The sequence below is a fragment of the Pseudorasbora parva genome, chromosome 3 (assembly GCF_024679245.1).
Source record: "Pseudorasbora parva isolate DD20220531a chromosome 3, ASM2467924v1, whole genome shotgun sequence".
NCBI lineage: Eukaryota > Metazoa > Chordata > Actinopteri > Cypriniformes > Gobionidae > Pseudorasbora > Pseudorasbora parva.
Window position 1 is genome coordinate 6,383,780 of NC_090174.1, and position 227,371 is coordinate 6,611,150.

At 37.3% G+C, this 227,371-nt stretch overlaps 6 protein-coding genes across 12 annotated transcripts; 5 read left to right on the forward strand and 1 right to left on the reverse strand.

The window, feature by feature from the left end:
• The first annotated feature begins 2,870 nt into the window (after nucleotides 1–2,870).
• On the forward strand, nucleotides 2,871–23,836 carry eif4e1b (eukaryotic translation initiation factor 4E family member 1B). The gene is made up of 7 exons (XM_067439907.1): nucleotides 2,871–3,003; nucleotides 5,755–5,846; nucleotides 5,962–6,057; nucleotides 18,156–18,219; nucleotides 18,439–18,552; nucleotides 18,756–18,895; nucleotides 23,501–23,836. Exons 1-7 carry the CDS (start codon nucleotides 2,980–2,982, stop codon nucleotides 23,613–23,615), a joined length of 645 nt encoding a protein of 214 aa, XP_067296008.1. The 5' UTR covers nucleotides 2,871–2,979; the 3' UTR covers nucleotides 23,616–23,836.
• Nucleotides 23,837–26,570: 2,734 nt separating this feature from the next.
• casr (calcium-sensing receptor) lies at nucleotides 26,571–40,115 on the forward strand. Of its 2 annotated transcripts, XM_067439909.1 has the most exons (8): nucleotides 26,571–26,747; nucleotides 27,439–27,606; nucleotides 27,934–28,077; nucleotides 33,404–33,710; nucleotides 34,167–35,006; nucleotides 35,161–35,391; nucleotides 36,083–36,206; nucleotides 38,685–40,115. In XM_067439909.1, exons 4-8 carry the CDS (start codon nucleotides 33,438–33,440, stop codon nucleotides 39,827–39,829), a joined length of 2,613 nt encoding a protein of 870 aa, XP_067296010.1. In that variant the 5' UTR covers nucleotides 26,571–26,747; nucleotides 27,439–27,606; nucleotides 27,934–28,077; nucleotides 33,404–33,437; the 3' UTR covers nucleotides 39,830–40,115. The 2 variants fall into 2 exon arrangements, with proteins under 2 accessions (XP_067296010.1, XP_067296009.1); XM_067439908.1 differs by lacking the exons at nucleotides 26,571–26,747; nucleotides 27,439–27,606 and having other exon boundaries at nucleotides 27,814–28,077.
• A 2,308-nt stretch (nucleotides 40,116–42,423) lies between these two features.
• b4galt4 (UDP-Gal:betaGlcNAc beta 1,4- galactosyltransferase, polypeptide 4) lies at nucleotides 42,424–62,812 on the forward strand. 2 transcript variants are annotated; one of them, XM_067437688.1, is made up of 8 exons: nucleotides 42,424–42,506; nucleotides 44,167–44,236; nucleotides 48,253–48,779; nucleotides 50,372–50,604; nucleotides 56,495–56,682; nucleotides 57,164–57,286; nucleotides 57,510–57,614; nucleotides 60,361–62,812. In XM_067437688.1, exons 3-8 carry the CDS (start codon nucleotides 48,437–48,439, stop codon nucleotides 60,500–60,502), a joined length of 1,134 nt encoding a protein of 377 aa, XP_067293789.1. In that variant the 5' UTR covers nucleotides 42,424–42,506; nucleotides 44,167–44,236; nucleotides 48,253–48,436; the 3' UTR covers nucleotides 60,503–62,812. The 2 variants fall into 2 exon arrangements, with proteins under 2 accessions (XP_067293789.1, XP_067293790.1); XM_067437689.1 differs by lacking the exons at nucleotides 42,424–42,506; nucleotides 44,167–44,236 and adding an exon at nucleotides 47,190–48,157.
• A 12,925-nt stretch (nucleotides 62,813–75,737) lies between these two features.
• On the forward strand, nucleotides 75,738–116,373 carry arhgap31 (Rho GTPase activating protein 31). Its single transcript, XM_067437690.1, has 12 exons — nucleotides 75,738–76,364; nucleotides 86,863–86,965; nucleotides 87,083–87,227; nucleotides 88,645–88,727; nucleotides 92,091–92,198; nucleotides 92,495–92,637; nucleotides 105,820–106,027; nucleotides 106,240–106,364; nucleotides 107,219–107,278; nucleotides 109,995–110,783; nucleotides 111,343–111,479; nucleotides 113,178–116,373. Exons 1-12 carry the CDS (start codon nucleotides 76,265–76,267, stop codon nucleotides 115,380–115,382), a joined length of 4,206 nt encoding a protein of 1,401 aa, XP_067293791.1. The 5' UTR covers nucleotides 75,738–76,264; the 3' UTR covers nucleotides 115,383–116,373.
• Nucleotides 116,374–119,182: 2,809 nt separating this feature from the next.
• Nucleotides 119,183–123,272, reverse strand: tex55 (testis expressed 55). 2 transcript variants are annotated; one of them, XM_067439911.1, is made up of 5 exons: nucleotides 122,858–123,272; nucleotides 122,550–122,742; nucleotides 122,283–122,442; nucleotides 120,856–120,918; nucleotides 119,183–120,521 (listed from the first exon to the last, which is right to left on the reverse strand). In XM_067439911.1, the coding sequence occupies exons 3-5, from the start codon at nucleotides 122,412–122,414 to the stop codon at nucleotides 120,465–120,467; spliced, it is 252 nt and encodes an 83-aa protein (XP_067296012.1). In that variant the 5' UTR covers nucleotides 122,415–122,442; nucleotides 122,550–122,742; nucleotides 122,858–123,272; the 3' UTR covers nucleotides 119,183–120,464. The 2 variants fall into 2 exon arrangements, with proteins under 2 accessions (XP_067296012.1, XP_067296011.1); XM_067439910.1 differs by having other exon boundaries at nucleotides 122,283–123,272.
• A 354-nt stretch (nucleotides 123,273–123,626) lies between these two features.
• zbtb20 (zinc finger and BTB domain containing 20) lies at nucleotides 123,627–216,659 on the forward strand. 4 transcript variants are annotated; one of them, XM_067437694.1, is made up of 4 exons: nucleotides 123,627–124,470; nucleotides 195,433–195,619; nucleotides 205,086–206,648; nucleotides 212,185–216,659. In XM_067437694.1, the coding sequence occupies exons 3-4, from the start codon at nucleotides 205,106–205,108 to the stop codon at nucleotides 212,718–212,720; spliced, it is 2,079 nt and encodes a 692-aa protein (XP_067293795.1). In that variant the 5' UTR covers nucleotides 123,627–124,470; nucleotides 195,433–195,619; nucleotides 205,086–205,105; the 3' UTR covers nucleotides 212,721–216,659. The 4 variants fall into 4 exon arrangements, with proteins under 4 accessions (XP_067293795.1, XP_067293792.1, XP_067293793.1 ...); XM_067437691.1 differs by lacking the exon at nucleotides 123,627–124,470 and adding an exon at nucleotides 124,477–124,632; XM_067437692.1 differs by lacking the exon at nucleotides 123,627–124,470 and adding an exon at nucleotides 124,743–124,966.
• Nucleotides 216,660–227,371: the final 10,712 nt, after the last annotated feature.

Here is a 227,371-nt window from a genome sequence, read left to right on the forward strand (position 1 = left end):
ATCAAGTTAGAAGTACCAAACACCTCCATCTTTTCCCTATTTAAATACAGTTACACGAGTAGTTGAACGATCAAGTATGGTGACAAAATAAAACGTGGGACTTTTCTAAGCGGATTAAAAAGGAGATCTATAATGTATGGCGGAATAGCACTTCTGAGAGTACTTCTGCACGGCGCAGTAAAAAGTCCCGGCTGAAACATCTTCCCTCACATCTCCCTATTGACAGAAATGAGAGAGTGAGGGGGAGATGTGAGGAAAGATGTTTCGGCCGGGACTTTTTACTGCGCCGAGCCGAAGTACTCTCAGAAGTGCTAATCCGCCATACATTATAGATCTCCTTTTTAATCCGATTAGAGAAGTACCACGTTTTATTTTGTCACCATACTTGATCGTTCAACTATTCGTGTAACTGTATTTAAATAGGGGAAAGATGGAGGTGTTTGGTACTTCTAACTTGATCTCTGTTTGGTACCATAGTGAATGAACTGGGTTTAGTGGGCTAAGCTAAATGCTATCAGATCGTCACCGCGTGTCAGAGAGATTAAGTGCACTGAGACGAGAGAGGTATGTATCAACTTGTTTTAGTTAAGGGAATAACATAGTTTAATTGAAAAAGCGGTGAAGTAACCCTTTAAAGGAACTGTTTGTAAAAAGATGTTTTAAATTAATCATAAAATGACTCTGATATGTCACTACACATTAAGAAATCATATTAATTTCAAATACTTTTATAACGGACAACAGTAGTCTTACCAGGATATAGTCATTTAAAAGTTGTTGTTGCAGCCCTCAACTGATGTTTTGGCCTGAAGCTCCACCCTCCACCTATCTACCAATCACAAAGTCAGTAGTGATTCAGCATCCGGTGGGAGGGGATACACCGCTCTGCAGTCATTTAAAAGTGATTGCAGTACCAGTTTTGGCCACAATCTTACACACTTCCTTTAATCCAGATATTTCAATCCAATCAAATTAGCCAAAGATAAGTTATTACGATTATATGATCTGGGGTCTGTAAAATCATCTCAGATTAAGCAAGGTACAAATAATGGAGCCCAAAGAATGACCGTGAGGGACCAACTTATATAGCAAACAAACAAGGATAATAAATAAAACACAGCTGACGTAAAATAACTAATAAGAAGGAGCAACTGAACAAAGCACATGATGAGAATGAAGATTGACCAAAAGTCCACGATAGTGAACATAACATGACACCATCAACTGTCTGGCTATACCTCAATAAATGTTATCTTTTTTTATTTTTGCATATTTTTTATTTTTACATTTGGATAAGTTATCTGAACTGATTAAATTTAGTCATGAAAACTTCACTTTAGTTGATGAACATATATTTTATAGTTTTGAAAACTTTAGTTGGTTGCACAGCTGCTTTAGTATTATTTGCATTACTATATTAATTTGTAAATTACATTTGATTTAGGATAAAATATTTGGCAAATCACAGCAACACAGGTATATCAATACACAATAACATTTATAGCAAAAACAAATATCTAAAACAAACACTAGAAAGCTATCTTATGTCCTCAATAGCTATGTTTGCATAGTCCAAAGTTGTGAGTTTAACTTGTGTGTAAAATTGGGACTATTGCATAAATGCTGAATAATTTTCCAATTGTGAATTGTTTCCAATCAGTTATTATATCACTTTCTGATAAACAGGTACTTTATATCACAGGAAAAGTAACAGAAGCCATCCTAAAATGCACATAAAAATAGGTGGATGCAACATAACCAATGTATTATGCTTGCCTCAGTTTTCAAATAAAGCCATTTGATTTGAAAGATGTATGTAACACGCTCACTCCACAACATTAGCCTACAGAAATGTATTTTCCTCAGAACCAACCTTTCAAAAAGAAATGGCAAAGACTGTAAAACTGTCATCGCATTTTAATCTAATCAATGTATAAGCTCTCAAGCTTCAATAAATGTATCAATGAACATAAACCCCACATATGCTACCAGTACTTTTAGCATTTTTTTTAGTCCACCAATCTTAGCTGTAGCTCTCCCCACAAATCTTGATTAGCTCTTTGGGACAGTCATTGTTCAAAGCATAGCTAAAGGAGTTCAAACAGTGTTGTAATGGCATTTAGAACATCTTGGAGGTCCAAAAGCCACATCTGGTAAGGCATCTTGCTGTCCTCACTCACGGTCAAGATGCTCAATATTAACCTGACATAAACAAAAACCTGACATGCTGGAAAAACATAAGAACTGTTGGAAATTAAATTAGATTTTATGTGTAGCCTACAATAGCCTACATTTAAAAAAAAATATACATATATTATCTATTATTTAAAAATGTTAAATATATGATCTTATTATATTTTACAAATAGGCTACAGCATATTAAAATTATACTAAAATGTGTGTATGTGCCTATGGCTATCAGACCATGCCTTATAGGCCTACTTGAAATTGCAATTTTTAAAATGGTAAAATTAGGCCTACCAGTTATGTGTACACAGATATTGGTGCTCATAACTGCAACGTTTACAAAAGTTTACAAAAAAGTGATTATCAGCTTCTGAACAAATTTTAAATTGTGGGAATTGTGTCCATTTCAATAAGAAGGTGACAGAGACCTCTGGTGGTGAGATCAACGTATTGTTCTGGATGTCACAAACTCATTTCATTTCAATAGGAGACAAAACATTTCTAACAACTTCACCTGCCATTAGTTGTTAAAAAGCGAGAAGTAACAAGTAAAGTTTAAAATAAAGGTTATTTTCTTCTTTTTACCCAAATGATTTTATAGGTGGTGTTATAAAATCATAAAATGTGTTTTTATGTTGTTTTGAAAGTTTTGTATTTGAGTTTGCACTAATTTGCATTGTCAAAATTGTTGTCCTTTTAAAATAATTATTTCAAAATTTCCGAACTCATAAATACGCGCGCTGGGGCTGGGCGGGAAACTCAATCAGTCTCACGTGCTACAGGAGGATTGACATGGCGTCGTGCGCTGTACAGCTGGTAAGCATGTCTCCAAAATGTAATTGAAGTTCTCTTTTAACCATGTACTCATGTGTTAATCTAATAACGTGTGTTGTTTTGCCTGAAATAACATATCAAGACCGTTGTTCATTTACTGAGTGTTAACGGTGTCACCATAGGGGTGTCACGCACGACTGGCGTTTTAACCCTTTCATGCATATGTCGTCCACTGGAGACTGGAGACAGACATTCGGAAGCCATTTTGAACCATTTAAGTTCAAAATGGCTTCCGAATATCTAACATGTCCCTACTTGGCGAACCCCCAATGCTGTTACAAATCCATTAATTTTTTTTAAATCCATCAATTTATTGTATCTCTTAGTGTTATATTATTCTCTGTTGTTTTGAGAGCTAAAATGGCGGAGGAAAGAACATGCACCAAGTACCCCAGGGATAATTGTTAAATCACTTTATTCAGATAACCAGACAGGAACAAAATTATTTTTCAACTAAATATGACAAATCCTTTTATCCAGAATTTCTTTTCTTTTTTCTATCTGTGACAAAATACATTTGTCCACTCCAGTGGCATATATAGGCCTATGTTTAGATTTCACATTATTTTGTATGTTTTAGTTAAAATTGATACAATTTACACTTTAGGTCATAGGTCATTACACTTTAGGTGATTAGGTCATATTTATTTCATAATTATTGTGTCAATAGTTTTAATTGGTGGAAGAAGGTAAATCAAGTGACACTAAGCGTGATACTGATTTTAAATAAAAGTTGGCAATTTGTTTATAACTAGTGGACAAAACACCCACCTAATTACTTCTTGTGGCCTGTGTATTCACAACGAGTACAAAGAGTGACGCAGATTAAAGGTGCCCTAGAATGATTTGAAACAATATGTTAAATTGTTCTCTAAATAGAGGGTATGTGGCTTATTTAAGGTCAAAAATGGTCCAGATACAGGTTTTACAGGTCCATTTACAACCCTAGAAATTGTCCCTAGGATGTAATGCTCTGTTTGTGCCTTATTTGAAAGGGTCATGAATAGTAGAGTTCTGCTCTGAGTGACCATTTCACCACTGCTGCTCAATGACAGCTAACACATCTATACCATCCTGGCAGTGATTTTACAATGATAGCTTCTCAACTTTGAATCACAAACTGAACTAGGTAGCGCGTAAATGTTGTTTAAAGTAGCATTACAGTTTGACAGTAGATTACTGATTTAAAAGTCGATTTATTTAGTCAAACAAAGAAATGTAAAGCCACTCAAAATAGTCAGTGTCATGTTTACTACTCACCCGCTACAAAATAATCATACTTCAGTTCTCAAGAATGTATATTTATACTTGGGACTATATTATGGGGAAGCACAGGCAAAGCACTGCTACTGGAGCGCAGATATATCACGCAACACATTGATCGCTCAACAGACGGAGGACGTGAGGTTAAGAGCCGTGATATCGCTGCGCCCAAGTGTCAGTGCTTCGCCTGTGCTTTCCCATAATATAGTCCCAAGTCAATATCTGCCTAGGAAATCACCTAGTCTTAAAGGTCCCGTTCTTCGCGATTCCATCTTTAAAACTTAAGTTAGTGTGTAATGTTGCTGTTAGAGCATTAATAATACCTGTAAAATTATAAAGCTCAAAGTTCAATGCCAAGCGAGATATTTTATTTAACAGAAGTTCCCTTTCAAAGCCTACAGCGAATGGCCGGTTTGGACTACACCGCTGCACTTCCTTCAGGAATGACGTCACTAGAACAGTTTGTTGACTAACCCTCCGCCCACAAGAACATGCAAAATAGGGGGCGTGGTCTCGTTGCTCTCCCAAGTGGAGAAGAGCGCATTCAACGCTTGCATCTCCCCGTTATGGTAAGAGGCGGGACCTTTCCGGGCAAAGTGCGCTAAGCTGCTGTCCAATCACAACACGGAAAGCGCTGTCCCAATCAGAACTCGTTACGTGTTTCTGAAGGAGGGACTTCATAGAACAAGGAAATCAGGCCATTTTTAGGACAGAGGAAACAGCGGTATACAGATAAGTAAATTGTGTGAAAAAAACTTTTTTTTTTTTTTTTTTTTTTTACACATGAAACCTGAACTCATGTTATATTGCACACTGTAAACATAATCAAAGCTTCGAAAACACACGAAGAACGGGATCTTTAATCTGCATCACTATTTTTACTCGTCGTGAATATGCATCGTGAATATAAAACTTTGTGCATGTGCATTCGGGTGGTGATTTATTCACGCGGTGGAGAACGAGTTTTGTGATCCGCACCTGGGAATGCTGCCCGCGTGGTCAGTCAAATGATTGTTTGCTGTAAAAATGTAATATGCATGGAATAATATAAGAATACAATTATATTTAATTTAATAATAGAAAATTATAAATTATTTTAAAAAATGTGATGTCATTTTAAAAATGTGTAAATGAGCAGCAATAAGTTAATACAATGCTGCAAACTGAACCTATATAACCATAATTATTGCCGTCATTTAAAATATTTAGTTTTTTTTTTTTTTTTTTGTCTCTTTCTCTTTTGAGCAGTGATTAAAATATTATTCTTGTGACTACTTTCCAGCATTTCAGTAATACAAGTGTGGACTAGATCTTTAAAATGCAATAAAATTAAAATAATCCGGTGCTCTGGAGTGGTCAAAAAGGATCTAAACTGTTAATTTTGAAAGATCTCTCTTTGAAAAGATGTGGATTCAGTATGCATGCATACATGCACACATTGCGTGCACACAATAATTTTATTTTTTCCAGATTGACAAAGTCACGAGGAGGAAGGGGGAGAAAAAGAAATTTGGAACGAACATTTTGAAGGACCCTTGTATGAAGCACCCTTTACAAAACAGGTGTTCAGGCTGTTGACGTTTGAAACTCATTTGAGACTTGAGCATAATAATTTGACTTAATTATGAATTGAAATTATTCATATGCTCTTGTTCTTTGTTTGTGTGCTGTGTGTAGATGGGGTCTTTGGTTCTACAAGCATGATAAGAGCAAAATGTGGCAAGACAATCTAAGGCTTATCACCAAGTTCGACACAGTTGAGGACTTCTGGGCGTAAGTTCATGGTCACATGTAGACAAAAAAATAAACCCAATTGTCCAGTTGCTTAGAACAGCAATAACATGGTCAAGTCAGGAGTGCAAGTCAACAAGACATGTGTAATAACCCATTACAGTAACAATAATAAATAACTTTTTTTAGATATTAGGGCTGAAGGATTAATTGCAGCACAATCTAAATTGCGATATTGCTGCTTTGTATTGTTGCAATGTCTATAAAGTGTATATAAACACTTTTTATTCATTCTCTGTGTTATCTGGAATGTTTTGCCATTTATTTGCAAAAGGTGTAATCTGGTGGACTTTTAACAGCTCCGGGGCTTTTGTGAGAACTACAGATTATACTTATGCATTTTTGTATCTCTGCCCTACCCCACGTAAGGATGTAAATCGTGGTCTCACAATTCAGTTCGATTGCGATCATCATGTCCTTGATTCGATATTACAATGCATCATGTTTATTGCATTGTATCCTCAATTTTCAATATTACTGCGCATAGCAACATTTGTCAGTGAATGTTTTTTTTTCTCCCTCATGTATAATTCTTACTATTCAACACGTACCCGTTTTTAACACATCTATGAAAATAATGACAAACTTGTATGGAGGTATTATTATTGTTTTATAAAACAAATATTTTATCCACAAATAAATGTAAAGCGATTCACAAAAAAAAAAAAAAAAAAATCACATATCAATAGAATGAGATCCACAAATATATGCAGGAGTTTCACAAAAATGAATTGAATTCACAAATAAATACAATGACATTTGTGAATAATAAAAAAAAATCCACACATATTTTTATCCCAAACACACAACTCTGCCTTGCATAAGTTGCATTCATTTGTGAATCGCTTCATCTGCATTTGTGGATCTCTTCTTGCATATTTGTAAATCGCGTGGATTTTGAAACATTTCTAGCGTCTAGACCATAGACTGTAAAAAATATGGACGTAGTGTCCATGATGTCACCCATAGGATTCCGATAAGCCGTTCTGAAGCGTAAAGTAGGGTCGAGCTGGGCGTTGCCATCTTGTGAGCGAGTCACTCTCGGATAACAGAAAATGGGCAAAAAGGCGGGGTGTGGGCGGAGCTTAGGTGACGCAATGACTATTAGACGGCAGATAAATGGCTATCCACCTGTAACCACGCCCTTAATTATGCAGAACTTTAAGGCTTTATAAAACATAAACGAATGAGTTATAAAAAAAATTCACCCCCTCACAATTGTCATGAAGGTCAAAGTTAGCCTTATAGGCCAAAATCACAATTTGGACCAGGCTGTAAACATGTTTTTTTTTCTGCTGTAAAGTTGAGAATTTTAACATGGGGCTCAATGAGATTCTGTTCCCTTCTGGAGCCTGTCCCTAGTGGCCATTCGAGGAAATGCAGTTTACATTACTTCCATATTGGCTTCAAAAGAGATAGCGGGAGGTTGCCGCTTGGTCTAGACCAGGGGTGTCCAAACTTGGTCCTGGAGGGCCACTGTCCTGCAGAGTTTAGCTCCAGCTTGCCTCAACACACCTGACTGTAAGTTTACATTATGCCTAATAAGACCTTGATTAATTGGTTAGGGTGTATATAATTGGGGTTGGATCTAAACTCTGCAGGACAGTGGCCCTCCAGGACCAGGATTGGACACCCCTGGTCTAGACTCCCACACATCCACAAATAGTTAGACTTCACCCACCGTCTACTTAAGCCAATCAGATAACGATCATTTCGTACTGACCAATTGTAATACGTTCTCGCGTAAACCAATCACGTTTTGGCCAGTGCCGCTGAAAAAGTTACGACTAGGGGTGTGCATGAATATTCAAATAGTCAAATATTCTATCTGTAATTAATATTTGAAAGCTAAAAATACTATTCAAATTTTTTTGCGTTGATTTGCTGGCTGTAAATGCAGTGGATCTATGAGAAATCTTTCTAAATCTCGCAGTTATAACTAAATCCACTAAATAAGTTAAGTGTATTTGATCACAATGCCGTCGTCTGCAAAAGTAAATGGAGTTACTTTTGATAAAATCAGTTAATGAAACAGTTATCATAATATCACCAGAACAACTATAATCACATGAAATCCGAACACCAGCCGAATGAGGAAAGTATGAAAGTAAATTGATGCCATTAAGCATTGCATGCGCAGGGTAAGATTTGTGAAAGTGTAAAGTCCAAAGTATTAAAATATAATGCTGGGTATCGATTCAGATGTTCCAATTCGATTCGATTTCGATTCACAAGTCCTCAAATCGATTCTATTTCAATTCTCGATTTGATTTTATTGATTTCGATTTTGGATTCTCGATTCAACTCAAATGAATATAGATTTAATACAAATACTAAAGGTATTTATAAAAAAGAACGGTGAACATAAATGGGTAATTAAAAAGAAATGAAGAGCCACAATCATGTATGTTAAACTTTTTATTTTAGGTACACCTAAAATAGTACATTAAAACAGAACGCATCTCTATATTTCAAGTCCATACAATTGTTAAATACAATTTTGATGCAACTTTATTAAAAAAAAATTGTATCAGAAGTATTTTATGGATGTTTTGATATATTTATTCTAAAACATAAAAAGCTAGGATATTGGATGATTTTTTTTATAGCAATTTTCAGTACACGACAAGCTTTTCTTTCGATTTTGCCGCTCGTGTGCATTTACTTTTCATACATGAGAAATGCGTTCATAATTTTTTTAGTCTGTATTTGAGTAGTTGTCGTGGTAACAGACAACAATACTTTAACGTGCTGACTTAAGTTGACTGTGGACTAACTATTATTAGAGGAAATCTGTTTATAATATAAGCTATTAGGGTTTGAATTATTGATCCTGCGCTGTATATGGACTATAATTTGAATATGTCTATAATGGCTAACGTACGTGCTTAAGTGACTGCTCAAGTTTGATCCTAATGCAAGGCAAGAATTTGCTTGTATGTTATTTATTTTTAACAGTTGTGTGCTCGGCTGTGCGTGTGTTGTCACATCAAATGGTTCCGCAGATTTTTAGTATTACTACAGTATTTCACCTCAGCATTATAAAAGGCGACAACGCACCGGAAGCTGCCATTTAAACACTGAATGGATAAATGATGTGCGCCTCTTGCTCCTTTGTAAGATCACGCAAGGCAAATGGGTGACATCTAGTGGAGAAGACTAGTAATTAGATTTACGTTAATCTTATGTTCAATGTTAGTGGAAATAAATATTGAAAAAAATCGATTCGTGGCCTTTGAGAATCGATTCTGAATCGACCAGATTTTAAAAACCGATTAATCGAAAAATCGATTTTTTATTTTTTTTATTTTTTTTTGTGCCCAGTCCTATTAAAAGATCGGTTTAAAAGTCCAATCTGAATGAAAATGCTCCATATAAACACCTCAATCGTAATAAAAATGCCCACACTGAATGAAATTATCGTTTTGAGATGGGTGGGATAAACCTTTTCATGAATCGATCAAACGAAAATTTCACCATGTAAACGACCTGACCGGATTACTTTTGAGTGTGCGTCCTTATATTACGTAGGCTACACAGTGCGCACCTTAACCACTGAAGAGTGCGCCGCGCTCCCATGCACCAAGCATGTTGACGAGAGGAAAGTAAATTTTTCTGAGGGATAAACTTTTTATTTCGTAAGAAGTTAAAGCAGCACTTGGTAACTTTTGCTCTCGGGGTCCCCCTACAGTTGGGAAAAAATAATGTCCTCAACTACTGTCGTAAACTGTCATCCTACAACAGGGGATGCCATCGTGCGTGCATTTATTGACATGACAACCCTGATAGCCCTGAACTAGTGATTTGCGGGTTGTCTCATAACCCGCGGACCCCGTATGTCTATTTAATGGTCGCGGGTGCGGGGCGGGTTGTAAAAATATATACAGTGGTGCGGGGTGGTCCAAATAACTTCATAAAACCGTCCCGCGGGTTGGTGCAGCACTACAGTTCCCCTGAACACTGCAGAAGGAGTTCACATGCAGGTGTTCTTCTGGCGGCGCGTGTGAAATGTCTTCATCCCAGGTACAGTCAGTGGCATGTTTCAGCATGTCATATGAATATCATTTCATGGGTTTTATTTTTTTCAAACACCAAATAATCGCGATGCTCACGTTTACAAGCCAGCGTCATTATAGTAGTCTATTGGTTAGCGTTTTACAGAATCTATAATAGTTCAGTTCAGTGTTTGAGTGGTAGGTAATCACCGTAACAAGCATGACAGCATCGGTCGGGCACGCCTCCTTCAGCTCACGCCGACGAGCAAACGCTGGTCACATGTTGATCCTCGTCCCATCACTTTTTCGTTTTCTCTTATTGCTTTCCTCCAACAAAACCTTTTCTTTCTTATTTGTCTCTGCTGCTTCGGACATGACTATATTATCCGACGAACAAAGTTGGGCTCGCACGTCCGAATGTAAGGAAGTGTGGGTGTTGGTGGAAGTGACGTATATGCCGTAAAGCAGTCGAATTTTATAGTTCTTTTTTTTCTCGGGTTACTACCCGAAACCAGAAGTTTAAAAGTACGATTAAAAACGATATAGACCCCATCAGGCTATGGCAGACGTGTCATTCAACCTATTGTAAGTCGATGTATCATCACAAGAGTCTTGAAAATATATTATGAAGGTTGAAAAGTTACCTGGTGCTGCTTTAAGAAGATAATGTTGGCATAATGAAAGTCTCTAAACCTACCCATGTAAGCAAACGATCAACTACTTCAACTGCGCCTGACATTAGAATTTATTTATTTTTCTGAGATGATTATTACACTTAACAACAAATAAATAGCTTTTATAAAACCGTATAAGTCCTGGTGGCTGTTGAGAGTTGCTATGGCATCCGTAAACAAATTTCAGCTGCTGGAGAGGACTCCGTCGACATCTGATGCGGTAACGTTAGTCAAACTGAAAGTTGTGGTGATTGCATATAGTGGCACTTCATATCTATTGAGTGGATAACCTGCAGTTTCAAACATTTAAATGTAGGGTAGGTAGGAAGGATCTAAAACACTTTTGTCCAAATTTGTTTAAAATTTCTTTATATGTCAATACATAATTAAAATGTAAGTACTCTGAGAAAGAGAGTATAAAAATCAAGTAACTCCAGACTGTTTAATCTGCAATAAACACCGCTCATTATTTTCGTTCGGGACGAAACAAATGATTGGCTTGGGCGACTGTCACTCTCTCTCGTTACCATGGCAACCACCTCTTTCGCTACAGGATCCTTCGCGTCGGGCGGTTCTTCGCCTCTACGCCGTGCATTAAAGGGTTAGTTCACCCAAAAATGAAAATTATTTCATTAATTACTCACCCTCATGTCGTTGGACACCTTCGTTCATCTTCAGAACACAAATGAAGATATTTTTGTTGGAAGCTGATGGCTGAGAAAGGCTTCAAAAAGGCCTCCATTGGGATTTAGTACATTTCCACTGACCCACTCACAAGACCTATAAAAGGCACTAAAGACTTTGTTACAAAGTCCATCTCACTACAGTGGCTGTACAATAATTGTACCAAGAGGCGAGAACAGTTTTTGTGCGCAAAAAAAATCAAAATAATGACTTTATCTGCCAAGATATTGTCTTCCGTGTAGGTCTCGGACGTGAACTCGCCTGGAACTCACGCGATAGCGGCGCTGCTCTTCTTCCGGGTCATGTATTCGCTATGATTCGAACGGCAGAGCTGCGTCATATTCTCGCGCATGCGTCGAGTTAACGTCAATAATTTGGTGGATTATATCGTTATTTTGATTTTTGTGCGCGCACTAATTATTTTCGTCGCATTGTAAAATTATTGTATCATCTCACTGTAGTGAGATGGACTTTGTAACAAAGTCTTTAGTGCCTTTTATAGGTCTTGTGAGTGGGTCAGTGGAAATGTACTGAATGCCAATGGAGGCCTTTCTGAAGCCTTTCTCAGCCATCAGCTTTCAACAAAAATATCTTCATTTGTGTTCTGAAGATGAACGAAGGTGTTAGAGGTGTCCAACGACATGAGGGTGAGTAATTAATGAAACAATTTTCATTTTGGGGTGAACTAACCCTTTAAAATCCTTTAATGCATGGCTAGCTATGGATTATCCCTTACATATTACTCAGCTTAAAGTAGGGCTGGGCGATATGACGAAATATATCGTCTGGACGATAGAAAATGTCTATCGTTTTATATAAGGCTCTATCGCTTACGCCACGATAAGGCGTTTATGGCAGAATTTTACGTCAAGATGCACCTCACGCCACGGCATGCCCATGCAATACATAAACGCGCTCCCTCTGTCTCTCTCTCGCTCTCTCACTCACACACACACGCGCTGCAGCCTCCCTTCCACTCACGTCACTTTTTTAAAATCCCCCACAGCGCGAAACACGAGTCCCGCAAACGCGCCGCAGAGGAGCTTGTTTGTAATCAGAGGACAAATGGCTCCTTAGTTTCGAAATGGTTTGGGTACAAGGTGATCGCGTTGAAAATAAAGGCGTTTGTCCAGCCTTAGAAGCTCATTTGAATCATTGCCGCGGCTCATTTAAGAAAATGACAGCTCCGAAGAGACGCCGCTTTAGTTCGAGGTAGTGCTAACAATAATAAAGAAAGACGATCAACACCTTATGTGTTACCACTGAAATGTAGATGTAATATATTTCCAAATGTAAGCCCATCTTAAGCGAAATGCACGCTTCATACTGTCGTCTGCTCTGGCTCTAACCTCGAGTGTTTACTTTTTGAAAACCTTGTGAGCGCGCAAACCCAAACGCTGTGACCTCGCGTCACATGTTTTTATTGGTTTATTAAGTACAAACAGGCGAGTTATGAAAAATTGAGTGCGAGGGATATGTTCAATCATACAAAAAGATTTTGGAATGAGACGGCCAACTGTAGTAGCGTTTAGTCCACTGTCTATAATAGCCTAATTTAGAGATCACTTTTTTATTTATTTTAACCGACAACTTTGATCGGTTAACGTTGATACGGTCAGCCATCGGTCAAACGTTCATCGGTTAACATCCCTAGGCAGGTGTTAACTTTACTAACAGTCTTGCTTTAAAAAAAGGTTCTAAATAAAATAAAAATGTAGTCCATACAACCTTTATTTGTTTTGTACATCATTTCAAACTGCATTTCCACATTGCAATTTTGTATAGACTATTCATAAACTGAATTAACAGAAAGGTTGCTATATCGTTATGTATATCGTTATCGGGATATCAAATGAGCTATATCGGGATATGAAATTTTGGCCATATCGCCCAGCCCTAGCTTAAAGTTACAATATTATACACTTAGCCATTAGTAGAGATGATAAATACTCAATATGCTTAGTTCAAGTTGATCGCTGTCGTGTTGAATTTTGCAAAATTTAACTTTAGATAACAAAATGCATGTGTAAAAGCTAGTACACCGCATCCAGGAACTTTTTTTTAGAGCTAAGTTAGCTTTAGCTACTACTAATCAACAACGCTTTCATCATGGAAACTCTAACATGCAAAACACAGTACAGTATAACTGATATTATTGGAAAAAAAATGTATTCAAATATATTCTAATACATTGCTTGATATTTGATATCTGTTCGAATTAGTTAGATTTTTTTTTTTTTTTAATGACAGCCCTATTGTTAAAGGGATAGTTCACTTTAAAAGGAAAATTCTGTCATCCTTTACTCACCCTCAAGTTGTTTCAAACCTGTATGAATTTCTTTCTTCAGCTGAACACAAGGGAAGATATTTTGACGTATGTCAGTAACCAAACTGTTAACTGGAGCCATTGACTTCCATAGTATTTTTTTTTTCCTACTATGGAAGTCAATGGCTCCAATATCCCTTAATATGTAATTCATGTATTGTGAAACTGCAGCTTCATGCTAACGCAAATAAATATGATCTGTATTCTTCTGACTGAGATTTTTCTGCGTTTATCCTTTTGACACGTTTCTTTCACCAAAATACGGCCAAAATCATTGCACGGAGTTGTTTGGAACTATTGAGAGGCTAAGTGCCCTCTGCAGGTTTAGATCTTCCACAGTCATTACAATTAAAACAACTTTTTGACCTTTTTTTTTTTTTTTTTTTTTTTTACATATAAAATGTCTCCACGGCCATCCATCCAAATACTATTACATTATTAATTTTACCGGTATTATACAATAAAATCATAAGATGTATTGGTTATCAGAATTTCTTGCCACATTATACATATATTTTAAAGAAAGGGGAAATGTATAGTTCAATTCCAAGCAAGCTATGTTGTCATCTCAGTATATTTGTATTATTTACTTGAAAAATTTAAATGATTGATGGTGACAGCCCTTTAATGAATGCTCTTAAAGGGATAGTTCACCCAAAAGTAAAAATTGTCATTTACTCTCCTCAAGTTGTTCCAAACCAGTATTAATGTTATTGTTCTGCTGTACACACAGGAAGATATTTGAATGATTGTTTGTAACCAAGCGGCTCTTGACCCCTGTTGACTACTAGGGCTGCACGTTTTCAAGTTTTTCATTAACCGTTAACCGAGGCCCTTAGCGGTTAATACTCGGTTAACCATAGTGTGCGTCAGGGTTATTTTTAGTTTATTAATTTGACGACCGCCATCTCCGTAGTGAACGCGCCTATAGAGAGAAATGCACATCATGGATTACACAATCAGAGAGTAGCCTATTTCTTTTCGTTTTAAATTGTTAAAAGACATTTCAAGTTTCTTAAGATCTATTTCATGTCTGTGAGGCCTACGCTGAGTTTCGTTAAATTAGGATGAGATGCGCTCCAGTTCACGAGCAATGCGAGTGGCCGCGAGGGCGCCTGCACGATTAGAGCATGTAACGTTAGTAAAATATGCAGCCGAGAATGATTCACACAGACTCAGCGACAGCGTTTGACTCGCGCGGCTGATGAGCCTCTCCCGGCAGAGAGTTCAAGCATCTGTGGACTCGTTCCTTCAGCTCTGGCCATCTTGCTTTCAGTCCGCGATCAGCTTTTTTGTTTTCTTCATTACAGTTAAAGTAACGTCTGCTTTTCTCTAGTCATTCACAAGTTTCTCACTTCAAACTTTCTTTCTTCTGATCCGTTATGCACAGCGCGCGCGGCTCGCGCTCTGCTTCTGCCCTAATGCGACTTTTAGTCCAGTGCGACGCATGTTATTTTTCTCTTCATGACGCATATTTTGACTGATGCGACTCATACTCCGGAGCGACTTATAGCCTGAAAAATGCGGTAAGCACTGCATTGCAATACTTGCATTTCGCCCCGTCACTCTCATTTTTAAAGTGCTCCCACGCTTTCTTTGCCCGCTTAGAAAGCTGGTCATGACTTCTTCTTGTGGATACTACCCTAACCCTATGGATACTACAAATGTCTGGGAGCGCTCTGGCGGTCTATAGGGGTGCAAACATATATTACAACTAAATTCAAGGCACGTGTAACAGAGGCCAGCTGGTAGTTGTTGCTGTGCTACTAGCTGGCCTCCGTTACACACGTCATTGACGCCACTTAACCGAGCAAAATGTTTCACTCGGTTACGCAATTTTTAACGGTTAATCGGTCAATCGGTTAACCATGGACACCCCTATTGACTACCATAGTATTTTTTCACCTACTATGGTAGTCACTGGGGGCTTAGATCTGCTTAGTTACCCATATTGTTCCAAATATATTCCATTGTGTGCAGAAGTACAAAGAAATGTAAAAGTTGTTTGGAACAACTTAAGGGTGAGAAAATGACACAATTAATTTTTTTTTAGTTGAACTATCCCTTTTAACAAAACGACAACCACCAATTCATTGTGGAGTAGAGTGTGTACTTTTTTTTTTCTTTCCTTGGTGTCTCCGCAGCAAAATTTTATGTTAAATGTTTATATTGCGGTTCAAATCACATTTATATGAGTATTGCAAAATGGCCGTTTGGCCAAATTAAGCAGCCTTTCAAATGGAGCCTGACCAATATAAGTTTTTGGGGGCCTAAACTGATATTAGGGCATAAATCATATATCGGTTGATATTCTTTGTGTATATAATAGTACAGCAGCACCAGTCAAAAGTCTGGACACTTTCCCACTGATGTCCAAACTTTTGACTAGAACTGTGTGTGTGTGTGTGTGTGTGTGTATTTCGAAATGACGTTCGGGGTCGGGCTCAGTCACATCAGCGCGATAAGGCATTGAACCTTTTAAATTTAAAACTGCTTATTATGCAAGTTGCCAATGGGCCTGTTTAACTAGATGCAATGGTTTGTTTTTGTGATTAAAATAAATGTAAAATATTACCCTAACATCCGTCTTCCTGCATGCAGAAATTTGTTTGTCGCCGTGACAACGCGCAACACGTGCGTGCATATTGCCCGCGGCATCCTTGTCATTCCAGTGAGCGCAACTTCAGCGCTGCTGGCAGCAGGACAGCCTTGAAGCCATCCACAGTTGATGATGCAGTCCTTTTTCTGCATAAAACCTCAATTAGCCTAAAGTTTTGTGGATAGATTATGTAAATAGATCCCATGTTGCAGTTTAGGAACCATACAGTTTGAGAAAATTGGTAAGATGACTTTCCTTTCAATAAGCATTTCAATTGTGTAACGTTAATGTTTTGTTCTGTTGCTTGGGCCATTTTTAGCAGACCTTTGTTCATTTAGTTTCAGTTGGCTATTTGATTGGGCTCTGTGTTAGGTTTGATGCCCCGCGTGTGCTGATGCGCTCGTCTGTAAACATTTCAGAATGCCTTCCTACAGTTGCTTAATAAAAGCGGGTTTTCCACACAAACAAACGTACGTGTCATTAGTATATGAGGAAAAAAAAAGATTTTAACTGTCGGGCTCGGACATAATTATTTTAATGCCTGTTGGGCTCGGGTCGGGTTCGGTTACTGCTCTGTCGGACGTGGGCCGGGCTCGGACAGAAAAATGTGGCCCGATCAGCACTCTAATATATACATATACATAAATACAACAGCACTAAGTTATTTTCAGGTTTCATGTAGGTCTAAACTAGATTTAAGGTCCAGAAAGGGAAATCATATGTCAAATATCACTTCATAATCTTCACTGTATAAATATAGATTAACCCTTATTAAAGTTATTCAGTCACGAGCTGTGAACAGTTTTTTTTTTTCTTCTGTTTTTTTTCTTCCGTCTATTGTTATAGGAGTGCTTTCGTGCCATTGGCCAGATTTTTCTATGTTTTCACTGTTATAAGGTAGGGGTGCTATTACACATCTCCTGCATACAGTACAGAATCTGAGCAAAACGGGTGAAGAACAACCAATCTCTTATGAGCATTCTCTGTAAAATGAGATCATCAACATAAAACGGCATATAAATCAAAAGTCATAGACCCTTTTCACATTTCCGGGTTTCTTAGAGTGGAAGTCATCATAATTGGGTTAACTTTTATAGCAGAGAATGAGAGAATACATTAATTATATTTTTCGTGTCCCCATTTTCTCAAATAGCAAAAGAAACTGGCAATAATTAAATGGCTTGAATTAATATAGCCTATTTGCTAATGAATTTAACAGTTATTATACAGAGTGAGTGAATGGTCTCTCTCGCGCCTTGTGTAGACTATGGTCTAGGTGCTAGGTGCATTTTCGAATAATTCCCATCGATCTTCGAATATTATTTTTGCTTGAAATGCCCATCCCTAGTTCAGATATTCATACAAGATATTCTGTGGGCCATTAAACTTGTGAAATTGACTAAAAACGCTGGTGGTGAATGGCAAATTTCATTGTTTGCTAATGATATGATACTCGACAAGACCAGCATTTTGACAATTTTGTGTGAATTTGTGCACTAAAACGCATGGGCGCGCATTCACATTGGCGGCATATTGCCGATATATCGGTGACTGGCTCATATCAGCTGATAAAATCGGTCAGGCTGTACTTTCAAACAACCGCAGCAAACCTGGAGCTCTTAAAAAAAAAAAGAAATTCACTTTTATAAATCAAAAAATTGTGATTTTTGTGATTAGGCGGTACTTCACGGGAAGGCTTCAACCTTTACACTTGACATTTGAGTTCTGCACTTAATGTTTAATAAATATAATATACTAAATGTTTGCAAAATGCTTTTCTGATTGACTTTTAAATGTTTCAGATTATACAACAACATACAGCTGCCAAGCAAACTCTCCTCTGGCTGTGACTACTCTATGTTCAAGGTGAACGGGGGTGTAACTGGCTTCTTACTACTTTTCTTTAGTGTTTTAGCATTGTGCAAAAACATCTCGTTAATGACTAAATTATTGCTTATCTTTGTCTACATTTAGTTCTGGTTATGTAATTCTTTTTATGCTCAAGAACTGTAATTGGCCCATGAATAATTCATATGACACTTTTATAGTGACTCTTTGTAAAGCACTTTCTTTGTTGTTTTACAGGATGGCATAGAGCCCATGTGGGAAGACAGAAGTAATAAATGTGGTGGCCGCTGGTTGATTACTCTAGCCAAGCATCATAGACACACTGAACTTGACCGGTTCTGGCTGGAAACGGTCAGAGACAATATATTTGCTTGCTTTATTTAACCTTTGGTTTGAATTGTCTGTTGGAAAATTCACTCTGATTATAAAGTATCAGAAATGATCTTTGTGTACATGAATACACTCCAAAATATGTATTTATGTTCAGGAAGATAGTTTTGTTAAAGCTTAAACTACTGCAAAATGGTTTATATATATATTTGTTCTTGTGGCAGATGTTGTGTCTTATTGGAGAGGGCTTTGGCTCCTTCAGTCGGGATATCTGTGGAAGTGTAATCAATATCCGTGCCAAAGGGGACAAAATTGCAATCTGGACCTCCAATGCTGAGAACTGTGAGACCGTTACATACATTGGGTGAGCATGCTTTTAGTTCTGTATAAGCATAATCCTGCTTTTATAGCCAACACTTTGGCTTCTTTGTTTACTTATTTATCAGACAATATGAATGATGCAAACTTGAGCATACAAAGGTGGGGCTTTTTTCTCACAATTGAGTTTCCATCTCACAATTCAGACTTTTCCTTACCAGAATTGAGTCAATATCTTGCATTTGAGGAAAAAAGTCATGAGAGAAACTTGGAAATGCACATTTCAAATTCCAAATTGTGAGCTATGAACTTGCAATTGTGGGATTAAAAGTTGCAATTACCTTTTTATAAAACATTTTTATTCTGTAGCAGAAAGCTCAGTAGTTTAAGCTTAGTGACACTCATCACCCAGCTCGCCTACTACTGAGGCCCAAACACAAACCCTACAGCTTGACATGCAAGAGCGGACAGTATCATAACACATAAAACGCGCTTTTACAACAGTTTCTATCCTGCAGCAGTGAGACTAATGGCTAACTTATAGGAATAGTTATACACAGTATAAATGGACTCTAAGGGAAATGCAGTACAATTCCAATGTAACAAATCTTTTTTGTGCTCTACAAATAGCTAATAAAACTGTGATTGATTGAAACAAGCATCCATATCAACAAAGTGCTCACATCTGGCACAATATATGATGTGTCTTGGGGCTGGGCGATAAATCGATTTTATCGATTAATTCGAGTTTGATTTTTATTCACAAAAATTGACAAAAAACTACAGTTTTCTTTCGAATCCGCCGACGCTCCCATAATTGCTCAGCCCTCCCCTGCGTGTTTGCCAGTGCCACAGAGATACACAAACAACAAAGATAGCATCTAACAACATAGTGTCATTGGTTCAGTTTTTCACAGAACAATTAAAAATACCCCGCTGTAAAGCGTGTTTGAAGTCTGAACGGAACTGCGCTCATTTAAGCCGTGCGGTCAGCGAATGCAGCGTGAGCTCATACGGGTCGATCTTGTGACAGACACAATACACAGCGCTGAAGATCCAGTAAGAGAGCGTTTAAATTCACCACAGAATTAATAACATCGCTACGGTTATCTAGTGGAAGCGTTCAGCGCAGAATATCGATATCGATGAAAGAAGAAAGATATCGATTAAAATCGTAAATCGAATGTTTTGGAAAAAAGTTTTTTTTTTTAGCCATATTGCCCAGCCCTGGTGTGTAAATAATGTGTGTATTTGAGTGTTGTTTTATTTCATAGATTTGAACATCTTTTGAATGATGTCAAGCAGAGCCAGATGCAAGCGTTTGACCACTCATGGTGTTGTAAACATTAATGACCATTGGAAAGGAATTTGTGCCTAGCAACCTAATGAAGCTAATTATCCATCATATCAGATGGATGGGGAACAGCCTGCACTCCTCTGCTGCTAGGATAGACTGTACAGCTGCAAGATTCGCAATCATATGAATCTAGAGTAAACACAGTATTTGTTTAAAAGCATTTACTAAATATAAATGTTTTATCAAAGCGGGTTTTAGTTTTCATTAAGGCACGTACTTGCTATGGATTGGCATTGACACATTTCATGAGTCAATTTTGATTCTCTAGCTTAGACATTTAATTTTAACTTAAATCCATTGTTGATTGATTATTTCAGGTATGTATCCGGTACAGTACAGGGCAAGTTTTCTCAAGGACAAAATGTCAGCTAATGCTATAAACAATACATGGAACCCCAGTTAGTACATTTAGTGTAATATTAAAGGTTAAAATGAACATATTTGTATAGGCTACTTGCATTTAGTATAATATTAAAGGTTACAATGAACTTGTAACATTTACAGGCTGCTAACATTTAAAGGAAGTTGTAATACATTTTAATGGCATAATCTAAAATAATAAAAAAACGGAAACATTTTAAATGTTATCTGTCATAACGTATATTCAAACATGTTTTCATGCATGTTAAAATATACATTATATATTGAAGATCAGTTTAAGTAAAAATACAATAGTGCTAATATTTAGCTAAATGCTTAATGTTTCTTTTAGTTTATGGACATTTGAATGGATTTTCTGAGGTAATCGTTACGTGACATTGTTCACAAGATGTTTTAGTGACTTTTCATACAATGGTGTCAATGCATTCAGATTAATTATGTTAAATATTAAGGATACATAAGACATGCATTTTAAGTTGTACTGAATATTTCAACATTTTCGTGTTGTAACTAGTAGTAAGATGATGATCTGTTTACATGCGTTGCTGCTTCCCTTGAACTGACTCGCTCTAGCAATCTGTCATGCCAGACAAAATTTTATTTTTTATTAGGTCTTGGGTATTAAGTTTTGGCTTGCAAATTCTATCATTTGTTTCATATTGGAAGTAACAAAGCTTATTGTGATTTATTGGAAGTGAGGCATGCTATAAAGTTTCTTTCATCAACTATAAACAGCATAGTATAATATATCGATTCTGGAATTATTGAGAATCATGATTTTCTTGTTTTGAATAGAGATCACAATTCTCCTATGATTCTGAACGGACAATTAAACTAAATGTGTTTACTAGAAGTTTTAACAAAAAATGTTTATTGCTGCAGTCTTTTAAAAATGTTTAATTAGGTTTTAAATTTTTTTTTATGAATGAATGATTCAATGACTCTGAAGACAACGTTTTCAATTACATGGTTGAATCCGTTTTTCTTGCGAGTCATTTGAAGGAATGAGTAAATGATAAATACGTTTTTCACTTTTCATAACCTACTGGTGTAATGAGGTAATTTATCAAATCTTTATCTGAAGCATCGTTACCTTTATACAGTGATTTACTCTATTTTTATTTAGTTTCCAAAGACATCCGCGTTTATATCTGAACAGTAAACTTTTATTTCAATCCTTCAGTGATGATTTGAATATTTGTAACCAACATTACCTACTGTGATGTTGAAGACTTTTTGTGAAGCTGTTTCACTAGGTTTATTTTCTAAATGTCGGTAATAAACTGTTGCAAAATCATGGCATTTCCATTAACCAATGTTATGTGACAATATTTTTTTTTTTTCTCACAATGTCATTCTAACATTATCCCACGTATGTTGGTAAGTGTATGTCCGTCGCCGTACTAGCCATTATTTTTAATTGAAGGATACGCAAGTGTTTTATCCAAGCATTAATGGTAAGGAAAGCACCTTATACTTGGGAGCGGCCACTGATTGGTGTTTGTGGGTGTTTCTCCCTCATATCTGCTTCAAGGTCTTAATGATAATTTGTGGCATTTCATTGTTTTTTAGAGTCCAGTATTCCTGTTATTCTGTTGTCTTTTATAAGGTTAATAAAAAAACTCGCGTCTTCTGTCCAACATATGGCGTCATCTTTAAAGATTGATTGTCTTTTATTTGCAGGTGATCTGTAAATGTCTCTAATTGCAGTTGTGCAAAAATGTCATTTTTCTAATTGCTTTAAAAACCACCTAAGAAGAGCGTAAACTTTTTTTGTGAAATTGACTCATTTACATTGCGCATAATTTCAATTTTAATTTGCGCAATTTGAAGGATAATGGAAATGCGGCTATTGCCATTTGGGAATAAAAGGGCGTTGGTGTTTCAATCAATCGTGAAGCTCTACAGCATAGATTACATTTTTTTATTTTTTTTTATTTAATATTTAAGAATCAATATAGGTTAATCTAAATGAGAATCGATTACAATTGAGAAATCAATATAGACCCAGCCCTAATACTTGCCCTGCAAAGCACTCTTTGCTTGCAGACCACAGAAATCAGGAGTAAACATTTGCCACTGTAGGTAGAAGAGTGCAGATCTGTTGGCTGTTCCCAACCAAAGCATCAGTACATGAGCCTGATATGGGCCAGTGGACCGAGACGAAAAGAGGTGTGACTTATTAGAAGTGCGTAGCACTCAGGGTTTTGGTGACACCTGGGGACCCACTGTCCTGCAGAGTTTAGCTCCAACCCTAATTAAAGACCGGTGAAGCTAATCAAGCTCTTTAGGATCCATTGTTGAAAATACGCAGGCAGGTGTGCTAAAGCAGGTTGGAGATCAACTTTGCAGGACAGTGGGTCCCCGGGAGTGGGGTTAAGGACCTTTGCTTTACACTCAAAAATACATTAACCAAAACTGTGTTTTTTTTTTTTGCTGCAATGCCATTAGAACAATTTTTGGTTTCCCAAAGAGCCTTTCAATGAATGGTTCATAAAATACTCTTTTTTTATTTTATTTATTTTTTTATTAGTAATAATCTAGGGTGACCGTATTTTGATCACCAAAAACAAGGATTCTCTGCCTTGCAATGAGATACTCGACATTTACTCCGATTCCTTATTAATTTCAATACATTTAAAGTATGCCCCCCTCTGTATGGATAGTACATTATATTAGGGCCAGAACAGGACTTGAAAACCAGACATGTACTGGGAAAACGGGACATATGATCACCCTATATATTAGTGCAAACTTTTGTCACTATAAAGAAACTTTTGTGCATTGGTTCATTCCAGGATGTTAAATCTTTTTCATGGTTGCCAATAGAAACCTTTATTTGGTTTTCCAAGAAGACTTGTCTGCTCTACAAGTTATACAAGTTATTGACTTCTCTCATTGCTTCCCTTTCAGTCAAAAGTATAAAGAAAATCTTGGACTCCCGCAGAAACTTGTCATTGGATATCAAGCCCATGCAGACACGGCAACCAAGAGCAACTCCATAACCAAAAACAAGTTTGTTGTTTAAAAGTGGGCTTTAGTTTGATACTGGGCCTAGATGTTTATATTGGTAAACGATCAGTATTCATGTTTTTTGTTACTTTGATGTGTGGCTGCAACTTTTGCATTTAAATTCACCTTGATATAATATGCAAGACTTTGTTAATGTTGTTTGAGTTGTAAGTTGAGTTGTACTTTTTTGTGGAATTGAAGGGGTGTCTAAAATGCCAATACATTTTTTCTTTAAAAAAAAAGAAAAGAGAAATTAAACTTGATCTACTTTTGCAAATGTTTCTATGACTGTATACATGTGTGAAAAGAAAATGCTTAAAGGAAAGTTAAAGTTAAACTGAGCTATGCATTTCAAAGGAGTCCGCACCGAGGGTTGGGTGAAGAGCATGTTGTGATTTTTATTATAAAAACCCTTTGGTATTATGGAGTTTACATGGTCAATGTCAAAGTTGTTTATTTGATTAGTTACCTAGAGTGCAGAATCTAATCTTTATCAAGTGTCTGTCCAGAACATTTGTTTTTAAGCCTTTTTGAACCTAGCATGTAAATTAGTAGTAGTGGAAGGCCCACCAACAGTGCACATTTTGCATGTCTCTTTTGTGTGACATGAATGAGCTGATGACCTGAATCAGATGTTTGATTGGAGACAAAAATGTGCACTGTTGGTGGGCCTCCAGGAACGTGATTGGGAACTACTGGGTTAGAATACATTTCTCAAACCACATTCTCTTACCAAACCTGCTCCTGGAGGGCTACCGTCCTGCAGGTTTCAGTTCCAACCCTGCTTAAACACACCTGGTCTGCAATTATCAAGCAGCCCTGAATGGTTTGGTTGTTTGATTTCAGGTTGGAGTTAAAATCTGCAGGGTGGCAGCCCTCCAGGGCCAGGCTTGGGCACCCCTGCGTTACACGGTTCCTAACCTTACTGGTTTTAAAACATGAGAACTGTTGTTGAAATGGCTATGGTGGCTCATAATTGGTCACATACATTAATGCTGCTTTCAATGCACCACATTGGAAAATAAACCTTAAATGTGTCGATAACCCTTATACAGAAAGTCATGCTTCAACAACTGTAACAATTTGTTGCGTTATATTAAACCCTCAAAGTAAAGCTTTGCATGATGTGCTTGAGTGAGTGCTTGCCATGATCATTTCACCCAAAAATGAAAATGTACTCACCCTCAAGACATCTTACTAGGTGTATATGACTATTCTTTCAGACGAATAAAATCAGAGTTATATTAAAAATGTCCTGGCTCTTCCAAGCTTTATAATGGCATTGACTGTTGGGTCATATTTTGAAGCCTAGAAAAGTGCATCTATCTATCATGTAACTGCTCCACATGCCTCCGGGGGGTTTATAAAGGCCTTCTGAAATGAAGTGGTGTGTTTATGTGAAAAAATATATTCATATTTAAAACTTTATATAGTAAAATAACTATCTTCTGGCAGCTAGTAACTAGCTTATATGACTTGTGTAAAAAGAGTAACCCCTGGTGCAATTTACATGAGCATCTCGAGCTTTGACGCTTCTTGCCGATCGGGCTGGGCAACAAACTCAATCCCATCTTCTCTTATTTGTCAAAATCGTCTGCCATTTTTTCTTTAAAAATTCTCGTTTAGACTTCTAAATTCATCACTAATATTTTGTTTTGCTTTAACCCATGTGCTTCTGTGTTCGTCAATATGTATGCGTCAAGGGTTATTTTTAGCACAAGCCGACTTGCGTACCGCTGACTGCCGGAAGCTAGTTGTTTTAGTCTATAAAGTTTTAAATGTGGATATTAATATTTTATGCACTTCAAAAATGACCCAACAAGTCACTCCCATTATAAAGCTTGGAAGAGCCAGGACATTTTTAATATAACTCATATTGTATTCGTCTGAAAGAATAATGTCATATACACCTAGGATGACCTGATGGTGAGTAAATCATGGGATCATTTTCATTTTTGGGTGAACTGACCTTTAAGATTAGCCACAAAGAGAAACTTTGGATCAGCACTACTTGTTTAAACTAGTGGATACTCTCTTTTTTTTTGCCCTTTGTTTCACCATAAGGGAGATGATATTTCTTATATATATGACGTTCTGCTTTAGGCTGAATCTGCATTATAGAACACTGCATTCTTTTGGGTTTGAAGTGTGGCGACTGTTTTAACATTTCGGCCATGTTGTTGGAGGTGACTGAAATAGGAGTGACCACAGGATGACTATAACCAGCCAGAGGAAATGGACTGATGGCTCTGGTTAATGTTTCACCCTCTTCATAGGAACAGCACACTCAGTCGCAGCACTCAGCATTAATGGAGGAACTCAAAAAATGATCTAACATTCAAAGTAGAGGCAATTGATTATTCACAAAATTATTGTTCAGCACTACCAATGATTGTTTCCGCTGTAATTTGTCTTACTATTCAGTAGGTGTTGTGTGAAGTGATCTTGCTTTTTTCTTTTTGTATGGAATTCGTGTCTTGATGCTTTTGTTACTAAGGTAAGCATCTTTGTGTTTAATGCTCATCACATATATAATGCAAAGTGAATTATATAAAGCTTTTAAAAAATATTAATATTATATGATTTTCCTTTATCAAAGGCAGGAAATAATCACTAAGTTTCAGAGAGAGATGTTTAAGTTGGTTATATGCATTTTCTGTGGGGTCATTATATGATGAAGAATGGCTTGTTTGTATGTAGTTAAATAGTTTTAGCAGTTTTGTCATGGGACCTCATTCATGAAACTACAAGTTAATAAAAATATATTTTTGAGTTATTACAACAATTTCTGGACAAATGGTTTGTTGAATGATTTACAGACATTTGTGCAATACTTCATGGATGAGGCTAATTGTATATTTTAGTACATTACATTCTAGGAGACTTCAAAAACCTAGATTATGAGTACATGTGTATATATATTTTTTGTACTTTTATTCATCAGTACTCTGAATTTGCAGATGCATCCCATTCTCTTACGTAAACCACCCTTAACCTTTTTTCCAGGGACTTGACCAGTTTTTTTGTGAAATAGCCAAATCCTGCTGGAGCATATTTCCAGAGTTAATGAGCTGGATTCTAAAACGTTACACCTGGGAAGTGACTCTAAACTGGCCATAGTATCACACAGAGATCCAGCAGTGGGAAGGTTAGTCATGTGGAACTCTCAACCTAAAAGAAATCGTGCGGGTATTTCAGATCTGAACAAAAACTGACCTTACTAAAAACACAAGCTCCTCTGTTCATATTTTAATTCAGCAAGTGGTGTAAAACATCTCTGAAATAAAATAGCTGTGTTGCATTTTTAGACCAGTGTTGTCAAAATGTATTAACTCTTGAACAGTCCAAACAAGTTAAAAAATAAAATATCACAAATTGTACTTAACACTTATGCTGTGTTGAAATCATATAACCCCAAAAATGTCCATGTTGTATCACCAAATCTTGGATTTTATCTTTTTGTTAACTAATTTTATTTCAATTAAGATTTCAATTATTTCAAAAAAATTTTTAAAACAAAATGATCTGAGCCTAATAGTTCTGTACAAAGGACGCAGTCTTGTACCATTTTTTTTTTTTTGTCTGATTTCCCCCCCAAAAAAATTGTTTAAAATCAAAGTTTGAAATGTTGTAATTCACCTTGTAGCTGGCTGGTTTGTTTTATGGATAATTAAAAAAAAAGGCTTTAGGGAAAATATCCCCAAACCAAGGCAGCTGAAAAAGTGGGCGGGCACTGCTGCTTGGCCAATCAAATTCAAGAACTGTTGCATCAGTATAAACATTCATTATTTTTACTGTTTTATTCATTTAACTAAATATCCCTTTTATGTTTTCTTTAGGAATATTCAGCTTTCAACCAAACACTGTGGTGAATCAAAATACTACAAAATACTTTCATGGGCCTTGGTTTCCTCAATCCATCACATAATGAACAGGAGAGGAATTTACTGGAGAAAGGAACGAAAAGATCAACAACTCTGCAAATAAACCTGTACATAATCAGCAATGTGGGTAGACTCCCCAGCTCCTTCACCACTCACTCAAGAATGTGTTGGTTCATCTGACACTTTGCTTATCTGTTGATTCCATCAACTAAAGGAATTGCATTTTAATTTTTATTAACATTTTTTTTTTTTTTTTTTTTTTTTTTTTGGCTTGGCTTGGCTTGGCTTGGTTTGGCGAATTTGGGGATTGACGAAAACTAGTGATAATTCCAAGACTTGCTGCCCTGCTAATATCTACCTTGCTCCATGAAGGCTGCATTAGAAACCAACTGAAGCAATGAGGTTTCATCTGAAGTTTTATTTGCATTACCTGGTTCTATTGGGTTTCAGCTGTGTAATTTCTACCTATGGCCCATATCAGAGGGCCCAGAAGACAGGCGACATACTGCTGGGAGGCCTTTTCCCAATACACTTTGGGGTGGCCTCCAAGGACCAGGATCTTGCAGCTAGGCCAGAGTCAACTGAATGTGTCAGGTATAAACACATGATCCGTTTCTCCAGATGTGGTTGATGGTTTTCTTAAGTGATTTTAAACCTTGAGTTTTGTTTAGTTTTTTGCATCATAGATATATTTTTTTATACTTCCATTCAATTTAATGAGGTAGTCTATCATATAATTGTGTGTTTTATGTATTTGGGGGAAAAGGTTTTTCAAACCATGAAAAACTCACTCTAGGGATAGTTCACCCAAAAAAATAAAATTCTGTCATGAACTTCTGACCGTTATGTCATTCCAAACCAGTAAAAATTTTGTTAATCTTCAGAATGCAATAAGATTTTTTTTTGATGAAATTTGAGACCTTTCAGTCCCTCCATTGGCAGCTAAATTAAATTGAGCTTTAGCAAGAACCAATGAGGCTCATTCTCAACCAATGATCCTCTTTCTCGTGTTATGCAGCATGTTTGAGCTTCAGCAAGAACCAATGAGGCTCATTCTCAACCAATGATCCTCTTTCTCGTGTTATGCAGCATGTTTGAGCTTCAGCAAGAACCAATGAGGCTCATTCTCGTGTTATGCACACGTTTGAGCTTTAGCAAGAACCAATGAGGTTCATTCTCAACCAATGAGGCTCTTTCTCGTATTATGCAGCATGTTTGAGCTTCAGCAAGAACCAATGAGGCTCATTCTCATGTTATGCACACGTTTGAGCTTTAGCAAGAACCAATGAGGCTCATTCTCGTGTTATGCACACGTTTGAGCTTTAGCAAGAACCAATGAGGTTCATTCTCGTGTTATGCACACGTTTGAGCTTTAGCAAGAACCAATGAGGCTCATTCTCATGTTATGCACACGTTTGAGCTTTAGCAAGAACCAATGAGGCTCATTCTCGTGTTATGCACACGTTTGAGCTTTAGCAAGAACCAATGAGGCTCATTCTCGTGTTACGGAGCACGTTTGAGCTTCAGCAAGAACCAATGAGGCTCATTCTCGTGTTACGGAGCACGTTTGAGCTTTAGCAAGAACCAATGAGGCTCATTCTCGTGTTACGGAGCACGTTTGAGCTTTAGCAAGAACCAATGAGGCTCATTCTCGTGTTACGGAGCACGTTTGAGCTTTAGCAAGAACCAATGAGGCTCATTCTCGTGTTACGGAGCACGTTTGAGCTTTAGCAAGAACCAATGAGGCTCATTCTCGTATTATGCACATGTTTGATCTTCCTTTAAGAACCAATGAGGTTCGTTCTCACACATCAGAGGCCTGTTGCATGAAACTAACTGAACAAACTGAGTTTCAGAGTAGGTTTAGAGTTGACAAATCCAGATAAATGCAACCTGGTTTAGAGCAAGTTCAACGGTCTCTCAAAGCTTGGTATAAATGTTCTCTGTCAACTCAGGTTTAATCCAGAGTTTGCGATTAGCTCTGAAGCGCATCCACCTAAAAGTGTGAAACGTGCAACTAACAGCCAATCACATTTGATTCCATTTCGCAAGAGAGATGGTGCAATTCACTTCTTTTCTGATGATTGAGAAATTGTTTTGAAAATGATGATGAAATGAAATGCGTTTACAAGGCAGGAATAAAAACTGCTTCTGCAGTGACAGTTTGAGAAGGCAGCTAAAAGAATATCTGTCTATATCAATGCATGATGTGAATCAAAGAAATATGCCTAATAATTATAGGGTCACAGAGAGCTCAAATGAATACACGTTGTTTAAAAGAATTATGAATGCATATATTAATATTTGGCTACTTGTGAATTATTATTATAATTATATGAATTAAAAGTAATTATAATTCATATAATATAAATGTAACAAATAATTAGCACCAAAAGATAAGCAATTTTGTCTCTAAAGTTTTTTTTTTTCACTAAAAACTGCTTTAATTTGGAATGAGAGATAGAAGGGGTTCATTTCATTTATTATACAGGAAAGTTAAAAAAGTAACATTTAAGTTAGGCCGGGGACACACTGCAAGCGTGCCGTGAGCGTCTCTGCTGCGTGGCGTGTCCGTTTTTATTTCGGCTCCCATGTTAACCATAGACAGTAAAAGAAATGGACTGAGCTATCCCATTGACGTCAACGGCGGAATGTGATGTCAGTATAGGAGCACTCACTTCCTGATGGCTGAGCGAACTGCGCAGGCTCAAACTGAGCTTGACGACGTAGATGTGACGTGAGCCTCCTGTCTGACAGCTGTAGGTCTTCTAGTAGTTGTGGAAAGTGAAAGCTGAATCACGTTGTTTAAATATTTTCTCCCGTTGCTTTTGGCTCACTATGGGCTTCTCTCCATTCTTCTCCCTTGACTTTATCAGACTTTGTCTCCACGTCCCCCCGACTGCCTCATAGACAGTAAAAGATTGCCTGCGAGCGTCTCCTCAGGTCTATACGGTAATTTCTCAACTGTGCGACAGAGTCGCGTTGGTTATGACGCAATCGTTAGCCTATTTTTACAAAAACATTTTCTGCGGGGCGATAGTGTAAGATACAAGGTAACGGAGCCTTTTATGCATTGTCGTGTTTCTTTAGAAATAAACAATGGACAAATGGAGTCTTTAAACGTCTCAGATGTAAAGTTATTCAATGTCAAAGTCACTCAAAAATGAATGGGAGTCAATGGGATGCTAACAGCAGGTGATGGCTTGGTTAGCAATGGCAGCCCCTAGGGGTGGAACGCTTTCCGAGCGCTAGATTACCCCCTTGATGTTAACCGGTGTCATGAAAAATCCTGTCCCCCTGTAAAATCGTGTCCGCAAGGACCCCCAGAGCGAATCTATTGGCTGAAAGAAATTTTAATAGGTAATCTGTTCAGAGCCTGATTACAATTCTTACACAATCGCGTTTTGATTTTTACTGTTTACATTGTGTTAAAATAGTCTTTAATGTCTTACAAAGCATATGTTTTATATATTAGTAGTATATAACGGAAGCTATAAGTGCTTATATAAGTATATTATTCAGAACATGTTTTTGCTCCCATTATAGCAATCAATTAAATATTTCAAATGAATGTTTTGCGTGTGTACTTAGTGTGGCAATGATTTCATAGTTTATTAGTTTATTATTTAGTTATTTTTAAACAATTGATTGTCCAGAACCATGTATAACAACTTTTGATCAGGCATTTAAAACCGCTAGCTTGCATACTGCCTGCGTCAGCCACGCGGCTCACGCGCGGTCAACGCGTGCATGCTTCAAATAGAAGACGCCTATTTTTCACGCGACACGCGAGCGTGTTGGAAGCGTTTCTAGGCAAAATAGCATAGGAAAAGATGTTTATATGCCATTTTGACACAAATACATATTAATACATGACATTTTCATGTTTGAAAGTCTGTAGGTTAACATAAATGCAGATATAGGCCTACTTGTAATAGTAAAAAACAACATAATTATCGATTTTGAAATATTAAACCTGTCAATACAGAACGAAATATTCTGTAGCCTATTTTGCCGTCAATACCATATATATGTATGGTCAATAGGCTACTGCCGACGTTGTCTTTGCTGTATCAATAGGCAATCTATTTATATTTAACATGAAGTATAGGGATTCCCAGCAGCAGCAGCTCCGCGTCAGACACGCTTCTGGTGTGCAAAGACAGAGAAAACGCCAGGCAGCCGCCCCGCGGCTGACACGCAGCAGAAACGCCACGCTTGCAGTGTCTCCGGCCTTACAGTTTAAAAACTGGTTTCCAGCAGGTTCCTGTTCTGCAGAACATAAAACACACGCACACAAAACATTAGCAAACAGTTACAGGCTAAACAAATAAATGACTGAAAACAACAATTCAAAACAATACGAACCAGGACAATAAATAAATGATCAGTGAGTACAAGTATAACTGTTTAGAAGAAACTGTTTGTAGGACTTTTTAAAACACATGATGGATGGTATTTTTCTTATGTGATGTGGAATATCATTCCAGATTTTGGTGTATGTATAAAAAAAGATTTCTGACCATAATTATTTTTATATGGAGGGACTGGTATAATATAAAAGGGTGTGGGTTTTACTCGCAGCTGATTGGTCCGGTTTGGAATCTCTAACACACTAAAGTGACACACTTCTGATGCAATAAAGCCACTCCCCCTGTTTCTAATCCAAATTAAAAGTCACTACATAGCAAATGGTTTTTAAAGACTAAAGTGTCTGAGTTTTAACGATGCTTATTTTTAATAATAATAATTTTGAATGATTTAGGTATAATTCATGTAATTATTATACCCTGAATCAATTACACATTTATCATTTTAGTTAATCAGTCATTAATTGGCTCTTTGTTAAAAATAATATAAATAGCCTAGATAAAGTCATACAAATAAGCTTTAAAATCAATAAATGAAACTATTTAAAAAGAAGCTTACTGAGCTTAAATGTAAAATTTTCTCTATATATCAACTAAACAAACTTCATAACTTTTACTGGCATTGACATATAATATTTTTTCTTTAAGTTGTCCTCTTTCATAAACGGCTCTTTTCTTACTGTGCAACATTTTTAAAATTCTTAATATTTTTCAATCGTAGTATTCTGCAGAAGAGAGAAATTAATCTCACTGCTTCACTCGCGAGAAGTGAATCTCAGTTCCACAGCGTGTGATTGGTTGTTCACTGCTGATGTCACTGCTAAACTCCTGGACTCAGGTTTAAAGCCTGAGTTGACAGAGAAAGCTGATGATCAGCATCATGGTACCAACAAAGCCTTAATACATTGGTTTGGTTTTGTCAACTCAAAACTAATCCTCTAACACTGAGTTTGTTAAACTACCATCATGGTACAGCCGTGGTTAGCCGTGTAGTGTAAGTTACTATGGTGATGTACACTGCTAAAAACCAATCCTTCATAAGCCAGAAAAAAAAACAGAGTATGCTCAATCTAACCGCAAACTTACCTTGTGTTGACTTGAGTTAAAACCTAAGCCGGCTTTGTGCAACAGGCCACAAGCCTGTTTGGTTGAGCTTCTGTTTATTGGATGATGAAAAAAAATGTTAAAATTAAATCTGTTTATCATAGTAAGTGATAGTGTCGTCAAAAAAATTTGGACTAAACTGCTCAATTCATATGGATTAGTTTTACAATCTCTTTATGAACTTTTTGTCCAACTAAATCTCTCAGATTTCATCAAAATGTGAGGGTGAGTAATTGACACAATTAAAATTTTAGGGTGAACTATCCCTTTAAATGCACCAATACACATCAGTACAATTTAATAAAAAGATTGCATGTCTATGTCAAATTATATGTTTAAAAATTCTAGCCAGCTCCATTTCTTATTTTTAACTTTAACTTGAGTAATGTAAATGACAAATATGACCCAAAGTGTGATTCCTTATAGAACGTCACTTTCTTTTTCAGATATAACTTTCGTGGATTCCGTTGGCTTCAATCTATGATCTTTGCTATAGAGGAGATCAACAACAGCTCTACTCTTCTTCCAAACATCACGCTTGGCTACCGTATATTTGACACATGCAACACTGTTTCGAAGGCCCTGGAGGCATCGCTAAGTTTTGTTGCACAGAATAAAATTGATTCACTCAACTTGGATGAGTTCTGTAACTGCACAGGAAACATCCCATCAACCATTGCAGTGGTTGGGGCGTCTGGATCTGCAGTGTCTACAGCTGTGGCAGACCTAGTGGGCCTCTTCTACATTCCTCAGGTTCTTTTGCAATTTAAGCATCTTCAATTAGAGTAGTTTCTGGGGGTATGTGCTTGGTAAATACATAATGAATCAGTTCATTTTGAATAAGATTTTAAAGACATGAACTGAATTATACTCATCTAGATTACCTTTAATAAAAGCTTTAGGGTAAGAAACCACAGGTGGATTGGGTAAAGATTTTAACTAATAGTTATAATCATGTCCTTAGTTGATTAATCGCAGTACATTATGTACAATTGCTTTGTATTACAAGTTCTATGAAATGTTTAAATATATAAATAATGCATCATTATGCATACATATCCAGAAAAGTAATCTGAACATTGGATAAAGTCAGGTTCAAAATTACTTATTTAATTTTGTTGAAACATTAAAGGTATTTACAGAGGGGATTTTGGAAAAAAGAACAACATTCCTTTTATATTTTATTCATATTCCTCTACTGTCTTTCAGATCAGCTATGCTTCATCCAGTCGCCTTTTGAGCAACAAGAATCAGTACAAATCCTTCATGAGAACTATTCCCACAGATGAGTATCAGGCTATTGCTATGGCTGCCATCATTGATCATTTCCAGTGGAACTGGGTGATTGCTATCGCCTCTGATGATGAATATGGCCGTCCGGGTATTGAAAAGTTTGAGAATGAAATGTTTCATAGGGACATCTGCATCGATCTCAATGTTTTAATTTCACAATACATTGATGAAGCTGAGATTCGCCGTGTGGCAGACCGCATCGAAAACTCAACCGCCAGGGTCATTGCTGTGTTTGCTAGTGGACCAGATATTGAGCCACTTATTAAAGAGATGGTGAGGCGAAACGTCACAGACCGCGTCTGGTTGGCGAGTGAGGCATGGGCCAGCTCTAGCCTGGTTGCCAAGCCAGAGTACCTTGATGTCATGGGTGGAACGATTGGCTTTGCACTGAGGGCTGGGCATATACCCGGCTTTAAAGAATTCTTACAGCAAGTCCATCCAAAGAAGTCCAGCCATAATGAATTTGTGAGGGAATTTTGGGAGGAGACTTTTAACTGTTACCTAGAAGACAGTCCAAGGAATGAGGACAGTGAAAATGGCAGTACAAGTTTCAGACCTCTGTGCACTGGTGAAGAGGACATTGCAAGTGTTGAGACACCGTACCTGGACTACACACACCTAAGGATTTCTTACAATGTGTACGTGGCTGTTTATGCCATAGCACAGGCACTGCAGGACATACTTACCTGCACACCTGGAAAAGGACTGTTTGCTAATGGCTCATGTGCAGACATTCGGAAAGTTGAAGCATGGCAGGCGAGTTACTTGCCATACTTCATATATATTTGTAAGCTGCACAAGAATTTACTGTATTCTAGAAGATTCCCCTCTGCTCTTCTCAATTCAAGGAAAGTTTCATAAATATATGTAATGATATTAATATGCCTTTCTCTTTTCTTAAATCTTAAAGGTTCTGAAACAACTGAGACACCTCAACTTTATAGACAGCATGGGGGAGAGGGTGCGTTTTGACAATGGCAGTGAGCTCTCAGCAAATTATACTATTATAAACTGGCATCGATCACCTGAGGATGGGTCTGTTGTATTCAAGGAAGTTGGTTATTACAGCATACATAACAAGAACGGGGCCAAACTTTCCATTGACAAGACACAAATACTGTGGAACGGCCATCTTACTGAGGTGAGGAAGCATAAAACACACAGTACCTGAAGTTCTTAGCACTTCGATTAGAGAAAATGTTATGCATTTAGAGCCTTTATTAAAGCAATAGTTCACCCAAAGATAAAAATCCTGTCATCAATTACTCACTCTTGTCTTTTCAAACCCAGAGAATGTTCATTCATCTTCGAAACACAAATTAAGCTAGTTTAAATGAAATCTGACCATCCATTGAAAGTCTATTCAATGACTTCAGTTCAACCCCACACTCTGATGCTTCAAAATGAAATCCATATTAATTGAGTAGTTTAATCAAAGTCTTCTGAAGAGACACAATCTAATTTGGCCTTTAGCAGAGCACATTACACTCATTTATTGAGTTCTCTAGTGTGATAAAAGGACGCTCAAGCATGGTGTGCGAGGACCAATGAGGTTCATTCTTGCGTGTCAGGGCAACACATTTAAGCTTCCTCAAGAAACAATGAGGTTTGTTCTCATGCATAAAGCAAGTACAGTTTAGTTTCCATTCACCATATTTGATTTGTTTTATGTTTGTTAGCTGACCAATGTTTATTTGTACATTATTGGATGAACTAACCCTTTAACTAATGGCAAACCCAAAGGATCCTTGTCCAGTCAGTTACAGCAGCAAATGTGACTTGTTGTATTACATGAGATGAGACAATATTTTTTTTTCTCTTATCTTTACCAGGTACCATTTTCCAACTGCAGCGATGAGTGTGAACCTGGAACCAGAAAAGGAATTATTGATGGCAAACCTACATGCTGCTTCGAGTGTACGGAGTGCTCGGATGGGGAGTACAGTGACCATAAAGGTTAGCAAATGAAGGAATCTGCAAGTTAATTTCTATTAGAACAGTCTTTTTTTTTTGCTGGTGAAAGCAACAACGGTGAAAAGAGAAAGTATTAAAATATACAAACTTTCAGACTTCAGACAAAGCCCCTTCACAATACAGAGCCTTGAGGGTTAGCCAAAAACAAAAGATCATTTTGCGGAAACACTCTTGAGGATGCAGGTTTTTTGAATGGATGTCAATGGAGATTACTGAATAAACTGTTTTTGTTTTACTGTTTTATGAGGAAACAGTTTATCACCCAATGAACTGACATGTTTTTTTTATAAGAGAATTTGTTGACTTTTTGGTGAATTTTGTTATTCAGCATCATTCATTACTATGGTATCCTGTCATATATAGTTGCAGTTCGATGCTGTCAAGGCCTTTAGAGAATGTTATGGTTACGTTTGTGAAATGAAGCAGCCTCAAGGATATGTGCGGCCTCCGGAAGGTGCAGCCTTCTAAATGAAACGCCATCTGATTTAGGATCTCTAAGAACTAGTTATGTTTGATTCTTGCATGAATTGTTCTTGTAAGCCAGTAACTGGTTGAGTCAGTTCACTGAATTTAATGGAATTTTAGTTCTGGGTTGAGGATTCAAGACTGATCGAAGTACCACGCAATCTCCTTGCACTGAATAAGCCAACGAGCATCCTGATGGCGTATTGAATCAAAGAACCCGTTCACAATGAACAAACCCTTAGAAAATGTTGACCATCTCATTTGCTTCTTTTGGAGTAGGTTATTTTTTATTTGTTCATTTCAAATTGGTTCTTTGGTTTAATAAACCATCTGGACAAGCTCAATGGCTCATTCGGTGCCTATCAACCTATAACTAAAGTTCGATTCAGTCCTATTCTGTGAACTGACTCAACCGGTTACAGGCTTAAAATAATGATTTGTTCACTCAATAATCAATCATCACTAGAAACGTTCTGGCAGGTGAGTTGGAGCTAAACTCTCCAGGAGGACTCCTGGGCTGTGTTCGAAATAGCCCCTTATACCTCATACCCTATACTATTCCCTACATTACTCCACTAATATAGTCTACTTGAAGGAGTGAATGAAAACAAGTGAGTAAATTTGGACTAAACTGCTCAATAATGAGTAAATAATCATATGAAACTTAGCAAACTCAGCAGCCATAACACCCTGTACCCAAGTTTCCCACTGAAGCTAAGCAGGGATGCGCCTGATCAGTACCTGGATGGGAAACCAACTGAGAAAACTAGGTTGCTGCTGGTAGAGCTGTTTATGAGGCCAGCAGGGGGTGCTCCCCCTGTGGTCTGTGTAGGTCCTAACACCCCAGTGTAGTGATGGGGACACTATACTGTCAAAGAGCACCGTCCTACAGATGAGACGTTAAACCAAGGTCCTGACTCTCTGTGGTCATTAAAAATCTCGTAAAAGAGTAGGGGTGTAACCCCGGTGTCCTGGCCAAATTCCCTTACCAATCATAGCCTCCTAATAATCCCCATCAACTGAATTGGCTCTATCACCCTCTCTCCTCTCCACCTATCGCTGGTGTGGGGTGAGCGCACTGGCACCATTGTACTGTGGCTGCCGTTGCATCATCCAAGTGGATGCTGCACACTGGTGGTGGTTGAGGAGAGACCCCGTCATAAGTGTAAAGCGCTTTGGGTGAACAGTAGTATTTATAAAAGCGCTATATAAATGCCTCATTCATTCAAACTGGCAGGTCCGGTAGTAATGAAAAGATTTATCTTGAACTGTCAATGGAAACTAGCATGTATAAACCTTAATAAAACAATTTAATCAATTTAGAAGGAATTTATACCTGTATGATATAAAGCTGTGCCTACATTGGACCAGTGATTTGGAAAATGGATCAATGGATGATTTAGCTGCGGGAGCCATCTGGCGAGACGCAGGAATTCATTCAGCGTGACTCTCACAGTGCATTATGGGTATTATCTAGCCATTGAGTGTACATCGTTTGTACACTCGTTATTGCGGTGCATTGTGGGTTTGAATGAATGCCCTTGATAACATCCACTATGGTTTTGGACCACTACGAATGGCTGCCCTCTCAAATATGCTCTATTTAAGGGTATAGGGGGCAATTTGGCACAGCACTGGAGGGAGACCATCCTGCAGAGTTTTGTACAAACCCTAATCAAACACTTGAATCAGTTAATCAAAGTGTTCAGGATTACTTGAAAATTACAGGCATGTTGGAACAGTGCTGGAACCAAAGTCTGCAGGATGGTACTGTAGCTCTCCAGGAGCAGAATTGGCTACCCCTGTTCTACAGCGTTTATTAATCATAATTATAGTCAACTTGCACATTTGATAAAAAAAAATGTTTAAATCAAAAGTTAGTTAAGATTAGTTAATAATGCACTTTGAACTAACATGAAAAGGAATTATCAGAATATTGTACTTTTTCCCCCATAAAAAAACAATGAAATGTTATTGTTTGTTTTTTCTCCACAGATGCCAGTGTTTGCGCTAAATGCCCGAACAACTCCTGGTCTAACGGTAATCACACGTCCTGCTTTCTGAAGGAGATCGAGTTCCTGTCCTGGACCGAGCCTTTTGGGATCGCGTTGGCCTTATTTGCAGTGCTCGGGGTTCTGTTAACAGCTTTTGTGCTGGGTGTTTTTGTGCAATTTCGTGATACTCCAGTTGTGAAAGCATCCAACCGAGAACTCTCATTTCTTTTGCTTTTCTCTCTTATCTGTTGTTTCTCTAGCTCTCTTATATTCATAGGTGAACCACAGGACTGGACATGCCGTGTACGGCAACCAGCCTTTGGAATCAGCTTTGTTTTATGCATCTCTTGTATTCTTGTTAAAACCAATCGTGTCCTGCTAGTGTTTGAAGCCAAAATCCCCACCAGTCTCCACCGTAAATGGTGGGGTCTGAACCTGCAGTTCTTACTCGTGTTCCTGTTCACATTTGTCCAAGTGATGATCTGCGTGGTTTGGTTGTACAATGCTCCACCAGGGAGTTACAAAAACTATGACATTGATGAAATTATCTTTATCACCTGTAACGAGGGCTCCATGATGGCGTTGGGATTCCTCATTGGCTATACATGCCTGCTGGCTGCCATCTGTTTCTTCTTCGCATTCAAGTCTCGGAAACTTCCTGAAAACTTCACAGAGGCCAAATTCATAACATTTAGCATGCTCATTTTTTTCATCGTTTGGATTTCCTTCATCCCTGCATACTTCAGCACGTATGGCAAGTTCGTCTCAGCGGTTGAGGTCATTGCCATTCTGGCTTCCAGCTTCAGTTTGCTAGCCTGTATCTTTTTCAACAAGGTGTACATAATTCTCTTCAAACCATCCAGGAACACAATCGAGGAGGTTCGCTGTAGCACAGCAGCCCATTCTTTCAAAGCAGCCGCGAAGGCGACACTACGACAAAGCTCTGCCTCCAGAAAGAGGTCATGCAGTGTGGGTGGGTCCTCTGCCTCCTCGCCCTCCTCATCGATCAGCCTGAAGACCAATGGGAATGAAACAGAGTCCCCCTCTACACGCAGACATAGTCATAAACCAAGGGTGAGCTTTGGAAGTGGAACAGTCAGTCTCTCCTTAAGCTTTGAGGAAGCTAGAAAGAACTCTGTGAAATGATAAACAAAAACTTTTGGGTAAAGAATATGTCTGGTTTTGTAATCAGTGGTGGTACGTATCAGTCTCCAAAAGTCATTTTCTAGAATCAACCTCTGCTAAATGTGAAAACAGCCAGAGCCCCTCCCAGTCTTCAGGCACAGACAAATCTCTGTCCACAATACTTCGACCTGCCATACCTCACTGACACAAAACAATAATTTGCGTGCAAGCCATTTGTTGACCACAGCAGTCTTTCCTAGGCACATCACTCTAAGGCATCTTCTAAATGTCTTAAATGTAACACACAAGCAGATAAATAAAAACAAAAACACCTGATTTATATCTAATGTGATTTTCTAGTCCCTTGATAATAGTTGTAGTATGTCTTCAGTTTACATGTGAGCTTTAGAGGAGGAATGTGTTAATTGAAATCCTTGTCCTGAAAGTTGTCCTTGTCCTCTTTAGTAATTTAAAATGATGTACACGTACATGAACCAGGGGCCTCATTTATACAACATTTATACAACACACACATAGGATTGATTAGATTTGATACTTAATTCCATCTTCAACTTCAAAATTGAGGAACAAATCTGGATTTACAAAGGTAGAAACTGATGTGAAAAAATTTGTTATGCATAAGCTAAATGAAGAGGATGTTGAATTTCTTTGCCAGTCTGTAGGTGAAGTTGACTGCACTTTAATTGAAAGATGAACTGGGATTTATAAAAAGGATGCATTTAGGAAACTTTTTTTGTGCATAAAGACGTTTTATAAATCATTCATTGCAACATTTTGGAAAATTGGTCTCTAAACACAATGGCTCATTCAAAAAAAGCATGCCATATGAGGATTCACCCCTTTTTAAAACAAGGAAACGTCATTCATAGAAGAGCTTACAAACAAACAGGGAAAGTAAGAGCCTGTAATACAACTCATATCTGCTTTACAGTACATCCGACTGCTTTTCAGAGATGGTAAAAGCTCTGAGATTACAAAGGATTTAAACCTGACAAAGTGCTGGCCTCTTTCCAGCTCAACATGTAACATACCTGTTGATTATATACTTCACACATTCTTTTTTTGCCTGTACGCTATTCTCAGAATGAGGTTTTTTGTTGTTGTTGTTGACTGAGGATGACCCTACATACAATACAGCCTTTTTGAATATTTGTTTTAATAATGTTATTTATTAGTTATTATGGCTACAAGTCAGATCTAACACACTGCACAACTCAGTTATTTAACTTGCTGTTATAACTAGGCTATAGTACCTAAGCATAACTAAGTCAATACCAATAACACTTTATTTTACAGAGTCCTTGCTACATGTTACATGTACTTGCCATAGTAATAACAGTAAATTATGCATTAATGCAAACAACCCTTAACCAAACCCCAATCCTACCCTAACCCTCTAACATGGACACAAAAATAAATTGTGTTAAGTTCTTTCGGTTACGTTTTTCAATGTGTACCTCTTAGTGAGTAACAATAATGAACTATATGTGCTTACTATAGAGTTATGGGATTTGAATTTGTTGTATGTAATTATCCCTAATTTATAGTTTAATGCTATAGTAAATGTAAACATACATTATTTTAGCGCAAGAGGCAGAGGAAGGGAAAAAGAGTTCCCATGTTTTTTTTTTTCTCTCGTGTTAGATTGACATGCAAATGATATTTGACTGAAAAGCTTGTATGGAAATGTTATATATTTTACCAATGTTAAAACTACTAGATGTTGATTTACCAAAGAGGTCCACTGGTAGGAACAGGAGGCCTTTGAGTTGTGTTAACCCATAAATGCATGAATGTTTCGCTAATCATTCTTAATAAATATTGGGGTTTTGGTGACCCGGAACATAAACTAGCACAGACGGATCTCCCTTTCGCAATATTAAACTCTCCTGATATAACAACAGAAGAATCAAATAAAGCAAGTTTTGTTACCTTTTATGAAGCATTTTTATACCATCATTCATCTGCCATCATCAGAGCACATTTCCCACACTCAGCATCTGGCTCGATCGCGATGTCAAACATTCTCAAAACAATCGTTTTCCACATCTTCAAAATAAATATTTTGATCGCTGACAGCTTCTTCACCTTCTCTTGCAAACATTCAATTTTTAAGCAGAAAAAATATGCTTACGCTGTTAGACATTACAATGTAGGCAATACATTACAATCAGGCATAACATTATGACCATATCTGACTATCTCTTCATCATAGTGGGTGGGATATCGGCGACAGGGTCATGGGCGGCCAAGGCTCATTAATGCACGTGGGGCAAGAAGGCTGGTCCGTGTGGTTCAATCAAACAGAACAGCTCAAATTGTACAATAATTTACACACACACACACACACAAATTCTTCGTAAATGTTTATTTTTTCGTAAATATTTATGCATTTATCTATTATTTTAACAGCTTTGGGAAAATATTCTACCCTATATGCTCCAAGTTGCAACAATATGCCATGTATTTCTCTTCCTCGCAACACCTTGGCAGATGAATGTTTCTCTAAATAGTCTTTTGTTGTAGTTTCGGCATCTGCCAGCAGGTGTTGCGATGCCAACCAGCCTCTGTGTAGGGATGACTCCAGCCAATGACGTGCATGCAGCTTCTGTATTTGCGGAAATGCTGTTTCAGTACAGTATGGTCTTGAGCTGAAGGTGCTGCTGCTTTCTCTACCGTAAGTCTTTTTAATCCTTATTTAGTTTCTACTCTATTGTTTCCCATATGCTTGTACCCTGGTCTAAAAATACTTACTAATAAGTGTTTACCTAGACACCAAACTAGCATGTGAACGGTTGCTTTCATCGTTATTTCATTTTGTCGAATGTGGGACCATCCTAAATCACGCTGTCAAATAGTCCCATAACAAGCTGCAACATTACTAATTAAAATATTAAGTACTCTCGTCTTCATTATGAACGGGTTTTATAGAACACAGAAATAAATAAATAAAAATAGTACTGTTAGCCACAATTCCCTTTTGCTAAATTTCATGTTCTCTTAAAATGATAAGTTACAGATGTTCAGGACACAAAATACATTTTATAACATTTTAAAATTATTAAAACGTCGTAATGTAAGCACTTGACTTGTTTATGTCAACTGACGCTCGAAATGTTAATTTTAAGGAATGATAAACCGATTTAAGTCGTTTATGGATAATATTTATCAAAATAATACCAGATAGCGGTAACACTTTACAATAAGGTTCATTAGTTAACTAAGTTACATTAGTTAACATGAACTAATAATGAGCTGCACTTATAAAGCATTTATTTATCTTTGTTAATGTTAATTTCAACATTTACTAATACATTAGTAAAATCTATCAGTGAACACTGTAAACTAACATGAATAAACCATGAACAGCTGTATTTTTATTAACTAATGTTGACAAAGATTAACAAATACTGTAACAAATGTACTGCTCATTGTTAGTTCAAGTTAGTTAATACATTAACTAAGATTAACAAATGATACTTTATTGTAAAGTGTTACCAAGATAGCTTATCTTGTGCTGCATTAGACCCCACCCAGCCATGATACAATGATATTTCTTTAGACTAAGTAAAATGTAAACCATAAAGCAACAGACTGAATATGTTTAGTATACAGGGAATCCGGCAGTACATTTGTAAACCACTAACATTAGCTGAGAACAATGAACTTTACAAAAGTGTTTGACGTGGCAAGGACAAGAGAAGGTCCTGTTACAAACTAAGGAAACAGATGATGAAATGCACACAGTAGACCTAAACCATTAAAGTATGTCAACATGAAACATGAGAAGTATGGACAGAGGAGGGTAGAGGTGACATGAGAAGCTATGCGAGAAGGAAAAAGGAACAGTATTGTTCAGGATGGATAAACCTGAGAAATGTGACCAGACACCTGCTAGTAAGGAAATTGATTAATTGTAGCTTTTCATTTCTTCAAAAACCATGTAGGAAGACACATGATGGCCATGTCCAGATTCATCAGCTCAATCTGTGAAAGAACGAAGAATCATTTTCACACATAAATTGGCTCCTCCGAGTCCAGACCTTTAACTAACTGAAAGTCTTTGTACTGTGCTGAGGAGACTTTACACAGTGCTGGACTCTTCTTGACAGATCTTGACCAAAAGCCAAGTCAGTGGTACGTTGGTTTTTGATTTGATGAAACTTAACATTGTCATCCTGGAATATGGCCATGATGTGTCTTCCTACATGGTTGTTTTAAGAAAATAAAGCTACACACTCCATCAGTTGGGCATTACCTGTTGACTTATTTTTGTTGTTGCTTGCACAGTGTATATTTTATATTTATAACATATGGCCTGTGTTCTTGTTACAAAGCATCCCAGGGGAGCCTTATGAAGTTGGTTGAGTGAATGCTAAAAGTGTGCAGAGCTGAAATCCAAATAAAGTAAGTATGCTTAAATCTAAAGATAAATAGTTTTAAAAGTATCAGTAATTCATGTGTTCTCTCAGGCCCTGTTTACACCCGGTTTAAGAAGTTTTATTTGATCAGATTACAAGTGCACGATGCTAAATACAGGTGTAAATGGGGTAAAATGTTTTGAGCTTGTCCACTTTCAACCAGAGGTTAGTTTGAAATGCATTAGACCAGATTGCTTACATAGTGTAAACGCTCATGTGTTTGAATGCATTCAAACAGCCTCAAATGACCGCCAACTCTCCTCCTACTGACCTAACGCAAACATTATGGAAGCGCTTGGCAAGCAGGATTTAAACTTTGGCTGGAGATCCAAATTTAGTTTTAAAATGGAAAACATATCAAGCATAATGTTCTATTACCATTCCTGATTTCTAACACACACTCAAAGCGTTTGGCAGGGTCTTGCGGCTGTTCTCCGTGTTTTTCCGTCAACAGTTAGCCTAGAAATCTAGACACACCCTAGCGGCAGCAAATTTAATCTGCCCGCAAGTGTCATCTAGGAACTCTCAATACCCTTCTGAGCTGTATTCCTCTCACTCTGGACGGGCCAATCACATCGTGTATAGAGTCGGCGGGCGGGGCCATAATGACGATGGCCGAGTTGCGTTTGCGTGCTTCTAGTAAACACAGAAACTGGCGAATGGCGGCGGTCTTTTGAATCAGCGTTGACTGGGATTCTGGAAGACTTGGAGTTAAAGGGTTACTTCAGCGATTAGCATATGGCTTTGTATCAGTAGAAACCCTGGAGAATATTCAAATTATTGTGCTTTCCCCTCTCATATCTCCCTGAGACGAGAGATTTATGCATTTTATTTCTGGAAAAATTCCTCCTATGATGCAAAATGACAATTTTTGCATCATAGGAGGAATGTTTGCCCAGAGGCTAAAGACTACAGCCAGCAGAGGGAGCCATTTCCGCATGTTTTGAATCCGGCATTGGGGGATGGGAGATTACACTCAGCTTGCAGGGAGAGCTCAGCTTGCAGACAGGATCATTTAAACGGAGCTATGGTGAGCAATGTAAGTCTTTTAACTTCTCAAATTAATTTCTATGAAAGTTAAGCTTGTAAAGGCATGAACTGAAACGCGCCAGACTGAACTTGCGTTGTGAATGTATGCCGCGAATGTAGTCGCGATTACCTCAGCTCTCATCACTCCTGCAGTTAGTGCTCAGTGCTGTGATACTGGCGCAGTGACTCACTCATTATATTGAACAGACACATTCAGTTTTTAATTGTAGTGTCTTCAACTCAGTCACAGTAATGAAGTTGTTGGCGTTGGGAATGGCCTCACAGGGCAGCGAAGCATTCTGGGAATTGTAGTCTTTCATCCCCATGGGACAAAAATACATTTTCTGTCTTTTCTCAGTCTAGAAGACACCAAATTCAAAAATAATTTCACATTTCTACTGCATTGATGACCCAGTTTAAATACAGATTCATCTTCCCAGCGCTGAAGTACCCCTTTAAGCTTTTCTCTGAGAAAAGAACAAAGAACGGCACTGAAATCATTCTTATGAAGGGAAGATGTGTTCGGAGTTTAGCCGACCGGATACGGTGAATGTTTAATCTATCAACAAGCTCTGTTTCACCTTCGTTGCTCTGGTTGGTGTAGCGCTATCCTATCGCGTGCAGAGGGAGTTTGAAAGACAACCGTTTATCCCGCCCCTCGGATTGAGCTGTCTATGGTGAGTTTCCACATAGATATCCATAATAAGGGCTAGATGTCTTACGGCGGAGTCACCATCGGCATCACCGGCGGCCATCTTGTCACAGGCAGGCTTTCTGTCGGGCTCTGTTGAACCTGATGTAAGATGAGTGATCTGTACGAACATAAATATTGACGGAAATCTTGACGGATTTACAAATGGTTTGGTTTCTTACAAACGTTATTAACATGGCTACAAATCTGGATGCTTTAACACGTTGAAATTGCAGCTTTTCATTTCGATAAACGACTTAATCGTGCAGCTTGTGTATTACGGCTAACTTACATACACGTTATCAAGGGGGCTGAGACCACAATCGAGCTGTTCAAAGCTGTTCAGTTTTATTGACACCAATAATAATTTTATGACAACCAATCTTTTGTCTAGTTAAAATAAACTTAGTTTGCATGTTTTTTGTTTGTTTAATTTTTTTTTTTTAAATACAAATTATTTTATTATATTCTTATTAAAAAAGCATATATATATATATATATATATATATATAGAGAGAGAGAGAGAGAGAGAGAGAGAGAGAGAGCTAGCTCTGGAAAAAAATTCAGAGCTGTATATGTGTATAAATATATATAATTTCTCATGTTGCCATTCGGTACACAGTTTTAGTAGCCTATATATTGATTTAACATAAATACCTTGTGTGTGTGTGTGTGTGTGTGTGTGTGTGTGTGTGTGTGTATTTATTGCACCCATCTGTTCTGTTCAATGTTACTTTCATATTAAAGTCCATGGTTATAATTATTCATTAGTATGTAGTGTCATAACTACATCACTGTTATTTATAACAAACGAAACAGTTTGAAAATCGGTTGAAAATCGAGCAAGTTATGGTTATTTAAAAGTACATGCACCATTAAAACACACTGTTTCGAGTGAGTGAGCTGCCTGTGACAAGATGGCCGCAAGTTGCGGACGGCGACCTCCATTGGCCAATAGCGCGCACGAGACATCTAGCCTTTATTATGGATATCTATGAGTTTCCAGACCAAACATCTTGATGTGGGTCTGGCTTGTCAGGCTAGTCAACAGTCGCTTTCATATGTAAATAGTAGGGCTGTCCTCGACGAAGGATTTAGACAATCGAATCAGAATTGTCGAATCTCTCTGTGTTCGACTGATAGTCGAATCATCTGTGTGTGTGAATGGGTTGGGAGGGGCACGACACTGTCAGGTAAAACTATTTTTATTTTCCTTTACACACTGCACACAGCAACAACTTTTAATAAAGCGACCAAAACTGCCTGCCAACTGACAGACGAACTGACAATGGCTTTCTTATTTAGGTTTAAATAGCCTAAAAGGTAATGTGGTGGATAAACATTAATAAACCGTTTTCTCATAACATGTTAAAGCTGCGATCGAAATACAGAACATCACACAAATATATAAAAGAACATTTTGATAAATAAACCTAAAAAAATACCTGCCTAGAGAGGAAAAGAACACTTTGAGTGCGTTTACATGCACGTTCTGAAGCCGATTGTGCCTAAAGCGGGTGAAGACGTACGCGAAGCTCAGCCCCGCGCCTCAGGATCTCACACCGCCACCTGACGCGCACATTATATACACGCAAGCTCAATTTTGAATTGGCTGACAGATGAGCTGCACGAAAGTGCTCTGTGGTGTAGCAGGATTTTAAACAACTTCCTGAGTGTCCGCGGACAGGCGCTGAATACTGCCGCCGGTGTGTGTACACTCATTGAACGTGTTCTAATTTTAAAGGCGCGGTGTGAAGCTCAGCGCCCTTAAAGGGGTCGCACACCGATGCTCAGCTCAACTCAGCGCCGCGACACGTCTTTAAAATATTGAGCACCCCCATATTGCCAAAATGGTATGATCCTCGTTTCATAACACCCGCGAAGATTCGACCGTGAGATCGGTGGTAGAATCAGGCTCCGCATATCGATGCATCGAATCTTCAACTATTCGGGGTCACCCCTAGTAAATATAATGGAAAAACTAATTTTTTCCATTAGTTTGAAAGATCTGTTAAAAAAAAAGTCCATATATTTACATTTACTTGTCCATAGACACTCCCCTCAAAGAAATCAGGACAGAAGCGGTTAAAAGTGGACAAAAGAGACGGATTAAAACATCAGGTGTGAATGGGAAGTATCTCCCTTGTCTACTTGTGAGCCGTCGACAAAAACGCATCCTAAAACCAGGTGGAAACAACCTCAGATAATATATGGTGTAGAAAAAGTCACGCTGCAAGTCATATCAATCATTCTAATTCCATTTTCTTTTCTTTTTTTAACAGACCTAAAGTATTTAAGTATTAAGTATTTCTCCTCTTCAGATGAAAAAATGAACAAAAAAACAGATGAAAGAGACTTTTGGAGGAACTCTTGTCAACTTTAAGAGTGACTGTTTAACTCTGAGTAGATGCTCAGATGCCTCTTGTTTGCTGTTCGCTGGATTTCACCTCAAACTAAACTTCAGTCATGGGAATCTTTCCCTCCATGTCCAAGATCATGAGAAAGGCGAAGTATCTGTTTCTTCTCCTGTTGTGCCTTTGCGTTGTAGCCTGGATCGCAACATTCTCAAATGATGACACTGTAAAAACTGCCCAGGAGGGATCAAATCGTCCTGACAACGTTAAGAGTGGGTTTCGTCAGCTGGAGCTGGAATCAGAGATGATGCATAGCATAGAGGAGCCCGTGGAGAAGCACGTGGAGGAGCGCATAGAGGAGGAGCGCTTAGAGGAGCGCGAGGACGAACTTGTGATGGAGCATGTGGAGGAGCAGTTTCCCAAACAGAGCTGCCCAGAGCATTCACCCCTGCTCCGTGAGTGTGCTCTGATTTTGTCTTTAATAGTTTTTTTGTGGGTTAATCTTGACTGAGGGTGCGGTTTGGTTCGATTAAAACACCCTGGTGTGATTGCTCTGTTAGTGCGGTTCATTTGAATAAGTGTGAACGATGCAGTCTGAACCCTGGAGTGCACCAAACAAGAAACTAATTCTAGTTCACACTTGTTAGTTCAGTTTGCTTGGTTCATTTGATCCAGACCAAAAAATAAATAAATAGGTCTGCTTAGCGTTCACATTGGCATTTTAACACTGAACCTAAAGATGCCAAACCTAAAGGCATATGGATGTTTTCACAACCTGGTTAGTCGGCTTTTATTGTATATTTCATGATTGAACCTATATTTCATATAAAATTGAACGTATATTTCATCCAAAACAATGCTGTGCGCAGCTAAATGCGCTCACTGTATGTGTGTTGCTTCATATGATGGTATTTTGATCAGTGAAAGAAATCATGTATTGATCTGCAAATAAGCAGTTTTATTATAAAATTATACACCTTAAAAAATTAACCCCCAGTTTCACAGACAAGGCTTAAGCCTAGTCCCAGACTTAATGCATGTTTGAGATGTTTTAACTGAAAGCAACTTGCAGTAAAATATCTTAAATTAAGATGTTTAAATTAAAATTAATAATGAAAAGCAAGAAGTGTGGTGACAAATAGAATAAATATACAATAAAAAAATAGATGTCACATGCGGCAAAACATTTTAAGAGGAATGCTATGCAAACATACTGCTTTTATATCAAGTGAAACTGCTATAGCAGTGGGAAAGATGCATGGGCATTAATATGCTTTATTTTTACCCAAAGCATAACTTTATCATTTTACAGAACATGTAGTTTACAAATAACTGATTGTCATGACCTAAATATGATTTTCATTTACAATAATTAACACTAAAATTTGGCATTAGTAAGTCATTTTTAACATCATCAGACTGGATCGAGTTGTTGACTCCAGAGCGGCTGCGATTGGATCAGTCAAATTCATCAGTGTATCATTCAGTGTGATTTGTGAACCGATTCAACAGGTTAAAGAAACCTGAGTATTGTGGTGAAGAAAAAGTAAAAAGTTTCCCAAAATAAAAACTTTGTACAGATACAGATTAAAAGTACAGATACTTGATACATTTACTTAAGTACAGTAACGAAAATAGAAGTGCATTTCTTACTGTCCACCATTGCATCTCATTATGTGTTTCATGGAGGGGAAAAAATTATACAACATTTTTAATTACATGAGGGTACAGATTTTCTTTAACATAATTTCTAAACATTCAGAAACCTTAGGTCTTTGCAAAATGAGCTGATTAAAGATGGAAACCATGAAACTGCAGCTCTGAGAGAAATGTGTGAGAATCTCACAACCACCTCCATGTGAATGTCAATGTTTACACATGAGTGTTTTTTTCCCTTTTCACAGCTGCTTGCTAATTTGGGCTTGTTTCCAAAGATGGGGCCCTGTAATTAATGTGGGCCCCAGCTGGTGCTGTATTTAAGACTGCACCTGGGTTGTGGCCCTGTTTACATGCGTGTTTATTGTTTTCTGCTTTTTCCGCTCCACAGGAGGTTCTTTAAAGCTGTCATTCGAGTCCTCGCTGACGATGGAGCAGGTAGAGAGTGAAAACGAGGAGGTCGTGGATGGTCAGTATAACCCCTCTGACTGTACAGCCAGACAGAGCGTGGCCATCCTTATCCCTCACAGAAACCGAGAGAAGCACCTGCTCTACCTCCTCTACCACCTTCACCCTTTCTTACAGAGGCAGCAGCTTCACTATGCCATCTATGTCATTCACCAGGTAGGCAAAAGTCCCCCAAAAAATGTAATGATGATTTTTAATGGGTTCAGGGTTCATGTTAGTAACGGTTTCATGGACCAAAAACATAATTTTTTTGTGAACATTTTCTTCAACAGGACCATTTATTTGCTTTAAATATCGTTAAGACTCAAGTGTAAACGCCCTCTTCATATGTAAAATGCAAAACATTGTTTCCCTATGGGTTTGCTGTGAGGGCCATTGTAGTTTGCATAGTAGCCCATCCCTAAATAAGTCTGTTTGCAAAGTCTGCAGTACATTGTGACGTATGTTAACTAAACAATAAAACTGTTAAGATCAAACTGACAAAATCAAAAATATTAAACTGTTTTCCTCAAAGTCAATTTGGAATGACTTTTTGTTTTTTAGAAATACAAAAACTGGAATGATATTATTGTTGTCTTCTAGTGTTTAAAGGGTTAGTTCACCCAAAAATTAAATGTCGTTCCAAATCCGTCAGACCTTTGTTCATCTTCAGAACAACAAGAATTAAGATATTTTGACCCTTCCATAGACAGCAAAATAATTAACACTTTATATAATAGTCCATGTGAACCCAGTGGTTCAAACTTATTGTTATGAAGCAACAAGAATCCTTTTTGTGCGCAAAAACAAACAGAAATAACGACTTTATTTAACAATCTCTTCTCCTTCGTCACGCTCTTATGCTGTTCATGTTGTTTGGCTATTTACACAGTGCAGCGCTTCCGGGTTCTGCGTCAGAACGCCGGCTCGCTATTGGCTGAAAACCACAAGCATGTGTTATGTGAATTGTGTAGGAGAGTGACACAAAAGAGAAGAGATTATTGAATAAAGTCGTTATTTTTGTTTATTTCGAATAAAAAGTATTCTCATCATAGTCACATGGACTACATTAACAATGTCTTTACTGCCTTTCTGGGCCTTGAAAGTGGTCATTGTGTTGCTGTTTATGTGGGGTCAGATTTCATCAAAAAGATCATCATTTGTGGTCCGAAGATGAACAAAACTCTTACGTGTTTGGAACGACATGAGGGTGAGTGATTTAAATTTTTGCGTGAACTATCTTCCTCCTCATTATTACACTGGAACTGAGTAAGCCAAGTTTCTTACTACTGAATTACTATTTTTGTCATGCAAATTTGGGCAGTTATGTGATAACGTGTTTAGTCTGATAATCAAGAGATTTTAAAATGGTCAATAATGGTCTTTTGGACTGAAAAGGACATTTTGAGTTCTAAAATGCTTTCGTTTATGACATGACACTGAAAAGTACCACCAGTTAAAGGGGGGGTGAAATGCTGTTTCATGCATACTGATCTTTTTACACTGTTAAAGACATGGAATCCCATACTAAACATGGACAAAGTTTCAAAAGTTAAGGTGGACGTTTGATGGGAGTATTTCTTTGTCAAAAATACTACTTCCGGTTAGTCATAAGTTTCGGCAAGTTTTTTGCGATCATGCGTCCCCTTTGACGTTAATGGGGGCGGAATTTCCTTGTATGGGCCTTACGGACAATTCTACCGGAAGCGCGTGAGAGAGAGAGAAAGAGAGGGAGAGAGAGAGAGGGAGAGAGCGAAAGCAACAGGCTATGCCCATCAAAGCGCTGGCTCGTAGGCTGCGCTGCACAGGTGATGTGCACAATTAACAATGACATCAAAAAGTGCGTTTTTGGTTGCCAGACCAAGACAGTCCTGCACAGATTCCCCAAAAACCCCGCGGTAAGGCAACAGTGGATGTAATTTGCTTTTCCGGATCAGCAACTGAGTTGCGCGAATGTTTATATCTGTTCGCTGCATTTCGGTGCCGACTGTTTCATAAACAAGGCCCAGCTTGACGCCGGATTTTCCGATCGCCTAATGCTGAAGGATAGAGCAGTCCCAACGTTAGAACCGCAGGCGGTGAGTGAGACTGCTTCAAATGTCTGTGTTTTTGCCTATGCTCATCAAGTAGCCCAAACATGATCACGTATAGTTACTATATATATTACTATATATAGAAATTAATCAATGGAGCATGCGATGTGTAGTGCGTGTACATTTGTTTAGCTGGCCACTATATGTGTAACTTTATGTTTGTGTATTGTAAAAGCACTCAACAATACACAAAGAGGGGGGAAATATGTTGAACTAAATAAGCACGCTTCTTCATTCAAATGCGCTACTATTCCGTGTCTTTCTATTGAAACACTAACTTAACCTGTCTACACAAACCACGCGTAAACACACACACACACGTGCACAAGTGCACTTCCCACATGTACACCTTCAAAGACAAAAATACGACGATATAATTCAAGTATAAATATGTAAATAACAAGTCGCTCAGCATATTATATAGTTAGTGTATAACTTGTACCACATAGAGACGTCCTGCTCTAGTCGTTTTTGCTGCTGCTCCTGTTCAACTTCAGCCTCTGGGTCTGATTCCGGATCATAGATGTATGGCTGTATCTGATTAAAAGCCATATTTTTATTTTGAATAAAGTTTTTTTCCCGCTGTTAGGGATGACACAGCTTTACGACGCACTCGACTCAACACAATAGCAGCGCGCACACGTCATTATTTAGCTCCGCTCACACGATACGCCCCCACCCGCTCGGCTTTTTTCGGAAAGACTCGGAACAGCGCATCTTTCTTATATAATTATAAAAAAAATAAAGACTTTTCGGAGATATGCAGGATGCAATACTACTCTATAGGTACTCAAGATTGACATGACACTGACTGAAACTGAGTGTTTCACCCCCCCTTTAATGATGGTAATATAAATGTATCACATTGTACAATTTTCATTTTGAGGAAACGTAAAGTAAAAATGAAAGCTGAAGCTCAAGGTCTTTTGAAAGATAAACATCCTGAATTCCTGTTTTCTTATGTCATGAATTGTTCCAATTCTAGTTTTGCCAGTAGCTCTGTCACTAACTCTGTTAAGCCCTGATTCAACAACAATTAATTTCTTGCTAAAAATACAACTCATTAAAGGCCCATTCGTACAAAGAACAATAACTATGTTGATTAAATATATTAGCGTCCACATCAGCTTATGATGTCATTCTGTTTATTCTAAGCTTGAGCTGCTGTTTTTTCGTCTGCCACTTTAAATGCTAGCGCTCTTTAAAGGGATAGTTGACTTTAAAATGAAAATTCTGTCATCCTTTACTCACCCTCAAGCTGTTTCAAACCTGTATGAATTTCTTTTTGAAAAATGTCAGTAATCAATCAGTTAACTGGAACATTGACTTCCATAGAAGGAAAAAAAAAATACTATGGAAGTCAATGGGTCCAGTTAACAGTTTGGTTACTGACATTCTTCAAAAAATCTTCCCTTGTGTTCAGCTGAAGAAAGAAATTCATACAGGTTTGAAACAGCTTGAGGGTGAGTAAAGGATGACAGAATTTTAATTTTAAAGTCAACTATCCCTTTAAAGCAGGATGGATTCTGATTGAATGTCACTGGTTTTATCATTCATCAGCTATGACAAAACACTACATCAGCTTTTTGGGTAACACTTTTTCATTAAAGGGGGGGTGAAACACTCAGTTTCAGTCAGTGTCATGTCAATCTTGAGTACCTATAGAGTAGCATTGCATCCTGCATATCTCCGAAAAGTCTTTATTTTTTTTATAATTATATAAGAAAGATGCGCTGTTCCGAGTCTTTCCGAAAAAAGCCGAGCGGGTGGGGGCGTGTCGTGTGAGCGGAGCTAAATAATGACGTGTGCGCGCCGCTGCTATTGTGTTGAGTCGAGTGCGTCGTAAAGCTGTGTCATCCCTAACAGCGGGAAAAAAGCTTTATTCAAAATAAAATTATGGCTTTTAATCAGATACAGCCATACATCTATGATCCGGAATCAGACCCAGAGGCTGAAGTTGAACAGGAGCAGCAGCAAAAACGACTAGAGCAGGACGTCTCTATGTGGTACAAGTTATACACTAACTATATAATATGCTGAGCGACTTGTGTTATTTACATATTTATACTTGAATTATATCGTCGTATTTTTGTCTTTGAAGGTGTACATGTGGGAAGTGCAGTTGTGCACGTGTGTGTGTGTTTACGCGTGGTTTGTGTAGACAATTGTAACGTTAGTAAGCGGACTGGTTTTGCACGGCAGGCTAAGTTAGTGTTTACATAGAAAGACACGGAATAGTAGCGCATTTGAATGAAGAAGCGCGCTTATTTAGTTCAACATATTTCCCCCCTCTTTGTGTATTGTTGTTTGGAGTGCTTTTACAATACACAAACATAAAGTTACACATATAGTGGCCAGCTAAACAAATGTACACGCACTACACATCGCATGCTCCATTGATCAATTAACTATACGTGATCATGTTTGGGCTACTTGATGAGCATAGGCAAAAACACAGACATTTGAAGCAGTCTTACTCACAGCCTGCGGTTCTAACGTTGGGACCTTTATCGTTGGGACTGCTCCATCCTTTAGCATTAGGCGATTGGAAAATCCGGCGTCGAGCTGGGCCTTGTTTATGAAACAGTCGGCACCGAAATGCAGCGAACAGATATAAACATTTGCGCAACTCAGTTGCTGATCCGGAAAAGCAAATTACATCCACTGTTGCCTTAACGCGGGGTTTTTGGGGAATCTGTGCAGGACTGTCTTGGTCTGGCAACCAAAAACGCACTTTTTTGGTGACATTGTAATTGTGCACATCACCTGTGCAGCATCCTAAAGGGGGTCGCACACCGGACGCGGAGCTCGGCGGCGCTCGGCGGCGCGCCACGCAGCGTCTCAGGTATCGCACACCGGACGCGCACATTTTAAAAGGCTACGTTTATTATACATTTCCCCAAAATATGTTTAGACTTTATTCAAGCTGTTGAACTCAGAATATAAAACAAATGTGTCTTGTAGCAAAGGTTGAAATCAGTATACCTTAACGATAATATACTTTTAATATAAAGCCTTGAAATGGCGCTCTGTGGCGCGGCAGGATTTAGAACAACTTCCTGAGTCGCCGCGGACAGGCGCCGAATGCCGCCACCGGTGTGCGTACACTCATTGAAAACAATGTGTTCGAATTTTAAAGACGTGGCGCGCCGCCGAGCGCCGCCGAGCTCCGCGTCCGGTGTGCGACCCCCTTAAGAGCCAGCGCTTTGATGAGCGTAGGCTGTTGCTTTCGCTCTCTCCCTCTCTCTCTCTCACACTCTTCCGGTAGAATTGTCCGTAAGGCCCATACAATGAAATTCCGCCCCCATTAACGTCAAAGTGGACGCATGATCTCAAAAAACTTGCCGAAACTTATGACTAACCGGAAGTAGTATTTTTGACAAAGAAATACTCCCATCAAACGTCCACCTTAACTTTTGAAACTTTGTCCATGTTTAGGATGGGAATCCATATCTTTAACAGTGTAAAAAGATCAGTATGCATGAAACAGCATTTCACCCCCCCCCCTTTAATGAATAACTAACTACACATGAACCAGTACAAACCATGAAGTTTGTAGCGCTCACATAACTCAGTACTACACTGGGAAGAAGAAGAAAGAACAAAATAAAGTGCTAGCAGTAATTTTGTCAGATCTTTACCTCATACTATTTTCTTTTATAGTAATTGCAATAACTGGGTAATAACTAGGAAGTAACCCTCAACCTACCCCTAAACCTATGTACCTATGTAGTTACTTTATATTATCCAGTGCTTTCTTCAGTAAGTACACTGTAAATACACTTAGGTGTACATACTGTAAAATAAAGTGCAACCAAATAATCATATAGCATTTCTACATTTGACAAACATTTCAAAATGGAGATGGAGGTGTTTGGAATTTAAAAAGACCTTGTGATATAAAGGAAGTCGCAACACAAGATTTGCACAGGTCTAAAAACGGTGTGTGTATAATGTGTCTGTTTGTCTTACAGGCTGGAGATGCAACATTTAACAGGGCCAAGTTATTAAATGTTGGCTACCTCGAGGCTCTGAAAGACCAGAGCTGGGACTGTTTCATCTTCCATGATGTTGATCTGGTTCCTGAGAATGATCATAACTTATACATGTGTGGTGAACAGCCTAAACACTTAGTAGTGGGGAGGAATTCCACTGGGTACAAGTGAGTATTAGTGTCTTCATTTAACTCAACACATCACAGAGAAAATGACAGAACATTCTGGGATTTGAGCCAACAATATTTGGATTAGAAATACAGCACTATAACTGATACACTAAAGGAACATAAGTGACAATAAGTAGTAACAATACTGGTTTAACAACATTATTTCAGTAGGGTGATTAGCATTTTTCACTCACAGTTTATTAAACAGACACGTTTAGTTTTTAATTGTAGTGTCTGTTCTCTTAGTGAACTAAATGATTGTACCCTTTTAAGATGCTGTCCACTTTTTCGCAAAATATGTTCTAGCAAAAGATTACTATAAGATGGTAATCACCTTGACACAACTTGACATTCTCTGTTCTCCAGTAGTATTCAGCTCCATTAAACATAATGTTAAAGATCTTTTGTTAAATGACATGCTATTGTTCATGTTTAATATTTAAAAGACATTGATCACATTTTGCCACTGACTTCCCAGACTCAGATACAAAGGTTACTTTGGGGGGGTTTCAGCCATGACGATGGAGCAGTTCCACAAGGTGAATGGCTTCCCAAACACCTACTGGGGCTGGGGTGGAGAGGACGATGACCTGAGAATAAGGTAAGACAAATTTACAATGATGTGCACAAGTCCTACACACTGATTTAAAATCGGAAAGGAAAGGAAAGGAAAGGAAAGGAAAGGAAAGGAAAGGAAAGGAAAGGAAAGGAAAGGAAAGGAAAGGAAAGGAAAGGAAAGGAAAGGTTCACTGCCGTGGTACCATCTTTGAACACTGCTATGTTCTTCTCATTGTTGGTGATTTTAATAGAATCATGTTTTTCAGGGTGCAACTGCAGAAAATGACAATAATGCGGCCGTCTCCTGGAGTGGCGCGCTACACCATGGTCTTTCATAAGAGAGACAGCGGAAATCAAATCAATAAAAACAGGTCAGTTTAAGTGTGAATGAGAAGGAAATGTTGCAGTCTTAGAGTGTTATTCTGGTCTTGCAAGAGACCACAACTAACGTGAGGAATATTTTGCGAGCATTCATTGATTTAAGTAAAATTTGTTTGTTTGACAAGTTTTACAATGTGATTCAATAATGATTTGTGGATACCATAAAAAAGTAGAGTAGAGCCGTAAAATGAATCCTAACTTTGTCACAAAATTCTCTGATTTCTTTTTGTAAAACAGCATTTTTATTGTGAGCTCCAAATATGAATGTTTAACATTAATATAGGCTGTCAGTTGCTGAAGGGATGAGCGGTTTCCTCACAAAAATCTGCCAGTATTGTGAACTTGCATTGAAGCGTCTCCTCCATTGACCTGCTTTCAAAAAACAAACAAAACAAAACACCTTGGGGTGTTCTCACTCCCAAGGCATCTGATAATGATGATGACAGTCATGCTCTTAAAAGAGGGCAGTTTTAGCAGGCCCTTAAAAGGTATTACATTTAGTTAAAATAGTATCAAATTTAAGGCCATAACAAGACTTAAAAATCTAAAAGGGTTAGTTCACCCCAAAATGAAAATGAGATGTTTATCTGCTTACCCCCAGTGCATCCAACATGCAGATGTCTGTTTCTTCAGTAGAACACAAATGAAGATTTTTAACTCCAACCGTTGCTCTGTGCCAGTCATACAAATAATTACTTTATTTTATTTATCCTTTATTTTACCAAGATAGTCCCATTGAGATATAAAATCTCTTCTTCCAGGGAGTCCTGGCCAATAATGGGCTGAATAGGTAACAAATCTATGAGAGGAAAACAAACAAACAAAAAAACATGCTTGGACAACGTGCACAAAAACCCTTCTGCTCCTCACGACACATTGATGTCTAAAGACACGAACCGATCGGTTTCTGTGAGAAACATAACAGTATTTATGTTATTTTTTTACCTCATATCCCGACGAGTCTCATCTAGTTTTCCCATCCGCTATTACTTATACATACACACATATATACACACATATATATATATATATATATATATATATATATATATATATATATATATATATAGTAATTGAATTGAATATATATATATATATATATATATATATAGTAATTGAATTGAATATAACAATGTCCAACAGTATTACTTTGAATCCTCCTCTTATAATAAATGTGTGTATATATATATATAATATAATGATTGCGCCAGTTTGACCTTACCAGACAGAAGTAATAGCAGATGGGAACACTAGATGAGACTTGTCGGGATGTCACTAGACACTAGGCACTAGACATTGCAGCCAGGATATTGTCATTTAAAAGTTGTTGTTGCAGCCCTCAACTGATGTTGGTGTCATGTTGTGTTTTGGCCTGAAGCTCCGCCCTCCACCTATCGACCAATCACGAAGTCAGCAGTGTTTCGGCATCCGGGTTGCCAGGTCTGTTCTAGTTACCACAGCTGCAGATACAAACGTTCCCGCTGATCCTGCAGCCAATCTGGCAACCTCGAGTCAGGGGGGAGAAAGGGGTAGTGATTGCAGTGCCAGTTTTGGTCACAATCTTACATACACTTAGTCTAGAAATCTAGACGTACCCTAGCGGCAGCAAATCTAATCTGAATCGAGTAGCGTCTAGCAACTCTCAATACACTTCTGAGCTGTAAAAACCAAACTCTGGTCAGGCCATTCACATCGTGTATAGAGTTGGTGGGCGGGGCTTAACATAATGATGGCCGAGTTGCGCTTGCGTGCTTCCAGTAAACACAGAAACTGGCGAATGGCAGTCTTTCAAATCGGCTTTGACCGCGACTCTGGAAGACTTGGAGTTAAGCTTTTCTCTGAGAAAAGAACAAAGAACGGCACTGAAGTCATTCTTAAGAAGGGAAGATGTGCTCTGAGTTTTGCTGACCGGATACGGCAAAAGTTTAATCTATAAACTAGCTCTGCTTCATCTTTATTGGTTAATATTGATCCTATTGCGCGCAGAGGGAGTTTGAAAGACAACCGTTTATCCCACCCCTCTGATTAAGCCCTGCCAATGGTTTCCAGACCAAACATCTTGATGTGGGTCTGGCTTGTCAGGCTAACCGTGGAGATCCACTTTTGCAACACGACTGAAGCATGATGTTGTGATGCTTCCCCTCATTTGTGCGGTTCAAATGCAGCGCTGCCTTCCCGGGAATGCTATGCGTGCGCATTAAATTCGCTTGACGTCACCCATGGGAATAAAGGGGAGCGCGGCGCGACAGAAGTGTCTCACGGACGAGTGGATCTGCACCTTGACATACACTTCCTTTAAGCAGCAAACAATGTCAATAATGTAGGAGGAGGGTGGTCTCTGCTAATGACGTTAATAGGCAACCCGTAGTGGGAACGCCCACTAGCGACATGAATCTCTGGCGCTGGCGACATGCAGCGACAAAATCACTAGTGGTGTGAACAAGGTGTGAACATTCAAATACTGTGAATTCGGACATATTACTCTGTTGGCGTACTGTATTCCACATACTACATAGTAGAGAAATATTCGATTTCGGACGCAGCTTCAGTTTCTTACCCAATTGCCGCAGCTTCGCAGGAAGTGATGATTGAACAGATGAATGGAAAAGCTGCTTTATTCACAGATGTTTAATGCAATATTCAAATTCAAATCAAATATTTTGATGGAAACACAGCTACTGAAAAGATGTCTTCAGTGTGGGATTTGACGCTTTGCTTTCACTTTGCCCGACACAGGATGCAACTGTTACGCCGTACTCCTCAGATGTGGCAGAAGGATGGTTTGAATTCCTGTTCCTACAAGGTTCTGTCTGTCGACAGATCAACACTCTTCGTCAACATCACCGTGGACATTGGCCAGCCTGAGCGTGCTCATTGAGCCGTGTGTTTGGATACTAAAATACAATGGACAGCTTGCATTGAAACACAGCATTCACCAGTGCCTGCCAGAGCTAATACGAGGTGTTGTTGCTCCACACCAGGTTGCACTATGGATCTGACCTGTAAGATAATATGGCCAGAAAACTGATCAAACACTACTTTTGAAGTATTACAATAATCAACTAGAATATAAATAGATTGATCAGGTATACCGTGTAACGTAACGGTATACCTGATGGCGTAAAACAAACCGGATTTAATATTCATTACTTCTAGACCTCTGAAGTTGTAGTTTCATATAATGTGTTCTGTATGGCTTGTATTCATTTAGGTCATCACAGAATTTTGGGAGTAATGGGAAACAAAAGAGCTGTACCTGATTGGTCAGTGATATGTCATTATGTACAGTAGGCTTAAATATTGATATAGATGTATATGGGCAGAGCAGGTGTACTTTTAACAAGTCTGCATGTTATATGATGTTGATTTCAACATGCTTCTAATATCCGTCTGGTGGAAACTTGTTGATTTTTAGTAGGTTTTTGGGTCCAGGGATAATGTTTAATCAGTTCAGTTTCATTTCAATGAAATGTAGCTGTAGATGGGATCATAATTTTACATTTATGCCATTATTACCATTAATGACTGATCACTCATAGAACTGGGTGTTGTTACTTTACTGGCTTTATGATCAGAGAAAAAGAGACTTGACTTATATTTAAAAACCCATAGAACAATTCATACCACAGAAACGTTCACTACAAAAGCTGAGTTTTACTAGAAGCTAAGCTTGAGCTGAATTTCAACACAATATGGTTATCTTATCAAACCAGCTGCTTGATGAGTGTGGTGTCAGAAATGTGCGTTTGGATTTTATGCGGACGATTATGAACTCTCGACCGGGTCATTAGCGTTCTGTTGAATCTTGACAGACAGAAATCAAGCGCTTTGTATGTTTTTCTTCCAGAAACTCCAGGCTAAACGTTACACAACTATTTAAAAAAGAAAGTGCATAAAGATCAAATGAAGAAACAATATGCTTATTTTATGTGACATTTGTCATAATTTGATTTTTATTTCAGAAAACCTGGTATCATCCTAGTATCACATCTTCACATCCTGTGGCACACATTTAAATCATTTGGGTGTTGTAACTGTGAACTTTATATGAATTTTATACTGTGAAAGAAATAATGGGGGAAAGTTTGTGAACATTAATCAGAGGTTTCCACAAATAGGGTGCAAATTGGGATCACATTACTTTTTGTAATGGAGTAAAGGTGGAAATCATCATCTGCGGAATGGGAACTTATATTTTAGATGAACCGTTAAATGCTATAAAATAGCCATATACCCTATGGCTATTTATATGGATATACCCTAGTGAGAAATAAATATACTAAAATGTATTTGAAATACATTTATTTAATGCATTACAAATAGATTTACATATTTGTGTGCTATATATTAATACCCTGCAATTATACTTCTGGTATACTAAATTGATATTCTTAAAGTCTGCTGAATCAGAACAACACATTTTTGTACTTAATGCACTTTAGTTATCCAGAAATAATGCTGAGGTCCGACTAAAGATATACTGAAGTATACAGCTCTGGGAAATAAATAAGAGACCATTGAGGAATCAATGTTAAGTGGTCTCTTAATTTTTTTCAGAGCTGTATTTAATTCGGCTAAAGTGGAACTATTGCAGGTATACTTCAGGTACACTTGAAATATCTTGCATTTAAAGAATGATACAGTATCCTTACTTGATATTAAAACACATTTTGTGCATTGTGCAATAAAGTAGTAATCCAAATCAAGTTTAATTATAATATTGATATATCAGCAAGTCACAAGCGATATGTCAGTAAATATGTTAATGGTTTTGTAATATACGAAATAAATGTTTTGGTATAGTTTTTTTTCACTAGGGTACAGTTCCCTTATTAATAATTATATAGTATAAATAATATATTCAGTTTGACATCTTGAGGTTTTTCTGAAGGTTGAGCACGCCCTCTGATAAATCTTTGTTGAAAAGGAAACATTAAGCCTGTTTTTGTTGTTTTTGTGCCCTTTTCACGGAAAGTGCTCGCCACTCATGCAGTGTTGAAGCGGTGTGTGCGGTATTGAAAAAGCCAGTTTGCTGATGTTAAACTGCAATAAAAATGGCATTTAACAAAGACTATTCTTTTGTGAAATATGGTGTATACGGGTTTACACGTTTAATACCATATATGGTTTAAGCATATTTATTAATCACATATTTTTGTTGATTGGTCATGATAAATGTAATAAATTAAAAACAAATAAATGTATTTTAACCTCCTGGGTGCCACTGCCCCCGTACAAGGACATCATGCCACCGTATGGTCATATAAAGAACACATTCAGGGCTTTTAAGAAATACCAAATATTTGGAGGATTTAACAGGACAACAACTTCTTCTTGGTCTTTAAAAATGACTGAATGATCAAATTTAGCACTCTTATGGAAATAAAGTAGCCTATTTTGTAATTATTAATTAAATCGGACTAATTTTCAGATTGTTATAAATCAACATCTCTGGAAAATGTTATGGGTTTTCTAATCAAAATATGACTTTCTGTTACAAAACAGGGCATTGATTTCATACATGTCCTCAACAGAGAACAGCATGGGGGACTACAGCATGTCCATCAGGCATTTTAGGAGACAAGTGACTATGGAAAGAAATGACATATCAGTGCTCCTATAAAATATTAGATATTATTATGAAAATATTGCCAACTATTACTTCCATTATTTCACAACGTTTTCATCACATGTTGCTGCTCCAAGAACACATTAATATGAAAATAAGATCCAAGGTATACATGCAGTGAAATGAAAGTCCATTTGTGTCTTATGCTCTAAACAATGTAATGACATGAAAAAATACAAAAATTTAAAAGACTTTGTTTTCCTGGGTCTTTGGGGAATAAGAGGAGGAATGTTTAGACAGAGTAGGCCTAGTATACAAATGCAAACTGTATTTATTTGTGCATTCAGTTTTGGTGCTAAATGTTTCTGTGAATCCAAGCGACAAGGGTATCCTAGCAAAAAACATAAACTCTTACAGATTAGAGCTTACTACTCCCCCTAGTGTCGTTTATCGGAACATTAAAGCCTAATGTACAACTGTTTATGGAAACACGTGTGAAATAAATATAGCCTAACACATACTTAACTAATAAAATGAAAGAGGTAACTTTCAAAATTATTCATAGAATACACCCTGTAAAAGAGTATATTATCAACATTGGTACAATTAAAATATATAACGTTAGCCTAACGTATAGGCTAGCCTACTCTAAAATGAATTGAATTGAATATAACAATGTCCAACAGTATTACTTTGAATCCTCCTCTTATAATAGATGTATTAGTGATCATTTAGGCTATTTAAATTTATCATGACTAATCAACACATTAATATTTAGATTATATGGTAGGCCTATGACAGGCAAAAAGTCAGTGTCAAAATTCCCTCACTCGTTTTTCATTCACTCCTTTTTAGTGGAGGCTATTTGGCCTAATATATGGACGTGTGAATGAGAAGGGAAGATCGAAGTAATAAGTTGGTAAGTCCGCAATTACGATGTCGTTTAAACTACTTTCATTGTTTTTTATTTATTTATGTAGAAAAAAATGAATAAAGAACAAAGAATGCGCTTTAGGTGTGTTTTGCATAAAGCCAAAATGAATCTGCAGCCGATGGTACAGGTCAGTGCTCTTTAAGTTGTTTATGTTTAATATTATCTGCTTTGAGTGACATGAGGTAATTTAGCCATCTCTCGTCTCCTCCATCCATGAGCTCATCTCGTGACGCTTTTGTTTGCTCCCTGTTGTACCATGGTTGTACCCTTTTTTTACGGTCTATGGTTGTACCCGTTCATGTATTTTGAAGGAGGCGTCGCTTTGGAGTGCTGCAGGTATGACATCACTTTGTAGTTTGTAGGCACATAAAATACATTAGTAATATACCTATGCTATAGGCCTACCCCACTCGTTATTCTTAAAGCTGTTATGTGTCTTGAAAAAGGTGGTTGCTAACAAGTGGCTAGATGAGACTACAGAGGCTGCCGGGGACATTAAACGTCATCACAATTAAAAGGCAAGCGCAGTCTGCTTTTACAGCCTCATTATGCTCATAACTGTGCTCTTATAAACTAGTCTAACTGAAACGTTCTTGGAAAATGTTTTTAGATAAAAAATTAAATAGTTAGTTAAATATAGAAGTCGAGCGACTATGGTGTAGTTTGTTTAGCCTTTTAGCTTTTTTACTTCTGCTGACTGGCTTCAAAATTAATAAAAGATAGTGTTCTTCTGTGATAATTATATTGATGGAAAAAATGTAAGTATAATATGATATATGTTTGTTGAGCACAGAGCTTATTATTTGTTATAATCCAGAAGCCTATGGGAAAATCTTGTTTTCTTTTTTCTTCAAGGTTGGCCTACAAAGTGACGTCATACCTGCACCAATCTATAGCTAGTAGGGTTGTGACGGTGAGGTTTTTTAACATTAATATGAGTTCTCCTAGCCTGAATATTGTCCCCAAGAGGCTAGAAATTTTGATCGGTGTAAACAGAGTTCAGGCTGTCTTTCTCTGGCTTTGAGAAAATGAGAGCTCAGAGGAGCTGATCCTGAATTCTCTTGTTATGACGTCATACCAGGAAAGGTTTCCTCCCCTTCCTCTGCTTCGCCCTCCCGGAGAATTAGTAGAGAATGGATTCAGTTTATCAGTCGCGATGTCAGCAGCACAGGCTTTACCATATGGATTTGACAGCACCGCCACAAACAGTGAGTAACAGTGTTCATTAATGCCTGATCTGGGATCAGTGAGTTCTGATGTGTAGCTAATCATTCAAGTTCACACAGACTTTCTTTCTAAATCGTTTAAAACTGTCAGTCCTGCAGCTGGCCGTCTTGATGCATCAGTGAATCAAGCCAGTGACTAAGACCATCAACTTCACTCGTTTCTGTTAGCAGCATGAAACAAATCTGTTATTTAAATGATTAAACTAGAGAGAGCGATCAAAGAACACTCTTTATAATGTTTGGATCTGTCAATCACATGCAACGTTATATCTGCAGTGCACACTTGTCCAAACTGCCGTTATAATGAATGACGAGTTAAGCTGTTCAACAGAGGCTCTTACTGTATTCATGTCGATGTGGTGTTTGTTATTAGTTGTGGTGAAAGCATTTTGTGAGAGAAATAACGCTTCAAAGTTAACTCGTGTTTATTCAGAACTCTCAGATATAAACAAAATAAACTCGCGCTCTCAACAACTCGGTACAATAACACTTTCTCAGCAATCTTTCCCCAGCTCTGTCTTTCTCTGGACTGGCAGTGCTGCAGCTGCTGCTTGCGTCTCATTAAAGGCGGGGGTACACTGTGCGAAATTCGGACACTCGGGAGGTTGTGAGATATTGCAGACGCTACGAGTCAGTTAATTTGATCATTGCATCAAATCAGCTGGTACACGGCACGACTGTTTGCACCGCGAGCCGGCTTCGATCACGCAAGCTTTCGCGTTAAACACAGAGACCAGAGCTTTCAATGTTGCTGATAGTTTCAGATACAAAATACAGGTCCTTCTCAAAAAATTAGCATATTGTGATGAAGTTCATTATTTTCCATAATGTAATGATAAAAATTAAACTTTCATATATTTTAGATTTATTGCACACCAACTGAAATATTTCAGGTCTTTTATTGTTTTAATACTGATGATTTTGGCATACAGCTCATGAAAACCCAAAATTCCTATCTCAAAAAATTAAAATTAGCATATCATGAAAAGGTTCTCTAAACGAGCTATTAACCTAATCATCTGAATCAACTAATTAACTCTAAACACCTGCAAAAGATTCCTGAGGCTTTTAAAAACTCCCAGCCTGGTTCATTACTCAAAACCGCAATCATGGGTAAGACTGCCGACCTGACTGCTGTCCAGAAGGCCATCATTGACACCCTCAACCGAGAGGGTAAGACACAGAAAGACATTTCTGAACGAATAGGCCGTTCCCAGAGTGCTGTATCAAGGCACCTCAGTGGGAAGTCTGTGGGAGGGAAAAAGTGTGGCAAAAAAACGCTGCACAACGAGAAGAGGTGACCGGACCCTGAGGAAGATTGTGGAGAAGGACCGATTCCAGACCTTGGGGGACCTGCGGAAGCAGTGGACTGAGTCTGGAGTAGAAACATCCAGAGCCGCCGTGCACAGGCGTGTGCAGGAAATGGTCTACAGGTGCCGCATTCCCCAGGTCAAGCCACTTTTGGGCTACAGAGAAGCAGCACTGGACTGTTGCTCAGTGGTACTAAATACTTTTTTCAGATGAAAGCAAATTTTGCATGTCATTCGGAAATCAAGGTGCCAGAGTCTGGAGGAAGACTGGGGAGAAGGAAATGCCAAAATGCCTGAAGTCCAGTGTCAAGTCCCCACAGTCAGTGATGGTCTGGGGTGCCATGTCAGCTGCTGGTGTTGGTCCACTGTGTTTTATCAAAGGCAGGGTCAATGCAGCTAGCTATCAGGAGATTTTGGAGCACTTCATGCTTCCATCTGCTGAAAAGCTTTATGGAGATGAAGATTTGGTTTTTCAGCACGACCTGGCACCTGCTCACAGTGCCAAAACCACTGGTAAATGGTTTACTGACCATGGTATTACTGTGCTCAATTGGCCTGCCAACTCTCCTGACCTGAACCCCATAGAGAATCTGTGGGATATTGTGAAGAGAAAGTTGAGAGACGCAAGACCCAACACTCTGGATGAGCTTAAGGCCGCTATCGAAGCATCCTGGGCCTCCATAACACCTCAGCAGAGCCACAGGCTGATCGCCTCCATGCCACGCCGCATTGAAGCAGTCATTTCTGCAAAAGGATTCCCGACCAAGTATTGAGTGCATAACTGAACATAATTATTTGAAGGTTGACTTTAAAAAAAAATTAAAAACACTTTTCTTTTATTGGTCGGATGAAATATGCTAATTTTTTGAGATAGGAATTTTGGGTTTTCATGAGCTGTATGCCAAAATCATCAGTATTAAAACAATAAAAGACCTGAAATATTTCAGTTGGTGTGCAATAAATCTAAAATATATGAAAGTTTAATTTTTATCAATACATTATGGAAACTAATGAACTTTATCACAATATGCTAATTTTTTTAGAAGGACCTGTAAGTGTGCAAATGATTTGTTGAAAAGCTGAGTAGCCATTCATTACATTAGCCATTCCTTTCAACTAAAACAACCAGAAGGAGAGAGACGGCGCGCCGCACACGTGAGAGAGAGAAAGTGTGTGTGTGTGTGTGTACGATGTATGGTTGCAGCCACTGAGCTTTAGCCTAATAATACTCAAAGAAGTAATGGCAATAGGGGACAGCCATACGCTGGTTAAAGTTGTTTAAACATGCTTAAAAATTATCGTAAGATCGGGAGGTGCTCCTAACGTGCTCGGCTCGTTTCGCATTTCCTCTCACACGGTGCGAGCCATGACCATACGAGCATCCACGATGTCCACGCGATTTCTCCCGAGAGAAAAAAAAGTCTGCGAGTTCGTACGACAGCAAAAATCGCACAGTGTACGCCCGCCTTAAACCACGCCCCCTCTGCTCATTACAAATGCAAAGATGTCAGCCAATCACATCAGTGGGTGTTTTCACTGCCGTCTCACAGCAGACACGCATAGAAAAAATGCATTTTATTTCTAAATTATTATTATTATTTTGTAAAAACCATACTAACAATATAAGTACACCTCAGGAAACATTATAAAATAATTTTTTTTTTTAAAAGTCTTTCCACACATCAGGACTGGGTGTGTCAAAAATGGGAGACATACAAAATGTGCATGGCTGGGGCAGGTTTGAAAGCCCCTGTTGTAGAGGACGCTGTTATCTTCTGGATCAAAACAGGCAGAAAAAAAATTCTTGTGAAATCCTTTTTTTTTTTTCTTTTTTTTTTGTGCCTGTTCAACACCTTAAAAATAATGCATGAAGCTAGAATAATACTGTTTTTCTTTTGTTTTTAAATCAATGCTCTGTTCTTTCTTTTGAACAAAAAATAATCTGTAATTACATTTTTGTGAAAATTATCAAAAACTCTGGCGGTGGCTGGCAACTTTATAAAAAAAATAAAAAAAATAAAAGAGTTATACAAAATATGACATGACTTTCTGGTGGCATTCATGTGCATTCAACTCGTAAATGCAATATTTATGACATGATTTGAATGCACCATTAGTGCTTCAGCGAGTGTAAGAATTAAACATTTTAGTCACCTTTACAAAATGGCCATGCATCGACGTAATTTTTTAATCACAAAATAATTACTTTAAATCCACGTTTCACTTCCTGGAGTCCAGTTGTTTCTGTGAACATTTCTCTTTTCTGTAGCTTTCGGCAGTCTGACTGTACAAATAGATTTGAAAAGAAATCTGAGGTATGTTTTTACAGTCTCAAAGCTCTTTCCCGTTTTAGATGTGTTTTGTGTGTTTTTCGTGACTTGAATGCACCATTAATTCTTCAGTGAGTATATGAATGAACAATTTTAAGGCACTTGGTAGTTCATTCACAATTCGGATGCCTTTACAAAATAGCCAACTACTGTATGTAGGGGATAGGAAGGGATTTCGGACACACAGCACTAGGTTGCATCCGATGCATCCTCAGTATCAAGAACACATCTGGGGGCATCCTCTGTTTGATGGCTGGATTGAAGGCAATGTAAGACAGGCAGTATTCTTCTGTTGGAGTGTTTTGGCAAAAGGGCATACAGTAGCAGCGATTGTCCACTCCCATAAAGCTCCTCAGTCTCAAAATACTCATATGTTTGCATATATATTAGTATTTTTTGCTTTTTTTGCTTTTGCTTTTGCTTTTGCTTATTGAAGAATTTGTTATTAAATTCCCATGGAGAAAATTGGGAAAACACACGGAACCAAGGCTATTGAAAAAGTGAGTTTTCACTCTATTACATCATGGACTGGGATTGTCTGACACAGGCATCCGATTGAATTCGCCCATTGTTGGCTTGTCACATGATTCAGGGCTCCTCTATAGGAAGAACAACCTTTGGCACATGGTGGCTAGACACAAAAAAGTGTCTGTTCTTATGCTCTAAACGCTTTAATCAGTGGTCTGATTTTTTTTTAATGCCATATTTGAAAGGATCCTTTTTCTATCTGTTGATACTAATGCTTTGTGAGTCTGCTAGGAAAAGCCATTAGAAGAAATGCTACTGATAAAGCAGCATTTGTAATGTATCAAGTACAAATAGGAGCAACCCCCCCCCCCTTCTTTTACTATTTGTTTTAATAATTTCATTCAGCAAGGATGCATTAAATTGATTAAAAAACAGTAAATAGTTTATAATGTTACAACAAATTTTATCTTGAACCTTCTATTCATCAAATAATTAAAAAGATGTATTGCAGTTTCCATGATTTTGTATTTTTCAGCATCATATTAGAATGATTTCTGAAGGATCATGTGACACTGAAGACTGGAGTAATGATGCTGAAAATTCATCTTTGATCACAGCAATAAATTACATTTTAATATATATTTAAATAGAAAACCGCTATTTCAAATTTGTATATTGTTTCCATTAGTTTTTTTTTTTAATCAAATCTTTTTATGAAATAAATGCTGCCTTGGTGAGCAGAAGAGACTTCTTTCAATACAATATACACACACTTTACAGACCTCAAACCTTTAAAGGTGTCATGAACTGGCTTTTTAATTTTTTTACACTGTTGTCTGAGGTCAACTAATGATGTTTGTGAGTTTTTACATTCAAAAGCATCATAATGAATAAGTAATAGGCTATTTTCTACAGTGGTTTTGAGGCTCAATCTTGAACGCTGGGTTTTGATGGGCATGCCACACTGGAGACTTGGAATAAACGCCCATAGTTTGAATTGGATAAGATTTGCATATTTAATGAGCTTCAGCTCCTCTGTCAGTTCAGTTCACATGAGGGAGGGATTGTTTTGAAAGCGGCAACCAGAATGATTCTCTCGATCACAGAGCTCGTAAACGTCTTTATCAAACCAACACAAAGATTTATTTTTTCATCCAGATTGATTGGAATGTTATTTTTGTATTACTTGGCCCGCCCGATCGGTGGATATAAGCGCAAAGTGCACACACACACACACACACACACACACACACACACACACACACACACACACACACACACATACACACACACACAAACAAACACACACACGTGTGCGTGCCCCTCAAATATCAAATCAAGAAAGTGAACAATGCAGATCAAGAAATGAATGTTATTTCACTATTTAAGAATCACCAGCTTGCCGACGGGCTTAAGTTTTGGTAGCCCATTTGGAAAACACATAGCCACGGGATGTTGGGCTTTGCGAGTCCTGGCCCATAACATTACATGTCTGAGTCTGACCCCAAATCGCAATCAACCAACAAATAAAGTATTCTCCTGCAGCCTGTGAGAGTGTGCTAAGGTATGTTCTGATCTCAATGCAATACCATCACATATAAAAAACAATGTTTACTCACATAAGTGTGTTGCACCATTCCTGTCGGATCCAAAATAGAAGGAACATCTTTGTGTTTTAATCTCAATATGTCTGCAAATCCAGTATCGACCTGTGACTGTGACACACGCAGCCTGCAATGTCTTCCCCACGTGAGCTGGAACTTCTTTAAAAATAAAGTTCAACCACACATTTCTAATATTAGTATACAAAGACTGTGTTCTTCCACAACCAGGAAAAGCGCAATATCTTGCTATCTTCTTCTGCATGTTTATTGTTGCCGGCTAGCACGATCCAAACAGCTCTGAGTCGGTGGGCGGCATGACTGAATTTAGGACTGAATTTAGCCTGCTTATTATTCTGTAGAGGCGGTGTTAGCCACACGATTACATCAGGATGAGGCATATTCTGAGATCGATCGTTTTCTAGGCCTGGTGTCTATAAAAAGCTTTTCTTTGACTAACAAGGAAGTTTTCAGCTCTGAAACTTACAGGAAATTTTTATATTACCATGACCTTTTATATATCAAAACTCAAGGGAAAGTTGATTTCTCAAATCATCACCCCTTTAAATGTATGTTACATCGATAAAACTGCTCTGAAGGCAACCTTATCTTCTGTCACTTCTCTTTATTGTTAACATTTTCATCTGCAGCAGAAATGTGTACAGATATTGTGTTACTGTCTACAGTAGAGAAAGAGGGTCAATAAAGGCTTGGCATCTGCTATAAAATTTAACAAAAAAAAAACAAAAAAACTGTATAATGATTAACAAGTATCTGAATATTGGAGGTTGGAGTTAGAATCTGTATGTTGACCATAAAAGTTTAGCAACAACTATTCTAAATGAAATAATTTAAATAATAATAAAAATAACCTCCTGATATTTCTTAATGAGAATGAGCCTTTTAGACATTTTTAAGAGTGAAGAAGATGCTCCCATACTTGGTGGATCTTTTATGTTAATTATGTCACAGTTACTGCTTGTGCTTGCATGGCTAAGTTTGTCAGCATATATTGTCCCAGATCCTTTATACTTCCTTCCTCTCAGATCACAGCAAAATAAATCTTTGCGGGCACATACATAGACATGCATAGATGCCTAGCAGCTGTTTCAATATGTAAGCTATCCGTCATATTGGAATAGTCAAAGCCGGTCGGTGAAAATTTGAGAGCTAATTGACGGCAACCTAGACACGTGTATGATTATTTATGAAATAGACTTCAGCAGATGATTTTGATAAACTAACATAATACAAGACGACGGCGATAGCTAACATATCATTAAAAAATGTACCATAGTGTAAAAATCTTTTCATATTACTAATTATAATGTTTATACTAATCCATAAACATCATTTAAGCAATTTGAATGGTTTTATACGTTACAAGATTCAACTTTATTTTTTTAATATGATTTAAGTTTAAATGACTTGAATTAAGAATTGCTGATTAAAATTAAATTACAGGGTACATAACACAGTTTCTGCCAATCTCATGGTAATCTTGAGTACCTATAGAGTATTATTGCATCTTTAATATCTTATATATTATATAAAAGACAGATACACTGTACTGATTTGTGGAGGCGTGGGGTGGGTGGAGCTAAAGTCACAAGAATAACGTTCGATTTACTATACGTTCGTGTTGTAGACATTATAAACATTTATGGTCATAAAGGGATGGACATAGTCAGAAACAATGCTCAGGTAGGCTGTGGCATTTAAACGATGCCCGATTGGCACTAAAGGGGCCTAAAGTGTGCCAAGAAAACATCCCCCACACCATTACACCACCACCACCAGCCTGCACAGTGGTAACAAGGCATGATGGATCCATGTTCTCATTCTGTTTACGCCAAATTCTGACTCTACCATCTGAATGTCTCAACAGAAATCGAGACTCATCAGACCAGGCAACATTTTTTCAGTCTTCAACTGTCCAATTTTGGTGAACTCGTGCAAATTGTAGCCTCTTTTGGAGATGAGTGGTACCAAGTGGGGACTTCTGCTGTTGTAGCCCATCCGCCTCAAGGTTGTGTGTGTTGTGGCTTCACAAATGCTTTGCTGCATACCTCGGTTGTAACGAGTGGTTATTTCAGTCAAAGTTGCTCTTCTATCAGCTTGAATCCGTCGGCCCATTCTCCTCTGACCTAGCATCAACAAGGCATTTTCACCCACAGGACTGCCCCATACTGGATGTTTTTCCCTTTTCACACCATTCTTTGTAAACTCTAGAAGTGTTTGTGTGTGAAAATCCCAGTAACTGAGCAGATTTTGAAATACTCAGACCAGCCCGTCTGGCAGCAACAACCATGCCAGCCTCAAAATAGCTTAAATTGTCTTTCTTTCCCATTCTCAAAATAGCTTAAATTGTCTTTCTTTCCCATTCTCAAAATAGCTTAAATTGTCTTTCTTTCCCATTCTCAAAATAGCTTAAATTGTCTTTCTTTCCCATTCTCAAAATAGCTTAAATTGTCTTTCTTTCCCATTCTGACATTCAGTTTGGAGTTCAGGAGATTGTCTTGACCAGGACCACACCCCTAAATGCATTGCAGCAACTGCCATGTGATTGGTTAATTAGATAATTTTATTAATGAGAAATTGAACAGGTGTTCCTAATAATCCTTTAGGTGAGTGTATATATCTATGGTCACATGTATTTCTCTGAGCAGCTAGCATTTTATGTATTCTAAATATACACAAATAATATTTTCACGCTTATTGAATCATTCGATAAAATTACAGCTTGGCTAAAAATGATGTACAATAATGAATATTCTACTCTTTAATTTCTCATCAGATCTCATTATTTCATAGGCTCTGTGACCCTAATATAAGGAATAAAGTATAAACTGTAAGGAATAACGTGTTGGAGAATGGATGTATGGATCATTTCATCTCATGCATGTTCTTTGTTGGCTTGTTACACTAACTTTTGAAAAAACCTTCTAAATGGCAAAAATATTGATCACAGTGAGCATGATGCTGAGGGGGACAGTCAAAAACGGATATAAATCATTTACATACAGTAAATATCGAAATAGTAAGGTTCTCTTATACTCTTAAAAATGTTTCTCTTAGAAGAAAAGGTTCTATATAGAACCTTAAATGGTTAGTTCACCCAAAAATTCTGTCATTAATTCCTCACCCTCATGTCATTCCAAACCCGTCATACCATTTTGGAACACAAATGAAGATGTTTTTGATGAAATCCGGGAGGTTTCTGAACCCCCATAACATCAACGCCATTACCACTTTCAAGGCCCAGAAAGATAATTAAGACATTGTTATAATGTTCATAGTGGTTTAACCTTAATGTTATGAAGCGAAGAGAATATTTTTAGTGTGCAAAAAAGCCCCCAAAAAATAATGACTTTATTCAACAATTTCTTCTCTGCTGTGTCAGTCTGCGATGCTGTTTACGCGAACCACAACGTATGCGTGGGATGCTGATTCAGGAGCCGTTCGGATGTAGAACCTGAAAGTGCTACACTTACTACGTCAACAGTGTAGGAGAATGACACAGAAGTGAAGAGATTTTTGTATAAAGTTGATATTTTTTATTTGTTTTGATTTGCGATATTCTCATCACTTTATTACATTAAGGTTGAACCACTGTAGTCACTATTTTAACAATGTCTTTACTGGCTTTCTGGACCTTGAACGTGTTTAATAAATTGCTGTCTATGGAAGGGTCAGAGCTCTCGGATATCATCAGAAAAATCTTTATTTGTGTTCAGAAGACGAACGAAGGTCTTACGGGTTTTGAGCGATATGAGGGTTCTGTCAGGCTCTCCACTTTAAAGAATCCATTTTCTGGGTTAAGGTTTAATAAATTAATTTTGTTTTAATAAAATGTTATGAGTTAAGCGGCTCGTAAACACACATTATCAGTAGGAAAAATTGAAATAACCCATTAAACAAGAAAGTTATGCAATCCATTAGGCCATTCCTTCTTATATGGAACCTATTTGACATAAATGTTTTTTAGTTTTTTTTTTTTATTGAGCCAATAGTTCGATATAGAGATCTTTAGAGTGTAATACTGTTATGATGGATTTTCATAATTCTGGGGGGAAAGTAAAACAATACAAATCTATATACGTATAAAAGCAATCAGAAAAGTAGCAAAAACTATGATGAAGTCACAGTTAAAAAGTTTCCAAAACAGAAAATTGGTTGGTTTTAATAAAAATCAGCCCGTGGGACACAGAAGAGCCTATAGTTGAAGAAACACTCAAAATGGCTAACTAGCCGTGGTTAACGGGAACCTTGTGTTTCCCCCTCTCTCATCTGCTCTTTAATGTTGTCCAGTTTTTTTCTGAACCCTCTCAGTGTCTCTCTCTCTCTCTCTCTCTCTCTCTCTCTCTCTCTCTCTCTCTCTCTCTCTCTCTCTCTCTCTCTCTCTCTCTCTCTCTCTCTCTCTCTCTCCCTCTCCCTCTCCCTCTCCCTCTCCCTCCCTCCCCAATGTCCTTCTCTCAGTTTGTTTTTGTTTTCCAAACAAGGTTCCCTTTACAGGAAATTGTGTATTCTGGAAGCGTTCAGGAAGCCAGAGAGCAGGTTTCCTGTTGGAGCCATGGCTACAAAAAAGAAAAGGAAAAAAAAAAGCAGGGAGGAAGAGAGAAAACGGGGTGGTCGGGGGGGTTGGGTGAAAGGGGTTCGGTAATGTCCAAACTGGTGAAGAATAAGCAGGCAGTTATTTCTCTCCCCTCCCCTCGCTCCTCTGCCCTCCCCTTTGCAAAAAAAGTTCTGACATTTCAAGCCTCCACTCAACATCAGCACGATGACCTCCTGAACAACGTGGAGGGAAAAAGGACATAGACAGACAGACCGACTGAAGTGGAAAGAGCGTCTCTTCTGCAAAGCTTCTTGGTGGGACAGAAGCTTGTCCCGTAACTTTTTCCCTCAGACTCGACACAGAATTTCACCTCACATTCTGGACAGAGGCATAAGGGGGGAGAGACCCTGATGATGAAGTGACGTTGGGCGTGTACCGCTCCAGAATTCTTCGCCCACACCAGCTCTTTGGTGGCTCAGTCAAGATGTGAGCGGATGATTTCTTTTGTTTGACACCGTGGACTTCCTGATTTGTGTCTTTTTTTCTTTTTGACCGCATTTCCCCCCCTTCCCATCCCATGCGTTGTGGGAACCAATGGTTGATTTTAAGGTGAATTTACTCTGATCTGGATACTTTACGGAAGCCTGATGAAGAATAAGGCTGCCAAGCTGAAGTCCAAAAGGAAAGGAACTGAAAATGCATTCGGCTGTGACTTGACTGAACATCTGCAGAATTCAGGACAAGACGGTAAATTCCTCTTTTCCATACTCACTCCTCCTCTTGCCATTCATAGAACGGCTGCCCCTTTTCTCAAAGCCCCAGCAGTCATAATAAGTTTACTTTATTACGGACCCACGCCGGAGCAGAGCCTGGGCCTCTGCGTAAACATTAGCTACGTGTAATAAACCAACACCCATCTTGAGTGCTGGTTGGGTGATGTGTCTGTGTTTTTGTGCGATTGAACAGAAGATACTTTATTCAGAGTCTGGCTAACTTTTGAGTCTTTGCGGTGGACACTTTTCCTCTTGCCTTTAACCATTTAACAGTAACGTATTGCCTAATAGTCTCCACTTTGGGTGTGTGAATGGCTATAAAACAAATGTGAATGTAATCTTAGCCTGTTTTGCACTTAGAGTTACCGAATAGCCCTACACATAAGCGTTAAAAGAAAATAAAGAGCAAAGGAAATGTTCAGAGGAAGAGGAAGGGGGAAAAAAGGAGGAGAAAAGGGAGGACTAGATTTTAAAGACATACTGTTCATGTTAAATGGAGACATTGTGTTTATGAAACATCATTATATTCCCTTTCAATGGCTGTTCTTTTACAAATCACCTTTAAAAGTGATTGTGTATTATTGAGACTTAATCATTTCAATCATGTCCATAACATTTCAATATGCCATCAGGCATTCTTCATTTGTTAGCTCAAAGTGGAGTTTTTGTTCCCCATCCTTAAAATACATTTCAGTGTGTGTTATGATTATAAATTGTTATGGTTATCAACCATAACCGCATATGATTCACCTCCTCATGCTGATCCAGAAGCAGCTTTTCCTCTCCTATCCTGAGCTCATACAGTATAAGAGACAGAACACAAAACTGATCTGGAAACAGTGTGGTGCCACCCGTAGTTTGACAGATCCATGTGACTTGACCGAGTTCAACTGAAGCCTGTAACTGTGAAACAGTCTTTTGTTTAAAATCCTGTCTGCTCACATGTTTTGATCATCGAGGCAAGAATGACTCTAAATGCTCTTGAGATATGTAATGGAAACTTTCTATATATATTTTTTTTTTAAAGAATGTGTATTCCTTTTTGTGTTGAAGTAAGATTATATTCCATCGTAATATTATTTACATTTGTATTTGTTTACTTTTAACTAAGAAAACACAATTGTTAACAATTATTACTAATGCTTACATCATTCTTTATTGTGGCGATTAAAGTCCTACTGGAGTGTCTTGAAATGTGCAGCAGTTATTCAGTGTGCTGACGTAATTTCCACTGAAACAGGAAGAGAGGGCGGGACATATCAGACAGCTCCTACCTTTTTAAAAATAGCCAAAAGCGTTTAGTTTATATCACAGCTCGTCCAGAGCCGTTGAGCTTGTTAAAGCCTGTTTCCTCCTAATCTCCTCCATATTGTTTTAAAATACAGCATTCTGTACACAATTAAAATGGTTCTGATATACGTTTTCTGGTCTGTTCCGACTCAATCACATGATCTGCTCTGTGTTATCATCTCTGGACCAGAACTGTGGTAGCCTGATGTGGTCATGATGAGTCTGAAACTGCTCCATTGGGCTGAGATTATGGGGCGTGTTTCAGCCGAACCAGGAAAGACATCAATTGGATAGACCTTCAACCAATCAGAGCAACGTGACGCATAACGTTAGTTGTCAAATGTCAACAGAACTCAACTGCACTGCGTTGCCAAGTCTGCGTTCTTTTCCGCGGGTTGTTTTCGATGTCCGCAGGTTGAAGCGACTATAATGTGATATATAGACACATGAATGCGAATATTAGCCGCAACCTTGACAAAATAACACACGTTTTACCCCCCAAATGCCGTTTTTTTTTCCGGAGAACCCCTGAGAAGCTATTGTTTAGGGCTGGTAGTTGGCGGGTTTTGTTGTAAAAACTTGGCAACCCTGCTGCACGCTCGCTGAAATAAACGATCTTTGCCGTTGTTGTAAAAAAAAAAAAAATTAAGGATGCACAGAGTATTTACAAACATGACCATCATTACTGAGAGAAATAGTGAAGGTGAGTGCATATATGAACAAGCTCTCCGTTTAGGATTTGAACAAATGCAACCCAAGCGCCTTTGATGACGTCGATGATTATGCTACTTATTATCTGTCCGTCATCGTCTAAAGCCCGCCCTGATGATTCCATTGGTCTGAACAGTTTCTGTTCGGGCATAATTACTTCTCTATGGATCGAGTCCAGACCGAACTGCCTGAGCTCAAATGTTGTGGGCAGGGCTGAGTTCGGCTGGCATCCAGGCTAGAGCTGTGGTGGTTAGCGTAACATAAAACCAGACTTTTTTTGCCCCAATGGAAAGCATTTTTACACTTTCTGAATAATTCCCTATCCCCTATATTGTGCACTATGTGCCATTCATCATGTAGAAAACAGTAAATGAGTGAACAAGTGACCGATTTTTATAATGTTGGGCGCAGGGCTTCAGATTCTAGAAAGCATTTGATTGGACAAAATATCTGATGAGAAACTTTAGTGCAGATTGATGTCGTCATGATCATTGATCCTTATTGGCTGAAGTGAGAGACTGTACGTTAGAATGCATATATCTTCTAAATGTGAATTTTGTCATTGTTTTGCACACTTTTTTGGAGCACACTAGCTTACAGATAACAGTAGGACTAACATATTCATACTAAAATCCAAAAAAACCTCATTGATTTTCTATCATTGCTTAAACATGTTATGGAGTTGTTTTTTTCTCATGCCACAGGTGCTTTTGGCTAATAATATTTAGCCATTATTTATAGTTTTCAGTCACGTGACTGTCGTGGAGCCCTGAAATGGCAAAACAGCTTTGCATAGAACTCCACAGAACTGCAGCACAAGCCTGTCAATTTTCCATCTTAAAAACAAAAATATGTGAACAAGATTCAAGTTTTGGCCATGATCAAATGATCCAAATGCAGCACCTGCTGCAGTATTTCTGTCACTAAAAACAGTGGGACGCTTTTAAAACGCTTAATGTGAAAAACACTATAGGGTGAGTTGCACAAATAAGGATTAAATTAGGCAGTTTAATGCTAATCTACGATTTGTTGATCTGGGTTTATTTTTAATTGAGTTGTGTTGCACCACTTAATATTAAACACAGATTAACCATGTAGAAAAAATGTTAGAATTAAAGGGCTGATCGGGATGAACCGATGCCAGGCTAAAGAATCCTTATTAGTGCAACCCACCCTTAAAGTGCCTTAATGTACTGTGATTGACATTAAAAGATTAAATTCAGTTTACACTTTTTTGATGATGACTACTATACAGGCGAGCAGATGAGCCAAGAATATGAACGCAAAACTTTTTCTTTATAATGGTATTTGATGGGGAAACACCTATTGAGAAACCTTGTGTTGCATTAATATTCTGTGTTCATTTGCTTGCCTGTATAAAGTATGCAACATTAATGTATATATTGAATATGGTATTTTAATATCGCTGTCTTACTACATTAAAACTTACTAAAAACCTGGTAAAAATGACTGGTGGATAATGGTGGAAAAAACCCTTTTGCCCTAGCCTAGAAATTTAGACGCACACCCTAGCGGCAGCAAATCTAATCTGCCACGAGTATCGGTCTAGCAACTCTCAGTACTCTTCTGAGCTGTAAAAACCAAACTCTGGTAGGGCCAATCACATCGTGTATAGAATCGGTGGGCGGAGCTTAACATAATGACGGCCGAGTTGCGCTTGCGTGTTACTAGTAAACACAGAAACTGGCGAACGGCGGTCTTTCGAATCAGCTTTGACCGCGACTCTGGAAGACTTGGAGTTAAGCTTTTCTCTGAGAAAAGAACAAAGAACGGCACTGAAGTCATTCTTAAGAAGGGAAGATGTGTTCGGAGTTTTGCCGACCGGATACGGCGAAAGTTTAATCTGTCAACAAGCTCCGCTTCACCTTCGTTGCTCTGGTTGGTTGTAGCGCTATCCAATCGCGTGCAGAGAGAGTTTGAAAGACAACCGTTTATCCCAAGAAGTCCTCGCTGCAGCCTGTAGCACGATGACGTACTGGATCAGATCCAACGCGTATTGGACGCGCATGCGCGGTGGTTTCATTCACAATTCGATGACGTCATATACGCATGCGCAGTAGAGTTTTGGGGACATCATTGAATGCACAGAAGAGTTTTGCTGGATAGATAAATACTCGAACCGCTCGCGCAAAAATAACGATAATAACATGCTCACGCCATCAGGACACGTTTTGCATTTTCCCTTGAATGTGTAGGCTACTGGTATTTTAAAGTTCTTTACAGATCGTGTTGCATTAAAATTACAGAGACAATTAGGCTACTTGACTCATTTTTCCTTCCACTCAACAGCAAGTATGATCAGAATATATAAAAATTAACTGTTTTGCATGCATGTACAGCGAAACTAGGATAATTTAAGCATCACATTTATGAAAAGATGTTTTATTAATCAATAATTACTTAATACTATTTATCAGTACTACAACTAGGCCTACACAGTTTAGAACATCATCTATATACAATGATCATACATTAAGACTAGCACATACGCATGATAAATTAACTCAGAGATCTGTATGAATGACATTGCCATAACGATCCATCCAGCAACGTCATCGTGCTACAGGCTGCAGCGAGGGGTGTCTCGTTTATCCGCCCCTCGGATTGAGCTGTCAATGGTGAGTTTCCAGACCAAACATCTTGATGTGCTTGTTAGGCTACTTTTGCCCTCCAGGTGGGTGTTCCTATATGGTGTTACGTCACGTGAAAACTATGATTAAGAGCACAAAATATTTTTTTATACTTATTTTTACACGTTATGAATAGAATTAAGTGCCAAGTAACATCCACCAAACCTATGACATCAAATAGTGTTTCCAAAGCAATGTTTTGGCAAGAGATGGGCAGCAATGTCTGTATACATATTGGATGAATTCTTGTATTTACCATCATGAAAGGCCTGCAATCTCTATGAATTTCTAAGACCGTTTGCAGGTTAAGCTGGTAAAGAAGCCTCTTTTGGACACCAGCACATCAGTATCCCATATGTGAAATAACATACAGAACAGTTAGTGTTTTCTACAAGATATTATTTGCTTTTCAATGACAGTATCTCCTCCAAGTGGGATTGACTATAAAAAGCAGGATTTAAAACACTTGATTGTAAAACACTAGAAAAGTCTGCCGGCAGGTCAAAATGAGAGCTTCTCTTAGTCATCTTCTTCTCACAGAACAATCATTCATTCATTTATTCTGTCGGGGGTCTTCACTGCATCCCAGCAGAATGTCTGAATAGTAATGATTTGGATTTTCCCCATTCACAATTTTTACTTTACTTTTTTCATACTTATACCACGGAATAAAAAATAGGTAATTGCTATTTTTTTTCTCACAATTTGGACTTTTAACACTAGAAAAAGGGTAAACGTTCAGAATTGCATGACATAAATTTCCAATTGGAAGTTGGAAGTCTGAATAACTATAGAGTTTATATCTCACAATTCTGAGAAAAGGCAGAATTGTGTCATGTAAACCTACAATCGCAAGAAAAAAGTAAAAAACATAACAAAAATGTGACATAAAAATGTGCAATTACCTTTTTTTTTAACTGTGAGTTTATAATGCACAGTTCTGACTTTCTTGTAATGCTGACTTTATATCTCACAATCTGAAGAACATGTTTGAATTGCGAGTTATAAAGTCATAATTGTGAGAAATAAAGTCAGAATTGCGAGACTTAAAGTCAGAATTAGGAGTTATAAACTCAGAATTGCGAGAAATAAAGTCACAATTACTTTTATTTTGTTATTCTGTTTTGGAAACAAGCTTGCATAGGGGATGTGTTGTACCGTGTGTGTTGATTTTCAGTTAGTCTAGGTTGATCTCTCTGTAGTTAAAGTGTATTGATCATGAAAATCCCTCCAGGTTTGTGCTTCAGTTTGTAGATAAGAGTAGATTAGGCATGGGAAGTGTGGACTTCCTCAGACTCTGGATGGTTCATTGGTTTAGGGTGAATGTTTTTTTTCCTACAGTGAGAGTGCTATTTCATTATTTTAAATTAGTGTTTTTAAAATTAAAAACTTGTTCGACCCATCAAAGTGGCTGGTCATTCATGTGAACAAAGTATTTTGCATCATGCTTAATAAAAGTATTAAAGGGATAGTTTCTGTCATTTATTCACCCTCATGTCGTTCCAAACCCATGAGACTTTCGTTCATGAAAATGAAATCTGAGCGATTTCTGTCCCACCATTGACAGCTACGCAACTACCATTTTGACGATTTAAAAAGTTCATAAAAAGATTGTAAAACTAATCAATTGAGCGGTTTAGTCCAAATTTAAAAATAATAATTAAATGAGGTTACATTTAATTGAATTGTGGCTCAGAATTAGGCTTAAATAAAAAGTGAATTGAAGCAAACTCCAATAAAATCCGATCCAAAGTTTAAATTCCAAATTAGACACAAACATTGTGTGAAAGCAATCCATAGTGGTTTCTGAATTGGTACAAACACTTTGTATGATGAACAGGCCAAAATGTTATTATTCACTGTCAAATCAAATCACACGACATCGATAATGATAACATCAAACCTCATTGGTTCTTGCATGTCAGGACATCATGACATAAGTGCCAAGAAGGTTTGATGATATTGACTTCAATTAAATTGTCAACATATTGAATAGACCCTATCATTTTGGCTAAAGGGGTAGAATATGAGGTGAGGCCCCCTACCATACCACACATACAGGCCCACCTGTAGCGATCCAAAATCGTTGTCAGCTATTTAATTATATGCATATCTGTGTTAAATAGCATAATACTTACTTCTCATCTCCATCGCCTTCTCCATGACCTGCATATTTCCCTTCCCAAAGCTGAGCATTGGTTGATACAGTTTTTCCAAACTGATTGTTTCTGTCACTCGTTTAAAACTTCTATCGTAACACAGCTGTTTAGTTTAACTACACATCTCATCTTGCACTTCATGACCAAAGCATCGTGCTAGAATTCGCTCTCAGCAGCTGTGAACATAAAGCTTGCAGAACTTTGTATATTTCCGGTTGACTGTATTTTATTTTGATAATGAACAGGCTGTGATGTCAAATTGGCAGAGGAACTGACATATGAGCGCATGCGATGCGCCGGCGCGATCACTTGGATTTTTTCCTCAGAAGTGGAAACTTAATACTCTGTTATTTTATAGACCTTTTATTTGTGTACATTAAAAATGACCACAAAATGTCAAGATTTTGAAAACTAAAGAAAACAACAGCAGGATATGCTTTTCTGTGTCCGTCTTCTGAACATTTTTCTGGCACACATGCACAAAAATGAAAGGAGTACTTCAGCGCTGGGAAGATGAATCTGTATTTAAACTGGGTCATTACTGTAGTAGAAATGTGAAATTATTTTTTTATTTAGTGCTTTCTAGACTGAGAAAAGACAGAAAACGTATTTTTGTCTCATGGGGATGAATGACAACAATTCCCAGAATGCTTCGCTGCCCTGTGAGGCCATTCCTAAAGCCATCGCTACTAGATTACTGAATCACTGATCACTTTCCCACCGCCACCGCGATCATTTTCATCAAATCACTTCAGTCAGAGAACAGACACTATAATTAAAAACTGACCGTGTCTGTTCAATATGTGCTTTATGTGAGGGAGTCTCAGAAAAAACATGTGGAAATGGCTCCCTCTGCTGGCTGTAGTCTTTAGTTTCTGGCCAACAATTCCTCTGATGGCGCAAATTGAGGATATTTGCCTCATGGGAGGAATTTTTCCAGAAATAAAATCTCTTGTCTCAGGGGGATATGAGGGGGTGGGGGTGGGGTGGGGGGAAGCACAATCATTCGAATACAATATATCTTTCAATAGAAAATCCTTTTTTATATGACATTTCTTTGACATTAAATGATAAATAAGTCACAATTACAAAAGGCAAAATAACATTTCAAAATGTCATTTTCATCTAAATGCAGAAATAAGATGTAATTTTAAATATATCATTTATATTGCATTCTTACTAGTACTGTTACTACTAATAAACCCACAAGAGTGTGTGGGCCCTTGAATTAAGTGTGTGAGAGACGGCATTGAATTAAATGTGAAATATTGAAATGTTATTTTCTTGTCAAATGTTCTGAGATCTAACTTCAAAAAATCCCTTTTTACAGTATGGAACATAATTCCTCCATTTGTGTTCAATGGTAGAAATAAGCACAGGTTATGAAATGACATGCTATGATAAAATTCAGGATTAATAGTCTACTGTAAAATGCTAACACATTATGATAATGTCTGTTTAGTGTCCTCTAAACAAACCTAAACAAAGCTCAAAGATGGCTTCATGGCTGAAGGTATGGTTAGGAAGTGATGAAGTTGGGTGGGAACTTTCCAAAGGCCTTTTAGAATAAGAGGAAGTGTCATAAGTAATACCAGCTGCAAGGCCTGGGTGTGTCAGGTTTCCTCTGAAACAAACAAACCATTTTTAACTTCCTGCCCTGGCCCACCTTCTCCACAATAAGCAGCCTGACAGGATAAAGGAAGGACGGTGTAATACTGTAGTCTACATGAAACACTACAGTTTCAAAGAGAGAGAACAGAAATACATATTAGATTATTTAAAAGGTTAATGCACAAAGACTTTGAATATGTTTCTTATATATTTTGCAATGATAGTTAATGAGTATTATATATATATATATATATATATATATATATATATATATATATATATATATATACACACACACACATATATATACACACACACGCCGGTATATATATATAGTGGTAGTGGGAATCAGCTTCTCTGCGACACTTCATAGTACAAGTGTTTTTGAAATTGGATGGATGGATGGATGGATGGATGGATGGATATATATATATATATATATATATATATATATATATATATATATATATATATATATATATATATATATATATATATATATATATATATATATATATATATATATATATAAAAATACACACACTCAACTAAAGGATTATTAGGACCACCATACTAATACTGTGTTTGACCCCCTTTCGCCTTCAGAACTGCCTTAATTCTACGTGGCATTGATTCAACAAGGTGCTGAAAGCATTCTTTAGAAATGTTGGCCCTTATTGATAGGATCACATCTTGCAGTTGATGGAGATTTGCACATCCAGGGCACGAAGCTCCCGTTCCACAACATCCCAAAGATGCTCTATTGGGTTGAGATCTGGGGACTGTGGGGGCCATTTTAGTACAGTGAACTCATTGTCATGTTCAAGAAACCAATTTTGAAATGATTCAAGCTTTGTGACATGGTGCATTATCCTGCTGGAAGTAGCCATCAGAGGATTCTATTTACCCCAAATTCTGACTCCATCTGAATGTCTTAACAGAAATCAAGACTCATCAGACCAGGCATCATTCTTTCAGTCTTCAACTGTCCATTTTTGGTGAACTCGTGCAAATTGTAGCTTCTTTTCCCTATTTGTAGTGGAGATGAGTGGTACCCGGTGGGGACTTCTGCTGTTGTAGCCCAAACGCCTCAAGGTTGTGCGTGTTGTGGCTTCACAAATGCTTTGCTGCATACCTCGGTTGTAACGAGTGGTTATTTCAGTCAAAGTTGCTCTTCTATCAGCTTGAATCAGTCAGCCCATTCTCCTCTGACCTCTAGCATCAACAAGGCATTTTCACCCACAGGACTGCCGCATACTGGATGTTTTTCCCTTTTCACACCACTCTTTGTAAACCCTAGAAATGGTTGTGCGTGAAAATCCCAGTAACTGAGCAGATTGTGAAATACTCAGACCGGGCCCGTCTGGCACCAACAACCATGCCACGCTCAAAATTGCTTAAATCACCTTTCTTTCCCATTCTGACATTCAGTTTGGAGTTCAGGAGATTGTCTTGACCAGGACCACACCCCTAAATGCACTGAAGCAATTGCCATGTGATTGGTTGATTAGATTATTCTATTAATGAGAAATTAAACAGGTGTTCCTAATAATCCTTTAGGTGAGTGTATATAGTTTTCTCTTTTGTTCTTAGGGAACTACATAAAACATGAAAATGACTTAAACTAGAGTACAGATGGTCCAATAGACTTCAAAATTGGCATGCACTTAGTTGCTATCATAGTCCATGGTGACTTCATTTTGATGGCAAGATGTCAAAAAAGACCTGATTACACTTTCTGCCAAAAAGGATAAAATGAATTATTTTAAGTAAAATGGCATTTTACACATGTAATACTGTAGATAGGATGAAAAATGGCTCTAAAAATTTTCCTTTGACTTATCAGTGCTCGCAACCAAACCATGTACATTTCCCCAGACTCATTATCATGATTTCCTTAAGTCCTTAATATGTAAAATGTTCTTATTTATCCTTTTCCATCCAGCTTTTTCTACCTATTAGTCTATAAGTTATAATAAATGCTTTGCATATATTCATATTTTTGATATATCTGAATGATCATTGGAGAATCTGTTCTGTTTTTGTCTAGTTCCTCACGTCCTGAAGACTTGTGCAGAGTTCATAGAGGAACATGGGATTGTGGATGGAATCTACAGACTCTCAGGAATCACATCTAACATTCAAAGACTCAGGTTGGCCAGCTTTTAGACACCACCTCATGCATACGATTGTGTTGGATGCCCTTGCTTACATCATTTATATAATCAATTCCTTATAGTAAATGTGTTTCTCTGTGTGTGTGCATGCAGACAGGAGTTTTGCTCCGAGCTCTGTCCTGACCTCACTAAAGAAGTATATCTTCAGGATATCCACTGCGTTGGCTCTTTGTGTAAGCTGTACTTCAGAGAGCTGCCCAACCCTCTCCTCACTTATGAACTCTACAAGAAATTTACAGTAAGTTTGTGAGCAAGAAAAACAAAAAAGAGAGGATGGGCTAAACTAGAGCAGAATGCCAAGATGATAGATTGCATCTGATACAGTGGCCTAGTGTCTTAAAATAAAAAGTACAAAACATTTGTTTGGATACAAGTTTGGAAAATGTTGATGCAATTGAATTCTATTTATAGCTAGTGGAAAAAATGCCTTTTATTATCGTTTTGCATTTTATAATCTTTTTGCTATGAAATTCTGGCTGATTTTTAATGCAAGAATAAATTTATATATATGTATTTATTTATTTAAATGGGTAAAATTAATTAGAGGTTAATTAAAACGATATATTAAAAATATATACATTTTAATGGAACATTGGAATGGACCATTTAGTTTACCAGGGTATTCTCACATAAATGCGTATAAATAGTGCGAGTGTGCAATGTCGTGGAATGTATACACCAAAACTCATTTTGGCGTGTCTATGGCACGCTGTTTTTCGCGTGCATATGATACGCATTTTATGGCGTATTATACATATGAACTCCCCACCCCACCACCCTAAACCTACCCAAGCACGTGTCATATATACGCCATAAAGTGCGTATCATATGCACGCGAAAAACAGCGTATCATATGCACGCCAAAATGAGTTTTGGCGTATACATTCCACGACATTGCACACTCGTACTATTTATACGCATTTATGTGTGATCGGGTTGAGTTTACGTGACTCATATTTTTTTCATCTTTTATTTTTTTATGTTATACAAAATGTTTCATTAGGCTCTAGTTTTGTTTTTTACTCATTTAAAATTCTTAATTCATAATATGAATAATTTTAATGGAATTTTACTACTAATTTAAATGCGTAAATCTTGGAAAGGGGCTTAATTTATTTTTCTAGTGCACTATATGAGCCATAATAGCCTGCTGTATCATTATCATTATATATATATATATATATATATATATATATATATATATATATATATATATATTATATATATATATATATATATATATATATATATATATATATATATATATGTATATATATATTGTCTCAAGGTTTAATAAACATTTCCATTAACAAAATAACAAAAAAAAATGGAACTACAAAAACTATTATTTCATATGTCAGGCATTACAAAGTTAAAAACAAAAGTTAATGGTCTGTGCTTATATATAGTTTATAGAAAAACATACACGTTTTCCTGTAGTTGTTCAAATATTGTTTCATCTGGACCACTTTAACCACCAACTACCATATTTGAAATGATTATTAGCTATAAATATATGTCCAGGTAATCCATAAAGATCATATTAATAGATAAAAAAATAAAATAAAATAAAATAAAATAAAATAAAATAAAAGACAACAATGTTCTCCAGCATCCAGGAATTAATGTTCCTCCATCTCTATTTTTGTGCAAAGGATGCCGTGTCCATTAAAGAGGAGCAGGAGCAGCTCCAAAACATCAGGAGTGTCATAAAAGAACTTCCCATGCCGCACTTCAGGTACAGCTGACGTTATTGTGCTGAGGTTTATTTTATTATGTTGTTAATCTGTAAACGTTCTTCTCTTTATCTGTCTTTATTTAGTCCCATGTCATTCCAAACCTATATGACTTCTGTTTTGAAGAAAAACAGCACAAATTTGAAGAATATCCTTGAGACTTATTTTAGTATAATGAAAGCTATTAAGAATTGGGCATTAAAAAAAAGCATTTCAACAGAATCATAAAATATTTGATTTGCTTTTGACTGACATCAGACCTAGCTCACACGTGGCGGTAGAAGCTATTCAAATATGAATTCATCAATTCCAAAAATAAATTATATCCGATGAATCATTTGACTTGCAGCTTGCAAAATCTGAGGTATGATTTGATGTACGTTTTCCGTACAGCGATGTATGTTGCTGCTTTTCTTCCATGGTATGATGCGTTATTTGACAAATTAACTAGGTAGTCACAACTGTTTCTCGAAACCGTCGTAACTTTGCCACTCATCCAATATTCAAACCAAGATGGTTAAAAAAAAAGAACTGTTGTTAATAACATCACACAGGTGGTGAATAAATCAGTTGGAGATTGAATTAGTCACATTTGATTTCTATAACAATTTTTTTTTCGAAGTTCCCTCTTACGTCATGCTCGGTTCTTCATGTTTGCTGTGTGGTTCCTGAAATTGTAGTATATTTCGAAAAATAAAACAAAGAACACATATGCACATGCGTACTATTAAAAAATCTTCTACAAAATACATTCTAATGCTAATTAGTTTGCTCAAGAACCTGGCCTATTTAAAGGACTAGCTCACCCAAAAATGTACATTTTCCAAATTTACTCACCCTCAAGTTGTTCCAAACCTGCTGAACACAGAAGAAAATATTTTAAAGCATGTTAGTAACCAGACATTGACTTCCATAGTATTTTTTTCCCCTCATACTATGGAAGTCTTCATAATACAGTGGGGCAAAAAGTATTTAGTCACCCGCCAATACTGCAAGTTCTCCCACTTGTTTGTTTGGCACATGTTTGAACTCTTTATCAGTATAAAAGACTCGTGTCCACAACCTCAAACAGTTAGACTCCAAAATCCACTATGGCCAAGACCAAAGAGCTGTCAAAGGACACCAGAAACAAAATTGTAGACCTGTACCAGGCTGGGAAGACTGAATCTGCAATAGGTAAGCAGCTTGGTGTGAAGAAATGAACTGTGGGAGCAATTATTAGAAAATGGAAGACATACAAGACCACTGATAATCTCCCTCGATCTGTGGCTCCACGTAAGATCTCACCCCGTGGGGTTAAAATGATCCCAAGAACAGTGGGCAAAAATCCCCACACGGTGGGACCTAGTGAATGACCTGCAGAGAGCTAGGACAAAAGTAACAAAGGATACCATCAGTAACACAAAACATCACCAGGGACTCAAATCCGGCAGTGCCAGAAGTGTCCCCCTGCTTAAGCCAGTACATGTCCAGGCCCGTCTGAAGTTTGCTAGAGAGCATTTGGATGATCCAGAAGAGAGTTGGAAGAATGTCATATGGTCAGATGAAACCAAAATAGAACTTTTCGGAAAAAACTAAACTTGTTGTGTTTGAAGGAGAAACAATGCTGAGTTGCACCATACCTACTGTGAGGCATAGGGGTGGAACATCATGGTTTGGGGCTGTTATTCTGAAAAGGGACCCAGATGACTGATCCATGTAAAGGAAAGGATGAATGGGAACATGTATCGTGAGATTTTAAGTAAAAATCTCCTTCCATCAGCAAGGGAATTGAAGATAAAACGTGGCTGGGTCTTTCACCATGACAATGATCCCAAACACACCGCCCAGGCAACGAAGGAGTGGCTTCATAAGAACCATTTCAAGGTCCTGGAGTCTCCAGATTTCAACCACATAGAAAATCTTTGGAGGGACTTGAAAATCTTAGTTGCCCACCGACGGCCCCAAAACATCACTGCTCTAGAGGAGATCTGCATGGAGGAATGGGCCAAACTAACAGCAACAGTGTGTAAAAAACTTGTGGTGACTTACAGAAAACGTTTGAACTCTGTCGTAGCCAGCAAAGGGTATATAACAAAGTATTCAGATTAACTTTTGTTATTGACCAAGTACTTATTTTTCACCATAATTTGCATATAAATTATTTAAAAATCAGACAATGTGATTCCAAAGTCGAAGTGTACCTATGATGAAAATTACAGGCCTCTCTCATCTTTTTAAGTGGGAGAAAATGCACAATTGGTGGCTGACTAAATACTTTTTTGCCCCACTGAATCTTCTTTTGTGTTCAGCACAATGAAGACTTGAAGGTTTGGAACAACTTGGGAGTGAGGAAAGCCGGGTGCACACTGTGCGATTTTGCCCACGATTTGGCAAATTTAGCAAATCCTAAAAGATTCCTCTGATCCTAGGCTAAAATCTGACGTCCTTGAACGTTAGTTTGACATGTTCACCGGCAGCCGATTAATGTGTGCTGCGATCAAATTTTACCTCAGACGAAATTCTGGCAGTGTCAGAAGATTTGCCACACAATCCTGCAGTGTGACTTCTCCTATGACGACAGTCAAATATCTCCGTTTTTCAAGACAAACTATGACCAAAACAAGAGCTAGAGATTTCTTTGTAGCCAGCATTTCAGTCCCGCGTGTAATGCAGCTCACTGTCACCAAACGCGTCATTCATTGATGATATAAAACTCTGGACGAGTTTTCTTGCGCGCGTTTTAGCACGCCTCGACTAGTGTACAGTCTGACATTAATGCCAACTGAGATCTTACAGTGTGACACGGCTTACAGCAGCGATCATGTTCGTACAGTCTGACAAGGAACATTCGCAAAGGATTTTGAAAAATCGCAGTGAAGTATCACTTTAGGTCCACTTGTCATACTACAAGTATGCACTTGTCTACTTGAGCTGTAGTTCCAAACACACAACTTGTTTGTGATAGTAAATAAAATAAAAAAAAGTTAATATAAGTCTGTTCATCAGACTTAGTTATATGACTTACAAAGACTTTATACACAAGTCATATCAACCACTTTTATGATACTTTTAAGGTGCTTTCTTTTACTTGCAATCTCTGTTCATTTGAATTGCATGGAAAAGAGCACATTAGTCTAATTTTCTCCTTTTGTTTTGGAAGAAAAGTAAGTTATACAGGTCTACATAAAATAAAAAAGTGCAAGACTTTCATTGCATCTGATGTTGTAAAAATATCAAGTCAAAGAATGTAAGCCTGAAATTAAATGATTTGACTTCAACTATGTTATTTGAAATGAAGACATGATAATGAGAATGCACAGTGACTTTGAACATAAAATTAAATATGAATGGCTTTATGACTGTATTTTGTTCTGCTTTCCTAGAACTCTGGAATACCTCACCAAACATCTGGCACATTTAGCTACCCTCAGTCACCAAACCAACATGCATGCTCGTAATCTTGCCCTGGTGTGGGCTCCAAATCTACTTCGGTGAGTCTCACAGCGGGTTTACTTTCATTTCATACACTAATTATCCATTGTTTACTTGTACATAATTCTGAATGAGAGTCATATAATTGGTTACACCACAAATATGTGAGGCCTACAGGAACTATACAAATATATGATTATCATATTCATGGTATTATTATACTTGTCTGACGATGAATGGGATACGTTCTTCAGAGAAATCCAAGCTACATGCTATTATCCCTCTCAAAGGTGGATGATTATTCACTATCTTCATTGAAATCTACCAAATAAACATGCTTTTTCTTTTGGTCTAGCTCCAAGGAGGTGGAGGTGCCGACCTGCAATGGCGATATAGCATTTCAGGAGGTGCGGGTCCAGCAGTCAATTGTGGAGTTCATTCTTAACCACACTGAGCAAATCTTCAACCAGGAATTTCATCCCTCCAAGCCCAGAGAAGGTACATCTAGCATTAAATTGTAGTAGCATTAGTCTGTAGTGTTTTTTATTGCCTTTTCCCCAATCACATATTGTATTAACGACATTCAATATTTCCAAACACTCAATATTTATCCTGTGCGAACCATTTTGAAATTGCTCATTGCCTTAACATGGAAAAAGTACTTTAAATCTTTTAGGCAGGCTAAATTTGATCAAATTTGACTACGGCTTTGATTTGTTTAAAAGCAATTTTAGGGTACTTTTTTCTATTTAAAACAACAATGTACTAAATACAGAAACGTTTTAATTTTGCATTTTTTTGCATACAGACACCAACGTTGTCTAAACAATCCCCATTCACACAGATCCGCGAAAATGACTACAACCGCTGTATTCTGCTGGGAGGCCAGTAGTTGGTGGTCACTGTAAATAAACAATACACGCCTATAGACTGAACATGTAATACATATGATGTCACCGTTTTCACGAATGTGAAATTTTGCAGTTTATACACAGAGATGATAATGGTATTGTTTTCAAAAACTTGCACTTTGAAATCCGTTTTCATTTTCAGGCCTCCAAAACGCTGTTGTTGTGTAAATTATTCTGTTTTCAGTTGAAAACTAAATGAGTTGAGCCCCTTAAGCCTCGTTCACACTGCCCGATTTTTGCCCCGATTTTGAGTCGCCGACAGGTTTTGTGAAATCGCCAACAAATGCCCAAGATCATAGGCAAATCGGTGCTCGTGCACGCGAGTGACAATCACGCAGTGTGAATAATCAAAGACCCGATCAGAGAGAATCGCAAACGAGTCACCGACGCCGGTGAGATATTTGGCATGCTAAATATCTGGACCTGTCGGTGATTGAAACTCCTGCTGTGTGAAATGAATTCTGACTAAAAATTACATCGGCGATGACCGACAGCCAATAAAAGAGTGAGATACAGGGCAGCGGGAGGTTCAGGGAGGAGTTATAGAGCAGAATATCAGTATTTTAATAGATATATTTACAATTCTATCAAACAGAAACAAAGGCCAAACATTTGCACATCCAGCCACAGCAGCAGCACATTACAAAATTGTTTATTTACCTCAAACTGTGTTTGCAGAACACAATCCTGGCTCCCTCTGTCTCTCCAACAATATCCTTCGCCATAATCTTTTTTCTTTTTCTCCACAAATCAGTGCACATACAATTTGAAGCAAACTTTGTGCAGTTTATCATTTTTAATAACAATTCAAAGTCTCGCACGAGAACTCCAGTCTGACGCACATGTGATGTGACGCACTTTGTTTACTTGTCACATTGCACGTGTAGTTTTGGAAACATAGTTTGCGCACCAGAGAGAGAGTTGTCCGTGATTGGCGATTCTTCCACTTGTTCAGTCATGCAGTGTGAACTCCTCTGTCGTCAAACCATCGTGCAGTGTGAACACAGCAGTGATTGAATGATACCCCAGATAGTCATGCAGTGTGAATAGAGTTTGAGAAGCAGTTTGAAAAGCAGTCTGAACTAGGCTTTAGAGTCTAAATCAGGGGTCCCCAGACTCGATTCTGGAGGGCCGCTGTACTGCAGAGTTTAGCTCCAACTCCAATCAAACACACCTGATACAGCTAATCAATCTTAGGTCCTATAAAGGCATTGATTAGCTGGTTCAGGTGTGTTTGATTGGAGTTGGAGCTAAACTCTGCAGGACAGTGGCCCTCCAGGACCGAGTTTGGGGACCCCTGGTCTAAATTAACCATATCGACAAAAGTATTGGGACACACCTCTTAATTATTGAATTCAGGTGTTTCAATTAGACCTATGGCCACAGGTGTATAAAATCAAGCATCTAGCCATGCAGTCTGTCTTTACAAACATTTGTAAAAAAAAATTGTTTTGAAGAACTCAGTGGATTCAAGCGTGGTACTAGGATAGGAGGCCACCTCTGGAATAAGTCAGTCTGTGAAATTTCATCCCAGCTAGATATACCACGGTCAACTGTAAGCGGTATTATTGGAAATTGGGCTGTTAAGGAACATCACTTGAAGGGCTAGTTCACCCAAAAATTAAAATTCTGTCAGTTACTTACCCTAATGTTGTTCGACACCAGTAACACTTCTGTTAATCGTCGGAACACAAATGAAAATATTTTTGTTGAAATCCAATGGCTTAGAAAGGCCTTCATTGACACCAATGTAATTTCCTCTCTCAAGACCCATACATTTCATGAAGCGACGAGAATAGTTTTTGTGTGCAAAAAAATAAAAAAAATAATGACTTCTAGTGATGGAGGGATTTTAAAACAAAGTTTTGAATCAGCGATTTCAGTTATGAATCAGCGATTTCAGTTATGAATCAGCGTATCGATTCATGATTTGGATCGTGTGTCAAACCACCAAACTGCTGAAAACAAGTGACTTGAATAATGAATCGATACACTGATTCATAACTGTTTGAATCTTTGTTTTGAAATCGGCCCATCACATAAGTCTTTATTTAGGGGGGGTTTTGAACACAAAAACTATTCTCTACTCTTCATAAAATGATTGTAGAACCACTATATTGAGATGGGCTTTTTATCGACGTCTTTAGGGCCTTTATGGGTCTTGAGAGAGGAAATGACATTGGTGTAAATGAAGGCCTAGAGCCCTGCATTTATGCCCGAGCCCGACGGGCCCCGACTTTTTTACGCCCCTCGGGCCGGGCTTCGGGCCAATTTTCACGTCATACCTAAAACGCGGGCAGGGCTTCGGGCCTTTTTTAGGCTTCTCCTTCTTTTTATATTTATTTTATTAATTAAAAGGAACAATGAGATGTTCTACGCTGGTGAACACGAGACCATAATAGCTAATGCGACTGTCAAGATGGCTCGCACAGTGTTCAGAGCATGTTCAGAGTCCGCGCCAGCAGCAGCAGCCCGCGTTTCTTCAGCGCAGCTGCTAGAGTTAAGGCCGGAGACACACTGCAAGCGTGGTGTGAGCGTGGCGTTTCTGTTGCGTGTCATCCGCGGGGCGTCTGCTGCTATTAATGAACAGGGCTATCAATGTAGTCCGATCACTAAACAAACCAATTCAGAAGGATGAAAGCATTTCAGACGAAACTGGACAAATGTAAATGTAGCCTATCTGGTTGTTTAAACCACATGTATACATTTTACTCCTGGCAAACGGTTAAAAAATAAACGTGTGAGAGCGTGTTATGGGCTATATGTTGTAGTCAGATAGATAGAAAAATGAATGAGACTTATGATCTTACCAGTGCGCGCTTTCTTATGTGTTCTTTGAATTTGAAATAAGCTGCTGAATAAAATGCATCTTGAATCTTTTGCTTCCGTTGCTGTAAACTCCGTTAAATGAGCATATACCACGGGAATTGAAGATCGGATTTATATTCATTTTGCGTAGGTGTAAGATAGGCTATAAGACAACCTGCATGTTATTTTTTTTATTATTTGTTTTTAGATTGTTTAGCTCCGTTTGCGAGAGCCGCGAGCAGAATCAGCCTCAGCTCGTCAAAAATGCCTTTTAGGCTACTGGTGGTAATAGTTGGCGAAATTAACTAACATTGTGATGCTTGAAGTGTTTTATATTTATGGATTTTATTATAGGCAAGACAAGTCAAGAGTTGATTTGAGAGACTAAATAGATTTAATATGCGGTTAACTCACTGTCGGCCGCTGGTCGCTTGGTCGTCACTTAAAAAAAATTAAAACTATAATTTAACAAACAAAAAAATGCTCTATACATTTTCTAAATTAACTCAATAAAGAAACGAAACGAAATATAACTACTTTGACATTAAAAACAAAACAGAACTATTTTAATGGCTGAAAAAAAAAAAAAAAAAAAAAACGGGCTCCAGTCGGACTCGGGCCGAGAATTTTGATAAGCTGTCGGACACGGGCCGGGCTAGGGCCTCAGCGTCTCGGGCCAGGGCCGGGCTAGGGCCTAGATTTGAGGCCCGTGCAGGGCTCTAGGCCTTTCTGTGCCATCAGATTTCAACAAAAATATCTTAATTTGTGTTCTGAAGATGAAGAACCATCGTCTGCTGATTACAAAGCTGAAGACTTCCAAACTTCCAAGCTACCTAGCTTTGAAAGCATGAGATCCCACCCTCCCTTTAGAGTGTCTCCAAAGCCACGCCTCCTTCAAAACACATGAACGCACACAGCAGAATCTGCATACGTCACAAGACAAGAGACAGTGTTAAATGACCTTGTCTCAAAGCACATGACATTACAATAATAATAATAAACACAAACAACTTACAGAGCTCTTACTTGCACCACCTGCCTGCTGCAGATTAATTGCAGGGTTGATAGTGTTGACATAGAAATGCTTAAATCCGAGTCTGATAAATCGCTCTGGGCAGAACATCACGGGTTGTCATTTTGTAATTACGGTTATGACACGGCATGAAGGCAGCATAAGCTTGGAGCTAGGAGAACATCACCTATCTGACTGTATTGTACCAACTATAAAGTTTGTTGGAGAAGGAAAAATGTTTTTCATTGTTGGGCTAGACCGCTTAAGCCAGGTGCATAGTGTGCGATTTATAACAGTCCTTTACGATTGTTGCTTGTCAGACTGTACATGATCCACGCTGTAAGCAATGTCACACTGTAAGATCTCAGTTGTCATTAATGTCAGACTGTATGATACTCAACAAAACAAAACTCGTCCGGAGTTTTATATAATCAATCAATGATGCGTTCGGTAACGGTGAGCTGCATTACACGCAGGATTGAAATGGTGACTACAATGAAATCTCTAGCGCTCATTTTGGTCATGGTTTGTCTTGCGTTGGTCATCATAGAAGAAGTCACATTGCAGGACTGTGCACCAAATCTTCTGACACAGCCATAATTTCGTCTGAGGTCAAATACGATCGCAACGGTCATTAATCGGCTGTCTGTGAACATGTCAAACTAACGATCAAAGAAGTCCGATTTTAGCCTAGGATCTGAGGAATCTTTCAGGATTTGCAAAATTTGGCTCAGACGCAGTGGCGGCTTGTCAATAGAGGGCGCTGGGGCGCCGCCCCCATCACAATTCCAGAAATATACATGTATACAAAAATTATATAAAAATGAAATAAAAATAAAATAGTTTACTCATATGATGTATGAGTGGGTAATTAAGAGCCTCAGCATTTAATAAAAAAAACTATTTTATATGTTTTTTAATGTTTCATGCAGTTTCATGGGCGAGGGACGCCGGACAAATGGATGTCTATCTCAGTCCATAAATCGCAAGGGGGTAATCTAGCGCTCGGAAAGCGTTCCACCCCTAGGGGCGGCCATTGCTAACCAAGCCATCACCTGCTGTTAGCATCCCATTGACTCCCATTCATTTTTGAGTCACTTTGACAGTGAATAACTTTACATCTGAGGCGTTTAAAGACTCCATTTGTCCATTGATTATTTCTAAAGAAACATGACAATGTATAAAAGGCTCCATTACCTTGTATCTTACACTATCGCCCCGCAGCAGCTGTTTTTGTAAAAATAGGCTAACGATTGCGTCATAACCAACGCGACTCTGTCGCACAGTTGAGAAATTACCGTATAGACCTGAAGAGACGCTCGCAGGCAATCTTTTACTGTCTATGAGACAATCGGGGGGACGTGGAGACATGTCCTGGAGACTAGTCTGATAAAGTCAAGGGGGAAGAATGGGGAGAAGCCCATAGTGAGCCAAAAGCAACGGGAGAAAATATTTAAACAACGTGATTCAGCTTTCACTTTCCACATCTACTAGAAGACTCACAGCTGTCAGACAGGAGGCTCACGTCACATCTACGTCGTCAAGCTCAGTCTGAGCCTGCGCAGTTCGCTCAGCCATCAGGAAGTGAGTGCCCCTAGGTTGACTTCATTCTTTCGCCGTAGACGTCAATGGGAACGCTCCGTCCATTTCTTTTACTGTCTATGATAAATCGTCGGGCAGCATGTGACCTGAAGCTGGTCTCTAATTGGTTTCTTAAAGATTCTCCTCCGGGCGCAGGTCGCTGCGTCCCTGGCGAATCAGAATTGCATACATGTTTTTTGATCCAATCTGATTGGTTCTCGTCAACTGTCATTCAATGTTACGCTCTTGGCCACTACTGCGAGAGAGCGTTGGTGACAACGTCACTCCGACCCCGCCCGCCTAAACATTCGTAGAGATGGCAGCAGTCAAACTAAATTCTGTGATTGATTTACAAAAAAATCCTTTCACAAGGCGTTCTATGGAAGAAAAAATAAGAATTAAGGATCTCGGACCGGACCAGCCCGATTTACAAATTCAGCAGCAGTCCAGTGACAGAGGACGAAGCTACACTCGGAGCTTCACCTGCTCTCGTTATGAGAAAAGGAGGTGGCTGACTGGATGTGACGGTAGCATTGCCCTTTTTTTGCTTTCACTGTCTCTTATTTGAAAGTGAGTGAGAGGTGTTTTTCGACCTTGAAAAGAATAAAAACTTTTCTCAGAAACACCATGACCCAGGAGAGGCTGAATGCACTTGCATTGCTCTCCATGGAAAAGAGACTTGTCACTGAGATGACTGACTTTAATCAGAGAGTAATTGAGAAATTTGCTGGCCAGAAAGAAAGGAGAGCAAAATGTATGTTCAAGTAGTCAACATGCCAGTCTGTTGTTGCTACTTTTGTTTTTTCCTTTCCTTGTTCAATTATATATGGGAAATAAATATGTAAAAAGATAAAAAGTGCAGACACTGTTTTCTCTTTAATGCTTGAATTTAGTCAACATGCTTCTTGGTACTGCTTTGTATTTATTTTACTTATTTGATTTATAAATAAGTAAAATAATTTATAAGTAATTATACTTATATATACTTATTATTATTATTATTATGTATAATTTATAAGTAAATTATACTTAAATTAACATAATTATACTTAAATATACGCAATTATTCTTAAATATACGTAAATCCCCCCCCCCCCCCAAAAAAAAACCCCCCACGCCCCCCCAAAAAAATATATCACCAGCCGCCACTGCTCAGACGGCCAAATTGTGGCCAGCTTTAGTTCCAGTGATGGGAACTCTTAATGCTTCAGCATACCAAAAGATGTTGGACAATGCTTTTCTTCCGTAGTATTTTTGTCTTGTTTCTAGTCCAAACATCTAAACATTCTTAAAACAAGAAGTATTTACTAGACAAGCAAAAATAATTGTCTTATTTTGGGGAAAAAACTCAAAAAAATTAAGAGAGTTTTTGGTAAGATAAGAAATGCATTTTTTCCTTAAAAAAACACTTTTTTTGCAGTGTTCTAAATAGAACCATTTTTAAGTGCCAAAAGGGTTCTTTCTTGTCATTATAGAACCTTTTTATATAGCATAAAAGGCTCTTTGGAGTATACTCAACTATACTTTTATATATAACCTTTTAAGGGTTCCAAATACGTACCTCCGATAGAACCTTTTTGTCTAAGAGTAGGCTTTAATGTGGACATGATTTTGGAGAGTTTTTGAATTTTTGCATTGTTTTAGCATTACTGTTCCCTAGTGACAAATCTAGGCTCATAAAGAAATGATTAGATGAGTTTGGTGTGGAGGAACTTGACTGGCCTGCACAGAGCCCTGACCTCAACCCCATCGAACATTTTGGGATGAACTGGAATAGAGATTACAAGGCAGGCCTTCGCATCCAACATCAGTACCTGACCTCACAAATGCTGTACTGGGTGAATGGGCAAAAATTCAAAAACTCTCCAAAATTATGTCATTAAAGCCACATTAAAGCCTACTCTTAGACAAAAAGGTTCTATCGGAGCTACGTATTTGGAACCCTTAAAAGGTTATATATAAAAGTATAGTTGAGTATACTCCAAAGAGCCTTTTATGCTATATAAAGGGGTTCTATAATGTCAAGAAAGAACCCTTTTGGCACTTAAAAATGGTTCTATATAGAACACTGCAAAAAAAAGTGTTTTTTAAAGGAAAAAAGGCATTTCTTATCTTAGCAAAAACTCTCTTAATTTTGAGTTTTTTCCCCAAAATAAGACAATTACTTTTGCTTGTCTAGTAAATACTTCTTGTTTTAAGAATGTCTAGATGTTTGGACTAGAAACAAGACAAAAATACTACGGAAGAAAATAATTTTTTGCAGTGAACCTTTTAGGGGTTCCAACTACGTAGCGCCGATAGAACCTTTTAAGGTTCTGTATAGGAACTTTTCTTCTAAGAGAGTATGTATTTAGAATGTGGTGTCATTAAACCACAATTTCTGTTGGTGTAATATTCATGTGTCCCAATATAGTCCATATAGTGTATTTAACAGGTTAATTTATGGCATAACTGGAGTAATGCAGTCACAGTGAATGGACAATGCGCTGTATCTCTACATTAGCTGAGCTGTGATCAAAGATGCCAGATGTTGTTAGTATAGTCATTTGAAAACCTTCATTCAAAAATGAAACGTGTAATTTCACGCGAGCAGTGAGAAGATCTTTTATTTTAAATGTGTACCATCTGGGCATATTCTGTAAGCATGCTGTACAAATCAAAACAAAATATACAGTAATTGTAAATTATAGCTCATTAAGGTAATTAGCATACAGTTGTAGTCTATGCTCAGTGGAAGGCCATGCTGTCTCACACAGCTTGTGATAATTTGATCAGGGGACGCGTGTTTGTTTTATCCTAGCTTCATAAAACTCCTGCATTAGACTCTGCTCTTCAACTCCTGTTTAGTAATCTGCCTACGAGTGTGGTGACCAGAAATAAAGTATGTCATATTAGTATAAATGCAATTAAATTTTCTGAGAATGTGCAACTACTGCAAGATTCAATTTTCCTCTGGGTCTTTGCATATATTAATAATATCTTCTAAATAAGTTTGACTGGGCTATTGGGGACAACTTTGATGATAAAGTCAGGAAATGGGTTTTAGATGTGGAGTAGGGTGTATACAATGGCATGAGATTTGTAGCCAAAAGTAAACCAGCAAAACAATAGGCAAGTTACACACAAAAAAGCAAACAGCTAATGGCTGAACACATGCGATTGTGTTTAAATTTGTCATTCACAGTGTTGAAGGTCTATCTACCCCAATGTGTTTTGAGTAGATACTGTACAATGAGACATTGATAATGAAAACAGAAATCGTTAACTAAGAAAAATATTAATAACATGCTTGCTAATTGTGTGTGAAAAATGTGCAAACTAAATCTACGGAAAACTGAACATAGCCATTAAAATTAAAAGCTAATTCAAAATATTAACTCTTTCCCCGCCTGGGTTGCCAGCCACCGCCAGCATTTTTGATAATTTTCACATGATTTTCATGCCCCCTATAATATTTAGTTTAATGAATATCTGAACATGTAATATATCAAAAAAAAGAACATAGCTTCTGCTTTAAAAACAAAAGCAAAAAACTTTGTATTCTAGTTTTTTTTAAGGTTCATTAAAAAAAGCAATATTTTGAAAAAAATCTGAGATAATCAAGTTTTTTTTCTCCCTATAGCCCCACTCGGACAGTAATTGTTTCTCATGAGGTATTTTCATCATTGACGGGCTAGTCAGTGATTTTATTGCTGTCCAAATACATAATATCAGTGTTTTTCCCCAACACCCACGTAAAAATCCCCGTCCAAATAACCTAATGTTTTCAGACAAACACCAAGTTAAAATTTCACTGTTTATGTCCTTTTTGGCCACTGCAGAGCACCATATGGTTGCACTTTTCTGTAATTTGGATGCATTTTAAAGATCTAGCTTTTTATTACTCAAATGCTGGCAAGTATTTACAAGGGCAATATATTTCATCACCGCTCAAAAAATAAAGAGGAATGAAACATTTAAATGGGCTTTTATTACGGCAGAAATTATACAGAATATGTTAAAATAACTGCAGCATTATGTTTACCTCATGTAAATAAGAGGCTGTATTCACTTATTTCCGCTCATTTTCATGTGGAATAAAATTACTTTAAAATCCTTTAATTATAATGACAGAAAACCATTTACTATAATGTGTGTCTATCTTCCTATTTTTAAGCAGATTTAAATAATTAAATAATAATTAGGATATTATTTTCCTAATATTAAATTAAATATGCATTTATTATTATAAGACTATAGCAAACATATGATATTTTATTTACAGCATACAATCGTGTTATTGCCCATGTGAGCAGCGCGTTCCCATGTGCGCAGGAGCACAAAACTCGCTCCTCCACCGTGAATAAATCACCATCCGAATGCACAAGTTTTATCACTGAGGTGGCATGCAAACGTATTTTTATGAACTTCCACATGAGAAACAATTACGAATAGGGCTTAAGACTACAATGTGCATAAGTAATGCTTTTATGTTTGTGCTTCTTTTTCACCTGTGTTTTAATCCGGAGATTCAGTACTCTTTCAGAAGATGCGTAATAGCGTACTGTATAACAGTGAAAACACAGAAAGCCATTATTCCGTCAGTGGCGTGGATTGGGGAAGCACTGTCTCAAAATTGATTGGAAAATGGCAGGTAAAAAGTTAAGTAAGGGATAAACCAAGGCTAGCCATGCATTAAACAATTGAATGCACAATGTGGTGGCAAAGAACTGTCCGATGTGAAGAGGAGTGCATTCAAAATGTTTAATGCACACCATGGATTGAATATTGACTGATGTCACTGATGTTTGTAGCGCTTAATTTGACTGTAAGGGTTAAAATGGCAGTTATTTTTGTCAGTTACCACTTGTGAGAGCTAGCGTTTCTGCTTTAAATCAGACACAGTGATAAAGCAGTGTAGTAAGGTTACGTTTATTTGAATAAATGAGAGGGGGTACCTGCATCTGTGCATTGGCTTTCTGCAATGAAGATGTGAGTTGAATTATAAAACAGTGACTTGCTGAGTAATATAATGCAAAGATTTAGTAGCAAAGTTAAATATACTAAGCAATGCCACGGGGCAGCGTTAACCACAAGTTCTGTGCTCCTGTTTCTGTGTGTGTGCAGCAGCGAGATCTCCACTCTCTGTGTACTAATATTAAAGGATTAGTTCACTTTAAAATGAACATTTCTTAATCATTTACTCACCTGCATCTCATCAAGATGTTAGTTTCTTTTTTTCTTCAGTCGGAAAGAAATTAAGTTTGAGGAAAACATTCCAGTATTTTTCTTCACATAATGGACTTCAATGGCAACCAAAATGTTGAGGGACCAAATCAAGGCGGTTTCAAAGGAAGGGCTTCAGAATCTCTGCATGATCCTAGCTGAAGAATATACGGTCTTATCTAGCCAAGCCATCAATCATTTTGAAGAAATAATAAACATTTAAATACTTTTTAACCTACTACAGTGCTCATCTTGTGCTTCTCTGTGACGTGCCACAGATTGTGCAATCACGTCTGAAAGGTCACGCTAGACCTAGGCAGAACTACCGCCCCAAGCGAACGTGCGAAGACTAATTCAAACGGCCTTTACCAAAAAACCTCCAAACTTCAACTTCTGTTTAACCTTTTTTTTGAAAGGACTTTTGTATTAGTCTTCGCACGAGCACTTTGTAAACACGGGGTGGGACTTCTGCCTATGTTTAGCGTGACTTTCCCAACGTGGATTACACAATCAGTGGAGTGTCAAAAAATTTCTAGATTTTTTTTTTAGCAAATGGCCGATGGTTTCGCTAGATAAGACCCGATTCCTCATCTGGGATCGCGCAGAGCCTCTAAATCCCTTTGAAATTGTGTTGATTTGGTCCTTCAAAATTTTGGTTCACATTGAAGTCTACTATATGGAGAAAAATCCTGAAATGTTTTCAAAATACTTCATTTCTTTTCCGCTGAAGGAAGACAGACACTAGCATCTTGGATGAGATGGGGGTGAGTAAATTATCAGGCAATGTTCATTTTGAAGTGAACTAATCCTTTAAAGCAGCACACATGTCATCCCTATAACACACCCCTTACGATATTGATCCGGCCTTTTGTTCAAACAGGGTGCGTTGCAGGACTGATCCCAGCTTTGTTATTAGGTCCCCATCCTGGGATGTGTTAGCGTTCACACAGAAGGCTAGTAATAGTAATTCTAGTAATTATATGGCAATTTTCTGGGATCAACGCTCTGTGTGTAAGAGGCTATATGGTAGGCTACACTGATTAAACTGACTTGGAACTATCGGTGCATTAAACGGTTTGGTAACACTTTACAATATGGGTCACTAATATGCATTAGGGACTTTAAGCAATATCTGCTGATAAAACGGCAACAGCCACCAGATTAAAACTGTTAACTGATCACTAAGCAACAATAAGGAGGATGGCTTAATGGATCATTTAGCAAAATACAAAATAAATGTCATTTAAAAAAAAACAAGAGAAGGGTTGCTTTTGGCATTAAATTCTACACAGATACAATTAAAATGCCACATAACCATAAAATAAACATTTACTTCTGTAATCTGTCACGTATTAAAGACTCCGGCAAATCAGCTGTTCTCTTGTAGGCGGTTACAGTGGAACTAGTGTTGGGTCCGAGTCCGCCTTTGTCGAGTTCAAGTCAAGACCAAGTCTTAAATAATAAAGTCCGAGTCCAAAGGGGCCGTACTGTAGAACACCTTAAAGTCATGCTCCTACAGCTGTTGCTTAAGGTCCCTAATAATTCATGCTTAATGCACAGATAATAGTGTTAATGTATGACTCAAGAAGAACTAAACCATTTGTTTATAATAGATTAACGTGCTTCAAACAGTAAAGTCATAACATAGTGATCTATTTGCAAATTGTTAATTATAGCATACAACTGGAAGCTGAAGTACATAGCTTTGACCAAGTGTGGTATTTAACACATTATTATTAGTTAATACTAAATGATATTAAGGACTTAATACATGATGACATGTAATTAATAGCAATTCATATATCCCTTAATCTATTAATCATAGACTCTTTATTGGTTGCTGATGCTGTAATCATTAATAAATGGTTTAGTTCCTCATGAGTCAAACATTAACACGCGATTATCTGTGCATTAGCCCGTATTGTAAAGTGTTACTAACTGTCTTATTGCACACCTTTAGACAGACCATGGTATAATATAAACTATAATATAAATAATACTAAAGTAACACTAGATGTTTTAATGACATGCGTGCAGCCATGACTTATTGTGATGAATGATCTAGAATAGGCATGTGCCTTCACAGGCTTTGACCTCTTTTTAGTGATGGAGCTTTTTACTCTCATGACATGGTACATAAAACTGTTTTTATGTTTTTTTTAGGCCCTAGCATGGCCTGTGGGGAGAAGTACGCCACCTTGCCTGCCAGCACACAGTGTGGCCCCATGAAGCTCATGAGTCTTGAGGAAGCCCAGGCTCGCTCTCTCAGTCCCAACCACCCCGCAATGAGAGAGAGGCAAAGAGAAAACAGCCTTCCAGATACCAGCACTGCGGCCATGTATCATACAGTAATAGATCTGTCTGACAGCAGGTATGATATATACCATATATTTATGCGTGGCTACACACACTCCCTAGCATGTGTACTTTAGGTTTAAACATTAACAGTGTTGAAACTGTATACATAAACTGTCACTATTTACAGTAATCCGGTTAATGCTTTTTATGACCCAGAGAACAGCTTCTACATTTAAAACATTTTCAATACATTCTCAAACATGCATAAACCTTCTCACATCACAGAAGAAAATTCTCAGGAAAATCTAAGAAGTGGAAGTCCATCTTCAGTCTTGGACGATCTGTCATCGACTCTAAAGGGAAACTGAGTCGCAATGGGAGTGTGTTTATGAGAGGCCAAAATTCCTCCGGTAAGAAAGAAACATCCGAAAACAAGTTCAGTTTGACTAAAAGCAAGTAACAATGTCCATAGAAACATTTTTTTAACAAACATTGTAGTTTGTTTGTTTTGCTTGACGTGCAGATATGTTGATGTGCAGAACACACACTGGCTTGCTTTACTGACGGTTTTATGAATTTTTCTGGTGTTTTTTTGTTTGTTTGAACAGAAAATATTATGCATATTTCTAAAAAACTAATTCAGCTGTACAGATCCAAAATTCTGTTATACATGAGCTTCCCTTCTCAACTGTTTACATTCACTTAATTCATAACCAACTGTGTTAATGAGGACATTCTGACATAATTGTGTCCATTCAAGTGCAAGAAGATGCAAAAGAGAACATAAAATCAGTATTGATGCACTATAAGAGAGATGGCTTTCTGCGTGCACGCTTTAGATGTGTGTGTGCGTACAGAAAACAGAGTACCGAACTGAATTCTCTTTTGCAGTTTCCTGCACTTGAATGGTTCAAATCTGCACACAGGAATCGGAAATCACGTGTCCTATCGAATCCAGGATTCTTGCAAATTTTTAACAGGTTCTCATGCCCAACCCTATTTGTGACACAGCTTCTCAAGAATAAAAATGTAGGGCGACATTGATTTAGAATTGATTGGATGGTTGTGGTTTGCTATTGGGTCGATCTCATGTGAGTGACAGGTTGTCCCACCCACACAATTTTAGTGTCATATTATAGCTAATTTAGCTTTTGTTTATGGTATGAAAAAAATTATCTTTTTTCATAATATAAATATAAAATTATTATATATATATATATATATATATAATTTATGTTTTATGCTTGTTTTCTCTCTTAAACAGAAAAACCTGCTATACGGCCATCCAAAAGCATGGACTCTCTCTGTTCTTTTCCAGCAGCAGGTGGGGCTAGATCTCCATAAATATACTTACCGTAGTGTGCTGTCCTTTTTCTTCAACATTTGTTAAAACAAGAGGTTTGCACAGATACATATATAATCAATGTATATAAAAATACATTACATATTAAAAAGTAAGTAATTAAGTCACTACATTATTTACGGTGTCAGTGCGGCAAAGTAAGTTATAATTGCATTATTGCATTACAGAATAGGTTCATGACAGGTTTATATCTCAAAGAAGGCTTAGTTTTATCTTTTTATTAGTTTGTGCATGACTGAAATATAAAAAGTAATAATTCTTTAAGCAGCTAGTTTCAACAAGTGGATGTAGTTGATGGAAGGGCGCATCACATTAACTAAATGCATGCTTCGTTTGACAAAAAGTTTAAGTTTAAAGGTGCACTATGTAAAAAATGTTGCAGTAAAATATCCAAAAGACACTAGGCCAGTGTTATATATTTTGTTCAGTTGAGTACTTACAATATCCCAAATGTTTCCAACTATTTGTAAATCTTGAGAAAATTGCTATTTTAACTAAGGAGCCGTGACATCTGAGCGAGTCGCCTGTCAATTGCGTCATATCTGCGTTACTCCCGGTTTTTGGTTATATTCTACAGAAGCGTTTTACGCCTGATGAACGATTACAGCTTACACACTGCATGCGGATGCGGTCCGGCGATCCGTTCCAGGAGCGGTGCGTATAAAGCAATGTGCCAATCGTTTCCACAATGAATCTATTTTTTGCTGTGCTGGATGTGCTAAATTAAAGTGACAGAGCATTGATTGCATTAAAATAAACATGTATTGATGCGAAAATTTAGTAATTTCACCACAGATGCATATAATTTGAATATAATTTACAATTCTACAATTCAAAGTCATCACGTGGCTTTTTTTGCCTGAGGTAAAGCAAGGAAAACAACACCATACCAGGAATTTAGCTAAATAATGTGACAATGGATTACACTCCATTCTCCTTTCTTGGAGATGAAAAAACTAAGTTCTTTATGACCTGTTGGATTTCTTGTAAAATAAAAAATAAATTTTTTTTTTTTTTATCTGTTGTAGGCTACTGTTTGTGATTTTAAGATTGACTATAACATGTTTTAATGTTTTGCCATTTGCGTGAGCTATGTAATATATACATCTAAAGACTACAAAAATATAAAGGAATTGGAATAAAATGTTGTTTATAATATGGCTTTTAAACGTGTAATCTATGAAAGAGTGTATACAAGTGAATTGAAATGATGACAAGCCATGTTCAGTAGCTTAACAACTTTCAAATTTGAAATAAAAATATTGAATGAATGCAGTATTTGTGGTATACAGCCGTGAATCGGTTACGCACTGCAAACGTGCAGCATATCTGAAACTGAAAGCACAACAGCTTGTGCTGCTCCAGCATCGCATAAACAATGCAACACACACTGCTGACAGAGTAGGCCTATGTGTGAAACGGGCGTTACTCTCACTGCAGTGTGAACAAGTGTCACAGCAGCCGCAAACGCACAGAGTAATGTCATAACATCATTTTCTACACACTCAAATGTATCTAATATGATAAACAGAGCAGAGTTACCTCATACTCATGACCGGAAAAGCGGAAATGGTGCCGGCAACTGTGGTATAATAAAAGTCCCGCTGCTCGCGAGCCGTGTGTTTGCGTAACAATCGCTCAATCAAGTGGCTCAGCTCCACAACACTCGGTCCTGCTCTGCTTCATACTACAGTAACGTTAATAATCTCATCCATCAACATGATTTCTGCCCGTGTCCTATCCCGATTCTTTTCCACCGGCTGTGAGGTGAAGACCACATGAGATTCTGAGCTCAAACTTGCCGTCATCAAACTACACCTTTGTTTTGAAAAGGTGACCTCTAGCAGGCAGAAAAGTTACATAGTGCACCTTTAATAAAATGTTTTGCCTGATATTGTGTCATGTCATACAAACATTCATTTTTAAAGGGTTAGTTTACCCCAAAATTAAAATGATATCATTAATTAGTCACCCTCATGTCATTCCACACACGTAACACTTTGTTAATGCTCAGAAGATCATGAAGATCATTTTGATGAAATCTGAGAGCTTTCTCTGCATTGGGAGCAATGCAATTTATACATGTAAGCCCCAGAAAGGTAGTAAAGACATCATTAAAGTAATCCATGTGACTCCAAAGGTTTAACCTTTTAATTTTATGAAGCGACAAAAAAACAACAACAACAAAAACATCATTTACCAATATATTTACAAAATAACATTATCCAAAGCGCATTCCCGGAGCTCGAGTCAACACAACACGAATGTGACGTGGTGCTCTCCCTACTGGATTACAGGTCAATATTTTCGTGAATAAAGTGGTAAATTATAAGGGGGATTTTTTTTGCTAACAAATCACTCACGTCGCTTCATTAAACTGAGGTTAAACCTCTGGAGTCACATGGATTACTTTATTGATGTCTTTCCTATTGCTGTGGACCCTGAATGTATAAGTTGCATGGCTCTCAATGGAGGGACTGTAAGCTCTCGGATTTTATCAAAAATATCTTCATTTGTGTTCCAAAGATGAACGAAGGTCTTAAGGGTTTGGAACGACATGAGGGTGAGTAATTAATGTCAGAATTGTCATTTTTGGGTGTACTAACCCTTTAAGTGTGGCTGAAGTGTGAAAATGCTTTCTGGTCTTACAATTTTTCTCTTTTTCACTCCCATTCAGATGAGGACAAAGTACCAACAGAAGGAAGCAATGGCATCTTCGTCCCAGCTCTTAAATCCCGAACCCTGGGCTCAGATATCAACTACAATCTGAACAAAAAGGATCCAAACTCGGACTTAGATCCTCATACTGCTTCAGGAGGATGTCTGAGTGAGAAAAGAGGAGCATCAAATGCCTCTTCTTCAACACCATCTTTATCCTCACTGCATAAAACTCTTCCAGAACAGCTGAAAGTTTTCAAAGGTGACGACCGCAGTGGCTGCCAGCCCACATCGCCTAAAAACCGTCGGATGTTGTATTCTGGATCTGCCAATAATGGATCATCTAGACCGTCTTTTCCAGGCAGCCTGTTTCCGCTGGAGTCTTCACCACGGCACCAGCGGAAGGCCCTCAACATTTCAGAGCCGTTTGCAGTGTCTGTACCTTTACGTGTGTCTGCAGTTATTAACTCTAACAGCACCCCCTGCAGGGCACCAGGCAAAGAACGGGACAGGGGTTTAGGGGGACTCTTTAAGCCTCCTAAGGAGGCAGGACCTCCGGAAGCCCATCGCCGTGAAAGTATCGGCACTGCTGGATTCCCCGTCCACATCGGTGGCAGCAGTGGGAACTTCACATTCACAGACTGGGAGACTGGACTAGCGGCTCACACCAACAGCACTGGGTACAGAGAGCACCCGCTTAGTGACAGCAGCGGAGGCAGCGGATGCAGTATCTATAGCAACAGCAGCTCTTTCCCCATGGAGAAGGAGGATCAGACAGGGGATGTGATCACTTTGGGAACAACAAAGAGTATGACGATTGTGTGTGTGACTGTGTGTGTGGTTCAGGTATTCCTTACATTATGGGGACAAAATATAAACATGTTTTGGTCCCTGTGATGAAAAGAGCTTATAAATCATACTAAATTATGTTTTTTGACAAATGTAAAAATGCATAAGGTTTTGTGTGATTTAGGGTTAGGGTTAGTGTAAGGGGAGAGAATATAAAGTTTGTACAGTATTAAAATTATTATGTCCATGGAAAGTCACCAAAAAGATACCAAAAGAGAGAGATTAATTACATTTTAATGTCCAATGTCCAATCCTGCTCCTGGAGGGCCAGTGACTGTCCTGCAGACCTGAAACCTGAACCAGCAAATCAAGGTCTTACTAGGCATAAAAACTTTCCAGCAGGTGTGTTGAGGCAAGCTGGAGCTAAACTCTGCAGGACAGCGGTCTCCAGGACCAACTTTGGACACCCTTGCCCTGAGTTAAACACTGACATACTCTTTAACTCGTTCATTATCTACCATACCATTAACTCTTCTACCCTAACAGATTATTACATTGATTTGTCTGTACTTTCTCAGGTAAGGATGCAGAAGTGAGTGAGCTGATAGCCAGTGTGGAGAATTTTGAACCTCAGGTGTCATCTGAGACTAAAGCAATAGGGGAAGAACTGGAAACTACATCAACACAACAAGAAATTACAAAATTGGAAAAACTGGTATGATTTTAACTGATAAAGTAGGCCATGTTAGAATTAATTGTACCCCTGTAGTTTTTAATATGACTGAAGTACTACCGGTACTAGTATATAACTAAATATAACTGTAAAATTACTCAAGATGGAAAGATCATGGTGATACATATGTGTATTCTTCCTCACTTAACTCCTAATTTATAAAAATGTTTTAAGGGATAGCTCACCTCAAAATGAAAATTCTATGACCATTCACTTCCAACCTAAATACTTTCGGTCAACACAAATGAAGATATTTTTTAGTAAACCTGAGAAATGCATGTCCTTCCATTGAAAGTCTAAGTAACCAAAATGTTGATTATTCAGAGAGTTCATAAAGCATTATAAGTGTAATCCATACGCTACATATCAAGCAGTTTACTCCAAATCTTCTGAAGATACACAATTAATATGATGAACAGATTTTATTCATATGTAAGCATTGATCAGTGAATGTTTGCTCGACGTGCAAGAACCAATGAGGTTTGATCTTCTGCATTAATCAAGTACGGTTGAGCATCCATCCAGGTATCTTTGAAATACTAATTTCAACATACTACGATTTCGGACACAGTAATTCTAATTTCGAATACTATTTAGAATGGATAGTATGTGAATTGGGACGCAGCATTAGCTTAAACTGCGCAATTCATGTATTACATTAACAATTTTTATGACATTTTCAACTGTTAAAGTTTTGGTGGAATGGATTTTTAATGGAGGGACAGAAATCTCTCAGGTTTCATTAATATACCTTTATTTGTGTTCCAAAGATGAACAGAAATTTGATGGGTTTGGAACGATATGATAAATGATGATAGAATTTACATTTTTAAGTGATGTAGGCACCCTTTAAACTGTTGTCTTAAAGAGATCTCAAACCGGACAAGTTTAGCGCTGTGCCGCGTCTTTAAATTTCGAACACATTATTGTCTATGATTATGCACACCGGCAGAGCTTTTCGACGTCTGACCGCGGCGCCCAGCTATGACTGAGGATGCTGTTCAAAATCCAGCCGTGCCACAGAGCAACATTTGCCTAGTTTTACATTAAATTTGCATTATAATTGTCTCAAATCATTGTTAATGTACATACTGACTTCACCCTGTGCTGCAAAATATATTTATCTTTACAATTATAGATTCACTACTTGAATAAAACCTTAAAACGGACCTATCGGGAAAGTCTGGATACTATTGCTGAAAATAGCGTAGAGTAGCTATAGCGTAACAATGAAAAACTGAACTGAAATTGGGAAATACCCTGAATTATGTGACAAACCACTGATTCTGAGGGAAAAAATACAGATATCATCTGTGTGGATGAAGACTGCTGATGTTTTTGGTTTTTCAGGTTAGATTTAATGTAAGTTACGACCTGTGGTAAAATGTTCAGGCTGCAGACTTAGCAACGATTGCATTTAGTACAATCATAACAGTATAGACATTATCTTAGTTTCATAATGTCTTTAAACATAATATTTCTGACCATTAACTGATAATCATAGAATGCGCGCAACTGGTATGCGATACTTGTGAGTTTAAGAGATGCAGAGCGGCACTGCACTTCTCATCCGGTCTGTGAACCCCTTTAGAAAGACATAATTGTGGCCTCAGACATATTATTGGAATGCATATCTCTAACCAGTCCTCACAATATTTCTTATTTTTGTTTCTCTGATAGGAAGTACTCAACAAGGTGTCATCATCTGGCATACATCAGAAAGTTTCAGTCACTGAGGCTAAAACAAATACACTAGATGAACAGGTGAAGCCCAGCTTCACCAAGATGACTGGGAACGAGGACAGTCTCAAGCTAAGCAGTCAAGTGCGGAGAAGAAGTAGTTTGCCAGCAAATACTGCTTCATCAAAGGGACTCTTTATAGACCTTACCAAAAACGTAATGTTTGATCATTCTGGTGCTACTACGTTTAATTCTGTCGTTAAGCATATTCCTGAAAGATTGTTGTCATGTGATGGTGGCTGGAATTACTTGGATAATGATGTTGACAGGACAGACTACAAGAGACTAGAGACACAAAACATAATAACATCCAATCTACAACTTTCCCCATTTCTCCACCTAAAGGAAACAGATATTCTCCAAGATGCAGAGCCATGCAGTGAAGAGGAACTAAGAGCAGATCCTGTCGAGAAAGACAACACTTCCAAAAGTGACTCCAGAGATCTTTCAAGCAGTTATGTAAAATCAGATATTCAGACCGCTCTTCACTCTGACACAAAAGAACCATTAGAAGCAAAGGATATATGTACAAAAGAAAATAAAGAGGTTAGCGATGAACCTAAGAAACTTGACTTAACAGGAAGAATCAAGGGAAGCTTAGATAGACTCTCAAGTTGTCTGAACGAACAACATTTCACGTTGGAGGTTTTGCATCAAGAGGATGTAGACACATGGGGGAGTAATTTGGGTGGTTTGGATCAGGTTGAACCATGGGAAGACTTGTGTTCTGCCAAGCAGTGGGTGACAAGCCCTCTGCACTCACCAAAACTTGAGGATCACTTACCTACGCCTAAAGAGACTATACCATGTCAAGCAATTCACTGCCAAGCTCTTGATAAGCCAAAAGTGGACGAGTTGCCCAACAGCAGGAAGGATGACACTAAAGAAAAAACTGCGCTTAATGACACATCATCTCAAACAGAGGCTGCTGTAACAGCCTGTGAACTATTAAACCCAACAGGAAACAAAAATGCAGACACAGATGCTCGTTTTGCACAAGTAACAGTGCATTTTGACACTGATAACCGCAAGTGGATGGGAGACAAAGATGACTGCAAACTGGAGATTCCACAGGTTAAGATATTGAAGACATTCACTGATTCAGACGAGACCACTAAACTGCAAGACTTGAGCAAAGCAAAACAGAAGCGCTCCTTTCCCTCTCAGAGATTTCACCGACAGACTTCCCATGAGTCCTGTGCTATGGAAAGAAGCCAAGAAAACATTAGACCTAAACTCAGGCCATACTCCTTAAACCTTGATTTAGGACACCAAGGATTCAGAGACATCTCAAATAGTCAGTATCTGAAAAGTGCAAAGGAATCGATTGCACATGAATGGGCGACACCTGAAGACAAACATGGGAGCTCTTCTCTAGAGCTGGAGCTTTTCCTGAGTGGCTCCAAGGCACCTATGCGGCGCAACTCTGCACCAGTCAGCGTGTCATCAGTTCGCACTGCATTCATGATAAAAACTTGCCAAGCTAAAGCTGTTCCTGTTATTCCACCAAAGATTCAGTACAGCCACATACCTCATGCCCTACCCGAGGGGAGCACTGATCAAGTAAACAAAAGTACATCTGAAAAGAAACCTGCCAAGAGCAAGTTGGGAAAAGCAGGTTCTGCACTTCCCCTCCTAAAAGCCAAAGACCAGAGGGAGGAGCTGCCAAGCATCGAACCACCATCAGGGGTTCAAAGACAGAAGCCCTTGTGCAATGAGAATTTCAAACCAACATCCATTCCAGATCTTCCAGTGTTGAGAAGGAAGCGATCTGCCAATGGAGACACCTTTATGGATCGTCCTAGACCTGAGCGCTCAACGCTTCTCCAGAGGTCTTCCTTCAGAAATCGGCCAAGACCTCAAAGTCTCATCCTGTTCAGCCCCCCTTTTCCAATCATGGACTACCCTCCGGTAGGGGAAGATGGTAAACTAGTCCTATCTCCCATTAAAGCTGAAGCATCGCCATTTGACGTCTATGCAAAAGAACTAGCTGAAAACCTCAAAACTCCAGAGGGGGTAACCTTGCGTAATAAAATGACTTTGCCAAAGAGTGGACAAAGGCTTGAAACCTCAACCAGTTGCTTTTACCAGCCACAAAGGAGGTCAATGATATTTGACAACAGAAGTAACAGGCAAATTGAGTGAGATAAGACTGACTTGTTATTGGCCATCATGTGATAACTAGCAAACGTCTAGCTTATCAAATGTGACCGAGTGTCAGTATACCCTATAGAACACACGATGATGCTTGGAAATCAAGGTGCCATTAATCTTGATAATCAGAATTGTAAGTATTAAGCTTTGTGTAAAATGCTGCTGCTGCTAAGGACTTATATCAGAGATTTTTTTTTCTATCTTTGCAAGAAAAACTGAAACATGCCTAAGGATAAACCTGGGAAACTCAACAGGCTCCTACTGTATATGTAAATACAGACTGTACAAGCACAGCTCAGTTTAAATGAACTCCATTCCCCTTCTGTTGGAACTGAAGGTCTTTTTGTCTGATGTTACTTTACATATTATGTTTACAGTTTGAGCATTTATAAATTATCTACAAATCTACATGATGGAATTAAGTGTTCAGCATGCCAGCCAATAAGAAAATAAAACTATTAAAATAGTTATAATACAGAGAAAAAACAATCATTTATTTATTCAATAGTGTCTTGTTTTGCTATTGTCACACAAAATTGTACTCTAAAGAGTAAAAATCACTTTGTACAAATGCTTGGGTAAAAGTCATTTGAAGATAGTTTAAAGGCCAATGTTCTTGAATAATTCAAACATTGTTTCAAGCTGTGTTCTCTTCTCTAGTGGATAGTAGATGCAGTATTTTCAGATCTTGATTACTTGGTTAACAGAAATATATGAAACAAATATGGCGAGGTTTCCAAAAAATATATAAGGAAAGAATATAAGGTAACTGTTAATATTTTATATAAACCTAGAGCAGAGAAGTTTTGAAAATGTATTTTGAAGCAGAAAGGGACAAGGATGAAAGATCACGATGGTGAAGTTGTCAGTTATTGTAACCAAAGAACACTAACCTTGTATGTTTTTTTTTTGTATTCAGTCACAATGGATTTATTGTATGTATTCCATTCTAAACAAAATAATAAAAGTACTTCACATGTAATGTGTACACTGTGGCAAACACTTAAGCATTTCAATGCCATATTTCTATTTGCATATTAACAATATAAGGGAACGGATTAAGCAGAATTTAAATTCAGTGCCCTTCAGCAATATTGGCACCCTTGGTAAATATTAGAAAATGTGGTTGTAAAAATAAATCTTTCATTTAAAAAAAATAATACACAAATGATAACCTTTTATTAAAGTAAAAATTTAAAGTGGCAGGAAACTCACATTATGAAATAAACGTTTTTCTCAAATGCATTTTGGCCACAATTAAGGCACCCCTAGAATTTCTTATTTGTGAAATATCTCTGAAGCATATTCCCATTCATATTCCCAGTTTTTCTTTTTTTAGCACACCATTGTGACTAGGAGTATGAATTTGTTCAGTTATGACTTCCTGTTCTACAGGAATATAAATATGAGGAAACATAAAGGCCAAATTCCCTTAACTATTCATCATTCATTTAATCAACTACAGATCTGCCTGGAAGAGGTTGTGTGTCTATATCATCCTAATGCACCAATTGAGTGGTCAAAGACTCTGGAAAGATCACAGATGAAGAATTGCAGAGATTAGTTGAGTCTCGGGGTCCGAAAGCCAAAAAAAATGATCAAACAGCCCCTACATCACCACATGTTGTTCAGGGGGGATTCAAGAAAAATCCTCCTCGCTCATCCAGAAACAAACTCCAGCATATTCAGTTTGTCAGACACGACTGGAACTTCAAGAGATCTGCTTCTATGGTCAAATGAAACCAAAAAAAGCTTTTTGGCAACAAACCCACTAGATGGGATGTAAAGTACCCCATGCACATGGCTAAACAAACACATCTTGTTCAGATACATGTTATCATGGATTCTAGCTAATAGATAAAAAACTCTAAACCTGACGGCCTCTGCTATAATGGGCCGTGGTTGGATCTTCCATCAGGACAATGATCCAAAACAAATATCAAAATCAACATACAGATGTGTGACTGAGCACAAAATGAATCTTCTGCCATGGCCGTGCAGTTCCTGACCTGAACCCTTTATAAAATGAGTGATGAACTGAGAGAGCTCTGGAGAGATTCTGTATGAAGGAATGTTCTCTGATTTCCAAACTCATCAGGCATTATAGGCAAAGACAATAATTGTGGCCAGCATAAACTAGAGAAGAACATTTCATAAAGTGAGTTTTCCCCAATTTCAATTGTTTTACTTCAATGAAAGATTTGAATTTTGAACGAAGATCAAAAGGATAAACAATCATGTAAATAAGGATAAACAATCAAGGAAAATAAATGCAGATTTATTTTCACAGCCACTTTTGGTCATATTTACTAAGGGGGCCAATTTTGGTGAAGGGCACTGTATAATACAGTACAGGTCCTTCTCAAAAAATTAGCATATTCTGATAAAGTTCTTTTTTTCCATAATGTAATGATACAAATTTAACTTTCATATATTTTAGATTCATTGCACACCAACTGAAATATTTCAGGTCTTTTATTGTTTTAATGCTGATGATTTTGGCATACAGCTCATGAAAACCCCAAATTCCTATTTCAAAAAATTAGCACATTTCATCCGACCAATAAAAGAAAAGTGTTTTTGATACAAAAAAAGTCAACCATCAAATAATTATGTTCAGTTATGCACTCAATACTTGGTCGGGAATCCTTTTGCAGAAATGACTGCTTCAATGCGGCGTGGCATGGAGGCGATCAGCCTGTGGCACTGCTGAGGTGTTCTGGAGGCCCAGGATGCTTCGATAGCGGCCTTAAGCTCATCCAGAGTGTTGGGTCTTGCGTCTCTCAACTTTCTCTTCACAATATCCCACAGATTCTCTATGGGGTTCAGGTCAGGAGAGTTGTCAGGCCAATTGAGCACAGTAATACCATGGTCAGTAAACCATTTACCAGTGGTTTTGGCACAGTGAGCAGGTGCCAGGTCGTGCTGAAAAACCAAATCTTCATCTCCATAAAGCTTTTCAGCAGATGGAAGCATGAAGTGCTCCAAAATCTCCTGATAGTGCATTGACCCTGCCCTGGATAAAACACAGTGGACCAACACCAGCAGCTGACATGGCACCCCAGACCATCACTGACTGTGGGTACTTGACACTGGACTTCAGGCATTTTGGCATTTCCTTCTCCCCAGTCTTCCTCCAGACTCTGGCACCTTGATTTCCGAATGAAATGCAAAATTTGCTTTCATCTGAAAAAAGTACTTTGGACCACTGAGGTCTGGAATCGGTCCTTCTCCACAATCTTCCTCAGGGTCCGGTCACCTCCTCTCATTGTGCAGCGTTTTTTGCCACACTTTTTCCTTCCCACTGAGGTGCCTTGATACAGCACTCTGGGAACGGCCTATTCGTTCAGAAATTTCTTTCTGTGTCTTACCCTCTCGTTGAGGGTGTCAATGATGGCCTTTTGGACCGCAGTCAGGTCGGCAGTCTTACTCATGATCGCGGTTTTGAGTAATGAACCAGGCTGGGAGTTTTTAAAAGCCTCAGGAATCTTTTGCAGGTGTTTAGAGTTAATTAGTTGATTCAGATGATCAGGTTAATAGCTCGTTTAGAGAACCTTTTCATGATATGCTCATTTTTTAAGATGGGAATTTTGGGTTTTGAGCTGTATGCCAAAATCATCAGTATTAAAACAATAAAAGACCTGAAATATTTCAGTTGGTGTGCAATATATCCAAATTATATGAAAGTTTAATTTTTATCATTACATTATGGAAAATAATGAACTTTATCACAATATGCTAATTTTTTTAGAAGGACCTGTGTATACGGTCCTTCTCAAAAAATTATGTGTGCAAAAATGGAAAAGAAATATAATATAGGACCAATGAAATGTGAACCCTACACAAATAGTAGGCCTACAGTCAAATGGTTCACAATATGCTTCCTGCTATAGGGGTAAGCTGTGTCATGTCAAGAGTAAGTTGAAACACTGTGGAATATAGGAACAATTTACATTTTAAAAAATTAAAACATGTCTACTGAAAAGTAGTCGTGTTGCAGAATAATACTTACATTTCATAAACCAGACAAGGAAAGCTTTAATATTCATAATATTTGAATATAGTGAAACAATTTACAATATTTTATAAATGTAGTATTTCTTGCAGTTTGACACACTGATCACTTTTCCTATCAGATAAACCTGACACACTTTACCCCAAAGACATATATCTTAAACACATTGTAAGTCACATTTCATAAAAGAGTGTCTGTGAAATGTAAAGCTTGTTATTATGTTGAAAAATTATTCATTTAAAAATTCATGCCAAAAAATGCATTTATTATTATATTTTTAGTGCTGGAAGAGCTTTGATATAAAACCTAATAATTATATGGAATGTTTTTACTTTACTAACAAATTCTAATCGCATCATGTGATGGTTAAAATACATCTGATTCTACTCTCGTTGACTTATTAAATATGAATTAGAGTTGTGTTTAAAAAATACACAATAAACGCAAATAGACAATGTAACTGTCAACGTATTTTGACTTTTATTTTTATTTAAAAAATTGATGTGGACATATGTGATACACCAGTCTTGAAACACGAGATGTTGCAAATGTACATAACTATAAATACACTGTAAGAAGAGCCTACTATAAACAAAGACTTCCTTTATTTATGCAGCTAAAATACATCATGGAAACCTGAGTATAGAGCAAAAGCCAGCTTGTGTCCGGCTAGCAATTTTCTGGAGAATACTTGCAAGATGTATAAATTAGAAGTTGCTTTATCTTATAAAATAGTTATTTCATATAACAATCTGAGTTTGTGAGAGATAATGCCAGCATGCAAATCAATCCATTCTGTGACCTCAGAGAAAAACTGTCAGTAATTCCTCTTAAATTAATTTATTTTCTTTCAGATTTAACTTGTCACTTAAGTATATTGAGATATTTAGGTCAAAGACACTCACAAACTTGATAAATCTGGAAGACGGTTGCTTGGAAACGACAACAATGCCGAGTCACTGAATGAACTGCAGCAACCAATACACCTCATTTAAAGAAATATATAAATAAAAGTATAATCTAGGATTTAAGCCATTGTTACGTTGCTTTTGAATTCATTATGATTTGACAAGTGTATTGCTTGACTCCTCACGAATTTTGATCTTCATTTGAACCTGCAAAAGTTTGTGCAAAATCAGTTGTGACAGACGGTTCACAAAATGTCACTCCTCATTATTAAATCCATAAAATAAAAAAGTTCATTACAATCATGGCCAAATTAGATAGCTTAGATTGCCTGGACAGTGACTACAGTATGCAATATATTTAACAAACTCTTTCTCTTAAATATAAGACCGTGATCACTAATAGATCAAGTCCTATCCTTCTTAAATGCACAATCATATATAATCATTTTAGAAAGACTCAAAACAGTCACAATTTTTGGTATAATTTATATTTGACACATATCTATATATAAATATATCTGTAGAAGAGTACAAAAAATACCTGTTCTAACATGAACTGAAGTGGATCATCTGGCCTATCAAAAACCAGTTTCTCTGTGATGTCCTGAAATAGCACAAATGCAGACCATGAGGGAAAAATACAAAACAGTCATGCTCCTAAAGGTGACTTCTGCTGCTAAAATGACATTTGTAGTTAGTAAGAGCTCATTTTTTGCTGTACTACTTATAAAGTTTCATTAAATAAACTGAAATCATGCAATAATTTAACCCCTTCAGACCCTGAGATCATCGGAATGGACATCACGTGTTTCTTTTTTGGTTAAACCAATCAAATGTTATGTTTTTATGATGAGTAGGCCTAATGCTGGTCACTCATTGGTCTCGGATCAACCAATCACAATGAAGATATTACCCTTAACTCAATCTGACAGGCATGTCTAACCAGACAGCAGGAGTCATTTTTATCTTTTATATGCAGATTTATGTTCACGTTAGCTTCATCAACTTGCATCTATTATAAACTTAATAGTATTAAGTGATATTCAAAGTTATTTTGAAGATTGCTGCAGAACATTTTTTAAAGGATTTTTAACGCCCATCAGCATGTGTTAAAAGATACCTCATGAATTATTGTGCCAGGTTGTGAAATTTCTGTATGTCTTTTCAAAGCTAAAATACAGAGCTACAAATTCTAATGTTATTTTGTGAATATTATTGTTAATTAATAAAATATTGTTAATATGATTTTATGTCTTCAAAGTGATCATACACTGCCTATGAATCTTTCCATTGGTTTTAGTGAGAAACAGCCACAGTGGATGTGAGATGAACTATACACAGCACCACACACACACACACACACACTCTTCCTCCACACACAGACTGATGCTATAATGCACACAATATATATTCCTCAAAACAACCAGCAACATAACACAAACACATCTACACACACACAAAGACATCCACAAATGCAGATTTACACAAACAACAAAAATACGTTTTTTTAGACTTTATATCATATTAGCTCTTTTCAGCATGATTATTGGATTGCTCTTTCTTACAGTATGTTCTTAAAAAAATATTTAAACACTAAATTAAAACGTGAGGATTTTGTATGTTGCTTTAAGTCATGAAAAAAAGTAAAAGAAATGTGGCATTTTTTTCTACAGATTTACCCACATGTAAACAAAAAAGCATACATGTAGAAAGAAAATGTGTCATTTTTTTCTACATTTTTGAAAGAGCAATATCAAATTGGTAAAACAAATTGCTCTGTGGAAAAAAATGTAACTTAGGTTTGAAGGGGCTAACATAACTAAACATTTTAACCGTTTTTCTTGTTATTTGGAAGTTCTATTAGAGCTCTGAATTGTCCTTCGCCATTTTGTGCAAAGCCATTCATCACTGTCTACCATTTTCTTCGTAAGAAAATATATCAGTAGCTGCAGCTTTGTTCTTTCTCACCTGAAAAATCTGAAGAATATTATGAGTCTCCATATAGTTTACAGAGCGTTCATAAGGGTCCGTGAACACTGAGGTAACACTCTCCGCACTCTCGGTGATCAGCAGTTTTTCTGATAGAACAGAATCTGCCATCTCACCAAGTTTATGCTAATGTAGTCAACTAAAAACGATATGTACAAAAAGTAAGTTGCGAAGGGCACTTCCGAGTACCATTATAACTCAAATAATTAGCGTTCGCTCTTTAAGAAAGGATATCAAATGCATTACCTCTGTTTAAAACAAAGATCAAACTTTGTCTTTAGTCCGTTTTATGTTAATAGAGAAACGAGACCGCGTATCTCGAGAAGGACTGTTTGAAATGTCACCCTGTAACCCTTAGCAACTGTATACAAAAGGCTCGGATGATGTCATTGGGCATAGTTCCCTCGGACAGCGCCTTTGATAAAGAACCGTGGGGAGTCTGGAAAAGGGTTGTTAAAAAAGCCAAAAACTGTGCTCGCGTGGTCGAAATGTTACTTCTGCAGTACACGTCAATTTTACGATCTATTTTTGGACAACAACAAAAAAAAAACTACCTCAGAAAATCTCGGGCTGACGTTTACAATACGGCCGACAAAAGGAAGGAGGGGCTAACCGTCGTTTCTAGGTTGCTAGTCGTCCTCAGCTGACACTTCGGCCTACAATGGGTGCATTTTATGTAGGGCAGACGGTGTGCGTGTCCCCCGGTGAACCTCTCGGTGAAACGTTGCTGTTCATGTTTATAACCGAAAGGGGGAACTCAATATCAAGAAAAGCTTGGAAGCAACGGAAACCTCCTACTAAGCGGAATGATATTATGGAGGAGAGGGATTGTTATGTGACGAAATACTTACGTGAGCCAAGGTCGAGGAGCTTTTATCTAAATAATATATAGAATATATATGCAAAACTCGGTTTGTAAATATGCCTCTTTTGACGTTTGACCACACAATGTGGGACGTCGTTGATTACAATTACATCGCTGCCAATATCCAAACATAATATTCATGTACGTACTGTTCATTCATATATTACCGTTTACACTAGACACAATCGTTCGAATGAATGATTGTATTACCGTTATATATATATATATATATATATATATATATATATATATATATATATATATATATATATATATATATATTAAACCGCGCATTAAAAAAATCACTTAGGCTTGAAGGTTGATTATTCCTCGTCTAGACTACAGACGATCGCTCGCGCGCACCCGCGTGCGCTCGCTCGCACACACACACACACACACACCTGTCATTGTCTAGACTGGGGGGTGTCGGGGGGAGGGGGTGCTCAGTGTGGCTGGGGACTCGTGAGCCACTATTGCATTATTTTGTGTCCGTCACAACGACTCTGTGAACGTATTGGTGAACAAAAAAGTTCGGTGTCACTTTTCACGATCTGATTGGCCCGCTATACCGTCAGCAACTCTCCTTACGTTTCCTTGAGGTCAGCTAGGGACGTTAAAAAATAAATAAATGAGAAAATAGAAATGCGTAGAAAGTAAAAGGCACGGCCGAACAATCTAGCTTGTTGGTCTTCAGACTGACGGGCAGCGTCCTCATCCAATGTGGGAGCAGATGCAATTTGGAGAAATTTATTGACACCGTCCCTAACCAATCTAAAGTAGGCTATCTATAAATGATCAACGTGCAGGATTCTCGGATGACTGGCCTTTTGATCGAGGATGGGACATGGATTTCAGGGAGTTTCATTCGCGCGCACCACACCGAATGACATTAATTTCGTGATGACGTATGCGCTTCTTTATGCTCCACAACCAAGCAGAAACTCCTCAAAAAGGCACACTTAACGGAAAACGGTGCACTTGCAGAGTGACCGATAATTAAGAAACTGAGGATGCGTAGTGTCCATGCCGGTTCAAACACACAACAATTGGATAAGGCAGAATAGTTTCACTTTCAGAGCCACAATGGAGCCAGTTTCAGCGTTCCTCGCCGCGCGGAAGGGAGGGCGTGCGGCTCACCGATTGGGGTAAAGTCATGTTGAACGATTTATATCACAACCTACGTGCTTCAAGAAAGTCCATTCTGTTCCAATCGCCAGTAGAAAGGCGTGGCTGCCCAAAATCTTCGACGAATAGTGAAAAAATGGGAGGGCACGAGTGAGCTGCGTGATGTCCTCTCCGAAGGTAGGCTGCAGCGTGTGTTTATTGATGAGATGAAAGAAGATGGAAGTGAGAAATGAAACAAAGTAAGGGACAATATTAATAAACTCAGTCCTTGCCTGGGGAAAACCGGGGAAGCTGTGAAGCGCTGTAGCCACTGGAGAAGAAAGACCCTTAAAGCAGCAGGTAAGAAATAGGGAGAGGGAAGGGAGGGAGGGGGAGGGAGGGTACTTATACCTACTATTTATGTTAGGCTATTTATAAGAGTAATAGCAGTCGTTCCCTAGATATGTGGTGAAAAAAACTTAAGCATGAGGCATGCACTAATAGCTCAAACACAAGACTTTAGTCCTTGTTCATCAATATTTGATACATAACGCAGCTGTGAAGAAAACTTCGTGAAATTACATTTAGTCATGAAAGACCTGGCACTCTGGATTACAGGAGTTCTCCCAAAACATCCCATGTTTGTCTGACATTAAACAAAAAGACTCGTGGTTGTCTGAAGTGACCGTCTCAGGTAAAACGACCGTATATTTCTACTAGTTTAACAGTTGTCAGGCTACGGAGACTTTGTGTGTGTGTAGTTTTTAGAAGTGGTGTTATTTCACCAGGCTGTGTATTTTAATATTTTGCGAAGTGTTAAACGCAACACTGAACCATGACACGAAAAGCACAATACGACTCAACGGAGCCGCTAGGGACTTCCCTACATACGACCAAAATATTTGATAGAATAACACCCGCTCTCTAACCGGAGGAAAGTGTCAAGATTAGAGCGCTACAAGACAAAACGTTTGGTTTAACGAGACGAGATAGAAATTATTCAAACATTTCAGCCGCTCCTCTGGAGTCCTAGTATTTTCCGGGCTACTGCTAGCCTAATATTTTATTGACTCCGGCAGATTTTGCGCGCTAGCCTATCTGAGACTAACATAATTGTTACCAATATTGATGTTTTGTGTAGATGTTGTTGGCAGGACGAATCCTATACGAAAGTATGGAGTTTTGTAGGGAGTGTATCTGGCGCTTTACCATGTCCGTTATTTGTCATCATTGAATTAGGATACGCAGCCTATAACGAAGTGAGCGAAATATTAGTCCTCGCACCAAGAAACCGAAATGTAGATAAATGCTCATCTGTTCTGTATTCTAATGCTTGTACTTACTGAATGACCTCTTTTTGACTCCGTGTTGTGAAGTGCCAGCTTGTTGCCTATAACGCACGCGTTTGTAGGCTAAGCAAACAATAAATCACTCGGCCATTTTAACACAAAAAACTTAATATGGCAAATCAGAGAGGGGCTCTCCTTCAATTTTTGGAGGTTGCGGGGCCTCCGATCACAGCGCTGATTGTATTGTTATCTGTGTGTAGTAGCTACGAGACGGCGGGTATGAGAACCATGTAGTGGAAAAACACACCAGACACATTTTTCATTAATTTATCATATGCCCTCTGTTTCCCGACGCTGTATTATAAAATGTCTGGCTTATATAATCTGTTTATTTATAGCAAATGACATGAAAAGGTTGTCGGTTATGAGGGGAGACTCTATCCGATGTTGGTTACTTTGATTATTGGAATGTTTTATCTGAGCCGAGAGAAGAAAAACCCTGTTGTTTTACGACATAAACACAATGCAATAATCTTACTTTAATTACCAATGTTAGCAGTGTGTTCGCTCTTTATTTATTTTAATTTTTTGGGATCTCTCAGACGGTCAATGCGGCCTTGGAAGTTTGACTGCACCTCTTTACTTATTGATGAGAAAAACACAACTTGGCCATATTTTATTGATCAAATATTACTTAGGATATTTTAAAAGTATATGAAATACAAGCAGATTTTTATTATTTTAAAAGAGGTTTGCACTTGTAAACCATGCATGGCCTCGGTTCTGTTAACCCCATGTGCTGCTCTTTAATATTTGCTAGCTTAGCCAGTCGTCAGTCTCCTAAACCTGTGGATGTCTGAATATTGTATTTATTTATTTATTTTTGTCTTTAGCCTACTTCAATAATACATGTTAAATGTCGGGAGTTTCACGAGGAAAACTTTAATCTCCCTCTTTGCATTTATTTTTTGATTCAGATGTATAGGCTAGGCGTGCATTAACGTATGGCATACGAACTATAAATCATCATTAAATATTACAACGTTTTATTTTTGCTTCTAATGTTATTGTAAATGCATACCTATGTCAGAAACAATATTTCTTATTTAAAAAAAAAAATAAATCTTGCTATACTTTTTTATTTTTTTATTTTTAGCTGATGCCGGCCTCCTTTTCATGGTTTTGTAGGCTAAATTCTTCGTGGTTCAGGGCAACGTCGAGTAAATTAACTCTTTCAATATCTATGGCAAATTATGTTTTTATTTTATTTATTTATTTATAGTCAGCTCATTTAATGAAAATACAAGTATGTGCTTTTAGTTTATGAATCAATATTTTTTCCCCCACGTGTAGCTAGACTGCTCTGCTTACGTGTTGTCCCTTATTATGCACCTGTTTAATTCAGTTGAAATCCTCTTTTAATCGCGTATGTGTATCAATTTCCCCTCTAATGTTTCATGGATGATTTGGACAGTATGGGGAGGAGGGCCTTGGCTGCGTTCAGGTTGTCTGTCTATCAGCTTTACCGACTTTAAGTTGCTGTACGTGTGAAAAATGGCATTGAGATGTATGTTTTACTCTAGTATGCCACAGTGTATACCAAATCCGAAAATAAACTTTTTAGTTATACTTGAATACGTTGCAAATACAAATACATGGAAGTCTCAGTCGCACTATGGAGATGCCTGTGTCTGTATTTCACGTGTTAATGCCCATTTGTCTTGTCACTTTGTAATGAGGCTGTAGCTCCAGCTCTGTCAGTTATGTGTGACACTTTTGTTTGTGAAGATGTTTGTGCCTTTTTAGATGTGATACCTGGATGTACATGTGACAGGTGTTTATTCATGAGTGGTATTGTTATTGAGAAGTGTTGTTGATAAGCTATATCATATAGGCCTATAGCTAAACATTAACTAAGAGCACTGCTTTCCCAAACATGAATTATCAAAATATGCAAGCCTATATTTATTTGGCTTATTTTTCCTTTCTTACTTGTTTGCACTGAATAGTAATGTGTGTATTAATGTGATTATTGATATGTGGTTCATATTGATTGTTACTTATATATAACGATGCATATGATAATAATGATAATGCATATATCAATATAAGCTCATTGAGTTTAATCATTATTATGGCAATATAAGAGATCGTAATGTTTTCACATTTTTTTATATTCATGGTCCATGACCTTTGAACAGCGTTTGTGGAGGTTTAATGATACAGCAAAGTGGTTTAATTTCTGTGTGCGATTATTGATTCATGCATTTAGCTTGTCATAGATGTAGTATTAATACATCTAGACCTAGAGTTATCGGCAACTACTATAATATTAATTTATATGCCTGTTCTTAATGTTCACTAAAGTTTTTAAAAAATGTTAAACATTCTTTTGTCTATTTTTGGGGAGTTGGAAATGATAAATTTGCCCAAAAGACAACAAATAAATCATGATCTTAGGAATATTGGGATTCGTAGATGAAAAGAAGGCATTGTGTGCTGTTTATTTTGGAAACATCAAACTCTCTTAGTGCTTCAAACATAATACTCACATGCCACAGCGAGACACTTTTAAAGAGTTCGTCATTTGGCTTGCGATTGATTATTTGACAGAATGACGCATTAGAAAAATGCTAAATTATAATTCATCAATTACAGGTGTACAAAATTACAATGATATTGTAAGATGATTGATCATAGTGCGTAGCGCCGTTCTAATTATACTTTGAATGGTACTTGATAGCATTGATTACTGTTATACTGTTTTCTGTACCAGCAGCAGAGCAGAGGTTACTAAGTCAGATTACAGGGATATCTTAACCATCTTACCAGTTTGGATGGTGACCTTCACTAATGTAATTAAATGTCAAGGTCAAACAATTCCTCTTTAAGGAATCTTGTGAGAATACAAACACAAACACACTTGTCCAGGTTAACTATGCAGAACGGGCCGCAGCTATACTGTACATTAGAAACACACACACAAACACACACACACACACACACACACGTCTTGTTCACTATCTTTGTGGAGACTCTCCATAGACGTAATGGTTTTTATACCGTACAAACTTTACATTCTATCCCCCTACACTGCCCCAAAACCTACCCAATCACAGGAAACATTCAACATTTTTACTTTCTCAAAAAAACTCATACTCTTATGATTTATAAGCCTTTTGAAAAGTGGGGACTGCTGGCTGGTCCCCACAATGTAGGTGATCTCAGGTTTTACTATCACAAACACACGCGCACGCGCACACACACACACACACACACACACACACACACACACACACACACACACACACACACACACACACACACACACACACACACACACACACACACACACACACACACACACACACACACACACACACACACACACACACACACAATGCTTTTTTTACTGTACAAACTGTATATTCTCCTTACACTAACCCAACCACTAAACCTACACATCACACAAAACTTTCTGCATTTTTACATTTTCAAAAAACATCACTTGTGTTTATAAGTATGATTTATAAGCTGTTTCCTCACAGGGAACAAGGATTTTTGATATTGCCATCCTTGTGGGGACATTTTGTCCCCATAATATAGGGTTTACCAGGACCACACACACACACACACACACGCTGTTGTATTTATTGTTTACAGGGACTTTCCATGGATGTAATATTTTGTATAGTGTACAAACTGTATATTCTTCTATCCCCTTACACTAAACCCACCCTTCACACAAAACGTTATGCATCTTTTGAATTTCAGAAAAATACAGTGTAGTGTGATTTTGAGCAATTTGGTTTACATTGTACATTGTAATACTTATATCATTAAACACATTTGTGTCCGCATAAACCATATATACAAGAACACACGCGCGCACACACACACACACATACACACACACACACACACACACACACAGTGCAAGTGTGAATGTCCGTACAGTTTTAATTCATGCAAATGGGAAGAACTAAAAAAATGTGGTACATTTTTTTCTGGTGAACTGGCATGCTCCTCAGCTCAACACATTTCCTAATACCCATTCTTATGTATTGTCAGGTGACAATACTAGTACACATTTTTTGAATCTATTATAGGCATTTGACCTTTTGGCTTTGCTTTCTATAATGTAGTTGCAACAGCTAAATTTCAGCCTGACGTGTTATGATATTTCATATCTTAATAATCATGTTATATTCATGTTTGATTGCTTGGTATCCTGTGTCTGTGTCACATGGTTTGAGGAAATCCTTGACCGTAGGACAGTTATCAGCACTCCTTTCCGAATTGATGTCCTGTATTATTTTAACATATCGTCAATTCCATGGTTTTAATTATGCAAAATTCATAACAAGAATTTTTATTCTGGGCCTAACCAGTAGGAGGAGTCAGTTTACTTTAGGTTTTTTTTTTCTCCTTGATTTTCTAAGATAAATTAAACTACTGTAAATATATCAAAATGGCCTAAATATGTAACTGAAGACAAAACAATAGGCATAAAACTCTAGAACTAAAGAAAAAGAAATAACAAAATTCAGAGAATAATTATTTAGAATAGATCCATTGAAATACTGCAACTTATTGTAAGAATTTTAATACGTGATGATGTTTCTCTTACGTAGGAGAATAATTTGACATCCAAACTCATGACATAGCCTGAGGGGAAACCATGGTAACAATGGTCAGACACAAGACACAGGCCATTTGTTCACGCTTTGATTTTCTCAGCTTTCTTTCATGGGTCTATATAACAATAAAAATATATGACCCCTCTTATCCAACTCTTTTGCAAAAATACATATATAAAATTAATCAGTATTTAAGTTTGCGTAATGTAAAAATGGTTTAACGATGATGCTAATATCCCACAAGGACAGAAAATGCAAAAATGATTTTGATGTAGCCGTTTGCTTTTCACACTGATCTCAGAGCAGTTTCTGAGATCTTGAAGCTATGATAACACTTGTGTTAGCCCTTGGAACTGGTTTGTAATTGGACTGTGAAGTTCCAGTGTTGGTTTTTTTGCTTTTAGTGAATGCTTGCAATGTAATTACTTGACAATTTAATCGGAGAGATATATCAGAATTAGCGAGCTATCCACTTTTCCTAATTGTGCTGAACATTCCCTTACCCCTAGGCTTTATCTTAGAAGAATCAATTCTATTCTTTCTCTTTTTTATTGCATATGAGGTTAGTCTTGATGAGTGATTTCCTAATGTTCACGCTATTTTAAAGGATGTGGAGATATGGCTGTTTGGACTCTCCAGATTGCACAGACACTAGATCTTTGATTCCTGTCAAGTTTCTGATTTTGGGTTAGAGACAGCGTTTCCCTCCACGTGTTTTGCTGCAACAGCTTGCGGATTTAAACGGGAATTCTTAATATAGGCCTCGACTGTACGCTAAATCCAGGTCAAAGTTGAAACCCCTTTGTCTTTTGTACATGTGCCCCTCTAAAAGTGTAATTGTGTTTCCTTGAACAGCAGCTGCTTCAGTGTTCGCTACTGACGGAGACGTCCTTGTGCTTTCCACCTTGATTTACTCCCAGTGATGCATTTTTCCCGCTTGTAACACATTGTAGTTTGTACTGTACGGCGTTCACCTCAGATGACCTGAACGAGGCAGCGTCACCTACTCGCGCTATCTTATTCACACACCCACATTGGGAAAACCAGTTTTAGGCAGTGAGGTTTAGACCTCACCTGGCAGACTAGAAACATTTACCTCAGAAAGAAGAGTTGCTTTGGTACAATGGGGATTTTCCACAGCGAGTGTGCCAACAACTCTTTCCCGCCCTTTTGCATACATAATTGTCAGTCATGTGTTGCAGCATTAACTTAGTGCATGTTTTTCTGCCTAAAGTTCAATGTGAACTTACACTTGTGAAATATGAAAGAATGTATTTTCAATATGACATTGTCACAATGCGAAAACTTGTGCTTTCCCAAGGTCTGTCCCTATTGAACGTGAAAAAAAGGGTCAGGGAGTTTGTTTTTGGTGCATGCAAATAAAAGCCTTCTTGTGCTTTTTTTTCCTCTTATATTTTAGTGTGTAGGCATAAGATAAGACACACTCATCGCAAGGATCTTTTCAGCGTGTCTCTTTAAATGCATAAACGAGTACACAGGCATTTCACTGATGTGAAAAATGTATCTTGGATTCTAATAGGGAAGTTGTATGTTTGCCAAGGTGCTTTCGTGTCCTCAGCTAACCCCGGTGCTCATATGGTTTTCTACAAGTCTTAGTGAGATCACTGCCATTTCTAAAGGAAAATATCTGGAAATGGTTTGTAAAAGAGAGATGAAAAAATAAAACAGAGGTAGTCAAAGAGTTCTCTCTCAGAGTTTGGCCAAGTTTACTTCTTATTTGTTTACAACTGGGCTGTATAAAACGGGCCCGAACGCAAGGGAGGGAGCTGCTTTGGAGCACGGCAGAGCACTCAGAGATAGAATGTCCTCCATTTTGGAGAAAAGGGCAGCTCCAAACGTGTTCACTCTTCCAATAGGAGAAGTAATAACGACACATGGGCTAACAGAGACGGTGGCGCAAATGGGGAATCGAGTAAAGGCTGTTTCACACATTACCACTCCACATTGTTAACAAGTCTTTATTGTTACTGGCAAGACTAGTTTTTGGTTTTTGAAGACGATCAGAGGTGTGCCGCGGAAAACAGTGGAGGATCTGGTGGGACAAATATATAATGTATCATGTTTCTGAGAAGACAACAACTGTCAGCGAATGCACACACGCGCGCACGCACAAACGCACGGAGAGAGAGAGAGAGAGAGAGAGAGAGAGAGAGAGAGAGAGAGAGAGAGAGAGAGAGAGAGAGAGAGAGAGAGAGAGAGAGAGAGAGAGAGAGAGAGAGAGAGAGAGAGAGAGAGAGAGAGAGAGAGAGAGAGAGAGAGAGAGAGAGAGAGAGAGAGAGAGTGTGTGTGTGTTAGCAAGGTATTCTGGTCAGGGATATAAAACAAAAAAAAAGATGTATATACATATATTTAAATCATGGAAGATTCCAGCTGCTGGAACCACAATACGTAGACTCTCCTTAAAGGTCACGATTGTGTGCCTGTATGTAAATATTTTAAAGGCGTATTCTGTCCCCTGAGACCCCGGTCTTAAAACAGGATCAGTTTGTGTTGTGTGTGTTGCTATAGTCTGAGGACATTTGTCTGTGACTTGTGTCTGGTTCATAGGGGAGGGAACAAGCCTCACGTTATTGCAGTGTCTCTATCCAGGTGTTGTTTATCCTACTCTGCATTATGTGGCCATTTTGTAAAGAGCTCTTGACGTTTTTATGGGTATGTATGAACTGGGCCAGCTTAAAGAGGACAGCTGCAGAACTGAGGACACATTTCGAACGTTTTGAAGTAAGAATGGCCTTGAAAACTCTGTGCATAGGTGTGCATACCTGTTGCCAGGACAGTTATTGTTGCCAAGGCAATTTGGCAGAGGAGCAGGTGTGTGAATTGTTTTCTGGCCAGAAACATTTTTGAGATTTTTTTAAATCTACAATTTCTTCACTGATTAGCAAAAACAGAGAATATGGAATCATACTTTTATGAATCTATGAATCATAGTAGTACTGTTATTGCCAATATTGTTGCTAATTTTGCTAATGACATGCATAAGGGAAATGTAATGTATACCGTGCGTACTTGTGTGTTATACAATTTACACTTATGTTAGGTATATGTACCTACGTCTAGGACAGTTGTAACAAGGCAACTGGACAGAGGGACTGTTGGAAATGTTTCTGAATTTTTTTATACACACAATCTGCAATCTAAAAAAGCAGAGAACAAAGATTTACTGCCTACTATGAAACATTTTGTAGCATAATTATCTTCGGATTAGGGCTGCAACAATTAATTGATAATAATCAATAGTAGCTGAGGTGACAGAGCAAGATACAGCAGAAAAAGTGTACACCACAAGTATGAGAGCAGTCCTCAATAAACGCTTTAAAGAAGGTGCTATAGTGTATGTGGCTAGCAATACCAGTGTGAGTGCTGGTATTGTTCAATGCAGTTGTAAGTCTTTTTACTATAAGTATAATATTATTATGTTATAATAATATATATGTTTGCAACATTATTATGTTGCAAAACAGCTTGTCCCAAAAGTGTGTGTGTGTGTGTGTGTGTGTGTGTGTGTGTGTGTGTGTGTGTGTGTGTGTGTGTGTGTGTGTGTGTGTGTGTGTGTGTGTGTGTGTGTGTGTTTGTGTGTGCACACACAGAAAAGGGAACGTGTGTGTGCAACGCTCTATATCTTCTACATCTTTCTACACTTTGTTTTAACAAATAAGCCAGCATTTATTATAGTGTAGACTTTTTAGCACATTGAAGAATTTTGGGCTAGATGTGAAATAGCATGCACTGTAAAAATATATGATCAATAAGTTATGGTATGTATTTTTTTTTACATTACTTTAACTTATCAAAGCAATCAACTTATCAAAAGTTAAGCAATTTTCAACTTTTCTGTAATTTAGGTTGAAATGACAAACTGTTTTTAAAGGTATAGCAACTAATAATAATAATATAATACGGAAAATAAAACATGTCAGTTTGATCAGATTCATCAAATAATTAATCACCAGAAATTGTTGCTGCCTTACCTTTTATTGCAGTCAATATTTTGATATTAGTGATTTATTCTACAAAATTATATTATTTAGTAGTTTAGTACAAAAGGTGTGTACCAGTATGTGGATGTGTTATACAAGCCGCTTTTTTGAGAATGGCATTTGATTTATTATTTTTAGAATTCATTTAAAGATTGTATTTTTCCACTTTAGGTGTGTTTAGCAAGAAGCTTTCACACATACAGGCTTTTATGGAAAATACATTTGGCCATTTAGAGATCATGTGTGGTCAGGACCTGTTGAGAAATACTGGTAAATGAGAAGCCTGTAATATTAGAGTTGTGTAAGTTGCACGATTCTGGATAAACTGAGAATTACAATTTATGAGTTTAAAATAGAGATCCCGAGCAGGAAAAACGTGATTTACTAGAGGTTCTGACAAAATATTAATAATGTTAATTGCTGCAGTCCATTTAAAATGTTTAATTCATTTGAATTAATTATAATAATAATAAAAAAAAAAATAGTTTGATTGAATGATTCAATGACTCGCTCATAAAATCCTCACTTGTTTCATTGCTGGATGAATCAGTGTTTCTGAATGAATCTCTTTAATGAATGATTCAATAAATGGTTCGTTTTCATTTAGGAATGAAATTGTGTGTGCAATTTTTTTTTAACGATTAATCATGAAGCTCTAATAAGTTTTAACATTACTTTTTTAACAGTTGTGTGAACAAAGATGTTAAATTATGGGCATGCTCAAAGTGAGGGAACGTTGATGTAAAAAGTATGCTTTGGGCCTTTCATTAAGTTTGGACAGAGAGGAAAAATGGCAGTGTTTTAATGTAATTTTCAATTATTAAAATCGCAGTTTAGTTATTTTAATGCCAATGTCTAAATCCTAATGTTGAAAAGCAAAGCTGTTTCTTATGCGGACAGTAGATGTGGTATTTTACAATATTACAACAGTTTAGGAGAGTTAATGTGTTAAAGCATCTAACGATATATTGTCCTGGAGTGTCAAACATAAAGAATCTTTTCATTGACCTTGACATGATGATATCATGATGTTTGGTTTCCTGCGTTTTAGTTGCACCTCATTACATTATTGGTCACACTTACTTGATTTAAAAATAAATAAATAATAATAATATTAATAATAATATTTGGATAAAACTGCTTCCCTTTTTCCTATGATTTAATAATAAAATACAATGCCAACCTAATTATCTTAGTGAGGATTTTTTATTCATTATAAAATCAAGATAATTGTAGCAACCTGACATTTTTTACTATATGACTTAAAAAAATATCAAAATGAATTTTCACTGAAAAACTTCATCATAAAGTTGGCTTTAAAGTAAATTCACCCAAAAATGAAAATAACCCCATGATTTACTCACCCTCGGGCCATCTTAGCTGGCTTAAGGGTGAGTAAATGACTTTAGTATGAAAGTATGACTTTCTTCTTTCAGATGAATACAATCAGAGTTATATTAAAAAAAAAAAAAATCTCTTCTGCTGGAACTAGACTTGCATTACCGAAAGCCATAGTTTATAAAATTATAAATATGGATTTTTTTTTAAATGATGGATGGTTGCACTTTTTTGGGCTTCAAAATCTAAGTTACCATTCACTGCCATTATAAAGCTTGGAAGAGCCAGGACATTTTTTAATATAACTTTGAAAGAAGAATGTCATATACATCTAGGATGACTTGAGGGTGAGTAAATCATGGGATCATTTTCATTTTTGTGTGAACTAACCTTTTAAGATGATTCGATTCACGTCATTGTATGTATGAATCACATTTCTAATGTATTTTTGGATAAATTAATAGATTTGGACAAAAAAATGAGTGCCATGTCACTGACCCATTCGTTTCCAGGTATTTGTTGCCAAGGTAATCTGGCAGAGGTGAAAGTGAATTGTTTAGCCAGTCTGACACAATTATACAATATAGCTGCAAGCAGCCATTATCGGGGCCAAGCGCAAAGAAGAAGACAAGACATGCCAGCATGGCTGGAAGTCTCAAGCCAACTGCAACAATGAGCCATTAAGGACCTATTAAGTTGATTTTAGGCAAAATAGCAGTCAAATTTTAAATACAGTCAATAATAATGGTTTAATGGTTTATCACTTTCGACCAATAGGTGTCACTGTTACGAAACTGATGTGGTTTAGTCAGATTGAGATGACAATGACACATGCAAAGTTTGGTGTCAATATGTCAAAGCATTGCAGAGATACAGCCTCAAGAGTAATTTTTGCATCATGGCTCAACTCTGTTGCAGTGGTATATGAAAACTGTTTTGTCTATCAATCCGAAATCCATAACTATTTGTCAGCATGGTCTGAAGACGATACGGATCAATTTTGGTGAAAATCGGACAAACGGTCTAGGATGAGTTTGAAAAAGTAGGTTTTTAACAAATAACAAGACGGAGGACAGATAGGTTTGCAAAATATGGCACAATTGGTATCCATGTTCTCGGCATGAGCCATTGACTGTATTATGACCAGTTTCATTACAATGGGTTAATTTAATCAAAAGTTATTCGCATTTCTGTACATTTTATTACAACTTTTGACCACAAGGTGGCGCTACCCCGAAACTTTTTGAGTATCTTCAGGACATGGAGCGGAAGACACATACCGAGTTTTGTAACGATACGCTAATGCATTCTTAAATTATAGCATTAGCATTTTAAACCATAATACTGCATTGAAGTCAATGGGAATTTCATGTTTTGTTTTATTATAGCGCCACCAAGAGGCACAATCCCACCAATTTTTTTATGTGTCCTCATAGTGAGCCCATACATATGTGTGTCAAGTTTGGTGAAAATATCTCATTTTGTTTTGGAGTTATAGACATTTATATGAAAAAACACGTAAAAAAGGACTGCCACCTGACTTTGATTGGATTTTACTACCCCTTACTATCAATATTTTGAGATTTGGGCATTAGCGTATTGCTATCGACCTATGTTTCCGAACTTCTGAGGCTGGTTTCGTCTCGATCGGACTAGCGGTTTCGAAGATATCAGCAAATGTTTTTTAAGCACTAAATTACAACTCTGCGCAAACCATATGCCGAAACCTGGCAAGTCTGGTATCGTTGGAGTCGGCAAGGATTCAGGAGACCAAAAAACACACTCCCATCAAAATATGTCAACCACACCCAAAGTTATAAGCGTTTGAAAAAAAAAATTCTCCACTAGGTGGCGCTGTTTTGAAACTTCTCAGGCTACTTCAGGGCATCGTGGTGATGACCCATACCAAGTTTCATAACAATCTGTTCATGCGTTCATAAAATACAGCATTTTTGCACATAATTCAAAATGGCCGACATCCAAAATGGCCGACATGGTAAAATTGGATATCAGTCGACTCGGCATGACGCCCTGAATCTAATGAGACCAATTTTATGATTTTTGGATAAACGGTTCAGAAGTTATAAGCCAAAATAGGCATTTTTCGTATCTCCGGACAGGTAGGTGGCGCTGCGCCGAAACGCTGCATGTTGCTTCAAGTCATGCTTGTGATAACATGTACCAAGGTTGGTTTGAATACGATAAAGCGTTGCGGAGATATAGCCTTTAGTGTGTTTTTGCAACCTCCACGTAAAATTTGTTTGTGCGTTTATTGAAAACGATTGGACGAATCAACTTGAATTCCATAACTTTTTGTCAACATGCTCTGAAGATGATCTGTTTCAATTTTCGTGAAAATCGGAGCAACGGCCTAGGAGGAGTTTGAAAAAGTAGGTTTTTCAGAAAATTCAAAATGGCGGGAAAATTTGCATACCGGAAAATGACATCATAGGGTGAAATCGAATCGGCTTGAGCCAAGGAATCCGATGAAAAAAGAATTTTGTTTCTAGCCCTTAGGGGTCAAAAGTTATAAGCATAAATATGAGTGAAACTTTGGACAGGTGGTGGCGCTAGAGGGATTGAGTTAGAGGCACCAAATTTGCTATAGTGACAGCTCAGACTGGCCTCTATGAGTGTGCCAAATTTCACAACTTTTTACCATACGGTTCTATGGGCTGCCAGAGACTCCTATGGCGGAAGAAGAAGAAGAAGCAGAAATATAGCTGCAAGCAGCCATTATCGGGGCCAAGCGCAAAGAAGAAGACAAGACATGCCAGCATGGCTGGAAGTCTCAAGCCAACTGCAACAATGAGCCATTAAGGACCTATTAAGTTGATTTTAGGCAAAATAGCAGTCAAATTTTAAATACAGTCAATAATAATGGTTTAATGGTTTATCACTTTCGACCAATAGGTGTCACTGTTACGAAACTGATGTGGTTTAGTCAGATTGAGATGACAATGACACATGCAAAGTTTGGTGTCAATATGTCAAAGCATTGCAGAGATACAGCCTCAAGAGTAATTTTTGCATCATGGCTCAACTCTGTTGCAGTGGTATATGAAAACTGTTTTGTCTATCAATCCGAAATCCATAAGTATTTGTCAGCATGGTCTGAAGACGATACGGATCAATTTTGGTGAAAATCGGACAAACGGTCTAGGATGAGTTTGAAAAAGTAGATTTTTAACAAATAACAAGATGGAGCACAGATATGTTTGCAAAATATGGCAAAATTGGTATCTATCTTCTCGGCATGAGCCAATGAATGTATTATGACCAGTCTCATTACAATAGGCTAATTTAATCAAAAGTTATTAGCATTTTTGTACATTTTATTACAACTTTTGACCACAAGGTGGCGCTGCCCCGAAACTTTTTGAATATCTTCGGGACATAGAGCGGAAGACACATACCGAGTTTTGTAATGATACACTAGTGCATTCTTAAATTATAGCATTAGCATTTTAAACCGTAATACTGCATTGAAGTCAATGGGAATTTCATGTTTTGTTTTATTATAGCGCCACCAAGAGGCACAATCCCACCAATTTTTTTATGTGTCCTCGTAGTGAGCCCATACATATGTGTGTCAAGTTTGGTGAAAATATTTCATTTTGTTTTGGAGTTATAGACATTTATATGAAAAAACACGTAAAAAATGACTGACACCTGACTTTGATTGGATTTTACTACCCCTTACTATCAATATTTTGAGATTTGGGCATTAGCGTATAGCTATCGACCTATGTTTCCGAACTTCTGAGGCTGGTTTCGTCTCGATCGGACTAGCGGTTTCGAAGATATCAGCAAATGTTTTTTAAGCACTAAATTACAACTCTGCGCAAACCATATGCCGAAACCTGGCAAGTCTGGTATCGTTGGAGTCGGCAAGGATTCAGGAGACCAAAAAACACACTCCCATCAAAATATGTCAACCACACCCAAAGTTATAAGCGTTTGAAAAAAAAAATTCTCCACTAGGTGGCGCTGTTTCGAAACTTCTCAGGCTACTTCAGGGCATCGTGGTGATGACCCATACCAAGTTTCATAACAATCTGTTCATGCGTTCATAAAATACAGCATTTTTGCACATAATTCAAAATGGCCGACATCCAAAATGGCCGACATGGTAAAATTGGATATCAGTCGACTCGGCATGACGCCCTGAATCTAATGAGACCAATTTTATGATTTTTGGATAAACGGTTCAGAAGTTATAAGCCAAAATAGGCATTTTTCGTATCTCCGGACAGGTAGGTGGCGCTGCGCCGAAACGCTGCATGTTGCTTCAAGTCATGCTTGTGATGACATGTACCAAGGTTGGTTTGAATACGATAAAGCGTTGCGGAGATATAGCCTTTAGTGTGTTTTTGCAACCTCCACGTAAAATTTGTTTGTGCGTTTATTGAAAACGATTGGACGAATCAACTTGAATTCCATAACTTTTTGTCAACATGCTCTGAAGATGATCTGTTTCAATTTTCGTGAAAATCGGAGCAACGGCCTAGGAGGAGTTCGAAAAAGTAGGTTTTTCAGAAAATTCAAAATGGCGGGAAAATTTGCATACCGGAAAATGACATCATAGGGTGAAATCGAATCGGCTTGAGCCAAGGAATCCGATGAAAAAAGAATTTTGTTTCTAGCCCTTAGGGGTCAAAAGTTATAAGCATAAATATGAGTGAAACTTTGGACAGGTGGTGGCGCTAGAGGGATTGAGTTAGAGGCACCAAATTTGCTATAGTGACAGCTCAGACTGGCCTCTATGAGTGTGCCAAATTTCACAACTTTTTACCATACGGTTCTATGGGCTGCCAGAGACTCCTATGGCGGAAGAAGAAGAAGAAGAAGAAGCAGAATAATAAATATAGCTGCAAGCAGCCATTATCGGGGCCAAGCGCAAAGAAGAAGACAAGACATGCCAGCATGGCTGGAAGTCTCAAGCCAACTGCAACAATGAGCCATTAAGGACCTATTAAGTTGATTTTAGGCAAAATAGCAGTCAAATTTTAAATACAGTCAATAATAATGGTTTAATGGTTTATCACTTTCGACCAATAGGTGTCACTGTTACGAAACTGATGTGGTTTAGTCAGATTGAGATGACAATGACACATGCAAAGTTTGGTGTCAATATGTCAAAGCATTGCAGAGATACAGCCTCAAGAGTAATTTTTGCATCATGGCTCAACTCTGTTGCAGTGGTATATGAAAACTGTTTTGTCTATCAATCCGAAATCCATAAGTATTTGTCAGCATGGTCTGAAGACGATACGGATCAATTTTGGTGAAAATCGGACAAACGGTCTAGGATGAGTTTGAAAAAGTAGATTTTTAACAAATAACAAGATGGAGCACAGATATGTTTGCAAAATATGGCAAAATTGGTATCTATCTTCTCGGCATGAGCCAATGAATGTATTATGACCAGTCTCATTACAATAGGCTAATTTAATCAAAAGTTATTAGCATTTTTGTACATTTTATTACAACTTTTGACCACAAGGTGGCGCTGCCCCGAAACTTTTTGAATATCTTCGGGACATAGAGCGGAAGACACATACCGAGTTTTGTAATGATACACTAGTGCATTCTTAAATTATAGCATTAGCATTTTAAACCGTAATACTGCATTGAAGTCAATGGGAATTTCATGTTTTGTTTTATTATAGCGCCACCAAGAGGCACAATCCCACCAATTTTTTTATGTGTCCTCGTAGTGAGCCCATACATATGTGTGTCAAGTTTGGTGAAAATATTTCATTTTGTTTTGGAGTTATAGACATTTATATGAAAAAACACGTAAAAAATGACTGACACCTGACTTTGATTGGATTTTACTACCCCTTACTATCAATATTTTGAGATTTGGGCATTAGCGTATAGCTATCGACCTATGTTTCCGAACTTCTGAGGCTGGTTTCGTCTCGATCGGACTAGCGGTTTCGAAGATATCAGCAAATGTTTTTTAAGCACTAAATTACAACTCTGCGCAAACCATATGCCGAAACCTGGCAAGTCTGGTATCGTTGGAGTCGGCAAGGATTCAGGAGACCAAAAAACACACTCCCATCAAAATATGTCAACCACACCCAAAGTTATAAGCGTTTGAAAAAAAAAATTCTCCACTAGGTGGCGCTGTTTCGAAACTTCTCAGGCTACTTCAGGGCATCGTGGTGATGACCCATACCAAGTTTCATAACAATCTGTTCATGCGTTCATAAAATACAGCATTTTTGCACATAATTCAAAATGGCCGACATCCAAAATGGCCGACATGGTAAAATTGGATATCAGTCGACTCGGCATGACGCCCTGAATCTAATGAGACCAATTTTATGATTTTTGGATAAACGGTTCAGAAGTTATAAGCCAAAATAGGCATTTTTCATATCTCCGGACAGGTAGGTGGCGCTGCGCCGAAACGCTGCATGTTGCTTCAAGTCATGCTTGTGATGACATGTACCAAGGTTGGTTTGAATACGATAAAGCGTTGCGGAGATATAGCCTTTAGTGTGTTTTTGCAACCTCCACGTAAAATTTGTTTGTGCGTTTATTGAAAACGATTGGACGAATCAACTTGAATTCCATAACTTTTTGTCAACATGCTCTGAAGATGATCTGTTTCAATTTTCGTGAAAATCGGAGCAACGGCCTAGGAGGAGTTCGAAAAAGTAGGTTTTTCAGAAAATTCAAAATGGCGGGAAAATTTGCATACCGGAAAATGACATCATAGGGTGAAATCGAATCGGCTTGAGCCAAGGAATCCGATGAAAAAAGAATTTTGTTTCTAGCCCTTAGGGGTCAAAAGTTATAAGCATAAATATGAGTGAAACTTTGGACAGGTGGTGGCGCTAGAGGGATTGAGTTAGAGGCACCAAATTTGCTATAGTGACAGCTCAGACGGGCCTCTATGAGTGTGCCAAATTTCACAACTTTTTACCATACGGTTCTATGGGCTGCCAGAGACTCCTATGGCGGAAGAAGAAGAAGAAGCAGAAATATAGCTGCAAGCAGCCATTATCGGGGCCAAGCGCAAAGAAGAAGACAAGACATGCCAGCATGGCTGGAAGTCTCAAGCCAACTGCAACAATGAGCCATTAAGGACCTATTAAGTTGATTTTAGGCAAAATAGCAGTCAAATTTTAAATACAGTCAATAATAATGGTTTAATGGTTTATCACTTTCGACCAATAGGTGTCACTGTTACGAAACTGATGTGGTTTAGTCAGATTGAGATGACAATGACACATGCAAAGTTTGGTGTCAATATGTCAAAGCATTGCAGAGATACAGCCTCAAGAGTAATTTTTGCATCATGGCTCAACTCTGTTGCAGTGGTATATGAAAACTGTTTTGTCTATCAATCCGAAATCCATAACTATTTGTCAGCATGGTCTGAAGACGATACGGATCAATTTTGGTGAAAATCGGACAAACGGTCTAGGATGAGTTTGAAAAAGTAGGTTTTTAACAAATAACAAGACGGAGGACAGATAGGTTTGCAAAATATGGCACAATTGGTATCCATGTTCTCGGCATGAGCCATTGACTGTATTATGACCAGTTTCATTACAATGGGTTAATTTAATCAAAAGTTATTCGCATTTCTGTACATTTTATTACAACTTTTGACCACAAGGTGGCGCTACCCCGAAACTTTTTGAGTATCTTCAGGACATGGAGCGGAAGACACATACCGAGTTTTGTAACGATACGCTAATGCATTCTTAAATTATAGCATTAGCATTTTAAACCATAATACTGCATTGAAGTCAATGGGAATTTCATGTTTTGTTTTATTATAGCGCCACCAAGAGGCACAATCCCACCAATTTTTTTATGTGTCCTCATAGTGAGCCCATACATATGTGTGTCAAGTTTGGTGAAAATATCTCATTTTGTTTTGGAGTTATAGACATTTATATGAAAAAACACGTAAAAAATGACTGACACCTGACTTTGATTGGATTTTACTACCCCTTACTATCAATATTTTGAGATTTGGGCATTAGCGTATAGCTATCGACCTATGTTTCCGAACTTCTGAGGCTGGTTTCGTCTCGATCGGACTAGCGGTTTCGAAGATATCAGCAAATGTTTTTTAAGCACTAAATTACAACTCTGCGCAAACCATATGCCGAAACCTGGCAAGTCTGGTATCGTTGGAGTCGGCAAGGATTCAGGAGACCAAAAAACACACTCCCATCAAAATATGTCAACCACACCCAAAGTTATAAGCGTTTGAAAAAAAAAATTCTCCACTAGGTGGCGCTGTTTCGAAACTTCTCAGGCTACTTCAGGGCATCGTGGTGATGACCCATACCAAGTTTCATAACAATCTGTTCATGCGTTCATAAAATACAGCATTTTTGCACATAATTCAAAATGGCCGACATCCAAAATGGCCGACATGGTAAAATTGGATATCAGTCGACTCGGCATGACGCCCTGAATCTAATGAGACCAATTTTATGATTTTTGGATAAACGGTTCAGAAGTTATAAGCCAAAATAGGCATTTTTCGTATCTCCGGACAGGTAGGTGGCGCTGCGCCGAAACGCTGCATGTTGCTTCAAGTCATGCTTGTGATGACATGTACCAAGGTTGGTTTGAATACGATAAAGCGTTGCGGAGATATAGCCTTTAGTGTGTTTTTGCAACCTCCACGTAAAATTTGTTTGTGCGTTTATTGAAAACGATTGGACGAATCAACTTGAATTCCATAACTTTTTGTCAACATGCTCTGAAGATGATCTGTTTCAATTTTCGTGAAAATCGGAGCAACGGCCTAGGAGGAGTTCGAAAAAGTAGGTTTTTCAGAAAATTCAAAATGGCGGGAAAATTTGCATACCGGAAAATGACATCATAGGGTGAAATCGAATCGGCTTGAGCCAAGGAATCCGATGAAAAAAGAATTTTGTTTCTAGCCCTTAGGGGTCAAAAGTTATAAGCATAAATATGAGTGAAACTTTGGACAGGTGGTGGCGCTAGAGGGATTGAGTTAGAGGCACCAAATTTGCTATAGTGACAGCTCTGACTGGCCTCTATGAGTGTGCCAAATTTCACAACTTTTTACCATACGGTTCTATGGGCTGCCAGAGACTCCTATGGCGGAAGAAGAAGAAGAAGAAGAAGAAGCAGAATAATAAATATAGCTGCAAGCAGCCATTATCGGGGCCAAGCGCAAAGAAGAAGACAAGACATGCCAGCATGGCTGGAAGTCTCAAGCCAACTGCAACAATGAGCCATTAAGGACCTATTAAGTTGATTTTAGGCAAAATAGCAGTCAAATTTTAAATACAGTCAATAATAATGGTTTAATGGTTTATCACTTTCGACCAATAGGTGTCACTGTTACGAAACTGATGTGGTTTAGTCAGATTGAGATGACAATGACACATGCAAAGTTTGGTGTCAATATGTCAAAGCATTGCAGAGATACAGCCTCAAGAGTCATTTTTGCATCATGGCTCAACTCTGTTGCAGTGGTATATGAAAACTGTTTTGTCTATCAACATGAAATCCATAACTATTTGTCGGCATGGTCTGAAGACGATACGGTTCAATTTTGGTGAAAATCGGACAAACGGTCTAGGATGAGTTTGAAAAAGTAGGTTTTTAACAAATAACAAGACGGAGGACAGATAGGTTTGCAAAATATGGCACAATTGGTATCCATGTTCTCGGCATGAGCCATTGACTGTATTATGACCAGTTTCATTACAATGGGTTAATTTAATCAAAAGTTATTCGCATTTCTGTACATTTTATTACAACTTTTGACCACAAAGTGGCGCTACCCCGAAACTTTTTGAGTATCTTCAGGACATGGAGCGGAAGACACATACCGAGTTTTGTAACGATACGCTAATGCATTCGTAAATTATAGCATTAGCATTTTAAACCATAATACTGCATTGAAGTCAATGGGAATTTCATGTTTTGTTTTATTATAGCGCCACCAAGAGGCACAATCCCACCAATTTTTTTATGTGTCCTCATAGTGAGCCCATACATATGTGTGTCAAGTTTGGTGAAAATATCTCATTTTGTTTTGGAGTTATAGACATTTATATGAAAAAACACGTAAAAAAGGACTGACACCTGACTTTGATTGGATTTTACTACCCCTTACTATCAATATTTTGAGATTTGGGCATTAGCGTATAGCTATCGACCTATGTTTCCGAACTTCTGAGGCTGGTTTCGTCTCGATCGGACTAGCGGTTTCGAAGATATCAGCAAATGTTTTTTAAGCACTAAATTACAACTCTGCGCAAACCATATGCCGAAACCTGGCAAGTCTGGTATCGTTGGAGTCGGCAAGGATTCAGGAGACCAAAAAACACACTCCCATCAAAATATGTCAACCACACCCAAAGTTATAAGCGTTTGAAAAAAAAAATTCTCCACTAGGTGGCGCTGTTTCGAAACTTCTCAGGCTACTTCAGGGCATCGTGGTGATGACCCATACCAAGTTTCATAACAATCTGTTCATGCGTTCATAAAATACAGCATTTTTGCACATAATTCAAAATGGCCGACATCCAAAATGGCCGACATGGTAAAATTGGATATCAGTCGACTCGGCATGACGCCCTGAATCTAATGAGACCAATTTTATGATTTTTGGATAAACGGTTCAGAAGTTATAAGCCAAAATAGGCATTTTTCGTATCTCCGGACAGGTAGGTGGCGCTGCGCCGAAACGCTGCATGTTGCTTCAAGTCATGCTTGTGATGACATGTACCAAGGTTGGTTTGAATACGATAAAGCGTTGCGGAGATATAGCCTTTAGTGTGTTTTTGCAACCTCCACGTAAAATTTGTTTGTGCGTTTATTGAAAACGATTGGACGAATCAACTTGAATTCCATAACTTTTTGTCAACATGCTCTGAAGATGATCTGTTTCAATTTTCGTGAAAATCGGAGCAACGGCCTAGGAGGAGTTCGAAAAAGTAGGTTTTTCAGAAAATTCAAAATGGCGGGAAAATTTGCATACCGGAAAATGACATCATAGGGTGAAATCGAATCGGCTTGAGCCAAGGAATCCGATGAAAAAAGAATTTTGTTTCTAGCCCTTAGGGGTCAAAAGTTATAAGCATAAATATGAGTGAAACTTTGGACAGGTGGTGGCGCTAGAGGGATTGAGTTAGAGGCACCAAATTTGCTATAGTGACAGCTCAGACTGGCCTCTATGAGTGTGCCAAATTTCACAACTTTTTACCATACGGTTCTATGGGCTGCCAGAGACTCCTATGGCGGAAGAAAAAGAAGAAGAAGAAGAAGAAGAAGCAGAATAATAACAAGCAGCCATTATCGGGGCCAAGCGCAAAGAAGAAGACAAGACATGCCAGCATGGCTGGAAGTCTCAAGCCAACTGCAACAATGAGCCATTAAGGACCTATTAAGTTGATTTTAGGCAAAATAGCAGTCAAATTTTAAATACAGTCAATAATAATGGTTTAATGGTTTATCACTTTCGACCAATAGGTGTCACTGTTACGAAACTGATGTGGTTTAGTCAGATTGAGATGACAATGACACATGCAAAGTTTGGTGTCAATATGTCAAAGCATTGCAGAGATACAGCCTCAAGAGTAATTTTTGCATCATGGCTCAACTCTGTTGCAGTGGTATATGAAAACTGTTTTGTCTATCAATCCGAAATCCATAAGTATTTGTCAGCATGGTCTGAAGACGATACGGATCAATTTTGGTGAAAATCGGACAAACGGTCTAGGATGAGTTTGAAAAAGTAGATTTTTAACAAATAACAAGATGGAGCACAGATATGTTTGCAAAATATGGCAAAATTGGTATCTATCTTCTCGGCATGAGCCAATGAATGTATTATGACCAGTCTCATTACAATAGGCTAATTTAATCAAAAGTTATTTTAGCATTTTGTACATTTTATTACAACTTTTGACCACAAGGTGGCGCTGCCCCGAAACTTTTTGAATATCTTCGGGACATAGAGCGGAAGACACATACCGAGTTTTGTAACGATACACTAGTGCATTCTTAAATTATAGCATTAGCATTTTAAACCGTAATACTGCATTGAAGTCAATGGGAATTTCATGTTTTGTTTTATTATAGCGCCACCAAGAGGCACAATCCCACCAATTTTTTTATGTGTCCTCGTAGTGAGCCCATACATATGTGTGTCAAGTTTGGTGAAAATATTTCATTTTGTTTTGGAGTTATAGACATTTATATGAAAAAACACGTAAAAAATGACTGACACCTGACTTTGATTGGATTTTACTACCCCTTACTATCAATATTTTGAGATTTGGGCATTAGCGTATAGCTATCGACCTATGTTTCCGAACTTCTGAGGCTGGTTTCGTCTCGATCGGACTAGCGGTTTCGAAGATATCAGCAAATGTTTTTTAAGCACTAAATTACAACTCTGCGCAAACCATATGCCGAAACCTGGCAAGTCTGGTATCGTTGGAGTCGGCAAGGATTCAGGAGACCAAAAAACACACTCCCATCAAAATATGTCAACCACACCCAAAGTTATAAGCGTTTGAAAAAAAAAATTCTCCACTAGGTGGCGCTGTTTCGAAACTTCTCAGGCTACTTCAGGGCATCGTGGTGATGACCCATACCAAGTTTCATAACAATCCGTTCATGCGTTCATAAAATACAGCATTTTTGCACATAATTCAAAATGGCCGACATCCAAAATGGCCGACATGGTAAAATTGGATATCAGTCGACTCGGCATGACGCCCTGAATCTAATGAGACCAATTTTATGATTTTTGGATAAACGGTTCAGAAGTTATAAGCCAAAATAGGCATTTTTCGTATCTCCGGACAGGTAGGTGGCGCTGCGCCGAAACGCTGCATGTTGCTTCAAGTCATGCTTGTGATGACATGTACCAAGGTTGGTTTGAATACGATAAAGCGTTGCGGAGATATAGCCTTTAGTGTGTTTTTGCAACCTCCACGTAAAATTTGTTTGTGCGTTTATTGAAAACGATTGGACGAATCAACTTGAATTCCATAACTTTTTGTCAACATGCTCTGAAGATGATCTGTTTCAATTTTCGTGAAAATCGGAGCAACGGCCTAGGAGGAGTTCGAAAAAGTAGGTTTTTCAGAAAATTCAAAATGGCGGGAAAATTTGCATACCGGAAAATGACATCATAGGGTGAAATCGAATCGGCTTGAGCCAAGGAATCCGATGAAAAAAGAATTTTGTTTCTAGCCCTTAGGGGTCAAAAGTTATAAGCATAAATATGAGTGAAACTTTGGACAGGTGGTGGCGCTAGAGGGATTGAGTTAGAGGCACCAAATTTGCTATAGTGACAGCTCAGACTGGCCTCTATGAGTGTGCCAAATTTCACAACTTTTTACCATACGGTTCTATGGGCTGCCAGAGACTCCTATGGCGGAAAAAGAAGAAGAATAATAATAATAGGAACACTAACGATTTCAATAGGTGCCTCCGCACCTTCGGTGCTTGGCCCCTAATAATAATAGGAACACTAACGATTTCAATAGGTGCCTCCGCACCTTCGGTGCTTGGCCCCTAATAATAGGAACACTAACGATTTCAATAGGTGCCTCCGCACCTTCGGTGCTTGGCCCCTAATAATAATAATAGGAACACTAACGATTTCAATAGGTGCCTCCGCACCTTCGGTGCTTGGCCCCTAATAATGTTTTTTAATCTATACTTTTTGTTGCAAAAGCAGAGAATATAAATTATTTGCATGATTTTTTCCCCCAAGGCATGTTCAAAACCCAGTTCACATACACACATATTTGCTAATCTGTTTACAGTGAAAAATACGTGACAAATTAATTGATTGTGAAAATAATTCTTATGTTTTAACACCGTTAATGCATGTTTATGTTGGTACTTATAATTCTATAGGATTTTTTTTATAAGCACCTAGGAAAAAGTAAGTTACTGAGTGTGCAACAGTGTGTGAGGTTATACAAGCAACCCTTTTGTGGAAGGCAAAACATATTTTTAGCGACTTTTTAATTCACTTAAATGAATACTGCACTGTGAGGACCTCTCATCTAAAGGATAGTTCTGATTTTTTTTTTTAATTCACACATCCAATTAAGTCACATCCTTATTTTCATTGATAAGGTGGAAAACATTAATGAGATTTTGACATTTTCTGTGTAAATCTTGTGAAATGGTTGGCTGTCCTAGCACGTTGCAATTGCAACATGGTTATTAATCTGACGACATAAGGTTTCTAAAGGCGGGATTTTTGGCAGACTGGGCTGCTTTATTGGAATTACTAGAAAAAAACAATACCATTGTTTAAGAAAGAAAGTAATAGAAAAAGAGAGAGAAAGAAAAAAAGATTTCCTGTGTACTGACAGTGCATTCATTTCCGTGTGTGTAAATATGATGGCAATAGGTATGTACACAGTTTTATTTATATATATATATATATATAAAATAAAATAAAATAAAATAAAACAATTTTTTTCCAGAGCTGTATATAGGTAAAATGTTTAATTGTGAGTCATCACAATGTTTTGTGTCTACATAAGGGTATCATGTAATGACATCTAGTGCCTCTCACACATGAAAGATTAGTGTTTTGCGATCTCTAGCCAGGTACACGGGTGACCACAAAAACTGTATTACATTAACTGCCATTAACCCTAAAAGGGGCGACGTATCCTGGGTGATACAAACATCTCAGAGTCTGTGGGGAGAGGACGGGAAAGCGTAGGTCTCATTTCTCGGTTTCATGTTGAAAGGGTGTTTGTTGTGAATATTTAGATCTAGTGACTTTGTTCATACGTTATTTGTTTAGTTCATGGGCAGAATTAAAATACAAAATAACCACCTGTAGTGAAATCTACTCTCCTTCAAATAAAGGTTCATTATATTTCACATAATTACAATATTTGAAGGGGACTTGCTTGTTTAAAAAGTGGTTGTTAACTAAGTGTAAGCTTCTTATATAAGATACATATTTACTGTTCTTAAGTATCTTGGGTTTACTTGATTATTTACAATACATAATTTTTTATGTTAAAAATAAATAAAATATAAAAGTATGAACTATCAATCAGAAGACAGAAGGCTTGAAGTAAACTGTATACAATAAGTTTTGGTCATATTAATAATGTATTTGAAATAATGAAATTTGAAAATGAAATATTATACAGTAGGCAAATATTTGTATAAATACGGTAGGTATTATACTTGTTCAACAGAATGCTACAAAGAATGTTAAAGTTATAAGAGAATAAATGGTTTTAAAAAGTTGGCTAAAATGTTGTAACATGCATTGCTAGACAAGCATTCTGTTTTCAATGAACATATCCTGGGGATACAAACATTTAAAAAAATCTTGAAATTATATTATTTGTGTCCTAAGAAGATGTAAAATAGTAATAAATTACATTTCTGATTTCTCTTTGTCTCGCCCTTTTTAGGGTTATTGGCATTGTGTTTTTAAAGATCACATGTTTCAATTGTTTCAAAACAATTCCACGCATGTAATAGCAGGGGCGTTGAAAATTATTTTAATATGCAAAATTGTCACCCAATCCTAGCAGTGGGTGTGTACTTCCAAGTCTTCAATGCAGCTTGCCTATCAACGGTTTGGAAGAGAGGGTCAAAAACGGGACAGAAAATAGATGTTTTCCTTTTTAACATTATTCTTGATAACATTATAAGTAGACCTCAGAGAACATATATATATATATATATATATATATATATATATATATATATATATATATATATATATATATATATATATATATATATATATAATGTTATTTTTATATATATCTTCACTTTCATCATAAACAATAAAGCACAGATACATGTGCGATGTACGTAGGAGATTCATTCATCATACAGTGATCGACTGTTTTTGTTCTATTTTAGCAACGAGAATATTTTCAAACAAAGATCACAGCAGAACCTCAGCACATCTGATGTGACTGGCATAAAGTTGGTTTGACGTTGGACGTTTGATGTATTCATGAATTTAGAGACTGTCTCTAAAGTTACACATATGACATTGATATGCACGTTTCTAACTTCAATAGCAATTGAAGAAATAACTTACAGTCATAAAACCAGCTGTAAAGTGTTCATCTAGGTGGCAGGTATGATGCACACTTTTAGATTGATAATATTTATATAATATTTAATATTGATAATATTTAATAAAATAAACTCAAATCACATGAAAATATGGATATTTATTTCACTAGACTACTGTATGGGCTGGGCTCATACACAATATATGCTAGATTAAAGTATGTCATATCTTATAGAACACTGATGAGAATATTGCTTGAGAATAAATTAATATATATCTATCTATATATATATATATATCTCTCTCTCTACACACACACATATATACATATATATATATATATATATATATATATATATATATATATATATATATATATATATATATATATAAACATTTCAGACAAGTAACTGTTAGTATTTCTCTGTCTAGATTAAGGAGCTTTACACACAGCCTTATCACAGATAAATGGGCCTATTTGATGACCTATCATGTTATACATTTCATGTAGACTTGATCTGGATGTGTACGGTGGTCATGTACATATAGCCAACAACAACATTTTGGCCAGTGAAAATGTGTGACTTGTAACTTTTGGAAAACCACTAGCTACAGTAGCTGATCAACAGAGTTAATGTCAAGCCATATATATATATATATATATATATATATATATATATATATATATATATATATATATATATATATATATATATATATATATATATATATATATATATATATATATATATATATATATATACATACAGTGAGGAAAATAAGTATTTGAACACCCTGCTATTTTGCAAGTGCTCCCACTTAGAAATCATGGAGGAGTCTGAAATTGTAATCATTGGTGCATGTTCACTGTGAGAGACATAATCTAAAAAAAAAAAATAATAAAAAAAAAAAAAATCACAATGTTTTATTTTTTTTAACTATTTATTTGTATGATACAGCGGTAAATAAGTATTTAAACACCTGAGAAAAATCAATGTTAATATTTGGTGCAGTAGCCTTTGTTTGCAATTACAGAGGTCAAACTTTTCCTGTAGTTTTTCACCAGGTTTGCACACACTGCAGGAGGGATTTTGGCCCTCTCCTCCACACAGATCTTCTCTAGATCAGTCAGGTTTCTGGTCTGTTGCTGAGAAACACGGAGTTTACGCTTCCTCCAAAGATTCTCTATTGGGTTTAGGTCTGGAGACTGGCTAGGCCACACCAGAACCTTGCTATGCTCCTTACAGAGCCACTCCTTGGTTATCCTAGCTGTGTGCTTTGGGTCATTGTCATGTTGGAAGACCCAGCCTCGACCCATCTTCAATGCTCTAACTGAGGGAAGGAGGTTGTTCCCCAAAATTTTGCAATACATGGCCCCGGTCATCCTCTCCTTAATACAGTGCAGTCGCCCTGTCCCATGTGGCGAAAAACAACCCCAAAGCATGATGCTACCACCCCCATGCTTCACAGTAGGGATAGTGTTCTTGGGATGGTACTCATCATTATTCTTCCTCCAAACACGTTTAGTGGAATTAAAGTTCTATTTTGGTCTCATCTCACCACATGACTTTCTCCCGTGACTCCTCTGGATCATCCAAATGGTCATTGGAAAACTTAAGACGGGCCTGGACATGTGCTGGTTTAAGCAGGGGAACCTTCCGTGCCATGCAGGATTTCAAACCATGACGTCTTAGTGTATTAACCAACAGTAACCTTGGAAACGGTGGTCCCAGCTCTTTCCAGGTCATTGAACGGCTCATCCAGTGTAGTTCTGGGCTGATTTGTCACCTTTCTTAGGATCATTGAGACCCCACGAGGTAGGGCTGGGCGATATGGAGCAAAAAATATATCTCGATATAAGATATATATCTCGATATCTTTCCAGGAAAAATAACCCCCCAAAAACTACTGCAAAAACAAATATAACCCAATACCCCAAAGTCGTTTTTTTTATTGCAGTGCAAAGAGGTAGTAGGCAGGAACAAAGTGCTTTTGCGACATTTAAAAAAAAAAAAAAAACTGTAAACAAAAATAATAATTTAACTGTAAAATAAAAGAAAAATGCATATTTCCTTCTTTTCATTAATTTCATGCTTTCAAAAGATGTATCAAATACTCCCTTTTTAACAGTTAGAAAGAGTAAGCATTTTTTTAAAAGTAAGCATTTTGCAGAAATATGGGGGCATGACAGATCTAAAAAAACTGATTTTGAAGGTTAAGTTTATATAATATAACAATTATACAAATAGCTTGAAACTTTATAAACAAAGCTAAATTATTTCTATGCTTATTAGGATCGATAATTCACCTCACTACTTTGCTCTGAACAACCATAAAAATACATTACAAACTCGTGACCGTTACAGACGCTTCAGATTAAATCATGCATATGACTAATTATTAGCCTACTGTGATCTGTTTCAGGCGTAGCCTACCATAAATCCATGCATATCAAATAATCGCAATAATTTTTGCGCTTTGTTAGTTTTAATACGAATTAAAGGTTTAATCTTTCAAGTTCGGACAAATTTGTATCAAAATTCAAACAGTAGATGTCGCACTCTTTACTAAAGCGTGACTGAGCGCCTCGGTGTAAGCGGCAGATCAAGCAGATCACGTGCACCTGATCCGATCTTCAAGTATTCAACTATTCTTGAAGTGTCAAAAGTGGTTTTGACTCACAACCTGTACTTTGAACTGCATAAACTGGCAGAAAACCGTGCGATCAGTTAGACACAAAACATTAACTGACATGATTGCGACTGCGAGTGTGTCTCGTACCAATAGTGCCAATCACTTGACTGTGGGTGAAACCTGCGATTTGAACTCCTATGATGAACTTTAATATTTTTTTATGAATTTTAGCAAGAAGTTGTGTTAGAAGGAAAATCATGGTCTCTAAATTGAGTCTTGAACAACGCACAGGCTTGTCATGATAAATAATCCTAACCTGGTTGCAGACGCCGCATGCAGACGCATGTTCAATGAGACAACACGCAAGGGGAGGGGTAACAAAAGCAATCAGGCGGGGGGCGAGCGAGCACAGCACAGAGAAGGCAAACAAGCAAAGTGGTGATATCAGAATTAAATGTTAACAATATACCAATATATACGATATGTCAAAATCAATATCGTGTTTAAAAAATATCTTGATATATTTTAAATATCGAGATATCACCCACCCCTACCACGAGGTGAGATCTTGCATGGAGCCCCAGTCCGAGGGAGATTGACAGTCATGTTTAGCTTCTTCCATTTTCTCATGATTGCTCCAACAGTTGACCTTTTTTCACCAAGCGGCTTGGCAGTTTCCCCTTTTCAACCTTGTGGAGGTGTACAATTTTGTATCTAGTGTCTTTGGACAGCTCTTTGGTCTTGGCCATGTTATTAGTTGGATTCTTACTGATTGTATGGGGTGGACAGGTATCTTTATGGAGCTAGGGACCTCAAACAGGTGCATCTAATTTAGGATAATAAATGGAGTGGAGGTGGATATTTTAAAGGCAGACTAACAGGTCTTTGAGGGTCAGAATTCTAGCTGATAGACAGGTGTTCAAATACTTATTTGCAGCTGTATCATACAAATAAATAGTAACAAAACCATTCTGGATTTTTTAAATTAGATTATGTCTCTTATAGTGGACATGCACTACGATAACAATTTCAGACCCCTCCATGATTTCCATATATAAAAATCCATATTGATCCAATATATAAAATCCAATCCATATATATATATATGATATATATAAATGTACAATACATGGCAAACAAATCTCTGAACTAATGCTATAAACTATGGGAGTCAGCTACTAGCCTACTGTAATATTGAAGGTACACAATTAACTGATTTCTATACAAATTATTTATAAAATATTAACTTTACAATTACATAATCATATTTCTACTCTACTTCGTTTTTTGAAATATAAGCATTTAAATGGTGGCGGTCATAAAAAGTGCCAGATTGATTCATACATGCATTAAATATTAAAGAACATTAAAAATAATAATGAATAGCCTATGTAATATGGTGCATATATTTAGCATATATGCTTCTCTCTAGAGTATTTTTTTCTAGCTGACTAACCAGTTTATGGTTACTAACCTGGATACGTTTTTCCTGAGGTAAATGTCAGGTTGCACGCTACTGACGTCTTTCCGCGGTTGAAACACGGATTGAGCGATTCCATGTGACATGATACGTATTTCCTTAGTTGTACTCTGGTATTAAAGCGGATGAGTTCACGGTGGGCTCCGCGCTGCCGCTTCTCTTGACCTGAGCTACGCCAGAGCGATCTCATGCCACAGCACCAAAACAATATTCATGTTTTTGAATTTCATAATAAAATGGATGTAATTGTAAAATCTGAGACTTTGTTTCATACCAATAGTAACAAAGCACAAAGATTATTGTGATTTATTGGATGGGAGGTACGCTACAATGTTCCTTTCATTCATCAACTAAAAACAGGATGACTAATCTATTCTTGGGATTGAATTGGTATTGGTTCATAAAAATGAGAATTGATTCAAATCGAGAAATTAGACTTTTTAGCTATTTTGTATAGAAGCTTGATTCCACCACTGAAAACAAACAAACATATATATATATATATATATATATATATATATATATATATATATATATATATATATATATATATATATATATATATATATATATATATATATATATATATATTTAAAAAAAAATGTTTTGTGAAGCTCACAATTCTAACTTTATAATTCACAACTGCAAGTTTATATCACGCAATTATTAGAAAGAAAGGCTGAACTGTGTTAACCAAAATGTGCCTTTTTTTCTTTTTATTTAGTAGTGGAAACAATCTTCCATAATTGGAATTGGATATATTGGATCACCATATACTGATTAGAAGATGTTGACTGCAGCTGTTACAATAGGTCTGTTATAACATCCAGAAGACAGAGAAATATGGCATCTGCTTAAATCTACAGTTTACAATGTCACATGTCCTAAGCCCATAGTAATGAAGACCAGCTTTGGTGAACCAGGCTGAATTCAGAGGGGTGAAGTGTGTTTGCTGACTTTGCTCTGACTAACAAAAGACATACAATACTCAACAGCCGTACACAACAAAAAAAACAAGGCATAATTTTAAATCTAAACCTTCACATTCCCACTGATGCCATGCAGAGAGAGTCTGACGTTGCAGGTTGGGAGTCGAGTGTGAACTGAAGCACCAGTGGGAGTATCACCACTGTGATCTTTTTAAGGATTCTCATGACTTCATGTTTCTACCGGCTACCCCCTTTTTGCTCATGATACGATTTTTTTTTTAATTTGGCAGTTGCCATGGACATCTGTACCAACATGATAAGACTGTAATTGTACCAATATCTGCTCCAGGGTTGGAATAATTTTGAAGACCGTCACATGAACAGTCAAATGGTCCATCTTGAAAATATCTTTGTGATGTGTTCAGTTAAATCGGCATAGAGAAACGCCTGTCACAGAGCTCCTTTTCTTTTTCCTTTCACAATTTTACACCAAATATAATGCAATAGAACTAGTGTTAATAGAAATGACTGAAGAGTTGCCTTTGAATTGAAAGAAACTATAATGAGTGATTTAAATGAACATAGGGATTTACACTTTAATGAAGCGGGCAAATGGTATGGGATTATTTATTTATTATTTCCCAAGTGCGTGATGCTTGAGATGTTTATTCAAATGGATGTACTTAGATGCGTTATATATATATATATATACATCCTATTTCACTAAATCGTGCCAGGAAGTCAAATCTCAAGATGCAAATATCACTAATATGTAAGAAGGACCTATTGAATAATTTGTGCACTATTGTTAACACAAAAATGGGAACATTACGCAGAGCTTCAGCACAGTTGAGTGCACCAAAAAAGAGAGAGAAACAAAAGATATGAGTGCACACATTTGTGGAAGTCCAATATAATATATTTGCACACGTAATTCTCTAAATGCGGAGTTTAGTGAAAGCCTTCTTTGAATTAAACCAAACATAAAAAAACATCAACAGCAAGTTATGTGATCTATGTTCATGGTGTACTCTAGTGTTTTTATAGGAATGTTTTTTTAAATAAAGCAAAATAACTTTATTACTTTATTACTGCTTTTAATAAATTATTTTGAGACCGAATTAATTTCGCTTTATTTCCAGATTCAATCATAGACTTGTTCTTACGTACTAGAGCACGTCCGCACATGCGCACTCTTCAAAAACGTACTTTAAATCTCTTGACAAACTAAAAGACACAAATTACTTGTATGTATCCTGAATAAAAGTTAAGATCGTACTGAATGTCAGCTTGCTTATTTTGCTCAAGATAAGGATTTATTAAGTTCACATGCACACAAGAAACTATGCTTAACCACAGGTCGAGAGCTGTCGTTGCAGCCACTTTGCGTTGCTGTATGCGAATGTTCGTTGGAAGTTGGAACAATGGTTTTGGGAAACACTGATTGTTGAATGTTGATAACGACGGAACTTGCGACCATAGTTGGCTAATGATGCTTTTGGGAAACACACCCCAGGTTGGTAATCATATGTGTATATGTCTATATGCTGCTAATAAGTATTAAATGGCATATGATTGAATACCAGTACCTGTAAGCCAATTAGCAGTAGCTTGCACAAAAAGCAGGAGAAATTTTATTTTTAATAAGCTGTGACTCAGAAGTGCCATTTACCTTTTGCAATATTCAGAAACAAAAATGTCAAGGAACAAAACAAATTAAAATCAAATTTTTTGGACAAAAATAAAAACCATCCATATTGGGTTTCACTAATAAAAAATGAGATGCATCCCAGCCCAAATCCTAAAGTCTGCATAATGAAAAGTATATTACATATAATATAGAAGAGTTGGTCTAATTAGACAGCAAACCATGAACAAGAGCTTCAGATAAAGCAGGAACATGCATAACTTTATGATTAGATGGCAATTGGCCATAAACGCGCAATTTAAGCTGCTCTCCGGAAGACTTTCTTGGCACTTTGCCTAAAGAGCGTGGGGTCGTTTCAGGTCAGGCCTGGTGAGTTGTTGTAAAGGAAGTGCAGAGCATTCGACTCGCTGTATTTCACTTCCTTGTTTTTCACGTGCCGGAATCACATTTGAGAAATCAGACACTGAGAAGACGGCAGAGCTGTGGAAGTTTGAAGAGTATGTCAAAAAAATATTTGTAGGCTTTCATGTATATCAGCAAATGCATTTTGTGCATCTAAAATGCACAAGGAGTCGCCACGCACGTTCACTGGGGATCAGTCTGAACAGGTCAGGATGTTTAACATGGGTTGTAGTTTTTTCGCCCTGTTTGTTTACAGCATTATTTGTGTGCTTTAGAAACCAATGATATTCTTGTTTTAAAGGTCTATGCATGTAGGAATTCTGCTTCACGTTTTGCATTTGACCACCTTGGTATGAAAGTAAAAGACTTTCTCCCCGAACAATCACAAACTGTTTTAATTTTTGTTTTGATCCATTAATGTGCATCCTGTACTCAATTTGTGCATTTGTTGCGCGTTAAAAGGGTTCCAAAAGCGGTTGCTCAACATTTAGTAAAGCTGCCTATTCAACTCAAAATGAACGCTAGCTAAATAAATAAATAAATAAATGATGAATGCTGCCAAGAGGACGGCACATATTTTGTCATCTCATTCGGCGACTGGTAACAGTCGGTTGTTTTAGCTTGCTAAGGAATGTTTGTATTGCACAAAATCATGAACAAAAAAGAAAAGAAAAGACAAAAGTGATATTTTATTCATTAGGACTGTCTGTCTTTGTGTATTCTCATGCAGTCTGGTCTGCATTTATATGCTAACATAATTTACTCCTCTAACCTAAGGCAGAGTTTACCATCACCTCGACAGACCTCGACAGAGTGTGTGTGCAGCCAGTGTTACTAATATCTCTTGATGAATGTGTGTGTGTGTGTGTGTGTGTGTGTATGATTTCAGATTTACTAAGAAACATTTGGAGTCATTTCAAAAGGTAGAGACCTGTTTCGGGGATATAAATCTTTCTTTTTGATGTAAATGTCACCTCTTCGTAACAGTACATATAATAAATGAACAAAACAATATTTTTTAATGTATGTAGTTATTATTTTTTCCGCAACCGGTAACAGTATTTTACCTTTAAAACTGATGCACTGTAGTTGTTTTTAAAGCAAACCTGCCTGTAGGGTTCACACAATTGGAGCAAAGGTAATGAAAACCTGAGATTGATTGATCATTTAGTTATTATTTTATCAAGGATGTTTTCATAGAACATTATTGTCTAATTTTTAAAGTTTTACAGGGCAAAAATGGTACTTTTACAACATCTTGTCACTGGGACAGTACCATAGGGATACCTATAATACCTTATACTTAAATATGTTCTTTTTAGGGGTAAATGCGGTCCCTTCAAGGGTACTGCCTCAGTGAAAAGCTGCTGTACCCCTAAACGTCCCATCTGTGCACACCATTAATACTTAGGAAAGGATGGAGAAGGAATGGGAAAGCTGGATGAAAATAGGTAGAAGTTTGACCTATATTGCTTTTTGTTAATACTGATAATTAAAGATCAGATTGAATGATGGCCAGAATAACTTCAAACAAGTTTCAAATGTCTGAGAACACCAGTGAAAGTGCTTTTTTGGGTGCTTTTTTAAGCATATATTTTCATTACAAATTTTATTGCAAAACAATAATATGAACTTAAATCTCACAGATTCTCAGTTTTTGGTGTGCCCTCCTTGTGACAGTATGCTCTCAAACTCCATACGTTTGTGCAAAGTCTGATGATCCATGTTCCCAAAAATTGCCAAGTGACCTAGTAATCGTGTAAAATCATTTAGGGCCAGATTTACTAAACAGCAATCCCATAATAGTGCAAATGAAAGAACACAGACGCAGCCGGATCATTTGCATAATGACCAAGAGCAAGAGCAGTGCAAATTAGCGCTTGTTTTAAGACATTTTTTCCCCCCCTGTAAATAATGACGCAAACACCGGTAAATTGATGAGCGTAAACCTTAGTAAATCACCTTGCATGATTCATTTAAAAACTCTCCTCCCATAAATACTGCGTCTGACAGGGAAACTCTTAGAAAAATGCATATGCATAAAGTCAGACGCAAAAAATAACCCTGTCCACGCCTTCTCAGCACTAATTCTTTACCATGCGTCTTTAGTAAATCTGACAGTAGTTTTTTTTTAAACCAAGAGGGTTTGCGTTGGCGCAAGCTATTAGTAAATCTGGCCCATAATGCCATAAAGTTTCTTTGTTTTTATTGCATATATTTTTATAACTCCACTGTATGTAATACAATTCATTGACAGCAATTAAGAACTAATAGCTAAATTTGCATAAACACTTATTTACTCACTCACTAAAAAATATAAATGATCAATAAACAAGACTATTGGACTGACACTAGGTCAAGCACAGTAACAGTAATTGGTCGATGCAATTCTCAGAAGATTGTCTGATTGATCAATCTTATTAATAATTAGCATGTTTTAATTCTGCATTTAGCAGATTTCCTTTATAGAGGCAACACACATTTTTGGAATATCGACATCACTTTGTTGCATGTGTGTAGAAAGGACATTTTGCGATTTTGACCTTGTCTAAAACCTACAAGCAAGGAAAAAGTATGTCACATAGAGCATCAGTGTTTTACTGGATCTGAATTATTCTTTTCCATAAATCTAGGCAAGACAGACACACTTCCACTTTCAATGTTGTTCCTTTCTTGCTTCCTTTAAAGTATTTTTTTTATGGTTTTTAAACATACTTTCCCCGGTATAGTAATCCGACACTTGTAATGCAGGCTATTAGCACCTATAAACAAACAGTATTGACACAGAGACATCAAAAAACACTTAGTATTTGAAAAGGAAAGCAGGTCAGTGTACCATTCAGCATCATTAATATATTTATGTTTGTTTTATACACGGATATAGTTTGGTAGCGTTATAAATAAATTCTCAGCACCACCTCTCACTCTTATTGTTTCTGCTGTGTGCCATTAAAGACCAGGCTCAGAGGCAAAGGACAATGTGTGAATGCCGAGCATTGTAAGTCACATTTGCATATTTGAGATTTATATTATTCAGATGCTTGACATCCTTTCCCAGAAACACCCTCCCTCCTTCTCTCTGCCCGACACCCCACCCTCACCTTTTTCTTGCCTTGCCTCTCTCTTTGTTTTCCCCCCTCTACCCCCCATCCCTGATAAAAATGATTTCCAGTCACCACACTGCATGCTTTATGAGATGGCCGCCTCATTAAAAAGCGTCTCTGATTAACCTGGATTTCGGCTCCTTTCTTACTTTTTCTCTCTGCCTGTCCGTCATCTGCGTGATTATTCTTTTCTTTCGCCTCAGTCACCCTGTGCTCTTTGTCACTGCAGCAGGGCACAGGCGTCTGAGCGTCTTCCAGACGAACTGACCTCTAGGGACGTATTGACAGTTTGCGTTACTGAGTGACAGACGTATAGAGAGCCACAGAGCGACAATGATGGAACGCACAGAGAACGTTTCCTGTAGTCTCTCAGCAGTTTTTTTTGGCCATAAATCTCAGAGAAGATTCCCTTCTAAGATTTGAGATTTTTGGGAGAGGGAAAACAAGGACGGTGAGGGGGGGGGGGGGGGGGGGGGGTGCTTATGGTGGAGGTTTTTTTCCGGAAAAAGGGGGTGGGGAGGGATCTAATTAATTTTGAAGGATCATCTGCCCCTTTCGTCCAAGGCAGAGAAAGAGGCAGGGCGGGAGACGGAGGGGTGAGCGAGTGGGTGGAGCGAGTCTGAGGGAGAGAATAAGTGAGACAGGGGAAGGCGGGGGGACAGACAGACCCCTGGACTGATTAGAATTCCGGGCAGGTAGCAGGCGGCTGCTGTGCACCCACTGTGGGCCAGGCAGGAAGGAGGGGAATGGCTGCCCACCCGCCCATGTGGGTGTGTGTGTGTGTGTGTGGGGTGATCTCTGGGAGCAATTCTTGACGTTTAGGTTCTATGCACTTTTGTTACCTAATTTCACCTCGATTCACTCCAAAGGCTTATATTTCAGACAAAGTTTTTTTTGTTTGTTTAGAGAATAACATCTAATCTCAGATCACAAGTATGTCCAGGAGTTACAGAAATTGTCATTGCATGATATGCACACTTAGAAAAAGGGTTCAGTGGGGTTCTATATACAACTCAAGGGTCCTTGACTCAATTTTAAAGAACACTTTGCCAAAAAAATTCTATATCAGGAAAAATGGATAATGGTTATTCAATTAAAGTTTCAAGAGGTCCGGTCTCTATATTTCCTTATAGAGGGGTATCCTAACTAGTCAAGATAGTCATAAAAGATGAGGATCTAGGATCTCAGAGCCAAAGCAGCAGCATTGAGACCATTTTTTTATGAATATTAAAGTGTCCCTGTTATGGTTTTTTGAATATTCCCTTCCATGCAGTGTGTAATATTGCTGTTTGTGAATGTAAACGCTTTGCAAAGTTGTAAAGCCGAAAGTGGACGATAAATAAAGTTATTGGCTCCCAAAAGAAAGAATCAACTCTGAACCGCCTATACGAGTCGTTTGTATTTCGAATCCCGCTGTGTGACGGTTCTCCGTCACTAGAAGAGAGAGTTGCATAATTGACCAGCCCAACTTAACCAGCCCATCATTTTACTGAAGACTGCTTCTCAAATCTCGGAGTTCAATGCAGGATTCGCTAAACGCTTGCTCTTTAAAGATGGGTCAGTACTCTGTTTATTTGGACCAACTTACTCCTAAAATAACAACCTGTAAGTATGAATAATTATTGATGTATATATTTTTTCCCGGGTGTTCAAAATACATTGTTTTCTGTTTTATATTGTATAAGTTCCAGCTAAATCACGCTATTACTGTCTTACTGAAATACTTCTGCTCATCAGCTGTGAGCCACTATTATCTAAAACTGTGTCTATTAATGCAGATGGACTGTCGTTCTTAATACTTTGAGTAATGTTTTACTGTTTTTTTGACTGTTACATCAGTCATTCCTGTTAGTGCTCGACTAACATATGTGCTGTTATTGATACAGTTCCTGCATGTGCAGTGCAAAAAATATTCACCTGGGTTTGTTGATGGACACACACTTGTTAATGCTGATGGTGAGGAATTACAGCTGCAACATATGTTCCTCAAAATGAGTAGCGTATCACTAAGAAAAAACGCGCTCAAATCGTCCGTGCGATGGAAGTTCTGGTTAAATAACTACTTCTTCCAATGTTTCATCATTGGACTTGCGCTCAAAATGATATGGTCGAATCAACGTCATACTGTCTTTACAGTGTGTACAATCCCTGAGCTTTAGGAAGCCTCTGCAGCTGAAGTCCAGTTATGGTAATGAGTGCTTAGCTTCTGACATGCACTGTAAGCAGTAGACCAATCACAACAGACTGGGCCTTTTGGCCAATCAGAAGAAGACGAAGGAAGTTTTATTTATATAGCGTCTTTCCGTAGCTCAAGGTCGCTTTACATTTCACAACTACAGGACATTCAGATACTTACATATACATATCTATATATACACATCACATAATACATATAATTGCATTATCCGAAATGCTTGTTAAATAGATATGTTTTTAACTGGGACTTAAATGCACCCACAGATGTTTCGTGAGAGCAGAGTTAGGCTCGTGGAAAGAAGGGGTTTAAACACGCTTAATCATCGGACGAGTCATTTGAGAATCATTGAAAAATGTGGTGCTGTGCAATGCATATTATGAGAAAATGGAAGTGTTTTTTGAACTTTGATGCATGTAAACCTGTTGTTGGAGACCTCCAAAACTAAATCAGGAACCTTTAAAATAGCATAAAAGGGGCACTTCTACTTTCTTCTTTACACTCTTAATAGGTAGAGACAACTACAAACACTGTGGCTTTTAAAACATTGTTTCATTTGACTCTTACTACCATCCTGGTGTAGCAACATAGCATGTGGCATGAGTTTTAGGCTGATTGACTGACCAGGGGTTGTTCAGGAAACCTGTATAAAACAACCATTATTTTCGAAGTTGTTATGCTAAGCTCTGAATGAAACTCTAATGTAACATTATCATCTAACCATTTAAGACAGAACTACATTGAGCTCTGAGTTTACGTAATGATATATGACTCTGTTGAAGTCCCAAGTGTTACTTCCATTTTATGCAAGTTATATGTGTTAAAAAACATCAGTGACACACTCTAGCTTCACACTCAACTACTCCTTTTTTGTATATATCTAAATATTTTTACTTTTTGTATATATCTAAATATTTACCCTTGTAAAAAGGAGTACACCAGCAGCATACTTTGAAAACGAGTAATATATTTTAGAGTAATATATTTTAAAATAATACATTTAAGTGCAAACTGAATGTAATGTTTTCGGACACTTAATTGCATTGTGATTAGAATTAAATGAAAATGTATTATAGTTGGAATTTACAACACATTAAAAAGCTTTTTCGACCCACTTATAGTATATCGAAAGTACACATCATTTCAAAGTTCTTCCATTGTTTTTGAAATAAATGTACTTCCGAACGTACTGACAAGCATGTAATTTGATACAATGCACTTATTAAGCATGGGCATAATCACTGCATTATATCAAAAACATTTTTTTTAAATGTTAGTACATAATAGTTAAAGACACTTAATATAAAATGGAATCAAATTTGATGTTAATACATTGTGCAACTATTCACATAGTTGTGAAAGTGTACTCTATCTATACACTTAAAGGGTTAGTTTACACAAAAATGAAAATTAGATGTTTATCTGCTTACCCCGAGTGCATCCAACATGTAGGTGTGTCTGTTTCTTCAGTAGAACACAAATGAAGATTTTTAACTCCAACCGTTGCTGTGTGCCAGTCATATAATGGGGTGAATAGGTAACAAATCTATGAGCAACACATTCTCACACCCAACTCGTCACATATGGACGCTTGACCCGGACCCCTTGTCGTCACTTTTCAACAAACTGGGCGTACCTTTATCGTCAATTTTCGATGCGCTGGGTGCTCCATTCATTTCAATGAGAAACCTTTGGCGTCATACACAGACGCACTGGGAATGGGAATATTATCGTCATGGTGATTTTTTTATTTTTTTATTGAAATTATTTATTGGTTTATAATTTTGCCATTATGACATGTTGGAGTGTGATTCTCAATTAAATCAGCAAGCATAATTTCATTTGCATTTATTTTATTTACGCTATTTAGACACATTTTAACATGTAACACAACCCCAGCCCATCCCTAAACCTACCCATTTGTGTGAACATGATATAAAACACAGGATATAACATACGACTGCATCCACGAGTTATTCAAAAAAGTTAAATAATCCAAGTTTTCCGAGGCCAAACGATTGATTTGCATGAAGAAAATCCCCAAAAGCGATCAGCATCTCCATCCGCCGAAGATCGTGAACACATCAAATTTCAAATATTGCCGCCCGTTACGTCAGATTTCATAGTGAAATTGCATTGGCTCTCATATGTCTTGTGACCAATTGCGTCATTACGTCAGCATTGATTGTAAAATGTCATTGGCTCTCGTGTGTCTTGTGACCGATTGCGTCATGTTTAAGAGTCTTTTGAATTATTTGAATGAGATATGAATGAGTTCGTTCACGGGGCAGCGGGATCATCATTTCAGCGATTAAAACATCAAGATCAACTCTGTTCTTCACATGAAGACATCGTAGGACTTCAGAAGACTTGGAATGCAACATGAGCTAATACTTTTATACTGTTTTGGTCAGATTTTGCAATAAATACTTGTGACTGTACATTTATTTGACTGGTATGTGTTTAATATTGTTAAGATGTGGGTAGGTTTAGGGTAGGAGTTGGGTTAGTTGCTCCAAAATATAAAAGTAGCCTTTAAATATTAATAAAATCATGTCTGCTTTTATAAACGCAAATAATTAAATGCGTCGGTGTATGATGCCAAAGGTTTCTCATTTAAATGAATGGAGCACCCAGCGCGTCGAAAATCGACGATAAAGTACGCCCAGTTCGTTGAAAAGTGACGACAAGGGGTCCGGGTCAAGCGCCCATATGTGACGAGTTGGGTGTGAGAATGTGTTGCTATGAGAGGAAAACAAACAAACAAAAAAACATGCTTAGACAACGTGCACAAAAACCCTGCTGCTCCTGACGACACATTGATGTCTTAAGACACGAACCGATCGGTTTCTGTGAGAAACATAACAGTATTTGTTATTTTTTTACGTCATATCCCGACGAGTCTTATCAAGTTTTCCTATCGGCTATAACTTCCGTCTGGTGAGGTCAAAAACCGGTGCGATCATAGATATACATTATACAGATGCCTCATTCGACCATGTATATCTATGATCGCGCCGGTTTTTGACCTCACCAGACGGAAGTTATAGCTACAGCAACAGTTGGAGTTAAAAATCTTCATTTGTGTTCGACTGAAGAAACAGACACACCTACATGTTGGATGCACTGGGGGTCAGCAGATAAACCTCTAATTTTCATTTTTGTTATTAAATTTTTTAATTTGTATTATATTACCTATATTTATATATATATTAATTACAGTACAATTAATTGCACTTCATTTTCAAAAGGGTAAACTTACAAAAATGACTAAAAATGACTAATTTTATATTGAACTGTCATTTTTAATCAATTTTGTCCTTCACAATACTTCATGGGGTAAGTAGTTAATTCCCTAATAAAATAAAGTATGCAATCTTGTCTTTTGTTCTGATTTTCATTTACTGTTTTGGTACAAATCAAAGTTCATTAGAGAGCTGGTTGTTTGGTTCAAGGCTTAGAACTCTTTTCTGAAGAATTTTTTGAAATCCGTAAAAATACTTGCAAAATCAAGGCCACCAAAAAAGTGGGCGGCCACTTAGTATGTAATGTTACGCTTGACGAAATGTATGAAATATTCGAGAGGCTAATGGAGTGTTTTGTGAAGCTTTTATGTCTGTTACATCTAATGTACCCCTAAAAAGCTTTTGAAAGATCTTCATACTATGCGCCCTAATGAGCTCCTTTTATTAAAGTCCCTCTGCACGCGTGTGTGTGAGTGTTTATCAGGAAACGTTTACCTCCTCTGCCCGTATCAATATGCATGAAGTATTCATTGTTGTCTGTACTGTTTGTCATGCTGCATGGTATAGACAAAGCACCTTTTCTTTTTGTTTATACCGAGAACATGTCTTTGATCATGGCCTCTGTTCTCTGCCATTTATATTCATATGCATATATTCTGGCAGTGTGGATGGTGATCAAAAGGATGTGCACACAATATATGCAGTACAGTATGCATCGTGGACTACATTAGCGTTAATTCATCACCTTCTGAGGTCTTGTTACCATGCTGTTGTTAATTAATGAGTATTCTGATGATGATATGGTATGAATAACAACATTTCAGCTACAGAGTCTATAAAATAACACATGGCAATGTAGGACTGCTGGCTGAGGAAAACAACTACTGTATGACGTTTGTATGAAACTTTGGTGTGTAAATGGTATTGTAGATGCATCATATATAGCATGAACATGAATGATTGTGCAGCTTATTAACAAGAGGTATGGGGCCCTATCATACACCAGGTGCAATGCGATGCCAGACACGACGCAAGTGTTTTTTTGCTAGTTTCAGCCCGGCGCAGTTATCATTTTCACGTCCTGCACCACGTTGTTTAAATACAAATGCACTCGCGACCATCTATTCGCCCATCAGCGTGCTGGTCTGAAAACCAGATGTGTTCAGGCGCATTGTCAACACGTTGCTGTTTTGAGGAACTGAAAACAACTGCGCCATTGACCAACAAAAATTGGATCTAAAGTCTATGGCGCAAAATATATTATTTAAAGAGCGTGTTAGTAATATGCACCTATAGGTGGTGTACAACAGTCTGATTATTACACACACAGGGACATGCAGCAGCACACAAACATTTTTAAATATAAAAAATAAAAGGATTCCTCTTAAGGAGAAGCGTTCAGTCTTTTTGGACACAAATTCTGCCATGTAAATAGTGAATCCACCATGGTGCGAGCGCAACTGGATTTTAAAGGAAATGCGAGTTGAGACTCTGATTGGTTTATTGCACATTATGCCCAAATAATGTAACCAAAGTTGGGGACACTTAAATTTCAACTGTATTACTGATCTGCCCGCATTAACACTATATGACAATGGAAATTAGCTGGATGACATCATGTTTTCTCCAGAGCAGCTGTACAGTCGAATCAAATTCTGTTGCAATATTTTGCTGTTAACGCTGTGAAGCTGCTTTGAAACAACTGGCATTGTAATAAGCACTATATAAATACAGGTGACTTGACCATTGACTCATTAAGAGAATAGGGACAACCCTTTTAGACCATTCGCCTGGCGTATTCATACACACCCTAAGTGCACCTGCACTGTGAGATTCAGACCATGCACTTTAGATGGTTAAAATAATGCTCATTATATTACTTGTTTAAGTGATTGGACTTGCTGAAATGACTTCTTGTGGAAAAGAAGTGCATTTAATTGTATTTAATGTGCACTTTTAGTGTACTTTGTCTTAAATGATATATACATATATTTAATGGACTTGCATATAATATAATATTAATCAAATAAAAGGCCACTTAATGGTAATGCTACACTATGCATACCATAATAAATAAAGGAAAGAATGACAGGCTACTGCTATATGCATTGGATAGTAGCATGAAGCCACAACAATTGAACCTTGAACCAAAGGAAAGTGACAATACCCATAATAACGCACAAATCAACATAGTTTACATTGCATCATGTAGTATGCTGTGTATAGGATCACAAAACAATATTTATGTTGGTAACAATGCCAATCTCTGAATATAGCCTAGGCAAGTTATAATAATTATACAAATTTTCTACTGTTTTATTTATTATCTGACTGTAAAAAATCATTGTCTAGTGCCAAACTTTTGTAACATTAGTTTAAAACATTTGTTTTCCACAAGTCAAAATAAGAAGCATTATATAAGCCACATCTGCCTTTCTTTCAATATTGAGGGATTTTTAAAATGCTTTTAGTGAGATTTGCACTGATGAGGCAAGCTAACTTTAACGTACCTTTTAAGTTTGGGTTTTTCATGCTTTAAAGAAGTACACTTATCTTGATGAGCACATGTAAAGTACTTAACTTTAGTGTGTTATTTAATATTATAGGCTACACTTTATTTTACGTTGTCATTGTTAAAGTGTAATTATATATTACTAAGTAATATTAACTAACAACATGTACTTACTATATAGGGCTAGGTTTAAGTTTAGTTTGAGGGTTAGAACTTGCATGCATTAATGCATAATACTCTAATTACTATGGTAAGTGCATGTAACATGTAACAAGGACACTAAAATAAAGTGTTACCATATTATGTTAAATATATTAATTAGAGCTGTCAATTGATTAAAAATATTTAATCGAGATTAATCGCATATTGTCATGAGTTAACTCGCGATTAATCACAATTTAATCACATATTTTTATCAGTTCTAAATATACCTTAAATTAATATGTTTCAAGTTTTTAATACTCTAATCTACATGGGTATGGACAAATATGCATGCTTTATACAAATGTACGTTTATTATTAGTGAAACCATACTTAGAGCATGAAGACTAGACATGTATCAAAGGTCACAGATGTTTGCCAAAGAACTAGTTCATGTCTCTTAAGCCTAAGCTTAAAAATTCAGAATAAGCAGTGACTTCCTCATTTTAAGAATATAAATAAAGGGATTTTTTACACTGGCAGTTTAACTCAGAACAGGGCACAGTTCATATGAAACATTGGTCATGTAAGAGCTGTCATGTGGACCTGAGAGCGCACCAGAACCACACCACACCTGGAGGAGGTCCATGTGTGGCCCCTTTAAGAGATGCGCGTTCCCTTCTCTATTAAAATGCCGGTATTTTGTGTGGGTGCGCGCCGAACAGTAAGAGAAACTCGGGAGCGCTCTTGTTTAGAAAAGTAATCTGCCTGCATATTCGTTTTAGATGATTTTAATGTATTTAGTTCAATAAAACACATGTACCTTAAATGGTGTTAAACGGACTGCAGAGAATGTGCTGTGTAAAACCGCACTTTACTTTCGACCTGGAGTCTAATAAAAGTTAAACAGAAAATATGGTAGCTAACTGCACTTGTTTCAGAGTAATGTTATTGTTAACCCTTTTCTTTCCCTATTAATGTTTGCTGCTGCATCCTTTACGTCTATGGTTGATCTCAATTTCTCCAACTTCGGGCCACGGATCAAACATAAAGTGCGCACTGTGTTAATACAATTAGTGCCGTTAAAATGAATTTGCATTAACGCGTTATTAACGCGTACATTTTGACAGCCCTAATAATATATATTTAAAAATTTACTAAATTGCAACTTTATAATTACAAATGTGTAATATATAAATATATTCAAATACATGACAGAAGTTTCACTAGAAATAACATTAAAATATAGAGTTTACCATAAATGCTTTACATTCAGCAGTTTCAAAAACAACAGAAGTAATGACATATAAAGACGATATCTGTCTAACTATGGGAAAAAATGCCTTTAAAAAGGTTAAAGGGATAGTTTACCCCAATTTTTTAATTACACCTTGAATACAGAAGGTCGTCTGGCGAAAGCTAGATATTTAATTTTAAAACGTGTTAAATATGGATATTTTTCTTACAAAAAAACCCAATCGATTCACTTCAGAAGGCCTTTATTAACCCCCTGGAGCCGTGTAGAGTACTTTTATAATTTATGGATACACTTTTTTGGGTTCCCATTTACTGCCATTATAAAGCTTGTAAGAGCCAGGGCATTTTTACTATAACTGATTGTATTCGTCTGAAAGAATAAAGTCTTATAAACCTTGACTTGAGGGTGAGTAAATCATGGGCTAATTTTCATTTTTGAGTGAACTATCCCTTTAAATGCAGGTGTTCCAGACTTTGGACTTAAACATGGCAGGGGCATCTATTATTTTACTCACACTGCTGTCCGCCTTTAATTAAAATACAGATATTTGGCATCAACGTGTAGATTCTCGTATCAGACGAAGAAGGACAACAATGTATTGCTCTATTGACGTTTTGTTCCACCTATTCTTTCTATAGGGTTAAGGTTAGAGTTTGGTTTAGGGTTAGTACTTGTAATTATTCATAATTTGCTGTTATTACTAGGTACATGTAGCATGTATGCAAGTAGTCATTTTTAAAAGCATGCTAAAGTTTAGTTCTTGGAGCTCTTACAAAAGAGAGATCTGAACCCTGTCTAGAATCCAGAATATCATATAGATTTTTAGGTGGGCTCTTTTGGCAGCAAGCAAATACCTGAAAACACACTATAACAACTAAAGTAGCATCCCGACATCAAACAACACTTACATTTTTCTTCAGAAAATGTAAAAATATAATCTGACAAGTGAGCTATTTGTAGACTCAAGGTGCATCCTGATTCATATACTTGTGCATTATTGTATGCCGTATTGTACTTTAAAGAGTGTGAGTAGTGTGTTCACACTGGAAGTGTGTAATGTTGGACACTTCATGTACTTGGAGGGGGAGGCGCTATCAGACTCTGATGTTGAATGACAAAATAACCTTATAAATGAACTTACACACAGTTCAGTACATAGTGTAAAGGTAAATAGTGCATCATCATTTGGGACACAACCTCAGTGTTTTTGTAAAACAACAAAATGCCGGTTTCCTACAAAGTAATTTTATGGCTAGAAAATGTTGTATGAATGGGACTGGTGTTGCACGCACGTTGGCGTCTTTGCCATCGGCCTAATAAATGTAATAATTGCACAGTGTAGAGATGGTGATGCACCGACATCTCAAGTTAGCTGGCAATAACTTACACATTCAGGGTTAGGGTCAGGGTCAAGCACTATGAGACATAGAGCTATTTCAGCATGAGTAAATGTCTGATTGATGTAAAAACAAATCTCTTCATCCATGATGCTGAAAGGTTGCACAAGTGCGGCATAACTGCGGGAGGATAGGACGACTCCAAAGGCCCTGATCAGAGAGGGAACCACCAGCCTGCTTCAACGTTATTATCAGGTTGATATAAAATGCCTATCAAAATTAGTGTCTATCAAATTAGTGTCTTTTAAAATCAGCATCTGGCTGGAATGATGGTGGATGGATTGGGGTCACTGTCATTAGTGCTTGAGGTTTTATCAAACAGGCTGCTGGACAGATCATCTAATTTATTTAAAGTAGCCTGTTATTAATATATACTAACTCATATTTTACATTGAACATTAAGTAGAGGAGATACAATATCACATGTGCTTATTTCACAAATGTAAACAAAAATGTTGTTAAAATCAAACACTCCAATATATTATATATATATATCATAAACTAGCCTGACAAGCCCGACCGACATCAAGATGTTTGGTCTGGAAACTCACCATAGACAGCTCAATCCGAGGGGCGGGATAAACGGTTATCTTTCAAACTCCCTCTGCACGCGATAGGATAGCGCTACAACCAACCAGAGCAACGAAGGTGAAACGGAGCTCGTTGATAGATTAAACTTTCGCCGTATCCGGTCGGCAAAACTCAGAACACATCTTTCCTTCTTAAGAATGACTTCAGTGCCGTTCTTTGTTCTTTTCTCAGAGAAAAGCTTAACTCCAAGTCTTCCAGAGTCGTGGTCAAAGCTGATTCGAAAGACCGCCGCCGTTCGCCAGTTTCTGTGTTTACTAGAAGCACGCAAACGCAACTCTGGCATTATTATGGCCCCGCCCGCCGACTCTATACACGATGTGATTGGCCCGGCAAGAGTTTGGCGTTTACCGCTCAGAAGGGTATTGAGAGTTGCTAGACGACTGATTCGATTTGCTGCCGCTAGGGTGCGTCTAGATTTCTAGGCTTATCATAAACTGCACTGGCCAACAATTTTTTTTAATATTACTTCGACATTTTAGAAGCATATTACATCTGTATGGTTTCATGATCTCAGCAGCCAATGATATTTTGTTGTGGTTTGTAAATATTTATTCTTGCTTCAAGCGAACACATATTAAAGCAATATTCTGGGTTTACTAGTCCAACCGATAAATGTTTATTTCACCCAAAAATACATTTTGACTGATGACTGTGAATGGCTGGAAAAATGAGGAGAAGAACTTTACAGGATTGCAATCTAATGCTTTTATTAAACTATTAGCTTCACGTTTCTGATTTTAAATCCTCCATAAAATGGCCCCAGTCACTTTATTCTTAAGTGCCATAATATATATATATATTTTGTGACCAACATTATACCACAAATACTTAACATCTATTGAACCCACAATATAATTTAATGCAGTCATTTTCATTTACCTTGCATTGTGGTTTACACAATTGACCCCGTGTTGGGATCTGCCTAATATGTCTGGCTTCTGCCAAGTAGAAGATCAATTTATTTGTGCCATGGAAGGACAGCCTTTAATGCAACAACAAGAAGATGATTAAACCGATTTTGCCTTCCTTTTATAAGTCTGTTTAGTTTGCCATCTTGACCATGCTGAGCTCTAAGATCACTTGTATTTTAATATCATTGTAGTTGTATAGCATTGTGTTTGTTTCCTGCTGCTGTCTGTGACCCTTTCAGAATAACCCGTCAACACATTTTTGGGTCATGACCAACCAGTCCGAAAACCACTGCCACGGAGCACCTACAAACAATAAAATTACTCATCTGCGGATTTTTATGCATTGAGACATTTTGTAAGTTGTAACTTGCATTAAATGTCTAGTCATAACAGGTCATAGCCATTCGTTGCACACAATTTTTGCCAACGATGGTGGACAAAATACACCATGTTGATGTATACAACAGTTCATTCATAGAACAGCGAGGCAATATAATGGATGAGCCATTAACCCTTATGTTTTATTTAAAGGTACACTATGTAACTTTTGGTGCTCTAGCTGTTAAATAAACAAAACGGCATGCTGATGAACATTCTGCGTCTCTGTTCGAATGTAATACAACATAGCATTCCTTTAATGTCTCTTGATTTCTGCTGGTATATTAAGCTTGAGTGTGATGACGTTTCACTGAATGAACGGTTAATGCGAGACATATATTATGGGCATTTTGAAATGTTTTCTTACACAATGCCTGTGCCATTGCTGCAATATGAGAAGGATTATTTTTGAGGTTGTACTGCAAGAGCACAAACTCCAGATAAACTCATGTCATATAGGCTGGTGTTCACAGGTGTAACGTATCACAAAATAACAACCTTGTTAATCAGAGCACAAGGGAGTGAGTGGGTGATACTGTATCCCTGAGAAAGCAAAAAATGCACAGTAAATCTGTGAGGTTTCGGAAATGCAAAGTGATAAGACTGTCATAAAGACCAAGGTCAGTGGAGCTTTGAAAACATTAAAGTGGTCATTATTTTTCTTTAGTTCATTCAGTGTATGAGTATATGTGCATGTTACAGAGAGATCCTGTATACTACATTGTGTGTTTTGGGATTTTGTCATTGTAATTTTAGCATGCAGACAGTCTAGGTCTTAAGAGGGGACCGTATACTGGCAGCGATTCCCTGAGACAGTGACCAGACATCATTTATTTTCAATGACAGCTGGTGATACGAGCAGCAGTGACCATTGGTGACTGAACTTGAGCGGAGCATTGCTTTTAATGCAGTACAGTAGAATAAACCTGATTTATTTTTTTATTTTTTTGCTTACTATCACAGCAATGCATGAGTGCACGCTAATAAATTTCAGTGTCTCGTGGGTGTGATAGTGTCATCTTTTGAGAATGCTGCTCATACCTGCGCGGCTTTATGAATTGCAGTCTGACACATTTAAAATGTGCAACAAGCCACAAATGTGAGCTAAGAGTTTGCGTGCAGGTGCTTGTGTTAAGTATAGGCCTTAATCTAAGATGCATTTGAAGTTGTTGTATGCTTGTCACTGAACTATGTGCCTGTTTAATTCAGCGAGCGATGTCGTTATCATTGGGGAGAACAATTATTTTGTATTTTAAAAACATCCTACAAAAAAACTGGCTTCATTTGTCACACTGAAAATGGAAGGTCAAGTGAAGTGCACTGAATTGTGGGATACAGTATTACATTAGCATGCTCATTTGTTTACTGCACATTTTGACAAATGTAGTAGGCCATATATTGCATATACAGAAAATGTGCATACTCCACACAGTGTACATAATGCAAATGTTGCTATAGTAAAATGAGAAGTACAGCATTATAACTAACATATCCCATCAACATAAAATAGATTATAAACAAAGTAGTTTTACAGGTTTTAAATGCTTTAGAATTCTAGTTAAGATGTCCACAACAAAAATAAAGCCGCCCTCTTTTAGTGCGGATACGATTTTATCAATGTCTTACTATTGAATTGTACTCTTCGGCAATGCTGATTAGCGAGCGAGTTTGGTGGGGGGGTGGGGGGTGGCACCTGGCATGTGTTGACGGTTACTGGTTACTCTCCACGCAGACACACACAGCTAGCAGGCAAATATGGTGTGGTCTGGCAAAGAGAACAACTTGTACATACCAGCGTGGATGGTTATCACAGAACAAGCCTTATGACATAAGCCTTCCACCTTGAACCTTTTTTACATCTACATTTTGCATTTTTGCTCAACTATATATATCTATCTATATCTATATATATATATATATATATATATATATATATATATATATATATATATATATATATATGAAAATTTGAAAGTGACCAAACAAAAAGAGATAAACTTTATGGGCACATGAAGAATTGAAGAGATTTTGAGAATTCAAAGACTGCATTGTTTGTTGAAAGGTTCTCTGTGAAATTCAGTGTTGCATCTCTGAAGAATTTTTTTTTTTTTTTAATTGATTGCATCTGTGCTGTCTGCTTGAGGCGTGCAAATACAATGGAAAATATGCATGGGCAAATAAAACTAGTATTTGAAGAAACAAACATCAACCTTTTCAACAAATATTAACATTTTCTAAGGACACTGTGAAATATTAGAAGAAAAACAGAGATGACTGTACAGATTGTCATGTCTGATTTCTCCCTGGCAACAAATTCGGCTTGTAACGTGTTGGAAATGATTCTTTCATGAGCCTGTTTGTACATGAAGAGCTTTTTAAAAGTTTGATTAAAGCAGTAAGCAGACCCACTTACACTTAAACATCTAAATTAATCATATGTTACAATGCTCTTATTGTGTACATTTTTAAATTGTACTTTTTTTTTTTTTAATACCGGCATGTAATTCCATCTATAATTACACCTTAAGCCCAAAGTACTTTGGCGTTCTGTGACAGTCCGCATGATGCAAAAAAAATTGTCCATGCTAATATTGAAAATATATTGGACACAAGTGAGACCCAGCCATTCAAAGCCATCTGTTCCCTATGGTTAAGGGGTGATCCCAAGCATTAAAAGAATAGTTCATTCACAAATAAAAATGTAATAGTTACAGTATGTCATTCCTAACCCGTATGCTATTATTGTTGTGTAGAATACGGCAAAAGACTTTTTGAAGAATCTTCCATACTGCGAGAGAGACAGAAACACATTGTGTCATAAAAGTTGGCTTGGTGCTTAATTCAAATCTTCTGAAGACATGCCTACATTGATAAATGTGTATGATAGAGCCTTATAGATATATGAAATAGATATATTATAGATATATATTTTCACAAATTTCACACATATTCATTTTTTTTTCAATTTTTTATTTTTCATATTTATGTATTAACTCAATATAAATTTAATAAAGGTTTAACAAAATTACATGTTTAGGGTATGTTTTTCCTCCTCAAAAATGTTTAACCAAATTCTGTTTTAGGTTTTCTGGATTCCATTTGAACGGTTTAATTACATTTGAATAATCAAAAAGTATGTCTAATTATAGAATTCATTAAAAAAAATCATTTCTATTTTTAATTTTCTGCCTAATCAAATGAAGGCAAAAAACATTCATTTTAATGTATCTTTTAATGATATGAAATGAAAAATATATTTACTCTTAGAGTTTTACTGTTAAAATTAAAACATGAAAAATTGCGATTAATCCTTAAATTTTTTAGTTTGAATAAAAATTAGGACTGTCAAAATTAACGCGTTAATAACGCGTTAACGCAAATTAATTTTAATGGCAGTAATTTTATTAACACAGTGCGCATTTTCTGTTTGATCCGTGGCCCGTAGTTGGAGAAATTGAGATCAGCCATAGACGTAAAGGATGCAGCAGCAAACATTAATAGGGAAAGAAAAGGGTTAACAATAACATTACTCTGAAACAAATATGCAGTTAGCTACCATATTTTCTGTTTAACTTTTATTAGAAACCAGTTTGATAGAAAAGTGCGTTTTTACATTGAGCACATTGCAGTCCGAGCGATGCACTGAAGCTCACCCTCGCTCATGTCTGAGGTAAATCATTAACACCATCACCATTTACAGTACATGTGTTTTGTTGAACTAAATACATTACAATCGGCTAAAACAAATATGCAGGTTACTTTTCTGAAAAGATCGCTCCCGAGTCCGTTTTTCTCACTGTTCTCGTGAATCGCAGCACAGTTTGGCGCACACGGGGCCGCACTATATTCCATCTCTTAAAGGGGCCACACTATATTCCAGCTCTTAAAGGGGCCACACTATATTCCAGCTCTTAAAGGGGCCGCACTATATTTTAGCTCTTAAAGGGGCCACACTATAGCTGTGTCTCATTTCGTTAAATTTCGAAGGCTGCGTCCTCCGGAGGACACGTCCTGTGTAGGATGCAGTATACGGCGTGTCCTCAATCAGAATTAAACGAGACGTCCTTTGTTGGACACACAGGCAGGAAGTATCACATTGCTATGCCAACACGTTCAGCCTCGTTGCTAGGGTTGGGCATCGAGAACCGGTTCCAACTTGGAACCGTTTAAAAAATAACGATTCCATTGGAATCGTTTAGAAAATTTGTTTTCGGTTCCGATCATCGTGTGGATTTATTTCACTTGTAAAAAGCCTGGTCGGCACAGTGCAACTAGTGTTGTCAAAAATATCGATACTGAAATATCTGAAAAGATAAGATAGCTCAGTTTCTACAGTATCGATCCCAGCTGCTCTCCTCTCCTCTCCTTAGCGTGTTAGTGTTAGTGTGTGTGATCGGTCTGAATTTCGCGCGGGATTGAACATAATTCTACGAATCCCTCAGATTTCAGGCTCACATCTGAAGCGCACACGCACACATACCGTAATAAAGCCCCCTCTGACATACAAGTGCAAATATTTGCTTCTTTTTCCAGCTTATTATTGGTCAAATACAATCAACCAAATTCTCAGTGCACATTTTGAAGAGTATTAATGTAAACACAGTCATAAACAATTCAGGAAGAAATGAAGGATGAGCAACAGGAACAGTGTTCAGGATCCATGCGTGCGGCAGCTCTTAAAGGGACAGCAGTCATTTGTTATTCAAAGTCAAACTACAAAAAGACAAACGATCACACTGCTCTTGACTGATCAACGTGTGTAACTTTAATGGTTTTATGTGAAACTATTTATTTTTTTTTGCAAAAAACATTATCCAATGTTATTTTAAATTTAATTAGCCACTTTGCGTTTTTTAATTCAGTTTCTTACCTGAATGTTAGACCTACCTGAAAAAATAAAGCAGTCTATTTCATTTATATATTTTATTCTATTTTATTTATTTGTGCTATTTTTTGTAATATGTCATCATATAAAAAATATCTAATTGACAGTATATGCAGAGTTTTCCCCCCGTGTTATTGAAAATTGCATTGAATATCGATGTGACATGTTTTGACTCCACCCCTCAAAGAATCGGAATCGAGAATCGAAAAGAACCGGAATCGAAAGTAAGAATCGGAATCGGAATCAGAATCGTTCAAATTTCTGATCGTTCAAATCAAAACGATGCCCAACCCTACTCGTTGCGCTCTCACGCCAGTTTATATGAATGAAAATTATTTATAACTTGAAAATTACTATGAAATGTTTCTTGTCTTGACATCAATGTACTGTTCTAAACGTTTAAAAAGCACTAAAGCGCTGTAATCCTGTTAACCACAACTATCTGTTTGAGGTAATACAGCTTAAAAATAAAAACAAGCTTGAACGTACATTTTAAACACCACACCTACGCTCGCATGTATATCTGGCAGTGGTGCCATTTTTTCATATAATATAAAAAAAAATTTATGACGGTTGTTAACGGCGATGCAAAGAATTATGGGTTATCTCCAGCCGCGAAGGTTACACCTCATGCACACTCCGAAATCCTCTGAAAGAAGGACGCATTCGAAGGCCGCATTTGAAGTGTCCTACTCACTTTTTTGAAATGAGACGGCCTTATGACGTATGCACCTTTCAAATGCGACCTCCGGAGGACGCTGCCTTCTGAAATGAGACACAGCTTATATTCCAGCTCTTAAAGGGGCTACACTATATTACAGCTCTTAAAGGGGCCGCACTATATTCCAGCTCTTAAAGGGGCCGCACTATATTCCAGCTCTTAAAGGGGCCCCACTATATTCCAGCTCTTAAAGGGGCTGCACTATATTCCAGCTCTTAAAGGGGCTGCACTATATTCCAGCTCTTAAAGGGGCCGCACTATATTCCAGCTCTTAAAGGGGCTGCACTATATTCCAGCTCTTAAAGGGGCCGCACTATATTCCAGCTCTTAAAGGGGCCACACTATATTCCAGCTCTTAAAGGGGCTGCACTATATTCCAGCTCTTAAAGGGGCTGCACTATATTCCAGCTCTTAAAGGGACCACACTATATTCCAACTCTTAAAGGGGCCACACTATATTCCAGCACTTAAAGGGGCCGCACTATATTCCAGCTCTTAAAGGGGCCGCACTATATTCCAGCTCTTAAAGGGGCCACACTATATTCCAGCTCTTAAAGGGGCCACACTATATTCCAGCTCTTAAAGGGGCCACACTATATTCCAGCTCTTAAAGGGGCCGCACTATAATTCCTATGCATGGATTATGGACCTACTCCAGGTGTGGTGTGGCACTGGTGCGCTCACAGGTCCGCATAACAGCTTTCACATTACCAATTTTTCATACAAATTGTGCCCTGTTCTGAATTAAACTGCCAGTGTAAAAAATCTTTTTATTTATATTCTCAAAATGAGGAAATCACTACTTATTCTGTATTTGTAGGCTTAGTTTTAAGAAACATGAACTAGTTCTTTGAAAAACATCTGTGACCTTTGATACATGTCTAGTCTTCATGCTGTAAGTATGGTTTCACTAATAATAAACGTACATTTGCATAAAGCATGCATATATGTTGATTAGAGTATTAAAAATCAAAAAACATATTAATTTAAGGTACATTTAGAATTGATAAATATGTGCTATTAAATTGCGATTAAAGGGTTACTTCACCGCTTTTTCATATTAAACTGTTGATACATACCTCTCTCGTCTCAGTGCGTGCACTTAATCTCTCTGACCCGCGGTGACGATCTGATACAAAATGCAAAATAAAACGTGGCGCTTGTTTTCTAAGCGGATTAAAAAGGAGAACTATAATGTATGGCGGAATAGCACTTCTAAAAGTACTTCGACTCGGCACAGTAAAAAGTCCCGGCTGAAACATCTTCCCTCACTATTCGTGTAACTGTATTTAAATAGGGGAAACGTGGAGGTGTTTGGTCACTTCTAACTTGATCTCTGTTTGGTACCATAGTGAATGAACTGGGCTTAGTGGGCTAAGCTAAATGCTATCAGATCGTCACCGAGATTAAGTGCATGCACTGAGACGAGAGAGGTGTGTGTCAACTAGTCATAGTTAAAGGAATAACATTTTAATATAAGAAGGCGGTGAAGTATCTCTTTAATCGCGAGTTAACTCGTGACAATATACGATTAATCGTGATTAAATATTTTAATCGATTGACAGCCCTAATAAAAAATATATTATTATTAGTGTTAGTATTATTATATTGGGATGTGTTTAAATTCTACTGTATACATTTCCGTCACAATTAATTCAAGCTTAATCATACATTTATTTTGACCTTTAGTGTGTATAAGATATGGCTTATCTATTGAAAATGCTTGCGAAGTGACTCAGGAGATGAAGTTCATGCATTCATGTCCTCATATAGTGAGGCAGCAGAGGCTGAAAACTGTGTGTGTGTGTGTGTGTGTGTGTGTGTGTGTGTGTGTGTGTGTGTGTGTGTGTGTGTGTGTGGTAAAGGACACAGTGCTCCATTCATTCTCAAAGAGACATACACAGAACATGCAGGATTCATATTTCCATTCATATTCAAATTCCATGATATTTCGTTTGATAAATTCTGTTTTTATGACTGGATTCCGCGATTCCATCTGTGTTTTCTTCATTGTGGAGATCATAGGGCCCTGTTTGTATGAGGAACAGGCCACCTCTGCTAAAACTGCAGTCACAACTTTTAAACTGTCATGGAAAAGAGCTTCATGAAGGTACAATAATAAGCTCTCTTTAATGAGAAAGCTTTCTCCCCATAATACCACCTGCAATGACTAGCAAATTAGTAAGTAAAAAATTAATTCCTTTAATTGTTTAAAAAAACACAATCCTTTTAGATATGTAAAAAATGCTCAGTGCGTGAGATGAAAAAAAAAACTGCTAGACATGATGGCAGTGACTAAAGCCATCTGTACATAAACACTGACCATATCTGTTCAGAAAGAAACACTCACGTACTGCTTGCTGTAATATGAACAGTTTTTTTCTTTCTTTTTATTAAATAGTTAATAGTGATATGAACTTAAAAGTCATTGTAAGCCACAGTGCTTGTCATATGACCTCATTATATGTGCATGTTCAATTTAGTGATTTAGCATTTTGTGTAAAACTATGCAGGAAAAAAAAGTTTTTATCTTTTTAATAAAAGTGTGCTCTTTTGTGTATTGCACATCAATTAAAAAAAATGTGCAGGTGTGCAATACAAGAATCTTTGCTGTTTATGGTTGCCAAGCAACACGGCAACTTGGAGCATTAATATAAAATTTGATTGATGTGTGGTCACAGGTGTGCTAATATCAGTGTGTGAATTTTGCAACGGCTTTCAAGTGTGGCTCATCCAGAGTCGGATCTTTCTGTTTAATCACATGTTCCACCCTATAAGATGTTTGTGCTTTCAGTGATAAAATGATTGTCTTTCGTCATTCTGATGAATGCTGAGGATATTACAGAAAGAATGAGAGAGAGAGAGAGAGAGAGAGAGAGAGAGAGAGAGAGAGAGAGAGAGAGAGAGAGAGAGAGAGAGAGAGAGAGAGAGAGAGAGAGAGAGAGAGAGAGAGAGAGAGAGAGAGAGAGAGAGAGAGAGAGAGAGAGTTTGTGTGGATAGCGCCACAGCTGCTGTTTTGAATCGATGGATGGTGACTGTGACCTACTGATGCTGGATCCATTCACAGAGCCAGAACATGGGCATGACACAATGGTCTACTCTAGACAAAGACTAAATCAAATCTTAGGCTAACTTCACTCACTGCATGATGAGGAAGGAGAGAGGGGAAGGTAAAGGATCATCAAATCTCCAAGGACTGTGTCTTTTTTAGGGCTTTACATATGAAATGCTGCGAACTGACAGTGTCACACTGCGCCTGTCCTCTTCCTTATTTTAAAAGTAGGTTAGCCCTTTAAAAATAAATAAAAATGTATATTGTATAAGATACATATATAAGAGCAAGGCCTGTAAACTAGTGCTTCAAGTCAATGCTTGATACTTTGGAATTAGCAGTATTTTTGCGGCAACAATAATTAGGACTTAAAGTCGGCATGAAACAGAAGCTGGAATTATCTTTTCTTCCCTGTTGTGACCGTAGACTGTAAAAAATATGGACGTATTGTCCGTGACGTCACCTATAGGATTCCGAAGAGCAGTTTTGAAGCGTAAAGTAGAGACGAGCTGGCCGTTGTCAGCACATCATCGCGTATCACGCCAGGATAACAGAAAATGGGCAAAGAAGCAAGAAGTGGGCGGAGCTGAGGTGACGTGATGTCTAACAGACATGCAGATAAATGGCTATTCACCTGTCAATCAAACAAAAATGAATGATTTCACCGCCGTATAGACCAAAACCACAATTTGTACAGGCTGTAAACATGCTTTTTTTCTGCTGTAAAGTTGGGCATTTTAACATGGAGCTCAATAAGATTCACTTCCATTTTGGCTTCAACAGAAACTGGAGAAGGTTGCTGCTTGGTTGTGGCCAAGTGTGTCACACAAGTCCTGAAAAATGAAGCCAAAGCATTTTGATCAGGTGTCTGGATGCAGTAGCTCATAAACTTCGCCATCTAATCAAAGGGGACATAGACAAACGAAGCGATCAAATTACACTTCAAATATTTTTTTTTTCCAAAGATGGTTTCTTTCATTGTAGTTTTTATCACGCTGATGTTATTTTAAATGTACGGTCTTTAAATAAATTTGGTTTCAGTTATTTTATTTGATGCTATAAAAATAGGGGTGTGACATTGTGATTGACAGCTTCTCTGAGCGAATCAATGGACATTTTCAGGAACTGCATGACGAGATTGGAGCTTAAACTTTAATTTCTACATTTCCATAACTGTTTTAGTTCACAATAATGTTCAGGGGCGTGTGATTGATTAAGCTGCAGCAGTCTATGAGCGGGACCTTGATATTGCGGCTCTACTTCACGCTCACTACTGCGCAGACTCCAGGCTCAATAGGCCAGCGCCATGCGACACTGGAGGCTTCACGTACTACAGTGGAAGAGAGTTGCGTTGTCCATCTGTTTTTAAAGTCCATGATTGTGACGTATATCTAAGTAGTCTTATTAAAAACATCTATGCATTTCGATATGCATAAATTCTGAAACTAAATCTGAAACTGTTCCAATACTCTTTTTTTGCCGTATCGATACACTAAGCTGTGGATTCTTACTCTCTCTTCTCTCCGGTAGAATTGACACACACCCACCTCCTATCATTCACTCACACGATATTTCTTTCCCGCAGGTTTCGTGCTCACACCAAAAGCATGTGCACCCCTGATCTATATAAGTGCCGCTCACATAAAGCCGTCACTCAAACAGCTCACGATTACCAAATTACCTTTTTTTTTTGTGACGTATTGAGCTTATTGATCCATCCTTCAGATGAGACTGAGGTCCTGACTCTCTGTGGTCATTAAAAATCCCAAATTTTGCCAAGTTTGCCCAGTGGCCCCTGTCCATCATTATCCAGATGGTGCTGCACATTGGTGGTGGTTGAGGAGATTCCCCCACTTCCATGTTGAGTACCCAGAAAAGCGCTTTATAAATGCGATGAATTGTAATTAATTATTAAACAATCAAATACATACAAAACTATGTGAAAATGCCCATCTTGGTGAGTATTCGGATAAATATAGTAAGTTTTAGAATGTAAATAGTTAAGAAAGAAAACACATGTTGTGTAACAGTATATTAGATCTGTGCATAAGGACAGATTTACTAAACAGGGCAAATTAGTGTGAGAGTGCAATTCCATAAAAGTGCAGAATGAAGTGGACAGCCGGATCATTTCCATATTGACCCATGCAATCTAATCGTTAATGCCTGGTTAAAGACATGCTTTTTTGGGAGGTAAATAATGACACAAACACCGGTAAATTGATGAGAGCAAACCTTAGTAAATCACCTTGCATGAATTTTTTAAATACTCTCCTCCCATTAATACTGCGTCTGAAAGGGAAACTCCTACAAATGCATACGCAATAAAGTCAGCCGCGAAAATAACCCTGTCCACGCCTTTTCAGTCCGAGGGGCGGGATAAACGGTTGTCTTTCAAACTCTCATTGCACGCAATAGGATAGCGAGCGCTACACCAACCAGAGCAACGAAGGTGAAGCAGAGCTCGTTGATAGATTAAACATTCGCCGTATCCGGTCGGCTAAACTACGAACACATCTTCCCTTTTTAAGAATGACTTCAGTGCCGTTCTTTGTTCTTTTCTCAGAGAAAAGCTTAACTCCAAGTCTTCCAGGGTCGCGGTCAGAGCTGATTCGAAAGACCGCCGCAGTTCGCCAGTTTCTGTGTTTACTAGAAGCACGCAAACGCAACTCGGCCGTCGTCATTATGGCCCCGCCCACCGACTCTATACACGATGTGATTGGGCCGTCCAGATTTTGAGGAACACAACTCAGAATGGTATTGAGAGTTCCTAGACGGCACTTGCGGGCAAATTAAATTTGCTGCCGCGAGGGTGCGTCTAGATTTCTAGGCTACATTTTTCCCTGTGTGCCTATGGTAAATCCTGAAAGTAGATTTTTAACACCAAAAAGGGGGGTTGTATTGGGGCAATTCCATGCAAAGGTCATCTTTACGATGAAAAAAAAAAGTTGGTGACACACAAACAGATTTGTTCTTAAAATGTTTACTTGGATCTATACTTTATTGTATGCAACCATTCTCATTGAATTGTTTAGGTATTTGTTGGTTTATTACACCATAAATAAGGTGTGTACCAATGCAAGAAGAGTTTTTAAAATATCTGTTTTTTAGTGTTATCAAGAAAAGGAAATATATAGACTCAATGTTTCAGCAAAAGTTTATTATTTGGCAATTTCCTGATTAACAAGGGGATGATTAAGCACTGTGTTCAATTAGCATGCTTTAACAGTAAAGTTCTATGAATTTATAAGCCTCTTATTAAATGTGTCGTTGAGTTCCAGGGCCATGTAACATCCATAACGTTTTAGAGGATAAGTTTATGCTACATATACAGTGTTGTTAAAAAAATGTCCAGCATTTCTGTGCAATGTTAACTTATATAAATGTATCATGTGATGAACATTTCATGCTCTTTTATTACTTGTAAACATTTTATTTTTGCGTTATGGATGTGACGTTACATATAAAGAAAATTCTAAAATCAAACTCACACGTGATATAAATGTGTTTTTCTGTCGCTGGCGGCATGGCAGTGATAAACATACTTCTCCTCTGTGTTTCAGTGAATTGTAACATAGCCTTAGGTTATTAGGCTATAAGTACAATCATAAGTAAATGTTAACAAAACAAATGGTCACTCTCTGAATGATGTGATAAATAAATTCGATTAAATTCGATGTATGTGTATATATTATATATATATATATATATATATATATATATATATATATATATATATATATATATATATATATATATATATATATATATATATTAGGGCTGGGTATTGTTAGGAATTTCACAATTCGATTTCGATTCGATATTGATTTATTAGCTTCGATATCGATTGATTAATATGTAAATACACAAGTAATTAAGTACCTGAGTATATTTTTTAATAATGTGTGCAGTATTATCAATGTGTAAGAACAAATTGACCCCAGCATTTTTCCAAGCAGAATAAATTGTACAATATTTTACATGTGTTGAATACAAACCACACCTGTTACAAACAGGTGCTTTATTAACACCTCTAAAGTGCATGTAACTGTAAGTAGTAGAAAGTATTTTTCTTTCTTCCTATACATTCAAGTTATGAAAGAAATTTAAACAGAAGCACAAAATGTGCATATTCATAAAACAAAGTGGATTGATATTATAACATTACAACATTACACAGATTCGAAAGCAATTAACTGTATAGTGAAGTGTCTGTCCACTTAGGCCATTCAAATGTATTGAGAGCGGTGGTTTGTTTTACAACTATTGAGAGTGCAGTGGTCTACATGACTGCGCGCGTTGCCACGATATGAAAGCATGTCGCCAACACGGCCAGTGTTGATTCTGTGGCGCAATAACACTGAACAACTGAGCAGCTGATCCAAAATGAGCCCAAACGTCGGCTTTTAACGTTAATCTTGGAACATACTTTGCAAGAACAAAGAAATTTGTTTGTTTTCTCGAGGTGGTAAGAACAAGAACAAAGTTCGTTCTGGCAGAAGTACATTCATACTTCACGAGAAAAGCAGGTGCCGATCATCTGCGTTTCTCCGCATTAACCACACCCACTTTAAATGTATGACCAATCACGCAATAGTTCTCGGACAACCGCAAGAAAAAAGTTCTGCTCAGGCAATGTGTCGAGAACAAGCTGCGAGAACTCACAAACCAGGGCTGAGAACAACATGACGTCATTTTGTTCTCGCAGCCCTGGGAGCGAGAACTTCTTTCTTTGTTCTTGCGGAGTATGTTGCAGCCTTTAGTGGTGCAGGCTTGAACGGAGTGCAGCTGCTGTTTTGGTAAAGCACGTCTTGTGTACAGCGCTGAATGCTCTCACTAGAGTGTTGCCCACAGCGCCGCCACTGGCCGGTGGGCTGAATCGATTCATAGGATTTGATTAATCGATATTGAATTGAGAAACAAATAATTGCAATGCATTGATGAATCGATATTTTTACCCAGCCCTTATATATTTATATATATATATATATATATATATATATATATATATATATATATATATATATATATATATATATATATATATATAAGTCATTTTATTGTCATGATATTTACATGTTGATTAAGACCCATCTTACCTGAGACAATGAAAGAATGGGCTATCTCAACTAAATCAGGTCAGGCTACTTCATATGAGTCATTGATATAACTAGATTACTATTAAATTAACATTTAGAGTAATTTTATGTGTCAACAAATGTGCCATGATGGTTTGTTCATTGATTTTCCAAACAGATTCTATGTGTATTTCAGACTCGTCACATCCATAACAGGGTTTTGTCACATCCATAACGTTGTTTTTTCTCATGATACACTTCATAAATTTTATATACATTTTATACATTGATATTTTTATTTTCAAATAAGACCCCTTCCTCATGTGGATAGCAATATTTATACATTAGACTTAAAAGTTCACAGACTTTAAAGAAAATCGAACAGTACACTGAAAACACTGTCATTTCCTGTCACATCCATAACGCACAACTATATTCCTTTTTTGGGGGGTCTTAAATATAATTTAGAAAATAATATTTTTGCTGTCAATTCCCCAGATAGGGTGCTCTGAGAATATGCATTGCCAATATAAATATTGTAAGAAATAGATTTTTACTGAGACATTTCAGCTGTCATTATGAGTTCAAATGTCACATCCATAACGCTGGAATTGCCCATTGGCTCAAGCTGTTAGTAAATCTGGCCCGTAATGTGACAAAATGACAAAGAGAAAATCACTCGCTGCTCTTGACTGAATAACTTTTGTAACTTTAATTGTATGCATTCATCTGTATTTCATTTTTACACTGAAAACTATCCAGTGTTATTACATTGGATTACTTTCATTTATGTAGTATTTCATAGCTGAATACTACTGTTAGACCCTCCTGAATTTCTTATTAATTTTATTTTATGTCTTTATTCTATTGTATTTATTTGTGCTATCGTTTTCTATTTGTTTATTCGTTCTTATTTTATTACTGACTGTTTACTTGTATTTATTTATTTATTTATTTGAAAATGTAATTCAAATAAAGTCTTCTTGTTAAATAATTACGAGATAATAACAAATAATATGTATGACGAGATATATAGCAGTTTTCCCAGTGGTTCTGAAAATGGTATCAAATATCAATATTTTTCAAGGTATCATATCGAAGTTGGAAATTCCATTATTGTGACAACGCTGCATCTAAGTTAGACAGCTTCTTGAACAAGACAAGACAGGACTTAATTTTGTTCATGGGAAATAGATTGCTTGGTAGGGGTTTGCTATTGGATCTCATGTGAGTGACAGGTTGCTCCGCCCTCACACCAGTAAACACACCATCAGAGAAGAGGGAGAGGTATTTAAATTAAAGGGGCATGAATTAAAAAATAATGATGTGCACGGATAAATCATTTATGATAAATGCTGCAGTTTCCCATAAAAAAAGAAGAAAAAAAGAGTAACAACATCAGTGAAGAACAAATTTTGGTCTGACTAACTTTGGTGCTATATTCCTGAAGACTTGGAATATAGCACCCAAATGGTTTTGGCCACTTTTGGGATACTTCTATGGTCCTCTTATGATCTTTGAAGTTTCATTTATTAAAGTTGCATGTAAAAGAGTGACCAGTGCAACTCTTGAAAGTCCTCTATTTGTGTATCAAGGTAGAACTGGTTTGGTACGTCATGAGGGTTAGTACATACTTACAGAATTGTAATTTTTTGGATGAAACAAACCTTCAAATCAAATTTACTGTACTGTAACAAGGTGCCTATTGCTCAAATTAAGATGGACACACTACTTGTGTTGCTTTGAGAGACTTTTAGAGTCTGTGTTTGGAATGGAAAACAGTCATGATTTATTTTATTGATGTGCCTCCAACTTAGATATGGACTAGAAGAAGATGCAGAGTTGTAATAAAAAAAGATAAATATGACAGTGTCATGTCAGCCATGTGTGGTCATCTTGTAAATAAGATCATTTCAACTGCATTTGTGCTGCATTTTATCAAGACTACATTACTTCTCAGTTATCTTTTCAGAAATGTTTTGCATTTTAATCCTAATATCTGTAAAATATGTCTTCATATTTCAGAGTACAAACCATCTTTGCATCATGAAAAAGATGTTAAGATCACCCCCCCACACGTCCTTAAATTTTTGTTATGTATTTATTCATTTATTTATTCTCATCTCAACTTATTTGATGTGTATCCTCTTTTCATTTCTGCCATTTCATCCGAATATCAACATTTATAAGATTTATAGTCAGTTGAAACTGTTTTGAGGTTAATTCATCTAATCTGTGGAAAACAGTGATCTAAAACACCGTATTATGTTGAATATCAAAGTCTTTTTGTGTCTATTTATTAATGAGGGATTTGTGGACACATTAATGTGTTTTGTCTCAGAGAATTGGGACAGAAGCAGCCGAGTGACGTGTTGTTACTATTTTTTAATTTAATACTTATTGTAATTCATAAGGGTTATGATTCAATAATTCCATGAGTAAGACTGACATTTCAAACGTCTTTGATATGCTTAAAGACCTATAGGCTAATTGAGGGAAATCATTGTGTTGCTATTATGGGCTATCTTCAGTTAAAATATGGGCAATTAAATATGTATATATTCATATGCCTGTATATAAGTCATAGAATAAATTTACCTCTCAGATGAGTATCTTTTTCTGGGATTCTGCATTGTCTGGCATTGGCTATTCAATTATTCATCTAAATTGTCAAAACACAAATCAAAACAGATGATTTATTATTTTATTTGATAATCTTGCACATGCTAAACCTATTTTGAAATGTTACAATTTAAAAATAAATGCACATTGTTCTTAACGGGGCATTTTCCCCATCGATATTTCTATACAGCATGCATACTTTGGAAGATGTAGAATGTGTATTCAATGCCTATAGAGAAAATGCGCATAATTTTCCGTTTTTGCAGTGTAAACATAATGCATAGTGCAAAAATAGTATGGGTAATGTGAATTCATAACATGCCTAGAGTGGACATTAGGTACCAGCCTTGCATGATCCGAGTTTGAATTAATGTGAAATAAAATAGGGCTGACTTCTTTAGTTTAATTGGTGAAATAAATCAACATACTCACTTTTCTTTACTCCAGAGAGAGAGAGAAAGAGAGAGAGAGAGAGTGTGTGTGTGTGTGTGTGTGTGTGTGTGTGTGTGTGTGTGTGTGTGTGTGTGTGTGTGTGTGTGTGTGTGTGTGTGTGTGTGTGTGTGTGTGTGTGTGTGTGTGTGTGTGTGTGTGTGTGTGTGTGTGTGTGTGTGTGTGTGTGTGTGTGTGTGTGTGTGATCGGCTGTGGTGTGGAAAGGATGGGTGTGGCTGACGGACTGACCATTCTTTCATCTCTTTCTTGCATAATAACACCTGGCCCAGTGAGCATATGATTTCTCCTTCGGATGAGTTTGACCCTGTAATTGGTGGTGAAGTGTGTCCACAAGCCTGTCACAAATGTGTCTGTGTGATAACCCAGAGGGACTGCTTCCTGACTCCATAGCTATGGACAGGAAGTTACAGAGTCACAGCCTTTTCTTCACACTGTAGGTTCACAAAGTACAAAGAGTGGCGGATTGGTGTTTTTCATAAGAAGGCATGGTGGAAAGATCAGTTTTTATGATCTATGTTTGCCTTGTTTTGGGTTTATGCCAGTGCTTTTCTGAGGCGCTAATTTTGCTTTAGGGATGCATTCATTCGGTTTCTTTTTTTTTTTCGACAAATATGATTGGGATTATAAATGCAGCCATGGCCACGTGACATATAGGATATGAGTGCCTTCCCTGTCCTAGTTTTTGTGAGCATGAGAGCATTAATACAGAGATGTCTCTTATTTAAACTTCAATGGGAAAAAAATATAAAGTTACTAATGAGAGAGTCTGGATTTTCATTAACAAAATAAATGGTAATACTTTAATTTACAGCGTCCTTGTTGTATATGTTACATGTAATAACAGTTAATTATGCATAATTACATGCGACTAACCCTCAACCAAATCCTACCCTAACCCTATACTAGTTAATTATTATTACTCAGTACTTAAATATATAATTACACTGTAACAAGGACATTTTACATTTGTAAAATAAAGTGTAAACAATAAATGTAAGTAAATACTAAATACTGTTTATTAGTACTATGTCATTTTACTTAAAGGCATATCATTTTTTTTTTTTTTTTTTTACAAATTGTAAATGCACCAATCATGATTTTTTGATGGCCAATTTCCAAGCTTATTGGCCAATTCTGATTAGTAAATGTATTTGTTGTTTATTTGCTCTATTTGCTGAAGGGTCTGACTTTAAAGTTGTGAAATTATGTTCCATAAGACACGCCTGAACAAAACAAAAACAGCGAACGGACTGAATGGATATGCAAATCCACTTTCCGTCAGTAGATGGCACTTATGTAACTGCTTAGCAATATATATATATATATATATATATATATATATATATATATATATATATATAAACCCCAAAACCAATTCAATATTTTTTTCCCCCTATATTTTGTGCATAGCGAACAGCAAGATTGTTGTGTCCGGTACAGTATTTCCTCTGATCTCTTCTTCTTTTATGTGTCGTAACCATTTAATAAAAGCAATAAAGCCAGTGTTTTACCACACCTAGGACTAGGAGTACCTAACAGCTGATCTAAAATCTCTATAAACCTCATATGGGCTTACTGCTTTACTTTGCCGTAGGCAGAGGGTTTACCAATTACAGGCTAAAGCTTTAAGTTTAGGAGGTGAAAGCCTGTTATGAGACGCTTTTGTTATTTGTTAAGAGTGAGTTCACCCAAAAATTGCATTCTGTTTTCATTTACTCACTTAAAGTTTCATTTACTCACACAAATGAAGATAATCTTAATGAAACTTGAGAGATTTATGTCCCTCCATTGAAAGTCCACACAACCAAAACTTTGATGTTAGTAGACAATGTTAGTTGGTGTTAGTTGAAGTTAACAAAGAGATCGTGAACAAAAGCCATATGAATTGGGCGGTTTAATCTTCTGAGGAGTCTTCTGAAGAGACACAATGGCTTTCTATGACGAGCAGATTTAATTTAGGCTTTTATTTACATTTTAAGATTGATCAATGCACATATACTGTACTGTATAGAGCACAGCAAATATTAGAAATATAGCAAACAAAATTTTATGATGGACAAGTGTGGCAAAAGTGTCTTAAAAAACACTGTGTGTAACCATAGAATGTATTCATTTGACTGCACCAGGCAAGTCAACGAGCCGCCATTTTAGATCGGTCAACACATGTCAACACTTCAGATGCTCACAAAAAAATAAATAAATAAATAACTGTACAGCCTCTGTAATTATATTAGATGCTCCGATCAGGATTTTTGGAGATGATCACATCAAGCAGTATCTGCCGATCCGATACCGATCTATTAGAAGCATTCTTTTTATCATGTAGAATTATATAGGGAATTTTACAGACATATAAATGTATTATCTCACCTAAATCTTTGATCATGCAGTGCATTTTTGTTTTTTAAAAAGGGGTAGGTATAACATTGGTCTAACAATTGTACAGGTAGGTCTAACATTGGTATTGAGGCAAGAAATACTAAAGAAATGTAATGTAATTTAATTTTGGTCTTCCCTGAATGTGTCATTAAGGTTAATCAAACAACAGTAGACAAAGAGAAAGTTTATTTGACTGCTGTCACTTTAAGAGTGAATACACAGATACATGAAGTTAACGTTCACTCGTGAGTCACAACGGGGTTAACATGCACACTCATCAAGGCGGTAATTTAGTAGTACATGCATTTATGTGTATTTGTGTATTTGACCATTTCAGAGCCATTTGTACTCGCAAGCTTTTTGTGAAATGGCCTGTGCGTGCGTGCGTGCGTGCGTGCGTGCGTGTGTGTGTGTGTGTGTGTGTGTGTGTGTGTGTGTGTGTGTGTGTGTGTGTGTGTGTATGCGTGCTCACGGTCTCTTGGAGAGCGTGCGAGTGCTGAGCGGTTTGAACACTGGCAAGACTTAAAAATAAGTGCAATTGATAAACTTTAATGACGATGCGACACTGCCTCGATTGTGCAAATGGCAAACCTGTGTCAACTGTACAGCTCTAATTTTAGTGCAGATGCGATGCGTTGATGTGAAGCCATTTTTAGCATTTTGAGGGAAAGGGAGTGCACGCACACGGTGATTCACTCGCACTGTTTGTGAACTTACGTCTCACAGAAAGTTTTCAAATGAAAATCAAAGTCTTATCATAACTGGTAAAACCTGAAAGCCACAGAAAGAAAACATCTGTATCAGTTTATTACCCGTGTTACCCTTGATTTCCATGGGAACAGCGAAGATGCTTTCATACATCATGTGTTTTATTAGACAGGTGAGAAACTCTTTGGAGATATTCATCACCATTGTTCATCAATCATTGTTATATAGCTCGACACAGTTAGTCTTATTTTTTAAATCTGGTTTCCTTGATTTACCACGAGTACTACGTTTTACCGAGCCTAATATCGATTTGTGCAGTGTGAACAAGTGTCTCATAGTAGTCGCCGAGCAAACGCAGAGAGTAGCATCACGTTCAACACACTCAGATGTTTCTAAACAGTGCTGCGTTACCCCACATACACATGAGCAGGAGAAGCAGAAGCTCTCGTCTGTGGTCGAATAAAAGCTCAGTGAAATCAAGGCATCATCAAGATATGCCTCTGTTTTGAATGAGTGATGAAAATGTACATATTGTGCCTTTAAATACTATGGTGATGCTGTAAATAAGTCCTATCCGTCACAACATTCCCCTCTCTGCCTTCTCTTATAAAATAACCTTTTTATCATAGAAAAAAATACATATCGTACCCAGCAAAAGTACTGGTTAGTGTAAAACATGTTGAAGATTAACATACAGGCTGTCGATTCATTAATTGATAAACTATTTTCTTTAGTGAAGTGAAGCCTCTTCTCCATTGACATCCATTAAAAAACAGCCTCTGGTCTCCTTCCCTGCGTACCACAGCGTTAGCAGCATTAGCCGTTAAGCTTTTTTGGCTAAAGGTTGCAGGCTTGCCTTCCAGTGGCTTTGGTGATACACGCGCTGAAACTGGAAGGCCTCGAGGACCGTAACTAACCGTTATATAAAATTAGCAGTCGTTGATTTTGGGGGGCTTGTTGCTTATTGACTGCTTTTTTTCGTCTTCTTTTTTTGTTGTTGATGAATTTGATGGAAAATGTTTTTTTACTTTGAAAAGTATCATTCTCCCATGTTGCACAGCTTATCTTTAAAAAAAGGCAATAAAATGTTATTATCTCTGCTTTATTTGCAGGGCGACACTGATTCTGCATGAGGTTAGATTGTGGCCGGACCGAAATGAAATGAGTGGCTAACGACTGACCTCTTCCGCTGCACCACCACCACCAGCAACCTGTAGCATCTAACCAGTGCCTCTTCACCAGCCTGATACACAAACGCACCCACATACACACAATTACCTAACAGAACACCATCAGACTGTAAGTGTGCCCAGCTTCAGTTCATTTCTCTCTGCTTGATTAATGCTTAATATCAGACCGTTTTTCAGGGTTGTTTTGCAATGTGATGATGACCTCTAAATATGAACCTTCCTTCCTTCTTTCTGATATTAAAGAATTGCACAATTCCACAACACACAGATCTGTTTGCACCATATACTTAGTGTGTTGAATATACACATATATAGGCATAACTGTATTTGGGTTACAGGAAGCATTATCTCAGAGCTGCAAACTGAATTCTCTATCACTAACATCTGTAGTCATGTATATACACGTCATGCTAAGCTTTCCACACACTCCGCCTGTTTATTACAGTAATGAGAATATAATGAAAATCATCATTGAAAATAATGAAAATTACATAAAATCTCAAAAAATAAAATGGATGCATTACAGTAATGAGAATTTAGGGGTTGGGGATGAGGAACGTGCTTAATTGTCATGAAAATAATGGCATAATACTTACAAATGATTGTGCTCCTAAAATATGCTTAATTTTCTCTATGCAAAATTTAAATCCTTATTTTTTGTTCTATTGAAATGTTTGCTTATCAGTGTTGTTGTGCTCCCTACAGACACACGCACTTGTCTAACTGCCATCAAATTGTCTGCCAGTTCTCTTTCTTGAAAGGATACCCTTGTGAAAAATAAGTACACTTTAGCATACTTTCAAAAAGAGTACTTGTTATGGAAATATTATACTTTGAATACATTTACATGCAAACTGAAGGTAATGCTTTTGGGCATGCAACTGAATGTTAATTGCAGTTAACTGAACATGTATTATTGTTCAAATTTATATAAATGTGATGAGCTTTAGAGTTATTTTTGCCTATTTAAGTAGGATTTAAGTACATCTCTAATGTCATTTCATAATCACGTCTGCTGTCTTTGAAATAATGTATAATGCCGAATGAAGCATTATTATGGTAAACTAAAATATACTTCAATGTCATTTCTGTTGAAACTTTTAAATACATTTGTAATTGCACATGATAAAGTTGCAATTTAGTTTCTAACTTTCTAAAATGTATGAACTGTAAATGTAATTAAAATTATAATCAGGTACTTTATGTGCTTTAATATGTTAAACATAAAAAATAAGTGCACTTCTGGACAACAAAAGATTTTTCAAACATAATTATTTAATTTAATTAAATTTCTTTAAAGTAAAACGTTTAATTTGAAATTAATACAAAGTGCACCTTTAAAAGTATCTTGAGAAACTTAGTCATGAATGTACTCTCTTTAAGTAGTGTCCTTTTTTTAATTAATATATTATCTGCAAGTACAGTTTTTAAATACACTATTAGGATGTGAAGTACACTACAAGTGCACATTCAGTGAAGGTCCTGTCTCACATGGCACACTTCATATGCACTTACAATGTCAGACAATTGTGGACATCCAATGGCCGCCATGTGTGCATGTATTTGACTAGACCGTAGGGTGTCCCATTTGTCATTTCAGGTTTCAGAAGAGTGCTCGCGGGCGCTCCTTTTGTGGTTTATATGTGTCCTTGATGCACGCTTTTGCCGAGCCTGCTCTGAAGCGAGCTCCACAGCAGACAACTTCTCGACAGTCAAAGCGGCGTTATGTCATGAAAGTGCAGACTCGTAGGAAGACCGCAAGTGTTCAGGGTGCCATTTGGGACAGGGCCACAGTTGAGCGCACTTCTTTTTCACAAGGGATCACGTACGTCCTGTGCTATGAACTACCCAAAACACGACTTTTGCCTCAATAAACTCCTAATTTACTGCGTATTTATAGTTAGTAAGATAAGTTTTTGTAGCATTTACGTTTAGGTATTGGGTAGAATTAAGGGATATAGAATAAGGTCATGCAGAATAAGGCATTATGTACTTTAGAAGTACTACTAATAAACAGACAATATCATAGTAATATGCATGCTAATAAGCAACTAGTTATTAGTTAATAACTGAGCCCTAAAATAAAGTGTTACCAGAACCTCACAGCAATGCACTACAACCAATCAGATCACCTTAGCAACTGCATTGTGTTGCCCATATCCATTTCGGGGTCCAACATAATGTTGCACAAACTTACTGAAAGTGCCGTGTGCTAGTTAATAAATCATGCTGCTGCAAGATCATCATCAGTTCCTTTGTAAAGGAACCCCTTGCATATGGGGATAGATTTGTTGCATTATTTCAAATATAAATTGAGATTCACAGATATATATATATTTTTTTTTTTTTTTTTTTTTTTTTTTTTGATATTCACAGAAATGTATCAAATTCACAAATGAAAAGATTAAGATCCACAGTTTAAAAAATAAAGAAATACAGTAAATAAATAAAATGAGATTTGCAAATAAAAAAATATTTACAAATGCATTTTGTCACAAACACAACTCTTCCTGGCATTCATTTATGAATCCCTCTCTGTGCATTTGTGAACTGCTGCACACACACGTGTGTGAATCGCTTCCTGTGCATTTGTAGATTCCCGCACGTATTTGTGGATTTTGAAACAATTCTAGCATCGCATGCAGACAAATCCAAAAATAAGAGGACTCCACCCACTGTCTACTTAAGCCAATCAGTAAACACTACAGCCACATTGTGCTGACCAATGTTCTATCTACAAACAATTACGATTTGCTTTACAATCAGGTCTTAACCTGAAATAACTTTGCTCATTTATAGGTAGTACAAGGTATATGACTTTTTGTGAATCGGTTTACGTTTATTTGTTAATCTGTGAATAATGCAACAATTCTATCAACATATTTGCAGATCTGTAGATGCGGCATCTAAAGAAACACATGCATATACCAACAGCAACATGTGCACAAAAAATCAAGTCTCACCCTACATTTTTTCTTGTTTTACTCTTATATACATTATGATAAGGAAGAAAAGACTATTGCAACATCAATTTCATGCAGACTTAAGAGAAAAAATTACCTATCATCACACTGCAAATGAAGAAAAATCTGGGCTAATGTAATGGGTTATATAATTATATAAGGATATATTACAATTGTAATCGCATGGAAAATTTTGAAAAAAAAAAGTATTCAATATATATATATAAAAAATAATTTATTATTATTTATTCAACACAACATTTTCAGAGTCTTGCTGCGTACCATGGTTAGCTAGATGTTACCCACACACACATGCACACACACAAACACACACACACACACACACACACACACACACACACACACACACACACACACACACACACACACACACACACACACACACACACACACACACACACACACACACACACACACATAGCCATTGGGTTTTAGAAATTATGATTTTTATACTGTAAATACTGTATAGTCTATCCCCTAACAACACACATACCTATCACAGAAACTTTATGCACTTTCACATTTTCAAAAAATAATAATTTTATTATTTATACGCTGTTTTTCTTATGAGGACCAAAAAATGTCCACAAGGTCAAAGTTTTCTGGTATTTGTCATCATTGTGAGGACATTTTGTCCCCGTAAAGTACTGGAGGGAATACCTGAACCACACACATACACGCGCGCACACACATGCGCGCACACACACACACACACACACACACACACACACACACACACACACACACACACACACACACACATTTTACAAAAGATTTTACAAAAGGCTTAAAGTTTTACAGAAACATGTTGAGACACAAAAGTACATGGTGTTTCTTCTTTGTCTAATATAACACTTTGCCTCGATAACCTTCCAAAAGGATGCCTATTTCTTTGCAGTGTCATCGTTTAACTCTCAAAGGTTGCGTACTTGAAGTATGTTGTTTGCTATGAATCCTAAATGAATGGTCTGTTCTGCTAACCTGTTTTTTCGCATCCTTTTTGACCGCACTTACACTAACATTTAAAAGCTCTTGAAACCATACGGATAGAGAAATTACATTTCAGTGTTTTCTTAGGAATAGTAAACACTTGCTATTTTAAAATTTGCTATTGTAATGAGCTAAGGGAGTATAGACTTGAAGCAAATTTTATTATAAAGAAAGACAATTTACAATTTAATTTGAAGACTGATGGTCTTCATGTGTACTGAGGCAGTACACAAAGGTTGGGCAAATGTTTATATGCTGTCAAAAAGAACTTACATTATATACTTAGCAGATGGAGAAACATGTTGTTCATGTTTGAAATAGGTTAGATGTTTAAAATAGATGTATACATCATGCTACACAATCCTCTTTCCTTATAGAGAATACTTCAGTCGACATCAGTGGAAAACATATGCTACATTGCATATACATTCCCATGTGGTTAAAAATAACTTATCTTCATGTCTCTGACATAACCCTCTCACACATTTTCATGGACTTGACTCATGGACTTTAAACTTCACAAAATACATATTACAACTGATTATGAATACTAATAAACAATTATATTTCTGAATATAGCAAACAATAAAAGACATGGCACCAAAATGACAATGTGTAAAACTGAGAAGTGCTCAGAGAGGAATGCACGTGGAAACGGGTGAGAGAAATTTGAAAGGGAGCAAACAGTGTGTACTTTCAACTTTCGTTGTGCGGGTTTCTGTAAGACGATGTTTTGCAAAGGGAACTAATTTCACTACTGTCCCCAGCCATTACGAGTCATTTTCAAAAGTGTTTAAACTCTTCTGGGCATTTTTAGGAGTTTCAGAGCCGTCTGTTGAAACAGGGCGCAGCTTTCACCCTGTAGAAAGTAGACATTTTGTGTTCTCTCCAAAAGTGTTTGTGTAGACAGTCGTGTGCTTTCAAATGCAGACCAGCATGAACGTGAACTCCAGAGAAGTCTGAAAATAATTCATTGCATGAATAATGATCCCATGGACCCATCATAGCTTGATTGCTTTGATTTATTTATTTTTTGATTTCATGTAACGCAAAAACGAAACTCATGCTGCATGTGCAGACGAGTGCTGGCTAGTTCACACACCGTACACTAGCTCAAGACTGCCCTCTGTCTGTGAAAAGAGAAGCTTTTTTAGGTCAATGTTTTCCAGACACTCCACTTTTCATAAATAATGTCTGCTGTGTGCTAATTTTTGATAGTTTAATGCTGTTTGGTAGGATCAACTTAAATGGCAAGGCAACGCCACCTGTTGTGTTGTGAAGAGCGATATTGATTATTCAGTGTGTTTTTCAGGATTGTTGCTATTAGGCTAAAGCAGGGGGTTTCAAACCTCTCCTGGAAGACAACCGCTACATTTTTTTTGGCTCCCTCCTCTAATACTTCTGATTCAACTCATCCGTTTATAGTAGAGACTGCAAGACCTGAAGTGGATGTGTCGGGACACAAGCCGCGTTTCCACCGCAGGAACATTCTCCAGGATCCAGGGGCTTTGGGGCCCAGGGTCTAAATGATGTTCCGGGGAAAAATGTCCCCCACAGAAAGTACTCGCAAGGTAGTACTTCTTCAAAGTTCAGGACCTTTTGGCGGTGGGACTTGGGCACTGAACATGCTGATTGGTTGAGCTCACACAGCATTTTATTTCAACCACCATTTTTAAAACTCTGTTGCGGTGCGTGCCGTAAAAGAGTGGTTTGCTGTTCGAATCAACAATGTTTTTAAAAATACGATCGATGGACTGACGACGAGGTTCAGGCTTTATTAAGCTTCCGTGCGGAGGATCAAATGTGTTCAAATGGGAAATGTGATTCAGGAGGTAGCCATTTCTATAGGTGTCCGAAACCATAGTGGACGTAATCGAGTGCACTCATTCAATCCCATAATGCACCGCAATAACGAGTGTGCAACCTATGTACACTCATTGGCTAGATAATACCCATAATGCACTGTGAGAGTCACGCTGAATGAATTCCTGTGTCTCGCCAGATGGCTCCCGCAGCTGAATCATCCATTGATCCATTTTCCAAATCACTGGTCCAATGTAGGCACAGCTTTATATCATACAGGTATAAATAGATTATTAAATTGTTTAATTCAGAAAATAAACTATGCAATAGCGGCAGACCTTCCGGCGCAATCAGTGTCCGAATTCACTCACTCAATTTCATTCACTCATTCAATATTAGTGGACTAATATAGGTAATAGTGGCTGAGGGTAGGGTCATAGGGTGCTTCTCAATTCTTAATTGTGCATCCTCGTTTCTTCGCGTCTCAGCTCATAGGATGCAAGGAAAGAAAATGATGGACTAATCGAAGGAAAGCTTGTTTGTATATTGGAATGTGCTTGATCACCCGAGGGATCTGGATCTTATGGAAGCCAGGAACACTTTGATGCTTACATGACTATACTATGGGTAAATTTGAAGGTCATACTGTACGCTATACTGTATATCTTATCTCATCTCATCAATAGTACACAGTACACATTGGAGAAAACATGCATCGGACATTCTGTGTATATATGTTATTTCTTTCCTGATAAATGGGATTACATTTTCTTTTTAATTGACTAGTTGGAAACTTGCCACCATTAAAGAAGCAATCAGAAGGTTTGATAACTAATTGTGTCAAACGAATGGGATGGGTTAAACACTGGGAAAGAACCAGATGCACGCGTATTGGGTAATAGATGATAACAGAAATGGTATAAGAATGAGAGTTTGTAACGCATAGTCAGATGATCAGATGGCGTCTTGGCTTTGTTGTTTTGCCCAGTATTGTCTAATTTTTTGGCATCTAGAACTTTTTGAGAGATTTTTTGCTAAAAGGGAAAAGACTTCATTATCCCACTCATTACTCGTCTCCTCACAGTGCAGTTAGAGAATTGAGATGTCCTTCAAGATGACTAACTTTGGTCTGTTTCCGGGTCAGAGGCTGGAGGAGCGAGGAGCAAGGAAGCTTTATTTTTAGTATTGAGGAGCACCCATACAAAATGTGCAGTGCTGGGGGTCTTCCAGGATAGGTTTGAAAAGACTCGGGCTAAAGGTTAATGTACGTTTATCATTTCATGTGTCGCGTTAAGTCTTATTTATGGTGCCCTGATCTAGATGTATAAATTATAGATTTAGAAATTTGTTGTGGGTATTGTAGAATTACTTTTAAAAATACTTTTTGACTGGTTAGAGGCCTGTTCACACAAAGGATTATAACGATAACGATATAATTCTAAATATAAAACAATAGCAGAGGCCACAGCACAACTATAAAAATAACAACATAGAGAAACAATATAGGTGTAATCTGCTGATGGATGATAATAATATTGACAGCCAATCAGAATCCACTCTGCTTTAAAGAGCTTGAGCATTTATAGCGGCAGACGGAAAAAAACAGCTTGTGCTTAGAATAAACAGAATGATATCATCAGCTGGTGTGGACGCTAATATAGTTATGATTATCATTTTTGTTGTGAATGTGCCTTTGGATTTCAACATTAACATTTTAGGTTACAAATTATATTACGTAAGGGATAGTGTGTATATGCAGTAAATTGGCATTATTTGCTTTCATTTGCCTTAATTAGTTTGTTTAAATGGTTTTGTTGTGTGACATTAATATCCCATGCATGAATTCTATGCATTGTATTATTATTGCTTATGAAACTGTGCATCATTTATGCAAAAAAATGTGAAAAATGTTGTTTAATATAATATATAGCTGGAGTATAGCATGCCACATTGCAGGATGCATGTATTAAGCTATTTTGACACATAGTTAGCCTCTTAAACTCTGTATCCACACAAATATTTGCCATCAGTGTATGAATAAGTAAATGGGTGTATGTGAGGCAAGATGTAAAGCACTTTGAATGGCCATGGGTCTGTTGAAAGCGCTATATAAATGCAGTCCATTTACCAAATAACTTAAGCTTTCATTTCAAAAATTTAAATGTGAGAGCATTGTGGGATGATATTGGAATATTTGGAATGGAATACTAGCTTAATACTTACGGAATACTGAACACTATACACTGAACTGAGTTCTAAAAGGAGTAAGTATTGTTCCACAATAAATGTTATGCTATAATCACATGACCTCACTATATTTGTCCGATGACCTAATTACATTAGCAAGTGGTGTCCAGTTACCTAACCGGGATAATTTTGCATTAAATCCATATGTGTGGATAAAGTATTCCATGCGTTAAGCTTTGTTACTGCTTATTTTATATTTTATCTTATGTATAACTCATATACTATATTGTAACAGAGCTTTTAATCCTGCACCTTGAGTGCTACTTGATCTTCGGCCTGTTTCAACATAAACACACACACACACACACACACACACACACACACACACACACACACACACACACACACACATGTTTGTTTTTGTGAATTGTGGGGACATTCCATAGGCGTAATGGGTTTTATACTGTACAAACCGTATTGTCTATCCCCTTACACTGCCCCTATCCCTAAACCTACCCATCACAGGAAACATTCTGCATTTTTACTTTTTCAAAAAAACTCCTCCTGTGTGATTTATAAGCATTTTGAAAAGTGGGGACATGGGGTAATGTCCTGATATGTCACCATTTTCTGTAATACCTGTGTCATACACATGTTATTATACACATTTTTGTCCTGATATGTCACAAAAACAAGCACACACACACACACACACACATATACACACACACATATACACACACGTATATATGTGTGTGTGTGTGTGTGTGTGTTTATATTATATACATTTACATTTATGCATTTGGCAGACACTTTTATCCAAAGCAACTTACACTGTATTCAAGGTACACATTTTTACATTATTGTCAGTTCTTTTACATTATTGTCATTATATATATTATTATATATATATATATTGCTAGCCTACATAAATCACGTAAATATACTACAGCACTTCTCTTACTGTTGCTGTAGTGTAGACTATTGGGGTGTTCAGCAGTGTAGCTTTTAAATAAATACTTTGAATTTCTGAAATTTTTCACAGCACATCAACAGGACATTGTTCTATAATCACAGAGACACTGTGATACTCTCTGCTGTTTGCTACATTCTTGCAAACAACATCCCATGACCATTTTGTCCATAAGGTAGAGACAGAAAACGAATTCACATTCTACAGAAAATGTCAATGAACAAAAGCAACTAAAGGCCATACACATTCCATAAGATTGAAGCACATGTCTGTGGTTATCAATGGTCTATTTATCGGTCTTTATTAAGGTAATTAAAGTATAGGCCTAGAGCAATGGCTTTCTCTATCTATGCATTTCACAGCCTACGCTTTGGGATTTTTCAAAATAGTGTTCTCCTGTCTTTGTGGCAAATTCCAGGGACACTCTTTCTGTTATCTGTTATATATTATAAATAGTGTCTTTGTTCAGCTGAAGTCAGTTCCGTTGTAAAGATCATCAATTATTAAATTAGTTCATTTCATGCAGAAAACAGCGATGTCATCGTCCAGCTCAGTTCAGATCTCAGTGCAGTCAAATCAAGAGCATTGTTGAATGTGTGATTGATCTGTGCTTGTGTTTGTGTTTGTCTGCCACACAGGTGACATCAGGTGCAAGGGGATGACCGAACGCATTCACCACATTAATCTCCACAACTTTAGCAATTCTGTACTTGAGACACTCAATGAGCAGCGAAACCGCGGGCACTTCTGTGACGTGACTGTTCGGATCCATGGTAGCATGCTGCGAGCTCACCGTTGTGTGCTGGCTGCAGGCAGCCCCTTCTTCCAGGACAAGCTGCTCCTGGGCTACAGTGACATCGAGATCCCCTCTGTGGTTTCTGTACAGTCCGTCCAGAAACTGATTGACTTCATGTACAGCGGTGTGCTGCGGGTCTCCCAGTCCGAGGCCCTGCAGATCCTCACAGCTGCCAGCATACTTCAGATCAAGACCGTTATCGACGAGTGCACCCGCATTGTTTCGCAAAATGTTGGCATTGGTGGATCTGGCAGCTTTTCCGTCGTCCCAGGCGACTCGGGGCAGGAGACGCCGCGGGGAACCCCTGAGTCTGGCACCTCCGGTCCCAGTAGTGATGCCGAATCAGGCTACATGCAAACATCTCACCAGAGCCTTGACCGCGTTTATTCCTCGCTTTATTCCAGCTGTTCTGGGTTGGGCCTGCAAAATGGTACCCGTGGAAATCGCTCCCACTATGCCGGCGCTGCGGTGACAGCCAGCTACGACTCGCCCCTTCAACTACAGCAGAAGGAGGGAGGGCAGGACCCTGCCTGGATCACACGCATTCACGAGCGCTCGCAACAGATGGAGCGCTTCCTGGCCACGTCGGAGACCACGCACTGCCGCAAACAGCCTCGTCCCGTGAGGCTCCACACAGGTGATATTCACATCAAGCAGGAACAAGGGGACGAGTACAGTTGCTACGGGCTCGAGGACTGTCGCGTGGACAGCGAGCAGCTGGAGTGCATCGAAAGTGAGCCCAAAGGCGAGAGCTTTGACTCAGGCGTCAGCTCTTCCATTGGCACGGAAACCGATTCTGTCGAACAGCCTTTCTTGTCTGGGTTTGGTCGAGACAACTGTCAGAATAAAGGCCAGCAAGGTGAGCGGGGAACCCCTGTGCAGATCGAGGTCAACGATTCATCTCCTGAACAGACCCAAGAGTCAGTTGAAGACGCTAATGGAAACGGTCCTTCTCAAGAGAGCGCTGAGCTTGGAATCCATCAGCTGCCTCAAGCCAACCTAGCAACACCCCAGTCGATGCCAGGTGGGCCATACCTACGGCCAGGTGAGCCACTTACCAGCAACCTGCGCATGCCCCTCACCTTGACCAGCAACACCCAGGTAATGGGAACTGCAGGCAACACGTACTTGCCTACGCTCTTTGCAACCCAGTCAGCCACCGACAACAAGCCTTTCCTCTTCAGTCTGCCCCAGTCCATTGGGAGCCAGCAGCCCCAATTTGTGGCAGTGCCCTCTCCCAGCATGCCTCCGTACCCCAGTGGACTGACGGTGCCGCCCGGTGGAAGTCAACAGCAAGGTGGTCCGATAGTACAGCACGGGGAAAAGAAGCCCTACGCGTGCACTCTTTGTTGTAAGACCTTTACTGCCAAACAAAACTACGTCAAACACATGTTTGTGCACACAGGTGAGTACCCTTGGCCTTCGTCTATGTATTGTGTATGTATCTTTTTAAATTTTTATCCAATTATATCTAAATTGCTTTGGCTGAAAAGCTAGTCTGAAACAATTAAGGTACGCTTTTGATTCTAGATGGATAATTGGTAGCAATTATTAACTTGACTGTGAATCATGCTTTCTAGCTGTTTTCTGTGGATTAGTTATTATGTTATAAGTAACTTCGACCGTTTGACTAGCATTCGTTTGGACCTCAAAAATATTGATGCGATTCTTCTCAGTTATTGGGCTTTCAGACACGGCTCAATAGGACCAGAATATGCATCATTTATGAAATGAGCTGAGGCGGTGTATTTTTCAAGCCTGAAGGAAGTGGAGAGCACCCCTACTTAGAAATTGAATAACTGTTCAGTGAGTGCATTGCTTAAGGTAGCAAGGTATAACAAATGTGTCGAGTTCCTTTCTTCTCACTTTGCAAAACGCAAGTGAGATTTTTGCTGTTATAAAATGCATACAGTACAAGTGATCGTGTGAGCGAGCCACTTAAACCACTTAAAAGAGCAAAAGAGTACTGTGATTAAAACATATCAGCAGCCTGTTAGCTATCATTTAATACTTTATTGTGTTCTGTACGTACCCTCTTGAGGCATGACAAGCCATGAGACCAATATGACTTTTTATATTGTGTGCCAAAAGGCTTTTCTTGTGTATGCTTAAAAGATTATGATAACTACCATAGTCAATAATTAAAGTTTTGACTTAGTGAACCCAGGCCTCATTGGTTGACACAGAATTGCCGGGTCAATTTGAGACACATCCTTAATAGCTGCTTTCCCTCAGGCATAGTTTAAGCGTTGCTAATTCCAGTTTTGTCATTGTATGTATATATAGGAAGGTGTGTTCTTTTCCTAGGAAAAAGTCTGCACCAATGATTTGACATGCCACAAAATCGTTGACATTTTAGGAAGGTGCTTTTTATCCAAACCAACTTTACATACATCCTTAACTCTTTCCCCACCAGCCAGTGCCACCATCTTTGATCATGTTAACCAATCTTTCATAACCCCTGGAATATTTTGTTATATGAATACAGTTTGTAAACAATCAATATATCACAATTATATATATAAAATTGGGAAACATTACTATTTTGATTGTTTTTGAAAGATGTCTCTTATGCTCATTCGTCTTATGTGCATTTATTTGACAAAAAAAAATACAGGAAAAAAAACTGTAATATTGTGAAATATTATTACAGTTTAAAAAAAATGTTTTTCTATTTGAATATACTTTAAAATATAATTTATTTCTGTGATGCAAAGCTGAATTTTTTATCAGCCATTACTCCAGTCTTCAGTGTCACATGATCCTTCAGAAATCATTCTAATGTGAAACAGTTGTGCCTCTTAATATTTAAATATTTAATTTTTTTGTTGTATTGTTTGTCTGTTTTTTTTATATCGTGATCATTTTTTCAGGATTCATTTATGAATAAAAAGTTTCAAAGAACAGCATTTATTCAATAAATGCTTTTCTAACAATATAAATCTTTAATGTCACTTTTCTATCAATTTAACACATTCTTACTGAATAAAAGTATAAATTATTTTCAAAAAAGAAAGAAAAAAATACAGACCCCAAACTTTTGAACGGTAGTTGTTACAAAAGATTTATATTTTAAATAAATCACAGGTTATTAAAAAAATAGACAAACTGTTAATAATACATTTCTGAAGGATCATGTGACACTGAAGACTGGAGTAATAATGCGGGAAATTCAGCTTTATGTCAAAGAAATAAATTATATTTTAAAGTACATTCAAATAGAAAACCAATATTTTACATTTTAATAATATTTTACAATATTACATTTTTTGTGTGTTTTTGATGAGCATAATGAGTCTTTTTTCAGAAACATTAGTTATGTTTCCAAACTTTTAACCGGTACTGTATATATATATATATATAACAATTTTATTCGAGCGTCATTCCATTTATTTTAACACTTGAATGTGGGTAAGTTTAATTAAAAAGCATTTTGAACAAAAACCTTTTCGTTGTCCGGATCAGATTCAGAATGATGATTAAAACATAGATGGAGTAGAAAGCTTCACCCCAATAGCTTCACAGTCCTGTAGCTCTTCGTTGGTTTGTCTCGCTAACGCTAGGAAGTTTTGATCTACACACTGTTGAATGTTTGATGATCATGTTAGCTTACTTGTGCGTTAACAACTTCTATCCACTTTTTCTTGGCTGTGTCTGAAATCGCATACTCTGTTAAGTAGGTTATTTTCAATAAGTGCTTACATCTATTATCATGTGACCTACACGTCGATTCACTGCCATTCATAAATTCTCTCCCGTAGCCTCATGGGATAATAGTGTGTCCATCATATACACACATTCATCCGGGTACTTTTTTTATGAGTTCTGTGAATTCAGACATACTTCTTTTGTCACATACTTTTTGTCAATTACTATATAGTAATGATTACCGTCCATGGCAGGGAAGGGTTGCGTTTTCAATGGCTGGGAAAGAGTTAAGCAACCTCGGGTTGGCAGTGTCATGTCTACTTGTGATTCTAGTAACTGTTTCTGAGTTGCTTCTGGACAGGAGACTGATTTTGCGAACTACCCAGCATGCAATTTTGCGTTGAAAAGATGTCTAATAGTCGTCCAAACACAGCCCTGACATCAAGGCTAAAAGGAGGCTAAATTTGGGCTGTCAGTGAAAATTTAATAGACGTCCAAGTCCAACCATAGCCAAGAATAGACTAGTCATCTAGAGCATGAGCATGTCAAAGAAATGAAACCAAACACCTTGCAATCACTGTTGACTTTTCTTGCATGATGAAATATCACACATCTCACAAGTTATTGCGATGTAACCAAATTCAAGGTTACTTTGACTAGAAGTGGGTTACTTCTAGCCGACTCTATCGGGTCTATAGTTAACCAAGATGGTGAAATGATGGCTGTTCCTTGCTGGGTATTAGCAGAGCATATATTCCAAACCCTTGTCTTGAGCCACAACAGTTCTGAAGCAATGGCAGAAAAAATTGGTCTCACTCAGTAAAGTATCCAGCACTCAAAAGTGCATTCAATTAGGCAATGTTAAGTTAAGTAAGACAATGTAGTAGATATAAAAAATAATAAAGTAGAGTATTTTGCCATAATGAGCTGTCTTCAGGATAAAATTTAGTCTGTGTAATCTTATAAGCTTACTAAAAAAAACTGACTTTGATCCTTGATGCAGCCATAATCACCGGCACTTTTATCATATAGTATAGCACAAAATATACTTTAGACTAACAACATATTTTATTGCCTGTGAGATCAAAGATTGTGGCTGCCAAGAACATAAATATGTCAATAAATGGTCATTGTATGGCCTTTAAATGGAAATGATATAAAGCTACTGTACACTGCAGAGTTTACAATATTTTAAGTATGATAAAAACCCACACCAAATTACTGTCATTGACACCATAATTTGGTAAAATAGGTTTTTCATTTCAGGAAGGAACAGCAATACACATTTACTTTTATCGCACTGTTCATTTTACTTTTCTGTCATAGTTCTTACGTTTTTTGTGTTTTTTTTTTTTCTGTGCTGGGCTTTCAGATTTCAAAATTTTACATAAATGTTGCTAGGCAACAACATCACTAATTAATTCCATAATTAAGATGAATAAATTTAGCAACATTATCAACCTGCATGCAAAGTTCAACTTTTTAGCAAAATTTACAGATGTTTTAAAAAGCAAGAATGACAGGAACAATCTTTTTTTAAAACCTGTATTTTCTTTGTCAACAATTCATCTATTATTATTTTTCCATTCAGAATAATATTCACAGAGAATTAAATGTCAAATTGCGTGTTAAAAAGTTTACAAAGAGTTTGAGAGGTGTTATTAAAAGTCTAAGTGCAGAGATATTTGTTCTTAAAAAGAGGAACATGCATGTGTAACATTTCAGGTCTGTAGGATCTGAGCTTTTATAAATATAAATAAATATAGCATACAGCTAAGCAAGCATATATTTATGTATTACAAGTATGCATTGAAATGACCTGCATGCCAAATATGGTAACTTTCCACCATACAGTGACAGTAAGCAGAAGAACCATGTACAGCCTTGCTTTATGGATCTGTTATAACAAACAAAATAGTAAAACGATATGTGCGATCACTAGGGGAAAAAACAACAATACTAAAATGTATTTAAAATAAACATATTCCATACTAAGTATAATACAAATGCTGATATATCACTGTTTGGAGTACTTCTTTATTTCTTAATATTAAGCCTAAAATTAGTAAGTATAATCACTGTATACTATTGTATGTTTAAATGCAAGATATTTAAAGTGTAAATAAAGTATAGTTGCAATAGTTCCAACTTCAGCGCAATCAATTATACTTGTATCATGGTCTGTCTGAATACTTGATTCTGATTGGCTGGAAATAAAATAAAACCTTTTAATGCACTGGCGGTTCCTCAGCACTACTTCTGGATAAAGGCAGACTTTAAGTATATCAGTTTAGAATACCAGAAGTACAACTCCAGGGTATTTTTATTAAAGGGTTAGTTCACCCAAAAATGAAAATTCTGTCATTAATGACTCACCCTAATGTCGTTCCACACCCGTAAGACCTCCGTTCATCTTCAGAACACAAATGGAGATATTTTATATTTAGTCCGAGAGCTTTCTGTCTCTCCATTGAAACCATATGTATGGTATACTGTCCATGTCCAGAAAGGTAATAAAAATATCATCAGAGTAGTCGATATGAGACATCAGTTGGTTAATTAGAATCTCTTGAAGCATCGAAAATACATTTTGGTCCAAAAATAACAAAAACTACGACTTTATCCAGCATTGTCTTCTCTTCCGCATTTGTTTTTAATCCGCAAATAAAGATTTGAACGGTTATGAATCAGCGTATTGATTCATGATTCGGATCGCCAATGTCACGTGATTTCAGCAGTTTGACACGCGATCCGAATCATGAATCAATCCGCTGATTCATAACCGTTTAAATCTTTATTTGAGGATTGAAAACAAACACGGAAGAGAAGACAATGCTGGATAAAGTCGTAGCCTTTGTTATTTTTGGACCAAAATGTATTTTCGATGCTTCAAGAGATTCTAACTTACCAACCGATGTCACATATGGACTACTCTGATGATGTTTTTATTAACTTTCCGGAAAGGGACCGTATACCGTACATACGTTCAATGGAGGAACAGAAAGCTCTCGGTCTAAATATAAAATATCTTAAACTGTGTTCTGAAGATAAACAGAGGTCTTACGGGTGTGGAACGACATTAGGGTGAGTCATTAAGGACAAACATTTCATTTTTGGGTGAACTAACCCTTTAAGTACATAAACATTTAAATGTACATACTTGTGTAGCTACTTAGCAAATCTCAAATAGATGTTGGTATATTTATTTTTCACTAGGGATGTGATAATGGTTTATGAAAGAGTGCTTTAGTGAATGTTCCTTCCTAATGAGTCTGTGCTCTGTGCTCTTTCAGGTGAAAAGCCGCACCAGTGCAGTATCTGCTGGCGTTCGTTCTCGCTGAAGGATTATCTTATCAAACACATGGTTACACACACAGGCGTCCGAGCGTACCAGTGCAGCATCTGCAACAAACGCTTCACCCAGAAGAGCTCCCTCAATGTCCACATGCGCTTGCACCGCGGAGAGAAGTCCTACGAGTGCTACATCTGCAAGAAAAAGTTCTCCCACAAGACCCTGCTGGAGCGCCACATGGCCCTGCACAGCACCGGAACAGGGGTCTCCGGGGTCAGCGCCACAGGAAGCACCGGAGGCGCCGCGTCCATCCCCGTTCCGATGGCCGTTCCCGAGCCGGGAGCGGGAGTGGTGGCCCTCGCCATGCCGGTAGGAGCGGGCGGAGCAGGGGGCGGAGTCGGAAACACCGGAGTGGGCGTCGCTGCGGAAGCAAGCTGCCAGGAGGGGACCACCTACATGTGCTCCGTGTGCCCTGTCAAGTTTGACCAAATCGAGCACTTCAATGACCACATGCGCAAGCATGTCTCCGACGGATAAGTACAAACAAAAAAACTTACGTAAACATGAAAAAGAATGAAATGATAAAGAAAACGGCACTAGATTTTTTTTTTCTTATATTGGGGCATGAAGAGTAATGAGTATAGACACTGGCACATTAAGTTTTTTAGAAAAAAAGAAGCGTTTAATTTCTTTTCTTTCTTTTTTTTTTGTCCTTGCTATTCTTAAAGAATAAAAAAAGATGGTGGCCTTAAGGCTGTGTAGTTGGATAATGATCCACTGGCTGGATCCATACTACTGGCCTCTAAATGTATGCTTTCCTTAAATACTGATTTATGTGTTGAACACTACCGAAAGGCCTGCGAAAGAACACACAAGAAAAAAAAATTCACATGCGCGCACACACTCAGACATACACAAACACAAATACACATACCCATGCATGCACTCACACGCACAAACTACTTATACACACTTATATATGGTAGAGGTATTTTGTACGTATGTGTATTTGTGCATGTGAGCGTGCGTGTGCACAAGAATAAACATTGCAGTGAATTTTTTAAACTTGTAGATCTTTTCCCATGTAGACCGTATTGGACACTATAAGCGTCCAAGCTTACTGTGGTATAGATTATAAAAAAAAAAAAACATTTATAAAAAAAAAAAAAGATTTGGCTCTAGATTCATTCTAAAATATTGATGGTCACATGTTTGCCTTTTTACGTGCGATAAGAACAGGAGAGTTGTTCAATTTGACACTGGGTTTTTATTTATTATTATGGCATTGAGGGATTATGATGTTGATGTTGTCAAGGTACAAGCCAGTTTTTACTAACTGTACTAAAATGGGAATTTTTGAGTGGCTTGACGGATGAATGATTATTGCGATTATGACATTTTTCTTTTCTCCCGCCACACTTTTTTAATGGTTCAGGTCAAGTTTACAAAACGATAAAAAAAAAAAAAAGTTTATCGATGACAGTATTCGAGCAAAAACTTTGAATGCCGTTAATAATTTCCAATTCGTTTCGCATACACTGCCACTAAGAAGACGACTGTTAGTTGACCTCTTCCGCTTCAAAACGAAATGTGATATAAAGTTTCGAGCAATCGATTTGTTCTTTTCATTTACTCCATGGTTCTGTTTTTTTTTTTTTTTTACTTTTGGAGGAAAAAAGGCAGATTTTAGTATGCAAACATGCCCAGAATCCAAGTTAATTGCTGCTCCTCACATGCTCACTTTGAGACTGTTATCAGCTGTAGAATCCAACATTATGTGGATATTTCTCTAATTATTATTAGCTCTCAGTGAACATGGGAAACGTTAAGCTATTTGGAGCCATGGGCTAGATTCGATCAAAAGTGAACTGGACAGAAATAACCTCCTAAATGCGTAAAAATGATGTATTTCCTGTTAGCGGCGACTACTATGACTCAGTTGTTTGGGCCGGTGGGGTGACTAAAATGCACTACTCCTGTTCCTAAAGCCCCACCTAGTGGCTCAAACAGCCGTCCTTGTTTTTTGCCTGATGGGAAATACAGACGGAGCAAGACTCAGAGAGAAGGGGAAGGATATAGGCAACAGAAGAAAAAAAAGAAACATCTACTGAACCACAATAAAATAAACACGGTCATTCTTCTTTAATATACCACAGGGAGAAAGCTCTCCAAACAATAAGAAACATTCCCAGTTTTACCAATATCTAGACATTGTGTGTGTACTTCGGAAGTGAGTTAAGAAGGTTGTATTTTTGGTGTTACGTCACTCAGAAGCTCTGTGTTCATATTTGGCTTTGTTATACACGTATTTTATGGATATAAAAGACTCATTTGCCGTGCAACTGCAATCAGGCAATTTTTGCTCACTTATCTGAGTAGATACACCTTTTGAAGTGTCGTTAAAATTATGACAAAATGTATCAATCAGACTTTTTCCATTTTGGAATTTGGTCGCATAAGTTGTAGGTTTGAAATACAGTGCTACTTTGCACATTTACTTCAAAATCCTGTGCTTAAACATTGAATTGTTTTACTTAAGAAATTAAATTCTATGATTTTTTTTCTCTTTTTTTTCATTGTTTATAAAGGAAATATCTTTTCTTAAAAGCTTGATAAGAGGACTGCATTGTTTTCTTGCATATATGTTGCACTGCTTAAACCAATAAGTGCACTACTGTTACCAGAGATGTTCTAGTTTTTAGAGATAATCTTTTTTTATCAAATATTTGGTTCTATAGTTCACTTGTGTTTGAGTAGCTTTGTTCCTTTTTTGATTAGATGATTAAATTTTTCTTGGCTTTGTTATCATCACTTGCTATTGTATTTACTTTGTGCTGTTTATGCAAGTTTTTTTTTTCTTCTTCTTCTTCTTCTTCTTCTTTATTTATATTTGAACCATTGTGAGCTTATCCCTGGCCAGATCCTAATGATGTATTGCTTACACCACTTCCATCCCTTTCCCGCATCCCAACACCAGCCCGATGCAGTTAACTCATTGAAGCAAATGCTCGGTTTTCTTCTCATTCATACCAAACTAAAAAAACAAAACAAACATGAAAAAAAAATCCATAAAACCACAAAACCACATTTAAAAAAAAATTGTAGTGTGTGCCTAAATATATGATAAATGTCTTTTAGAACAAGTAAGTTTCTACGAGAGGGTCGTTGTGCAAAGCTTTTAGTGCTGTCTAGGGATCAAGCACATTTATGTATGTGTTTGTATGAGCATGTGTGTGCAACATGTCTGTGTGTGCGTGTGTGTATATTCCTCTGGTATGTCTCTATGTGTGTGCTGTACAATTTGTGATGCCTGAACTGTAGGGCTTCCTTTGCAATATGCAGTACAGGTACGGCAACAGTGACAACATGTTATTTTACACACTTAGGAGTGCATTTGGTAACTTTCTCAAGAACAATCATTTCTATATTCCCTACAATAAATAACATGAGGAACGTGATGCTGTTAAGGCCCTTGCTTTAAGTCTGAATGATATGATCTGGCCTAACCCAACGCTGTCCCGGTGAATTCAACGTCAACGCAAATATGTTGAATATTCTGTATCGTGCTGTGAGACCAAACGTCGCTTTTTATGCTGCAAAGCTTGGCCGCGGGCTGTTTTGTATCGGTCTGAGACTAGCATACGTGTTTTTTCAGAGGCGCTGCACCTGGTGCTTCAGCTTGCCGTGCCGTTCAGTTGTGTTGAGTAGCCAAAATGAGAAGAACGTTCTGTTGGTTGCATTTGACCTTTCTTTGGGATATGAGTCCCGTCTCATTCATCCATGAGTTTGTTGGTTCTCAATTGTTGATATTGTCCATAGTTGACGATCCATTATAAGCATAGGCGTATTTTTGAACTACAATATAATCGAGGGCTTTCACACTTGACACGTTTCACACTCTGCTTGATTCTGTTGATCCCTGGTGTACTTGCGTTCATCTTACGCCATCACAAATGTGCATGGCGCATGATAGAAAATCATCAACGCTATTATCCCTTACATGTGTTTTACTGCACTATTTATACATCGCATACATCGCATGCGCAGGTTACTTTACTTCCAGAACAAGCGTGCTCCCGAGTCTGTGTTGCTTTCACATTCACACAGTTCGAGTGCAGCCAAAAACCAGTGTTGCCAAGTCTGGGGGTTTCCTGGAGAATTGGGCTACTTTTAAGTTGTGGGTAAAAATGTTTTCCTGTGGGTTAATTTTCACCCTCGTAAGTACAATTTCCCCAAAAGTACAAATTCAATGAATAATTTGGCTGCCTGATGGAGAAAATCGCATCGGGCTACTTTTGAGTGGCCATTGAGCTACTTTGTTGCACAGACCCTGAATCGAACTAGCCTCAAGCTCGGTTCATTTGAATAAGTGTGAACGCTGCCAACCAAACCCTGGTGTGCGCCAAACAAGAGGTCTGAGACCGCTGAAAAGATGGTTCTCTGTCTGCTTCCAAACAAACTCTGGTTCGAATTAAATATGAAATTAAATATGAACCCAACACGGACCAAAGTCATGTAAACCAACCAAAAACTGGACATGATGTCACAAGATGTGACCCTAAAAAGGACAAAATGCTCAAGCATACCTATTGTTTCTCGTCAAAGTCGTGATGTTGCCTATCACAGTTCAGTACAGGCACCAGAACCGCGTCTCCTCGCAGCATGTGTGTTTGTGTGTCTGACGGAGGGTTCCCTTTCAGTCGGTCACGTTGGCGTACAGCGGACATCACTGACGAATTGGGACGTACGTCTCCGTTCCCTCCTTCAGGTAACGCGGGTTACCATACGTAACCAAGACGATTTCTGCTGCTGTTTTGACTCCTTTACACATTTATTATCCCTTCACAAGTTGCTCAAAATACCATCATATGTAGCTACACACACACAACGAGCGCATTTAGCCTCACACAGCATTGTTTAGGACGCTAAGCAGACCGGGACTAAATGTTTTTTTTTTTTGGTCCGAACCAAGTGAACCAAACCGCAAGTGTGAAACTGTCAGTGTGAAAGCAGCCATTCAGCAACAGAAGCATAACATGACAACAGAGCATATGTCAGGGGTCCGGCCAACCTAAACATGAACATTTCCACCATTAAAGCACCTAATGAGCGCTACTAGAGAGCAGATAAATCAATATCACTTCCAAATGGTTTGCTAGATAAGCTATATTGTTCAAATACCCTCCGTTGGGTTGGGTGGGGGTGGGGGGGACTTACATTGGCCATCAGCTGTGTCTTTAAGGATAGCCTTAATCATGTTTGAATCAAGCAACCAAATGCAATATTGCTTGTGAAGGTGCTGTTGCAATTTCTTGCGCTTATTTTACACAAGGGAAGGGGGAAAGAAAAGCAACCTTGCAATACAGTATTGGACGATTGTCTAGTGATGGTTATGAAGGAAGTACGTATAGCTACATGCAAATCGCTGATTTCTCTTCTCATCTCGGTATAGATTCATAACCACGCATGGCGGCGACAGTGTCACCGGTCCTCGTATCAGGCTTCATATATTAAAGCCGTCTCATCTCGCTTGTGTAATGAGGTTTTAATGTCCGATATTACTGTTACTCCGTGTTTGTTCATATGTAAAAAGCGGAAAAACAACAACTACGACGGGGGGGAGGGGAAGTTTTATTTCACAGAGACTTCGTTTAGCCAAAATTGCGTAGTTTGTGAAAGTGTACAAATCTGCACGAAAATGTTTAGACACAATTCAGATGCTTAAATGTCATAGTCGTCTATCCATTGCATCTAGACTGGACACCGTTCTCGTGGGTTCTAAAAAGCACTATGACGATCACTTCTATGGGTAGTTCAGATAGACTTTTTACAGTATATATTTACAGTTCATAAATGTAGAATTAGCTTTTATTTTTGTTTCTGCTTAAGATGGTAATTTTACAATACATATGAATTTCCTTCAGTGTACAGTATAGATAGAGCGTTCTCTTTGCTATTACAGTAAGTCTTCTTTTCTCCTTGCTTTTTAACAAAGGTACATTTTTTTTTTTAATTCTTAATTTATAAATAATATCTATTCCTAGAGTATAGGCTTGTGGGCACAGAAAAGACCTTGGAAAACATCACCAATATTTATAGGGGCAAAAGATGTTTTGCTCGCTTGACAGAGTGAATATTACTTGGAACAGCTGAATGACTGGTTTTGTTGTACGCTCAGAGTTTTTCCGTAACATACAAAATATATTGTGCATCCTGTAATACTAAGTGGATCTGACGATCTAACGCTTCAGTCGGTCAGATTCAGCCCATTTTCCCCCATGTCAGTTAGATTCAATCTAGCATTGAAATCTTTCATCTTGCAGTTTTTCCTTCTTCTAACAAACAAACAAAGACGTGATATTCTCTACACAACTGTCACAATAATTCAAAACAAGAGTGTCCATGTGTTCATCAGCATCTACAACAGATAGTACTGTAACCAAAACAACACCTAACACTGTACATGTGGAGTTTTACAATGCCTCTCCTTTGTAGAAGACAAAAAAAATGATGAAGTGCCTCTTTTTACAGATCCAAGCTTAATAAAGCTCACAATAATACTGTTATTTTTATTCTGTAATAATAATACAGTAAAAACAAAACAATATTCACTGCCTAAAATGAAACACACACATACATATTTATCAACAGCCAGACAGATCCCTCTATGAGGCAAGTACGAGGATTACCAGCAATAATAATCACAAAAAAAAAAAAAATAGATCTAAAACGTCACAAAAAAACGTAAAGGACCACTAATAAGTAAGGGAGTTTTATTGTGTTTTAACCCCTGAAATCACCAAAATGAAGCTTATTTTTTACTACAATATACAGTGTTATATTGTGTCCAAAGTGCCCCTGTTAAAATTAATAATAACAATAAAAAAAAGTTTGCATTTGTTTTGCTTTCTTTTATTAAAATCCAAAACCTGCCTTCATAATTTGATGATTATAAGTCGCATATTTTAAATGCCCTATTGAAAATGTCTGCATTTTTCGATATGCAGTTTATTGGACATTTATGTATGTGAACAAAAACAAACAAACAACAACAACAACAAAAAAAGATCGTTCTTCCTATTCTATTTCCTCTTCTTCCTCTCTTCTTCTCTTAGATGCTGAATTTGCTTGAGATGACATCTTTCCTTTCAAAGATGTTAATGCTATATGCTTTTGAGCAGTTGTTGTAATACATAATCAACATAATATTGTGTACACCGTAATCAATATTGCAATGGTTTATGTGAAAAGAGGTCATTGTTGTTCTGTGATTTTGCGAGATTTTACAGACTAGTCTGTAAACTGAAACTAGAGTATAGAGTCAAAGCGAACTGTTTTTTGAAGAATATAACAGAGAAAATGAAAACCTTTTTAATCTTTGTAGTCGGTAGACAACCATATCATACGTTCAATACCAAATTTATTTAATCTTTTTTTTTTTCCTTTTTTTTTTTCTTTTTTTGCCAGAGGTTAGATATGTAAGCATGCTTGTGATAACACACTTTTCTAACACTTCTCTTTCTGCGTTACAGCTCTGAATGGTATTCACTATTGATTATATGATATTCTTCTGCTTGTATCATAGGCTCAAATCCAAAGACAAAGCATTTACTCTATTTATGATGACAGAGTTTGTTCGTTCGTTCGTTTGTTTTTCAGAAACAATAGAAAATTATACATATATTTACAGGACAAAGTACAATACAGATTTTAACAGGAGAAGCAAGCAAACATAAAATATCGTTAGATGAATCATATATATATGTGTGTGTGTATATACAGTATATATATATATGACATTTCAGATACAGATACTGCATTTTCTTTACTAATCACACAAGGCATACTTTTAATATTAATGCTGACCGCAATTTTAAATCATGATGTGCACGATTCCCACTTTTTATCGGAAAACGCAAGTGTGCTCATTTCGGTTGCATGTTGAGGATAGCGTTTTCTTGGCCACTGAAACCTGAGAGTTCATCTCCGATAGTGAGCCTAGTTGGGATTTGGATTCAGGATAGTTTGCATGCGTTAAGCGACACCCACAGTTTTGCAGCAAAGCCACTCAGTGGATTGTATATTTACAGGCCTGCAAGGAATGTAGTGAGGGCCGGACAGATGCTGGTGCTGGTGCTTGTGCTGGGCTTTTTTTTTTTTTTTGCTGTGTGCTACATGTTTTGTGCTCTCTCTATCTTCCACAACTGCTGTATACCTGGAAAGGAATCAGTCTGTCCTGTAAAAATGTAATATTTTCTGCCTATGTGTCAAGATTGATACATGACACTTCAGTTCATCAGTAACAGTAGGCGTTTGTATAATTACTAGCATTTTAATTATTCAAATAATTACTCAACTAAGCGGTCGATTTATGTGACAGATCAAATAACTACAAAGCCTGACCATAGCAGTCAAGAAATACGTAATGAAATGTAAAAAAATGGGGAATGCTTCGTGTTTTTTCAATGATAACATTCAAAACAGTTCAAACTAAATATCAGTATGAATTTCTATCATTTTTATTCCATTTTAATTCTACTTCCCTAAAATAAAAGTGAATTTTGAATGGAGGATTTGAATTGGCATTTATAGCACATCCCTAATTAAAAGTATACTATGTAACCTTTGTCCATCATCTGGTTAAAAAAAAAACTGCATTCATTTTGTGGAAGAACATTGTTTTGGTTATGCATTAGCTCTGCGTGACTGTGCGGATGAATATGGTTATTTCTCATAATTAGAGAGAGAAAGAACTAGGATAATTAGTATAGTCAATATCCTACTGCTCAGGCTTAAGAGATTTAATCAATTAGATGGAAATGATCTCAAACTGAAGATGTTACTGTAGCTTTACCCATAGATGATGCTTCACAATTAACTTTTTAGAGAGATACATATGGCAATTTGTCTGTTAAAGAAAATACCTTTCTAATAATAATTTAGTTATAAAAACGCCATCCTCTCTGCATCGCTCAAATCTCGCAGTTCTTGCCATCTCCAAAAACCTAGGCTAATGTTGATTCTTGTTTTATTACGAGCTCTGTCACTTTTGCTTTTCCCCGGGCAGACTCTCCTTGGTTCGGTGTTATTTGAAACATGGGTGATTCCCCAGAGATTGAAGATTTAGCTGCTCCATGTCACTTGTTGTGTCACTCCCACTCCATACACGCGTCAAAGTAGTCAGAGCAACTTTTCTCTATTTACCGATATGAAGAGATGCGCGGGCGAGTAATGTATACACAATTCCCTGCGAAAAACCATCCCGTCTGGTCTTAAATATGAAGCGATTAAGGGTTAGACAAAAACACATTTTGGAAGAAAGTATTGTTTGATGTATTGACACATTATTTAAATGTATTTGTTAATTTTTAACAAAAAAAGTACCTTTAAATTTTGAATGACGGACAACCATGCGGTTACTGGTGATCTGAGATGGGTTTTTATTTTCTCCTTTAACAATTGCCATTTTTGGGCAACATGAGTTTTCTGATACATTGAACTCTGAGACGACATAGCTGCACAATTTGACTCCTCTATTAAATGCAGACTGTTTGTGGAAGGTAATACAGCTTTGTGGGTGGACAGAAACAGAAGAGGACTTGACAGGAGAATGTGACACAACATGTTGATTGATTGAGATTTAGGCAGATCTTTCCTGACATTCATTAAGCAGTCATCCTATATAGGGGCTTTTATGTTTGGTAGAAACTCTTTCAGCTACATGATTTACACATCAATATAAATCTCTATACAAGTACCATAATGACAAAAAGCTAAATTTAGGCATATTTACATGTATTCCTTTGGCAGATGCCTTTTGATACACAACTAGTGCATATAGTTTAGTGTAGCAAACAGATAGATAAAAATAGATAATATACGTAGCTCTTTAATAATATCTCTTACAATGACCCATTTCATGGCACACCGTTTTTATACAGGATTTCATTCCAGACATTATGATCTGCATGTATGTCGAATGTTTTGATTCGGTGCCTAATTGATTTAGTCCAAATTCATTTAGACTGACCCACAGTGGACGCTTGCGTGGACTTTAGGCACTACTCATTTGTTAAGCACTTAAATCTGATCCTTCTAATACCTGATCTGAGATTAACGTACAATTGAGGAATCGTCATACCCCTAAACACTCCTCTAAAATGTCTAAAGTGAGATTTTCACCTTCATTTTACGTGCTCATTTATTTTACTGCTTAACTTAAGAAGTATAAAACATAACAAAAATGCTATTAACGCCCTGTTTGTAGACTTTATTCTCTTATCAGTGAAATTTTAACTGAAATTTTTTAGACATTAATATGGAAAATGCTGCAATACAACTGCTCCTTTGAACATTGATGTTTGTGGCCACTCAATTTTTTTTGGTTACACTTTATTTTAGTGTGCTTGTTACATATATTACATGTACTTACTACTTAGTAATAACAGTAAAAATGCATAATTACATGCAACTTACCCTCAACCAAACCCCAATCATACACTAACTCTATAGTAAATACATGTAGTTACCAAATATTACTCGGTACATAAATATATAATTACACTGTAATAATGACGCCTTAAAATAAAGTGTAACCCTTTATTTAAAAGTGACGTAATTACATTGTACTCACTCAAATAAGTACAGAGTAATATTAATTAACTCTTACTATAGAGTTAGTGTATGACTGGGGTTTGGTTGAGGTTAGTAGTAACTATGTCATCTTAAAATAAAGTGTTACCATTTTTTTCTTTCCCAAATACAGCATGTCAACAAGAAAACAACATTTAATTTTTTTAAGTCTTTGGGAATCTTTGTCATGATATCATAATAATTTTGGCATAGTGTATTTGCTTTCTTTATCCTTTTATTTGAATGTTTTAACCTCTCTTATTGTACCAAATGTGCTATTGCTTGAGCAACACAAAGCAAACTAATTAAAAAGTCCAAAGCTTCTAAAATCATTTGAGCATAATTCATTAAATTACCATTTTTAAAAATATCAAGTCTGAAAAGATGAGTTTATCTTCATAGACCATAAAGGTCTGCAAAGTTTCTGTTAACACCAAAGAATTATGTGTCGATTTCGACAGAAACACAATGTGTAAAACATCCTGAAACTGAAATTTGGTCATGCTTTTTGAAATATGTGCATCATCTGTGCTCTGATAACACTGTTGATGGGCAGAAAAACACCCATGGAGACACCCTTTAAATCATTTTACCCAATTTTTGATATGTTAAATTTAATTATTTCCTAATATTATTAGCTAACAAACATCTAACATGGAATTAATTGCACTGATACAAGATAAATAGATTTCATCGTGTTTTTCTTTCTTCCTTATTTCAGCTGCTCTGCTTCGTGCAATGGATGTAAAGATTCACTTGTTATTTGTCAGCATGGACCAAGCGTTTCATTTGTTGAGTTTGCACGTACCTGTTTTTTTAAGAGGTTTATTTACCAAAAATGGACCTTTATGGTACAGCTCTATAGCAAAATTCCCAGCAGTGGTTTTTCAACCTTAAATTAGATATTATATCAAATGAATAATGTATTATGGAGATACATGAGACAGTACCACCGTTTAATCTTTAAGGACCAAATTCCCATTTTTCTTTGTAACATATTGTGATATCATATAATCGATGTAAAAGAAGGTGTAATGTGAATATTTGGATGGAAACGCTCATATCATAGTTCAATTTTACCCCTTGACTAATAGACAATGTTGTATCATGGGATACTTTACTAGCTTATTTCTACTGACATATTTAGATACATGTTTTGTGCTGTTTAGGTGAAGCTAGCTAACGTTTTCAAAAAAGATTTGGTATTTTTCACTGTTCAAAGCCATATCTTAAGCCTTGTTTTATTCTTGCACTAGCACATAATTTATTTTCACAAACTTCATTATCTTTTTTGTTTCTCACAAGTTCATTATTGAAACATTCAAACTGAGCAAATGTGGAGCTGTTGTAGTAAAGGTATTAAACATTTTACAGTATTCAAACGACCTTAAAATTAAAATCTGCGGTTGTCATTTTCATTTGTGTTTGTCCAATTTCTATTATTGTTGTGAAAAAATTGTTTGCTTAATAATACCTGCTGTTTAGAGATATAGAATAAGGTGTGTGCGTGCGTGTGTGTGTGTATGCGTGTGTACAAGGCCATTTTATTTTTATTTTTTATGTCAAACACTGGACTAGATTATTTTTAAACACAATTGTGAGACATTATTTGTGTGACGTCAGCCAAGCCAAGCCAAGTCAAATTCTGGTTTGATTTGAATAGGGCTTTCACAGAATTATTCCAACCAAACACGTTCAGTTTGTTCAGCTACACAGGGTTGTCTACACTCAACTGTCTCTCAAACGTCAAACTTGACCCCATTTTTGCAGTTTTTTAATCACCCTAATACCATAGAGATCTATTTTTCCCCCACAAAAATCTAAGAAAAGTAAGAATGTTGAAGAAAGTAATTGCATGCAAAAACCACTGAGAGAAACCACTAAACATACAGTAAACCACAGTTGATCCGTGTAGCAATCCTCATTGACTCAAACCCAAATACCACTTCTCAAACCAGAAAAGATTTTTGCACTAAAGTTATTCTTGGTCTTCTTTGATAAATAGCAATAGAACACCGAACATAAACGTGAACCAACCGTGTAAAACAACAAAAGCTTTCTGCGCTCTTAAATTATGCTATTTTGTTTAAGAAAAAAAGGTGTGTCTTGCATTATTTGTTTATACAGATACAACATTGAAGATGTGTGATGATGCTGAGGCTGTAAAGTTAAAGAAAACACATATGACATGTCCAAGTTGTAGGTACATTAAATTAAATGCTTCCTGTTTCCTCTTGTGATCATTCTGAACAATAATTTACACTTTTTTTTACAAGGAAAAGAAGAAGTGGAGAAGGCAGGCTGTCCCAGAAACATGAAGACATATTTGTGTGAAGTGTTTCAACCCTAATGAAATATTTACAGGGGAATATTCATACAGGCCGACTTGCTGAGAAATCTGTAAGTCAGAGACCTTAAATTGAGTGCAAACATATACGTATTGCTTCTTGTAGTAATATATTGTTGGTTTAACTTAAGAAAAAATAAGTTACCTTGCTGCCTTCAAATTTTGAGTCCATTGAAATTAAAAATTTTAGTTGATGCAATGGACATTGGTTTCAAATTTTAAGTTTAGTCAACGCAAATATCCAAGATGTCACAAACTTAAAATTTTAAGGCAGCACAGATGCTTACTTTAAGTTGACACATCTAGTTAAATGAGTTTACTGTAATATAGATATTATTGGTTTCATTTTAAAAAAAATTAAAAAAAAGTTTCCTGGTTGCCTTAAAATTTGGAATTCATTGAAATTAAACATTTGAGTTGATACACTGTAAAACATTTTTTTTTTCAGTTTAGTCAACTTGAAATGTGACAACTTGGATATTTGAGTTGACCAAACTTATTACTTTAATGTAGCATGAACACATTTGTTTACAGTGTAGAATCTCAAAATATTACGTTATGTAAACCACATTATCTAAGTTGATCTGACAAAAGTGTTGTTGCTGTTCCTTCAAAGCATTTGTCCGTACTGCCATGTTTCTGGGACTTTATTTTCTCGTAGATTTAAAGGCGTGGTCCGGTTTCAACCTACGAATAGGAATGGTTCTTTTCTGATGGCACACACAAAATCTACTCATAATATGTCTATCCGTAAAGGAGGAACGTGCGATTGAAGCTGGGACATTAAGCATTTCTTAATTGCAGGTGATCGATAATTACGTCTAGCAATCATGCGTATATAGTGATGGTTTTTCGGTTTCTGGAAATAGTGGCTTTCCTGTTAAAACTGCTTTGTGGTGTTGCTGAGTTCGTCTCGATATGATGCGTGTTAGAGGAAGCATAAGTATGTGCCTTCATGTAATCTTCTTGGTGAGCTTGTTTTTATTAAGAAGCTGAAGCCAGCCAGTTGTGTTTGCACTAAAACCAAATTGCTTTCGTGATGTTGGTTAGTTGAGCAAGCTTGTCGCGTCACTTTAGCAGTGTGCATGAGGGTCAGTTCTAGGGACAGAGCTTGTGTCTTTTGACTTCTAAACTAGTGCAGCTTAGGAAATCCCTGGAAATAAAAGCTCTGTTTCGTTTCGATCACGTCGTCGAAAGACTTCATCGTGTCTCGATATTCCATATTTAAAAGAAACACCAAACACGCATATAAACATACAAACCATACAATATTTAACATGTCTGTGGAAAAGCCTGTCACACATTTGAGTGCATGAGTTCATGAGGTCGCCTCGAGACTATTGGTCATGTTATTATTGGTTTGTGTTGCATTTGTAATTTATTTTTGTTTTGTTTATCGAAACCTAAAAAAGGCCTACATGCTTTTCAGTCTTACAAATGCACCTTATTCTCTCCTGTCTGGAACAGACAGGCCTTGTAATATCTCTAATTTAGCACCTTACTACACAGCATGATTTCACTTTATGCCGGTTTTGCTATACTTCCATGCATATGATTTGAAATAAAAAATAAACCTTATATATTTTGTGAAAATATTTAAAGGGATGTGCCAAAGTTTGGAGGCGATCTCCCTTGTTTGTATGTTTATTATTACTTTATTTTTTTCTTTTCCTTCTGCTTCAGTTATTTCAGTGGTATCTCATGTAACCTTTCTTACAAACGTGTTTAGAAAAAAAAATATTTCAGCAAACAGTATCATTACTTGCCATTTTACAGTAAGCCCTGTATTTTCACGTATATTTACCAGTGATGTGTATTTGTTATTAAACAGAAAATAGCCGTAAAAGCTTCATTATGTTACATAATATTGTGACTTTTTTCGAAAAACTGTGAAGACTTGCATATACTTTATACAGAAGTATTAAGCCTTAATGCAAAAGACTAAAAAAAAAAAAAAAAAAAAAAAGAGTGGAAGAATAACTGATTGTTGCAAAGTAAGGATGATTTTTTTGTAAATGTTACCAGCACCTTTTTTGTAATTTTCACTCTCTGAGGTATTGTAAGTTCACTCTGTTTGTGAAGTTTGAATATGAAGGAATAAAAAAATAGTACTTTCCTGTACATTAAAGGATGGGATGATTCGTGTTTTTATTTCTGAACCAGTGGCTGTATTATAGAAGCAGCCGTTTCGTAGCATGAACATGGACTT

Bases quoted from the DNA above. Each gene is read 5' to 3' on its own strand.
- tex55 (XM_067439911.1), bottom strand. From the start codon at position 122,414: ATGGCAGATTCTGTTCTATCAGAAAAACTGCTGATCACCGAGAGTGCG. The intron at 120,919-122,282 runs GTGAGAAAGAAC...GTGCTATTTCAG, and splicing joins ATATTCTTCAGATTTTTCAG to GACATCACAGAGAAACTGGT. The intron at 120,522-120,855 runs GTATTTTTTGTA...AAACTTTTGCAG, and splicing joins TTCAGTTCATGTTAGAACAG to GTTCAAATGAAGATCAAAAT.
- b4galt4 (XM_067437688.1), top strand. From the start codon at position 48,437: ATGGGAATCTTTCCCTCCATGTCCAAGATCATGAGAAAGGCGAAGTAT. The intron at 50,605-56,494 runs GTAGGCAAAAGT...TTTGTCTTACAG, and splicing joins CCATCTATGTCATTCACCAG to GCTGGAGATGCAACATTTAA. The intron at 56,683-57,163 runs GTGAGTATTAGT...CTGACTTCCCAG, and splicing joins AGGAATTCCACTGGGTACAA to ACTCAGATACAAAGGTTACT.
- arhgap31 (XM_067437690.1), top strand. From the start codon at position 76,265: ATGAAGAATAAGGCTGCCAAGCTGAAGTCCAAAAGGAAAGGAACTGAA. The intron at 88,728-92,090 runs GTACAGCTGACG...CTGCTTTCCTAG, and splicing joins CTTCCCATGCCGCACTTCAG to AACTCTGGAATACCTCACCA. The intron at 92,199-92,494 runs GTGAGTCTCACA...CTTTTGGTCTAG, and splicing joins TGGGCTCCAAATCTACTTCG to CTCCAAGGAGGTGGAGGTGC.
- eif4e1b (XM_067439907.1), top strand. From the start codon at position 2,980: ATGGCGTCGTGCGCTGTACAGCTG. The intron at 6,058-18,155 runs GTAAGTTCATGG...TAAATGTTTCAG, and splicing joins ACAGTTGAGGACTTCTGGGC to ATTATACAACAACATACAGC. The intron at 18,896-23,500 runs GTGAGCATGCTT...CTTCCCTTTCAG, and splicing joins GAGACCGTTACATACATTGG to TCAAAAGTATAAAGAAAATC.
- casr (XM_067439908.1), top strand. From the start codon at position 27,881: ATGAGGTTTCATCTGAAGTTTTATTTGCATTACCTGGTTCTATTGGGT. The intron at 33,711-34,166 runs GTTCTTTTGCAA...ACTGTCTTTCAG, and splicing joins GCCTCTTCTACATTCCTCAG to ATCAGCTATGCTTCATCCAG. The intron at 36,207-38,684 runs GTTAGCAAATGA...TTTTCTCCACAG, and splicing joins GGAGTACAGTGACCATAAAG to ATGCCAGTGTTTGCGCTAAA.
- zbtb20 (XM_067437694.1), top strand. From the start codon at position 205,106: ATGACCGAACGCATTCACCACATTAATCTCCACAACTTTAGCAATTCT. The intron at 206,649-212,184 runs GTGAGTACCCTT...GTGCTCTTTCAG, and splicing joins ACACATGTTTGTGCACACAG to GTGAAAAGCCGCACCAGTGC.